Here is a 286,110-nt window from a genome sequence, read left to right on the forward strand (position 1 = left end):
ACCATTGAACAACAGAGTAAGGCGAGAGGTATGGAAATCTCCCAAGATCAACTTTTTGGGAAGGAGATTATACTAAAATATAAAGACAATCCTTATATGATGCAGCTTTGAATTCATCAGACAGAACTGAAGTCATACAGGGACCAAAAGAAACCACTGATTTCTTAAAGATTGACTTCAGTGGTAAATAGAATGATACCAAATTTAGAAGCCAGACAAATAATAATTAAATCTCTAGCTTTTGAAATGTTAATGCACAATGCTTAAAGGTAATTAGGCTATTAAAGACAAGATCAGCACCTTTAGAGTAATGTGGTGTGGGAGGTCCTTTTGTTTATGTGTTGCTTTTATTGGTTAATGAATAAAGGACTGCTTTAGGTCTGCACAGGAAATAGAAGTAGGTGGAGAAAGCTAGGCAGAATGCTGGGAGAAAGGAGGCAGAAGGACAGAGAAGTGATGGAGCTGCCGGAGACTGGCACTGGGAACTTTAGCTGGTAAGCCACAGCCACGTAGAGATACACAGGTTACTAGAAATGGGATAAATTAAGATTTAAGAGTTAGCCAATAAGAAGCTAGATCTAATGGGTCAAGCAGTGATTTAATTAAAACAGTTTCTGTGTGATTACTTCAGACCTAGGCTAGCCAGGCAGCTGGGAACTAACTAGCAGCTCCCTTCCTCCTACAAATTGGTGTTCACATGGCCAACTAAAATCAACTTAAAACTTGAGAGATCTTGAAAAGGAATTTTACAAACACAAAAATACAGAGTTTAACACAGCTTCTTGCTATTTGCTGGTGACATGCTGCAGCTCCTTTAAGAGAGGTTTTCCTGATTCAATGGAAGCAGAAAAGCTGCAGTTTTGAAATGCCAGCTTTCTATGCCATGCTGCCAGCACAGACTCTGGCTCTTTCAGGAGGCCCAGCATTTAAACTGGGTTTGTGAGCAATGTGTTACAGCTTTCTTGGTGGCAACATGGACTGGCTGTGTGCCTGGAAGTGGGGTGGTATGTGGCTCTCAGAGGTGGCAAGAGGCTCCGCCATGCTGAACTGGGCAAGCAAAGCAGAAAGTACCATATTTCCCCTAGCAATGATGCAGCTGAAGTTTTTAAGAAGTGCTTAGCATTTTAAGACGTGCTCCTGAATAGTAAATAATTACAGATAAACAACAGGACAGAATCAGGCATAAAAGACCTCTAAATGGGTCACAGTGTTGGATAAATGTACATAGACTTGGGAGAGAGAAGAAAAAGAGTATAGAGAGTTGGAAAATAAGCAAATCATTTTTTAAAAAGTCTTTAAAGAGACAAAGTACAGACAATCATAGATTAAAAGGAGTAAAAAAAATAAGCCATGTAAAGATAGACTATACACAGAGAGTCTGGATTATGCATATTATTGTGTTTTCTTTGAGTATTTTGACTGTGAAGGAGCTAAATAAGAGAGACATTTCATTATGTGTGCTGCTAAGCTAAACCAGCATGTATATTATAAAGGTATCTTGACTTCAGAATTTGGGTCTAAGGATATGCTGTTTTGGAAAAGAGGTTCTTCTTTTGTTATCACTGAGGATGGGAACCTGTGGATTCATTCCAGGCTAGTATGGTTTGATAGACACAACCCCCTGAGAGGTTGCCGTGAACACCCCCCAAAATTAATTTGTCCAATAAACAGCAGGTAGAAGTTTGGACAAAACTATGCCCATATTCCCAAATATTGTTTGTAAATGCTTCTTTACATTTAAAGGGGGGTATGCTATAGAGATTTGCATTGGTATAGATCTTGATTTATTGATACAAATTTAAGGTAAATCTTGTTATATGTATATTCCTGCTCTTGATTAGGGTATTGTGATTGTGTAGTTCATTTAAAAAATGTAATATATAATAAAGAAATATAGGTTAATAGATAATCATTTATAATAGTCAAGTGTGTAGCCATGTTAATTAGATTTTCTAGATGTATAGAATTATATTTCAGTTAGATAGGTATTCTTCAAATCTTTCAGAGACCTTCAGAATATGGCATTTAAAATGCTTAAAAACTTAAGACTTTTCATGACAGTGAGACACATCTGTTCCTGGCAGCACTAAGCTACTTCAAGAGGATGATGTGCATTGAATAGGCCCCTTATGGGGTTGGTTGACCATTTGGCAAGCAATTGCACTTGCCTTGACTGATTGATACACTGGACATGCAGGACCTGCAGAGAAATGACTGCCAAACTTGCCTAAAGGTAAGATGGTCCTTCAGGGTTCCTGCTTCATGGAAAAGTCTGCTGGATACTATGGGCCTGTAGGCTGAAGATGGATGCCCCAATGGTATAAAAGAACTATGATCTAGGACAGTGATCTGTGAGTCTTCCCTTAATAAATAACCCTTTATTATGTGTAATTCTGAAGTAGTGTGGGATTATTTTGTATCTTCTGCCATCACACTCTTGAACCCTAGAACCTGAGATGCTGGTGGGAAGTTGTAGGTAGAATTAAAGTTGCTAAATGGTTGATTTTTAAATAAAAAAGTCAGTGTTAGCTCCCAAATGCTGGGCAAACAACTGAGTGAACTTGGCTGCCAGGTTCTCCTTGCATCTCTTAGCCCCTACCTGTTATGGGGTATGGCTGGCATGTCCCCCATACCCTAAACTTTTCCAGCCCACTGTCTGGGGTGCCCTTTCCCCAGCTGCCCTTCCCTACATAACCCAGCATTTTGGTAACCTGGCCCATTTATCTATCCTCTCCTGACTCTCCCATGTCTTCTGCTGCAAGGCAGTTCTTTGTCGTAATAAGGATCAAAGAATAAGGAAGTACAGTGTCACGTATTCACCAGGCCTCCTTTGGTGCCTGTGCACAGACAGCCCTGTGCTGCATGATCATGGCCAGGGGACCCCACTGCAGACTTCTGACCTCCACGATCACAAGGTGGTAGGTCTGTGGTGTCGAGCCACCAGGTTTGTGAAGATGGAGCAGCAACAGGAAACCATGAGAGTGTGCTTTTGGTTTTCCTGTCTGAGTTCTCAGAGGAGCAAGAAGCAGATCCACTCTAGCTACCTTTAGGAAAATACAGGAATGAACATTCGTAGAACCACCATAACTAGGAGTTTGTAAGGGGTTGAGACGGAGGGTAACTAAAGACTGACGGACAAAGCTGATGACTCATGGAAAGGCAGTCAGACCTCAGAGGGTGAAGGAGGGTCTTGTGGAGAGCTAAGGGAAAACAGACCTCCAACCTCGAGCCTCAAATGTCACAGAAGTGAGGACAAGAAGATTGGGGACATGCACTAGCAACCAGAGAGGCCAACTGAGCTTTCTCTACTCAGTCCATTTCACCTAGTTATGTCTCTTGTCTAACTCCTATAGACCGTAGGTTCCCCTTGCTGGGAGACAGGAGATGGAAGCATTGGTTGGCAGAGAAACAGGATTCCAGTAGGTGACTTGGGACTCCACAACTGGTCTGTCACTAATAAAGTCTAAAAGCAGCCATGAATCCACTGGGGTGGTAGCCCCTATGTGAGTTACTGTCAGTGAGCCCAAACTCCAGGCACAGTGACTTCCAAAACTTGCAACCAGGGCTCAACCAAGTTCAAACCTTGTGTTACCAAGAGGTTATATAGGTCTTGGGCAAGTCAGGTCTCCTCTTGGAGACACTGGTTTCTGCATCTGCATCATGAGGTGGGTGGAATTTCCACTAGGGCCATACCGTCCCAATTTGAGGGTTTCAGTCTAATTCTGCTTTGTTAATTTAAACATTAAAAACAAATGGGCTGATGTGGTGGTGCCGGCCTTTAATTCCAGAGCTCTGGAGACAGAGGCAAGCAAAGCTCTGTGAGTTTGAGGCCAGCCTGGTCTCCATAGTGAGTTTTAGGCCATGTGGATACACAGTGGGACACTACCGTAACCTACTTGGCCAAAATGAAGATATTCTAAAAAGACACTAATCTCATCCCATCAGATTATTGTAACAATGGACTGCAAAAATATGAGAATTTCCCTTGGAATCTCATGCGGGAAGAAGGAAAAGGCCCAAGCCAGTGGGGAAAATCAACTTATGCAAAGATAGAGTGTAATGGTCCATCCTGTCCCTTTAGTCCTCCAAGGCAAGTGGATCTTCCTTCCTCTTCCAGCCTGTGAGCTCCTTCTTTTCCATCTCTCTCCTGAAAAGGTATCTTCTCTTCTTCTCTCCTCTCCCCCTCTCTGTTTCTCTCTCTCTCTGTGCCTCTCTCTCTCTTTCTCTGCCTCTCTCTTTCTCTGCCTCTCCCTCTGCCTCTCTCTCCTCATCCCTCTTCTCTCTCCCTTTCCCCTTTCCCCTCATAACCCACTAAATAAATATTCTACCTCACTCTGCATGACATACCTATCTGTCTCTGTCCCTTACCTGCCACAGCTCCTTGTGGGACCAGCTGACCTGCTGAGGTCTCTGACCTGCTGTGGGTCTCTCACCTGCCTGGGACCCACTGCCCCTGATGGCTCGCTGCCACCTCTCGGGGACCTGAAGTGTTTTATTTTTACCATTACAGAGAGTTCATAGGTTAGTTTCCAATGTGTCTGATTTGCAGGATGAGACTGAAGGATGGGCAAATTGTGGGCAGGGTCACAGGGACTGGTTAGGTGTGCATATCCTTGGCTCTCTAATTTAAATTTTGGTCTCACTTCAGGACTCTGGAAGGACTTGGGCATTTGCTGGTCCCTTTGTCCCTCTTCTCAATGTGGACACATTGAATAAATCTCCATTTGACTCCTTTTGTTTGTTTTATTTTTGGGGGACAGAGTCTCACTATGGAGTCCTAGAACTTGCTTTGTAGACCAGGCTGGACTCGAACTCCCAGAGATCCACCTGCTTCTACCTCCTGAGTGCTGGTATTCAAGATGTGCACCATCATGTCCAGCTAACTTGACTATTTTAACTGGCTCATTGAGGAAGGGTGGCTGAAACTGACTTGAAGCACAGGTTGTGTTCTATAATTATAATAATAATAACAACAACACTTATCTCAAAAACAAACAATTAAAAAAATGTTTTTAAATGGCCAACTTCTCCTTCGGCAGCCCTCATAAAAGATAAAAGAAAAGTATCCAGGAGAACTTGAAGTCCTGTTACTAGTGCATATTTCATTTGGGGGTCCAAATAAGCAGCACTTAGAGAGGAAGGGGCCAGCTCTGCATGCTAGGCCTCCAAGCTTAAACTGCTCTGCCTTCTACACAGGCAGTAAAGGATGTGCTATGCCCCAGGGAGGCAGTGCTCCTATTGTCAGCTGTTTCCATGGTAACATCAGGCCTGGCAGGTAGAAGCAGCTGGTCTTATCTTGGAACTCACAGGAAGCTGGAGGGGAGATGCTTTATCCCTGATGGAGACTTATACGTCAAGCAGCCCTGGTGAACTGGAGCTTGCCTGGCTCAGCCTGACTCTCCTGGCTCCACGGTCACTATTTGTGGCTCTCCTCCGGGAAGTCATTTCCTCTTTCCCAGCTGTAACTGGAAGGGTTCAAGAGAACCATGGAAAAAAGCCCCAGGGTATCACACCACCCTTCAAAGGACAACACGAGTATTCAGTTAATCTTGAGCCATTTCTTCCCAAGAAATAAACAATCTATTTTGATTGCATAACATAAAGAGGCGGTCAGATGGCTGAGACTCCTACGTGAAAATGATGAAGATCAAAACGGAGTGACCCAGGCCTCAGAGGCACATGCCTGTAATTCCAGCCCCTCGGAGGCAGAGACAGGTGGGCCATGGCTCACAATGAACCGAAAAGCAAAACTGTAAGTGGAACAAGAAGGGAAGCCTGGGGGTGCAATTCAGCTTGTAGAGTGGTTGCCTAGCATGCAGGAAGCTGTGTTCCATCCCCCGTACTACCTAAAGCTGAGCATGGAGGCTCAGGCCTGTAATCCCAGTCCTTGCTGGGTGAAGTCAGGAGGATCAGAAACTCCAGGTCATCTGCCACACATAGAGAGTTTGAGGACAACTTTGGCTACATGAGTCAGCACATAAAGGTGCTTGCTATGAAAGTCTGGTGGACCTGAGTTTGATCCCCAGAACCCACAAACAGGCAGAAGGCGGGAGACAGTTTCACAGGTTTGTCCTCTGATCTCACTGTGTGTTCAGTGGCTGTGCAACCATATACAAGACTTTATACATATACATATACATATACAGTACTAATAGTACTGATGAAATAAAAAGAGAAACCGATGACTTTGTTTCTAATTTAAAAACAAACAAACCATTAATACCTTTTTAAGAATCTAAAAAAAAAATCATTTTGGCAACTGCTAGCAAAATTCCTTGTGGCCAAGCTAAAGGTCAGCCTTTGTTTGAGAAAAGACCTTTAACGTCCTAGTATGGTGATGGGCCAGGGCACCAAGGCAGTGGAAGGGGTGTAAAGGGGAACCGAGAGTATTCTTTGCTCAAAGGGGGCATTTCTACTTTGCTCCTTATCAGAGGAGGGAAAATGCAGCCTGATTGAAAGCTTGGGGACGAGGAATCGAGAAAGGGTGATAGAGGCTGCTGAGCGGAAGGTTGGGGATCCCCTCACTGTCGGGGGTGGCTGTGACCACTGCCTGTTGTGCAAGGTCTGAGCTACTCCAGGGAGTTTTCTTCCCAGAGGGAGGACCACACAGCTGCGCAGCTTTGCACAGGGGTGGAATTCCCCAGGGCACAGGATCCCAGAAACCAAACAAGCCTTGGGAACACAGATCATGGATAAACCCTTCAGCTTTCTGGAGACTCAGAGCAAAGCGGGGTTGGGGTGGGGTGGAGGAGGGTGGGGGGTAGGGGGTGAGGATGCTGCTGAGGCTTTTAAGAACTTGGGAGGCCATCTGCCAACCTACTCACACCTGAAAAGGTGGTGGGAGTCCCAGTGTCAGGGTTTGCCAAAGGCTTGACCATCCACAGAGGTTGTTGGAGGGAGACTTTAGCCTGCTTTCAGGATGTACGGATCATGGGGGAGCTGAGATCTTTGTCCCATGAAGGGAAATCCAGCCCTCACCTGGGCATTTCCAGAGTGGAGGAGAGGGACCACCTTCCAGTAGAGGCTTCCCTAGCCCTCCTGAGCCTGAGACCTCATGGTTCCTCTACAACAGTGGTTCTCAACCTTCCTAATGCTGCCATCCACATATATATAAATTTATTTATTTTTCTATTTTTTTGGTTTCTCAAGACAGGGTTTCTCTGTGTAGCTTTGGAGTCTTAACTGGCACTAGCTCTGTAGACCAGGCTGGCCTCAAACTTGCAGAGATCTGCCTGCCTCTGCCCCCCAAATGCAGGGATTAAAGGTATGCTCCACCACTGCCTGGCAATGCTGCCACCCTTTAATACAATTCTTGCTATGGTGACCCCCCAACCATAAAGTTGCTTTTGTTGCTACTTTATAATTGTAATTTTGCTACCGTTATGGATTTCAATGCAAATATCTGTGTGTTCTGATCCTCTGAGGCCACCCCTGCAAAAGAGTCATTTGACCCCAGAGGGGTTGCAGCACATGGAGTGAGAATCACTGCTGTGGAATAAGTCACCAGACTAGCAAACTGCAGGGAACCAAAAATAAACTCACTGCAAGGCTATTGGAGCCTTCTCAACTAAAAATAACCAGAACAGAGCAAAGGGGACCTGGGGGTCAGCCACCCTACTCAGGGACAATACCTCAGAAGATGTGGCAGAGGCTCCGAGGGTCTATGGCAACTCAGTTAGGGGTTGTAGGTGCAGGCTTCGATCTTGAGGAGTCTGACCAGCTCCACTGTCCCAGATAGACGATACCTGTTCTAGAGGAAAAAGTGAGAGACTAAATAAGCCCTTTGCCTCTTCTCAGTGGACAATTCTCTCTCAGTTTCATTCTCCTCATCTGTAAGGGGGTTGGGCAAGTAGCTTTGTCTGGGCTCCATGTGAAGGTCAGGTGTGACCCACAAGGATACCATGGGAGGGGCTCACTACTTAGAAACCCCATTGAGACTCCAGATTGGCATACTGAGGGTCTCAGGGAGGCATTATGCCAGGGTGGAAAGCCTGCTCTCTAGACAGTCCGAGCCCTTGATCAAAGCCCACTACCAGCACCCTCTCCCTGTTGGCTTTCAAAAGAGTTCCAAAATAGCCCAGAATGGAGTATAACAAAGGTTTATTTATCTGGGGATAAACTCACAGAAAGAGTAGTGATCCGCAGTCCTCTGTGTACACTGAAAACTGAAACCAAATCCAGCAGCCAAGAAGCCCGTGCATGCTTTTCATATGCATTCATAGTACATGAGACTATATCCAAAGTGGGCTGGTATCTTAAAAGCTATTGACTGAAGGAATTCCCACAGCACCTCCTCCTTTTGTCTAAAGAAGAGAGTTCTAATCATAATACAAAACTATATATGATAAGAACAAATCTCCAGTATTGTCCAGGGAAAAGCAGAGGCAAAAACATACACAAAAATTAGAATTACAACCAGCATGAACAACATCAAGCAAAAAATATATGTTAAATGTTTCAATAGTTTTTCTATCCTAGGAGTTTATTATATTAAAAACGGCTTGACAAAGTCATGAGAGGAAAGTAACTATGCCTATCTAGTCTTCAACCCCATCGAAGACTTGAGAAGAGAAACAATATTACTTGAATAAACATGAAGTGCAATCAAGCAACTTTCAAATCTGCAAGAAATGACAGAGACAACTGTCTACCTGGGCAATCACCCAAAGTCTTTTTTGCAATGTTGGGGCAACCAACTTTGGCTAAGGCCTAGAGTATCTGTCAGACCATTTTCAGAGGCAGGAAAAATTTAAAAACTGCCTTACCCTGCCTTGGCAAGGGTTGGCAGTCTTTCTGCTTGTATCCTACTTGTCCAGTCTAGACACCATGCATTTTGTCAGTGGTCAAAGCAGGGGCAGTTCTTTGCCCAAAGGTCAGTTTTGTCAAGAAGAAAACAAGCTTCAGTGGAGTGTTTTCGGTGCCCAACATTCTCTCAGGAATAGACCAGTGTTGCCAGGAGCAATTGTGTCTCATGTCAACAGAATCCTAAGTTATTTAAATGCCATATTCTACAGTCCTTTGAAGTGTTTGAAGAAGTTTCAGACTACCTATCTGAAATACATCTCTGTACATCTAGAAAACCTAACTAACATGACTACAATGTTTAATTATTATAGATGACTGTCTATTAGTCTGTATTTCTTAACTATACATTACATTTTTAAATGAGCTGCACAAACACAATATCTTAAACAAGAGCAGAAATACATATACACAGGGTAGTAATTCAACCTTAATTTTCTATCAATAGACCAAAGTCCATGCCAATGTATTCACCTCTATATATCATATCCCCCTTATTTATTTATTTATTTATTTTTAGAAATTCACTATGTCCATTAATCACTTACAACCAACCCTTTTAAAACGAAAACAATGATTAAAATTTAAACAATGTTTAAAATTAAACAATGATTTTGGGAATGTGGGCATCACTTTCTCCAAACTGCTTCCTGCTGTTTGTTAGGCAATGTACTTTTAAGGGTTCACAGAGAACTTTTGGAGTGTCTTATTCCATCAAACCACATTAGTTTGGAAGGAATCCACAGGTTCTCATCTTCTGTGGAAACAAAAGCAGAACCTCTTTTCCAAGGTAACATATTCTTAGACTCAAATTTGAAGTCAAGATATCTTTAAAATATATGTGTTGGTTTAGCTTAGCAATACCCAGAAACAAATGTCTCTCCGTAGTCAAAAGAAAAAAAGAAAGAAAGAAAATACAATAATGTACATAATCCAGACTCTCTGTGTATATTCCATTTTTACGTGGCTTATTTCTCTTTACTCCTTTAATCCATGACTATCTGTACCCTTTTATATTACTTTTACTGTCTCTTTAAAGACTTTATTTTTAAAAACTATTTATTTCTTTTTATAACTGTCTATATTCTTTTTCTTCTCTCTCTGAAGCCTATGTACATTTTTAAAATACACTGTGACTCATTGAGAAGTCTTTTATGTCTGAATCTATTTTATTGTGTATCTGTAATCATTTTCTGACCAGGAATGCCTCTTAGAATGTTAAGCGACATGGCTAGGACTAAGGCTGCTTTGTCTTTGACTCCACCCAGTCCAACATGACGGAAGTATGTTCACCACCAGCTCTGTGAGCCATGATTACCATGCAGCTCCAGGGACACAGTGGGTCTATGTCTCCATTAAGCAACCTGTAGCACTTTGCTCACAAACCCCATTTAAATGCTCCATAACAGGACCTCCCGAAAGAACCAGAGCTGTTCCGTGAAGCCAGCACAAACCGGGAAGCTGGCTTTTAAAGAAGCTGTGCTGCTGCTTATAGCCAGCAAACAGAACTTTTCTGGAAAAAAAAAATGTGGCTATCAAGAAGTTGCACTTGGCTCCCATTTTTGTAGGTCTAGAAGCCTTCTTTTTTTTAAAAGCTTTTTTGGATATTATATGTATTCATGCCCCAGATGGTGGGTACCTGCTTGTTGGCATTCAAAAGAGTTCCAAAATACCCTGGAATGGAGTATAACAAAGGTTTATTTATCTGGAGATAAACTCACAAAAAGCATAGTGATCTGCAGTCCTCTGCATACGCTGAGAACTGGAACAGAATCCAGCAGCCAAGAGGCCCATGTATGCTTTTCGTCTGCATTTATAGTACATGAGACCATACCCAAAGTGGGCTGGTGTCTTAAAGGCTATTGGCTTGAAGCATCTCCCAAGACCCATGTTAATGATTGAAGAGCATCAGGAGTTGTGGTTTGATCTTGTCAATCACCAAGGACATCCACAGACACAGGCCTTATGTTCACCCCAGACTCCAGGTTCAGTGGTTTCCCTTTTTCCCTTGCTTGTTCCTGCCGAATCCCTCATTTGCTCTGAGCATCTCACTCTGGGTCCTCACCCATCCCCTTTTTCAATCACTTAAAAGGGAGGTGTGACCCTCTCATTAGGGCTTCTCCGTGGCACCTGGGATGGAACACAGCCTGCTGGGGACGAGGGATGAAGGTTCCCTTCCTAGCTTTGCTATTTCCTGGCTGAGGACTTGGAACTCTTAATGCCAGTTTTCCCATCTATAAAGCATAGCAAATAATCATCGTGACACCTACTTCATAGATGGCCTTTAAGACTTGTGGAGGGAAAATACATAAAATGCAAAGCTTGGGCCTGGGGAAATAGCTTAGTCAGTCAACATGCTTGACAGACATACATCAGGCTCTGAGTCCAATCCCCAACACCCACATAAAAATCCAGGCATAGTGATGTATATTTATAACCCCAGGTAAGGTAGGGGGATTCCTGAGATTCGCTGGCCAGATAACCAAGACTAACTGTCAAGTTTTAGGTCATAGTGAGAGACCCTGACTCAGAAATCAAGGTGGACAGCTCCTGAAGAATGACACTTAAAACTGGCCTGTGGCCTGCAAATGCATGTGCACACACATGTACCTGAGAGAGTGCACACAGGCATACACAGACACACACACAAACACAGAGGCTTACACACATACACACAAACAGGTACACATGGCTTACACATACACACTCAGGCACACACACACAAGCACACACAGGTGCACACACACAGCACACATATACACACACATACACACATACAGGCACACACATATACACACATAGGCATACACAGGCACACACACATATGTACAGCCATACACACATATGCACCACAGGTGCACACACACACACATATATATATACACATAGGTGCACACACACACACACACACACAGGGACACACACACACACACACACACACACACATTCAAAGGCAAGACTTTTACATGAAGGAGCCCAAAACATCATTGATGGAAATTAAGTAAATCCCTAGACAAATAAAAAGACAACTTGTATTCATGTATTGGAAGATCTGATACCATGAGGATTTCAACCAATTTCAATTATCCTTTGTGTGTGTGTGTGTGTGTGTGTGTGTTTTGAGACAGCATTTTACTGTGAGCTCTGGCTGTCCTGGGACTTTCTCTGTAGATCACACAGGCCTCAAACTTACAGAGATTCACTTGCTTCTGCCTCCCGAGTGTCGCGATTAAATGAGTGTGTCACTATCACCCAGCTAAAAATTATTATTATTATTTTTTAAATGCCTGGGCATGTTTTGCCTACATGTATGTAGGCATGCCTGGTACCCATGGAGGTCAGAAGAGGGTGTTGGGTCCCCTAGAACTGGACTTAACGGAGCTTGTGAGTCACCATGTGAGTGCTGACATTAGGTCTTCTGTAAGAACTCAATGACTCTTAACCACTGAGTCTTCTCTAGACTCAGGATTTTAATGTCATCAATACACCCAAATTGTCAGAGCTTGCCCAGCTGAGGCCTTCTCACGAGGAACTGCATTCTCCCAAACTCTCAACCCCCTCTCCATCCCCAGGTCTTCTGCAGGCTTTTCCAAGGGTCTGTCTTCCTGACCTAGAGGAGGTGTATGTGGATGACGAGCCAACACGGCTTGTACACATGCCTGATGTGCAAAGTGTAAGGGCAGGTGCATGTGTCTACTACATGTACAGATGCATGTGCATGTGTGTCCTTGGCTGTGGGACAATGTGAGGATGGGAACAGACAGGGAACACACAGGGCCCCACCAACCCGTGTTATCATGGTACAGGCAGAACACCCGAGAGTTCAAAGTCTAAATCCAAACCAGATCTTTTAGGCCCCTTTGAAGGTGTATTTGTCAAGGAAGAAGACTGGAGCATATCTATTTCATAGTTTGTGGGTTTGCTGGACCACCTTCAAATATGGAGACACAGAGTGTTGCACTGAGACTGTCCTGGGAAGATTGCTACATTCTCACAGACTTCCTTCTTTCAAGGACACCTCATATATCTGCCTGGCCTACCCAGTTCCCCTCAAACTCAGCCAAGATCCCCAATTTCCCTGGACAGATGTAGGCCATATTGGGTCTTCTTGACACCCATCACCGAGGAGGAACCAAGGGCTCCTTGGAGGCCCTGAACTTTTTCTCCTCATTGACTTAATTAATGCTGAGGATGGAGCTGGATGGATTCACACCCTTAAGGCACCCAGTATAAGTTCTGGGACCAGTGGCGACACACTTTCTGATCTTGCCACCAGAGGGCAGGCACACACAGCATCTGGAGCATGGCCATTCTGAAGAAGAAAGCGAGGCTTGATGGGCACCTCAGTGTCTAGATCAAGATGGGAGGAGGAGAAGGGAAAGGAATAGGAGACCCGGGACAGCCTCTGCACGTCTCATGAGGCCCCAGCTTGAGCCCCAGAGAGCTCATTTTTTCTTCTTGCCCTTCTATTCCTTGTTCCATCTCCCTTCGCTTCCTGCTCTCTCTTAAGAGGATACCTCTTCTCTAAGCCCTAGATTACTCTCTCATCTATAAAATGAAAAGAGTAATGTAACCAACTCAGAGCACATCCCCTGCCCCTTTACCTCGGGGGTGGAGACATTTTATATAAGACAACTCTCTCTAGTTGTCAAAAGGAGCTAGTGGCTATGTCCCAGGCAAAACCAGTCCATCTCTCTCCCCTAGCGTGAGCTGGCTCATCAGGCCTCTGTTTCTGGTGAAAGGTGTCATAAGGTTCTATTCAGTGGTGCCGGGCAGGCTGGCTGAACTTGACAGACCGGAGTGGCAACTGCTTCTCCAGCCTGGGAACTTTAGCAACGTCAGGATGCATTCAGAATCTCAGCAGAGCTGCTCTGTGTCAGAACAGCTAAGCAGGTGCACAGGAAGGATGGACAGAAGGAAGGAAGGGAGGGAAGGAGAAAGGAAGGGAAGGAGGGAGAAAGGGAGGGAGGAAGGGAGGGAGGGAGGGAGGGAGGGAGGGAGGGAGGGAGGGAGGAAGGGGAACATATGAGCTCATGCAACCCTGTAGAACACTTGTAACAAAGGAATTTTTTTAATGCATGGTTCCAGCAGAACCCTAAAACCTTCTTAGGTCCATTGGAACCTGGGTCTATACAGTCAATTGAGGGTTGTCCCTTTCTGAGGCTCCTTGTCTTTTAGAGTCAGCACCAGCAGTGCCGGAGTTTGGTCTAGCTCTCGGAATGAAGGTTAGACTGAGTCTGTCAGACTCTGGGGCTTGACTCATGTTTGCATTTATTCCTTCGTCCCACAGACACTCCCCAGCTGTTTTCCACTAAGGGTCCCAACAACAGAGGGGGTGCCCCAGGAATGTTAGAGCAGGCTGTTCTGAAGAAGTGACTTTGGAACACGAAGCTAGAGTGTGGCTCCCAGAGGAGCTCCAGGTCAGAGAAACCGCTGTCTCCAATCAGAGCCAGAGGACCCAGGAAAAGGCAAAAACACGCTTGCGTACAGCTGAGTCCAGATCTGAACTCCTACACTACTGCAAAGTTTCCAGGGAAAGGGTTTCTGGGAGGGCCCGGAAATGGGGATGTATCATAAGCATGGGTGTTCCCTCCCCAGCTGGCACCGGGTCACACCTGAGGGCCTCGCCCACTGCTGACCTAGATTTCCTTGCCGCTCTGTCAACAGTTCTAGGGTGGAGCAAAGCGTGGCTTCTCGAGGCCCAAACAGAGTCTGTGGCCTGCATCACAGAAACCTGGCCTCCCCCTACTAGGGTGGAGTCAGTGCCACATGTGTCAGGATGGGAGAGAGGCTTCCTGGTGGCTGCTTGGACCCAGTGGTGGCCCTGACCCTCCCAACAAGGCCACGCTCTGGTATTCAGATGGTTGAAGGCAAAGCCACAGTTTGGAGCCTCTCAGCGGGTGGGGGCAGGCATTGCCTGGTACAGGGCATTATTGACGGGGACCACTAAGGACCTAGAACAAAGGTCACTGCTGCTTTAGAACTCTCCTAGTCTGCTACTTGGGGACTTTCAAGTCAGCTCAGCTCAGGGTAACAGCAGGATTCTCTAGATCAGCGGTTCCCCCCTTCCTAACACTGGGACTCATGAATTCAGATCCTCATGTTGTGGTGACCCCCAACATGAGGTATCATTTTCATTGTTACTTCATAATTATAGTTTTGCTACTGCTCATGAATTGTCATGTAAATATTTGATATGCAGGGTATCTGATATGCAACCCACATGAGGGTTGCAACCCCCAGGTGAGAGTCGCTGCTCCAGAAGGCTCCTATCTGCCAGAGTCTGGCTCCCCACTTGGTCCTTGAGTGACCTAACCTCTCCATGTCAATACCATCCCCTCCCCCAGCACCCGCAGTGTTTTGGGGATGGTTGATCTTGTGGTCACATAGCACAGAAAATTCTGAGTCTCTATCTTTGGAGCCAAGAGGACTCATGAAGCTCTGACTGTGCCAAAGAACCTGTGGGCTCACAAGTGGACGGAATCCTGCAGGCCTCAAAGTCTCCATCCAGGGTGGGTGCTCGGCCACTTCCCTGACAGCCTGCTGTGGGTGAGAATGCCGCCCTCCCCTTCTCTCGCTCTCCTCTTTGTAGCCTGCAATAGTTAGGATGCCAGGGTGCATCTGGACTGAGAGCCCTCAGTAGTTCCTGGGTCTAGAGGGCCTATGAAAATGATCCAAATTCGAAAGTAGTAATCCTTCTAGGCTGTTCCCAGATTGTAAACTCACAGTTAAAGATCTTTATAAGGAACACCACGACTTTTGGGTCGTTGTGGTCCCAGCAGTTGGGCAGTGGAGATGGGTGGATAGGAGTTCAAGGCTATGAGTGCAAGGTCATTCTGGATAGGTGAGGCACCTTGTCTTGGAAGGAAGGAAGGGAGAGAGGCGGGGAGGAAGGAAGGAAGGAGAGAGGGAGAGAGAAAGGAAGGAGGAAGGGAGGGAGGAAGGAAGGAGGGAGGGAGAGAGGGAGGAAGAGAAGGAAGGAAAGAAGGAAGAAGGGAAGGAGGGAGAGAAGGAAGGAAGGAAGGAAGAAGGGAGGGAGGGAGGGAGGAAGGGAGGGAGGGAGAAAGGAAGAAAGGAAGGAAGGAAGGAAGGAAGGAAGGGAAGAAGGAAGGAAGGAAGGAGAAAGAAAAGAAAATTCAGGACACTCAGTGATTTCGCCTTTACCTAGGGGACCACAGTTTGAAAACTGAAGAGCTGGAAGCAGGAGGAGGAAATCACTTGTGGTCCTTATCCTGTGCCTGTCCACCCTCGCCCCCCCCCCACCTGCAGTTTGAATGCCCATCTTCTGTGAACCTTGCTTCCCAATCTGAGGCTCCTTGAAGGTCTGAGTCTTTGGAGATGGCTCAGGCCTACAGCCAGTCAGAACCAGAATTCGGGCCCGGCTTGTGTCTGAACTCAGAGGAGGTGAGTGGCAGTGTGTAGCGCGGGCAACTAGTGGTTCCCAAATATGCATTGCTTTCCCGCTAAGGACAGGACAGGGGTCTCGGTCATAGAGAATGCTGGCTTCATTGGGAGCCCCAGCCCAAGCTTGCAGGTAGAAGAGGGTCCCACTGTTTCCAGAAAGATACCAGACAGCTGGGTCCTCTTGCTCTGTCCTGGTAGGCAGTCCTAAACCTTGCGTATTTTCCTGGCACACCTGAAATCCTATCTGGCTCCCTCTGAAGCCAGGGAGGGGAGTGGCCTTAGTCCCCCCTCCCGTGAGGGTGGGGCGGAGCCAGTAGAGTGGAGACTCTATAAGAGCTGGGGGCCACATTCTGGAGGCCAAGCCCAGACTTCTCTCTGTGCTCTGCCAGGATGGACATCTGGACCAGAAGAGACGGAGAGCACACCTGTTCCAGACGCTCCAGATAAAGGGTGGGCTGGCCCACGCCCAGGACTTGACTGGAGGCATCAGGGACACCTGGGCCTCTTGGCTCTCTGCCAGGCCTTCCATACCTGTGCACCTTGCTGTTCACAGCTGTGGAAGGTTTCCATGAGTCAGGCCAGGAAACCACGACTGAGTACCGTGACAGGAGTGACCGTCCCTTGAGAGACAGAGCTGGGCACACTTTTCTTTGGCCTCTACTGTCCCTTTCCAGCCGCTCCCCACAGGTAGAACTGGAGTTATTGATTCCATATCGGACAGACTTTTGGGACCCTGGCTACAGGTTCTCCTATTCCTCCCACTACCCTCTGCTACCCTCACCTAGGCAAAAGGACAGGCTCCTGGCTCGACCATGCCAGATCACTGCTCCCTCGGGGATCTGAACAATGAGAAGAGGTACCAAGATACTGGCCTGCATGGCACCCCAGTCTTCCAAAGAAGTGAAGAGTCAGTTGTGTTGGCACTGAGTCAAAGGCCGTATCTCTCCTAAGCTTCTAGACTCTTCTTGCTGACCACGAACAAGCCTGCTCCTTCCCTCCTCTTACCTCTGTCGGTAGCGTGTGAGCTGTGTGCCTACTTTAATCTGTTTTGTGTACCTTTCCTGTTTATATAATGAAACCGCAGCCCTCAGGTTAACAATATCAGGAGGTGAAGCTTCAAGAAGTCGTGTTGTATGCATGGTTCCCCTAGGATGGGGACTCGTGGCCCTGGAAAGTTGTCTGAGCTGAGTGTGGTAGTCGAGACCCCTAATCCCAGTACTCATGAGGCAGAGGCAGGATGATCACCAGAGATTTTAGGCCAGACTGGTTTACATAGCGAATTCCTGGCCAGTCAGATTCACAAAGGAAGACTGTCTCAAAAACACCGAAAAGACCATTCTATGAGCCTGCAGCAGGAAGGCACCATCTCTGACCCCTTGATTCTGGATTGCTCAGTCTCTGGAACCATGAGGTAAACCGTGAGGAGCGACTTCACTGTTTGTGACCATCTGCCCGGTGTGTGGAGACTCTTTAAAGCAGTACCTGGAATGTGACCTCCCGTGGGAATGAACTCTGCAGGAAAGGAGCTCAGAGCAGAGTGAGCTTCACTTCCGATCAATATAACTGGCTTTTCCTTACAAATGGAAATTGTGGACAGGGTATCGATCTACTCAGGGCAATCCATGCAAGATGAGGACCCTGCCTACAAGACAAGGAGGAAGTTGTGCCTGGTCCCTTCTTCACAGCCCTCAGAGGAGCCACAAGACAGCAGATTCTGGACACTTCTAAACTCAGCAGCTTAAAATTCCAGATGAGAGAGACTGGAGAATTCCCAAGACCACAACACAGAAACCCAGCCTGAGTCCCCGCCTGCCATCTTTAGGGTCCAACAGTGGTGTCACCTGTTGCCCACATTGCCACCTGCCAAGCCACCTCGAAAGCTACAGGCTTGCCAACTCCACTATCACTCAAGATAATTTGTTAAGATCCCTTCGCCTAGCCCAGGCCGTGGTGGCACATGCCTTTAATCTCAGCACTAGGGAGGCAGAGGCAGGTAAATCTCTGTGAGTTTGAGACCAGCCTAGTCTATGGAGCTAGTTCCAGGACAGCTAGGGCTATAACACAGCAGAAACCCTATCTAGGTAAACAAAAACAAGCAAGCAAGCAAACAAACAAACAAAATCACCCCACCTACATCTCTTTTCCCTGAGAATTCTCAGCCAGTCTCAACAGCTTTCAACAGAAGTCCTGATTCAGAAGAGAAAAGTGCCTCATAGGAGTGGGAAAAGGAGGACCTGGAGACTAAGAGGCTGAGCCAGTGACACTGAAGGACAGTTGGTTGTCAAGGCAACACACTGGAGATGACTAGCAACCAGACAGTCTGATACCTTAGATACCAGAGTGGTTCAATTCTAATACACAGATTCCATATTACACACAGGCGACTGCTTCTTAGGAAAGGAAAACATAGCAGCCCTGCTGATGCTAAATGTGGGCCCATGTGATAGTCATTTCTTGCTAGGAACCCATATGTTGACATTTTGTATCACTCGAGTTAGCGGGAGTCCTCCTTAGACCAGTGGCTCCACATTGTCAAGTTAACAAATCAACTTCCCAGACTGCAAGACTAATACACAAAGCTTAGGACAGGATTCAATGTGATGGGCGCTATGCCAACCTGTCCATTCCTGGCTGGACAGCATCCTTCCCTGGCCTGCCCTGTTGGCCATTAGTCGAAAGATCTTTCTGCCGAAGGAAGCCTTAAGAATGGGTTGTTGTCTAGCACACTTGGCAGCAATTGTCTTAGGGCGTCTATTGCTGCTATGAAACACAATGACCAAAGCGACTTGGGGAGGAAAGGGCCTATTTGGCTCACACTTCCACATCACTATTCATCATCCTAGGAAGTCAGGACAGGAACTCAAAGAGGGCAGGAACCTGGAGGCACGAACTGATGCAGAGGCCATGGAGGGGTGCTGCTTACTGGCTTGCCCGCCATGGCTTGCTCAGCCTGCCTTTCCTATAGAACCCAGGCCCACCAGTCCAGGGATGGCACCACCCACAATGTGCTTGTTGGGAAAGACTGAAGACCTAAGCTCAGATCCCTGGAACCCACATATATAGGAGTGCAAGCATCTGCAGTCCCTGATTTTCCCTACAAGGAGATGGGAGGCAGAAGACTCTCTGAGAGCTCAAGGATCAGGTAACCTGGCATCCACATGGTGAAGAGACCCTGTCCCAAACAAGGAAAACTGTCCTCTGACATCCACATGTGCATGCTTGCACCCAACCCTCATGAACAAGCATTGATGTACACACACACACCACAGACATATACCTAAGTCATATATACTGCTGCCCCAGGGATTAAGTTTTTGACACACAGTTTTGGGAGACACATTCCAGCTATTCTGTGACTGAAATGCAGGTGTGGCCTGGGGGTGTGATGAAGAGCTGGAACCTTGGGGAGATGGTTAGGAGTCAGGGATGTAGCTCAGTTGGTAGAATACTTGTCTCGCATGCACAAAACTACAGGTTTAATTCCCAGCATTGCACTGACATCAAACCTGGCATCCGGCATGGTGGCACATATCTGAAATGCCAGAACTTAGAAGATAAAGGCAGGAGGATCGGGAGTTCAAGATCATCCTCAGCTACATGGTGCATTTGGGGTTAGCCTGGGCTTCACAAAACCCTACCTCGAACAGACAAACAAACAAAAAGAAGTAGTCAGGGCTGTGTTAGTTGCTTCTCCAGTTGCCGTGATAATAAAACACTCTGACGAAAGCAACCGGAGGGAGAAAAGGTGGATTTCAGCTCACGGCTCAAGGTTACCACCCCTTGTGGTGGGGAAGTCACAGCATGGGGAGCAGGGGCAGCTGATCACATTGCAGCTGTAGCCGGGAAGCAGAGAGCAATGAAGACCTGTGCTCAGCTCGCTTCTCCTTTTCCTAAAGGCCAGGATCCCAGCTTAGGGAATGGTGCCACCCACAGTGGCACCATCTCAAGTGACCAAATTAAAAACAAAGTCCTCCATAGCCGTGTCCAGATTCTGGTCTGCAAGGGGATGGTAGATCACACCAAGTCAGCAGGTGAAATTAGCCATCGCCTAGGTCAAGAAGGTTTCCCTTTGTAAGTGGGCTTCTGCCCATGCTGGAGGTGCCCTGCAGTGTTCCACCAGCTTGTCCTTCCTCTCCCCGCTCAGTGAGAACACAGTTCTCGTCTCTGGCATATGTAGATGTCATCATCACACAACTTAACCTGCTGGTGCTTTGATTTTGTACCAGTCTTCAGAAACATGAGAAATATATTTTCCATGAATCGCTGCCACCAAGAAGACCAGGACTGGCCATGGTATTGCCCTTGAGTTTTGTGAAAAGGTAAAGCCTTGTCTAAGAGTGGCTTCTCACCTCTCTGCTACAGAGGACACCTGGAACTGTAAACAAAGGCATTGTCCTCCAAAAGTCTCCCCTGGTGAGACAGCACCCCGGTCTCCAGACCTCCCAAGAGGAGAATCTGCCATTTTACAGGTACACTTACCATGAAGTGGCATCCAAAGGGATACCCTAGGCAGGCCTGGCCTCTTCTCGTCCCATGGTGTGAACTTGGACACAGCCCTATCCTTCCTGCTCCTGGGCCTTACATCAGCTCCCTCTAGACTTCAGTACCAATGACATCTGAATGAGATGCCCTCACGGTAGGTCCGGGGCTAACAGCAGCCACTCAAAGCTTAGTTCATTCTCTGCCTTCATCATAGAAGGTTCTCAACTTCTCCAACGCTGCGACCCTTTATTGCAGCTCCTCATGCTGTGGTGACCCCAACCATAAAGTTATTTTCGTTGCTTCATCGTAACTGTAATTTGTCTGCCTTTATGAATCCTAATGCAAATATCTGTGCTTTCTGATGATCTTTGGCAACCCCTGTGAAAAGGTGTTGAGAGCCGCTGTCATAGGGGGGTCCTGCTTCCGCTGCCTCTGGCTATCTTGATGCCATCTGTCCTGCCTTGATGCTGTCTGTCCTGCCATGAACACCAGGGTCCTTTGTCATTCTTCTCTGACCCCCGTCATCAGCTCCTCAGTTGTTGGACCATCACTGTCTACCACCCCTTCCAATGACGTCATGGCCCTGTAGCCCAACATCCTCCTGCCTCCAAGTTCTCACTTTGAAAGCTAACCCTGACAGGTCACCTAACCCTTGTCAACACTTCAGATCGTGTAGCTATGCCGTTTCAGCTCACCCACTTCTTGGGCCAAACTAGCAGTCTCCTGGGACCCCTGTCCCTCTATCTCTTCTCTATAAGTCCCATCTGCCTGCGTCACCATGTGGCACACTGTCCACATGTGGAGATCTGTCTTGGTCAGGGCCGAAGGAGCCCAAATCGTCCCTCTTTGGCAGGGTGTTATCCAGCAAGTTTTTTAAACTTCTCTGGGAAGTAAGTGATTCCTGCCTTGTGGTTCCTGTCACAAGAATGAGCAATCCTGTGGTGGTGGTGGTGGTATGGGGCCCAGCCAAAGAGGCATTCAAGGACAGTGGCTGCCCTGGGACCACTGAGGTCCGGGTGCTGGGAGTGGGAGTCTAGTGGGGGAGCGAGTGATGAGATGGGACTGGAGTCACTCACATAGCACCTGCTTGGCACCCAAAGGCCATCCCACCCCCTACCAAGTCTTGTGATACAGACAGAGACGAGCCACTATGATGCCTGGGGTGGTCCATTAGATTGGTGAATTGCCATGTGCTGCTGAAGCTCCCTGGGCATCTGACTCCGGAAATGGGGTTTCTCCATCCCCATTTTAAATCCAAACATGTGTGTGATCAAGTATCCTCCAAGTAAAACCCTCCACAGAAGGTCCAAGATTAGACAGCCCCCTGGCTCTGAAGAGCATCAGGCATGAGAATAGCTGGAAAGTGAGCCATTCCCAGCAGAGGGCCCAGCCTAATGGGGCTAATGCCACCCCTGGGCAGGTGGTGCTCTGTTGTAGAAGAAAACAGGTTGAGCAAGTCACTGAAATCAAGTCGTCGGCCTTCTTCCGTGGTCTCCACTCCACTTACTACCCTGACTTCCTATCACGCTGGGCTGTAAACTGCAGGATGACATCCTCCCTTTCCTCCCCAGGATGGTTTTGGTACCGTGTTTGTTACAGTAACAGAAAGGAACTAGAACATTGGTACTTGAGACTGAAGTCCAGCCATCTGAACCATAAGAACAAGGATCTTTGGTATACTTGGGCAGTGTTTCTGAATGACCGGAGTCAGCTTGGGGCTACCTCAGGACATGCACAGAACACATAACAGGCATTCTGGCTCCTGGCAGGCTGAGGAGGCAGGTGACCAGGGTGGCTGCTGGGAGACTCATGGAGCTCTGTGCCAGGACACAGGGCTAATGGGCCTGTGTTATCATGCCCACTCACGCCTGTATTGCCCGTGTATGCACACACACATGCGTGGCCACACAGAACCACCTCTTGATTTGCAGTTTAAGGCTGTGGTCACTCACTCTTGTGTGTGCAAGCTTCCAAGAGGCAAAGGTGTGCCCTTCCTGGTGAGTCCTCTGGTTACAGGGTTTGCTTCTGGATGGGTGGATGGATGTGGACAGATCGATACAATGGGCCGCCTCCATGTTTATTTAACTATGGTCTTTTAGAGATGTGCAAAGTTCTGATTGTGAGCCACGCTCCACTTAAGAAAAAATGATCTTTCAAATAAAACATTCAGAACAGCCAGACAGTGGTGGCCCATGCCTTTAATCCCAGCACTCAGGAGACAGAAGCAGGCAGATCTCTGTGAGGCCAGCCCGGTCTACAGAGCAAGTTCCAGGGCAGCTAGGGCTGTTACAGAGAAACCCTGACTCAAAACACACACATATACCCCCCCCCAAAAAAAAACCCACGCAGAACTAGTTATATGTCTCCCACAGGCATTTGTGTCACCATTAAATCACATACACATTGGTGTTCCTGTGTAGCTCTGTCACCAGGGACATATGTGGCTGTTGCAGTTCTTGTGAGCACACACTGCAGTACCAATTGACTAGCAATGCAGGTCTCAGCGATGTCCCCATCCTTGAGTCACAGTGGTGCTTGGCGGCCTTTCCCTACTCTCACAGGAAGCTGGAGGTCCCATCCCTTTGAGTGTTCGGGTATGACACATTCAAGTGTGCTCTGGCCTGGCTTTCTCTTTTATCTACATAAAAAGTCTTAGTGTTTTACCTCGTGGATTTGGCTAGATTGTGACCAGCCAGCTACACAGTTCTGCTGTTCTTGACCTCCCACCCCATGCTGAGGTTATAGACGACGATGGCACCTGTCGTCCCCCCCTACCCCGTGGGAACTTGAGATCCAAACTCACATATTCATGCTGGCATGGTAGGCACTTTACCAATGATCTCCTTAGGCCCAAGGGTCTTCTTTACTGGAAAATTCTAGCAGTAATCCCAGTCCACTGGCCCACTCAGATCAAAGCTCTTTTCCAGTTGGTTCTCAGCAACCCAGTGGCAGACATGGTGGGTCAGGTGTGTTTTCTGTGTCTTTACTGACAAATAGAATACCTCTGTTCCCAAACTGCTCACTTAACACTTAGATTCTCCTGAGAGAAAACAGGGAGGCCTCCCAACACCCTCCTCTGCTCACTGCTTCTTAGAATGCCGCCAGAGACCTGATGTACCTTACGCTGGGCCAACAGCTTCCGGGGCAGGATTTCACCCACCTACCCAGACCCTAACCCACTGACTGAGGTCTAAGGACTTCTGCTGGTGGAAGAATATGGCACCTCCACAGCCTCTCCAGGTAGGGGATCCCCAGCAAGGGTGGGGTGGGGTAAGCCAGGAGAGACAATTGGAACAATAGGCTCTTTCTATCTCATCCTTAGCAAGCCAACTTGAGAGCGACATTGATCTGTACAATGAGGGGAGAGTCTTCCACTAGGTGGCGCCATCACCCCTTACTTAGGGCTGAACAGGAAGACTGGGGCAGGGAGGGGGCAGGGGGATCAGTTTTAACAAAGGGACCTCCAGGCCTTTTAGGAAGATGGGTGCTCACTGAGCAATGACCAGAAAAGACCCTCCAAGTGGAGGGAGCCTTATGTTTGACAGACGTAGTACCTCACCTCTCTGATTTTGATCTTGAAAGTTCCTAGTGTTAACACACTGCTTGGTGACTGGGCTCTGTGCTCAAGGGGTGTGGTAGCTTGGATCTGTCATCCCAGCACTTGGAATTCCAAGACAGGAGGATGGCTAAGAGTTTGAGCCAGTCATGGATACACAGTGAGTTCCAGGCCATCGGGTCCAGTGAGGAGTCTTGTCCACTCCCTTCCTCCTGTTCATCATTTTGTCCGTCCCCGTGCTAAAGTTGCTAGGAAGAGCCACACGGTCTGTAGCGATGCTGGAGAGATGGGCCCTGATGGAGGGAGGCGAGGGATTTATGACTCTCTCTGTGTCATGGATGCCCTAGGGCTAGCCCCACTGGAAGAGAGATGGAAACAGGAAAGAGGAATCAGAGAGGCCAGCAAAGCAAGTGTCACATCCTCCAGACGGGAGTGTGTGTTCTGGCCTGAGTCGGGATGAGGAAGTGGGGTGAGAGGGACAGCTCCCAGACACCAGGCCTATCACCCATTCCCTGAAGGGGGCTAGCCTGTGACCTTCTGTTGGGGTCTGTGCTTTCTGGCCCACTTCCTTCCTCAAAGGCCAGCCTTCCCCCACTGACGTCCGTACTCTCCCTAGGTCTTTGGCTCTATCTTCTTATCAAAGTCCAACCTTCCTAGGCGCCATTTTGTTGTTGCTGTTACTTCTATAAGTTTTCATTTTTTTCATACATTTTAATGTTGGTACTACGTTCTTACATGAAAATCTGCATAGTTTACATCAAGTTTTATAGTTATTCTTTTTCATATATCTTCAGTAGTTGGGAACTGAACTTTCTGACCTACACCTTCAGATTCATTAACACGTGGTATTTCCAAGAGGGCTGCCAGCATACCAGCTCTGCCTCTTTAGAAAGGCTGAGTTTCATCTGAGCATTTATTGTGGGTTTTATTCACAATGTAGTTTTCACAGTTGTCTTTTACTTTTGTTGTTTTGTTTGTTTTTTGAAACAAAGTCTCTCTGTGTAGCCTTGGCTGTCCTGGAACTCTCTGTATACACCAGGCTGACCTTGAACTCACAGAGATTCACCTTCCTCTGTTTCCTGAGTTCTGGGATTAAAGGCGTGTGCCACCACTGCCCGGTCTGTAATTTTTTTCTTATAGCCATTTGCCTCTTCTTAGACACAGGTGGGATGAAGTTGAAGAAATCAAGGATGGCTTTTAGTAGTGTCTTTCACTGTGTGCTATTCTGGCTGGCTGTGCCAGGACTTTGGGAAGCAAGGGGGCCCCTTTTGAGACGCCAAGCAAGGATGGAGAGAGCCGTCTTTGCAACCACATTGGTTTTAAAACCCACATTCTAACCTTCTAAAGTTCTGAGACAAAGCTAGAGAGGTTTACAAGGCCTCTGTGCTAGTGAGTTAGAAACCAGCCTGGCCATAGGAGGCGTTCAGCATCTTTGTTCAAAGCAGTGGCTGATGGTGATGATGGCGGTGATGGTGATGATGATGATGATGGTGGTGATGATGGTGATGGTGATGATGATGATGATGGCAGTGATGGTGATGATGATGATGGCGGTGATGGTGATGATGATGATGGCAGTGATGGTGATGATGGCAGTGATGGTGATGATGATGATGGCGGTGATGATGGCGGTGATGGTGCTGTTGATGGTGATGATGGCAGTGATGATGGTGGTGATGATGGCGGTGATGGTGATGATGATGATGGTGGTGATGATGATGATGGTGATGGCGGTGATGGTGATGATGATGATGATGATGGCGGTGATGATGGCGGTGATGGTGATGATGATGATGGCGGTGATGGTGATGATGATGATGGTGGTGATGATGATGATGGTGATGGCGGTGATGGTGATGATGATGATGATGATGGCGGTGATGATGGCGGTGATGATGATGATGATGGTGGTGGTGATGATGGTGGTGATGATGATGATGGTGATGGTGATGATGGTGGTGATGATGGCGGTGATGATGAGTATTAAGCAAACCCAACTGCAAAGGGCCCAATAATACCTGAAAACGGCAGCTATTCAAGGCAAGCAAGCCCCAGTGCACCTTACCCAAGTTGTCCACCAAACCAGAGGTATTCTTTGCACTGGGGGAGAGTCACACAGCAAAATCCACTCCTGACTTTTCCTTCCCATGAAGCCTTCCCATTGCCAGGCTGGGCTGTCGGGGATATCGCATACAAAGAGGAGTTCATCTTTTTTAGGAAGGCAGTTGGGCATATGAACTAAGCCAGGTGATGTCAGAATAGGAACTTCAGCTTGTCAGCGGTAGTCAATCTGGTTAGATTCCAGACTGTCTTCATTATAACAGGGACAAGCAGGAAATTTTGCTTTGATCTCATGATGCTATATACATCTGTATTCTAGACAGTGGTCCCCTTTGGCCATCTACTTCATGAGGGCAACAGGAAGGGACAGGGCAAGCTTGGGGACTGGGGTGCTCTGACATCAAAACGGACAGCTCTCTCTAATGCCCACAGACGGAAATCTCAATGGTGCAGAGATCAGGATGAAAGCCCTCCGTCCCCTCCGTGGGAACTGAGTGCCAACAGGAATCCAAAGAAAGCAGCAGTGACAGCCGCACTGTATCCATGTGACAGGACTCTTTAATGTACTCTCTTTTACCTTGTGAGACAAACCACTTTTGCTCATTCTCACTGATGAAAAACAACACCAGGAAGAGACCCAGAAGTTTAACCACAACACAATGTTCTAGAAGGATTACCATCTATGCCCAGTCCCCCAGGCCCACACTCTCTCCATGCTAGACCTATCTATAAGTCTAGGTGTGTAAGTCTCACCCAGGTCCTGTCTCCCTGGCTTCTCATTTCCTTTTCTCCTCTCATACAGTTCTGATTATTTATTACATTCCTCTCAAAGCCCCCCCCCCCCGAAACCCTTTGTAATCTTCTGGATGGATTTTCTTTCTTTCTATTTGTTCATTTTGATTTTGTCAGCCGAACTGGTCTTCAGCTCACCATCCTCCTGCTTCAGCTTCCCAAGTGTCAGGGCGGCAGGTTTGTGTCACCACACCCATTCTGGCCAGACTTTGAAAGACAAATATTAAGGTTTGGCGGTGTCTGCTAAGCAGAGAGTAGGCTTACGGACTGACTCAGCGATTCCACGGTTGGGTTTAAACCCAGCTGCCAAGAGATGAGAGGACAATGCCCAGAGAAGCCGCGGCTCCCCCACATATCCATCAACAGGACAACAGATAAACACTCATCCAGAATGGCATGCCCCTTGACAATGGAAGCAAACAAGCTACCAATGCGCCCAGTAACACGACTTCCACAAGCATAAAAGTGAGTCACAGAGGCCAAGCATGAACTATGCATACGTGATCATATTTACAAAAGATTCATAACCAAGTAAACTGAATCTCTAAGTGACAGAGGTAAGGGTTCTGTGTGGTGATGTTTGTTGGTGCTGCACTGAATGAAGCTGGCGGCCCAAACAAATTATCACCGCAGTTCTGGCTCACCTTTGGAGAGGATAAGCCCAAGGAGGTCCTGGCGGGGCAGGGGACAGGGGTTGGGAAGGGGTGAGACTTTCATAATAGCTTCTTCCTTAACACAAATAGCTGTTTGCATGAATACGTCCACTTTGAAAAAACTTAACAAGTTGTAAACTTATAATCTATGGGAGATTTTGTGTATGTTTCACAGACTTTGATTTTTAATGAAAATTGAAATAAAGACATTTGTTTTAAGGAATAAAAATAAAGGGGTTGGGGGGGCGTAGCAGAATTGATAGTGTATACCTAGCGTGCTGGTGAGTTTTTGTGGTCAACTTGACACAAACCTAAAGTCACCTGGGAGGAAGGAGCCCTTGAGCAATCGCTGAGATCAAACGCAACCTTGTGGCCATATCTGGGAGATACTGTCTTGATTGATGGGTTGACTTGGGAGAGCACAGCCCGCTGTGGGCAGCGCTTCCCCAACAGGTTGTGCCTGGGCTGCCTGGGAAAGCTAGCTGAGCGTGCCTCAGTGAAGGAGACAGTGTGCAGCGCTACTCCATGGCTAGGCTTCCATCCCTGCCTGAGTCCCCGTCCTGACTTCCCTCAACGAAGCATTGTGACCTGGAACTGTAAGCCAAAGAAATCCTTTCCTCCCTAAGTTATCACAGGGAAACACACTAGAATGTGTAACATGAAGGGAGCCCTGGGTTTTTGGTGTGGGAGAATTGTCTGTATTCTGTCAATCATGTTTTAAATAAAACGCTGATTGGCCAGGCAGGAGGTGTAGGCATATAGGTGAGAAAACCAGACAGGGCGTGGAAATGATGCAAGGAGAGCAGGAGAATTCTGGGGAGGAGGAGTTGATTCCTCCCACTCCTGCCCAGACCACCGAAGCAGCAGGATGTAAGCTGCCCCACTGAAAAAGGTACGGTGCCACATGGCTAAAATAGATCAGAATACTGGGTTAATCAAGATGTGAGAGTTAGCCAATAAGAAGCCTGACCTAATGGGCCAATCAGCATTATAACTTATAGAGATCTGTGTGGTTGATTTTCTCTGGGGCTTGCCGGCTGTGGGGTACCAGGTGGGGACAGAAAACACAAACAAGCAGGAACCCCTCATGTTACAGGTTTTGATTCTCAGCCCTGTGTAAAGCTGGGGACCAAACATGGTGGGCCATGACTGTCAATCCAGCCTGCCAGAAGTCTAAGGTTGTTCGTGGCTGCATAGCAAGTTCCAGGCTAGTCTGGGACACAGGAGACCTTGTCTGAGGAAGGAAAAGCAAAAGCAAAAGCAGCCAACCAAACAACAACAACAACGAAAAACCCCAAAGTTACTAGCAAGCATATTCTACACAGTCTCCCTCTAGCCTACCCTAGCGCAGGCGATGAGGATGCCCACTGAGGATTGTGGAGCCAGAGAATGGAAGGGACCTGGGTCCCCATCACTGGGTGCAGGAAACTGCCCTCTCTCATACAGTAACACCGACTTTGGGGGAGACCCAAGCAAGTTCACAAGGTTACAGAGAGGGACTCAGAAACACGTGCTCTGTTTCTGCACGTTACCAGCAATAGAAATCCTGAGTAAGACAGCCCTCAACCTCTCCTGTCACAGCACCAACCCCAGTGAGCTTCCTTCAAGACCTCTGATACCTGGGTCTCCTGTACTTGGAGACAAGGCAGAGGGCGTGGCTACAACATTAACCCCAGCTCATGAAGATCCAGCTGCTGTCCACTTGAAAGGCCAGAGTGGCCATGGAGAATCTCCTGAATATCTCTCGCCTCAGCCCTGTTTACTGGCTTTGCTTTGTTAAGGGAGGGTTTTGCTTTGTAGCCCAGGCTAGCCTTAAATTCATATTGTGTTGCTTTGTTTTCTGAGAGCTGGGATGACAGGAACGCACCACCACACCTAGCAGTTCTGTTTACTCTTAAGCTGGATTGACATCAAAAGTCTGAGGGGTTTGGCTCAGCAGTTGAGAGCATTTATTGGTCTGTCAGAGGACCATCAATTGGATGGCGGTGCTGATGTCAGAAAGTTCACAAACACCTCTAACTCCAGCTCCACGGGCACCACTACACATGCGTACGTGTGCGTGTGTGCGCACACACACACACGGAGACACACAAACACAAATACACATAAATTAAATTTATCTTTTAGAAAAAACTCTGAGAGCTTTTGGACACAGTCTGGTCCAGTATACCTACACCGTGGATGGAGAAACTGAGCCCCAAAGTGATGGAAGAACTGACCCAGGACCACACAGCCCAATGGTGGCAACCGTTTACTCTCAGCATCTATGAGATCAATCTACTTAAAATCCACATACATGCAATCACGTAGCCCTGGGCTCCCAAGCCTGGCTTATTTACGAACTTAAAGAATCTCCAATGCCAGTCATGCTGGATTCCATTATGTATATAGCTGGATACTGTTCCATTGTGTATACTGGTTGCTTTTTCCTTGTCCACTCATCAGTGGACAGACTTGTTAGACTGTAGCCGCACTTTAGCCATTGTAAATAGTATTGTAATGACCAGATGCCCTCAAACACAATGGAATCATTTCCTTTGGAAATATGCCCAGGGGTGGGGTTGTAGACATATAAGAGTTCTATTTTCAGTTCTCTGAGAATTGGCCAATGGTATCTTGGTTTGTGTTCCAGATTCAGTTTAAGAGTACATTTGTGAGGGGGTGGTGATGGCACTTGCCTTTAATTCCAGGACTTGGGAGGCAGAATCAGGCGGATCTCTGTGAGTTTGAGGCCAGCCTGGTCTACAAAGCAAGTTCCAGGTCAGGCTCCAAAACTACACAGAGAAACCCTGTCTTGAAAAAATAAAAGTACATTTTTGGGATTATGTATCTTAAACCCAAAGGCCCCTAACCTCGGGGCCTTAAAGAGCTTATAACCCTATTAATAATAGTATGTGTGTATTAATACTAGATGTGCCACAGTCACAAAGAGCTTCCCCTCTGCTGTCTTGCTCAGTCCTGTTGAAAACCTATAGTGCCAACAGTGTAACTCCTGTCTTACAGGTGGAGAACTTGAGCTTGGATGGACAGAATGGGTATCTCTGCTGGGATACACCTCAGAGGACTTGTCCCTCAGAGCCTCCTAGACATATGTAGTATCTTCATTGCTTCTGGAAGAATCTCTTCTAGGGACAGGGGCTGGGCCTCACAGGGAGTATCCACGGGTTTTTGTATACAACCATGTTCTGCAAACTTTAGGGGATCTATGGGGATAGGCATTCAGCTCCCTGAACTATCCCAGCTGACCTGCCCCACACTGGGTAAGCTCTGGAGTTAAGGGTCCCGAGTACATGCCCTAGGCCTCCTGGGTCTTCAGGGTCCTCTCTGAGAAAGAAGAATCATAACTAGGTATCTATGTATCTTGGAATCTGCTTAGTTAGTGAAGGCCGGGGCTAGAAGATTCACTCATCCATTCTGTTCTGGGCCTCATGTCGTTTCCAGGGATAGGGACCCCGCCTGAGCCATCTTCAGTGTGTCTGTCTGGTCTATAACTTTCAGTCTTTCATGAGGCTGAAGGGCACCTCCAGGCTGGACCCATGCCCAGTGGTTATCACCTCTAAGCAACTTCAAGTCCTGGGAACAGCAAAAGAACATCTGTGAGATTTCAAGGCTCACTGAAGCACAGGCCATTGTTTAGTCCCTGATCTATAGATGACATTTCGGCATGTACACACGTGTGCATAGACTGATGTGTGCACATGCGTGAGCACACACACACACACACAACCACATCCACGCACACACTTGCACTGTCTATAGAATGACTATAGAGTATAAATATTTTTATTTTATTGGTTATGTATTATATGCATATTTCAGAAAGTATGCCATGGTGTGTGGGTCAGAGGACAGTTTCGTGGTGCCCATTATTGTGGGTCTGGGAATCAAACTCAATGCTCAGACTTACATGGCCAGACAGCGAGTGCATTTTACCTACAAAACCATCTTGCTAGTCCCCAGACTTTTTTTTCAATGTGTGTGTATGAAAGAGGGAGATGGGGTGGGGAGGGTGGTCTTTGTTTCCTGGGGAGACAAGAACAAATGTCCATTTACTCAAGGATAATGCACCAATGATGGACCAAAGGAATGATTACACCCAAGTCTCTAGGTGAGTTTACTGGGGTTTCTGGCAGGACTGTGGGTGAGGGACTTATTCCTTCAGGAGCAAAGGGCAAGCATGACTCAATGACACGGCATCGCCAAAAAGGCCCATTCTAGGTTGAGTGATAGCTCAGAAAAGCTACGTTCCCCAGCTCCATACAAGTTGAGGCGTCTCCTCTTCCCAGCAGTCGTTACTGATTACATAGCATGGGGAGGGGCTTCGTGAACCTTGAGCCTCCCGAGACTTGTGTGTTTTATTTCCTGAGCCTCAATGGAATGTTTTAATATAGAGGAAATAGCAATGCAGTCTCACTATGTAGCCCAGGCTAGCCTTGGATTAGCGCTCCTCTGGCTTCAGCCTCCTAAGTGCTGACACGTGGCTCTCGGTGGGTCTTAAATGAGTAACTAGGGCTAGAGAGATGGCTCAGCAGATAAGAATGCCTAATGTTCTTGCAGAGGACCTGGGTTCAGTTCCTGGCACTCACAACTGCCTGTAACACCAATTCCAGGGGTCTGGGTGCCCTCTTCTGACCTCTGAAGGCTCCTCCACTCGCATATAAACCCATACAAGTGCACACACATGCACATAAAAATAATAAACAAACAAACAAACAAACATTAGGTCTTTAAATCAGCCACCATGGTATAGGCAGTGTGGGGTCAGCTGGAACCCTCTAAACAGCACTTGGCTGTTCAAAAGCAAACATACCTTAGATATTCATTCTTCAGTCTTGTGAGGATTGGAAGGGCCAACAAGGAAAGCCAGGACCAACCTGGTTTTCACTCCAGACTAAATTCTTTGCACCATGACATGCAACCCACAGATATAATGGAACAGATATGACACACAGGCCGGAAAACAACAAAATCAGAACAAAAACATGATTTAAAAATGGAAGTATTTGGAAGAGACATAGGTTTTTGAAATGGCATGGTAGTTTTCCTTTTTTTTTTAACCATATTAACATGTCATGACAGATGATTTGGAAAGTATAATAAATTAGGGGTGGGGGAACAAGCATAGGGCCAGCAGAATGGTTTAGCAAGTAAAACCCTTGCTGCCAAGCCTGCTGACCTGAGTTCAAATCCTGGGACCTGCGGAGTGGAAGAAAAGGACCGACTCCCACAAGCTGTCCACTGACTTCCACATTTGTGTGTGCACGTGTACACAAGTACACTAAAAAAGAAGAAAACCATGTAACAACAGATAAGCATCCCTCCCTTCTGGCCCCAGGTAGCTGTGGGTGCTGCTTCTGTAATGTATTAATAACCTTCCATCCATGGGTTCCTCTATGGTTTTTTTTTTCTTCCTTTGCTGATCCAACACAATCTCCCTATAATTAAAATATGGGATTTTGCCTTAACTTACATATCATGGATTTTCGAGTCATTGAATTCCATCAGGAAGGGATGATGGAGGGTTAGAGAATTTTGGACCAGTGGTTCATGGAAGGGCGAAGACAAGGGGACATGGGGTGGAGTGAATCATTCTTTAAGGTTCGAACTGGTGCCCCTGTTGTGACCTGGGAGTTAAGGATGAATCAGAAGGACCAGTTCCATCACATGGGGAAGAGCCTGCAGGAGCATGCTGGAGAGCTCCTCTCACTCTCTTCTCATTAGAGAGCGTGTCATGTTGTGTGTATTTACAAGGGATACACATAACAAACATTTGGAAATAATCCATAATCCAAATGGCCACAGATCATTTCTGTTAATATTCTGGCACTGATGTAACTTCTCTATTTTTTTTTCTGTACATGTGTTTCTTTCCCCTTTCCCCCATCAACATAAAAACAAGCGTTATTTTCTAATTCCGTTGACAGTTTCATTAGTCATTAAAATAATTTTGCAATGATAGTTTCTAGTTTTTCAAAGCCATCATTATTTTATTCCGAGTGTGTATGTGTGCACAGAATGTGTGTGTTCATGTCTGTGCATGTGTAACCACTCACACGCTCTGGCTCTTATGTGGAAATCAGAGGACAGCTTCCAGGAGTCAGACTTTTTCTCCAGTTTCTGGGAATTAAAGTCAGGCCAGCAGGCTTGCAGTCAGCACCTTTACCTCCCGAGCTGTTGCACTGGCCCGGAGAACAGTTTTACAACATTTTCTTCACTGAGGCTGTTTTTTTGGTTGTTTGGTTGGTTTTGTTTTTAATCCTACCAGGAACTGTAACATTTGAAAGAGATAAAAATGGAGCCAGTGTGTTCAGGGCAGGGGTGGAGCTCTGACACCTGCCTGGGCCTGTCTGGTGACCTGACCCCGTTCTAAAACCCACGGTTGCACAATGGCACTCTCCAGGCTGTGCTGTGAGACCGTGGCACCCTTCTCTTAACAGCCTGTCAGTCCCTTCCAACCTTCCCCGCTGTAAATGGATACTCATATTCTCTGACCACATCCCATAATTATTTCCCAATGAAGGTTTTGAACCTGGGCTGTGACATAATCAGAGCTATGAGTGTGAACACCAAATGCAGTCGACTGGCTCTTCCTTGACTGAGATTCGGCTAACCACAGCTCTCAATTAACCAATTTTGTTTTGCTCAACTTTGCAAGCACAAAGGGAACTGGCTGTATGTCACTCTTAGCTGACTCTCTGTCTCAGTTTCTTCTCACACAGAGAATTAGGAAACAGATTAATTCAACAAAAAATGTCAATTACCTGCATTCTCAAAATTATAAGTCATTACTGAGAAAAAATAGAGATGAATAGAAACGGTGAAATCTACTATACTCGTGAATTTAAAGCCTTTGTGGTTGTTTAAGCATCAACTCTCCTCCCCACGTTCATCTACTGATCCAACACAACGACATTCAAGATCTTCGTAGGGCTGTGTGAAAATATTTTAGTAACAAAAAAAATAGTAAAAGATAATATTTATTTTTTCAAGACCTAGTATGAAGTTCACCGTGAATGAGGTAGTTTGGTATCCAGGCAAAGGATGGTGTAAAGGTCCCTGGAACGAAGCAGGAAAGCCAAAAATAGACTCACAGCTTCACGGTCAATTGATTTTCAGCAACGTGCCAACACAGGGAATTGTGGGAAAAGATAAGTCTTGCTCAAAGGGCCGGAGAGGTTACTTGGCTGTTGAACGAGAACGAGTCTTAACTCTTCTTATCTCACAACTATATTTGAAAATTAACTAGAAGCAGATCATAGATCTAGAGGTAAAGCTGTGTGTGTGGTATGTACATATGTGTACATTTGTGAGGAGGCCAGAGCTCAAGTCAGGCACCCTTCTCTATCGTGTGTGTGTGGCATATGTAAGTGAGTGAGCGTGTCTGCCTGTGTACGTGCAGAGGGAGACACTGGCTCTTTTTCTGTATTGGTCTGTCTCACTGCCTAGAACAGTCCAGGCCTCGCACTGAATGTACTCACTTTTTCGTCTGTGTTGGCTGGCTTTCCAGCCCCAAGGTCCCCTTCTCTCCTCGTCGACACTAATTCTGGGGTTACAAGTACAAGCAGCACATGGGCTTCACATTTAATAATAGGGGCATAGCTGTGACTTTTACTAGTGCATTCGTGATTTTTCTCATTCTGGTGACTAAGTACCTGACGAGAAAGAATGGCTCATCTTGGTGAAGGGTTTAAGAAGAAATACAATCTCTCCTGGTAGAAAAGGAATGGTGGCTGGTCTCACTGCTACCACAGGCAGGAGCGACAGAGGAAGTGGGGCTAGGCAGTTAAACCTTAAGGCCCGCCCAGCAAAGCCCCACCCCTAAAATTCCAGTATTTTCCCCAACAGCATCGCCTACTGGGGACCAAGTGTTCAAACATGTGAACCTATGGGGCACATCTCACGCACAGACCTTCATAGTCTTTATGGGTTTCGCTGCTTTGTTGGATGCAGGGCCTGTGTGTGATGTGAGGCAAGGTTTTGTTGTTGTTTTGTTTTGTTTTTTGCTTTGAGATGGAGTCTCACTCTGTTGTCCGGGTTGACTGGCTGTCCTAGCCTCTCTAAGTTGTAATCAACCCGACCGTCTCAACCTCCTGAGTAGCTGGGCTTACACAGGCCTGGCAGCCTGGTTATGTATTTCTTCTATTCTTTTGTTATTTTGAGATGATTTTTTTGAGACTTGGAAAAGAACTGGGAATATCTTTTTCGCATCGCCTTGAACTTCGAGTCTCCTAGATAGTGGTCAAAACTTCCTGGCGCACATTTGTTGCCTACCAGCTAGCCTACATAGCTTACTGACCTCCTTTTTGGGTCCCTTCTGCTTGTCTCCAGAATCAGTACCACGGGCGGGGCTGCCTTTGTACTCAGAAGGGCTCCTCACTTAGTTCTGTCCCCAGTGCTGCCGACTTGAAACGCCTACACATTCGTTGAACAAGATGCCCTGAATTATTATGCTGTGTAAAGCCTCCAACTCAGATATTCTGTCCTGAACACAGGATGGCTGGAAGCCAGAGTTCTCTCTCCAGAACCTCGACGCCTGTGGCCAGAGTCACGGTGTCTGATGAGTCTTCTTCCTAGAAGAGAAGCAGGAGAAAGAGCAGGTTTGCCCTGAGACTATAAATGTGCAAACCAGCCCAGGACAGGTTCCGCAATTTGCCTGAGATCTTATCACTCAAGAGTTTGGGGAAACTCCAGGGTACCTCACACAAGTCTTAGAAGGTTACTTTGTTTCTGTTGAGTTGGAAGTGTGCCTTCAAAACCTGTTGGTGTCCTTAGACAAAGCAGTTCTGGATCCAGCAGACATGGTTCATTTTGTCACTCATTCACTAACGAGTCCCTTGGAGGCAGCTACTCCCTCAGCTGGAAGGCTGGGGAAGAACCAGCTTCTAGCCTGCTACGTGACCTGATTGACCTCCCGAGCCTCAGTTTCCCCTCCTGTGATGAGACAACAATTTTAATCTAGCTTAGTTAGGAAATGACTTGAGTGAGGGATCTGATGTTTGATATACAAAGTAAATACCCAGCAAATACTCCATCTTTTCTCCAAGACTATGAAAATCACAGAGGGGTCCCACTAACTGAGCAGACGGGGCCACGAGAGCAGGCCTTGGAATAGTTGGAGGACCCATTCAGGGAACGATACTCTGTGGTGGGAATTTTGAGGGTAGCTGGGAAGGAGGCTCCCTAAGTGAAGTATCAAGGCCAGTATTTGCTCTCTGGGATAGCTGTGTGCTCTGTGATTAGCATTTGATAAGTTCCCATGAAAGCTTTGGAGATAATAATATGTCTACCCCTCCTTACCTCCGGTGATCACAAAATGTATTTCTGCCAGCAGCGAAATGGAGAGGCTTTTTCAAGGAGCCAGGACTCACTCCTTATCCTGAAAACTGTAGGGCGGTTATGAAAATTGAGCCCACAGAGGGAGTGGCATGGGAGGCTGTCCTTAGAAATGCATCCCCATCCCTGTAAGTTGCTCTGTGGCACCAATGAGGATTCTTCTGTAAGCTAATGATAGCTAATGATGTTTGTATCCTGTCGTTCCGTGACATTTTGACAAAGGTCTGCTGCATCCACTATCTCAACTGTATCTCACCACCTCATGAGGTGGTGGTAAAGTTACCATTCCCTTAAATCAGAGGGGAAGTGAGGCTCAGTGATGGGACTTGAGAAGATTGTCTCAGTCATAAACTAATGGGCCTGTTGGGGCTGGAATTCCTGAGTACACAACTTTGGCACCTCTGTACTCAGAAGAGCCTCAGCAACTGTTCAGGAAAGTTATCCAGAGCTGGAAGCCCTCAGACGTTGGCAGCCTCCAGGGCAAAGAGGAGGCAGTGAGTGACACTGACTAACTCAGCCATCTCGGTAGGCCAGGGCCCCAGCCTGCTGTGCAGTGGTAACAGTCACTGAATTCCAATGATCTAGTCACTAAGATAATACAGCCCCTCAGGGTGGTCTCATCAGGGGTCAGATCTATCCCTCTCACCCACCAGACGTGCCTGTCATCTCCTTCCTCTACTTCATGACTGACATTTCAGCTACCCTTGTGCACGAAACATTGCATTAAGTATTGAGTATTGTCCATGTTTCTTGACCCCTTCCTCCACGCTCCTTCTGCTACCACTGCACAGTTCTTGGCTTCTTTCTCTTCAGGGACTTATGCTTACTCAGAAACTCTTTTGCTCCTCCTCCACCTCCAAACCTCTTTACATAAACTTCCTTTTTTTTTTTTTTTTTTTGCCAGACACGGTTTCTCTTTGTAGCCTTGGCTGACCTGGGGAACTCACTTTGTAGATTATGCTGGCCTTGAACTCAGAACTCTGTCTCTGCCTGCTAAGTGGAGGAATTAAAGATGCACACCACTACACCCAACTGTCTCTAGTCAAAATTTTAGCCCTCTCCTTGCCTAAAACTCTTTCAAACATTGTGCCGAGTTTGCTCAAACTCCTGCAATTGATGAGTCTGTGGGCCACAATCCTGGATCTCCGCCTCCACCATCTGCATGGGACTGTCCTATTCTACCTGACTGTTGAGAATATAGTATCCTATAGCCCAGCCCCGGGATTTTTCCTCTCATTTGCCATCCACTCTCTTTCCTTCGATGTTCTCATTCCCCACCCCCTCCCCCATATAAGTACTCCTCCTAGACAGTGGTGATTCTAAAATCCACACAGGGCCCAGGACATCTCTCTGGTCCAGATTCCCATTCCTAAAGTAGTCACATTCAATGTAACTCATATCTTTATTTTCATCCCTGACTCTGCCGACAGCCATCCCAGTGATGGATTCCACCTTTAACCCTGTGTCTCAGCATCCAGGGTGTGTGTGTGTGTGTGTGTGTGTGTGTGTGTGTATGTCTGTCTGTCTGTCTGTTGCAACTGTCTATACCCCTGGCTTCAAGGGATCCAAAACCCTTAACTAGCAATAAATCTAAACGTGTGTGAAGTTTATCTTGCAGAAAAGTATTATTACACCTGCCTGAGTATTCCAGCCAATCCCAAGTGTCTAGGGGGAGCTTGGAAGGGTGTCCCCATTGAGGAACATGGGCTTTCCTAGTTTCTCTCTGTCTGTAGGGAGAGATCTGCCAACTGCACATACAGGTGCAGGGTCAGAGAGCACTTGGGTAGCTATGACCAGTTTCACGACACCCGCTGACCCACCATGAGCTCTTCCTTCCTTTCTTTCATGCTGAGACTCATGCTACTGGCCAAGCACTGAGAACTTTATCAGACAATGCAGGCTGTCTGTAAATTCTGGCTAAGTCTTAGGCCTGAAGGCCAAGAAAACCTAGCCCTCTGATCCCACAAGGCTGCCTCTCACCCACTAACCTCAGGCCACAATGAATGACCTCTTTAGTTTCTCAAACAGTCTGCTTGGGTTTTGCCTCAAGGCCTTTTTAATCTCCCTAAAGCCTATTTATTTCTCTTTCTCTCATCTCTCCCTCTTCTACCCCCCTCTCTTTATTTCCTCCTTATTCTTCATCATGTCATTTAAACATTTTTTTTTTTTAGTGTTTAATTGGTGTTTTACTACGAGCCCAGGCTGATCTCATTTGCTATGTAGCTCTGGCTGGTCTCAAACCTGCAATCTTTCTACTTTAGTTTCCCGAGTGATAGGTTGTATGCATGTACCACTCTACTTGGTTCCCCCTTATTCTTTGTGTGTATATTTATGTGGGAGGTACATACACGTATGTGCATTCATGTGTATATGTGTGTGGGGGGGTTATGTTGAGTGTTTTTCTTTCTTTCTCTCCACCTTATTTTTGCAAGACAGGGCCTCTCACTGAACCCGCAGCTCCCTGTTCAGGCTAGATTGCCTGGTTCCCCTCATCTCTGTATCCACAGTGCTGGGTGATGTCATGTGTACTGCCATGCCTGGCTTTTATGCAGGTGCTCTGGATCCAAACTCTTCATGTTTCCACAGTGACACTGTACCCACCAAGCCGTCTCCCCAGCCCTTCCAACTTATTCTTTCACGGTTCTCATGCCATTTCCATCTCTGCCCAACTCTTCCATGTTTGGAACTGTCTTACTGACAGTTGTATGAAACTCTCCTCACGCTCTCCCGTTCACTCTGAGTGCACCCTGCTGCATTGCCACATTTGTATTCATTGACGTTATATTTCCTATTCGGCTGTTTTCTACCACCCCACCCCCATCATGATAAACACGGCTAAGACAATGACAAGTGCTGCTGGGAAGCCTAGAGCATATGGATGAGAAGCCCAAAGAAGCAACTTCTTGGATCAGATCAGCTAGGCCTTTGAAAGTTTGCTATACAAATGGATGAAAACAGAAACGTTCTTAGTCTTTACTCATGGTCAAAGATTCCGTTTCATTAACGAAAGGCATAGAGCTTCCGGCTGTGAGTATCTCATGAGACTCTACACCAAGGAGCATATATTCCAGAGAGTAAATCCTTCCTTTGGGGCGGAAGCTCAGCAGGCAGCGTTTCCTGCTGCCAAGCCTGATAACCTGAGTTTGGTCTTAGGATCCAGAACCGACTCCTGCCAACTTGTGCTGTGACCTCCACATGCTATGGCCGGCGCCCCCAGCCCCTGATAATTTTTTTTTTTAATGTAATGAAAAATTTACAAACAACATTTTGGGGTATAATGATATTTGTGTAATCACTGAAGGAGTGACTGATTTAATTCTTGAAAAATTCACACCTGGCCTCCCTCATCAGCCAGCAGGAGTTGCAGGCAGAGCGGCACACCCTACTGCAGTCAGCATTTTTTTTTTTTGGTAGAAAGTCCTAGAAGATACTTTTGAAACACTGGTTGTACCCCTTTAGGACAAAGGGTATACTGAGGAAAGTGAGGAGCAGAAGCCAGGGAGTGCTTACCGCTGCCAATGGTTTGCAAGACTTCAGATGCCATTCTCTCTTTTCTCATACATTTTATAGCTCTGCGCTCTCTCTCTCTTTTTTTTTTTTTTACAATGGTTTTCTCTGGTTTTGTAGAGTTTATTTTTCTTCTTAAAAAAAAAACCAACCTGTTTGTGTTTGTATGTGGGTATTTGCCTGCGGGTGAAGGTGCCCATGGAGGTCAGGAAAAGGCAACAGATGCCCATGAGACTGGAGTTTCAGACCACTGTGGGCTGGGAACCAGACTGGTGTCCTCCGCAAGAGCAGTGTGTGCCATCTCCACCACTGAGCCATCTCTCTAGTCCCCTGCAGATTTCTACAGTTGCTTATTTATTTATTTATTTTTGGGTTTTGAGACAGGGTTTCTCTGTAGCTTTGGAGCCTGTCCTGGAACTAGCTCTTGTAGACCAGGCTGGCCTCAAACTCACAGAGATCCGACTGCCTCTGCCTCCCAGATGCTGGAATCAAAGGCATGCGCCACCGCCACCCAACTACATATTTATTTTTTATTGGCTCATTTTGTGTGTGTGTATGTGCTTATATGTATATATAAGTGTCATGGTACATATGTGTCAGTCAGAAGACAATTTGTGGTTTTTTCCTTCCACTATATGTGCTGTGGGATAATGCTCTTGTACCCTGTAAAGATCTGTCACTTTAATTGTTATAATAAAACGCTGATTGGTCAGTAGCCAGGCAGGAAGAGTAGGCGGAGTGACCAAACTAGGAGAATTCTGGGAAAAGGAAAGACTCAGTCTGCAGATGTCAGCCAGCCGCCAAGGAAACAAGACATATAAAAAGGAGGTAGGGGTCCTGGGAAGACCAGCTAGTCCTGTTGCACTGCTGAGGAGCTCTTCCCAGAGAGGTGAGTGGGTGCTCGCCTGGGAAACCTGCTTGTCCGGGAAGAGAGCACAGCCCCTCCCCCCTCAGCTTCTGCGGCAGGGTCTTCGGTGTTCCACAGGACCCCTCCCTCCCCCCACTGCTGCGGGCCCTTTGTCTCCCGGGTCCTGGGAAGACCAGCTAGCCCTGTTGCACTGCTGAGGAGCTCTTCCCAGAGAGTGCTGAGGAGCTCTATCCAGAGAATGCTGAGAAGTCCTACCCAGAGAGTGTTGAGGAGTTCTATCCAGAAAGTGCTGAGGAGTTTCATCCAGAGTGGAGGAGATGGGCAGGCGCCAATGCAAGAATTCCTCCAACAACCTGAAAGGCAACATGACATCTCCAGAATTCAGGGAGCTCGAAACTAGAAGAATTGAACACCCTACTCCAGAAGAAATAGAAGAAATCAACTCTAAGCGGATCTTTATGAAAATAATAGAGGAACGTAAACAGGAGGTGAAAATCTGCCGTAAAGAAATGGAAGATAAGTATAACAAAAAGATTGAGGAAATGAGTAAAGACATGGAAGAGAAATATACCAAAAAGTTTGAAGAAATGAGTAAATCCGTAAATGAAATTCTGGGAAACCAAGAAAAAACAATCAAACAGGTAATAGAAACAGTTCAAGATTTGAAAACTGAAATGGAGTCAACGAAGAAATCACAAACCAAGGGCCGGCTGGCTATGGAAAATCTAGGTAAACGAACAGAGACTTCAGAAACAAGCTTAACCAATAGAATACAAGAGATAGAAGAAAGAATCTCAGACTCTGAGGACACCATAGAGAAATTAAACACTCTGACCAAAGAAAACAGCAAATCCAACAAATTCTCATCACAAAACATTCAGGAACTGTGGGACACAATAAAAAAACCAAATCTAAGAATAATAGGAGTAGAAGAAGGAGAAGAATTGCATTTCAAAGGTCCAGAAAATATACTCAACAAAATTATAGAAGAAAACTTTCCCATCCTAAAGAACGATATTCCTATGAAGGTTCAAGAAGCATACAGAACACCGAATAGACTGGATCAGAAAAAAACATCCCCTCGCCATATAATAATCAAAACACAAAGCATTCAGACTAAAGAAAGGATATTGAGAGCTGCAAAGGAAAAAGGTCAAGTAACTTATAAAGGTAAACCTATCAGACTTACACCAGATTTCTCTATGGAAACCATGAAAGCCAGAAGGTCCTGGATAGAGGTACTGCAGAAACTAAGAGACCATGAATGCAAGCCCAGACTACTTTACCCAGCCAAGCTATTGTTCACTATCAACGGAGAAAACAAAATATTACAGGATAAAAACAAATTTAAACAATACGTAGCTACTAATCCAGCCTTACAGAGAATATTAGAAGGAAAATCACAACCCAAGGAATCCAATATTCCCAACACTGCCTACATTAACTCAGACATCTAGCGACCCTTCACAAGCACAACTCAAAGAAGGAAAACACATACACTCTACTACCCAAAAAAATGACCAGAGTCATCAATCACTGGTCATTAATATCACTTAATATCAATGGACTAAACTCACCTATAAAGAGGCACAGACTTAGAGATCGGATACGAAAACAGGATCCAACATTCTGCTGTTTACAAGAAACACACCTCAACCACAAAGACAGACACCTACTCAGAGTAAAGGGTTGGGAAAAGGTTTTCCAAACAAATGGACCTAAGAAACAAGCGGGTGTGGCCATTCTAATATCTAACAAAATCGACTTCAAACTAAAATCAATCAGAAGAGATGGAGATGGACATTTCATACTCATAACAGGAACAATTCATCAGGAATAAGTCTCAATCTTGAATATCTATGCCCCTAATATAAAGGCACCCACATATGTAAAAGAAATTCTTCTAGAACTCAAGGCAGTCATCAAACCACACACACTAATAGTAGGAGACTTCAACACTCCTCTCTCACCAATGGACAGGTCAATCAGACAGAAACCTAACAGAGAAATAAGAGATTTAGTGGAGGTACTGAATCAAATGGACTTAACAGACATCTATAGAACACTCCACCCAAATAGGAAAGAATATACCTTCTTCTCTGCAGCTCATGGAACCTTCTCGAAAATTGACCACATACTTGGTAACAAAGCAAACTTCCACAGATACAAAAAAATATTAGTAACTACCTGTGTCTTGTCAGATCACCATGGATTAAAATTAGAATTCAACAACAATGGTACCCCCAGGAAACCAACAAACTCATGGAAGTTGAACAGTCAACTACTAAATCACCCCTGGGTCAAGGAAGAAATAAAGAAAGAAATTAAACTCTTCCTTGAATTTAATGAAAACAAAGACACAACGTATTCAAACCTATGGGACACTATGAAAGCAGTGCTAAGAGGAAAGTTCATAGCACTAAGTGCCCAATTAAAGAAAACGGAGAAAGCACACATTGGAGACTTAACAGCACACTTGAGAGCTCTAGAAAAAAAAGAAGCTGATTTACCCAGGAGGAGTAGAAGACTGGAAATAATCAAACTGAGGGCTGAAATCAACAAAATAGAAACACAGAAAACAATCCAAAGAATCAATGAAGCAAAAAGCTGGTTCTTGGAGAAAATCAACAAGATTGACAAACCCCTATCCAAACTAATCAAACGGCAGAGAGAGAACTTGCAAATTAATAGGATCAGAAACGAAAAGGGGGACATAACCACAGACACAGAGGAAATTCAGAGAATCATTAGATCTTACTACGAAAGTTTATATGCCACAAAGTTGGAAAATGTAAAAGAAATGGACATTTTTTAGATAAGTACCATATACCAAAGTTGAACCTAGACCAGGTGAACAATCTAAATAGACCGGTTAGTCATGAAGAATTAGAAGCTGTTATCAAAAATCTCCCTACCAAAAATAGCCCAGGACCAGATGGTTTCAATGCAGAATTCTACCAGAACTTCCAGGAAGAGCTAATACCTATACTCCTTAATGTATTCCACAATATAGAAACAGAAGAGTCACTGCCAAACTCCTTTTATGAAGCTACAGTCACCCTAATACCAAAACCACACAAAGACACAACCAAGAAAGAGAATTACAGGCCAATCTCACTCATGAACATCAATGCGAAAATTCTCAATAAAATACTGGCAAACCGAATCCAAGAACACATTAGAAAAATTATCCATTATGATCAAGTAGGCTTCATCCCAGAGATGTAGGGATGGTTCAACATACGCAAATCTATCAATGTAATCCATCATATAAATAAACTGAAAGAAAAAAACCATATGATCATTTCATTGGATGCTGAAAAAGCATTTGACAAAATTCAACACCCATTTATGATAAAGGTGTTGGAGAGACTGGGGATACAAGGATCATACCTAAATATAATAAAAGCAATATACAGCAAGTCGACAGCTAACATCAAATTGAATGGAGAGAAACTCAAAGCCTTTCCACTAAAATCAGGAACACGACAAGGCTGTCCACTCTCTCTATACCTCTTCAATATAGTGCTTGAAGTTCTAGCAATAGCAATAAGACAACATAAGGAGATCAAGGGGATTCAAATTGGAAAGGATGAAGTTAAACTTTCGTTATTTGCTGATGATATGATAGTGTACATAAGAGACCCCAAAAACTCTACCAAAGAACTCCTACAGCTGATAAACACCTTTAGTAACGTGGCAGGATACAAGATCAACTCCAAAAAATCAGTGGCCCTCCTATACACAAAGGATAAAGAAGCAGAGAGGGAAATCAGAGAAACATCACCTTTCACGATAGCCACAAATAGCATAAAATATCTTGGGGTTACTCTAACCAAGGAAGTGAAAGACCTATTTGACAAGAACTTTAAGCCTTTGAAAAGAGAAATTGAGGAGGACACCAGAAAATGGAAAGACCTCCCCTGCTCTTGGATTGGGAGAATCAACATAGTAAAAATGGCAATTCTACCAAAATTAATCTATAGATTCAATGCAATCCCCATCAAAATCCCATCAAACTTCTTCACAGACCTTGAGAGAACAATAATCAAGTTTATATGGCAAAACAAAAAACCCAGGATAGCCAAAACAATCTTATACAATAAAGGAACTTCTGGAGGCATTACTATCCCTGACTTCAAACTCTATTACAGAGCTACAGTATTGAAAACAACTTGGTATTGGCATAAGAACAGAGAAGTCGACCTATGGAATCGAATAGAAGACCCGGATACTAACCCTCAAACCTATGAACACCTAATTTTCGACAAGGGAGCTAAAGGTATACAATGGAAGAAGGAAAGCGTCTTTAACAAATGGTGCTGGCATAACTGGATGTCAACCTGTAGAAGAATGAAAATAGATCCATATCTATCACCATGCACAAAACTCAAGTCCAAATGGATTAAAGACATCAACATCAATCTGTCCACTTTGAACCTGATAGAAGAGAAAGTGGGAAGTAGTCTACAAGATATGGGCACAGGAGGCCACTTCCTAAGTAGGACCCCAGTAGCACAGACAATAAGAGAAACAATGAATAAATGGGACCTGCTGAAACTGAGAAGCTTCTGTAAAGCAAAGGACACTGTCAGTAAGACAAAAAGGCTGCCTTCTGACTGGGAGAAGATCTTCACAAACCCCTCATCAGACAAAGGTCTGATCTCCAGAATATACAAAGAACTCAAGAAACTAGACACTAAAACTCTAATTAACCCAATTAAAAAATGGGGTACTGATCTGAACAGAGAATTCACAACAGATGAACTTCGAATGGCCAGAAGATACTTAAGGTCATGCTCAACCTCCTTAGCGATCAGGGAAATGCAAATCAAAACAACTTTGAGATACCATCTTACACCTGTCAGAATAGCTAAAGTCAAAAACACCAATGATAGCCTATGCTGGAGAGGATGTGGAATGAGGGGAACACTCATTCATTGTTGGTGGGAATGCAAACTTGTGCAGCCTCTGTGGAAATCAGTGTGGCGGTTTCTCAGGAAACTGGGAGTCAACCTCCCTCAGGACCCAGCAATTCCACTCTTGGGAATATACCCAAGAGATGCCCTATCATACTACAAAAGTATTTGTTCAACTATGTTCATAGCTGCACTATTTGTAATAGCCAGAACCTGGAAACAACCTAGGTGCCCCTCAATAGAAGAATGGTTAAAGAAGGTGTGGAACATATATACATTAGAGTTTTACTCAGCGGTAAAGAACAATGACATCTTGAATTTTGCATGCAAATGGATGGAAATAGAAAACACTTTACTGAGTGAGGTAACCCAGACCCAAAAAGAGGAATATGGTATGTACTCACTCATAAGTGGATTCTAGCCATAGTTAAAGGTTTTTGGGTCTATAATTTATGATCCTAGAGAAGCTAGATAAGAAGGTGAACCTGAAGAAAATTTATATAGTTATCCTCCTGGATAATAGAACTAGGCAAGATTGCCAAGCAAAGTCGGGTGCATGGGGGGTTGGGGGTGGAAGTAAGGGAAGATGGTTAGGGAGAGGGGAGAGGGTGAGAATTGGGGATGGCTTGGGGGAATGGGAGGGGGAGGGAGGAAGGATGGTTATGGGAGCAGGGAAGTTTATATCGCAACTAAGAGAGCCATTCTAGGGTTTGCAAGAGACTTGATTCTTGAGGGGTTCCCAGTAAAAATTAAATAAAAATAAATAAATAAATAAATAAATAAATAAAAAGAAAAAAAAGAAAAAGAAAACGCTTTACTGAGTCAGGTAAGCCAGACCCAAAAAGAGGAATAAGATATGTATTCACTCATAAGTGGATTCTAGCCATAATTAAAGGTCTTTGAGCCTATTATTCGTGATCCTAGAGAAGCTAAATAAGAAGGTGAACCTGAAGAAAATTCAGGTAGTTTTCCTCCTGGAGATTGGAAATAGACAAGAGTTCCAGGTAACCAAGGGTGCATGGGGGGTTGGGAGGGTAGTTGGAAGGGGAGGAGGTTAGAGAGAAGGGAGCAGGGGAGGAATGGGAAATGCTCGGGGGACTGGGAGGTGGGGAGGGAGGAAGGATAGATATGGGTTCAGGGAAGAATATATCTCAACTATGGAAGTCAGTTTAAGGTTTACTAGACACTTGACTGTAAATGGGATCCCAGGTCCAAGGAGAGATCCCCAGATTGTTCTCTGGACAGAGGAGAGGGTGCCTGAACTGGCCTTGGCCCATAACCATACTGATGAATATTTTGCTTATCACCATATATCCTTCATCTGGCAATAGATGGAGATAGAGACGGGGACCCACGTTGGAACACTGGACTTAACTCCCTAGGTCCAACCGAGAAGCAGAAGGAAGAAGAACGTGAGCAGGGAGGGCAAGATCAGAGGGAACCTTCATCCGGCGATGGATGGCGATGCAGATGGAGACCCACATTGGAGCACCGGACTGAGCCCCCCAAGGTCCAAAGGAGGAGCAGAAGGAGGAAGAACATGAAAAAGGAAATCAGAACCGCAAGGGGAGCGATCACCCTCTGATACAAGGCGACTGATCTAATGAGAGTTCACCAAGGCCAGTTGACTGGGACTGAAGGAGAACTTGATCCAACTAGATTCTCTGAAGGAGGCTGGATTCTCTGAATGTGGCTGGCCCGAAGTCTTTCTAAAAAGCCATTGACAATGACTCTGGGACTTGTTTCCTCTGCATATTCTGGATTTTTGGGGATCCAGTCTGATTGGATACTCACCTTCCTGGTCCTGGAGGGAGCGGGGAGGAACTTGATCTACCCACAGGGCAGGAAACCCTGACTGGTCTTAGGGATGGAGAGGGAAGAGGAGAGGGAGTGGGGGGAGTGGGAGGGTGTTGGGAGGAAGGGTGAAAATGGAAACTTTTATATTTTAATAAACTTAAAAATAAAAGGAGGTAGTGCCACGGCCATGTGACAATACACAGACTAATAGAAATAGGTTAATTTAAGATGCAAGAGCTAGCTATAAATAAGTGTGAGCCATCGGTCAAACAGTGTTGCAATTAATATAGTTTCTGTGTGATTATTCAGGTCTGGGTGTCTGGGAAATGTAAGTGCAGTCTCCATGAACAAAATGGGTCCTAGGGATTAAGTTCAGGTCATCAGATTTAGCAGTAGGTACCTTTACCAGCGGAACCAGCCTTGCTTTCACCAAGTGATGGCTCTTGAATCCTCTCACAACTCCGCCTGCTACCTACTCTCAGCTGACAATTTGCTTTCTGTTTGACCATAAGGAATCAGAGCTGACCTTGGAGTTCTCAGTCCACCAAGAAACCCTTACCTTGCTGGCCCTGTTCTCTCTTGCCAGCTTATTGAAAATGTCTGGAAACCATGTCCCCTTCTGTCTTTTGGTCATCATTGTCTTCTGCTAAGCAAGTCAGGAAAAGAACAAAAGGGGCTGGAGAGATGGATCGATGGTTAAGGGTACACACTGCTCTTCCAGAAGATCCAAGTTCAGTTCCCAGAATTCATCTCAGGGGGTTCACAACCAGCCATTAACTCCAGCTTCCAGGGATTTAACACCCTCTTCTGGCATCTGATGGCATTACATTACTTTACATACCACTGCCCTCTCCCATACCACACATGTGCACATTATTAAAAAGAAAAGAACAAATATACTATTGTTAGTCTTTCTTTATTGTATATTACACATGACTGACAGCATCTGTTTCTATTTTCAATAAAATCCACGAAAGGGGGTCTACACAGGGCAGTGGTGGCACACTCCTTTAATCCCAGCACTTGGGAGGCAGAGGCAGGTGGATTTCAGTGAGTTCAAGGCCAGCCTGGTCTACAAAGCAAGTTCCAGTACAGCCAGGACTGTTATATAGAGAAAGCCTGTCTTGAAAAACCAAAACCAAAGCCCAAACCAAAACAAGCAAACAAGCAAAAACCAAGAGGGGTCTACATACTTCCCTCTTTCATTCATTTTTTTTAAAAAACACATTCTTACAGACTTTCATTCTTAACACTCTACTGAAGTTGATTTCATTACTCGGGTTTTTGTGGAGGAACAGAACTGATAGAATACATATCTACATACATACATACATATACAAATATATACATATATTCACATATGCATGAGTATATGATAGGGGATGTATTAAATCAGCTTATAGGCATGTCCAATTCATGGTCTGTGGTCAGAGGTGTATGAATGCAGCCCAACATCAAATTGTAAGTTTATTTGAAACATTGAGGACTTGTGTGTGTGTGTGTGTGTGTGTGTGTGTGTGTGTGTCTGTGTGTGATTCAACAGTTCATAAAGTTCTATATATTTATCACTAGGCAAGCCAACTTGCTCCTACAGTTTACCATGCTCATGTCTCCATGTACAGATGGACACTCTCACAGCCATCTGGTCGGATGGATAATCGTGATTCTGCATAAACAGTTGTGTCACTGTACACACCAGGTTTACACACCAGGTGTGGCTCTACTCCAGGGTCTTGCCTTGGAGTTGGCCCTGTTTTGCTACTAGTTTTCATTCCAACCCATTTGAGGGAATGGGACCATGTCTTGTTTTTGTAATTTGGCCAGAAATGCTTTGACTGTGAAAGTCTTGTGAAAATATATGTTGAGAAAGTTCATTGAGAGTTCAGTTCACAATGGTGGAGAAAAGAGGGAGCTCTCTCTCTCTCTCTCTCTCTCTCTCTCTCTCTCTCTCTCTCTCACTCAATTGTTTCGTTCTTGAGTGTGAACTCTGTAGATGACAATGTCAAGCTACAATGTTAAAAGGTTGGACACCCTTGTTTATTGGAAGTTGGGCAATCAAATAATGACCATCTGCATACTGGGGAGCCAGATAACCTGGTGGCTTCTGTATCTAAGAAGCTGGAATCCTCAAAATAAGGGGCTCTAAGATGAAGCCCCAGTTTAAGGTTAAAAGCCTGGAGGCACCCAGGAGGGTTGCTGGTGGGAATCATGTTGAAAGGTTGAAGCAACTGTGGTCTAATGTCTGCTGATAATGAGAGCAGCAAGATAAACTTGGGAGAGGAGGCATTGCATTTTCATGATCTGGAGGCTACTTTGGGTCCCTCCAGGTCTCTAGTTTATTAAGATGGAGGTTCTTTACTTACTCCATTGCTTTGGCACATGCCAATAATCTCTGAAAACACTCATGCAGACAAATGCACACACGTTTTACTGATCTCCTAACCATTTCTAACCCACTCAAGCTGACAATCGAGATTAGCTGTCACACTGCTTTCCTCTCTAGTGACTCTAATCTAGATCCATCATTCATCCGGCACATGGGAAGGCGAGCCTATCTTTCCCTCCCTGCAGGTCTCAGGTACAGATATCAACGGAAGATTCTCCCACAGGGAATGTTAAATAGCCCCACCTTGTGCTAATATTTTGTAAGTCAGCCATTGGAAATGATACATAAGCAATTTCCTGAATCTATAGTTTACCATTACATGGAAGACACTTTGCTATCTTATTCAAATGCATATACTTTAGAAATAATGTTTGAAGAAGTAAAGAAAAATTTGTCTTGTTGGGGATTACAAATTGCTCCTGAAAAAATACAAAGAAGAGATTTTACTAATTATTTAGCTTATAAAATAGGTTTACAAAAAAGTTAGTTTTAAAAAGGTACAAATTAGGAGATATTGATTGCAGATTCTTAATGATTTCTAAAGATTGCTAGGAGACATTTCCTAGCTAAGGGAATAAAACCTGATGAACTGATTAATTTACATAAAACCTTAGATGATGACAAAGACTTAAATAGTCTCCAAGGAAATATCAGCTGAAGCTGAGAGAGAATTGACTTTGATTGAAGAGAAATTACAGAAGACCATGTGGATCATGTGGATCTGAATCTTAACTGCATTCTGGTCATCTTATCTTCCAAATATTCCCCTACAGGAATTTTAATGCAGAGTATAGATATTGTCTTAGAATGGATCTTTTTACCATGTAAACCTAGCAAAAAATTAAAAACTTAAGTGGAAAAGGTCTCTGAGTTGATTATAAAAGGAAAATTGAGACTTCATCAATTATCAGGAATTGACCCAGCAGAAATTATAGTACCTTTTAATGATGATGAAATTAACAAATTATGGGATGAAATTAACAAATTATGGGAAGAAATTTTTGGGGAGAGATTAACAACTATCCTAAAAGGAAGAGAATTCAAATTATAAAGAGAGCTAATTGAATCCTTCCTCACATTGTATGGGACACACTAATAACTGGAGCCCCGATGTTCTATACTGATGCAACTAATTAGGAAAGGCAGGTTACAAATCATAATTTTTAAAAAAGATTTATTTTATATATATATATATATATATATATATATATATATATATATATATATATATATATATAATGTTCTGCCTGCATATGTCCCTGCAGGCCAGAAGTTGGCACCAGATCTTAATAGAGATGGTTGTAAGCCACCATGTGGTTGCTGGAAATTGAACTCAGGACTCTGATAGAACAATCAGTGCTCTTAATTGCTGAGCCATCTCTTCAGCCCCACAAATCAGAAAATTTAAGGTGGAACAAAGCCCTTATGATTCTGTCCAAAAGACAGAATTATATGCTATTCTCATAGTACTAAAAGATTTTAAAGAATCTCTCTACATAGTTACTGATTCACAATATACAGAAAGAGTTGTTTTGAATATTGAAATCACTGAATTTATATCAGATAATACAGAATTGACTTTATTACTTATTCAGGTATAAGATAAAATCAGGAATAGGCATCATTCCATATACATAACACACATCCAATCCCATATGGATCTGCCAGGTCCTCTAGCACAAGGTAATGCAGAAATCAATCAATTGTTGATTGAAATGTTATGAAGGCCTCAGAATGTTATAGAAAATATCATGTCAATAGCAAAGGTTTAAAAAAGGAATCTTTATACAACCAAACACCACTATCTGCAGGAAACAACCAAAAGCGTACTTGAGGGAATGGAATCTGGCAGAGGGATGTGTAGAATTTAGAAAACTAAAATATGTACACCACACCATTGATACCTGTTCAGATTTTCAATGGGCAACTGCTTTGAGTTTGGAAAAGGCTGATTCAGTAATCACACATTTTCTAGAAGTTATGGTCACCATGTATATACCTGCACAAATAAAGACAACAATGTTCCAGCATATCTCTCTAAGAAAATTAAACAATTTTTTGCTTATTATGATATAAAGTATATTACAGGTGTACCACACACTCCTACAGGACAAGCAGTTATATAAAGATCAAATCAAACTCTAAATGATATATTTGATAAACAGAAAGGGATTAAAAAATACCTCCAGAAATAGATTGCATAATGCCTTATTAACTTTGAATTTTCTAAGTGGTAATGAAAAGTGAGAACAGCTGTGGGGAGACAGTGGATAGTAGAAAAAACAGAATTAAATAAGCCGATACACTTTAAAGATGTACTGACCTCAGAATGGAAATCAGGACATGTATTTCCTTGGGGAAGGAGTTTTACTTTTGTTTCTACAGGAGAAGAAAAGCTATGGATACCATTGAAATTGACAAAGATTGGATTTGAACAAGAGACTCCTCTTAATTGGAAGAGATGATAGTTCATCAAACATCATGGCCTTTTAATTTGAACTAACCTATAAAACTAACAAATGCTTTTCATTTGATCAGTGATAACTTGCCAAAAGAGAAACTCCCCCAAATTAGGGCTGGGAAAGGGTTTAATTTCTGTCTTTTCAGGAAAATAAAGATATCCAGCTAAGAAATCTGGACAAATGAGATATCTGAAGAAAAAGAACAAATCATCTAGAAAAAAAATCTCAACAAAAGGAGTAAATTGGCCTATTATTATATCACATTTCCAACAGGGTGAAATTTCATAAATCTTACCAAACTTTTTTTCTGCTATTCTCTACAGACATAACATGCAAATGTTCTTTTTGTAGTCCCAGTTCTATTAAAAATTAAATCTGACTTTAGAGTTGGAGTGCAACTCTGTCCTCTAAACCCAAGCAAGATTATTAAAGTGAAAGAGCCACCTAATATGGGACAGAAGAAAAACAAAGATTTAAGGACTATTTTATTGCTACTAATCTCATAATCCTTTTGTTTTATATTGACCCTTTGACAGCTTTTCTTAAGGTATAATGATGGAGGAGGATCATCTGTCTATGTGTTACTTTCATTGGTTAATAAAGAAACTGCCTTAGCCCTTTGATAGGATAGAAAATTAGGTAGGCGGGGTAAACAGAACAGAATGCTGGGAGGAAGAAGGCAATGAATCAGTCGCCATGACTCTCCTCTCCGAGACAGACACAGGTTAGGATCTTTCCCAGTAAGTCATCACCTTGTGGTGCTACACAGATTACTAAATATGGGTTAAAGCAAGATGTGAGAATTAGCCAATAAGAGGCTGAAACGAATGGGCCAGACAGTGTTTAAATGAATGCAGTTTTTGTGTAATTATTTTGGGTAAAGCTAACCGGGTGGGAGGCAGGAAGTGGCCCACCATTCCTTCTACAGTATAAGATATATATATATAAATAAAACTTTTTGTCGTGATATAAATGGTCATATAGAGTATTAACTAATTCTAGAAAAAGGTTTCATCTACCTTCCTATACATGATTTCAGATTTGAGTCTCTATCAGTTTTCTGCAGCATACCTAACAGTGACCTTTGAAGTCTCCGTAAGGAGGATGGGGCCCTATAACAATGAATCCTTCAGGACTATGATAACACTACTAAGCTGAAAAGTACCACCTAAGGATTGGTTTTGGACTACAAACTGCTCAGAATAATTTTGAGGTGACAAGCTCAGATGATCCAGCCTAACAGACTACTCTAGCCAGGACTTGAGACAAGCCCTGCATTTTCCCATTATGCATAGACTGAACAAAACAAAAAAAAAGATACAGCTGCCTCTCCCAGGACTTGACAATTAACTCAAATTTTCTTTTCAGGATCCTGTAAAGATACCATCGTCTCTGGTCAGCAGGAAGTAAATTTAAGAATACAACACCCACATTCCCAAGAGGTGGGGTGGGTGGTTTTTGTTCGTTCAGTGAATTATGGATGTCTGTCATTGTTTAGGGGGTTGGCTACAAGTTGTTATTGGTAATGGTCAGGAAAAAAATCTAAACAAAGGAAATTAGATTCTTTTCTTGTTTTGAAAAGAAAAAATGGGGATATAAATACGATAAGATAAAGGAGTAGATTATTGAATCCACTCTTAAAAGAAAAAAAGGGAGGACATAGATATGATAATATAAAAAGTTAGATTATTGAGTCTGCTTTTAAAAAACAACTACTAGTTTTAAATTGACTTTTGTATATTGTATATAAATTTGTATATTGAGATTGCTTTTTTTTTTTTTTTTGGTTTTTCGAGACAGGGTTTCTCTGTAGCTTGGAGCCCGTCCTGGAGCTAGCTCTTGTAGACCAGGCTGACCTCGAACTCACAGAGATCTGCCTGCCTCTGCCTCCCGAGTGCTGGAATTAAAGATATGTGCCACCACCGCTTGGCGAGATTGCTTTTGTTAGAACATACTGTATATACATTTCTACTCTTGTTCAAGGTATTGTACCTATATAAATCATTTAATAATGTAATGTAAATTTTTAGTCCTTGAAAATTATTATTACCAATTGTTTCAGATAGCAAGGGAATGCAGGTTAGTAGTTAATCACTTAGTATTATCAAACCGTAGTCACATTAGGTACATTTTTAAGGTTAAATAGAGATATATTTTAGGTAGATAGGTCATCTTCAAACACTTCAGAGATCTACAAATATGGCATTTAAGATGTCTTAATAACCTAGGTTCTTCTTTTTTATGACAACGAGATATGAGTTGAATGGCTCTCTGTGAGTTCAAGGCCACCCTGGGCTACACAAAATCAATGCAGAAATGAATCCAGGTGGTGGTGACTCACACCTTTAATCCCAGTCCTAGGGAGTCATACACTTTTAATCCTAGCACTAGAGGGAATATAAAATGGCAGGAGAGAGAGGCTTAGTCTGTTTAATCTGCAGCTGCCCAGCCTTGGTAGAGGTAAGGCTTCTCTAGTGGCTTGTCTGCTTTGCTTTTCAGGTTGAACCCCAATTTCTGTCTCTAGGTTTTTATTATTCATGCATTATAGTCTGGTGCAGGTGAAGGGTCCTCTTTGACACTGCTGGCTTCCAGGGTGCCTTGTACTCTTGGTTTTCCTCTGTGTCAATGACTTTCATTCTCAGGGTCCTTTACTGGCCTCAGTCCTTGAACCTTTTACTCTCTGGACACTCCCTCCCTAGTGATCTTACCCTGGTCAGCCCCACGTTCCGTCCCAGTCGTGCCCTTTCCCCTGAATATCCAACTCATCTATTCAGTGTGGTCCTCAGGGCCCCACCTGGACATGGGACAAGACACACTAAGACATATACCAAAACAAAATATTGTCTTCTCCTCCACTGTATCATGTGCTTAGGTGGAAGATAGATTTATTTATTTATTTGCCTCAGTAAAGGCTATCTTTCCCCAGCAGCTCAGGACAGGTCCTGACATTTACAGTCCATCTTAACCCTTCTCTCACCCAATCCACCAGGTTTGCCTTTTGCCTATATATCTAGAGACTGACCGCCTTTTCCACTACCACTGCTATTTCTCATCAGCATTTCATTTGTTTTGTTTTGTTTGTGATGTAGGCAGGGTTTCATTACGTAGCCCAGGTGACTCTAACTTAGGGGCCTCCTGCTCAGCCTCCAGAGGAGCTGGGATTACTACACTCCACTGCTTTGTCTTCGCCTGTTTCTAACTGGATTCTGCCTTATTGACTTCTGTGGCATCTTGGTTAACACAAGTCCACTGATGACTAGAGTCATGGACACTTTGTCTTTTCTTTGTCTTGCTGTTGTCTCAATTATTTATTTATTTCCAGTCTTGAAGCTTGAGCCCATGGTCTTCTACGGGACAAACATACACCAGCCACTGAGCAACATTCCAGCCCTAAACCATTTTCTGATATAGCTAGTCTGGCTGTCCTGGAATTCACTCTGTAGATCTGGCTGGCCTTGGACTCGGAGATTTGCCTGCCTCTGCCTCCGAGTGCTTGGATTAAAGGCGTGTGCTTCACGCCAACACCCAGCTTCTCCTTGTTTATTTTTTAATTACGTGTTTTCTAAAAAAAAAAAATCTTTCTTTGAAAAATTCAAATATAACCAGAAAGCGGTGGTGCACGCCTTTAATTCCAGCAATTGGGAAGCAGAGATCAGTGGGAACCTTATCACCTAAAATCCATCTCAGCACTCATCTCTACCCACCCAGGATAAGGTCTTTAGCATTTATAATAAATATAGTCAGGCAGTGGAGGTGTACACCTTTAATCCCAGCATTTGGGAGGTTGAGTCAGATGAATTTCTGCCCAGTTCCAGGATACCCTGGTCTGCAAAGTGAGTTTCAGGACACCCTGGGCTATACAGAGAAACCCTGTCTTGAAAAAGCAAGCAAACAAAAACAATGAAATAATAATAATACTTTTAAAAGCCCAAATATAGTCTTGACGAAAGTGGAGTGTTACTTTGTTTACAGGTAAATCCCCAGAACTTAAAGCAATTTTGATTTAAGGATTGAAGCAAGGAATTCGAGTGTTCAACGAAGGAACGCACGAAATTTATCGAGACTTTATTATGTGAGATCTAACTATATTCACAGGTAAATATACAATTTTTACACAGGAGAAAGTGAAGGCACAAGAAAAAAAAAATCATGATCTGCCACCTAGGTTGCAAGGTGGTGTAAAGCACCTGACAAACACGCACAAGGGTTTGGTTCTTAAGACCTGGGGAAAAAAAATCCAAATAGAAACCCAGCTCTAACAATGTGTTCTCTACCTCAAACATTAGGAGAGCATGTTGTAAAAAACGAGAAGCCGGGAGGTGGTGGTGTATGCCTTTAATCCCAGCACTCGACAGCCAGAAGGAAGAGGATTTCTGTGATTTCAAGGCCAGTCTGGTCTACAGAGTGCGTTCCCAGACAGCTAGGGCTACACAGAGAAACCCTGTCTCGACACATACTCCACCAAAAATAAATAAGACACCTTCTCGTAGATCTGAGCCAAGTCTCTGGAGTCTGGTCCCATTCCTGCATTGCGGGCTTGCAGCTCAAGACCCAGGCTTTGGGAGCACGAAGAGCGGCACCAAAGACTAGCGGAACGCAAATGCGGGGGCTGTGTTTCCAGCCGGAGCACTCTCTCGCCTCTCCCGGAAGCGGCTCCCGCTGTCTTAGGTAACGGTGGCGGCGAGCAGCGATGGATCTGGAGCAAGCGGTAAGGACCTAGAGGACTGCATGGAGGTCTGACTTGGCGCTTCCCTAACTAAAAGAGCCGAGGGAGCCAAGCGGAGGAGGAGCAGCGTGGGGAGGAGGCGTCGGCTGGGGGCGGTGACCCGCATAGGGGGCGGGGCGAGGGGGCGGTGGCCACGCGGCCCGGAACCAGGCAACCTTCCCACAGGGGGAGGATGGGATGTGGGTGAGGGTGGGTGGAGTGTTTGTGCACGTGGGGTGTGGGTCGGGAGGAGGATGAAGCTGTGGGGTTGTGGGATGGCCACCTCCATGGCTCATGCACTCTGGAGAGGACTATCCAGCAAAGCTCCCATTGATGCTGGGGTGGGGTGAGGAAGGGCAGGACCTGAACTTGGGATATCTCCAAGAAACCCTTATCAGTCTGTCTTAGGTAGGGTTTCTTTTGCAGCAATAAAACACCATGACTAAAAAAGCAAGTTGGGGAAGAAAGGGTTTATTTGGCTTACACCGCACATCATCTAAGGAAGTCAGGACAGGAACTGGAGTCTGAAGCTGATGCAGAGGCCTTAGAGGAGTGCTGCTTGCTGGCTTGCTCCTCATGGCTTGCTCAGGCTGCTTTCTTATAGAACCTAGGACCAGCTGCCCAGGGCTGACACCACTCACCGTGATCTGGGCCCTCCCCCATCAAACACTAATTAAGAAACCCAATCTTATGGAGGCATTTTCTTTATTGGGCTTCCTCCTAAAATGACTTTAGGTTGTGACAAGTTGACACAAACCTATCCAGCACATGTACCTATCTATACCTCATCGTAAAAGTAATCAAGATGTTGAACTTCAAATGCACCTTTACATGATATGCGTATTCAGTAACTACCCATAAGTCAAACACCAAAGGTTTAGGATCCAAGTCTCTCTCTCTCTCTCTCTCTCTCTCTCTCTCTCTCTGTGTGTGTGTGTGTGTGTGTGTGTGCAGAATAATGATAGAGTGTCTCATAAAAGACTCTCAGTAAAATACCAATAAATGTTGTATGACGGATGGTTAAAGTTTAGAGAATAAGTTGATAAAACTGAAATTACAATCCACCATGACCTATCCATATAGACCACGGGTGAATCTTGTGCTCCTTTTCCTTAATGTAGACCTGTAGCACCCGGTTACACGTCTCGTTCACATACAGTTGATACCCTTGCTGCCTAAATACACCAGAACCTGAAACAGGTTCTAAATACACCAGAACCTGAAACCTGCTTCTTGGTACATTTTCAGTGCTACCAAGGAAATGCCAACAGGGTTTCTACTCTTTGCATTTTTATTTTGCCTCCATACGCTGGGTCATCTTTTTCTCTCTCACCGTTTCCAAGGAACTTTACTTGTTTCTTTGTTTATTTCTAGTTTAGTCTTGTCTACCTTTTCTTCTTGGTTTCCAATCTGCATATTTTAGTAGCTTTGTGGAATAGTTACTGTGTTTCATACTACTAAAGAGACTGAATTTCTTATTTATAGATAGTCCAGGTCTGATGTATTTTTAACTTTCTGTGATTTTTTTTTTTAATTTGGGGGATGAAATCATCAGGAATCCTAGTGGTAGAACTTAGAACCATGAGGTTCAAGATGCATGTACCGGCCTGACAGTCCCAAGTTTTCTCTTTTCTACAGAAATCGTTCACAGAGCGCTGTTCACAGTGTGATGCTGTCTCCTGGGGCCTTACCGATGAAGGCAAATACTATTGTACTTCCTGCCACAATGTCACAGACGTAAGTAACACACAACTCGTCAATATGCTTATGCTTTTAAAATAGCAGTTTCAGTCTGGTGCGTGGCCTGCTTCCTAAAAGTGGATCTGTTTTCATTACTCATTCAATGGCCAAATTCCAAGAATAGAAACAGTCTTCAAGAGTACAGTCTTGGATTAAGAACCTTGCAAATTAGATGGGAGATGAAATTTTAAAATCATATTGAGCCCCTGGGCAGTGGTGGTACACGCCTTTAATCCTGCACTTGGCTGAGGCAGGTGATTCTTTGAATTTGAGGCCAACCCGGTCTACAGAGTGAGTTCCAGGACAGCCAGGACTACACAGAGAAGCCCTGTCTCAAAAAATTATATGTGTTTAGCTATATTTATAAGTGAATATTTCATATAGACTGTACGTGTATGGATATATCAAGCATTACACTTGAGAGAAGTTTTTAGTTTTTAATGTGTTGCACTAGTGTAGAGATTTGGATGTGAGGTGATGGGGGGCTTATCTTTATAGTTCCTTTACAGAGTACCAAGTACTTTCTCATATTTTGTGTAGTCCCTACCTCACAACAACCTGTGACATACAGTGTTATGCCTAGACAGCAAGTAAAGCTCATCAGTAGAATTTGTGGTTTTGTTGTTGTTTTAAGACACAGTCTTACTCTGTAGACCAGGCTGGGCTCCAACTCAGAGACCCGAAAGAGCTGGGACTGAAGGCCTTTGCCCCCACACCTGGCATGGGTTGAGCTAGTTCGCTAATGTCTCAGGAGTGCAGAGACTTGAGGTGGGAATTGAACCTAAGTCTTCTAACCCTCGGGTTCATTTCACTCCATCACCCCTGCTTCCTAACTAGAGAGTGTCAGTCTGCACTGTTAACCTTGGTAAATGAGGCCATCTTCACACTGAAGTTCTGGGTCTTATTTTGGCAAGCATACTCTTCTAATTCAGCCATGGTAATCACAGCATGGACAGCCTGCTGCTGGACCAGCTAAACACACCAGGACTGTTCTCCATAGGACAGTGTTTGCTGGAAGTGCAGAGCCAGGAAGGAATAGGTGCTGCCTTCACTGCTTGATCAGAAAGGCTAGTTGGGGCTAAAGAGAGACTGTGCCCCAACATTGAGTGTGGTGGGGGCCTGACTTGCCTTCCTACGTCAGTGTTACAACTAAAAATCTGGACATAAGATGTGAAACAAACAAAACCCATAAGAAGCATAGATAATTTAGCTGGCAACTCAGTTGTGCAAGTGCTTTTCTCTTATAAAAAGGTATGTCTATGTATGTGAGTGCAGGTGCCTGTGGTGTCCAGAAGAGGGAGCTGGTGAGCAGCCTGACATAGGTGTGGAAACCCAAGGGTCCTTTGCAGGACCTGCACATGACTTAGCCCTAGACCATCTCTAGCCCCCACATAGGTGTGTTTCCTTGAGGTGACTTCTTCAGTCTACAGCTCAGATGCTTGTTTGCATCCCTGTTAGTCAGGAAGGGTATTAATAAAGATAGACACTCAGCCGAGAAAGAACACTGGGGAATGACTGAGCTCTAATCTCCTTGATGATGGTGATGGTCTCATGAAGACATGTCTCATCAAGATGCGTATATACTCGTGTACATAGATATATCAGATTGGACACTTGAAACCTGTGCGATTTGTCTCTGCTTTGATGCTCATTGAGGCGCCAGTGGTTTAATCACTCTTAATTTCATACTGGTGTCCAGATGTAAATACAGTGAAGGAGCGAACTGTCCTTCACGATGGAGGAGTTGCCATTTGCAGGTGGAGTCGGGGCCTATTTTATATGAACTGAGCAGCTGTTGCTAATGACTTCTTTTATTTCTGTCTTAGATGCTTCTTGGTTTTGTCTACTACCATCATTTTTAGTTTGAAAGAATATAATATTACTACCTAGTTTCATATTTAAGACTCTCAACCCAGCCAGGCGGTGGTGGTACACACCTTTGATCCCAGCATCTGGGAGGCAGAGGCAGGCGGATCTCTGTGAGTTCGAGGCCAGCCTGGTCTACAAGAACTAGTTCCAGGACAGGCTCCAAAGCCACAGAGAAACCCTGTCTTGAAAAAAAAAAAAAACCAAAAACATAAAACAAACAAACAAAAAGACTTTCAACCTAATGGAGTAATGTACAATTCTTGAAGGTGGGTGATATTTCTTTTTCCTACTGTGTAGGAGGATGACCTAATGCCTTTTGTATGCTAGGCATGTGTCACACTAGTTATATCCCTGGTCTCTATATGTTTTTGTAAAAGGCTCTGAACCTCAGATCTTCCCTTCACACAATAGGCAAACCTCTGTGTGTACAACTTCCATTGTTATTTTGGCTTTACACTAATCCAGTCATATTCAGCTTGTAGAATAGTATACAGCTGGTGCGTCCTAGGGTTGTGTGGTGTGGAGGTGTTGAAATTCAGTGGGTGAAGAAGTGGCCAATGAGTCAGTGTGCTGTAACAAGTGGAAGCTTCTTGCCCTTCCCTCAGTTTGTTGTGCCTGATTCTTCAAGCTCTTGGCACGGAGAACAATTTCAGCAAAGCCTTCTGGTTAGAAAGCGTTTTCCCTAGTGTATTTTAGTCAGGACAGAGAATGTAAGGTCCTTATCTGGCCAATATTGACACCATATATTTTTTGCAAGTTCTTAAGTATTTAATAAAAGTATGGGCTCAAATTATGTGAGTTTAATAGATTTTATAAGAACAATGCGTGCTCATAGTAGGAAATGGAAAACTATGCAAATGAAAGCAAAAATCATTAATAGTCTCAGTATTTAGTCAGCAGCTTCCAGTCAGTCTTTTGTTTGCTTGCATATGGAAAGGAAAAAGGAGACTTGTGAGTACCACCAAGTCCTTTGTCTTGATGGTTTTTACTGTGATATCCTAAATATTGCAGATTTGTATTAGGTATGTAAATAATCCACAGTCTAACCATTCAGTCAGCTGATCATAGCTTCATGGGGTTGTTCAGCCTTCCCTGCTTTGTATTTCTTGTTTTTGTCCTAATTAGCTCAAGAGTAAAGCCCCTCCCACCACTTTGAATTACCTGTCTTTTCTCAGTAACTGCTTTAGTGGGTTTTGTGTGTGTGTGTTGTGTGTGTGTGTGTGTGTGTGTGATGTCTTACCTTCTCACTTTAGCCAACTTAGTATATCATATTGTTTAAAAATTAGAGAGACTACAGTCCAGAAATTCTAATGTTAGAAGCGTGTCTCTTATAATGTTTGTTTGAGACAGGGTCTCATGTAGCCCAGGCTGGCTTTTGAGTGTTGAACCTAGGGTTAGGGCATGTTAGGCAAGCATTTTACCAACTGGGTTACATCTCAGCCGTGCCTTTTATTATTATTTTATTGTTTTTATTGAGCTATACATTTTTCTCCACTCCTCTCCCTCCCTCCATTCATCCCTTCTACTCTCTCCCATGACCCCCACACTCCCAATTTACTCAAAGGATATCTTGTCTTTTTCTCTTTCCGCTGTAGATCCATGTATGTCTCTCTTAGGGTCTTCTTTGTTGTCTAGGTTTTCTGGGATTGTGAATTACAGGCTGATTTTCTTTGCTTTATGTCTAAAAGCCACTTATGAGTGGCTATATATTATATTTGGCTTTCTGGGCTAGGGTTACCTCACTCAGCTTTTTTTTCTAAATCCATCCATTTGCCTGCAAATTTCAAGATTTTATTTTTTTAGCGCTGCATAATACTCCATTATGTAAATGTACCACATTTTCTTTATCCATTCTTCAGTTGAGGGATATTTCGGTTGTTTCCAGTTTCTGGCTATTATGAATAATGCTATTATGAACATGGTTGAGCACATGTCCTTGTGGTATGATTGTCTTTTGGATATATACCCAAAAGTGATATTGCTTTTATTCTTATTGAGATTCATTCTGCTGGTGTGGTATAGGCTGAGAGTCCAGTACTTGGGGCAAGGCAACCACAAATTTGAGGCTTTTCCAGGCTATCTGGAAGCATACCCCCATCTCAGCAACCCCCAAAAGATAAGCTTCATCCTCAATCTTTAAATTTATAAAAATACAGTAATGCCATTTATTATTTAAAAATTTTGACTTTTCTTTAGAAGTAAGACTCTGTTTTGTTTTTGGTTGTAAGAAGATCAATCTGAGATAATCGCCATTGATAACAGTCGTCATTGATTAGTTTGTTATGAGTGTTACTAATCATTACCATTCTAAAATTTTATTTTATCGAAAATAAAAAGTAGTGCTTTTATTTTTTTATTTTATTTTTTTCAGACAGGCTCTTACTTTGTAACCTTGTCTGGCCTGGAATTCACTATATAGACCAGGCTGGCCCTGCTTTTCGAGAAGGAGGTGTCTTTCTGTGTGTTGGTGGGCACCAACAGTCTCAATGAGTTAGTAATTGCCTGGTTGTTTGTTTCTTGTTGTTGTTTGCTTTGTGGGAGGGTCTGTGTAACACAGACTGGCCTTAAACTCCTGATCTTCTTGCCTTCACCTCCTAAATCCAGGATTATGGGTGCATGCCACTTTCCTTAACCATAAATTGTTCTAATGTTAAATGTATTTTTCATGAATAAAATAATTGAGTATATTTTATTCTTGGTCTGTTTTGAAAAGCTAATATATTCTTTTTGTGTGGTTCCCCTTATTTTTAAAAAATTAAATTAAATTTACTTTTTAATACTTTTTTTGTTTTGTTTTGTTTTCTAGACAGGATCTCTCTGTGTAACCCTGGCTGTCCTGGAACTCACTCTGTAGACCAGGCTAGCCTCAAACTCACAGAGATCCGTCTGCCTCTGCCTCCCAAATGCTTAAAGGTGTACACCACCATGCCCAGCTTTTAAAATTCATATTTAATTAAAATATAATTACATCATTTAAAGTAAAAGTGTATTCGTTTGGTTGCTGTGTGCTGGCTCTTTTAGAAACCGAAACATTTTACGTGAAAAAGCAGCATAAAGATTAACCAGCATAGTATGGCTTCACTGTCATCCACCAACTCTCTGTCTGTTTCCAGACACTTCCCAGGGCATGCTGGAAATCTACTTCAGGGGCCTAGAGCTCTCTTTTCTTCACTGTCTGTTTTTTCCTGCAGCGGTCTGAAGAAGTTGTGAGCACTGCAGTTATTCCCAACACCAAGATCAACTCCATCAACAGGGGGCTGAGGAAGAGAAGCAGGCACGGTGAGCACCCGCACTACCAGGCTCCCATTTTCCTTCACGTTCTGAGGACACAAAATAGATTTTTTTTTTTTTGAGACAGGGTTTCTCTGTATAACAATCTTAGCTGTCCTGGAACTAGCTCTTTTAGACGAGACTGGCCTCGAACTCACAGAGATCCACCTGCTTCTGCCTTCCAAGTGCTGGGATTAAATGCATGCACCACCACCACATGGCTTACAAAATGAAATTTGAAATAAACTCTATTTTAAGCAGAAAATCCAAACTCGAGTTGAAGTTATGGCGTGGTAAATTCGAAGCAAGTGTGTTGAGGCACATGTTGTCGGTAAGCCACTCTGGGTGGGCAGCGGGCGTGCAGGGAGTGGTACCCACGCTGGCTGTCCTCCTGTGCTGGTGGACATCCTGTCTGTGCTGTCACCAGGATGTCACTTTCAGAAATGACACAGCTATGGCTTGTCAGATTAGGCAAGTTAAACATTATAGCCAACTTTCAAAACACCATTTCTCACATTGAATTTTGAATATGTCTTTTTAAAATAGGGAAGATTACTTTTCCCTAAAATGGCTATAGTGTAGGTGCGGATCCAGTGAGCCCTAACCATGGGCCATCATGAAGAAGGGTTGGAAACATTTGGCTGGTGGTTTGTGTTTTTGTGACTAACTAGAACCAGATAGATTCTTAAGTCAGAAACCACCAACCTAATGATGACAGTAAACAGTTCTACAAAAGGTAGCTATGAAGGCAGATATACACATATTTTTGTCTATGCATATATATAAACATTCATATAGACATACATGACATATTTATATTGACATTCTTAGATGAGTAACAGAATGCTGAAATATTAGCACATTTTAAAAACGACTTAAAGATTATTTATTTTAGTATTATATGTATGTAGGTGTTTGTCTGAACGTATATGATATGGGATTCTCCTCTGTATGCTGTGAATACCTTTGGTTAATAAAGAAACTAGCTTGGCCTGGTAGGGTAGAGTAGAGCTAAGGGTGGTGGGGAGAGAGGGGGGACTAAACAAAATGCTAGGAGAAAGAAGGCGGAGTCAGGAGAAGCCATGTAGCCCTGCTGGAGACAGACACCAGAACTTTACCTGCTAAGCCACAGCCTTGTGGCAATACACAGATTAATGGAGATGGGTTAATTTAAGATATGAGTTAGCCAGAAATATGTTTAAGCAATTGGCCAAACAGTATTATAAATAATATGGTTTTTGCATTATTATTTTGGGACTGAGCAGCTGGGAACAAACAAGCGGCCTTCTACAACACATATGTCTATGTACCATGTCTGTGTGTGTGCGGCCAGTGTCTGTGTTAGACCCTCTGTGACTGGAGTTACAGATCATTGTGACCCACTCTTTAGGTTCTGGGAACCAAGCCCAGGTCCTCTTTGAGAGCAGTGAATGTTCTTCTTCACTGAACCGTTCATCTCTCCAGCCCAGTAGGCTAAAACCTGATTGATTTTTATTCGGTTTTATCAGAGTAAAACTTGATTAATTGTTACTCATATATGTAAGTAGTTAAAATGTGTAGTTTGTGCTTAAATTGTCTACAGAACCTTGGATGCTCAGTTAGACATGTCTCATAGTCAAGGCAGTAGTCACTGGCACTCACCTGTGAAAGGAGAGTAGCGCCCCATTGTTAGTTACAGCAGGCGCTTGTGGGTGGTGTAAAACATCAGGTCTGTGTTTATACGGCTGTGTGGGAGCCCTGCGCATACAGACAGCTCGAAGGGTTAAAACCCTCTTAACCTCTGGGTCATCAGAAACCACTGGCTTTTGGTTATCCATGAGACTCTTTCCCAGAAGGATTGGATGGTCAGTGAGGACAAGGACACCCTGCATTAATTTGGCGAGTGAAAGGAGTTCAAATCTTCGCCGTGTGTAGAGAAGTTACGTGGGAGTCAGGCAGACCTCAGAAGCCGTGTGAGAAGTCTGGATGGCATGCTTGTGAACACATTTCTGTATTTGTCCAGCAGCAGCAGATGAAGCACAAGGGTCTTAACTACTGTGACATTCTTTCAGCAGGTCATTACTGTAGTTAACATGGAATTCTGACTGCTCTGGCAGATTTTTTTTAATGCCTTCTTAGGTTGTTGTGAGGCTCACATGAATAGTTCATTTAAAATACTTAGAAGCTGGGAACATGGTCCCATCAGTGACCTACCTGACATACAAAAGGACTGGAGGGCAGATTCCCGAAACTTATATAAGCTGTAATCACAGCATGTGTCTGTAACCCCAGTATTGAGAGGAATAAGGCAGGTAGATCCTTGAAGCTTACTGGCCAGCCATCCTAGCCAAATTGGTGAGTTCCAGATTCACTAAGAGACCTCATGTTAAAAAGAAAAAAAAATAGAGGTGGAAGGACTGGAAAGATGATTCAGTGGTTAAGAGCACTTGCTTTGTTGGGACCTTCATTCAATTCTCAGCACTCAGTTGGTGGCTTGCAACTGTCTGTAAATGAGCCCCAGGGGATCTTGGGCAGCATGCATATGCACATGGTACATATACATATATACAAGCAAACATCCATACATATGAAGCAAAATAATAGTAATTTTTCAAAGATGCATCATGTTCAAGGAAGACCCTGCCACTGATCATAGACTTACACATACCCGCACATAGCCACATACAGCTCACCTACATGTGTACATATACCAACAATTGCAAACACTGCACACAAAACCACACACACACATTTTAAAAGGGAAAAATTAAAATGCTTAGGACACATCTGGTACCTAGGTGTTGCAAGGAGAGTAGGTCCTTTGTTCCCACTGCCGGGCTAGCTTACACCCGAAATAATCACACAGAAACTGTATTAATTAAAACACTACTTGGCCATTAACTCTAGCCTCCTATTGGCTAACTCTCACATCTTGATTTAACCCATATCTATTAATCTGTGTTCACCAAGAGGTCGTGGCTTACCAGGAAAGATTTAGCATGTCTGACCTGGCGTCTCCATGGCGGCTATCTGACTCTGCTTTCTTCTTCCCAGAATTCAGTTTTGTCTTCTCCGCCAACCTAAGTTCTGCCCTATCAGGTCAAGCAGTTTCTTTATTAACCAGTGGAAGCAACACAAATACAGAAGGACCTCCTATACCACCTAGGAACCAGTGTGTACTAGACTTCTTATTTTTCAGTTTCTCTATAACCTAGAACCATTTTCACAAAAGCAGAATGCCACTTGAAGTTTATTTTCTTTAAATGTGCCTATTGCCCATTCTGCACATCAGTTCTTGGTTCTTGTCACTTACATTTGTTGACCAAAATATGTGTTGAAATGGAGCAGAAAACTGGTAGAAATGGCCAAGTATTCCAACATAGCAATATTTTGAGCATTGTAAAACACACATTTGAAAACTTAAATTTCACTGGGTGTGGTGGCAAAGCCTTTAATCCTAGCACTCAGGAGGCAGAGGTAGGCAGAGCTCTGTGAGTTCCATACCAGCCTGCATATTGAGTTGCAGGATAGCCAGGGCTACATAGTAAGACCCTGTTCAAAAACAAAACAACTAAAAACAAAAACAAACAGAAACCTCAAACAAACATAAGTTTCACCTGTTTATTTTTTAAATATGCCAACTAGTAAGTTTTTTGCCTTTATGATAGATAATTGAAAACAATTTAGTATGTTAACAGGATGCTTAGTTTTGTTAAATATAAATATATACAAATATATCAAGAATGCATCAGATTGGAAAAAAATATAGGTAGAACCTGTTCACAGCTGGATATGGTAGTGGATGTCTGTGCTCCCGGCACTTAGGAGGAGGAGACACAGGTGGGGAGACTGGTACAAGTTTGAGACCTGCCTGGTCTGCATACATGGCAAGTTCTGGGCTGGACAGAGTCACATAGTGAGACCTAATTTAAAACAAAACAAACGTTAAAACAAACAAATAAAAACGGACTGGAGAGATGGCTCAGAAGTTGGAAGCCCTGGCTGCTTTTCCAGAGGACCTGTGTTTCATTCCCAGCACCCACCCACATGAAAGCTCACAACCACTCCAGTTCCAGGGGTCTGACACCCTCACAGGCACACATGCAGGCATGCATAGATAGATAGATAGATAGATAGATAGATAGATAGATAGATAGATAGATAGATAGATCATTTAGAAAAAGACAAAGTACACACACCACACGTAGACACATACACACACACACAAAGAAAGAAAGAAAAGACTATTTGATGAGACACAGAAATAGTCTTTTGGCATATGTAAGCAGAAATTGCATTATGTAGAGGAGCTATAGTAAGTTAGGAATGTATGTATCTAAAGCTTTTTATCTGTTCTTCAGAGAAAGGCTGGGATTGGTATGTGTGTGAAGGTTTTCAGTGCATACTTTACCACCAGGCGGAGGCCCTGAAGACCCTCGGAGTAAGCCCAGAGCTAAAGGTAAGTCATGTGTGTCTAGATGTTGGCTCCTTGTTGTTTGAAGTGTGAGGTTTGAGTAGACCTTGGAAGGAATCCACAGGAAGAGCCAGGCTCTGGCCCTGACTAGAAGTGTAGTTCTGGATAAATTGTTTCCTTTCTGTGATCCAGATTGTATAAAAGAATAGACTCTGTGGTAATGTTAATGTCTACCCCTTTCCCTAACTCCAGGATTAGAAGTATCTCTTGAGGACTATATTTAGTCTCCAGCACTGAGAAACAAAGTGAGACCTTTATTGATTCAGTGTCCCCAGGTCCCTGATAAGGGAAAGCAGGTGTGAAGGCATTTGATTGGAGGTGACCCGCATAGTAGGACAGTGAGCGTGTTTGGTAGAGATGTGACTGTATTTGCCATCATGATGACTCACCCCTTGCTTCCCTTCCACCTTAGGACAAAGTTTTACATAATTTTTGGAAGCGTTATCTTCAGAAGAGCAAGCAGGCCTATTGTAAAAACCCGGTTCGTACAAGCAGAAAGAAAGCCAAGGTGAGCCATGGAGCAAAATCCACCTGTGCTCCACACAGAGGTGCTGTGTGTGACTTCTTGAGTCTGACTGTGGTGCATGTGTATGGGTTTTCAGGGAAGAGGCTTCTGGTGCAGTCTGGAATGAATTGTGGCTGTTTCTTAAACCAGTTGGAACATTCAGGCATTTAAAGTTCATCTTCCTTTTTAAAGTTTTTGTTGGGTTTTTTTGTTTGTTTGTTTTTGCTTTTGTTTTGTTTTTTTTGAGTCAGGATCTTACTCCATAATCCAGGGTTGCCTTGTACTCCTGGTAATCCACCTGCCTCAGCTTTTCAAGTGCTAGGATTACAGCCACAGCACCCAGCTCACTCAGAGAACTTTCCGGAATGTTTTACTTGTTTTGCACTGTTGTGGTCAAACTCACAAGCTAGTAAATCACCAAGCCTCTGAGCTCCGCCCCCAGACTAGAAGAATGGAGGCTCTTGAGAGACTCCTGTACTGTGACTATTCAGTATGTGGGGTTTGCTTGTCTTGTTTTTTGTTGTTATTAGAATTTTTTGCGTATGTTGTTCCTATTATTAATATCAGTAGTAGTATTACTGTTTTTTGAGATGGGGCCTTATTATTTATCCCTGACTGACATTAAACTCACAGAGATCCACTGCCTCTGTCTCCCAAGTGCTATGATTAAAGGCATGTGCCATTACCTGGCTTTTTTTGTTTTATTTTGAAATAGGGTCTTATGTATCCCAGGCCAGGTTTGTTATGTAGTCAAGGATGGCCTTGACTTGCCTCCACCTAATGCTAAAGTAATGCTAAATGCTAAAATGCTAAAGTAACAAACATTAAGTTATGGTGCCCTGTTTATGTGTAGAGGACCAAGCCAAGGGCTTTGTGCATGCCAGACAAGCAGTTCACCACATCCCTAAACCCTGCTCCGTTCACTTGACATTCCTGCTTACTTTATCCAGCTCCCTTCTTGTCTGCCTCAGAAGCTTTGAAGTGAAGTCAGGCCACCTATTAGAGCACCTATTAGAGCTGCTCTGTCTGTGAGCAGTTCGTTCTGATGTTCTTTAGAAGTGTGCTACAGTACCTTTTCCTTGGACTCAAGAACAGTTACGCTGCAAAGGCAAGTGTCCCAATCACAGACTTGTCCCATGAGTGGTTGTTACCCTCCAGGGCTAAGATGAGATTCTAAGCCATGTGACTCAGGTGTGATAGGAACTTGGGAGCTTGGCCCAGCATTTCCTTGTTTGGTCAGGTCCTCATAGGTCTGTATGCAAAGGTCAGTGATCCAGGACTGAGAGTCCTGGTCAAGATGAAAGGAATAGGCTACAGAGGTGAGCAAGGCAGTGCTCCTGAGCTGCACATGCATCCTCCGTGGCTAGGGTAGACCTGGGACTGAGGTTAGTCAAACCATGTGGACAGAACTTAGGGAAATGACCTAAGGAATGACCCTCTTATATAAGAGATGATAAGCTTCAAGCAACTCCTGAAAGGTAGTTTGAATTAACTGGAAAAAAGAAACATTTTATGATCATAAAGTTATGGGATGCTAATCCGTCTGGTTATATGAGTCGCATGCTTGTTCAGAAAAGCAAAAGATGCTATATGGTTTTATGGTGACTCTTTGAAAGGAAAAAAGAAAAATAGTAAAGCAGTAAGGACATAATGTTCAAATCCCACACCTGGTGTTTTGTTTGTGGTTGTCTTTGTATACTGTGATGTTGCCTAGTAGATAGAAAATAGGAATGAGCGTCTAGGGTTCTCTATGACACTCTAATCTCTTTAGGTTAACTGAAAACTAAGAGACAAAAGTTTTGTTGATGTGAGTAAACACCTAGGCAAACAGTATCACACTAAACCCTGGTGAAGAAATAAGAAGTGAAATTGGAAGCTCATGGGTAAATATTATTTCTGTTTCACGAGTACAGCAATACTCCTTTTGAAAAGAAGAGAGAATTATATTTTAAAATAGAAACAGGCATGGGGTATAGCTCACAGTCAGAGCTTGCCTTGCAATTCAAATCCATGGGTTCCATCCTCAGAAATACAGGCTTCTCAATAAGTCTGCAGACGTGATCCTAGAGCTCTGGATGCAGCTGTTCCAAGAATTAGAGAGGCCTGCATCAGAATCCTGTCCTACAACTTTTAAGCTGTGGATAAATGGGAAACTTCCAGGACAAGCAAACAAATGTTTATAATGGAGCAGCAGGAAGGGTGTTACATAACCCAGAATGGCCAGGGGGACTTACCAGTGAGATGAGGGGGCTCTGGGAACTGGGATTAACATGAGGTGTAGAGGGGAAGAAATGCTGAATTCCAGGCCTCATTGGGACCAACAAGCCAAGCCTACATTTAGTAAGTGCCATCAGGCTGGGGCCTGGCAGTACACAGGAGACCCAAGCCTGCATTTGGTGTGTGGTGTCAGGCTGGGGCCCAGCCGTGTACAGGAGATCCAAGCCTGCACTTGGTGTGTGGTGTCAGGCTGGGGCTTGCTTGTGCACAGGAGATGATGAATAGGACACTAGATGAGCTTTGGAGATAGAGCCAGGAGGATTTCCTGATGAAGTAGAGGTGGGATATGGGAGGCAGGCATCCAGGATGACTACAAGGTTCTCAGCCTAAGCAGCTAGAAGGAAGGAGTCACCTTAAACTGAAAGAGCAGGTGGGGCTGGGAGATCAGGAGCTGGGTCTGGGACATGTTAAGTTGAAGCAGCTGTTAGACATCCACGAGGAAATGTCACATATGTAGTGAGACAGATGAGTCTGCAGTTTAAAAGATAGGAATTTCAAACTGTCACTGTGCATTACGGTCATCACATTTGAAATGTTCTTTATAAACATGCCCTTCCCTGCTGTAGAGGCAAAGTCCCAGGCAGTCCCTACAGGCCTCAGACTCAGTATGTAGCTGAGGATGACCTTGAACTTCTCATCTTCCTGTCTCCCTCTTTTATGCTGAGATCATAGCATCCATTACCATAGTTTGTGCAGTGCTGGGGATTGAATCCAGGGCTTCATGCATAGTAGGCAAGCATTCTGCCTCTGAACTATAGCCTCTAATCAAGTCTTAGTTATGGCATCTATTGCTGTGATAGAACATCACCATTGTTATCAGCCAGCCCTTGCTGTCAAGGACGCCCTTGACTTGCTTCCTCCTCCCAAGTGCTAGATTGACAGACATAAGCTACAGTGCCCAGTTTATGTGCAGAGGACAAGCCAAGGGCTTTGTGCAAGCCAGGCAAGCAGTCTATCAACTGAGCTTCATCTGTAAGCCCTGCATCTGCCATTCCTTTCTCTTGACAAGAGAGGTGCTCCTGGAAGCACCCACTTGGTGTGTGTGTGTGTGTGTGTGTGTGTGTGTGTGTGTGTGTGTGTGCCAGCAGACTGTTTCCCCACTTGCCCTTGTTTGCATCCCCTCTACCAGGAGCCTTGCCGGGAACTGTCCGGGAACTGTTCCCCAGGAAGGCCTATCACAGAAGCTAACCTTTACACTCCATCAGTCGTTTCTGTCTGTTATTTTATGGACAGGTATTAGAAGACAATCAGCAGAGTTCAGATTGGGCCAGTGAACTTGAGCTGCTAAGTGACACCTCCTATCCCCTTGAAAGTGGAGCAGAGTTCCAGTCTGAGCCCCAGACTCCAAAGCCTTTCCCTGTCACCAAAGCATCACCAAAGTCAGGTAAAGGAGAACCAGTCTGTCTAGAACCTTTTAGAGAGTCACTTATTTATTACCTGTGTGTATGTGCAGGAGTGTCCTTGTGTGACAGTCTGAGGACAGCTCATGGGAGGTGGTTCTTGGTTCTCTTCTTCCATAGTGTGGGTCCTAGATCTCTAACTCTGCTTATCGATCTAACACTGATTGCTGGCCTGATGTTTTGAATGTTAACGCCAGCATTGCATTTGAAGACTAACATAGTCCTGCCAGGTGTGGTGGTGTGTGTCTATAATCCCAGCACTTGGGAGGTAGAGGCATGAGAATCAGGAGTTTAAGTTCAGCATTCCTTGAGACCCGCCTGGACTGAGACACTGTCTCAAAAACAAACCAATGAACAAGCACATTGATGACTTAATCCTATGTCCTGGTGTTCAGGATGTGTAAGGAGGGAACTTGACCTAGGAAGAATGACTTGCTGAGTCATGTGACCAAGAAGAACAAACTGAATGAAATCTTAGTGCTATTTTTAAAAAGGTATTTTGGGGACTGGAGAAATGACTCAGTGGTTAAGAACCCTGCTGCTCTTCCAGAAGATCCAGGTTCAATTCCCAGCACCCATGTGATCTCACATCCCTCTGTAATTCGAGTTCTAGGGGATCTGATCTGATGTCTTCTGGCCTCTGCAGGCACCAGGCACACTGGTGGTGCACACACACGTTCAGACATACTTGCACAGAAATAAAGAAGAAAATCTTTAAAAAAAAATATTTCTAGAGCTTTCTTTTAGGTTTTACACTAATTATGAATACCATTCAATATAAAACTATAAAATGCAGATTACAAAGAAGATAAAGCAGAACCATGCTTGTTTTCTTCTCTTAGCTTATACCAGCCACCACCAAGCCCTTCTGATTCTGCCTTCAAAGTCTGCCTTGAACCGAACCCCTTTTCACCATCTGTAGTGCAAGTACTTTGCTCCTGGCCAACCCTTGTTCTGACTGTCCTGTTCCCATCCTAACCCTCCTGTAATTTCATCCCTCTGCTGTGGGTGGTCTAGTATTAAGCACAGGAGGGAGGCCATGTTGCTCTCACATTAAAACTCCCTAAACTTCTCTCCTTACCTAGAGTGAAATCCAAAGTATAGATCCTGAACTCTGAAGTGTGGTTTCCACGCTCTGCATTATAAGCTGCCATTTTCCCTCATTTGTAAGCCCCTCCCACGCACGCGCGCACCTTTTCACTGCTGTTGGCATGTTGGGATTTCACCTCAAAGTAGAATTCATCATCTTTCTGCTCTGATACCACCTTCTTAGAGGGGGCTTTTTGATCAACCACTCAAAAGAACCATCTTGCCCCTTCTCCCCTTGGATGTCCTTGGATGCTCCTGCACTGCCATTTTTCTGAGTAGCACTTTTCTCTGTCCATTGTAATTTTTGTTCATTGCTCTTAGGAGAGAGTAAATCACAGGAGAGGTGAGACCTTGTTCACTGTCATTTCCCCAGCCCTCGGGTAGTGGCCCAGAATGAGATCCATCCCTGTCTGTAGAGTAGACAGTGTCCGCTAGAGGGTACCTGGAAGGTGGGTGAGGTGGGAGAAAGTGCTGCCTCCTCCTCGGGTTCTGGGAGAGGGCTCCCTGAGAGGTCTTCAAGCAAAGGACTTTCACTTTTCTTTGTAATTGTTTATCCTTTTATTTTAAAAATAGTTTGTTTTGGCTGTCTACAAATTTGTGTCTCTTTTTTAGGCTCTCAGTCCACCCCACTTCCACAGATAACCTAGTTACCTTTAGCCTGATTCCCTTCTAAAGCTTTCCTTGGCCTTCACTGCTAGATTGTTTATGCAAAGTGAATCAGTTATAATCTATTTTGAATGCCCCTTGATTTGTTATTCATTTTTTAAAATCTACTTTGTTTCTAAAGAAGCCACAGATGTCTGTTCTGGGTCTGTTGATGGAGTGGAGTACTCAGAGTGGAAGGAGAAGGGTGTCCTGAAGATGACTGTACCCAGGACCCTGGCTCTCTGCTCTCTGTCCTTGCTCTGGCAGAGAGAAACCATTACTCTCTCCGACCTTCTGAGGTGAGTGGATCTTCCTTCCTGATTGTTTTTCCATGATCATATGTGTGAACTTAGGAATAGCCTTTGGATATTCTCAGTTTTACAAGAAAGCCTATAGTGAGGAAAGGCATGGAAAGCCTGGGTAGTACATGGGTTACTTTTCTCCTCGTGACTAAGAACCGATAAAACAACTAACTTAGAAGAGGAAAGATTTGTGCTGGCTTATGGTGTAAGGGGATGCAGGCCGCCATGTTGGGGATGAGTGGCTTACATCAGATCATTGAGTAGAGGAAGGGATGTCGCTGTCCTTACTCCATTTGGACCAGGACCCCAGCCCATGGGGGTACCAACTGCATTCCCAGTGGGTTCTCCCATAGTTAAGCCTCTCCGGGACTATTTCCTCAGACACGCATGAGGTAAATGTGTCTCCTGGGGGAGTCCAAATCCAGTCAGACTGACAGTGACGATTAATCATTGCGTGGAACTTGGGTTCAAATTCCTGAAGTTAATCGTCTTTAAGTCTAATAATTTGAGTTTTTAATGATATGGTGGGAATTGTAGTGTTCCCCTCACATGAGATATTAGAAAGTTAATTATCTAATGTGAATAAAATACTTTGAAGAGAAAAATGACATTAATATTCCTGTGCAGACTTAAATATTTTTCTAGGAAAAGATGAACAGGGGATCTTTTACTAACAAAATGATTATTAGTATTTATATAAAACTATGTCTTGTGGTTGTAAAAACTAAAATATAGACAGCCTGTTTATTAGGAAAAGTTGATTTCAGAACTATAGAAAGACCTTGTTATGCAGTAGTAGACATTTACATATTTGAAGTAGTCTAGACAGTTTTAGACAGAAAGATTGACCAAAGGAAGTGCATGCTTGAGCTAAAGCCAACTCCCCTATACTAATGAACTGAGTGTAGAAGAATCAGTCACTTACCAGGCAGACCAAAATCATTAATGTGTTCATTTCTCCCTTGCTTTATATGTGTTCTGAATAATAACATTGAGTTGAATCAGTGTGTGGAATGCTTACAAGGGCACAAGTTTGAAGCCAGACTCTGACTCTGCCAGTTTGTTGTCACATGACATCACACTGAGCAAGTCAGGAAATGTCTGTTTCTGCTTCCTTAGGTAAATGAGTCTGTAATAAAATGCACCTTAGGGCTCCAGCTGCTCAGCCCTTGGCCCCACATCACAGTTAGAGCATCTGATCTGAAGCGTCGCTGGAGCTCTGGCTAGCCGTGCTCGTTCAGTGCTCCTCATCACCGTCATTATTGGTGCTTGGCCCTTTTATTAGATAGCATGCTTCTAGTAAATGGCAGTGGTGCCTTTGATTTTGGACATTAACCAAGTAGCAAAGCTTTTCTGGGTGTGAGCAGCTGCGTATAGACCACTTGTGATTCTCTGTGAATCAATTGAGGATTGCCTTGCTTTGTGCCCTCACTAGATGACATCATCTTCTCCCAAGACTCTAATTATTGTCTATATGCTGAAGACTCCCAACTCTGTCATCAGCCCAGACTTGTCTAGTGAAGGCCAGACCCGTCTGTTCATCTATAGAGCTGCCGCTGGACATGACTACTTGATGTCTTTATGGTTGAATCTGTATGACTAGGAAGTGCCTCAGCATCTGTCTCCTTGACCCTGCTCTTGTCCAGTGCTCTTAACACATGCTGTGGACCCTGGTGTTCTGTCAGGAAACCTAGGGCTGTTCCTGGACTCTCTCCTCACTCTACACACATGTCAGTCATTCTGTTCTGCCACTTCTACTTCCAAAACCCCTGTAACCCACCTTCCCTCCATGCCTCACCTCACCTCACCTGGGTGCTGGCTGATTTCCCAGCTGAGCTCTCTGCAGTCTTGTGATTCCTGTCTATCTGCTGATAACCAGGGGGTCTTTCAGAAAGATTCCTAATCACGAGAACCGAATGGTATCTTCAGAGCTGGGGTCAAGGGACCAGCTGTCCCAGGGCAATCTGTATGTGGGCAGCAGAACTCTCCCAGAAACTTAGCAGATGAAAAGAAAATATCTGTCTGCAGTTCATAGGGAAACACTCTGTGCCTGGAATAGACAGTCCCAGTCCCGAGTTCCTCCCAAGCTCACCATCCTTCACTCTGACTCTCCTTCCCCCCAGAGGGGAATTCTAAAATGCCTTCAAGGAGATTGAATCTAGTTAGCCGGAGGGCTGTCACTGTGCTCTTTGTGGTGTACAAGTTGGAGACTTAGTTGCTTGGGGCAGCAGGAGAAGGGGCTGTCACCATTGTTCCTTGTGCTCTGCATTTCTCCCAGAAAGAGCTCTAAGACAGATCCTCAACTTGTCACTTCTTGATGTGCCACTCCAGCATTAACTGGGGTCTGCAGCAGAACTCCAGGTTAGGGCCTGTTTATCTCTGTTGAGTTGCCTCCAGGAGATTCTTCAGGATGTTCAGCCTGAGAGCTATTGCTGAGCTTTGAAAGCTAAGAACATTGGTTTGTAGGGAGATGTCGTTCACTTGACTAGAATGCGTATATGTCTTTCCTCTTTCTTTCTCTCTTTTGTTCTTCCATTCTTTCTCTTTTCTTTTCTTGAGACAGGGTTGCTCACTGTGTAGCCCTGACTGGCCCCTAACTCAGAGATCCACCTACCTCTGCCTCCAATGCTGGGATTAAAGGTGTGTGCCACCATGCCCTGCCCTACAAATCTTACCAGTGATTGTAAGCTGTTATTGCCTATTTATCTTCAGAGCAGCTTCCATAGGCCTCAGGGTTAGTTCCTATTCCTTCACATTAGCCATAAAGGACCCTCCTGCTAGCAGTAATGATAGAAAGTAACAACAGCCAACATTTACAGTACAAATACTTGTTGAGTATCTGCTGTATTCACAGAGTGGCCTAGGGTTTAGACCCTTGAGGTCCATACAGCTGGGATAAGTGTGTCAAGTCCCCCTCTTGTGAAATTGAAGATGAGAGGGGGAAACAGATGGATGTAAATAAAGGGGAAAATGATCAGTCAGACAGGTGCAGAGCACAGGCTGAACTCAGACACTGTAAGGGTATGACTGGATGGCTGCTTTAGATTGGTAGAGAGGGATTTGAGCTGCACTTTGAACGAAAGAGCAGCCAACCCATGAAGATCCCAGTATTCCAGGTAGCGAGGGCCACCCTTGTTAGCGCCAAGCTCTGAGCAGGAGTGGACTCTGTCTGATCAAGAAGATGAGGAGTGGGCCTGGAGGAAGAGAGCTGATTGAAGGGCGGAGAACTGAGGGGAGCAGAACAGAGGTATGTCTTTTAAGCCATGCTAGGGTGCAATTTTTCCCCCTTGAAAAACATTCTTTGTCACTTTCATAGTTTATATAATAACTTTTAGTTGTTGTTACCTCCAGCTCTCCTCTCATCACCCTTAATTTAAAAATTTTGAAACATAATTTACGTATAAAATTCTCAACCATTTAAAAAATATGCCATTCCTAAGACCTGGAGAGGTGACTTGGTGATTAAATCACTTCCTGCTCTCTCAGAGAGCCTGAGTTCAGTTCCCAGCATTCCTATGGCTCTGCCGTTTTGTCTATAAAGTCCAGTTCCAGGGAATCCAGTGCCCTCTTCTGGTCTCCATGACACCAGGCACACATGTGTTACATACACAGATGTGCAGGAAAGCACTCATGTATAGAATAATAAATAAATCTCTAAAAAGATATACAATTTATACCAGGCCTGGTGGTCCAAGCCTTTAATCCTCTGACTCAGCAGACAGAGGCAGACAGAAGTGTGATGTGTGTTCCAGGTGTGCCAGGGCTACTTAGTGTGACTATCTCACATTACAAAACAAAACAAACGGTAAAATGCAATTTAGTGGTTTTCTGTATATCCAGAAATACACAGCCATCACTTTGATACATTTTCAGGACATATTTTATCACCACAGAAATAGCCCTGCACCCATTAAGACTTTGGTTTTAAGTGCTATAATGAGTAGTGGGAAGATTGCAGCCGGAGAGGCCATCAGAGCTGTGTTCATAAAGGGTCACTTGGGCACTATGTGGAAATGGTATCTTGTGCAGGGAGGCAAGTGGAAGTGCTGGCCTGGATAAAGCTGGTGGATAGGGAAATGGAAAGGATTGATGGGACGGACTGTTACACAGTGCACACAGCTCCAATAATGCCCTGCAACCAGCGGCAGCTTGTTAAAGCCCAGTGTGTCTCAAATCAAAGCTTCTGAAAGCCACAGTAAAATTATGGGCAGAGAGCGTTTCTAGGAGCTGCTGAAGCAGTGACGCCCTGCTGGGTGGGAGAGGGTGCAGGACACTTTCATTTGGTGCCAGTTCCTTTGTCAACAAATTCCTGGATTGATCCAGATAGCGGATACAGTAGTAGCCAGCTGTTAGTCCCCCCTCCCCCGCTAAGGATCCAGTAGCTAGTTGTTAATCCCTGCTAAGGATCTAGATAACCAGCTGTTACTACCCACTAAGGACCCAGTAGCCAGCTTTTCATCCCTGCTAAGGATCCAGATAGCCAGCTGTTCATCCCCGCTAAGGATCCAGATAGCCAGCTGTTCATCCCTGCTAAGGATCCAGAGAGCCAGCCATTCATTCCCGCTAAGGGAAATAGTGTGTTTAAATTTTGACCAAGCTGCTATCCATTTGAGGAAAAAATTTTTTCTAAAAGAAACTTCAAATTCTAAAGTACGACTTTGAGAAGATTGTAGGCAGTGAGTCATTGTTAAAACCCCACGCACCCCAATGCGTACTCTGGGGACATCTCTGCTTCCCCACTCTCGTTTCTCTCTCCTGCCTCTCCTGCTGCACAGACACACCTCTCTAGCACACTGTGGTCACGTGTCTGCTGCCCGTCTGCTGCATTGGAAGAGTGGGTGGTCTCTCCATCTCCTGTTACTCCCTCACTTCCAGCACTGGGCACACTGATAGCACATGTTCTCACCTTTATTGTACATATATTTACATATTTTATGTATATATCATACTACAGTTATATATTGTGTATATATCAAAGACTAAATAAATGATGTGTATGTTAGCATTTGGAAGTCTAGGTGTTTTTTCAAGGGATAGGTATGTTTTATATCATGTATATAATAATATTAAGCCAATAATATTAAGTCTTCTATGCACAGATACTTTATATAAACTAAAATAACTAATGAAAACCCAGCTGGGAGAGGTTTTTGTCCTTTCATACCTTAAATGTTTAATTCTTAAGTTTCAGTACTAAAAGTAATCACATTTTAATTTTGAAATTAAGTTTAGGTCAACACTTTCTTTTTCTAGGAAGTTGGCGACAATGGAGGCCAAGGCAGTGCATTCTGGGTGCTTATTCCCAACTGGGTCTGATTTCCTTTGATACTTTGTTTAGGAATTTGCACACCAGACCTCTATCCTGCGCGCTCTCTCTCTCTCTCTCTCTCTCTCTCTCTCTCTCTCTCTCTCTCTCTCTCGCTTTCTCGCTCTCACTCTCTATTTTGTTTCTTGCACATTGTAGGTTTGTTGACTGACTGCTCGCATTTCCTCTTCTCACTAGAACACAAGCTCAGCAGGAACAGAAGTTTGTCCTGTTTGGGTCTCTGCTGTTTCCCCACCAGTGCTAGTGCTATGTTGTACCCACAACTTTGACTTGATGAGTGGAATGTCAATAAGTGTTTTGGTCCATTTTTAAATGTCTGGGGTTTAAATGCTTGGCCTCCTGCTGTATACAAGGCATTGGGACAGAAACCTTAATAGTTTTCCATCAGATAGTGCGCTCTTGGCTAGGTCCTAAGGACAGAAGGGAGGACAAGGAAAAGGGGACCAAGGAAGATCTTCCTGAAGAAGGGGTTCACTGTGACGGAGCTAGTCCAGTGATGGCAGCAGATGTGGAAGGAGTGGTCTGGGAGCCTGGTGGTGAGTGGGCAAGTACACACTTCTCAAACATTTACCGTATTAGTTAGAGTTAGACACTCTGCAGACCATCAGCTGACTGCTCTCCTACAGGGGTCCTCTTTTAAAATATGTAGGAGATAGAATCTGCTGCACAAACTACCCAAGGGAGGTTTTCAGAAAGTTTACCCAGAGCCAGTGTGCAGCTCTCATCGAGACTCCTTTCTGTAAAGCACAGGTTTGTTGAAGAGGACCGCATTCCATACAGAAATGCCTTTCAGCTTTTCCCAGAAGAGATGAAAGTCTATGGTCGCGATAAAGGCATCTTTGCTATCGAGGTAAGTTGTTTCTTTGTATAGTTGTTTCTACGGTCTCTGGTACAATATTTGATTCTGTGGTTTTCTAACATGTCCAAAATCTAGCTTCAGTAGATTTTCATGAAGAGTAGATGTACTCTTTCTTAAAATGTGTTCATGTGACTGCTCTGAAGAAGATATGGGTCTGTCTGTCACTGCTCACACACAGCATGGCTGCATAGGAGGAAGAAAGTCGCTGCTTGTGCCAGGCGGTGCTGGTCAAGTCTTCTCCTTATGTTAGTTTATCTGCTGGCCTTGAATTCACCATCTCTCAGCCTCGGCCTGCTGAGATAAATAACAGGCATGCACCACAGACCTGGCCTCCTTTGTCTCTTTCTAGACTGACTGCATTGGACATGTTTCTGTCCTTCAACTGTGCGTCTCTATTACTATTAGGGTACTCAAAGGGTACATCCCCATTCTTCTTCATTAGATGTTTATGAGTGTGCTGAGTATTAATATGAAATGCTTTCTTCCATTTTCCACAGAAGGAATTACTGTGCTAGGCTTTTGTGGCCCCTGTGGCCATGGCACTGTTTGCAGCGTACCTTTTCCACAGCCTTATATAACAGGCAGATCTTGAGGCCTGGGTCTAGGCTGCATCTCCCATGTTAGATGTCTTCTGTGCCATGACGGTTTGTCAGTCTTTGGTGAAAACGACAGCTAGACAAGTCACAGGTCTTAAGCACTGGACAATAGTGTCCCAAACCCCCAAGAACTTGGGTCTTGAGAAATTGACCAAGTGAACAGTACACTGAGAGGTACTTATTTATTATAAGAAACAAAAGTGAAATAACAGCCACAGAAACTTTCCAGAACTTCCGATAAAAACAGTGACTCTGAAGCATTTTTTACCTGAGGTTGCTCCTACCTGTCACCCACTTAGTCCCAGCTGTGGGATGGTGCTGCCAGGGTGTGACTGTTACTATTAGCTTCACTGTTGGAGAGAAGCAGAGGCCAGGTGAAATAGAAAGTTCCACAGGGAATGTCCAGAGAAAGGCCACACCTTGCTCGTCTGAGACTGACTGCTGATGGACAAAGCAGAAGAGCCTTAGTTATTATGGGTACAGCGCAGACTCCGAGCAGATGTCTCTCCTGATGTCACCACAGGTGGAGAGATTGCAGTCAGAAGTTGATGTCTTATACCAAAGTTGAGATACAGAGTCACATGTATCTGCCTTTCTGTCTGTCTGTCTGTCTGTCTATTATCCATCTATCATCTATTCATCCATCTATTTTTGTTAGTTTCTTTATTATTGTTCAATCTTTCAAAAGTAGGTAGTGTCCCTTTCTTCAGAAATAGAATTTGAGGGGCTGGAGAGATAGCTCAGTGGTTAAGAACACTGGCTGTTCTTCCAAGGGCCCAGGTTCAATTCCCAGCACCCACATGGCAGCTCATAAATGTCTGTTACTTCAGTCCCAGGGGATCTGATGCCCTCACACAATGCACGTAAAGTAAAGTTAAATAGCGTGACTGTCCCGGTAGTGATTGCATTTGTTAGTTATACAGTGCAGCCGTGGACGGTCTCGTCCATCAGAACAGTTGGTTCCTGCTGACAGAGTCGGCAGAATTAGCAGATTTTCTGTGCGATGGCGCCATACATAAATATTTTTTAAAACTTTTTAGGGATTTTCAAGACAGGGTTTCTCTGTGTTATAGTCCTGGCTGTCCTGGAACTTGATTTATAGACTAGGCTGATTTTGAGCTCACAGAGATCTGCCTGTGCCTCCCAAGTGCCAGGATTAAAGGTATACACAACAATAAATAAATAAGTAAATAATAAAGTTAAGTTTTTAAAAATTTTAAAAAAGAAAAGAAATAGAATTTGAGGCATGTGAAATAAAAAAGATTAGTGTAGCATGAATTCTAATTGATCTTAGTAATAAAGACCCAAAGTCAGATATTAAGGGGTGAAAGCTGAAAGATCAGAGAAGCAGAACAGCCGGCCACTAGTTCTTACCTCTGCAAAATCCTCAGAACCAAGATCCTTGTCTCTACAAATGCTCAGACTGAATGCCTTGAGCTCCTGATTTATATTCTTCTCTCCCAGCCAGCCATATCCCTTTCTGTCTCCACCTCCCTAGTGCTGGGATTAAGGGTGCGTGACTCCCTAGTGCTGGGATTAAGGGTGTGTGACTCCCAAGTGCTGGGATTAAAAAGGTGTGAGCCGCCACCTCCTGGCTCTGTTTTTCTTTGAAACTGGGTCAGTTTAGTGTAGCCCAGGGTGGCCTTGAGCTCACAAAGATTCACCTGCCTCTGCCTCCTGAGTGCTGGGATTAAAGGTGTGCGCCACCAGTCTCTGGACTCTTTGGCTAAGTAGTAACTAGCTCTGCACTCTAATTTTCAGGCAAGTTTTATTTGTTAGATCATAAACAAAATATCACCACAGATTAGAACCAAATAATCTAAAACTTTTTTTCTCCTTGGCTGGTTAGTTCTCTTAGAAAATATTTTACCTTTTTTTTTTCTGTCACAAGTAAGTAGGTTACCTAAATAATTCATAATTTGATTGTGCATGATGGGGAACACCTTTTCATCATGTTTATTATCAAAAGATTAGTGAGGGAGAAAGTCAGTATGATGCAGATTGTGCAAGTGGTCTCACTTTTGAGAAATGCATTTCTGTTTGAGGGCACTGTAGTATAAAAGTCGTCAGCATTGATATCATACAGACAGAATTTGGAAAAAGTTCCAGTATTCACCTTGTCTCTGAAATTAATTAGAGGAACTGATTGCAGTCCAGTGCCAAATCAGTGTCTAACAGGACCATAGTATGCACACAGGTGTAACAGGACTATAGTGTGCCCATAGGTGTAACAGGACCATAGTGTGCCCATAGGTGTAACAGGACCATAGTGTGCCCATAGGTGTAACAGCACCATAGTGTGCCCATAGGTGTAATAGGATCATAGTGTGTCCATAGGTATAACAGGATCATAGTGTACCCGTAGGTGTAACAGGACCATAGTGTAGGCATAGGTGTAACAGGACCATAGTGTGCCCATAGGTATAACAGGACCATAGTGTACCCATAGGTCTAACAGGACCATAGTGTAGGCATAGGTGTAACAGGACCATAGTGTATGCTTAGGTGTAACAGGACCATAGTGTAGGCATAGGTGTAACAGGACCATAGTGTGCCCATAGGTGTAACAGGACCATAGTGTTCCCATAGGTGTAACAGGGCCATAGTGTGCACATAGATGTAATAGAATCATAGTGTGTCCATAGGTCTAACAGAACCATAGTGTATGCATAGGTGTAAGAGGATTATAAAGGAAAAACCCTCTTATTCGGGGTTTTAGTTATCTGTGGTCAGCCACAGTACAAAAATGTTACATGAAAATTTTATGAATTAACTGAAGAAGTTTTGACTAATGTGATGGAACATCCTGTGTTTGAGTTTTGAGTGGTGCGATGTCTTTCCTCTGTACTGCTGCCGAGATGTCAATCATCCTTTTGTGCAGCCTATCAGCGCCTGGCTTGTGACCTCCCCACTCGTCACTTTGCAGCCATTTGGTTATCAGACTGACTTTTCCAGGATCAGTACCAGTCACAGCACTTAGATTCTGTAAACACTGACGTGCTTAATATTGATGTAAAATACAGGAGCGGTGATGTCAGCAGTTCAGGTGTGCCCAGGAGCACAGTGTTACCTTTACAAGGAAAGGTCAAAATCAGGATGGTGTTCTGAGAGTGCAACCCCATTACATCACTAAAGTTGATTTATTATTTTAATCAGGCATGGGGGTGTGGAGTATGTGCATGTGTATACTGGTGTCTGAGGAGCCCAGATACTTAGGATCCCCCTGGTGCTGCAATTACAGGTGAATATGAACTATCTACATGGGTGCTGGGAACCCAACTCAGGTCCCCGAAATAACCGCATGTGCTCTTAACTACTGTGCCATCGTCAGCCCCTGCTACTTACTACTGTATGTTTCTGTTTGTTCTGCTATATTATTAGTTGCTAATGTCTTACTTGCTAACTTTTTAATTAAACCATATCACAGGTATATGTATGTATGTATAGGGAAGGAGGTGTTACATATAGGACTGGGTACTACCTAGGAGGTTTCAGTCATCCCTTAAGGATTTTGGAATATATGCCAGGGATTGTTGTATTTTACAATGAAAAAAGATAAAGTCATTGATGAAGGTCATCTCAGGTGCTTTGAAAATGATCATTTGGAGAGCAAAGAGCATATCATGGATATTAAGAGCATTCCCTGGCAAACCAATAGAGCTTGTGTAGTTTATAAAGTGGTTCTCGGTTACTTCTTTAATGTGTGTGTCCATGCATGTGTGTGAGTGTGCGGATGAGTGCCTGCACGTGTGCACATGTGTGTGGATATCTGGCTGCTGTCTTCTCCTAACAAGGAGAAGTCAGAAGCCGTGGGGAGGACGTCATGTTGTGTTGGATAATTTCTTTGCTAGAAAAATTATTCCAGAAAAGAAAGTCAGTGTTGGTAAGTGAAATTACAACTTAAAAATTGTTCAAAATAAAGCCAGATGGTGATTTACACCTTTAATCCCAGCACTCAGGAGGCAAAGGCAGAGGCAGACGGATCTCTGAGTTCGAAGCCAGCCTGGTCTACAAAGCAAATTCCAGGACAGCCAGGGCTACACAGAAAAACTGTCTCAAAAAAACAAAAACCAAACCAAACCAAAAACAATTGTTTAAAATAAGATAAACTTATTAATATATCCCCTTAGCCAAATCCTCTTTACTATTTACCAATAAGGTTTTTGGCCTTCATTTTAAAGAAATTAATTATTTTAAATTGCACATATATGTCTGTATGTGCACAGGAGTGCAAGCTGGCCTCCGTTTTTTAAGTAGATTCACTTTGAGTGGCTTTTACTAATACGAGCTAACTTTGGATAGCAATAACAGTAAGATGAAAATACACTGAAGCTGTAAAAGTCACTCTTGAGCTAGTGAGATTACATAGTGGGTTGAGAAGCCTTTTTCCAAACCTGACAACCTGGGTTCAACCCCAAACCCACATGATACAAAGAGATAAACAATTTCCCCAGGTTGTCCTCTGACCTACACACTAAATAAATAAATTAAAAAACTTTTAATCATACTTATGAATTAGAATGTTATATTCAAATAAAAATCCTTTAACGGCTTATTTCCATTTTTACAATTGTAGCCACTTTTTTTTTAAAGATTTAATTTTTTTGTCAAGGTTGTTGAAGACACCTTATCTGTGAAGAATTGAGCTTGCTACATTTTTGTGAGGTACTAATTTGGAAGCATTGGACCAGATGAAAGTGTACGACTAGAAAGACAACTGAATTAAGCAGGCCACATCATGTGACTGACGTCTTAGGTTATTAAATACTGACTGTCTGCATCTTGAGTTGGGAGTCGGCCATGGTGAGATTTGTCTACACATATACATCCCTCAGGTCCAGCGTTTGATCTTGAAGTTCTAACTAAAGCTGTAAAGAACAGTCCCTAGAACCTTGGCCAGCAGGAAGCATGTTCAGAGGGGCCGATCTGAGGGCTGCCGTCTTTAGTTGCGGCCTTCCATTATGCCTGAAAGAAAGAGTGTGTTCCACATGTATGTGCGCCTGTGATGGTGAGCCCAGGAAAGATTGAGTGTGTTCCACATATATGTGCGCCTGTGATGGTGAGCCCAGGAAAGACTGAGTGTGTGTTACATGTGTGTGCACCTGTGATGGTGAGCCAGGAAAGACTGTGTGTGTGCCACATATATGTGCGCCTGTGATGGTGAGCCCAGGAAAGACTGAGTGTGTTCCAAATGCCTGTGCACTTGTGATGGTGAGCCCAGGAAAGACTGAATGTGTTCCACATGCATGTGTGCCTGTGATGGTGAACCAGAAAAGACTGAGTATGTGCTACATGTGTGTGCGCCTGTGATGGTGAACCCAGGAAAGACTGTGTGTGTGCCACATGCGTGTGCGCTTGTGATGGAAGCAGAGTGTGGCTGCAACTCCTACTTGGCCTGGAGAAAACAAGAGGGAATAATAGTGGAATCCTTGTAATGGGGGAGGGGGAACAGTGTCAGAACAAGAGGCAGACATAGGGCACCAAGGTAAAGGGAGCCTCAGCCTGCTTGCTGAAGCTAACAGGTGGCCTGAGGCAGAGATGGCACTTAGGAACAAAGGGCTGAGATAGAGGACAGGCTGGTGGTTCCTGGTTCAAATGGGAGCTGTTCCGTTTCTGGCCCGAGGCCAGGCCTGCTACCTAGAGCAACCCCTGAAGTGGTCTTCTTCCTGATAAGGTGAACTAGTGTTTCCTGGCTTGGACAGGGATGAAGTCATTAGTGAGAAGGACAGAGGACACCTGTTTTCCAGCAAGCACTCTAGGCCTCAGCCAACTTGTCGGAATGTGGTAGAATAGCCAAACCTGAATGACAGCAGGGAGGAAACACCGTCCTTGGAGAATAAAACCCAATTTCTTAGTCTTGGAATTGGCCTGAACTCAGAGTTGACATTTTATCTTTATGTATGTGTGTATCGTGTGTGGCATATTCACAAATGTATACAAATGTCTGTGTCTGAGTATGTGATGTGTGTACATGGGTGTAGGTGCCTACACCCATGTCCACTTATGCAGAGGCCAGAAGAGGCTATCAAGTGTCTTCCACTATTGCTGTTTACCTAATTACATTGAGACAGGGTCTCTCACTGAATCTGAAGCTTGCTGCTTTGGCTGGGCCAGCTGGTCAGCCAGCTTCTGGGAGTCACTTGTCCCCACCCACCAATGCTGGGGACATTATAGCACATGCAGCTATGCCTGGATCTCACCTGGGTGCTGGGGAGTTAAACTCAGACCCTTGTGCCTGTACAACACACACTCCTTTCCCCTGAGTCATCTCCCCAGCTCTGGTTTCTATGGCTTCAATAACATCCCACATACACTGAGCAAAGCCTGGGCTTTCTAGGTTTCCTTTCAGAGTAGTAGGAAGGTAGCTGAAGTCATCACACAATAGGAGGCTTGCTTTAAAAAGAAAATTGATTTGAAGCCACACATGGTGGTTTACACCTTTAACCCCATCATTCTCAGTGCAGAGCCAGGTGAATAGCTTTGAGTTCAAGGCCAGCCTGGTCTACAGAGTGAGTCCCAGGACAGCCAGAAATACACAGAGAAACCCTGTCTTGAAAACCCAAAATGGCATTAATAATAACAATAATTGATTTGCAATCTTTAACTTTAGGCTTAATGACTGAAAAATTGTTTATGGCAGCCATCTGAGCCTGGTTGAAACATCCTGCTAAGAAGGCCGGAGCTCTGCCCTCTTGTTCTAGCACATGTCTCTATGTCCTGGAGGACCAGTGACTGGCTTATCACCTTTATAGTCGTTCTCTGATTAGCCTTGGCTTATAAAATCGCTCCCTTCTTCAGCCCTGGCTTGTTTGCTTTCCCGACTCTCCCTTCCCACCGTTCCTTCCATGGCCAGTGTGTCCTGCAGCGCACCTCCTTCCTGTTAAGGTTACGTGATTCCCCACAGCCGCTGCTCATCAAATACTCTCCTGTGTCTGCTCTGCTGTGCCTGAAAGTATTCTGTCAGTTCCCCAACCAAATCTCAGCCATGACAGACACCAGCATCTTTTCCCTGGGCGAATGGGAAACTGCAGCTGGAGGGGAACTGGGTGATCGATCACACAGGCCTACTTTACATGTTTCAAAAGTGGAAACTGACCTAAAAGTCCTTCAGCCGGCGAGGATTGTCTGTGAAGGGCAAGTGTGTGACAGACGTCCACACAGCAGCTTCATTCAGGCCCGGAGAAGGGAGCTCCCTCACTGATGGGGGAAGGGAATGATAAAGCTCTGGTGGGGGTGGCATTAGTTTTTAGCATAGGTTTCTGTTAGCCTCTGACTGTGCCCATCCCTATGGGTTCTCACAGCAGGGACTAGATGTCTATGCACATCTGGCTTCTTTAGTACTTTCATCTTGGTTACAGAGGGCACTGCATCTTCAGCTGGGTTTATGTGTTTGAGATTAGTGTCAAAATAGTTCTTTTCTTTTTAATTAGGAAATGTTTTACTGTTTCTGCATGTGGTGTGTAGAGTGTGTGTGTGTAGGCCAGAAGTCTACCTCTCCGTTTTTTTGTTGTTGTTTTTGTTTTGTTTTGTTTGAGAGCCCCCCCCCCCGGACCTAGGACTCCCTGTTTTAGTTAGGCTGGCTGGCCAGCAAGTCCAGGGTCCTGCCTGTTTCCTGGTACCCCCCTTCCTGGGAGTGGGTCTGGGATTAGAGATGCACACACCTGGCATTTATATGGGTGCTGGGGATCTGAGCTCAGGTCCCCATGCGTCACTGGAAGCTCTGTACCCACTGAGCCACTCTCCCAGCCCTAGTGTCTCAGTTAGGGTCTTTGTCACTGTGATAAAATGCCATGACCAAAAATAACTTGGGGACGAAAGGATTTTTTATTTCAGCTTGTGGTTTCACAGCATAGCCCATCAGGGAGAAAAGTCAGGGCAGGAACCAGGATGGTGCAGAGGCCATGGAGGAATGCAGCTTATTGGTTTGTTCCTTGTGGCTTGCTCAGTTAAGATAATTCCCCACTTATTTGCCTACAAGATAATCTTATGGAGGAAGAGAATCCCTCTTCCTATGGGCTGGAGAGATGGTTCGGTTTAAAAGCACTAGCTGCTTTTCCAGAGGGCTTCGATTCCCAGCACCCACATAACAACTGAAAACTGTAACTCCAGTTCCGGGGAATCTGACTCCCTCACACAGACATACATACATGCAGGCAAAACACCAGTGCACATTACAGAAAAGAATCCCTTGTTCCAGATATGTTTAGATTTGTATCAAGTTTTAAAAAAAAAAACCAACCAATGCACCTAGTTTACTTCCTCTGCCCTCTCTACATAATTAATTTTTAGTTATTCATTTCTTTCAGAAACACATACAATAACTTCTTAGGACGTTTGTGTACATGCATGTCATTGTGTTCTCACATTTGCTGATCCTATCACCCTCTCATTGTCTCTCCTCCTCCTCAAGTGGTACCCTTTCTGCTTTCGCGTGTGCGTGTGTGTGTGTGTGTGTGTGTGTGTGTGTGTGTGTGCGCTTAAATCTGTTTACTGCATATGATAAAAAGTGTGATGCTTGTCTTCTGAGTCTGGCTTATTTTGCTTAATTTGATTATCTCTGTCATTTCTCCAAGTGACATAATTTCTTTCTTCTCTATAGCTGAATCTAACCCCATTATATACATTTGCCACCTTATCTTTATCCATTGATGCATGGATAAGCATCTAGTTTTGTTCTATAGCTTGGCTATAAACATGAATAAAACATGAATACACTAGTGTCTCTAGAGCACTGATGTAGGTCCCTGCAGGTGTACCAAAGAGTGTTGCCGAGGAAAGCAAAGGAAGAGCCCCGGCTGTGTACCAGGAAGCAGGGACATCAATTCAAAAAGAGACTAAGTCTGGCAGGGTCCCAGGATGGGGACTGTTAGAGGCTGGGCCTCCAGGACCCCAGGGCTGGGCTCTTGGACACTTGGTTTTCTCGTCCTCTCTATGTGTTTGTATGCATTGTGACTGGGTACTTCAAGCTAGTGGCAATGGTGGGTAGAACAGGAGGGAAGGACAGGCGGGGTCGCAAGTGGAAGAGTGTGGTCAGTCTTTACATACCCATGAGCTTACACATGTTGTTGCTTCTTGTTTCTCTTCCTCTCGTCCTCTAGGCTCCCTTCCTCCCCACCACAGTATGCTGGGTTATATGGTAGTTTCTTAAGTGTTTTGTTTATGTTTTTTAGGAATCTCCATATTACCTTCTATGATGGCTACACTAATTTACTAAATTCCCGCCAAAAGTGTAAAAGGATCCCCACCTGCCCTATCTCTTTGCCACATTTTGTTGGTTTTGTTGTGCCTGTGTGTGTTCTTGATAATAGCCATTTTGATTAGAATAAAATAGACTCAGTATTTTTATTTGTGTATTTCTTTGATGTTTTGAGAGACATCTTCACTAGATGTCAAATTCAGGCTACTTTCAGTATTAAATAAAAATGCCATTTCATTGATTTCAGGTCTGTTTGATCTTAATCCACATAATTAATTGTACCTATTTATGAGGCATGATCTCTTACTTCAGTACAGGTGTGCAGTGTGCAGTGATCAGATGAGAAAATTGGCATGTCTGTCTTTGTGTGGGAAACATAGAAATTCTCTCTACTAGCTCTTTGTAGATGTCATCCTGCCATGCCCTAGACACTCAGAAGCCACTGACCTCTTGAACTGCCACAAAGGAGATCACGCTATAGCATCATTGTCCTGAGCCCGATCCCTTCTCTGTGCCCTCTAGGCTAGTCCAGGTTGCTGCATTAAAGCATTTCATCTTTATGGCAGAACCCATCCTGTTTTGCGTGTAGATCATGTTTTCTTACCAGTTTGTCAATAGATGCCTCAGTAGGCTCCATGCCTGGGCTACTGTGAGTTGTGCTGCAGTGATTGCGCGCAGCTCTAGCGCTGATTCCCCATCTGTGGACACACCCTACAGTGTGACCAGGACTCCCCTCCTGTGGACACACCCTACAGTGTGACCAGGACTCCCCTCCTGTGGATGCACCCTACAGTGTGACCAGGACTCCCCTCCTGTGGGTGTACCCTACAGTGTGACCAGGACTCCCCTCCTGTGGATGCACCCTACAGTGTGACCAGGACTCCCCTCCTGTGGGTGTACCCTACAGTGTGACCAGGACTCCCCTCCTGTGGACACACCCTACAGTGTGACCAGGACTCCCCTCCTGTGGGTGTACCCTACAGTGTGACCAGGACTCCCCTCCTGTGGGTGTACCCTACAGTGTGACCAGGACTCCCCTCCTGTGGGTGTACCCTACAGTGTGACCAGGACTCCCCTCCTGTGGGTGTACCCTACAGTGTGACCAGGACTCCCCTCCTGTGGGTACACCCTACAGTGTGACCAGGACTCCCCTCCTGTGGGTGTACCCTACAGTGTGACCAGGACTCCCCTCCTGTGGGTGTACCCTACAGTGTGACCAGGACTCCCCTCCTGTGGGTGCACCCTACAGTGTGACCAGGACTCCCCTCCTGTGGGTGCACCCTACAGTGTGACCAGGACTCCCCTCCTGTGGGTGTACCCTACAGTGTGACCAGGACTCCCCTCCTGTGGGTGCACCCTACAGTGTGACCAGGACTCCCCTCCTGTGGGTGCACCCTACAGTGTGACCAGGACTCCCCTCCTGTGGGTGCACCCTACAGTGTGACCAGGACTCCCCTCCTGTGGGTGCACCCTACAGTGTGACCAGGACTCCCCTCCTGTGGGTGCCCCGTACAGCATGACTAGGACTCCCCTCCTGTGGGTGCACCCTACAGCATGACTTGCACTTGCATGCTCAGCTTTTAGGTTGACATTTGGTATTTTCTTTTGTTGAGTTTGTTTTCCAGACAGTGCTTTCATGGTAGCAAAGACTGACAGCCTCAAATTTACAATCCCCTGCCTCAGCGAATACAGGCATTTCCTACTGCATTCACTTCTAGTTTTAATTTCTCTGATGACTTCTAGTTTACAGCGCCACAACATCAAAGATGAGTTCATAGCAACAGTTGGGTTTTTTTGCCCATTTTTTCCCCCTTTGGGGTGCGGTCTTTAAGATTTTTTTCTCCTTATTGTGCCATTTTATAAAAGAGAAAGGAAAAGGTTTTCATCTTTAATAGGAGTTGTTCTGAGTAAGGTAAGATGTTTTCTGTTGGTCTTTCTGACAGCTGGGGTGGTGAATATTTTTTCATGCATGTACACGTTTTGATTCATGTGTTACCCATTAGTACATCTTTTGAAATATTTGTTCAAATCTGTTGTCCATTTAAAAATTGGTTTAAGCTAAAATATTCTGCTATTTCCTTCTTTATGTAGTTAAGTGTTTATCTCTTGTCAGATAATAGTTCTTAAGGATTTTCTTCCATTTTGTGGGTTGTTTCTTAATTCTGTGTGCAGTCTGATGTAATTCCATTTATCTGTTTCTGCTCTAGTTGCCTATGCCTATGATGTCATATCCAAAAAAAAATCTTTGTTTCAATTGATGCACTGGAGCACTTCCTCATAGTTTTAGGTCATATCTTTAAGCCTTTGATCCACTTTGAGGTTTTTGTTTTTTTTATGTTTTTTTGTTTTTTTTGGTTGTTGCGTTTGGTGAAAAATGGAAGTCTGGTTATGTTTCTGTTTTTCTTTTTGCATGGGGTCTCCAGTTTTCCAGGTGCCATTTATTAGCGACTGTACTATCCCCACCATATGCTTCTGGTGTTTCCATCAGAACCAGCGGACTGTCACTCATGGGTTATTTCTGGGGTCTCTGTTAGTTGCACTGGCCTTTGTGTGTGTGTTTCTGCTATTGCTGTGGTTACTCTGGATTCGTAGCACATTTGGAAGTCAGGTGTGCTTCCATAGGTCCCGCCAGCCTTGTTCTTGTTACTAGTGTTGCTTCGTTCTGGAGTCTATGTGGTTTCACAGGAGGCTTGTTCTTTCTATTGATGTGAAGACTATCATTGGTGTTTGATCTAGATTGCATGGAATGTGTGGTGGGCCATGTTGGGTCACTTTGGATTGTATGGACATTAAATGATTTCTTTCAATCCACAAATATGGAGTGTGTGTGTGTGTTCCCTCCCCCCACACACGAGTTTTTAGTGTCTTTTTCAGTCTCTTTCATCAGTGTTTAGAAGTTTTCATTATGGAGTTCTCCATCTCTTGGTTAAATCTTCCTGGGCATCTGCATCATAGCTCTCTCTACTCAGGCCACTTTTTGGACTTCTTAATACTTCTTGGAGCATAGAAATGCTACTGGCTCTGGGATGTTGACCTTTCGTCCTGCAGATTTATTGAATTCATTGTCAGATCTAATTTTTGGTTGGGTGTTTAGGGTTTTCTATATTTCATGTACAAACAAGGATAGTTTGTTTTTTTTTCCCTTCATTCTGTTGGTGCATCTTGTTACATGTACTGATGTGTGTGTGCTGAGCTGTCAACATCTCCAGGATAAATCACATGTGATTGTGCTGTATGACCAGTGTGCTCTTAGATTCAGTGTGCTAGTGTTTTGTTGGGAATTTTGCATCTATGCTCATGAGTGACATTGATCTATAATTTTCATTTTATTCCTCTGGACTTGTCTGGTTTTGTGTCAGATAATGCTGTACTCATAGAATTTTACCCCTTTCAATTTTTTGGAATAGTTTGAGTAAAATTAAACTTAGTTCTTTAAAAGTCTGGTAAAATTCAGCCGTGAAAATTTCCAGTCCAGGACTTGTCCTTCTTAGAAGAATTTTCTTACCAATTCAGTTTTGATGTTCCCTTGCCTTAGGTTGTCTGTGGCCTAAGCTACAGTCTTGGGAGGTCATTCCTTCTAGTTCTTCTTATCTGTTGACAAGTACTTCTTCACAAGAGTCCCCAGTGCAATGGTTCTCAACCTGTGGGTTGTGACCCCTTTGGGGGTCAAATGACCCTTACACAGGAGTTGCCTAAGACCATCGGAAAACGCAGATATTTACACTACAATTTATAACAGTAGCAAAATTACAGATATGAAGTAGCAACAAAAATAATTTTGTGGTTGGGGAGTCACAATATGAGGAAGCTTATTAAAGGGCCGTAGCCTTGGGGAGGCTGAGTTTCTTGTGGCTGTTCATGAGAGTCTAACGATGCTTGTGTTTCTTTACTGTCAGTCGTGATGTCTTTTCTTGTGTCCTGTTTTGTTTGAGGCTTCCCTCTTTTTATTTCTTAGTCTAACTAAATGTCTGTTGAAAAGACTTTAAAAATCTCTCTTTTAAAAAGATCACCCCCTGCCCTATTTGGGTATGTGGATGGTGTTAGGAACAATGGTATTTGCCTGTAACCCCAGAATTTGGGAGGCTGAGGCAGGAAGATTCAGAGTCTAAGGTCACCAGCCCAGACTCAGTCTCAGAACCAGAGCAAATCAATAATATTCCCTTTTTGTTTCACTGGTTTCCTTTTCCCCTCCTGGTGCTGAAAATCCAACACAAAGCTTCCTTTGAGTTCTGGGGCTTCCCAGTGATTAGTGTTGCAGTGTTCACTGGCATCGCGTGTTTGCTTTCCCCCACAGGTCTGCCCTGCGCTGAAGGCTTGGCAGGACCCTCGTGCAGATGTCTGCTTGGGTTGTTGATTTGGCTTTGCTGTTTAGGCTGCAATTTTATTTTGATAGTGCTAGGGTTAAACCTTAAACCTCACGCCTGCCAGACAAATGCCTTACCCCAAGCTTCTGGTGTTCTGTTGTTGTCTTCAGCAGATTCATCACACTGTATCCTAGGCAGGCCTTGAACTCAGAGCATTCCTCCTGCCTTATCTTCTCTAGTGCGAGCAGCAACATTAGTGCCCGGTTCCTTGTATAGATCCCCTGAGCTTCCTTCCCATGCAGCTTTACCCTGGGATCTGTGTGGGAACTGCAGCTATTTAACCTCTGGAAATTTGTTCCTGACTCCCTGCTCCACCAGACCATAGCACTGTCCCACTTCAGTTCCTTACAGTGTGGTTGACAACTGCTCGGGCTGTAAGCAGGTTCCTTGGATTCTTTGTTCAGGGTTCTAGCTCAGTGTGGTCTGTTGTCCCATCCCTGAAAACTCCTTTGCATGTTCTTTTCACTTCTCTGTTGTTTATGGTGAAAGGTCATTTCCAGAGTAATTAATCTGGAAATGTAATTAGTAATTAGTCTGTCTCTGGGCAGACATAGGAGTGTTCCAGTATTGGGCTTTACATGCACAGAATGGAGTTCAGATGCCGAGCATTTCTTCCCTGGACACCTACAGGCATCTCAGTGCGTGTTCAGTCTTAGGTTTTAGAACCCCAATTGTCATCTCTGTCATCTTTTCATAATCAAGACACTGCCCCTACAGAAGTTTAGCTGAGCAGTAGAGCACTTACCTAGAACACATTTCCTGTGGGTGGGGTGTGGCTTTGGAGGCCATGGTCTTGGTTATGTAGAATGCTTGTTTTACAATCTCTTCTGTCAACTATGTTTTCTTTCTTAGTATTTTTAGTTGATCCATTTATGAAGTCTATATTGCTGCCTTACGATTGGTACTCCAGATGGAATAATCCACTGTGACTGACACACCCATCGCTTTATTGTACCCTTCTGCTTTGTGTCCAGGGCCCTGTGTATGTCAGGCAAGCACTCTGCCACTGAGCTACGTCCTCGGCCTTTAAAGTTTTCACTTTGGTGCAAAGTCTTGCTCAGTTGCCCAGGTTGGACTTGAATTTGTGACCCTCCTGGTTCAGCTCCCCATGAGATCACAGGCGTGTGCCACCACATGGTTTATCTACATCATTCCTACAATGAGACCTTTGAAATTTGCTTTCAGTTATTTTAAAACACTCACGACATTATTGTTGACTGCAATTACTTGCTGTGTAATAAATCGCCAAATTTATTTCTTCTGTCCACCTGAAACTTTATACCCTGTGACCAACAGCTGCCATGTCCCTCCATCGCCCAGTGCCTGGCTTCTGGTGACCGTCATACTACTCCCAACTTTTGTGAGTTCAGCTTCTTAAAAATCCCACACGCAAGTGATATATTTGCTTTTCTGTGCCAGGTAGCTCTGGGCTCGTCCACATCATCACAGATAGTGGAGTTTTCTTCTCTCTTAGAGCTGAGTAGTGTCTGTTTGATAGTCTGCCATTGTGGGGAAGTCAGTGACAGGTGCTTGAAGCAACTCTTCATGTTCCATCTGCAATCGGGAGGGGAGGGAAGTAAACACATGCATGCTACTTGCTTGTACTCAACTGGATTTCTTGGCTTTTACACAGTTCAGGACTCTGTCTAGGGAATGATGCTGCCCACTGTGAACTGAGTCCTCCCACATCAACTCAATTAGGACGGTCTCTCATAGACACCCCCACAGGCCAAGCCAATGCAAATAACCCCTCATTAAGACTTTTTCCGGGGGCTGGAGAGATGGTTCAGTGGTTAAGAGCATTGACAGCTCTTCCAGAGGATTCGGGTTCAATTCCCAGCACCCACATGGCAGCTCACAACTGTCTGAAGATCCTGTTTCAGGGGATCTGACACCACCTTCACACCAATGCACATTTAAAAAAAAAAAAAAGAGTCTCATGCTCCATGGACTGAAAAAGACTTTCCAGATTCTGGTTTGTATAAGGTTGGCAGTTAAAACTGGCCATACCACTTTACTTCTTTTCAATTTGACAAGCTGGACATCACTTTTAAACTATGACCTTGTTCCCAAAGTCTCTCTTTTTAATATAATGTAAAATGCAGTTTTGAAAGTTCAAAGTCTCTTAACTTTGGGCCCTGCAAGATTAAAAATAATTTATATACTTGAAATAAATAATGACACAGGATAGTATTCTTATCAAAAGGGAAGAATCAGGGCATCACAGGGAATAAGCAGTTCAAAACAAAATCAAGTCCAGCAGATATGACCTATAGCTCAGAGTCTTGCACCTGGGGCTTGTCTTCTGGCTTCAAAGGGCCTCGGTAGCCCAATTCTTCTAGTTCTGCCACCTGCAACACACGCAGCTTCTTTTTAGACTTTGGCCAGCTGCATGCCACACTACAGCTGTCCTTAGTGGCCATTCCATGGTTCTCCATCACCAATATCCTGAGGTCTTTGTTGTGAGACACCTGAGGCTTCACTTCACTATTGGCTTCTCAGGACCTCTTTGCAAGGACTCTGATTCTGTGACAAAGTGCCAGCCTCAGCTGCTCTCCACGAGCACCTCAATCTTGCATCTTTCGTACTGTACAAGCCAGTACCATCTAGACAACACTGAGACTGGCAAGCTCTGCTGGTAGCTGGAGTTACAAGTAGGCCCTGCTGGACCACAACTATATCGGCGGCTTGTGTGTGCTCCCCTGAGAAAACATCCCCTCCCCCCAAGAAAGCACAAGAGGTTTCGCTTCAGTGATGCTCTTCCATCACTGCTGGCAGTCTCCAGCCCCGGCCTGAGCAGCACACACAGATTCTTAGCCAGAATGTCACAGGGAAGCCTCGTCTGGTTGGCTTTCTTCCTCCTAACCCCCTGAGCCAGGCCTCAGCTGTCTGCATTCTTTTCAAGAGCCTCATGTTTTTAAAGTGTGTGTGTGTGTGCATGTATGTGCACACACGCATGGATGTTCTTGTGTGCATGCATATCCACTTGTGTGCAAGCACCTACAGAAGAGGACATCAGATCTCCTAGAGCTGTGATAGTTGTGAGCTGCCTGGCATGGGTGCTGTGATCCAAACTGGAATCCGTAGAGCGTACCTTGTCCCCCACCTCTCTCCCCATGCTTGTCTTTTACGCTCCCACTGTAAAGCCCAGTATGCTTTGCTCAGAGCACTCAACAGTTTCTTCCACAAAATAATGGAAAAGCATGAAAGCCACATGATCAGGTCTACCCCAGCAGTGACCGTGTTTCCTCAGTTCTCGCCCTGTTCCGGGTTCATCTGTTGCTGTTGTAAATAGCCTCACAACAAGCAGTTTAGGGAGGAACAGATTTATATTTGCTTTCAATTCCAGGGTACAGTCCATCAGTGTGAGGAAGTAAAGATCACAAGAGCATCAGGTCACATCCATAGTCAAGAGTGGAGGACATGAGTGTGTGTGCTGCCCCTTCGCCCGCCTGTGCTCTGCTCCTTTCTCACTCACACACACTTCAGGACAGGTCCATGCTGTCCATTCACCAGTGGTGGGCACTTACTGCCTCCGTATGTTGGCTCTCGCCAGCAGTGCTGCAGTGAACATGGGCGTGCAGACCTCAGTTCCATGGGCTGTGTGTCTGCATGGGATTGCTCCATTTTCAGTGCTTCCATCCTGTTTATCACAATGTTTATATTAATCCGTATTCCCGCCAGCAGTAGGTAAGAGTTCTTTCTTCTCTACATCCTTACCAGTCATCTTTTATTCCTCAGAAGAAATCCTGAATGGAGTGTTATGAAAACTAGAGAGATTTCTTACAAATCTTTCAATAGAAAATCTAAATATAATAAAGATAAAAAATTATTGGTAACAGCCATTGAATTGAATTATATATTAGAGAACTTTTTACCCCTTTTCTTTCTATTTTAAAAAAAAATAAGTGTATGGGTGTTTTGCCTGCGTGTATGTCTGTGCACAACGTACATGCTATGCCCTTGGAGGCCAGAAAAGGGCATTAGATCTCCTGGAACTGAAGTTACCGGTGATTATGAGCTACATTGTGGGTGCTGAGATTTGTCAGAACAGCCAGTGCTCTTGACTGCAGAGCCATCTCCAGCCCCAGCCTTTTCCTGTAATACATTTTCATGACATTTATGGGAGGGCACTCCACCCTGCTGCAGGTGCTGAGTCAGAGGACAGATCGCAGGAGGTGGCTGTCTCCTGCCCTGCTGGTCCAGGGATCATGCTGAGCTTATTCGGTGGTTCCAGCCCCGTTACCTCTGAAGCTCTCGCTGGCCCTCGTGGAGAGCTTTGGGAAATCAGCCTTCTTTTAGGGATGGCCTTAGATGTATAGGAAAGCCGCAGTGCTAAATGCAGTCCACAGAACATCCATATTCTGACCTTGACTCAAATTCAGCTGTTACTAACATTTTAATCTCTTTAGAATACAGTCTCTCCCTGCCTACCTGTGTAGCTACATAAGTCTACTTCTGAGTCACTGAGACAGTTACAGCCATGGCTGCTTGCCTCTAGGTATTTCAGCATGCATTTCACAAGACTGAGAATATCCTTTTACATGCTGCAATTTACTTACCAATTTTTATTCTCTTTAGAGCTGTGTAGTAGATTTGCCATCATCTAAGTAGCTCTCTGTTGATACAAACTTTGTGTTTGGGGAGAAAAGGCTAAAGAAGGCAGCCAGCTAATAAAAAACAAAAACTAGACTAAAAGGCATCTAAATGTCTACAGTATGAAAGTTGATAAGACATGTTAAGCTTGTCTTGACTGCATTAAACAAATATGGAAATAGATGGACTGCAGCTATGAGAAACAGGAGTGGATCTAAGAAACATGCTGAGCTTAGAAAGCAAGATTCAAGTGAGTCTATATAAAGGGATCTCATTTTTTAGTATGAGATTTAAGTTCACAATACCAGGAGACTGCCTTCAGTGGATAGAGGGCTGGCTGGGGAAGGCGCATACTGGGGATCATCTGTAGAGATAATGGCCTAGTTCTTGAGCAGGTAGTAGGCTCACAGGTGTTCACTTTCCTGTCTTACTTCAAAGGTACAAATGTGTGACTTGTGTTCTTGTGTGTTTCTCAATAGTTTAGAGGTAGTTAGAGGGCGCTGTCTAAGTGGGGTTCCTGAGAGGGGCCTCAGGCAGCTTATGATTCAGGGGTATTTCTATGTCTTACATCTCCACTGTGAAGCATAAATTCTTTATGACTTAGGACCATATTTGCTGGTTCAGTCCACAAGAACTGTATGTAGAAGGGCTTAGTCTGTGTGGTTGAGCAAACAATAAGAGATCAGTATGAAACAAAATACATTTAAACACTTTGCTTTCGGGAGAGTTCAAATTGATTTGCTGAAGTTTTTATTTTTCCACCCAAACCCAAAATTTCTAGACTGCTTCTGACATAATTTTGTGTAATACATCAGAAGTTCATTAAAGAGTAATATTTAGGGGGCTGGCGAGATGGCTCAGTGGTTAAAAGCATTGCCTGCTCTTCCAAAGGTCCTGAGTTCAATTCCCAGCAACCACATTGTGGCTCACAACCATCTGTAATGAGGTCTGGTGCCCTCTTCTGGCCAGCAGGAATACATACAGACAGAATGTTGTATACATAATAATAAAATAAATAAATATAAAAAAAGAGTAATATTTAGTTTTTGGGGGGTTTTTTTGTTTTGTTTTGTTTTTTTTTAATGGACTGGAGAAATGGCTCAGTGGTCAAAAACACTGGCTGCTCTTCAAGAGGACCTGGGTTCAATTCCCAGCACCCACATGGCAACTCACAACTCACTCCAGTTCCAGGGGCTCCAACACAGTCACACAGACAAACATGCAGGCAGAACACCAGAGCACATGAAATAAAAATAAACAAGGATTCTATTAGGTTTGTGTAGTAAATTCCTGAGGTGTATCACTTCTGTTTATAAGCTAGGGCATTGAACAGTAAGAATCACGGGCGTGTCAGTGTCAGCTGTGAGAGAAATCACTTTGTTAGCTGTGTTCCTCGCCAGACCTCATCAGTCCTCGACAGTCCTTCCTCAAGCCATCAGTGCTCAGAAAGGGTGTCTCTGAGGGGACATTTATATTGCTTTTAGGAGAGCCATACTTCACTGCCAAGTGAAACTGGTGATTTCATGTGGATTATCTGTGATTTAGTTTGATCCTGTGCTACTACACCCAGTACCCAGTGTGCTCAGCCCACGTTCTCCTCCCTGCACTACCCAGGAAGAGAGTAGGAACTCACTTTGCTCTTGATATTGACAAGTGTAAATCTGCTTAAAAAAAAAAATAGCCACTCAACTCTTCCAGCATCGGTTCCAAGTGGGGATTATCTGCACCACTGGACACGAGTCCTTAATCTCCTTTAGTAAGAGGCTGTGACACTGGAGCACAACAGTCAGCACAACCCAGAAGTTTGTTCCCAGCTCTGATCCTGGGGCCAGAACAAGTTCCTATCTCCATAGGTGGCAAGTCCTCCCTGGTTGTCAGTTCTTAATTTCATATTTGTTCGCAGGGCTTAGATTTGCCTGTGCAAATGTTTGTGAGAAAGTCACCCCCAGGGACCAAGGCTATACTCCATTCACGCACTGCGTTCAGCACACAACACAATGAGCATAAGAAGTACCCTTTGTTACTACACAGTAAACGTGTAACCATTAAGATAATTCTAGCAGTCTGAAATAGCCTGGCAAGCTCTTTTATGAATCATAATATATGTGGAATTCATTTTATCCTTTCTATATAAAGAATACATGCTACGGTATTTGTGTGTGTGTGTGTGATAATTTTATTCCTTGTCAGTTCTCGTGGGACGAAAGTCTTGTGATAAATTTGGATGCACAGGTGCATCTCGTGCTAGCTAGCTAGCTCCTTTCTAGCTGGATTTCAGCTCCACAGCAGCCGGGGCAGGGTGCGGCCGGAGGAGGAAGTCGGCTCTGATGGGGTATTGTAATGTGCTTTATCACAGGAGCCCTGTTGTGTAACAGAAACTCCAGCTTGTCCTCGCCTGTCCTAAGGCATTGCTTCATGAAGGGAAATCAACTCACCGGAATATTTGTGAAATTCAATTAAAATGCTTTCCCAAGCACTCTGTTTTTAAATGCATGCTGGAACAATTTATTATAGCCTTGTGGTCTTTTACAAAACATACTAATTGGGTGATTCCCTCAGCTGTAATTAAATGGATCTGTGCTACTCTAGAAGCCTTGTGTCACATCTGTATCAGATGAAGTGGTGGCCTGCACCAGCCCCTGGTGTTTTCAAGAGCTGCTGTGAACCAGGTTTGTCCAGCAGACAGGCGGCTCTCCTTCACTGTGGGCTTTGCCGCTGTTCACAGAAGTGCGTTCACTCCACTACAGGGTGTTGAAACTTTTCAATGGAAATGGCTTTCACTAACAAAGGAGCATTTTCTTCCCCCTCCCATGTCTTCACTTTCCCCACTAAGTCCTGGCCTCCTCCAGAAGTGACAAAGGTGTGATTGTGCTCAGAGATGGTCACAGAGATAATGGCACCTGCGTTTGTGTCCGCTCCTGGGGACTGCTTTTCTTATGGGTTTGGCTCTATTTTTGTTATTTCAGGAGGTTTAGCCTGCCTTAAGAATTCCAAGAACAACCACCCCACCGACAAAGGCTTTAAACCCCTTTCTGGCTCTCCCAACAGAAGCTGTGTCTGTCCATTAGCTGTTCTTCTAGTTCTTGGGGGGCTCTCAGCCCGGGAACAGTCAGTAGGAATGCAGTGGGACTCCAAGAGTGGCAGGTGGGTTGTTTCTTATGGGCAGGCCTGGAGCGGTTCAGCATCAGACTCCGGGCAGTCTGCAGAGCCGACAGTACGCACATTAAGCTTTGTTTCTTCCCGCCATCCCCTTTTCTAAGTTGTGACTTCCAGCACAACTCAGTGGGCAGCATTTGTGCCATGTTGTTTCCTTAATTAACTTGAAGATAGCATGTCTGCATCCTTTCTGATTCACTTTTCAACCAAGGTTCTGGATGGACAGTGGCGCTGCTTCTGAAGCAGCATTTGCTTCTAGCAGACGTCATTTGAGTCTTCTGATAGAGTTAAGCTGAACACCTTGTCTTCTTCAGGGAAAACCCTGTCCACACAACAGTTAAGTCAACAGTGAAGCAAAAACGTTGGCTCTAGCCACACTGGTCTCCATTAGATACAGTTTATCTGCTGATGACCAACAGACAGGAAGGCAGCATCTATCTTTGGGGCCATGATTCTTTTATACGTTTATAAATAGGTACTAGGTGGTGCACATATCCAACCGCTGTCCTTGGCCGTTTTTCTAACTCTTCCTCTCGAGAGTTAGCCACTTCCCATCACGTCACTGTACTTGGTTAGCCGAGCTGAAGAAGAGTCCTTCTGCAGTCCATACGCCGTGTTCTGAGAACTGACAGCAGCATTCTCGCCTCCCTTCAGACAAGCAGAGAGAAAAGATGTAATGCAGGCTCAGTCAAAACTACTGAGTGGCACCCTGCCATGATGATTCATTTTGCCTTGGAGCAATCTTACACCCTTTGTGAAACTAGGTCCCTTTTGGTTGAAGGAAGAAAAAGACTCTTCCAGAGCTGTCAATCACTGCCTAAGCAGCACCAAATGGAGGACTTAGTGAATCAGGTTAGCACACCCCATCTTCAGACCTTCACCCTCTCACTCAGTAAGTCACATGTGCCCTTGAGTGTGCTTGTGCAATCTCTGTCAGAATAACAATCTGACAGCGTGAAATCCACCTAAGGGAAATGAAGCCAAGTGTGGTGGCAACAGGTGTGTCCAGCTCGCTCGGTCCCACTGCTCTCTCTGGGGTCACTACTGCTAGACAGCACAGCAGCCAGCTGAGGGCTTCCAGCTGAGGGCTTTTGTTCCTGGCCTCCCATATCTTAAACATCGCTGAAATGCGCGAGTGTGTGTGTGTGCGCGTCTCAAAGAAAAACCAACTGAGGATTTCTGCCACTGCAGAAGAAAATAAGGATGGAAGCCGCTGTGTTTGTGCACTTGTACTAATGTACACACTGACATATTGTGTATTTGTGCCTTAGTTCCCACACACACTGGCATATCGTGCGCCCTGGAGAGCCATGGAGTCTTCACCGATCTATTTGAACACCTCCAACTTTAGTAAACATCAGACAATGGCACTCCTGGTACCCCAGCACTCAGAAGGATGAGACAGGAGGATTGTGAGACAGCGAAAAGCTTAAGCTATTTATTTAATGAGAGACACTGTCTCAAAAAAAAAAAATTAACCAGGCAAGGTGGTACACACCTTTAATCCCAGTACTTGGGAGGTAGGGACAGGCAGATATCTCTGAGTTCCAGGCCAGCCTGGTATAGAGAGCTAGTTCCAGTACAGCCAGGGATATACAGAGAAACTCTGTCTTGAAAAACAAAACAAAAAATTAAATATAATAAATTCTGAAGTGGTGGTTTAGCCGTATCGTCTTAGACTGACTCAGGAGATCTGGTTATGCGATCTGAGACGACGCCACGGTAATAAGCATCTTGTGGTGGTTCTGGAGACGCTGCTCTGCAGCGCATGGAAGCCTTATCTCTTGCCTCTGTCCTTCCTTTGTAGTCCACTCTGTGCCACAGGAGGTTGAGGTAGGAGTTGAACTAATTAGCTGGTAATCCAGGGGTCAGTGGGAAGCAAGATGCTACTGCACCTTTCTAAACAAGCCGAGCTCTGAACAGGATCCCCAGACTGCTGCTTTGGGGTCCCCTAAGCCCCTGTATTTGCACACTGTGGACTCCGCTTACCTTCTGAGAACATGCTACACCTCCCTGCAGCATGTGTGGGACCCTTCCCTTGGGGTGTTCTGCAGTCTCACCTGGACGTTTAAGGTAATTACATGCTGCCTATCTGAGCCTTAGGATCTTGTGGATATCAGAGACCGACTGCCCTCTCTGGACTAGGGGCAATAGGACAAAGGCAAAAGCATTCCTTTTCTAAAACCAGACTGAGGAGCAGTATGGGCCTTCAAATAGCCCTGGCTTAATTGTACTGTCAGTGGGGCTGTGGGGTGCGTCCATGGTCAGGCCAAACCTTGTCTCATTGACAGCCTCCCCTGGGACAGGAGTGGGGTTCAGTGGTGACATAATTATTCTTTTACCTCATTTGCGGCACTGAAGGAAAAGCCCTTCATCCTGCTCTGGGCTCACTGAATAGTAATCAGATGCACTGGGCAGAGGCCTCCTCATTCCTTATGCCCAGGTCTTCTGGGAAGAAGGACTCTGTCTCCGTGTTACGTAGCTAGTGGTCAGTTTTTACTCTACCAAAGCGTGCCTCCCCTGCTGACATCAGATCAGGTAACTGTTGAGAAGTACAGAGTTTATAAATGTTGATTTTTTTTTTAAAAAAGTGTCATTAGAATTCTAACCTGGGAACCACCCCTGTACACCACCCCATTGTGTATACCACCATCCCTGCGCACACCACCCCTGTACACCACCCTATTGTGTGTACCACCATCCCTGCGCACACCACCCCTGTGCACACCACTCATGGCTTTGTTGTTGTCATCAGTGCAGTGTTCTGAATTTCTGAAATTTCTGATCACAGTTAGCGATGAAACTTAAATGTTGCTGACATAATACGGTTGTAACATCGATGCATAGTCCTGGTGGAAGACCGCCTTAAACAAATGGAGTGTTACTGCATGCCCTTTAGTTATCCTTAAACATTCTGGTTCACTCATAAATTTAGAAATTGGCTCTGTTTAAAAATAAATTCTCCCAAGACTGGTAGTTCACATGTGTAATCCTAAAACTTGGGAGGTAGAAGCTGGGGGCTCACAAGTTTGAAGCCAGCCTGGGCTACCTAGTGAATTTTAGACCAGCTTGGGTTGCAAAGCAAAACTACAAGCCAAGGAAAATACTTCCATAGGAAAATCTAGAAGTGGAAGCTAAAATGCCAGCTTGAGATTAGAAAAGCGTAGAATCTTCATGAAGTGTAAGTGAATAGATTTAAGTTGTGAGTAGTTGTTTTCTCCTCTGTTCGTATTTGAAAAGATGGCGGCCAGCTCATGACCAGCTGTTTAGATTGATGGATCAGCTCTTTGTGTGGCCGTTCTGAAAACATACTTAGTGTACTAGCCTACCAAATTGCTGCTCATTAGCGACCTGTTTGTCAGGGTTTGTCATCTACTAAATCACTTTTTTTGGGTGAGGTGATTATTTTTCTAAGGGGCCGTGTAGTGTTTTGCTTGAAGGTAAAAAGTACTTACTTATGTCTCCTCCTTACCTTATTTAAGAGGATTAGGGACTGTCATAAATCCTGTCAGCAATGCTAAAATTGTCTGGCTTCAAAGATACTCCAGACTCTCTGCAGAGAAACAGAGTTCTAAATGATTTTTTAAGGAAACAGACACTTCCCTAAGACTGATGCAAGTTTATGTTTTTTTCTCTTTTAAATTGGCAACTTAGAATACAGTTAATAATATTTTAACATATAAGTTGAATTACCTGTTTCAACATTAAGATTTTAAAAGAACACATTGCCACTTTGAACTGATAGCAGTTCGCTCTGTATTCCCCAGCTGTAGATGAATCTGTGTTGATAACACAGCATGGACTAGGAGGCTTTTTGCTCCAGGTAAAATTCATAAACCTAGATAATGAAATCACGTTAAAATAAGCACAATGCAGAGATAGCTGTAATGACACCCGAAGGTAAAATGAGCACAGGTATGAAGTCTAGAAGTCAGCACAGAGCTGCTTCCTGTAGACCTAGTCCTGACCCTTACAAAATATCACCCCTGTCCCTTCCATCTGTGGAAGAGCTGAATTTAACAACATGAGATTTTATCAAGAAATTATGATTCCTTCAGTTGGCTCCCAAACCCGTTTACACATTTAGTAGGCGGGAAAGACGCAACTCAGTGGCAGGACTCCGTTTTCCTGAGCTCAAAGTGGGGAGAGATTGGTCCTGTTACTAAGGGAGAAGTTTTACTAGTAAGCCCGCCAAAAGTAGAATCTCTGGGGCTAAATGGGCTCAGTGGGAGGACATGCGCCTCCACCCGCTCCCAAGAAGAGAGGAAGCAGTGGAGTGCCTGCTTGGGGAAGTGCTGGGTTGGAGTCCCGCATCTTCCCACAGAATTTTGTGGGTTTCCTGAGTCTGGGTCTTCAGACTGTTTCCCCACGAAGCTGCTGTGCAGAGCCGTTTACTTAGCTGGTACTGCCTGCCTCCTCCCCTTTTCATTTTTACTGAGGTAAACTGTTATCTGGAAAACGCACATGTCATAACCGTGTGCGGCACAGTGGGTTTGCAGTCATGTCTGAGCAGTCACGCCTTCAGCCTCCAGCATCTCCCCCAGCCCACCATGGAATCACAGCTGTTCTGACATAATTGTGCACAAGACTCAGCCCCAGACTGCTGAGCCCTGTCGTTCTTAAGAACCGCGTCCTTCTCTTACGCCTGGCGTCCTTCTTTGAACTTTATGGTTTGAAACTTCACGTTGCATGTAGCGCATACATTTTATTGCTGATTCATGTTGCACTGTGAGATGCCAGGATCTACTCATCTGTCCCATCCCAGCAGACATTCATGTTTTTTCCTGCTCCAGCTTCTGTAAACAGTGTGGTTATACAGTATCTCGTATGTGTGTGTGTATCTCAACAGGCTTGCAACATTTCTGTCAAGAACAGCTTTAGCAAGGTCTCTCCCCCCCGCCCCCGCCCATAACAAAAACCTCAGGTTTCCTGAAATCCCGTGAGATGCTGGTTTATATCAGTAGGCATGTTCATAAGCTTCATGTGGACAAATGAGATGCAAAAAAAAAAAAACCAAGGCAGAATATGTTCTCTAGAAAACTCCAGACTTTTCTAAAATTTCAAAGAAGATTTCCATGCCTTTATGTATGGGGCTATAGTATGAAGTTGAGCTGCAGAGTTTTAACTTGTAGACTTTGAGCTGGCATTATCGCCCTCACGGGAGCGTGGCTATCAGGTCACGGTAGGCTGCTCCTGTGTGTGAGCTGAGGGTGACTGGAGAAGCACAGGAGAGGATAGGAGGGGGTGCTGGAGCAGTGACGACAGCTGTGACCTGAGTGGACTGCCGAGTAGAACTGTGTGAGACTAAAATTGCCAAAATTATGAGTATTTACCTTTCACATTTTCCTCCATATTCTAAGTTTTATTTAGTGACTACCTAGTACTTTTGTGTGTGACTGGGTCTCACTGTGTTGCTGTTACTGACCTGAACCTCACTTACTGTGTAGACAGAGCTGGCCTTGAACTCAGACATTTGCTTCCACCTTCTTTCCAGGTGCTGAGGTGAAAGGTGTGCACTGCCACGCCCAACCTAATAAGTACACAATTCTCTTACTACATTTGTTTATCTGCTTACGTTGTTGGGGGAGGTACAAGTGCCCAGTACACATGCTATGTGGTATATACGAACCTCAGAGGGCAACTTGTCAAAGCCAGTTCTCTCCCTCCACCATGTGGGTCCCAGGGTTGAACTCAGTTCATCAAGCTTGGTAGCAAGCACTTGTACCTAGTGAGTCATGGTATGACCCACACACCACTTTAAAAAAAATTGTTTGTTTGTTTGCGTGTGTGCGTATGCACATGCGCATGCAGGTACCCATGGAGGCCAGGAAAGGGTGCTGGCTCTCCTGGAGCTGGACTTAAGTGACTGAGTTGAGTCACTTGCTGCACGTGCTGGGAGCTGGTCTTTGGTCCTCTGCAAGAGCTCTTAACTGCTGAGCTCCCTTCCTCATATATTAATCTTAAGTCAGAAATACTTTTAAAATGATTTTAAGAAAATTTTTTTGTTTGTTTGTTTTGTTGAGACAGGGTTTTCCTGTATAGCTCTGGCTTTCCTGGAACTCACTGTATAGACCATACTGGCCTGGAACCCAGAGATTCGCCTGCCCCTGCCTCCCAAATTCTGGGATTAAAGCCATGTGTCACCACTGCCCAAAGAAAATATTTTAAAAATAATTTTTGTTGTAAGAATTACTGTCTTGATTATGTCTTTTTAAATTTCAGTCTTGGCCTGACTATGAAGACATCTATAAAAACATGATTGAAGTCGCCATATTTTTAGATTTACCTCGTTTTCCAGACATAACTGAAGACTGCTACCTTCATCCCAATGTCTTGTGCATGAAATACTTACTGGAGCTCAATCTCCCTGGTGAGCTGCCGTGTGCAGGGGAGGAGGAGAGGCGGTAGCTACGTCATCTTTTAAGCAGAACAGACGGGTCTTTCTTTCAGCTGCAGACTACTCAAGCTACCTGAGGAGTCCCTAGTAACAGGAACTTAATTCAGATGCTTTCTTAAAATAATTCAGACCATACAACGTGGTTAAAGGGACACTACTGAGAAACAGAGGTCTAGTTCTGTGTGACTTATGCTTGGAAGAACTCATGTGGTTTTTGTGGTCTGTCTTAAGTGCAGACAGAGCAGCGAGTGTCTCAGTGTGGGCCATTGATGGCCTGTGTGGAAAAACTACACTCTTTACCTGAGAGCATTAGTGCTGCATCACGAATCTAACTTAGACCAAAAGTACCAGCCAAATGTGATGTCAGCCCTTGAGAGGCGAGAAAGAGCTCAAGGCTGAACTGAGCTAGCCGGGGAACCTTCTTGAACAGCTGCCACAGTTCTGGAGGCTAACCCACATAGTGCTGGAAGCGTGCAAACGTTCACACGTGTGGAAAACCAGGGCAGCGAGGACTGTGCTGAGAGTCAGAGCCTCTCATGCAGAACACACGTGCCAGGCAACCCTGATGCCTCCTGAGAAACAGGCAGCCCTGGATGTCACACCAGACTAGAAACACGGAGTGCTACTGATAGGGAAGGGCCTAGGGCTTCAGGTTCTAAGTCTCCCGTGATTCGGCCTTTGTGCTGTAGATATAGCCTGTGCTGAATGCTTAGTTTCTTTGGAAAAACAGAGAATCTAGCTGAGAACATGTTGAGTCTCCAGGGCTCCCATGGCACCCAGCAGCCGGTGCTTCCTGGAGGTCCATCCCACACACCGGTAAGTGTGCCTTGCTGTAGAGACACGGGTGAGGGACAGGTATGGAACAGCACAAAGCTGATGTGTGGCTGTCTGCATGAGACCCAAATGTGTCCCACACATAAATGTTTCAGGAAGTCAGGCAGGACTGCCAAGATCCACCCAGTACCATTTCTACACTGGCCTCATCTTCTAGTATTATTTATCAAACATTGCTCTCCAAATTCCTACATGGCATCACGTTTTAAATAAAAGGTTTCTGGGTAAGGTGTTGCAAGCCTGTAATCCCAGCCTCCACTCCAGAGGCTAAGGCATTAATCGTGAGTTCGGGGCCAACATGAATTTTACGGCAAGAACCTGCCTTATGAACAAAGCAGATAGTAAAGATGCTTTGTGGATGTGCATATTACTGTGGCCTAGTGAACCAAGTGATTTAATCTGTGTTTAACTGTTTACTTTTCAACAGACGAAATGCACAGTTTGACCTGCCAAGTGGTAAAGATGACTGGAATCGGAGAAGTGGACTTCCTGACATTTGATCCTATTGCTAAAAAGAAAAGGACAGTTAAATACGATGTACAGGCTGTGGCTGTCATTGTGGTGGTGTTAAAACTACTCTTTTTGCTGGATGACAAATTAGAATGGTAAGTTGATGGCAGATGGCTTTTTATCACACTGACTCCTTTTTAAAAAAAAAAAAATAACAATGCCAGGTGGTGATGACATGTGCATCTAATCCCAGTACTTGGGAGGCAGAGGCAGATCTCTGTGAGTTCAAGGCTAGCCTGGTCTACAGAGCTAGTGCCAGGCCAGACTCCAAAGCTACAGAGAAACCCTGTCTCAGGGAAGAAGAAAAAAAAATGGGAAGAAATGTAGCATAGCTTTTGCTAGTTACTCGGATTTGTGGGAACCTGTGTTTTCCAGCAGGCTATGATATCTGGTACACTGTAGACACAGGGGTTTCTAGCAAGGACCTCAGCTACCTGATTATGCCTGCTTCTGAGTTGGCAGCATCTCTCGTCAGCCCTCGAATTTCTGGATTTTAAAGCATTATACAATGTAAAAAATAATTGGCACCCTATCAGGCTCCTTTCGGCTCCTGGTACCACGTCTCTCAGAGATTCTTTTCGATTCTTAACAGTGCTTTACAATGTTACTCTCTTAAAAGTCACAAGGGATGAAGATCTTCAGGGTCTTCTTCCAGGATAGTGACTGCTCTCGAGCTTTTCTGCTTTCCCTTGTCAAACCTGGGGTGGTGGAGCACACCTTTAATCCCAGCACTTGGAGAGACGGGGGCAGGCAGATCTCTGTGAGTTCAAGGCCAACCTAGTCTACAAAGAAAGTTCTAGCCCAGATGGAGCTACCCACTGAGACCCTGTCTCAGAAAACTAAAATCAAATAAAAAATTTGTGTCTAGACACATGCCATCTAAAGAAGTTATCTTGTGGTTGTATCCTCCAGGTCTTACTCTGGGCTTGCTGAAACATATAATGAAGAACACAAAGAAGGTACATGGATTTTGCATCAGTCAAATTCAAAAGGGGTTATAAATGATGGATTAAAAGGTAGTCAGTGTGGAGGAGAATGATGGACAGTCACATACATGTGTGTTCGGATGTGTGCCATCTCTTCCATCTGTAGGTCTGACTGTTGGATCTGTGGCTACCAAGAGACTCGGGTGGTTTCTCTTGTGTTCTAGACTCAGCTGTTGTTAATTCTTGCTTGCTGCTCGCTAGCCAGACCAGACCATGAACTTCTGCAGTAGTGTGGTGTCTGGGGCTGCCTGAGCTGGTCCCTCTACATGAAGTGCTCTTCAGGCTTCTCCCGTGAACAGCATTAATAGCAATTTCCTACCCGCTCCCCACACCCACTCACTTCACACCAGTCCCCCTTTCCCAGAGCCAGAACTGATCACACCTGCCGCCACTGCTGCTGTCCAGACTTCCACTGGGTATTTATGGAATATAGCTAACTGTGTGTGGAATAATAGCTAATGGCCTAAGTCTGTCTGTCCCTCTGTCCCTGTTAGACTGCCGGTGTTTGTAAACTCTTGGACAACTGTGTGGCATGCAGTTTGTAGCTGATAAGTAGACAGATAGTTACTACGCCTGGAACACATGACTTCTGCATAGTTTGGCCAGCTCACCTACACTGAACTATACACTTAGCCTCTCTTTGCTTTTTCATTTTAAGATGAGGTCTCACTAAATTGCCCATGTTGGTTTGTGTCACTTTGTACTTGAATTATGACCCTTCTGCTTCAGCCTCCCAAGTAGCTGGGTTATAATCCAGTGCCCACAGGTTCCCATTTGCTTTTTGAAAAGTTTATTGTGTAGACACAATCTGTGCAGTTTTATGTCTACACAAATTCTTAAATTCAGGTACGGTTCATGTTTGTAGAAAGATTTTTGCTCATCAGTTTTAGGAGCTTGGGTTTAATATTCTCAGTTCATGTGTTTTCCATAACATGTGAAGTGAAACACTCCTTCCTGTCCAGTGCTTACAGTAACATGTACATAGGATTGAACTAGGCGTCTTCCGATGCTCCTTCAGTGCTAGAGGCGGTGGTTGGTTATGGAGACATGGCTAAGAGATGTTGTGTAGTAGGAGTCCGCCCAGACTCCTGAAATAACCACACAGAAACTGTATTAATTAAATCACTGCTTGGCCTATTAGCTCTAACTTCTTATTGACTAGCTTTTATATCCTAATTTAACCCATTTCCATTATTTTATATTTTACCATGAGGCTCATGGCCTACCAGCAAGGTTTCAATATGTCAGTCTCTAGTGGCAGCTCCTTGACTTCTCCCTGACTCTGCCTCTCTTCTCCCAGCATTCAGTTTAGCTTTCCCCACCTATCTCTACTCTACCCTATCACAGGCCTAAGACAGTTTCTTTATTAACCAATGGTATTCACAGCATACAGAGGGGAATCCCATATCAATGTTATTCTTGTAGACTTCATAGTATGTCTCCCATCAACAGCACAGGTTTGTGGTCCATGCTCTACACTGCCCTAGGTACTGTCACGCCATCCCCTTCACCCCTTGAGGAGATTGGGGGTCAAGAACTTGAGTTGACTTAACTCTTAGTTTTCTTCTGCCCTTCCAGTTCTTTGGGTGGTTTCCTCTCTCTGGCTGTATCGCCTTCAAGGCTGTAATGTTTGTTGATATTGGCCAGATGAAAAGATTTGTAATTAGACATGAAAGAGGCCATTCTTACTGGAGGATAATGGAGAGCTATCCTGTGTATACTCGCTGTGTCCAAGTCTGTTGTCTCTGTGCCTGTGTCTCAAACACTCCAGTAGCCCGCTTCCTTCCTCATGGTCGGACTCTCTGAATTAGGAGTGGAAGAATAGAAACAGGTCCTGAGGGAATGCCAGTCTGGATGATCCACCATAGCACCAGAGCGTCTTTCCCAATCATGTGCTTCTCAACACAGTTCTGCCAGGGACTGGGATGCACATGCTGAGTGTGGGAACTGGGGAAAAGGTCTGGTTGTGTAGCTGCCTTCCCCAGGAGGCAGCAGAAACCCTTTAAAGCCTAGGAGAAATGTGTAAAAGAACATTTCAGGACAGTCTTGTGGGGCCACAGTGTAGGTCACAACTTACAGGAGAGAGTGGCAGGTAGCATGAACGCTGGTGTGGAGACAGTGGCTCTGCTCATCCTCTCCAAGAGCTGTCATGTAAATGTTCTATTTAGGAATAAATTCAGATGTGATAATGTGTTGTTTTAATGGATGAGTTCTACTGCTAAGCATGGATTTCATTTCTCTCAGATAAACCGCAGTTTGATTTCAGAAAATGGTACCAAGTTATGAAGAAAACCTTTGATGAGAAAAGACGACAGTGGGAAGAAGCAAGGGCCAAGTAGGTCCCCCTCCTCTGCTCCCTACCCTGTGTCCCCTCCTCTGCTCCCTGCCCCATGTCCCCTCCTCTGCTCTCTGCCCCGTGTCCCCTCTGCTCACCTGCCCCGTGTCCCCTCCTCTGTTCCCTGCCCCGTGTCCCCCTCCTCTGCTCCCTGCCCCATGTCCCCTCCTCTGCTCTCTGCCCCGTGTCCCCTCTGCTCACCTGCCCCGTGTCCCCTCCTCTGTTCCCTGCCCCGTGTCCCCTCCTCTGCTCCCTGCCCCGTGTCCCCTCCTCTGTCCACCTGCCTCGTGTCCCCTCCTCTTTTCACCTGCCCCGTGTCCCCTCCTCTGTTCCCTGCCCCGTGTCCCCCTCCTCTGCTCCCTGCCCCGTGTCCCCTCTGCTCACCTGCCCCGTGTCCCCCTCCTCTGCTCCCTGCCCCATGTCCCCTCCTCTGCTCCCTGCCCCATGTCCCCTCCTCTGCTCTCTGCCCCGTGTCCCCTCTGCTCACCTGCCCCGTGTCCCCTCCTCTGTTCCCTGCCCCGTGTCCCCCTCCTCTGCTCCCTGCCCCGTGTCCCCTCCTCTGCTCTCTGCCCCGTGTCCCCTCCTCTGCTCTCTGCCCCGTGTCCCCTCTGCTCACCTGCCCCGTGTCCCCTCCTCTGTTCCCTGCCCCGTGTCCCCCTCCTCTGCTCCCTGCCCCGTGTCCCCTCCTCTGCTCTCTGCCCCATGTCCCCTCTGCTCACCTGCCCCGTGTCCCCTCCTCTGCTCCCTGCCCCGTGTCCCCTCCTCTGCTCACCTGCCTCATGTCCCCTCCTCTGTCCACCTGCCCTGTGTCCCCTCCTCTGCTCACCTGCCCTGTGTCCCCTGTTTTGCACTTTTCAATGTGTGCCTTGGTAGCATATAACCTTTCTCCAGAAATGTTGGTTCTGTATATTCTAGTTGATTTTTTTTCTTTAAGGAAGGCAGAAAATATAAATTTATGTGAAAATGGGTTGTCATAATAATACCAAGAGGCAGGTGTTCAGCATGCCCAGGGACTCTGTGGTGGCAGTGACTGACATCAGTTGATGGAGGCTGCCACTGCCTCTGTGTATTAGCACACTATCATATACTGTGTAGAGGATGGCTTTGATATGGGACCCTCTAGACAGCCTATACCTCGGGGCCTAGTGTCTCCCTGGAAAATGGATTGTATAAATAGACTTGCTGTAAAATCCTCCCCCAATGTAGCTAAATGCTAGTACTTTGAGACATACAGCTGATTCTAACACTGAAGTATGAATTTTATTGTTTTATTTATTTGTTTTTTTATTACTTGGGATGGACCCAGGCCTCCCTGTTGCTCTAGACGTTATCTTTTGGACTGTCAGATGGTCATTAGCACATTTCTGAAGTTAACCATGGTACTTTGCATGAGATTATGAAAAATGCTGGTAAAAACAATAGTTTAAAACCAGCTTCATAGGCTGCTTCGATAGCTGCCAGCTTAGCACAGGGTTGAGAAGAACCTGGATGGAAGTTCCAAAGCACATGTAGAACTCATTGCTGGGCTGGGGGAGATCGCACAGCCAGCAAGCATCAGAGCATGAGCTCAATCCCCAGCACCCATGTAAAAGCTAGATGTGAGTACAAACCTGGAATCCCAGCACTGGGGAGACAAGAGACAGAAGGATCCCTAGGGCTTGTGGGCTGTCCAGTCTAGCCCAATACAAGCTCCAGGTCCCCATGAGAGACACTACCTCAAAAAACAAGGTGAAGTGGGTCCTGAGGTTGACCTCTGGCCTACACACGTGCACACACATGCACACAAAGGAAGAATAGAAGGAGGAAAGATGGGAAAGAAAAGGCTTGCTGATCTCTTGGGTTAGGTAAAATTTCTTAGATATAACATGAAAACCATGATCCATAAAAAAGAAATTGGTGGGCTGGAGAGATGGCTCAATGGTTAAGAGCGTTTAGTGCTTTTCCAAAGGAGTTGTGTTCGATTTCCAACACCCACACGGCAGCTCACAACTGTCTCTGACTCCAAGACCTGACACCCTCACACAGACATACTTGACAGGGAAAATACCAATGCAAATGAAATAAAAGTAAATAGTTTCTTTAAAATAATAGAAAAAAGAGAAACTGATAAATTGGACTGCAGAGGGGAAATTTCTCCAAAGTGCTTAAGAGAAAACAGCTGAAAACCGGGCATGGTGGCGCACACCGTTAGTCTCAGCACTCGAGAGGCAGAGACAGGAGGATTTCTGAGTTCAAGACCAGCCTGGTCTACAAAGTGAGTTCTGGGATAGTCACGGCTACATAGTGAGAACCTGTCTTTAAAAAAAAAAAAAAACAAAAAAAAGTGAAAGAGAAAAAAGAGTAGTTGAAGATCACATATATGAAAGATTTTTATTTGTAAAATATAAAGAATTCATAAAATAGGAAAACAACTCAATTTTTCAAATGAAAAAACTGAAGATGTACAGGATAAAGAAGAAAAGATGTCTACTGTAATTAGAAGGGGTCCACTTTCAATACAATTGCGCATACTAAGTATTGGAGTCTAAAATGGTACAGCTACTTTGAAGAGTTCAAGTAAAATGAAAATTTATGTTCCCACAGAAGTTCATATAGAAATGTTTTTGTGACTTTTGCTGGTGATGAGAGAGAGTAGCTGGCTTGTCCACACCATACAGCCACACAGCCCACTTAGCATACAAACCAAAGCCTCCCATCTAGCCAGCAGTGAGTCCTGAGTCTTATGTGGAAAACAGAGGTCCAGAAGGTTGCATACCATACACGTCTGTTTATATCACATTCTGAAAATGGCCAAGCTTACAGGATAAAGACCGTGGCTACCTAGATCAAGGGTGTGGGAAGGACAACTACAAAGGGACCTGGCTTTTGGAGTGCTGGGGCTGTCTGCTTTAGTCACCGTGCTGATTACACAGCTAGTGGGAATGCTAATTGGAAGTGCCCTGAAAGGGGTTTCATTATATGTAAATTACACCTTGATCCTTCTTCCCAAACAGTCAAACAAACCATGTCAAGATAAGGAAGCATGTAGACAGGGTCTAGCTAGAAACCCAAGGCCTTTGTGGTGTGTCTGTTTGGGAACCTCTGTGTCCTGGGAGAAGCAGGCAAAGGGGGCAGATATCTGGAGAAGACTCCATTTCAGAAGAGTGTCCAAACAGCTGGAACTTTGTCATCTTCAGTCACTGTCCCATCTTTTGGGCATCTGGCCTTGGGTGGTAGTAATGCCTCCTTGATTATGGTGGTGGCCACTTGTCTAGGCCTTCATTACCAGTGCACAAGAACTACTGTCTAGACCCAGCTCCTAAGGAAAGCGTAAGAGTGGGTGTTCCTAAGGCCATGACTATACAGGGCACTTGTTACACTTATCACTTAGGAAAATAAATGATAATTGTAAAAAGATGTCTTAGAAAATCACAGACTCACCGTAGAACCAATGACATCTCACTGATATTTTGTTGTTTTTTGCTTTTTTTTTTTTTTTTTTTTGTCCAAGACAGGATTTCTCTGTGTAGCCTTGACTGCTCTTGAACTGACTCTGTAGACCAGGTTGACCTCAAACTCGAAGATCCACCTGCCTCTGCCTCCTGGGTGCTGGGGTTAAAGATGTGCACCACCACACCTAACTAATTTGAATTTTTTAATATTTGAGAAAAATCTCAGTTCCTAAATTTGGTAAAGTGATATTTGTCACTTAGCCCTAACATTACTAAAAAAGTCCACATGTATTTTCTTAACTAACCCTTAAAAATGAGGAGAGTATCAATTTTTAAGTTTTATAGGTAAATGGAGATATTTGTGTTTTTGACTTCCGGCTCCTTAGTGTCTTTTCTAGAAGGTTCTACTTATTTCATGAATACCTCTGAGCCAGGCAACCAGGCACTCTGCCAAGCACTAGATATACCACATCTAATGCCTACATAGGGCTTATACAGTATAATGTGGTGGTTGTTTCTCTTGTTATTAAGACAGAATCTCATGTAACCCTGATTGTCCTCAAATTCATCATATAGTCCATGCTGGCTTTGAACTCCTGATTTTTCTACCTCTTGGATATTGAGATACTGGGCTGTACCACCATTCCTGGCATCACGTAACAAGACATGTTATCTCTTTTATTGTTGTTGTTTTTGAAACAGAGTCTCACCATGTTGTCCTGGCTGCATTCTGAGCACTGGGATTAAAGGTGTTCTCAACCACCACTCCAGACCTCACAAATATGGCACAAATTACTCCCATAACAGTCCTGAAAGAGTAGGAAACAGGGCACAGAAGCTAAATGTGGTTGTTGGTTCATTTATTCATTTACTCCATTATAATAAACAAATATTTAATTTGAATGCCTACTGTGTGCCAGCCCATCCATTTCTTTGTTTCGGTTTTTCTAGGCAGGGTTTCTCTGTAGCTATGGACCCTGTCCTGGAACTTGCTCTGTAGATCAGGCTGGCCTCGAATTCACAGAGATCTGCCTGTTACTGTCTCCTGGGTGTTGGGATTAAAGGTATGTGCCACTGCTGCCCAGGGACTTCGTGGTCACTCGGGCTGCTAGACACTGGCGGAAGCAGATCGGACCCTCTGGCTCAGTGTCCTTTTCTGCTGCCATGGTGTTTTTTTTTAGAGGCCTGAATCAAGATTAATCTTTTTATTGTGATTTCTAAAAGTCTCCTCCTTTAGGAAGCACAGGAATGATGGACGTGAGCTTAGAAATACGTCGTCATCTTGTCCCACACCAGCAACCTCTCCTGGGCCTCTGCCTGGACCAGAGATGGTTATGTCACCATTCATTTCTGGTCACCAGTCACCTGCGGGAATGCCAGATAGCACTTAGCCTTTGCCCTGGGGTGGAGGTCGGGGACCTTGTGGACCAGCTCAGGCCAGCACCCCTCTGCAATGAACACACCTGTTTGCCCTTCCCCTACAAGGAGGTTGCCTTGGCAGGTGAGGGGATGGTCTTAGGTCTGTCATGCTAGAATCTGGGCCGTTCTTTCTTCTCACCAGGAAGAGGGTGTGTGCCAGAGAGACTGGCAAGCACTGTCTATTTTGTATGAGGTTCCAAATCAGATTTCTAAGGACAGCACTCAGAGATGAGCATTTGGGGCAAAGGCAGGGGAAGCAGCAATGAGAGTAAACAGCACGGTCGTGTGTGGTGACGGAAACAGTCTCTACTGCATGCTGTGTAGTGGCACCTAAAGGGTCCCTGACTCCTGCAGGAATGGAAGCCCTGGGAGAATGTAGACAGTGCCCGGAGCCACTAGGCTTCAGGTCCTGCCTCCGTCTCTGAACTGTGTGGACATTCGACCCTCATTCTGCTTTACTTCTTTCCAACCTTGTGTAGATATTATTGGAAAACCAAAAGACCAATCTACCGTTCGCACATCGACAAGTCAGTCGCGTATAAGAGAAGAGGTGAGTCTGCTGGTTCCTGTTGGGTACCAGGTAGCAGTACAGTTGGTAGTATCAGCCGTCTGCACATGGAAAGCCAATGCATGAACACATTTCCCACTCGATGGGGATGTGCTCGTGTCTATCTCCTGCCAAAGGAGAAACCACATAGACATCCACATCCAGGAATTTGCCTGCCTCTTCACAGCAGAGCGATTGTCTGTCTCTGTGACTGCGAGAGCTCTGTTGGGAAACTGGCCCTGAGATTGTCTGGTGCTCTTCTTCAATCATTGTTAACTTCCTCAGGCCCCTCATGCAGCTCCAGCCTCACCTAAGGCCACCCTCATGTTACTGCGGTTGTGAAACCAGCTGGGTGCGAGTGTGCACTCAGGAGGGAGGTGACGCCAGAGTTGGAGGCCAGATTGCCCCCCCCCCACGGCCAGAGGCTAAGAAGCCAACACTAGTCCATTCTTACAAATTCCTGGCTTGCTTGTGAACTGACCTTTGCCTCTGCCTTCCACCTGCAGAAATGGTGAAGAATCTTCAGAAGCAATTTAGTGCCCTGGTTGGCTCAACACCTGCGGTAGAAAAGAAGGCCCCTTCAAGCTTTCAGTTCAGCTGGACTGAAGGAGACAGCGGTAGCCCTTGTTTCCATGGACATAGCCTCCGGGGACTCCTTATAACGAAAGGCCAGTCCTTGATAACCAAGAACTCACTGTATTGGCTCAGTACCCAGAAATTCTGTAAAAGGTACGCATGTTTTCAAAACTCCACAAGCATGAGGCATGATGAGACCTCCTGCTCTGCCTGAGGTGTGTTCCTTTCTTTTCTTCTATGAAGTTATAATATAATCACACCATTACCTACCTCCCTTTCTTCCTTCTAGACTTTTCCAAAACCCCTCCTTGCTATCTTTCAGATGCACTGTCTTGCCCCTTTTTTCACTGTTATATACATACATACATACATATATATATATATATATATATATGTGTGTGTGTGTGTGTGTGTGTATGTATGTATTCTTAACTATGTAAGTACACCCTGCTCAGTATTTATAGTGTTATGTGTATGTATGTTTGCTATTGGATAACCCAGTGGTGCGTTCTTCTCTAGGGAAGACTGTTTTCCCTGCTCTCGGCACGTCTTATGCCTGTAGTTCTCTGTGTAGTGTAGAGGCCTCGTGGGCTCCTCCCCTCCCATCCATTTTGGCATGTCTGTTGTCCTGTTCAGCTCGAGTTTAGGCAGTTGTAAGACTTCATGTGTGTAGCTTCCGACATTAGGAGGCACAGTCTCATAGCGAACTCCTGGTCCTCTGCCTCCTACAGTCTCTGCCCCTCCTCTGCTGAGTGCCCTGAGCCTGAGGTGCAGGAGTACTGTGTAAATGTGTCTAGGACTGGGTTGCACACCTCTGCATTTTGTTTGGCTGTGTTTTCTGAACTGGCCCCATCTCTTGCACAGAGAAGTTTCCTCGATGAGGATGAGGACTGCACTTACCTATGGATGGAAGGACGGACATGGAGTGTAGTTAGGGTAGTGAGGTGGGGGTCGTAGGTTCTTCCTTAATTAAAAACCAAGTGAATGAACGAACAGACAGCAAAATCCTGGGAACTTAGGGCCACACACACATGGATCACACCGCTCAGAATGATGGCCCAGGGATGGGTGTGTACCTGTCTTTAAACATGACTGCGGGTTAAATCAAACATTTCAGAAATCAAGACTGGTACAGCGAACCCCTCCTGTCTCCAGCTTAGCAACCATAGACACTGTGAAGAATTTTCTCTTCATATAATTAAGGACCTCAACAAATTTCCCAAGTTTCCTTTGAAGTCATAATACTGTTTTAACCATATATACTGACAAAGGGACTTTGGGGTGTCAGTGGATGGATGCCAGAGTTTCTGAATTATTATTTTAAGATAATTTACCTCTTTTTCCTTCCCATTCTAGCTACTGTAAACATGTGACAACCTATGAAGAATCAAATTTTTCTCTGAGTTACCAGTTTATACTAAATATCTTCTCATTCTTACTAAGAATAAAGACTTCTGTTCTCCATGAAGAAGTGAGCCTAATTGAAAAGAAACTTTTTGAAAAAAAATACAATGAATCAAAAAAGAGGTCAAGACCTAAGAAAGTAAGAAGACACTGAGAACCAGAGAAGGGCGTGCTCTAAAGGATAACATCGGATCTTAGGGAATTGTGGGAAACACATTATTCTATATATATACATATTGATATGTATCTTTATATGCATTGTAAAATAGGTGAACTTTGAATTATTTTCATGAATGCTTTTTTCAGAAAAGTAAAAATTATGTAAATGACACCTGGAAACCTATATTCACTGGATTTTAAAACTCAACTTTCTTTTTCCAAGATGGGAACTATCCATTTAGTTCAGACCAAGAACTCAGTGTGCAGCCCAGGCTAGCCTGGAACTCACTATTGTAGCCCAGGCTGACCTCAATGCATCTCCATCTTGAATCAGGGATTGCAAGCATGCACCAGCGTGACTGGCTTTGAATTTGCTTCTTAGATTAGATTACTCTTCACTTTTTATAAAGCTGATCCCGGGCGGGTCAAAGATCTAAACAGTGTAAGTATTCACTTACACATGTGTAAGGATGCTGAGGACACAGGATGGTTGACGCTGGGTCTGGGGAAGACCTGAGCTTATCTCAAACTGGAAGCCACAAGAGAAGATGAGCGGCATCACCATGATAAATGGCAAACTGGGGCAGCGTGTCTGAGCACACGGTGCTTGCAGAGCAACAGGGGAAAAATGGGGAAATTCAAAGGCCAAGCTGACAAGACACGATACTCGAGCTCACTCACAGCGAAGAAATACGAATGAGCCGCTGTAGCCATAGTCGTTTGGCGGGTGGTGTAAAGATGTGTGCCATGGCGAGGCTATGGAAAGTTGGGCCTTCCTGTTCAGTTACTTTCTCATCAACAGCTGCCATGTTCTGGTCACGATCCAGGCGCCAGGCGTACAGCACTGAATACGTGGCCTGCTTAAGGGTCATATGATTGAGTGGAGCTGATAGTGGTCTGTCTTAAGGGGGGAGTGAAACCAACCAGGAACAAATGAGGTGACTGGCAAGGGAGAGGAAGGGGTAGTCTACAAAGCACTATTGAGAGGGACCATCTAGAGAGGTGACATTAGAATGGACACCAACTTGCACAAAACGCAGCAGAGGGAACCAGCTTGTCACCTCAGGGAAGATCACTCATCACAGAGGGACTAAGCACAAAGGCTGACAGATTCAAGAACAGCCCACTGCTGGGAATGTCAGGGTGCAAGAGAAGGGCCGAAGAGGATGGCATATATCATTCAAGGCCATGAGAAGAATTTTTATCCCAAGTTTGTCATGGGAAGCTCTGAGAAAAATATAAGCAAAAGCCTAAGGAAAATCTCTTTATGTTTGCTGGTTTCAGGTTTTGTTTTGGAAATCAGTAGTGAATCCTGTCGTTTTAAAACAAATTTGGCATCTCTGAGATGATCTGATGGTCTCATTTGGTCAGCTCATGTAGTCGTTTACACTAACTGAATTTTAAATGTTGAATCAACCCCACTCCCTTCACCTTGACTCACCATCTGTTTTATATATTAAGTTTGGTTTCTGGGAAACATGGTTTTAGAGTTGTTAGAGACAACATTTTGATAGCCTTGACTCAGTCCTCTGTCAGTCTTCTGAACCAGCTGGGGTTAGAGGCACAGCTGATAGGCTAAAATGTCATTGATAAGTCTCTTCTCAGTTCATGAGGGACATCCTGGAGTTTTCTTTTGTATGGTCTTGGACTTGAGATCTTACCATGTTTTTCATCGCTTGTTAGCAATGGGTTCTGCTTCCATCGCTGGGACTGTGGCGGTCCTTAGCTCTGAACTAATCAGTAAGAAGGTAGATCCAAGATGGCCACATGGCACATGCAGGGGAAGCCCTGACCTGCCTCACCTGGCAGTCAGGTGCACTGACTCTTAGGCACAGGGACCCACGGTCCAGAGCAGCACATGGCAGTCTCAGAAATAGAAATGTTTTCAAAGCTGATGCAGCCTACGATGCAACAAAAAGCCCCGACTCTCCTGCATTTTAATTTTACCAGTGAATTTTGACCCCGTTACCATTTTTTAGTACACAACCACGACCATGTGCACTGGTCCAGCTTGGACACTTCCTCTGCAGAATGCCGACACACTGCTGTCTGTTCTTAGTAACCCCCCCCCCACACACACACACTAAAATATGTGTGTTCTTTGGTAGTTTGAGACTTGACAGGAGTGCCCCCCGTGCAGCTCTGGTTCCCATACACAGGAGCAGTGGGCATCACTGTGGGGCTGCAGTGTTGGTTTCAAGTGGGTGAAGTGCTTCATCCCCTAGAAGTGTGGTTTTAGGGGGCATGCAGCAAGTTTGCCTGCCATTGACCCTCAGAAGAGGAACCACTCAAATCTAGAATGGAGGGGGGAGCCCAGGACCTGGCCCTGACACCTGGCAGCCAGCATGGTGAGTTCACCTGTACAATACCTCTAATTCTTATCCCCACACCTCAGCCCCATTCATGGCACACCTGTGACTCGGTGTACACACAGAAAAATACTGGGAAGGGACACCACACCCCATCTTCCAGAAGACTGCTGTACAAGTTACCTGAGGTACTTGAATGCTACAGACAATGAAGAGTGGAGATTTGTACCTTGTGCGGAGCTGGTGAAGTTTCGTTGTTTCTAACTTAAAATGCCTCTGAGTTCTTGAGAGCTGAGTAAATTCACACGGTTTAGTCTCTCATAAAATACACTCAAGGAGCTCTTGTGTGTGTCCAGTTGTTTGCCGCCTTGTAGTGCGCCAGGTTGACCTGCTAACACACATGGCCAAGAGAACTCAGTAAATGAAGAGCCCTGTGTTTTGGCTCACTTGACCTTTTGCTCTTCTGGGGCAATTAATTTCCTTTTGGAACAACCAGTGTACCTTGCAAATCTTTGCAGGGAACTGGGGCTTGTGACTGTTCCCCAAGACCTTTTAAAGCCAGACTGCCACTTGTATATAATTGCCTTTGTCACCACTGCTGTTCACAGTAGGTGCATTAAGTGGTCCATTTTTACCTAAAGCGGAAAGGATCGGGCTGGGGGTGTGGCTTTGTGGTGGAAGCGCCTACTGCACTAGCATGAGGACCTGAGTTCGGATCCCCGGCATCCAGATAGAAAATCCTAGCTCGACAGCACTCAGCTGTAACTGTGGTGCTAGATCGGAACCTAGACAGGTGGGTCCTCGGGGCTCACTGGCTGGCCTGTCTAAATATAACAAAGGGAAGGAGGGAGGGAGGCCTTAGGAAGAAAACTAACCCCAAGGCTAAATCAGTGAGAGGATGGAAGATGTTCTTAGTTTTCTCTTAGAAATTCCCACCAGAAGGAAAATCTTTCTGGAACCCTGCCTGTTGAACTGCTCTGTCCTCTCCCTCCATGCTCACCACAGCCAACTCCTCTAAAGCTGGTTCAGTTTTCCTTTTGTGACTTCAGTTTTAACTGTCCCTATGTCTAGCTGACATGCTTTGCACAGTGCAGCCCTGCGTCATTAGAGGGCACAGATAAGGAGCATCCCAGAGTCACCCTGCAGGAGGACAGTGTGAACAGGATGCCCACAGCCCGCACATGTCCCTTAGGAGGAGCTGCCACTGGGCACCTTCTCCCTGGTGCTTCATCCTGTGCCTTCTTCCCTGGCTTTGCTCCCTGGCCCTTCCTTGGCACCTGAATACTCCTGTCTTTCCATTACTCAGCACCTCCAGTATGTCCTACTTGGCACATTTAACATAGTGCCTGGGTCCTCTTGTCCAGGATCATTTCTTATGGCTCCTTAGAGAACCCTGTTGTTGGTAGATGCTCCAGCTATGTAATGACTAAGAGGGGACATCGCTAACTGCTCCTCACTCCATCAGTTTAATACAGTGCCCTTCTGAGTATTGCTTCTGAATTACTCTGCGTTCTTAGAGAGGGGATCTGGGCATTACTTTCATGGTTGTCAAATAGCTGTCTCCTGCCTAGTGTTCCAAAGCCCTGCTCCTGAGAGCTGCTCAGCCTCTTACTTACCATGACATGGCTCCCCATTATTGTATGATCAGCCTCTTACCTACCATGACATGGTTCCCCATTACTTTATGCTCAGCCTCTTAATTACCATGATGTGGCACCCCACTATTTTATGAGTGCGAATGTTGAGACACCGAGTTCATCGATTGTTCAGGGTCAAACAGAGCTGGAGATCTGACCCCAGGCATCCTGGCTCCAGAGTCTGGGGGCTGCATCCACTCATACAGCTAACTTTCTCAGCTGGGGGTGGTGTGGATGAAAACATTGCCCTCAGTCTAAAGAAATCCTCAGAGCTGCCCCCTCTCACCCCAAAACTCATCTCCCTCAGAAATGTCCCCTGCCTCCCACTCACACCAGCGACAAATCTCTAGCCCTCCCTGCCCTCAGCACTAGTCTCCATCCAGCCCTGACACAGCCCCACAGTGTCACTGCCCAGCTCAGATACACGCTCCCCTCTCTTCCAGGGGGATTGCAAAACCTCCCTTCTCTCCAGGCATTTATCATTCCTCAGCCAGTAATTTTCCAAAAATAGATTTACTAGCACTCTGGGGCTCCAAATCCTCTGATGGCTCCTTGCTGTCTAGAGGCCCAGTGGCTTGTCACTGGTCCATGCCTCCTGGACTCCTTCATATCTCCTGCCTTGCACGCTCCCTCGGCTCAGACAAGCCATGACATCTCGTTCCTCCAGGCTCTTGCCAGGGCTGGTGTTGCTGTCAGGGATGTCCTCTCTCTTCTCAGAGCTTTTCCTCCCTGAGAACCCTACTTAGATGTCATCTCCAGCCAGCCTCTGCCAGCTCAGCTCCCCAAGGAGAGTTCCTTGTGCCCAGTGCACACACCATGGTCCGCGAATGAATGCCATTTGTGCAGTTATGGTTCCCTAGACAGAGCAACTGGAGAGTGGGGGTGGGGTTGGCTGTGCACACATGGTTCAGTGCCACAAGCCAGGTAGGTCAGCTCAGCATGTCCTCATCAAGAACTAGAATTCCTAAGAGTGTAGACGGCATTCAAAGACGGGCACCTAGGACATACCACACAACTAAGTACAAATGGATGCACTGTGGTTCGCTGTTCACCATGCATCACCCCAAACTGCAGGGTCGCAGTCTCCCATCTCTACTGGTGATTCAGGTCAGGATCTCCCATGTCCTAGGCAGAGCTGTAGCACTGAGATGCAGCTCTAGCTCTTTTTCTTCCTGTCTCAAAAAGAGTTTCCTACCTTGCCCAAGCTGGCCTTGAACTCCAGGTCAGCCTTGAACCCAAGCCTCTGAGTAGCTGGGGGTCACAGTGCTGGCCATCCTGTCTGCATTTTCTTGCGCTGTCTGTCAGTTTGCTCAGCTTACCACACACCCACTCACTTGACTGGGGATGCTACAAAGTGGCAGAGATGATGTGTAAGACCCTGGGTTCCATATTCAGAAACAGGCATGCATACACACTCTCTCACTGGTTTGGACACACACACACACACACACACACACACACACACACACACACACATTCACTGGCCCTCTGTTGTTTTCATGCTGCAGAGAAGCCTCCCTCCGTTGGCTAACCCCACCATAGCTCAGAGCAGGGTAAAGATGAAGTTATATGCTGCCTGGAGGAACTCTTAAGATTGAGTTAAAGAAGGGATTGGGGAGATGCTCTTCCAGAGGACCTGGTTCAATTCCTAGCACCCATGTGGCAGCTACTATATGTAACTCCAGTTCTAGGGGATCCACCACCCTCCTCTAGCCTCTGTTGGCACCAAGCACACTAGCAGCGCAAGACATATATGCAAAACTTCAGTATACATAAAATGATAAAGTAATTTAGAATGTTTTTAAATCTAGGATTGAAGGGTAAGTTGAGTGTTGCTGAGCGAGCTCCCTGATCAGCACTACAAACGCTCACACTTTGTGCCCCAGAGAGCTGTCATGAAATTCCCGACTGCTCCTGCTTTTCCTTGCTGATGCTTATTGCAAAATGCCCTCGATTACCTCTTTCTCCAGCCTGTAGTTCTTTATTCCAATTAGTACTGCAGAAGTTACTCAACATCCCAGACATTGGACTTGGTGGTTTTGTGGTTGAGAAAGGACATAAAAATTGAGAGCAAAACTATGTGATTTTTTTTTTCAAGCAAAGGAAGTTGTCAGCGCAGGGAAATCATGTAAGATCCGGATCAGTGAACCATGAACTCTGAGCAAGTGATTCGACCCTTGCTTGTTCTCCAGCTACAAAGCAAGGTTGTCTCCCCCTTCACTACGATGTATTTGATGCTCCCACAATTTTAAATAAATGCCTATTTTGTATCAAAGAGATCTGACCACTAGGACCACTACTTCCAGGAGTAAATGGTGGCTGTGTGAGCCAAAAAGCAAGGTTTAGCTTCTCAGACCCCAGCTGGGTGTATTCTTCAAGTGGCAGCAAATCTGACAGCTACGCCTATGCCCTGTTAGTCACAGGTGAGAGGGCTCTCTGGAGGTTAAGGTCTGCGCTCCTAAGCCTAGGGCTTTCTGGTAGCTATGTCGCAACTGCTGAGCCCTTGCTGGAACGATCAATTGACAGTGAAGCCACGGGAAAAGAATGCGCGGTATCCTGGTTCTCCCAGTTGCCAGCAAGCCAGTTACGCCCTATCCCACTGAGCCTCTGCTGCCTCCATTCACAAACAGGCGCACAGCTGACTTCTTGGTGACTGGAATCTGGATCAAGTCCCAGGTACCTGACAAAACTCACCTGGCGTTTAGTAGACCTGGCGGTTGGCAGACAGGATGGGGGAAGGGGACCGGCCTTCTGCAAGCGTGTTCATGGCAGCTGTCACATTTGAAAGTGGAGCCGAAGGATGATGAAAACGGATGCGATCCTGAGAGTCGGTGGAGCTCGAGATTTGAGACTCTGCTCAGGCAACCGCCAAACACCATCTCCAAAGCCAGATACTGTCACTAGAAAGTGCCAGCCACAGCTCTGCCATGGTCAATGTGTCCAGACTGCTCTACAATGGGGCCATGGGTTAATCTTGGAGTCTCAGGCAGAAACATCAAAACCTGTTAGAAAGTATGGGATTCAAGACGTGCACATCACACTCTTACTGGCTTTGAGACCTGGAACTCATTCTCTCTCCACAGCAGCTTCTCCATCTAAGAGAGATGACCTCAGACTACCTCAAAGAGCTGTAAGGATCAGAGGCTGTGGGGTGTGCCTGATCATGCTGTACACTTGATACTCCCCAAGGAAGACCAATGTCATTCCCATCCTGAATAGCAGTGACCACTGATGCTAATATGCTTGACATTTGTGGGGGTTTTCCTTTTTAAATAAGAGTTAAAGTTTTTATCCTCTAAACAGCTTATGCAAGGATACGGGAAACGTGAGGAGGTTGTAAGTTTAACATTCGTTAAGCTCCTGTTACATGCCGGGAACTGTATGGGGCATCATGCTTTTCTTTTCTTTTGAGTGGGTCTTACTGTGCAGTCAACTAGTGCTGACTTCTTAAGCCTCCTGCCTCAGCCTTTGGAAGTGATGGGATTACAGCTGTGTCCCACTATTCCCAATTTGTGACATTTTTCTTTAAAAAATAGCAAAAGGCTTTACTAATAAGAGTGATAATAATCTGATTGCCCACGGTGGACTCAGAGGTGCTTCCGACATCTCAGGGCTGGAGGCAGTGGGGACAGTCAGCCTTCCTTCCTCCCACACCCTGTTCTCCACAGTGGAAAGTCTTTCATCTCAGGCTGGCAAAGGGTGGGGCGGTTGGAGGTCTGGCGCAGAGACTCTGCCATTATCATTGAGCCACTCGAGATGTCCTTTCCATTAGCAGCCTGTCATCAGGACTCGATCACAGAAGGAAGGCGGCGAGGGCACAATGGCCGCTGTGAGGCAATGGGTGGCGTGCCTCGGGACGAAGAGTAGGTTCCTGCACTTAGAATATGTTTGTTGTTGGGATGGGCATGTTCTACCACTGAGCGACACTCTTCTAGCCTCAAGATCTTCAGAGAATAAAGAAGACATCTTTAAATGTCCATAAGCCGGGAAATGTGGGATTTTTTTTTCCCAGAAGGTTTCTTTGTGTAGTTTTTGTTTGTTTGTTTGTTTGTGTGTGGTTGGATATATATTTAGTGGGTTATAGAGGGGGGAGGGGAGAAGAGCAGAGAGAAAGGCAGAGAGAGAGAGAGAGAAAAAAAAACAGGAGAGGGGAAGGGGAGAAGTGGGAAGAGACAAAAGTAGCCTCTTGGACAGGAAGACAGAAAAAACTCTCTAGGTAGTTTTGGAGCCTATATTGGAACTAGCTTTTGTAGGCCAGTCTGGCCTCCAACTCACAGAGATCCACCTGCCTTCTGGGTGCCGCGATTAAGTTGTGCGCCACCACCTCCCGGCTCATTTTGTGTGTGTTGGGGGGGGGCGGTGTTTAGGTTTAGTTGTATCTTTAATTTTTAAAGCTAGCACACACTGTAATGGGTTTCATTATGATATTTTTATGCATATGTGTCATTTGACCTTACTTCAATTCCTGCTCCTCCTCTACTGCCCCCTCTCGCTAGCTCACATCATTCCCCCAGTCTCCCCTCTGCTTTCATGTCATGCACTCTTTCACACACCCGTGGGAAATTCTGGAAATACACCATTCCGGTTAACGCCACAACACTCACTACTGCTTTCCAAACGGAAATGCAGGACTATTAGGGACGTAGTTACCCGGGTAAAAGTGTGATGGTGACCTAGAACTTGAATCCTGATCTCGAGCAGTCACGTGGGACGGACACTAATGAGAAGGCAGAGCAGCCTGAGAGGTGCAGTCTAAGAAGGGACAGTGATCAGAGCCCCTCGGAGCAATTCTAGTGGCACGGCAAGTTAATTTAAACCCAGCCAGGGAAAAGGGCTCAAATTCAGCACGTGTGAACCACAGTACCAGACACTGTAACGAGGGTAGAGAGGTAGAACATGTTGGAAGCTTTAACTGGGGTGTCAATTAGGAAACTTGTTGGGGGCTAGGTTGGGAAGGAACTGCAATGTCTAGGGTAATTTTGATCACAGAAACTGTTCATAGAGCCCTGGGACATAAGAGCAGGATGCCCAACACACACACACACTTATGGCATGTTTGTTTTACTACAGCCCAAAGAGAAGTTAACTATGTTGAGAACACCTCACTTGGCAGCAGGAGCAACCTTGACGCACTGTCTCCAGAGTCCATGGCTATCACGGGATCTGCACTGGGAGGGAGATGCAATGGGTCCCCTAATCTGATACCCATCTCTTAGGATACAACCTTCTTTTTAAAACAGTGCCATCGACTGGGCATGGTGTGGCACTTCCGTAACCCTCGTTCTTGGGAGCCTATGACAGGAGAATCATGAGTTTGAGGTTAGCACGAGGTAGGTAGTGAGACTGTCTGAAAAACAACAAGCACATCCCTCCAAATTAAAGCGACAGTAACAAAGAAACAAAATAAGACTGCAGCAGGGTGACTGCCTCTACCTCCTGACTGCTGGGACTACAGCTGTGCACCATCACACCTAAGACCATATATGTTTATCACTACATCTATATGATCTAATCCCAGTGGGATTAGACACTGCTCTGTTTCTGACTTTATGACTTAACATGTCTTCACTGTTTTCTGTTTGTCTGGCACCCACCATGTGTTAGACAGTGGATCCAATGAACCAACACACCTCAGTGTCCTCTCTATCGAGAGCCTATCTGTCAGTCCCACAGGTAGGCCAGAAGAGACCAGAATGTGAGGCCTTGGGTGCCTACGGAGAACTGTGCCATTTAATAACCATCCCCAGGACATTTCCGTGTACATGCCAGTGCTGGGGGCCATGGCGACAGAACAATGCCCTCTCTGGAAAAGCTCGCATAACAATCTTGCACACAGAAAATGGAGCATGGGAAATGTTGGAAGTCTGCTGGAGGCACTGTGGGTTGCATAGGATGGCTGACTCACTGGGCCAAGGCTCAGGAAGTCTGGGTAGGGGAAGGGAAGTACTCCTGAGTCTGTGAGAGAAGTGGGTGGAGTCTGCTAACTTCTAGGGTAGCAGTAGACTTGGGAAGGGTGGGCTTTATTGGGAGTGACATAACCTTTATGAAGGGACACTCTCTCTCTCTCTCTCTCTCTCTCTCTCTCTCTCTCGCTCTCTCGTGTGTGTGTGTGTGATTCTCTTAACTATAGAACTATCGTGTAAAGAAAGAACAGGCAGTAGGGCCCCAGTGTTGTACCAGGGCTGGGCACAGAGACTGGAAACAGTTATGGTTACCGACTGGAGCGCTAGCGCCTTGGAGAAGCAAGACGGCAGGGTGGAGAAGAGAGGGGTGGTTAATACAGGACAAAGGTACAGGTGGCCTATGTGCTCAGTCCTTAGCAAGAACACGCCTTACTTCTTGGTCTTCTTGACCCAGCGTCTTTCACTGGTCCCCACACTCAGCCTGTGTCTGCCCTGTCTCCTCTACTGGCTTTTTTCTCTCCAAGCCTTCGACACCAGAGGCTCTGAGACCCAGGGTCTATTGCATCCCATTTCCTCCTCCCTGCCTTCGAGGGTCAGTGTTTCAAGGCTTTGAATTCCACCCTCAGGATGACCATGCCCAGAGGTCAAATTTTGGTCCAGAGTTTCCTCCCGGACTCCAGTCTAGTCTATCTATGTGACGCATCTACTCATGAAAACTGGACTTTAAACCAACAGATCCCAAACAGGACCCTTGCCCACCCCTAAATTTATGTGTTTGCTGCCCCTCCACCGCCTCAGGGGACAACAGTCATTCATCTCAGGAGACAAAGTTGCTCAGCTGCAAAACTTCTGGTCACTCTTAACTCTTCCTCCTTTTTTTGTGCGGGGTGGTGGTCAGTTTTACTTTGGAACTGGCCTGAAGCTGGAAAGCTTCCTGCCTCAGCTTTCTGAGGCCTGGGATTGCAGACACACCATGAAACTCTTTAACCTGCTCTTCGGTTCTCAGGAAATCCTGTCAGTTCTGCTAACACAACTGCGCCTAGAATTCATACACTTCTTACGGCCTCATCACTCCAGGCCATGCTCCTGGCTACTGTTTATATTTTCCTAGTAGTTTTGAAATTGTCTCCTACTGGTTCCCCACCATTCAATGGCCAGATTATTTTAAAACACGAATGAAGTCTGTCTATGCCATACCCCAAGCCCTCAGCAAAGTTTCCTCATTTAAGACCTTACAGAAGCCTGCGGAACTCTACAGTTGCTGTCTGTGCCCAGTTACTCTGGTCTCGGCTCTCCCAGCCCTTCAGTGGACACGCTGCCCCATCCATGGCTGTGCCTCCATCCATACGGAGTACCTTGGATGCCCACACCTCACTACTGTCATCTTTAAGCCCCATCCACCTTACTTCTCCCCACCTGCCTGCAGAGCATGCCACCTCTCGGTACACCAAAGGAATCACCGTGACTCCCAAACTAGGATGCTCTAGGAAGCAGGGGAAATTGTGAGCTCTGTCTCTGCCCCATCCTCCGTGTCTGGACTGTAGTAGGCCTCAGGCTGAGGCTAAGGAAGCAAACCCGTAGGGGAGAAAAAGTTGTTCCATCAGGGAAAAGAGAGTATAGGAGGAAGAGGGTGGAAACTAACCAGAAGCTGGCCAGAGAGAGCACACAGGCAGCTAGGAGGTGAGGATGCTGAAGCCCAAATGGAGGTCTGAGCGGATAAAGAGGCAAGTAGAGATGGGGGGCTCTGGAGCTTGGGAAGAAGGCTTATTGTAGCCCCATGCCCCTGACACGAGATAGGCGCCCAATAAATAGGGACCGCTGGCTGGGGGAAGATGGGCTATTAAGGGGCCGTGCAGATTTACGGCTCACTAAGAAATGGACCAGCAGGAAAACTCCAAACCTGCACAGCAGCAAAGACAGAACGGAACCTTTCCAAGATATTTCCCAGGGAAAGGTCATGGGGCCGGGGAAGTGACCGCGAGCGAGAGCTGGAAGGTGAGACGCGCCCACGCGAGTGCGCGCCGAAGCCTCGCGGCGCCGGCGCCACTACTGCCCGGCGCCACCGGGGCCAGCGGCGCGCAAGCTCTCCAGCGCCGCCGCGCACCGCGTGGCCCCCGCCCTCCCGCCCGGTCCTCAGACTCCGCCCCACTCGCCATCCCACCAATCACATGGAGATCTCCGCCCCCCCAGTTGCCTAAGCCCCTCCCCGAACCGGCGCGCCGCCAGCCAATGGGAGGCCGAGCCTAGCGCACAGTGCGCGCAGCCCGCGCCGAGCCGGCTCAGAGCGAGAAAAGCGAACCCAACCCGTCGGGGCCGCCGCTCCGGACCCACCGCCTGCCGCCGCGCGCCGCCCGCCGCCGCCTCCTCCTCCCCCCGGATCGGGTGTACTGTCCCAACCCGAAAGTCCAGTTCTGCGGCCCGGCTGCGGCGAGCGAGCGCGATGACACAGGAGTACGACAAGTGAGTGAGGCGCGGGCTCGAGTCCGGCCAGGGCCCGGGGGCCACCGCACCTGCCGCCGCCACGGCGCGGGCTCCGGGAACCTCGAGGCGGGGCGGGGCGAGCGGGGGGACACCCGGCCCTCGGTCCCGCCGTCCGAGGGCTCCCGGACCCCGCGCCCATGACTCGGTGGGGACGGGTGGACCCCGGGCAGCCTGCTGTCACCTGCCGAGCTGCGGGAGCAAGAGATCTAGGGGAAGGTTGAAGTGTCCGCTGCCCGCGCGTTCTCTTCGCTGCGGCTGCTGTGTGAGAAAACGGCTGTGGGTGTTCTCGGGCCCTTGCATCACCGATGGTAATTACAGAAGACTATTTCTGCTGTTCGGGAGTATCCAGAGGAAGAAACTAGAGACTTCTTTCGAATCGGGATTGCCTTTCGGTGTTTGGGGTTTAAGAAACGAGCGAGAACAGTGGTGGTGTAAAATGTGATCGGACGTTGGCAGGACTAAGGGCGCACGAATAGTGCTCGATTTTACTTGCGACTTTTCTATAAAGATGTCCTGAGAGACAGAGCCTGTCTATTTCAGCTCAGTAAATCTAGAGCAGAGAATTGGCTTCGGAGTTGCTTGATAAAGGTGTATTTTTCTCGTCCCTGTTTTCTGAAGGAAGTTAGCTCTGTGTGCAGTCAGCTACAGATTAATCTTGTCTTGTAAAAATGCAGTTCAGTTAGTGCTCGGCTCTCTTGAAGATCTGAGTCTTATTTGAAAACACCCATGAACCTTCAGGGCTGAAGAAGTGGGCTGCAATTGTTCTGTTTATTTCTCTACTTTCTGAGGAGGCAAAAGTCCCAGCGCTAACCTCTTGGCCTTAGGCATACTTTGGAAATATAAAATGCCTTCAGGGTGATTGCAGACATAAAGCCTCTTGGAAAATATTTATTTTTTGATGCTTGTATCAATGTAGGATGGGAGAAGATGGAAAGCTTGAAAAACTAGCATTACAACTGTTGAGCGAGCCAACTGCTGTCAGAATCTTCTGGAAGTAGCTATTAGGCTATTAATAATAGCTCAGCCATACACCAGAGAATCTCAGCAGGGTTCCGTACCACCACTGGACTCAGGACCCAAAGGCTTGGAGAATACCATGTTGTGTGTTTATCTTTCTTTGGTCAGAACTTGATTTATGGAGATATGTCTTCTTTTTTTTAAATTTCAATTTTTAATAAGCCTGCCTCAGATGTACGCCCTTAGAATTGCCTTCATGGTACAAGTTAAAGGACATGGGCTCCGAATCAGCTCTGTCTGCTGAGGGCAGACGAAGTTTTCCCTCCCCTTTTCAAAGATGTTCTCCTTTTCCTCCTTTCTTCCATTCTTTCCTCTTTCTTTCTTCCTTTACTTTTTTCTTTCTTTTTTTTTCCTGTCATTTTTTTGTTCTTCCTAAATCTATATCTGTTTTTGAAGGATTTGGGTGACTGCCAAGCCCTAACCTTTGCTGGTTACTTGAAAAGATAATCAGACTTTCTACACTCACTTTTAGAAAAGATAGGGTCACCTCTAGGCCATTTCCATATTTCACTTGTGTGTTGCAATGAGAACCGAGCCTCGAATTCTGCTTGTCAGGACAGCCGTCATTCAGGGACGTTCCAGACACCTCCATTCTTTCCCCTTCACACACACACAAAGGGCTGCTTCGCCTCGCTAAAGTCAATGCTCCACTTTTCCCTCTCTGTTGACTTACTAAATAGTACCAGCTGAGCGAGCAGTTGTTGAGACTGTTGACATTTCCAGTTTTTGGAATCGGTAATGTTTGCTTGAATCATTTAAATTAAATCTCCTATAAAGCGTCGCTAAAGCCACCATTGATTTTCCGGAATTTTCCCACAAACTGCACTGTTAACATGACATAGTCCTTGCCTGATGTGAAAAACTAGTAAAGATTTTATTTATTGTGGGGCGGGGGAGCACTAGGGATTAATCCCAGGAAGCCCTGGACTCTGGGGAGAGAGATCACATGTTCAACCCCTGGGCTGTGCCGTCAAATCCTAAAGCCTAGAAAAGATTTTCTTTTCCACACTTTATATATGTTATTGTATAGGTTTGTGTTTGTGCTACACACACACACACACACACACACACACGCACACACACACACACACACAAGTCAGAGGACAGGTTTTGGCAAGTTCCCTCTCTTCTTCAACCATGTGGGTCTTGGAGATGTAACTTGTGTCCCTTCACCAGCCAAACCATGTCATCAGCTAAGGAAGATTAATTGATTAATTTGTTTGGTGTGCATGTGTGTGTGTATATATGTGTGTGCGCACATGCGCACACGTGTGTGTGTCTGCATGTGTGTGTATGTTTGAAAATCAGAGAACAACTTGCAGGAATCTGTTCTCTCTTTCCACTCTGTAGGTCCCAGGGATAGAACTTGAAGCCTTCAGACTTATGAGCGCGTGCCTCTACTGCCCACGCCATCTTACCGGGGCCCATGTAAAGATTTTTAAATCAGATTTGTTTATTCTTTTTTTTTTTTTAAGAAGGCTGATTTTCATTTGATGGCTTCATTTATTGGAGGTTGTATTTATCTCCAAGATAAGCAGTTCACTCCCATGCCAGAAAATTATGCTTCTTTATTGATTTATAGTCCCCTTTGGCTACATTCCAGGCTCCTTCTTCTAGTAACAGTAGAGTCTTCTAACTTTCTCTTCTACCCTGAAGGATTAAGTGAAATGTTCCTTTTGCTTTCGGTCCCTTCTTCCTGACCTGTTTCTCGGAAGGAGCTGTTTTAAGTCATAGCATTGGCGGGGGAAGGGGGAAGTCACGTGTGGCAGCATGAGGAGCCCTGTGTGGGCTTGGGAAGAGGACGCTAGCCTGAGTGTGTTTGAAATGCATCCACACCTTTCCATGCCTTGCTGGGTCCCTGTGTGCCCTGCTGTAGGACATGTGCACAGCCGTGTCTTCTTGCGGGTATTTGTGGGTTTTGGCAAATCACTTTCTCACAGGGTCTCTGGCGGTGGTCCTTGGGTGTGCCCTGCCTTCTGAACGTGTCTTCATTTGACTTATTGGAGTCATTGATGTAGCTCACAGTCCATGAGACAATTTAAAGCATGCCTTTAAAGGAAGCATTTTGTAAATCAAAATTTGTAAAACTTAATTTTCTGAATATTTTTATTTATTTCAAAAATACCTTTAAGAGGAGTGTGGACACCATTTCATTTATTTATTGAGTTTTCTTCAGGCAGGTCTTCAAATGGTGTGGGTATTTAATTCATTATAACGCAGGAGGTGGAACCCAGTGCCTTGCCCATGCTAGGCAGTTGTCGTGCCACCGAGCTGCCCCCACCTGTAATCACCTCCTGGCACGGGGCTGCGTTCCTATTTTAGAACTGTCAAAGAACTGTTTGTTCAGTTTTGGTTTTTGTTGGTTTTATTTTTTTTTAACGACTTGTAAATTGTCTTGCTGTGGGAAGTGTGGATTTAACTTTGAGTTTCTTCCTCTGAAGCAAAAGGCCAGTGCTGGTCCTTCAGAACGAGGCCCTTTATCCGCAGCGGCGCTCGTATACCAGCGAGGATGAGGCCTGGAAGTCTTTCCTGGAAAACCCTCTCACTGCGGCCACCAAGGCCATGATGAGCATCAACGGGGATGAAGACAGCGCAGCCGCGCTGGGCCTGCTCTATGACTACTACAAGGTGGGTCACCGGCTCTGGACAGCCGAGCGGGCATGGCGCTCCCAGACGCACCTGATTCAGCAGCCTGTAAAACAGTCCTTTGCCGAATGTCGGGCTGATTGCTTCTGTAGTGGCTTATAAATAGTTTAATGAGCACTCGGGCTTTCTGTGGTTCAAAGCCGAGCATCTGCGATCATAGAATCAAAGGGTGGTTCTAATATGGCTGCTCTGGCCCTAGCTGAAGGAGACGCTGCTGTAAACGAGGTAGTAGCCACGTCCCCCGCAAACTTGCTTCCTGGTACTGTGAAAAGGGGCTGCCGGCTGATGCAGCTCTCCCCTGCCGGGTTGTCAGGGCAATTGCCATTTCTGTAACTGCTACCACAAAGCCTTAGGATTGGTTGGAGAAAATACACACATTTTCATTTCTGGGGCCTCATTCTAAAATGAGAACACGTTTATCTTGTCTATCTCCAGACAGTTGAGTTAGCCTTAACTGTCATGTATACTGTGTATGAGTTTCTACCTCACAGAGTCCTAGTAATTCAGCTGCCACTCACTGACGACCTGTGTCACACTGGACAGCCTGTGTGTCACTTTGACCCTCAGGCCCAGCAACTGGGATGTATTCATTTAGGGTTCCAGCCCAGTTCCTGCCACAGACTGTCCTCTCTGGTGCTAGATTGTGACCTGTGTCTGCTGTCTCCCTGGCTTGACCCATGGCAGTTGCTCAGGGATGGCCCTTTGAGTGTCTTGGATGGGAGCATCCTCTGTTGTATCACTTAATAACTAGCAATGCTTTCGGCATGGATTGCTAATAAATCCAACAAAACTTAGTTTCGTGTTACGTGTATATGTACGGGGATGTATGGGAGAGTGTCTGCAAATGAATGCAGGTGCCCAGAGAGGCCAGAAGAGGGAGAGGGATCCGCTGAAGCTGAAGTTAAGGGGTGGCTGTGAACTGTCTGATGTGAGTGCTGGAATCCAGACTCCTGTGCTAGGGCAGTGTGCACTCTTAACCCCAGCCATCTCCCAAGTCCCTGTATCTTGTTGTTAGTGGTGAGATATGGAAGAGTTCTTGCACTGCAGATATCTCGCCCCCGTACGTATCTCAGCAACATTTGTGTGCCCGTTTGAACCACGTCTCCGGTGGGGCAGTGTCACAGTGTGCCCAGTGTTGTTTGTCTGCCTTTTGATTTTGGAGCAAAGAAACGGAGAGTTATAAAAGGAGTAGAATGGGCCGAAGAGAAAGCTCAGTGTTAAAATAGCACTGACTGCTCTTCCAGAGGACCTGGGTTCAGTTCCCAGCACCCACACGGTGTCTCACAGCTGTCCGTAACTCCAGTTCCAAGGAATCCGGTGTCCTCTTCTGACCATGGGCACCATTCACTCATTTGGTACACTCATTTGGAGTACTCATTTGGTACTCAGTGTAGGTACAGGCAAAACATTCATACACGTAAAATAAAGCACATATTTAAAATTTCTTAAGTAAAGGAGAAAGAAATCATTACTCCATGACAAACTGAGTCTGTGATGCCCCCGTCTGTTCGCAGTAGCTCCACCTCTGCAGTGGTGACCAGGCTCTTAGCGGAGCAGATTGGTGCTCAGCAGATGAGATAATCAGAAGATGAGATAAAGGCTGCTCCTTCAGGTGAAGGCTTCTCCCCTGGATAAGGACTGAATCCCTTTCCTTGGTGTTAATGCTTTAGGTTCCCAGAGAGCGCAGGTCATCCACAGCAAAGCCAGAGGGGGAGCACCCGGAACCAGAGCACAGCAAAAGGTGAGTGCGGCAGCCGGGAGAGACGTGGAGAGTAACTGCTGTCTCAGAGTTAGAGCCTGTTGCTCTGAGAAGTGACTGTTGTGCAGGCAGCATTCCCTTTCCGAGAAAACCAGCATCAAGCTCTTCTCCTCCAGAGGGATGGTTTTAGTAAAGCCTGACGTGTTTGTTCATCTAGGTTGAGACCCTCTAAAGGGGATGGCACGGGGATCAGAGTCTAAAAACCACCTGGGTGTGGTGGCACATACCTGTAACCCAGGACCTGGGAGGCAGAAGCAGGAGGCTTGGGAGTCCCAGCTAGCCTGGGCTCTTGTGCAAGCCCATGTCAAACAAAGCCACCCTTGGGATGCAGCTTAGTGATGGAACACTTGCCTAGCATGGACAAGGTCCTGGGTTCAATCCCCACATCTGCATAAATTAACAAAACAAAGCAAAAAAAAAAAAAAGAAAAGGTATATACCAATGACTCTGGAATAGTTGCCCTAGTAAGACTTAATGAATTAATGTCCAAACTCCTCTTGAAGGCATTTTAGGTTAAAACTTTGGTAAATTAATTACAACTCAATCTTATGGCCACGAAACATTTTAAAAGACATATTTTACATTTATTTATCTTATTTGTGTGCATGCACATGTTGATGCATGCCACGGTGCATGCCTGGCAGAGGCTAGCTTAAGAAAGGTCCCCTCTTGCTACTCTGTGGCTTCCAGGTATCGCACTCAAGTCGTCAGACTTGGTGGCAAGCACTTTTACCCACTGAGCCATCTTGTTGGTCTAAAAATAGCTTTTAGATTGACCCTTCTTTTATTAGTAATAAAAAATAAAACAGCCGGGCATGGTAGCATATGCCTGTAATCCTCGGGAGCTTGAAGCAGGAGTTCAAGGCCAGCCTAGGCTGTGGTAGCCAGGTTCCCTCCTCAGGGGAAGGGAACAGAACCTGATTTAAGGACTGAGAAACAGTTCATATTTCACACGCGTGGTAATTATTTCTTTACCGTGACTGTGGTTCCGCTTGCAGATGATTTTGGATGTGCGCATTTATGACACGTGATTTGTTTCATAAATGTTTTCCATATTTTGATCTAAAACTTCATAATTTTTTGGAACGCAGCTTATTTATAGATTCATTTTACTATTTATTATAAAATGGTAGAAGCTGGCATGTAGTGTTCATCCTTGGAACCAGGTGAAAAAGGTGAAGGGAGAGAACGCTCCATAGAGTTGACTTCTGACCTCAGCAGGCTGCCATATATGTCTCTCTCTCTCTCTCTCTCTCTCTCTCTCTCTCACACACACACACACACACACACACACACACACATGTATACACATACTCAAAAATTATTTTTTAAAAACTATTTATATTACCTATATATTAAACCACAGTTAATTTTATATAAAATATCTATTGTTAGTATGATGATGAGTTTTCCTTGGGGAAGCCAGATAGCATCAGTATTAGAAAGTGAAGCTTGCAGCACTTACTTGTGAGTGTCTGTGTGTCCCCTGAACTCCACCCCCTGAACTCCACCCCCAGCACCAATGTGAGAGGACGGATGCCCACTGTTGTATCAGTTTGTTTGTCCAGACAAACCTACCGGGGCACAGGAAATCTCAGTTGAGGAATTGCTTCCAGCAGATTGGCTCATGGGCACATCTAAGGGGCATTTTCTCGGTTGCTGATTGATGTCGGAGGGCCCAGCCCACTGTGAGCGGGGCTGTCCCTAGGCAGGTAGCTGAACAAGAGGGACAAGCCAGTAAGCAGTGTTCTTCCATAGTCCCCTTGGGCTTCTGCCATGGTGTCCCCTGATGATGAGCTGTGATCTGCAAGTCCTTCCTCCCCAAGTTGCTTTTGGTCATAGTGTTCTATCACAGCTACAGAGACACAAGGCTAGGACAAATTGTTTTTTCTTTTCACAGATAAGAATGGAGCCCGAGAGACAAAATAGCTTGCTCAAGTGAGTCTATGGACTCACAGTGTCAGGTTTTATAATAAAATATGAGGATTCACATTAGAATTACCGGGAGGAGCACTCTGAGTGTGCTTTTGCATTGTTTTTTTTTTAAATTTATTTTATGTGCGTTAGTGTTAAGGTGTCAGATCCCTCAGAACTGGAGTTACAGACTGTTGTGAGCTGCACCGTGGGTTCTGGGAACTGAACCCAGGTTCTCTGGAAGGACATCCAGATCTCTTACCCACTGAGCATCTATCCAGGATAGCCCCTGTGTGTAGCCTAGGCTGGCCTCGAACTTGTAATCCTCCTGCCTCCACCTCCTTCAGCAAATCCTACCGGCGCGTGCTACCACAACCAGCTGCTTTGGATTTTGCTTGAAGCTGTGAGGTCTTCACCAGGAAGGGGTCCTTTCTCCTTTTCCTGCTGAGCTGGCTTCTGCCAAGGGTATTGCTGCTGTGAGGAGCCCAGACCATCAGAGCGATGAGTCATCTATATGGAGCATGTGCTCCGCGTGCATGAGTCCCTGGTTGGAGCCCTATAACCTGCTCCTCCCAAATCCTCAAAGCCCCGCATCAGCACCAAGGTTGAACATACAATGTCCTTTCTCCTTTCTTGAAGAAACAACATACCAAATGTGACGGAGCAGCCCCTCATTTCTGCTGGAGAAAACAGGGTGCAAGTGCTGAAGAACGTGCCCTTCAACATTGTCCTCCCCCACGGCAACCAGCTGGGCACTGATAAGAGAGGCCACCTGACAGCTCCCGATACTACAGTCACTGTCTCCATAGCAACCATGCCTACCCACTCCATCAAGACAGAAATCCAGCCTCACGGCTTTACTGTGGGAATCCCCCCGACGGTGTATCATCCTGAGCCCACCGAGCGTGTAGTGGTTTTCGACCGGAGCCTCAACACTGACCAGTTCAGCTCTGGCGCTCAACCACCCAATGCTCAGCGGAGGACTCCAGACTCCACCTTCTCGGAGACCTTCAAGGAGGGCGTTCAGGAGGTACAAAAGACAAAAACATCTTCCTAAGACAGCAGAGTGTTTGTCTAAGTATTGGGTTCCACCTTTTCCTGGTTATGTAAGCTTGAAACTTAGCCCAGAGTGAGTGGATCAGGAATAAAAAGATTTTTTTTTTTAAGAGAAAGGCCTGTGGGTATAATTTGTAAGCTAAACCTACAAATCCAAAAATTATCATCAAGGGCACATGGGTAATCTTACCAACAGCTGAGTTAACAATTATGGTTTCTGCTAAGAGATTTGCTGGAGAGAGAGAGAGGAAGCCTGTGTGTAATCTCCCCCAGACCACAACTGCATTCACATAGCTTTCTTCAGCTCGCATCCTAGACCCAGGCGAGCTCCTGAAGCTCGCCTGGCGTGGCAGCCCTGGAGTGTCTCCACTGGGCGCTGCTTATTTCGCCGCCCAATCCAGAGCTGGAGGTGGTCATCGGGACGCTCTATGAGTTCCAGGGAGCTGGAAGGCGTGCTGACATCACTTGGGGGGGGTTGAAAGCGGGTCTTACTGCCCCGGAGAGTCTTCTAGGAGTAGAAACGGACACTTTCCAGGAAAGGGTAGTAGGCTTGCACAGCCCCGGTGCAAACTTGACTCTTGGCCCTTGTGTTTTGGCTGAAGATTCTAGACTCTGAACATGTATTGTGTGGGAGAGATAAGGAAAGGGACAGTGTGTGTGTGTGTGTGTGTGTGTGTGTGTGTGTGTGTCTGCCTGTGATCATTCCCATGAATGGTATATACAATTAGATAGTTACTTTTTATTATTTATTTATTGGTTTTTCAAAACAGGGTTCCTCTGTGTAGCCCTGGCTGCCCTGGAACTCACTCTGTAGACCAGGCTGGCCTCGAACTCAGAGATCCACCTGCCTCTGCCTCCCCAGTGCTGGGATTCAAGGTGTAAGCCACCACCACCACCAGACTCATATTTTTATAGCTTTTTTATTAGTGTATTTTTATACTTTTTATAACTTTCATTAATTTAAATTTTTCTATAGATTCAAACTCTTATTTTGAAACGCACCTCAAAAGAGTTGTGGGTGACCTTACACACACACCTCATCCATACCAGACCTTGGTCGTTAGTAACCATGATAACAGTTAAATGGTCGTGCCTCACTGCGTTGATATTTCAGGTTTTCTTCCCTTCGGACCTCAGTCTCCGGATGCCGGGCATGAACTCGGAGGACTATGTGTTTGACAATGTTTCTGGGTAATAGTTGCCTTCTTACCTGACCTTAGATTCTCAGTCTCTGTGATCACTTCTCTTTTTGGTGCGTTGGTCCTGACAAATCTGAGGTGGCTCTGGCGTGCTTTTGCCTTCCTCTGACTCCGCCAACTGTGGCCTTACCTTGGTAGGCAGCTTTTCCTGTAATGATGCCCTGCGGGACTCTGGTTTTCGACTTTCTCGGTTCCTGGTGTTGGTGCTTTCCCTTCCCTGACTCCCTTCCGTGGTGACGTGGGCTGGACTCTGAAGGAGATAGGGATGAAGGTAAATCACTGGCTGGCTGTTCCCTAAAGTATGCAGAGAGATGACAGTTCAGGAGTGAATAAGTCGACAAAGGACTTCATTATCCTTGTTAATGATAAAATAAACAAGTGTAACTTTCCCAACCTGGCAGCTTGTTTTTAGCTTAGCAAAATTACACCCTACTCTGGAAACTGGAGCATTTTCTAGGTTCATGAGATGTATACAAACACCTCAAGATTGTTTCAAAGTTTAGAATTTCATTTTTTATTTTGTGTCTAACTGCATCTTATTTTGCAGTTAAAAAAAAAAAAAAAGAAAGAAAGAAAAATACCAAGGCCAGTGAGGTGGCTCAGTGGGTAAAGGTGCTTGCCACCAAGCCTGATGGTCCTATCATATGGGTTCAATCCCAGGAGACCACAAGATGGAAGTAGGGAACCTCCACATACATACTAAATAGGTACATAAATGAATGTAAGGGCTTTGGTTTTCTGGATCTACGGGATTTACACTTCCTTTATAAGTATATCCCAGGGTGCAAGGATCACAAACTCACAGACATTACAGTTTGGGATAGGATTTCCAAGTGTTCCCTGCAATATGTTAGGTAGGAAATGTTTTAGGCTCTGTGAACTAGACAGCCTTACTAGTTTTGTGACTAGCCAGCTTAGCTGTTGGAATGGAAAGGGGGTCTGCAGATAAGGCATAAGTTGGTGGCGCGGCTACGTTCTAATAAAACTTTATTTAAAAGCATAGGTGTAATTGACTGACTGACCTCCAGCCTAGGAAGGTTCTGAGTGGTTGTGTAAAGTAATAGGAGACCAGGCAATCATGGAGTACCTGTCTGGGTGCAGGTGGAAGCTACAGAGAGTGTTGGCAGACACGTGACCCAGTGCTGTGCTCCCAGCCCGTTTGCAACCTCTGCTCCATAAAGACCAGTTTGGCAGCAAGCCCCAGGAGGTTCCTGCCTCCACCTGTCCAGTTCCTGATGTCATTTGTAGCACAAGCATCCAAATGTCTAGTTGTTGACATTACATCATAGAACATCTAATTGGTGTTTCGTAGCCTACTGTGTGAGGGTTTCTGGTCACTGAACGCTTGTGTTTAGGATTCTATTTACCAATAAAAGGGGACAAGTGCTGCTTTTAACATGGCGTAGTCAGCTGGATGTTTGCTGGTGCTCTTCCATCTCAGTAATCCCCTACACACACACACACACACACTTCAGGACTAAGGTTTACCAGAAGCTTCCAAGAGACTGGCCCAGAAACCTGTTGCTTCTTTGTCCTGTAGGAACAACTTTGAGTATACCCTAGAAGCCTCCAAGTCACTGCGGCAGAAGCAAGGGGACAGCACCATGACATACCTGAACAAAGGCCAGTTCTACCCTGTCACCTTGAAGGAAGTGAGCAGCAATGAAGGGATCCACCACCCGATCAGCAAAGTTCGAGTAAGTTCTGTGCCTGACTGGGTTCTCCCTAGATCCTCATACTTCAGGCCCTTGAAACTGAATACAGGCCTGAAGGGGCCAGAGCTTGTGGGGTGGTTTTTTTTTTTTTAAGGATTATTTTTACTTTAATTCCTGTGTCTCTGTGAGTGTTTGTGTCTGTTAGAGATGCCCTTGGAGGCCTCAGCTCCCTTGGAACTGGAGTTACAGGGCTGTTGTAAGAGGCCTGATGTGGGTGCTGGGGACAGAACTCAGGTCCTGTGGGAGAGCAAGTACTCTTAACCACTGGGCCATCTCTCTAGCCCTCCACAGTGTTTCTTTCAGCCTTAACTCTCAACTCTAATAACTGACTTTCCCTGAAAGTCCCCTTGGTGACCTTACGCTGTGCCACATTCTCATTGCCAGAGCGTGATCATGGTGGTTTTTGCTGAAGACAAAAGCAGGGAAGACCAGTTAAGACACTGGAAGTATTGGCACTCCCGGCAGCACACGGCCAAGCAGAGGTGCATTGACATCGGTGAGTGACCAGAAACCCACCTTCGCTCTCGGAGGCTCGAGTACCCAATCTGTCAAGTCCAATTATTTTTGGCAGTGATGAACTTCCTGCCGAAAGCTTTTGAATTTTTGATGCCAGCCACAAATGTGTTCCAGGCAGTGTCCTGTGCCTCCTGGAATTAGGACTCCGTCCTCACTTCCTGCACGGGGCCTGTGCCCAGGCAATAGCCATTCCAGCCATGTGACTGGACCCAGGCACTTTAGTCAGCTAACACAGAGTGTCCACTTTCAGCCTCTATTTCTTTATGTGCCCTTCTCTGCTGTGCTGGGAGTGGAACCTGGGACTGTACACATGCTAGACAAGCGTCCAGCCACCGAGCAATATCCCCCCACTCAGTCTGCACATTTGGGGAGCAGTAATACCTTCTTTAGGAGTTGCTTGAGTTTATATAGAGATAATGATAAGAATTCCAAATTTCCATAAGGAAATCACTTCTCCAGCTATGCCCTGAACTAGGTTGCTGATCTCGCTGGTCTGTGATAACCCAGTGGTAGATACCCAGGGTATGGCCCTACAAAGTGTCCCCTTCCAGTTTCCAGTCTCACACAATGCCACCATCCACCCCCAGGTGGCCATCCATCTGCGGCTCCTGTTTCCTTATCTTCTGAAGTTCTTGAGCTCTCTTTTCTGTAAGGATCAGAAGAACTGGGGCTGGGGACATGGCTCAGTGGTTAAAAGCACTTGCTGCTCTTCCAGAGGACCTGGGTTCAATTCCCAGCACCCACATGACAGCTCACAACTGCCTGTAATTCCAGTTCCAGGGTATCTAACAACCTCATGCAAATATACATGCTGACAAAAAAAAATGAATGACATGAAATAAAAATAAATAATTAAAAAATAATCAGAAGAACTGAGTTCTCTCTTTGTTGGGACAAGATCTTTCAGTCTAGTTCATGCTGGTCTCAAACTCATTGCATATCCCAAACTGCCCTTGAATTCACGCCAAAATCTTCCTGTTTCACCTCCCAATTTCTAGGATGATAGGCATGTCCCTCCACACCCAGCTTAGAAGAACTGAGTTCTAACCTTGGTTCCACAGATCAATTTTGGGGCCTTAAGACCATTGCTTAAGCTTTTTAGACTTATACTCCTAATTTTGACCCAATGATATGGAAATAACTATATCTAAGCTTATCTCTTAAAAAAAAAAAAGTGTCCTGGGATTATTTTTTCTCCTGTATTTTGAAATTTCTTTCAACCCAACAAAATGCTTATTTAAATCGTCCAGAGGATAATGCCAGAAATTGATCATTCTTGGCATGCTCTGATCTCATGTTGACACTAACAGCATGGCTTTCTTTTTCCTCATCCACTGCTCCATGTAGCCGACTATAAGGAAAGCTTCAACACCATCAGCAACATCGAAGAGATTGCTTACAACGCCATCTCCTTCACCTGGGACCTCAGTGATGAAGCGAAGGTATTTCATAATGTCCAGGGCGCGTCCCCTCCGGCTGTGTGAAAAGGGGGTGGAGCATCAGGATTTCACAGCTGCTCTGCTCTGTGTTGTAGCTGTCATGAAACTGCCCTTCCAGTCCCCACCCTCCTCCAAAGCCGTTTCTCTCGTCCCTCAGCGCGGGCTCTGGTGTGTGGAGCTGTCATCCGCAGGTGCCTCTTGTCTGGCCCTCACTCACTTGACCCACTTCCTCATTTGCAGAGTGGCACACACCCTGCCCTCCCTCTGTCCACAGTGACGTAGGGATCAGTGCAACAGCATCCTGTCAGCCAGGTGGGGTTCCCGCAGAAAGTAAATCCGAGTTACCAGCGGTGTCCTCTTCCCATTGTACCAAACACAGCCGTGGACGGTTCTTCTGCCTCATGCTTTTACAGTGCACAGTCGCCTCTGATTCAGAAGGTCCCTTGGGCAATTTTCTGGGGTTTTTCAGGGGATTCTTCGGGACAAGGAAGCATATTCTTAGGCTATGTCTCCCTTCCCATGGCATTCTCTCCATTTGCTTCATTAAATTATTAGAGTTTTGCCGGGTGGTGGTGGTGCACAACTTTAATCTCATCACGTGGGAGGCAGAGGCAGTCTGATCTCTGAATTCGAGGTCAACTTGGTCTACAGAGTGAGTTCCAGGAGAGCCAGGGCTACACAGGGAAACCCTGTCTTAGAAAAACAAAAGCAAAAAAATATAGAGTTCTGGTGTCTTGTTACTTTAAAAATCATACTGAACCCCAGAAACTCTTGGACAGGTGTTGGGGCAAGATCCATCACATGCTTTTGTTGCAAGATTAGTAATGCTTTTCTTCAAGGGTTCCCATGCACAGTCTGATCACCTTTCTGCCATTTTTCACCCTCTCCTTTTTATTCTTCTATTTATTCGGCAAGAATTTTAGTCCTTATTGAGAGTGTAGCCCTTATAAAGCATGCCTGAGACTCTGGTTTGATCCCCAGCATCTCGTGCCTGCTCCCCCTCAAAACAAGAATTTTTTAAATTCATGCGACAAGATATGACATTAGAAGCTTAGAGTGAGTCACCAGGGCTTCAGCTTCTGTTGTTTAAAGTTGCTTTTAAAAATCAAATCATGTGGCTGGGTGTAGTGGCTCACGCCTTTACTTCTAGCACGTAGGAGCCAAAGGCAAGTGGATCTCTGTGAGTTCCAAAAGACAGCCTGGTCTACATAGTGAGTTCCAGACCAGAACCAGAACTACATAATGAGACCTTATTGCGAGACAAAGATAAAAAAGAAGGAAGAAAGAAAAAAGGAATCAAATAATGAGGTTCTTGGGAGTCATGTGAAGTTAATTAATTCTACTGTTCCCCTGTGCCATGGTGGTTGCATCTAAGGCAAAGGACATCCTTTCACTGTATGAGACAGTCAGCAAGGAACTCTGGGGGTGCTGGGTGGTGGTGGCGCACGCCTTTAATCCCAGCACTCGGGAGGCAGAGGCAGGCAGTTCTCTGAGTTCGAGGTCAGCCTGATCTACAAGAGCTAGTTCCAGGACAGGCTCCAAAGCTACACAGAGAAACCCTGTCCCGAAAAAAACAAAACGAAAAACAAAACAAAAAAACAAAAAACAAAAAAACAAAAAACAAAGAAAGAAACTCTGGGGGCTGTGACTGCTCTCCGGCCAGCCCCCACCGCTATATCCAAATGTCATCCAGAGCTTGGTACTGGATTCAGTTTTAGAGGGGCTGCTGGGGGAAGCAAGCCCACCACTTCCTGTATGTTTGAATCAGTTATTTTGAAATTCAAAACTGCAATAGGACTTAGTGTGTGGTTTCTAAGAAGCCCGGTAAGAGGAGCTGGCCGTGCCCTCTGGGTGCTTCTGGTCTCAGGCTCCTGAGAAGTTCTTCCTGCTTCACACTGGGAACCTGTGGAGCAGCAGCAAAGAATACTGTACTGAGTTCTCTTCTGACTACATGTGACCTGTCGGTCCCTAACTCAAGGGAGTTTGCTTTTGTTTTTTTGTTTGTTTGTTTGTTTGTTTTTTGCACCTTTGCTACCTTTGAAAAAGCAAAAGGCTGCTGAGGCCAGTTCTGCCGCCTGTTGGGTGTGGCTGGCATTAATAAGCACTTGTCAGGGCCTTGGAGATCTGAGCTAGAAGGACTTGCGTGTGGGCAGGGAGCTCTGGTTTTCTTTTTTGATGTGTCACTCAAGGAAGACTGAGAAAACAGGGCCAGCAGGCCTTGTGCTGCAGGCTGACAGGGGCCTGCACCTGAGGGAAGTGCTCCTGGAGAGTCTTAGCCCCGCTAACTAGCAAGCAAGTGGAGGCAGAGCTGGCTTCCTCCTCTTACCCACTCAGAGTCTGCACACAGCCCTCTCCTACTCCCGGGACATGGTGGTGTGCCATTTCTTAATGAGGCTGCTCCCTTTTGAAGCTGATACCAAACATCAGTTTCAAGCGTATACTGGAATCCAGCAAGTCGATTCTTTGCTCTCCCCAGCCAAGTCTATGCTTCTGTTTTCATACTTAAAGTAATTAATGCCTTGAGGTAGCTAGAGTGAGTAGGTGTGCGTGCAGAATCCTGTAGAGCTGGGATGCTCTGTTTACTTACTTATTTTATGGAAGTATATACCTTCTTAAATGGCTCCCTTTCTTGTTCTCACTGAGCTGTTTCTTTTTTAATGAATTCATTGTTTTCTTAGTAGTACTGAGGAATAAACCCAGGGCTTCATGCTTGCTAGGCAAGCGCTCTTCCAGCGAGCTATGCTTCAGCCCAGTATATGTTAATTCCCGATTCTCCCACGCAAACATCCAGGCTGGTGGGAGATGTATGGCATTGCTTTACTCTGACTTCTAATGGTAATATACATTCTTCGGCATGCCAGCGGGAGTAAATCCAGAATTCTGACCCAGTAGCTTTCTTTGAGTCCTGCCTGTTCGTAGGCTTCTGCCTCTTCATTTGATGTCACTGTTTTGAGAACAAACAGGTAAATCCTGAGTGTCTCGACTCAGGTGCTGCTGGAGAAGACACAGCTTCAGTCTGGCTGAGCTCCACTCAGTGCCTGTGCGCACGCAGATCATGGATGTAAGCAGGAACTAGCTGGTGCCAGAGAAGCCTTAAAAACCATTTGTTTTTAAAGCAGACTTAGAATGTGAAGTTTGGAAACTAGGAGTGTCTGGGTGTGGTGGCACACGCCTTTTATAGCAGCACTCGGGAGGCTGAGACAGGCAAGTCCAAGGCCAGCCAGTGCCGCTTGGTGAAAGACTTCTTTGGCAGCCAGACATCTTTGCCTTTTTAAAGACTTAGAAGTGTATGGACAGGTGACAGTTCAGCCCTTGACCTTTCTCTAGGCAGCAGTTCTGATTTCTTCCATAACTCCGTGTAGCCAGGCTGCGCTACTGAACATAGTTCAGCAGGAAGTGGCATCTGCATTTGGACCTTCAAAGACTGGCGAGGTGCTGAAGTGTAGGATTTGTGGGAAAGACAGGAGGGCTCTCACCCAGAGAAGAGGAGATGAGGAGCAGGCATACAACAGAGCGGGCGCACTCAGCTGCTTGAACATTCCCCCTGTGCCAGCAAGCTCCTTCTGCCCTACAGGAGCCAGACTTTATCCAGCTAGTGCCTGGCACTACTAGCAAGACTTGCCTCAAACTCCTAACTCCAGGTCCGGGGTCCCAGACTGTACCTCTAAGATCGCAGCTTACCCAGGTCAAGGACTTTAGGGAAGTAGCTTACGGCCTTAAGTATAACATCACCATGTCGAGGGAAAATGGTGTGTGTTTACTTTACACGCGAAGTTTGGAGACAGAAGTTTCAGTCGGGGTCTCTATTCTGCAATAGTTAGAGCAAGAGGGAAGGACTGTGGATCTGCTGAGCTGCTGGAGTCCGCTTTTATCTGGGTTGGGTCATAAACCTGAGTGTTTACTGCAGCTCTGAGATTTGGCTAGTGATAGGGATGGAGAAACCAAGAATAAGAAATAAATAGTGAGAAGTGAGAGGAAGAACTAAGTCCTGTATGCAACTGTCACTCGAGGGCTGTGCCGTCACTCGGGCTGTGCCGTCACTCGGGCTGTGCCGTCACTCGAGGGCTGTGCCGTCACTCGGGCTGTGCCGTCACTCGTGGGCTGTGCTGTGCTGGGGTGCCTTGCCATGCTCACACTCTATCCAGTGCCATGCAGCAGAGCTTAGCCCTCTCAGGACCTGCTGAAACCGGGCACCTAAGGAGCAATACTAGCCCCCGAAGTGGATAGCAAGTCCTCCGGGCTGGGTATTATTGTCTGAAGCTCTTGTCACTGGTAGGACAAGCATTGCAGACTCACTAATAGAAATTACTCTAGAGAACACTTTCACTGCTGAGAAATAAGTTTACTTTGGTTGCTAGTCAGCTGCAGAGGAATGGAAATTATAAACCGAAAAGCATCTGGCCCTGGACAGCGGCACCAAGGAAGGTCATCTAGCGGCAGCCTGGGAGTGGCTCTGGTCACAACCAACCAGACAGAATGGCAAAGAGGAAGATGGCAGCGGTTCAGAGCACGGCTCCAGATCTCTTTGTTGTTTGCTGGAGACGCGATCTTTGTGAATGTTAAACAAACTGTTTAAGGATGTGACAGACTCTGGGGACACAAAATCTCTAGCCAGTACGTTTCTCTAGTGCTAATCTAAATGGTCAGCCTACGTGGTAGAGTGTGTCGTGGTTGCATTCACGTGTCCCGCTCAGAAACTACCCATACCAAAGAGCTGGTTCCCTGTCAGTCATGGGCCAGAGCCCTGTGTGTGTGTGTGTGTGTGTGTGTGTGCGTGCGTGCGTGCGTGCGTGCGTGCGTGTGTGTGTGAGAGTGTGTGAGAGAGAGACAGAGACAGAGAGACAGACACAGAGAGACAGAGACAGAGACAGAGAGGCGATATCAGGGAATGCTTACACAAAGCCTGGTATGCTCTGGGTCTTCCTACACCGCTCGCCTGCAAGGCCCCTGATACTCTCTGACATGCCATCAGACCTCCAGAAGGGGCTGCCTAGTCTCAGTGTGTCACCCATGAGACTGCAGCTTTCCATGCTGTGACCCAACTGTAGGTGTGGTCCCTCAGTTGACACACAGTTCAACTCTTTCCAGTTAGCTTCCTCTCATGCAGGGCCTAGGCTGAGGGAGAGGGCAGGGGCACGAGCTGCCTAAGGTTTCCAGCGGCACAGCGGCCTGTCCCTAGGAAAGCTGTGGGGTCCGACTCTAGGCCTCACTGCTTGCTCTAATCGGCTACTCTGAGAAGGGGCTGCCGGGACTCTGGACGGTCGTTCTGGAGCGCAGGTGTTTGTCATGGAAAGGCCGTGTTACAGAAGAGAGAGGATTAAAATGACTTGACGCCTACCTTGAGCTTTACCGTGAGGGTTCTTGTGTGGGGTGGAGTGACATCTTTCCTTTCGTCTCCTGGTCTCTGAAGCAGTGGAGTTCCAGGGGCAGGACCATTCCGGCCAGAGGTTGTAAAAGGGGTGTGGCCACTCGGTAACTTGAACTTGGGATGTTTTGTGTGTGCTTGTGGAGTGCACGGCTTCTGAGATCGTTGTTTTGTCTAAGCATAATGTTTGGAATTCATTGTGAGAGTGGTTTTTTTTAATGTGCTTGGACTAAACACATTGCTTGCATTTAAAGGGATTCCATTCTAGTGAAGCATCCATCGGGTGATATTAAAATAAGGCGGTGCCATGTTTGGTTGCATTAAGCTGGGACAGGTTTGGTTTGTTTCACAACTTTAAATCTCCAGTGTGAATGGGAGGGCAGGAGGGGAGAAAGAAATGAGTCACACATTATCTTTGTAACTGCAGGGAAATGATGGGCCGGGGACTCACAACTTAAGAGTCCACTCGCTGGGCTACCTAAGTGGAGCCCCATCAGGAAGCACTATTACTCTTAACGGGAAGGACATGGGCCATCAAGGTGGCTTCGTGGGCAGATGGCTTGCTACAGAGCCTAGCCATCTGAGCTCAACCACCTGGATTTACATTGCGGAAGGAGATGACACACCCCCATATTTCTCCTTTGACACCCTGTCTCCCACATACCCATAGTAAATAATAAATTCTTAAAATTTCAGCAAAGAAGTGACTTTGAGAGCCTGGACAGACCATGCATGGGTTGTCTCTCCACAGACACCTAGCCTCCCACCTTCAGGAGCACTCAGGGTAGCAGCTACCTGCGTGGCATTTATTTGATGACGAAGATTTTCTCTTATGTAGTTGAAAACACGTATTTAGGGTTGAGGGCGTGGCTCTAGGACCTGAATTCAAGCACCATGGCAAAAGCCTTGTGTGGCTGTGCACATCTTAACTCTGCCATGGACGGCAGAGACAGGAGGGTTGTTGTAGGGTGTGGCTGCGCACACCTGTAACACCGTTGTGGACGGCAGAGACAGGAGGATTGCTAGGGTTTGGGTTCTGAGAAAGACCCTGTCTCCAGGGAATAAGAGAGAGTGTTGACAGAACAGAACAGAACACACACTAAGTAAATAAGTAAAACTAAAACACTTATTAAAGTAAAAATTTAAAAAATATTCACCAAAGAGAGAGCCGCATGCCTGTAGAGAGAGTGAGGCGTCTAAGAGCTAATCCGTATTTAAAATGCCAAGATGGTTTATTTCCTTGAACCCCTGCCCTGGAAGCCATCGCAGGGACGATTTACCTTTGAGAGGTCTTTCTTTAAAAGCTGGGGCTTTGGGGCTTTGCGGCCACGGTATTTCAGAGTGTGTGTACTCTGCAGTGTCTAAGCGAGAGGTTCCGTCTAGCTGTAAACTGAAACACTCCGAGTCATGGCAGGGCTTTAGAACCCACAAATAACAATATGAGCATTTATTCAGCATGTGCCTAAGGGTGAGGGCCGGCCGAAGGTGTCTCTGACTGCCGCGGAGACACTTGGCAGCTGAAGAAAGCCTCCGTTTGGTAGTGAAACCTTTATCCTGTGGAACGAGTTTCAGGCACCCCTGTCTATTTAGACACCGTTTGTGTTGTTGCTTGAGTTACGTGTTTTCTTTTTCTCGGGGGAGGTGGAGCAAAGTTTTACCCTTCCTCCACTCTGCCACTCTCGGGAAACAATGAGCTTCTTCTGTAGAGACTTCTCATTTGACAACTTGTCAACCTAACCTGCCTTCTCGTGTTTCTTCCTGGAAATCCCATCTGTGGCTTTCTCTGTCTTTTCAGTCAGGTCTGCCACTCCTGTGTTTTGTCTTGGTTTTAATTTTTTTTTTTTTGTAGGTTTGCTACTTTTAACCCAAAGCGAACAGCTGGGGCTCTGTCCTGACTGAACCTTGGAATCAGGGGTCTTATGAGTAGCTGCCTTCCCGCAGGCCCCCTGGCTCTCCGCCTTAATCCACAGACTCTCCACCCTTAGCCCGTTTACTTTAGTGCGAACTCTTTTGGTCGGCAGTCAGCTTGCCTGCCGAGTCCCCTTTGTGACCCATGGGCTCGCTCACCTGTCCTGTTCTGTGCTGCGGGATGGAATGTGGCCTTGTTTGCCTTGAGTCACGCCCCCATACGGTTCTGCAGATCTCAGAGCACACACTCTGCTTATTTGGGACAACAAGTGCCAAATCACTGCCCTGCCAAGTGTCCTTAGGTTCAGCGGGTCTTGCCCATGGAACATAACAGAAAAGGGAAGCAGGCAGGTCCCTCTAAATGTTTTCTCCTCCGTGCCTCTCTTTTATCTCAGTGACTTTTCCCCTGGCTCTCTGCATGGCACAGAAACCGAGACACTGTGTGGGCGGTGTGGGAAGCGGGCTGTGGCAACAGCCTTGCTGACTCGGAGCTTGTTTCCCCTTCAGGGAACGCCCCTCCTGGCCGTGGGAAGACTGCGAGTCAGTACTTTTTCCCCTCCCACGTCCCTGCCCGCCCCACCCCTTCCTGCCCATTTGTCTCTTTTCTTTTGATGGTCATTTGATAGTCTGAGAAGCAACCCAAGTGTTCAGCTGCCCTTGAAGCCCTCTGAGCTGGGCAGCAGTTGGTGGTGACAGTGTCCTTGTCGTTGTAGTGGTTAGGACAGTGCAGTCACCTCCCGTCAGAGCAGGGAGCAGGTGTGACGCACCCGGGTTATCTGGCCCATCAGTAGTGGAACTGGATGCTGCTCCGTAGGTGACTCAGTCTCGATACTGTCTCAGCTCCACACACTCATTAACTGCACGTGGACAGCACAGCCAGGGGGTGGAGGCGGCCCGGAACTGAGAGGGAGGAGGGTTTGTTTGTTTGTTCTGCTCAGGGTCGGGGGAGGAGGGCTGTGTAAAGCCCAATAAATGTTCCCTTTTAATTATATCTCAGTCAAGAACTGGGTCGCGATATATAGTTTAAAATCTTGCCTACCCTGTCAGCTTCGATCCAAGTCTTTAGCCTCATTGAAATGTACTAGAGAAAGAGTGATTTTACTGTCTAGTGCTATTGGAAGCGAGGCAGGAATGTGACCAATATTTTCATTTCGACTGTTTCTCCCCAGGAGGAGCTGCTCGCATCTTCACACTGATTTGGATTATTAAGTCTGAATTTACCCTGCAGTTTCCACTTTCTTTTAGAAGATAGATTACAATCTAGAAAGGACCTTATAGATATTTTATGTATTTGACTAAGTTGTGTTTCGATATTGAAAAAAAAAATTGAGTTGGATTCCCAGAGGCCACTGGGACTGTATCCAAGATGGCTGTCTCTGTGTCTCCTGGAGCCATGTGGCCATCGGCTAAGTCCTGTGACTTATCTGAAACAAGTAGGAAGTTTGGCAGTGAGGAGCTGTTTGATTTGAAACACAGACACCTTTAACTTCATGCCTCATGATCAAGGTGACCTTCCACTCCATTTTCTGTCTGGGTGTTCATGTTCCCCCGCTTTGCCGCTTCTCCAGTTTTCCATTGGTGTCTCTCCATGAGTGGCCAGGGAAGGCATTGCTCTGCGGTCCTGAGAGCTGGGTCCTCCTAGAGCTGATGTCTCTATCCTTCTCCATCAGTGTCCTCTAACCCTGAACCGCACAGCTTGGCCCTGTCTGTCTCTAGTGAAGAGATTCTGAGAGCCAGAGACCATGGGAAGTGTGGCGTGAGAGAGAAGAGCGGACAGCGAGGATCAGTGCATATGGAGAATGTCAGATTGACCTCAGTTACTGTGGTAACCTGACCAAAGCATCTGCCCCAGTTGAGCCCACCTACTTTTTCCTTTCGCCTCCGTCGGAGCTTTTCTTGTGATGTGTACTGGGCAGTTAAAACTTTTTAACTGTGTCTTAATGCACAAGTAAGCGCGGAGCTCTCAGCTCTAAATCCAGGCCTTCCCCGGAAGTCAGTCTGCAGTATAGGAGCACAATGTCACTGGTTCACCCTTGAACTTCTCTGGATAAGTGTGACTCATTTCTAACATCCTTCCAGGGAGTTCTACACACAGAAATCAGTGCTTTGCTACTAGAGCAGAAAAACTGGCTTGTTAGAGGACACATTGCAAAAAGCTGGCGTCCCTGCCTGATCAGCCAGCCAGCCAATCCCCTGTGCAGCTCTGGGAGGGGCCAAGCATGATTGGAGCAGGCAGCCTGACCTGAGGATCCTCCTAACTATGATGCTCATCATTGGTAAAGCCAGGGCTGCTCTCCCGGCTGTCATCAGTGAGACAAGCTCCATGTTCTCGGGAGTTCTAGGGAAGGCGCGTTTTCAGCCAAGGAGTCATCGGCTGCTGAATATTTTGGGCAAGCCTGTTTGAGATGGATTGTTCTCTTTGCCTTTCTGGGCCGCTGCTGTGAATGTAGGTGGGAAAGAAGCACCTGAGGCAGCCTGATCTGAAGAGGAGCTGACGTGTGAGGACTTAGCATGGCCCAGGACGGGAGAAGCAGTGGTGGACTTGGGCTCCGCAGCTCCAGGGTCACACTGGAGACTAAGAGAGCCGTAGTCCTCCCCTGTCTAACTGCTGTAAAGCGGTAGACGTAATTCCCTTCTTAGGGTTTCTGCGCTGTGATGAAACACCATGGTCAGAAGCAATGTGGGGAGGAGAGGGTTTATTAGTCTTATATTTCAACATCACAGTCCATCACTGAAGGAAGTCAGGACAGGAACTCAAGCAAGGCAGGAACCTGGAGGCAGGAGCTGATGCAGAGGCCATAGAAAGTGCTGCTTACTGGTTTGCTCCCCATGGCTTACTCAGTTTGCTTTCTTACAGCACCCAGGACCAGCAGCCCAGGGATGGCTTCACCCACCATGGGCTGGGCCCTTTCCCAATCACTAATTAAGAAAACGCCTATAGCCAGATGGTGTAGAGGCATTTTCTCAGTTGAGGTTCCCTCCTTTTGGATGACTCTCGCGCTTGTCAGGTTGACATGAAACCAGCCAGCACCAGTACCAAGTGAAAGCTTGGGCTGAAAAGAAGATACACTGGGTGACCTAGTCCAAGTTGTATTGCTCTCAAGAAACACCATGACCAAGTGCAGTGTGGGAAGGAAAGGGTTTATTTCACCTGTAGGTTACATTCTGTCATGGAGAGAAATAAGGGCAGGAACCTAGGGGTGGGAACTAACACAGAGACTGCAGAGGAGCAGTGGCCCCTGGCTTTTCCCCTAGCTTGCTCACTTGCCTCGGGGTGGCACCACCTATGGTGGGCTAGGGCTCCTGGTGGTTTGAAAGGAAATGACCCCCAAAGGGAGTGGCACTGTTGGGAGGTGTGGCCTTGTTGGAGGAAGTGTGTCTCTGTGGGGACAGGCTCTTCTGTGGGGGCAGGCTCTGAGTTCTCTTTCCTCAGGCTTCACTCTGTGTGAGTCAGTCGACTTCCTGTTCCCTGCAAGATGTAGCGCTCTCCGCTCCAGCACCACCTCTGCCGGCACGCTGCCATGCTCCCCACAATGATGATAATGGACTCAAGTTCTGAAACTGTAAGAGAGCTACTCCAAAGAAATGTTTTCTTTATAGGAGTTGCCGTGGTCATGGTGTCTCTCCACAGCAATAGAAACCCTGAGACAACCCTCCTACAGTGATTAGTACTTAAGAAAATGGCCTCCCAGGCATGCTCACGGGCCTCTCTGGTGGAGGCAACTCCTTATTGAGGTTTATTATTCCCAGGCATGTCTAAGTTGGTCTCACCAGCACAGTGGGTAGCGCGTTTGCTATGCAGGTGTGAAAGCCTGTGTTCCGTCCCCAGAGCCCATGTAAAAGGTGTGTGCCCTCAGATCCGGCAAGAGACAGCTCTCTATAGGGCAGAGAACAATGTTCCTGCCTCTGGCCCACATCCCCACCTGCCACAGAGAACGCTTGGTGTCTGCAGGCACACCCCAGATCTGGGCCCTGGGCTAGCACTCACGGTCCCTTCTGTCCCCGTCAGGCCTCACCAAGAACCAGTTCTGGCAGTGTGTTCTACTATTTCTCTATTTGTGAATTGGGCCCCTGGAACAAAATCTTCATCCCTTAAGAAAGCTAGTCTGGCCAGGTGGTGGTGGTGCACGCTTTTAATCCCCGCACTTGGGAGGCAGAGACAGGTGGATCTCTCTGTGAGTTTGAGGCCAGCCTGGTCTACAAGAGCTAGTTCCAGGACAGCTAGGACTGTTACACAGGGAGACCCTGTCTCAAAAAACCAAAAAAAGAAAGAAAGAAGGAAAGAAAGAAAGAAAGAAAGAAAGAAAGAAAGAAAGAAAGAAAGAAAGGAAGAAAGGAAGAAAGAAAGAGGAAAAAGAAAATCAGTTCAGATTGTCAAGGCGTGATTCCTACTGTTGACTGGGTCACCCACTCTGTGACTTCCTTACTATATTATACTGTTAGAGCACACTGGCTCATGAAAGCCGGAAGAGAGTGTTTTCACCCCCACAGCAGGAACGTACAGCAGCATGCAACCTTCTACCTGAATTTCTCAGTGGGAAAAAAGTCAAAGTGGTGCCAGTCAGTGGTCATACTCCTTGTACTTGTACAGACACATGGAGTGGCCGTCACCACCCGTCACCATCACCGTGCTGCTGTAAGGCCAGCCTTTTTGTTATTCATGAGAAACACCAAGGGGTAGTGAATACCACATTAATCAATCCTGCCATTCAGGATCTGGCTCAACTCCATGCAAGTTTCATAACGTTTGGCTGATGGAGTCCAAGTGTTTTGGTTTTCGAAGGCTAGGGGCCCAGGTGCTGGGCAAACGCTACACCTCTGAGCCACGGCCAACCTTGAATTCCAGGTGTTTTGTGGATGTGCCCTTTTCCGTGGATTTGATATCTGATTCAGAGTTCCCAGATTTCTCCGTACAGATTAAATGCACTTGTTAACTTACATGTCGGGCTAGTCTCTTCACAGTCCGTGGGTTTTGCCAGGATTGCACTCGGCTCGCAGTTAGGAAGAAAAGCCCCTAGAGGACTGGATGAACCAGAGGCTTAGAAACTGTACTTTTAGTCTCCTCTGCTTTGCCCGCTGGGAGGTGGCTCCTGCACAGTCATTACTGAGTGCATGTCCTGCCTCCTGTGTCTCTTCTTCCCTCTTCCTCCTTGGAGGGTGGGCATGGGAGGGGCTGTGGACAGTATCAAGGGGCTGCCATGATGCTTCTGGGAGAATCCTCGCACAGCAGTTTGAGGTGTGGGAAACTATATGGACAAAACCCCCTGATAGGTCAGTCCTCAGCTAACTTGCATCCCTCATTTCAAGCTTCATTTTGCAAAACCAATGGAAATCTTTTTAAATATTCTGAGTGTATGAATTCTCAACCAGGAATGAGGAACTGTCCTAGAAAAATGGGCTGGACGTTTAAAAAGAATCTTGCAGAACATCTTTGGTCTGTTCAGTAGTTGGATTTTGTGATTAGGGGTTTGTTTTTGTTGGTTTGTTTGTTTTTTAGGTTTTATTTCCCTTGTAATGATTTTGGGTGGGAGCTTTAGTTGTGTGATCTTTTGAGATTACTGTTTTGATTGGTTGAATAACATCACATTTTCCTCAAAATAAGCAACAAGGAAGTGTAAAAACAAAAGCCAGCCTTGGAGGCTCCTTCCACAGTAGAGACCTTTCCGGCTCTCTGAAGAAGGGAACGTGTGCGTCAGGCAGCCTTTTTGCAGATGTTAGCTATAGAATTGGAAGTGGTGCATGTGTGTGTGTGTGTGTGTGTGTGTGCTTGTGTCTGTATACTCATTCATTCACGTGTGTTTCATGGAGGGGAAATTGGGGATTTACCCATCTGTCTCAGCTCTCTGACTCCTATGACTTCTCTGAGAGACTGGAGTTTGCCCTGTGATGCTATCAAGGCGATGACCTGCCGGGAAGAATGGAGCAGTGTTTATCTTATACAGACTTGATTGCCTCGTTCCACTTTTATTCGTTCAAGAAGTGGAATCAATCAATCAATCAGTCGCTCTTTAAATTACTTTATGTGTTTGGGTGTCTCGCTACTTCCCTAAGTGCAGAGGAACCTGGAGGTTGACCTTCAGCTCCCCTCAGCCCTGAGTGTAGCTAGCCAGTGTGGCTCTGGGACTCAGTGAAACGTCATCAAGCCTCGGTTGGACAGCTGTGTAGACAAAGAAAATGTTGAACTATGGAAACGCTCCTCTGCTTTGTCTTTATGAAAAACATGGGAGCCGGGCGATAGTAGCACACGCCTTTAATCCCAGGACTCGGAGACAGAGGTAGGTGAATCTCTGAGGTTGAGACTAGCCTGGTCTACAAAATAAGTTCCAGGACAGCCAGAGCTATGCAGAGAAACCCTGTCTTAAAATAACCAAGAAAATGATAATAATAATAATAAAGACATTATTACATACATTAAGTATATGCATGTCTCTGGTGTCAGGAGCAGAGGCATCTATGGTGTGATCCCAGGGGTCGCACATGGCATGCAGCTCAGAGTCACTGCTGGAATCTCAGCCTGGGCACACTGGTTCATACAGAGGTGTTCGTTCTGAGAAAATCTCTTCCCAACTTCGGGTAGCTGAGGATTGGCGTATGACCGTAGAGAATAGCAGGCTCTATGGATAGCGAATGTACCTGATAGGTGTGTACCTCTGTAAAACACGCTTTCAGATACATCATGTCTGAGGCAGGCTTCATAGTCTCAGAGTTGGGGAGCCGAAGGAGACCTTTGGTGCTTTGAAGTATGCCAGTGTGGAGGAGACCATCCCCTTTACAGGGTGGTGTGCTCCTGGTGGATCATGTGACTACCCGGTAGCACCAGAGGGCGGGTTCTGGTGTCAGACCCACCCAAGCAGAGGTGTTTCAAATACTCAGCCACGTGACCTGCCGTAATGGGCTTTGGGACGTGAAGGATTCCAGCATGGCTATGGTGTGAAGCAGTGTTTGAGAGATGGACTCCCTGGGGTTTTGGGTGCAGTGGCTCCCCTAGAGTGCTTGTCGGGAGGAGGGAGGAGACAAGAGACTTATGTGTCTACCAAGTTCCCAGGCCAAACGGAATGATGTTACACGGCACCTTTAAAGTAACAATGCTTATAGAAAGTAGATATTGGTAAATGTACTTTCATTTATTTGTGTGTGTGTGTGTACGCATGTGCACATGTATGTGGAAACCAGAGGTTGGTAGTGGGGTATCTCCGTCAGTCACCTTATATTTTGAGACAGTCTCTCACTGAGTTCAGAGCTCACCAGCTCTCTAGACTGGCTAAAAGCAGACAGACCCCAGTGATCCTCTCTGTCTGCGCAGCGCTGGGATTATAGCTGCCATGTTCAGGTTTTAGGTGGGTGCTGAACCAAACACAGGTCTTCATGAGTGTGTGGCCCCAGACTCCTCTCGTTTGACTCAGTCATTTTATCGGCAGTAATGACAGTGAGATCTGGGGCTCATCTTTCTCATCCACCATAGACGGAACATCACAAGGGTCTGGAGTTGAAAGTGACCCAGAGATTCTGTGCCTTGGCTGGTCATGTGACAGCAGGGTCCAGCGCTGGTTAAGGACAGAGTGGGGCCAAATTTAATTGCTTTGATTTTTCAGATCAAATCTACCTCTGTTGAGTACTTTACCCCTCCCCCAGCGAAAACATGGGGGGCGGAGGTGTTGCTTTTTTTCTAACCTTTGGTGAATGCCTAAACCAGCATGAGTATCACTTGGTTTGACCCAGGATGTCCATGATGGCCTGGCATAGTCTTCTATGATGCTACTACGTGAAACGTAGTAAGCTCTGGGGTCTTCCAGGTCGCTGTCCTTCAGAGAGCATGTGTCTGTTTCCTGCCTCGTTCTACCTACAGGTATGGCTGTTTTATCTGAGGAAGGAGGCGTTAGGATGCGTCAGCCCTTTGTGATAACTTTTGAAGTCTAAGTTGAAAAGAATGTTCATGAATAGGAAGCAGATGCGTCTGAGAAAGAGCATGGAAGCAAGACTGGGAGCTGCTTCCCAGAGGCTCTGCCTTCAGCCTGATCCTGGGATCTGGCTACTTTGAATAGAGGCTTGAAGCTGGGAAGCAAGGGAGGCCAGGTTTGGGTTGGATTACTGTGAAATCCTCTTGTCATGGGAATGACCCTTTGAGTCAGAGGCTTCCTGGAATTAGAGAGCTAGAGTGTAACTTTCCCAGGCAGCCATTTCTGAGTTAGGAATTGTGCCACATGGCCCAAGGTGACAGAAGTTTAGATTTTTCCATTTGGCTGGGAGCTGAAATGTACAGTGGTTTAGTAGCTTTTGTTTGCAAAGACTGCCTTCTTTTTTCACCCTTTTTTCTTATTAATTTTATTTTTCCTTCCAAATTTCTTTTTTTCCTCACATTTATTTGTGTGTGTGCGTGCACACATGTAGGTGCATGTATCACAGCATGCATGTAGAGGTCAGAGGTCAGGGAGCCAGTTCGTTCCCTTCACCATGTGGATTCTGTATGCTAACCCCAGGTCCAAAGGCCTGGAGGCAGGTGCCTTTCTTTACCTGCTGAATCATCTCACCAACCCCTGTTCTATATATGCCTCCTATATCCCATTTGCATATAAATGTTTTAAATATGTAGGAGAAGGCATCAAGTCAAAGCATGGATTTTTTGATAAGCAGTTCATAAATCCCACAAGCCACTTCCTGCTTGCGCATCTAGACTTTAAACAAAAAGAAAGCAGGGCTGGGAAAGTGACTCAGTCAGTAAAGTGCTTGTCTTGCAAGTGCGAGGGCCTGAGTCTGGTCTCCTGCACCCACAGGCAAAGCTGGGTGTGGTAGCGTGCTGCTCCGCCTTTGTCACCCCAGTGCTGGGGAGGCAGAGAAAAGAGGATGATGGCTGGGATCCCCTGACCATCCAGTCTAGCCTCATTGCTGAGCTTCAGCCAGTGAGAGGCCTGTCTCAGAGGTGGTAGATGGAGTTTTAAAGGATGAAACCCAGGGCTGTCCTCTGCCGTGTGCGTGTGTGTGTGTGTGTGCACGCGCGCACACACACACACACACACAAGTTGTTTTTGCTTTTTTAAAATTGAGTAATTTTCTTTGTTTAATGGAAATCATTAGAAAACTTTTAGAAGCAAGATACCATATTGCAAGAGTGTGAACAGTCTGGAAAGAGGGAGACGTCTGAGCACCCTCCATTGAGATAATGTCTGTGGGATTAGATCGTGTGGAAAGGAGATCGCTTCACCATGGTAGAAAAGCTCTTCACTTTCCACCTAACAGCCTTACCAGCTCCCGGACCTTCAAAGGTGGGAGGACAGCGCCCTCTTCTGGGCACAGGGACAGCTCTGTAGGGTGTCTAAAGAGCCCAGCATGATCCCAAGCACCCTGAGCCTGTATGGAGAGACAAGTTTTATGTGGAGGGCGGGATCTGACTGGACAGGCAGAGGAGGGCCGTGGGTGGACCTGACCAGATCAGTAAGGAGGCTGCCAGGGCCAGCATGAGGTGGGACTGTCAGTGCCCAGGAAACGCTGGTGAAGGAACAGGTAAGGGGTTATCTTCAGATCTTGTAATTGGATACGTCCCCAGTCTTTTTAGGGTGTTCCATCTTTTCCCACATAGGCAGAGTAGAATAACCTTCTAGCCCACTTTGCACCCTGCCTGGAACTGGCTCTTTGTTACTGTGGCTCTAACTCTCTTTCTCTCCAGCTTCTCTTTCTGTCCTCTTCTCTTCCATCTAATGCCCGAGTATCACACAGTCCCCGTCACACACCCATTTACAACCCAAGACCACCCCCTCCTGTGTCTTAGCTGAGCTGGACAGCTGTTCTTGACTTTTGGGGCCTAGGCACTGGAAGAAATCCTGGTTGTGTGGCATAAGGGTCTTTTGTATCTCTGAAATTGCCCATTTAAAAACAAAATAATAACAAAAATCACTCCTATGATTCTAGGGAAATGAAAAGCATTCGACCTCAGACAGATTCAAACCCAGATCCATGAAAGGGGGAACAGAGCATGCTCACTAACTATGTAGACCCATGAAAGGGGGAATGGAGCATGCTCACTAGCTATGTAGACCCATGAAAGAAGGAATGGAGCATGCTCACTAGCTATGTAGAACCATAGAAGGGGAACGGAGCATGCTCACTAGCTATGTAGAACCATGAAAGGGGGAACAGAGCATGCTCACTAGCTATGTAGAACCATAGAAGGGGAACGGAGCATGCTTACTAGCTATGTAGAACCATAGACAGGGAACAGAGCATGCTCACTAGCTATGCAGAGCCACGAAAGGGGGAACGGAGCATGCTCACTAGCTATGTAGAGCCATGGGGAACAGAACATGCTCACTAGCTATGTAGAGCCATGAAAGGGGGAACGGAGCATGCTCAGTAGCTATATAGAACCATGAAAGGCAGAACGGAGCATGCTCACTATTAGAACCATAGAAGGGAAACGGAGAATGCTCACTAACTGTGTAGAACCATAGAAGAGGAACCGGAGCATGCTCACTGTTAGAACCATAGAAGGGGAACGGAGCATGCTCACTAGCTATGTAGAACCATGAAAGGTGGAACAGAGCATGCTCACTAACTATGTAGAACCATGAAAGGTGGAACGGAGCATGCTCACTAACTGTGCAGAGCTCCACCAGCTTTTCCAAGTAAGTTTCCTGTACTGCACTGAGTGTCTCCATTTGCTTTAACTTTGAGAAAATGAACATAGAGTGATGGAGAGGGAGGTGAGCCTAGGTGTGCCACTCTCTGACTTCCTCCTTGAAAGAGGGTGTCTGGACTGGGAAGCTTCTCTACCAATTGATGCATGACTCAAGGACATGCCAGCTGTTCCGTGGAGCTGACCCTATTGGGCTTAGTGACACAGCCTGTAAAAACTGTCCATGTGGGGCAGTGGCACTTCAGAAGCTAGTGAAAGGTAAGGAAGGGGCAGGTGTGACCTCGGTGCCCGGCTGCCCCTCTCTGTCCCCCAGCAGCCAAGAGACACACTACAGTGTCCCTAGCAGATGACCTTAGCCGTAAGGGCTACACTGTCTGCTTGTCCTAGAGCCTTCCTGGGAATAAACAGCTTCCATGACCCCCTCTTCCTCTCACATCTGTGTTCAGACTGCTCTCAAGATGCGTCCTCCGCCACCTTTAAGGATCCTGAGAGCGCCATCCCACTGGCAAGCAGTGCCACCCCTAGATAGGTGATCCTGGGTAGTCAGAGAGCGCAGTTTGAGCAAGCCATGGAAAGCAAGGTAGTAAGCATTGTTCTTCCTTGTCTCTGCCTCAGTTCCTGCCGGGAGTTCCTGCGCTGACTTCCATTCATGATGATAAACTGTAATGCGGGGAAGGAAAAAAAAAGAATCTCAAGTGTCTTGAGTGTCCATCATTTGTAAAGGCCGGGCTGGACTGGCTGCCGGAGCTGCCACTCACGGAGGCTTGTCTTCCTTCACAGGTGTTCATCTCCGTGAACTGCTTAAGCACCGATTTCTCTTCTCAGAAGGGCGTGAAGGGCTTGCCCCTCAACATCCAGATTGACACCTACAGCTATAACAACCGCAGCAACAAGCCAGTACACCGGGCCTACTGCCAGATAAAGGTCTTCTGTGACAAGGTGAGCGAGCGGCGGGCTCAGGAAAGAGCAGCGGATGGACCCATCCTTTCTGGGCTTCCACGCAGAGCCGCTAACCTTAAACGGACACTTACTATTTTGCTTTTGAGTAAAAAGAAGCTAGATTGTAGAAGGAAAGGGATGATACAATGTGAAGTTTTGTCCTTGTGTCCCCGGTCCTGGGCCCAGATCAGTAGCTCCTTTACTGACTCGCTTCCCTGGAGGCCATTAGACAGGCCATGCCCAAGATTTCTGCATCCGCTTCGTGCAGCTGCTTCTCCAGGGAAACACACAACCGCTTTTGCCAGGTGCAGAGCTAGGGCTCTGTGTCAAGTCAGACTCTGGCAGGCCTGTTGCATCTGACCACTCGAGGGCGCCTGGGACCTTCGCCTTCAGAGAGCTGTCTCCAACAGCCTGCCAGATTGGGCACCTCAGGGTCTTCACCTGTAACAAATGATGACAAATTCAGCAGCAAGCAACATCGATATTATCTGTTGGTAGCTCCCTCTTACTGAGTTGACGCCAAGGTGTGAGCAGGTCTGCATTCCTTTCTAGATGAGCTCCAGTCTGTCTCCACGCCTTTTCCACCTGCCGGATGCAGCTTGCGACCACATCTGTCTCAAGCCTGCAGTGGCTCACACGGGATCGCTCAGACCCCCTCTGCATCTTCATTATGCCTTTCTCTGATTGTTCTGCTCTCTGATCCCTCGTGATCACCTCGGACTTCCACAGCTGACCTAGGATCATTTTCCCATCTTCCAGCCTCCCCTCCCCTTTGCCGTGTAATCTCCTCCTGCCCAGCCCCGGGATCAGGTGTGGAGATAATGGACACAGGTGCTTCCGTGGGATGCACTGGAAGCAGTGAGTCACAGCTGTGGGCACGAGGACCTGTGGCCTAGGTCAGGCTCTTCCCACCTGCCCACATTCCTCCGTGGCCCGGAGAAAACAGCATGATCCAGATGTGTGGCACCAGCGCCTGAGAGGCCAAGAGAACTGGGAGACAGAGGCCCAGCCTGGGGTACATGGGGCATGTGCATGCACACACATACACACACACACACAGTCTCAAACAAAGACAAAGCAAAAACCCTTAGGAGGGGCTATCAGGGTATTTGTGCTATTTTTATAAAACTAGAGAAATTGCAGTTTTATCCACACCTTTTTCTTTTCACATCTGATTTTTTTAAATATTTATTTATTATGTATACAATATTCTGTCTGTGTGTATGTCTGCAGGCCAGAAGAGGGCACCAGACCTTATTACAGATGGTTGTGAGCCACCATGTGGTTGCCAGGAATTGAACTCAGGACCTTTGGAAGAGCAGGCAATGCTCTTAACCACTGAGCCATCTCTCCAGCCCCCATCACATCTGATGTTTATTATTAGCCTTTCCTGACTAATAATTTCCCTAGGCATTCTTGGGAATTCATGGGTTCGTTTTTGAGTGCCATGAAGGTACTTGTTTTCTTCATAAGGTCTCTGCTTAGCAGAGCTGCCTCACTCTCCACTGCCCGCCTGAGGCCCTTACCCCGTCCGCTGTAACCTGCCCCACTTGTTATTTGCTGTCTTGTGATCGCCTCCTGCTGGCTGTCAGAGCTCTCACTTTGAGTCTCGTCTCTACGTCTAGCAAAAAAGTAGAACTAAGGCACTTTGGGTGTCCTTCGGTGTATCGACAGTGTATTTCCTTCCTGAGGAAGTTGTGCCATCTCTTGTTAGAGTTGCTTAGCTGGTTTGATAAGTGAGTTTCTCATCTTTCAGGAGTAACAGACATTCAGCACATTTTCAGAGGAAATGTGGGCAAAGTTTGGTATTCTAACCAATAGAACTTGGGTTGCTGCTTTTTCTCTTGTATCACTGGCCTGTCCTTTTGGTTTTTGACACGCTGTCTTATGTAGCCTGTAACCAATACAGAAGCAAGAATGACCTTGACCTCCTGAACCTTCTGCCCGGTTCCCTGAGTGCTGGGCTGAGTGCCACCATCTCCCTGACACTCCCACAGAAGTCAGTCTCCTCTGCAGCCGTAGTCATCTCCGCTCTAACAGGTAGCAGGTTCTTGAGGCTAACGTTTTGGGACAAGCCCTGCTGTGCCCGAGCACATTCCTGGCGGGTTAGGAGAGTCCTAAGAGCTTGCGGTCAGGTGGTCCCCATACCGTTCCAGGACTTCCTTTGACATCTTTCCGCATCTGAACTGGAATGAGCCCTTCAACACTTCTGCATGAGAAGTGCTTATTTCATGTTCAGCTCTTGTGCTGAGTCTCTGATCCATCTGTCTGTAAGGTCCGTCTGTCAGTTCACAGGTGCTGTACAGACTTGCAGCCAGCACTGCTGATATAGCTGCAGCCATCCCATTACACATTGCATTTTGTGTGTAAGATCTTCCTGTCTGTAACCTTAGGGAGATTCTTCTCTTCCACTGCTGGTGAGCACCTGAGTCTGATGTGGCTCGTATCCTTGAGTTTGCTAAGCATCTGTGTGTTTACGGCTTTCGTTGGGTTTGGAACATGTCAGGCATTGTGTCTTCAGACATGCCTGCTCCTTCCACTCAAGTTCTCCAGTTACATCCATGAAGCACTTTGAGCTTCACTACTGGCCTGTCGTTGTCATTTGGCTTTTCTTACTTCTTTCCAGAGAGTTCCTATCATTGTGTGCTAGGCTCACTGGTCCTTTGCCAGGGCTGGACCGATGAACTGAACTCCATCGCTGATATTTTCATCTCAGAAAGTTTAAACTGGACCCATTTTAGATCATGGCTCCGCTTAGCAAGCAGTGGGTTTGGTTTTGTTGTCGGTAGTAATGTTGTTGTTGCTGCTGTTGTTGGTTCTTTTGGCCAGTTTCTATTGTGGTCCTGGGCAGCAAACGTGGGGTCTTGTGGACACTAGGCGGTCGCTGTCCCACTGAGCTACCCCTCAGCACAGGCTTAGTTTTCTGATAGCTTTTGAACATAGAATAAAATGACATTAGCAACTTAATGTCTGTGCCTGGTACCCATGTCTGGGTCCACTTCCATAATTTGATTTCCTTTCTGTTTGGGTGGAAACCTGGCTGTCTTGCTGGGTATCTGGCCTTGTGCATTTTGTCTTGCTGGGGCTGGGTAGTTTTATTCCTAGAACTCTTCTTCAAGATTGCCTGAGACCTCATTAAGTCTCTTGGAAACAGATTTGTTCAGATGTCATCTTGTGATCCGATAGGTGACTCTTGGGCCACACTGTGTCAGGCTCATTATTCTGCTCTGCTGAGCAGGGTTTTCCTGGGTATTACTCAGAGCCCTGTGAGAGGGACGTTTTTTTCCAGTCCACTTGGTGGGAACAGACAGTAGTTTACCCTGTGTGCATGTCGGGGATGTTTCTCTGTCTGGGCTGTGTTTGGAGTAACCCCTTTGAACCCGTGTACCTGGAAGCTGGTGAGTTCTGTCATTTCAGAATAGAGTGTGAGTCTTTCTCTTGGCAGCAGCCTGAGTTCCTTATTATTCTTTCTGGATATGGCTGTGAGACCACCTTTGGGGTGGAGGTGTAGCTTCTCGTCTGACGAAGTTACTATAGGGCTCTTAGGAGGCACTGGGAGACATGCAGCTCTATCCAGGATTGGCTAGGGCCTGCTTCTCTGTATCAGAGAGTCTGTGTCTGAGGAGGCCAGAACTTGATGTATTGTGTCCCCCTTGATCACTTTCCATGGTTTGTATTGAGGCAGGATCTCTCATTTGAACCCAAATCACCAGTTTGGCAGCTCCTGCTAGTCAGCATACTCCAGGGTTGTACAATCTCTGTCTTTTGCTCTCTGGGATAGTAGGCAGGGCTGCGGTGCCCACCCCCACTCTGCATGGGTGTTGGGGATTGAACTCTAGTCCTTACCCTTGCACTGCAAGCATTTTACCTGCCGAAACATCTCCCTGGCCCCATATATAGCCGTTCTTACACGCACACTATACATCTACCATGTACACCGTCCGTGTACAAGGTGTTGGCACCTTTCAGAGCAGGCAGAAGGTTTTGTGCTCTGCTTTCAAACCTGATCCTTATCGTGTAATGATGCCAAAGATCAGCAAGAGGTCCTTCACTTCCTACTTCCCGTCAGGAGGATATTTAACAGAAGCATAAGCCAACAGTTCCTACCTCACTGGGCAACTGCACAGCCATCCATCTGCACAGTCCAGAGACATTACCACTAGACAAAGGAGAACGAGTCAGTGTGTCATTGTAATGTGTCGAATGGTACCCAATTTCAGGTCATGCTTTTTACTAGTAAAGTTCTTGTGAATATTGTGTGGGTTCAGTTGCATGCTGCCACAGTGGATATGCATGGCACAAATACAGCACACAGCACAAAGACCACTAGTGACGGCTTTGTTCCTTGTGATTGATACCTGATTGTGTCTGTTGTTCATGGGTGCCATGTCTTTGGTCAGAGCCACTGCTCGCTGTGATGACATTAGCCACACTGGGAATATTAACAGGGCCAAATTTTATTGTTTTTTCTTTCATGGTCCTTCCCTATGAGATGGGGGAAAGGTACCCATAACCTCAGCAGGCAGTGGGGTGTGCTAGCAGGTTCTCTCAGTTTCACTTTTAGCTCATTGCATGCTATCAAGAGGAATTCTGCTTTATTTGTGTCTCAAATGTTCCCCATGGGTGATTTCATGTAGCTAGAAACTATCTGAAGAAGCTGTAAAAGTGTCACTAGAGATGTTAATTGTGGAAAGGGGTTTCTATATGACATTTGCATACATGTCTGTGATGTACATCAGTGAGAGGAGTGGGCTTGTAAGAGGAAGCAGGTGCGGCAAACCTTATGCTGGCACTTCTAGAGATCCTAGTAGTTCTCAGAGGCCCTGATCCTCATTCTTGTCTCCTTTGCCTGCAGGGAGCTGAACGGAAAATCAGGGACGAAGAACGAAAGCAAAGCAAGAGAAAAGGTAAGTGCTTTGGCCCTGTTCCCAGAGAATGCCTGGCTGCGGCTGTGTCCTGCAGCCCCAGCCTGGACCCTGCAGAGTGCGGGCTGGATTGGGGAGAGACTGACATGGCCAGCGCCAGCACCAAGGCCTTCCCCAGCAGCTGTGGAGGAGGGCAGGCGCTTACTCACAGAACTGCAGGCCATGTCTTGGGTGGGCTCAGGCTTTTTTGGATGCTGGGTCTTGCTCACTGTGTAGATCAGGCTGGCCTCTAAGTCATAGAGATGGAGCAGCCTCTGCATCCCGAGTGCTGGGATTAAAGATGTACGCCAGCACAGAGGCAGCCATAACTATCATCTCTTGGTGACTTGTGGTTTTACTCCCCAGTTTCTGACGTTAAAGTACAGCTGCTTCCCTCACACAAACGGACGGACATCACGGTGTTCAAGCCCTTCCTGGATCTGGATACCCAGCCTGTCCTCTTCATCCCGGACGTGCACTTTACTAACCTGCAGCGGGGCAGCCATGTAGGTACCAGTCTGCCGGGAGAGGCTGAGCGACCTGACAAAAAGACTCCCTGGTGATTTTCAGTCAGATCACAATGGCCCCTTGACCGTTAGTGAGCTCTCTGGAACTTTCAGTCAGGTGACGTGATACCGATTACAATCGAATGGTGAATGATGCTGACCCAGAGATGCAGTGCTAGGCCTTTCCCCCAGGTCCATACCCATTCTTTCCTGCTGTAGCTCATTTAAAGGTGTCGAGTAGCCTCACATTTGGGGTTTGAGTCTGTGGCCTTGTAAGTTCAGCTTGGATGACACCTGTGTCCAGAGGCCCCCTTCTTGTAGTTCCCGTTACTGGATGTCATTGACATGTGCCGTGTGCTCTACAGCCATGTCTTAGCAACCCATGCTAAATTTAAAATCCAGCTGCACCCTGCCTCAAGGGACAGGCATTTCAGGAGAGTGTAGCTTTCCTATACTGAGGTCGGGTAAATTCACAAAGGAGACCCTGCCATACACTTAGTAGACAGATTTCTAAGGGACTAATGAGTTGTCAGAGGTATTGGCCAATCCTCCAGTTCTAGTGAGACTCCTCAGAGCAAACTGGAGGCTGCCAGGCTTTTCTGTGAAGGGGCCGGTACCAGTGAATATTTCCGACTTTTTCGGTCTGTGTCGTCCCCCATGGCCTGTCCCCACTCTGCCATTCTGTTGCAGAAGGAGCCACACACAGTGAGTGACTGGCTGAGTCGGGGCATCTAAATGTTCACATCAGCCAGCCTCCATCAGGTTTGGTCCACAGGTCACAAAGACCAGCCCCTGGGTCAGCAAAGTCAGAGAGAGCTCTAAAAAATCTGGGTGTTGAAAAATATGGCTACAGGATTGTGTCTTTTAGAAGTGTTTGGTGTTGGGCTGGTCGCATTCAGGATTTACGTATGGTCTGAAGCATCTGCACAAGTTTGGAAAGCGATCTGAGTCTGTGTCTTTGGCCTTAGGTTCTCTCCATGCCCTCGGAAGAGCTGGAAGGTGAAGGGTAAGGTTTACATTTTGTTTTACTCTAATACACTCAAACTCACCAAAAATGTAGAGATACAATTCAAAGAACTTGCTTTTCCTCTGAGCTACTTAAGCATAGTTTCTCGGCCAGGCGTGGTGACACCCACCTGCCATCCTAGCACTGCCAAGACCGAGGCACGAAGGTGACTTGCGGCCATCCTGGGCTACACAGTAAGTCCCTAGCCAGGGCATCATAGCAAGACTTTCTTCTAATAAAAGAACAGAGAGCTGACCCAGAGCCCCACTGTTCCTGAATATCAGGTCTGTTTCCTGTTAACAAGGACCTCACTTGTACCCATGGTGTGGAAGGGAACACTGCTCGCTCTGTCGCAGGCCCATTTAGGTCACACTGATTGTGCAGTTGCAATGATTGTGCAGTAAGATGGTCGTGCAAGGCTAGATCCAGTTCAGAGCCTCCATGTGATGTGTCTTTAACTTGGGAGACATCTGCAGTGAGGCCTTTCCGTGCACCCCAGATGTGTCCTCCTCCCCTGGGTGTCCCTCAGTTTATTTTATCCCTGTGCCCACAGTGCCCGTATGACTAAGCCTCTGCTTAGATATCTTCCCTTTTCTCGTGTGCTACGGAGACAGTACGCTATACCCCGTAAATCCTCGTTCACCTCCAAACTTCAACCTGCTCACTGATCTCTGTCAGTCCAAGGCTCCGTTTCTCACTTTAAGCTGTAGACCATCCCGTCCACTCACAGGAATTCACCGACTGCCGCTGTTGACATGGGGCTCCTATCCCTTGGTGCAGCCCCTGGTCCTTTTGACTTGTATTCAGTGCTGATGTCTTCCTTGTCTAACCACAGAACCAATCTCTTGTCCAAGAAATGCTGATTTCCCGTAGAGGAGGCAGTGTGTAGAATCCAGGACTGGGGCCCCAGATGTCCCTCTGAAGTCTTGATGCTCCTCTCTGTAGGTAGCCTGCTCATCCCTGTGGGCTCCGTGCCCAGCAGTCCCCTGCTATTAGAATATCCACAGCCTACACAGACCCTAGCCTGGCTCATCCTTATTATGGCTTTGGGACTGAACGTTGAAGACATAATGGAGTCTGCTTTGGGCATTCCTTTTCCTACTCACACAGGAGTACATAGAAATGAACACCCAGTTCTTGGTGGCTTCCATAGCCCTGTCTCCCTGCATCTTGGTTTTGGGTTTGTTTTTTGAGACGGAGCTGTACCCTGGCCCAGGCTGGCCTAGGACTCACTGTGTGGCCCAGCCTGGCATCTGGCTCAGGAGCAGTTCCCACCTCGGGTTTCTGAGTGTTGTGATCTCACGTCAAAGCCCCTGTACCTGATTTTCTGGGTTCTGTTTTTGCTTTCCCTTCACTCCGACCCTCTCCCAGCCTATATTTGTTGTCACTAAGCCTGTGCCAGTGGTTCCATTTATGGTGTCTCAGACATGGCCTCCTGTGGGCACCTTCACCAAGTACATGTTGCAACCAAGGAGCTGAGATGGACTGATCCTTTCAGGCCTGTGCTGCCCTTATTTCTGGTTATCTGTCTCCTCATTCACCCCACAGACACAGACACAGACCCCAGAACACATGCCTTTGCCAGCTGTGGCTCAGACCCTGCACTTTTCTCTCGGGCTCCTTGTCCACTCTCCCGTGCTATTTCCATGGAATCCTTTAGAAGCTACACTGTGGTTGTCACCCAAGCCTTCTGATAGACTGTCCTACCTGTGGCCTGGAATTTCCTGCAGCATAGATCACACCTTTTGGCCACAACTGTCCACCTGACCCGAGACATAAAACCCACGATTCCTTAAAGCTGAACGAAGGCAGCAGCGGCCTGTCTAGTATGTATTGTGTCGCAGTGAGCGCGGCTCTGCTTTCCTGGGCTCAGTGCTGAGTTAGTGGAAGGGATGTCCCCGCCCAGCATGTCACTTGGGTGGCCTAGGCCTAGTGAGCCCTGCCCAGGTTGTCGTCTGACTTGGACCACATAAAGAATGAAAAGAGTTTGAGTCTGAAGTACAGCAGCTCTGCAGAACCTCCCTCCTGCTCACGCAGTCCAGTGGAGTTGAAGCGGGTGACCTAACAGTGCTTTGGCTCACCCGCAGGTCTGTCTTGAAAAGGGGGCCGTTCGGAACCGAAGATGACTTTCTAGTTCCTCCACCAGCTAAGCTGACCCGGACAGAAGAACCGAAGAGAGGTGTGTTGGGTCCCAGTGGTGATGAGGATTCTTAGCTGGCAGTGAGCTCATGGTCTCACCCCCTGCGTGTCTGCCCTTCAGACCGCCACCTCCCTGAGTGTGGGGACAGGCAGAGTTCAGGGGAAACTGCAGTCGGGTCCTGGGGCTCACACTGAGGTGGCGTGTGTTGCTCTCCCTCCTGGGACTGTGTCTGGCCATCTTAGCTAGCACCTGTGATCCATCATCGTGAGTTTCGCTAGTGTGAATTACCTGCTTTTCTTCCCTGCCCCGCCCAGTGCTGCTCTATGTCCGAAAGGAGTCCGAAGAAGTCTTCGATGCCCTGATGCTCAAGACCCCGTCTCTGAAGGGCTTGATGGAGGCGGTAAGTAGGGCGCACAGCTCAGTCCCTCTGTAGAAATGGAGCGAGCCTCACAGTCCCAATCAAACATTTTGTTAGACAGCCTGATTCCTCTGTCGCGCTGGAGCCTTGACCTCTTTTCCCAGCCTTCCTTTGTGTATAGCACTGCATGCCTCTGACCCGCCTTAGGCATCCTTGCTTGACTGCAGTTCTGTCTGTCCCTTGTGACCAGCCTGGAGTTGGTAGGTGTACTGAATTCCATTTGTGATGGCCCAGGGGACAGTTTAACTTTTATACTCTTGATTAAAGAGAAAATTTACATAGCAAATCACCTAGAAGTTGACAATAGTAAAGTTTTAAAACCGTCATCCATAAACTAGTGGTTCAGTCAGACTTGGTAGCAGCATCTGTAATTTTCAAAACTCCAGAAGCTAGGGCAGAAACATTGAGAATTTGAGACAAACTTTTCCCCAAACAAAAACTCCAGCTCCCGGTCTATTTCTGTTACTCACTGGGACCCCAGTCTTTCTCTGCTCCTCATTGGGGCCCCAGTCTTTCTCTGCTCCTCATTGGGGGACCTAGTCTGCCTCTGTTCCTCCCTGGGACTCTCGCCTGCCTCTGTGCCTTCCTTGTCTTTGCTAACCATGGTAAACCTTATCCAGAGTACATCTGGGAGGATGTAGAGGTGTGACCTATGATGACCACCAACCCCCGGAGAAGAGCTCATGTCCCCATGGGGTGTCAGGAGAAGCATGGGAGGAGGGCTGCATGCTGACTCCCCTTTCTGGTTTGTCTTGGCCAATATCCTAGCACCAGTGATGGCTCCTGACACTTTCCACCCGTAAGCCCATGCATATCACAGAAATTTTGATCTCAAAGTGATGCATAATTGAAATGCCCCTTAGCTCCCTTAACAGCTGCAGTGTGCTGAACCCACTTGAAAAGTCTTTTAAAAACAAACACAAAACCTAGGTCCTGCTGTGTAGTCCAGGCTGGTCTGGAACTCACTTATATAGCCCAGTCTGGCCTCCCCATTGCTGGGATTTCAGGCATGGGCTACCACTCACAGCTTTATCCAGGTGCCACTGTAGACACTGGAGCCACCAGACTAAATGACATAAGCCCAAATGGAGTGGTCTGCCCAGACAGGAAGACAGAGGACAGTGAGATAAGCCAGAGATCCACAGGGAAATGCTCAGATACAGAAAGTGTAATGAAGGTGCATAAATCAAATGAGGTGACGTTAGTCTCCGCATCCCTCAGTGCGACCCTTCCTGCATTAGCCTGCTGAGTGCTGGGATCACAGGCATAACCACCATGTTGGCTTGTGATTATACCTGTGTGACTTGTCCGTAACTCTCAAAGATGAATATGTGCCGTTTGTCAGACCAGCAGCATGAACTGCACAGGGCAGGCCTGGCAGGCACCAGGGCTTCAGTGGGTAAAGCCGATTGGCTCCTAGATGGAGCAGAGGTGGCAGAACAAGTCAAGGAGCTGTCACAGGGAGCTAGAGCCACTCTGACACAGGCCTCTAGATCACAAAGCCAACCCTGGTCACATGGTCCTAGCTGTGGATGGTTCTTTCAGTCAGTTGACTTGTTGACATCTGAATTAATTAGGGGAATCACCAGCTCCCCCTCCCCAGGACATAGTCCCTTTGTTTAAGCATCTTTTAAAAACAGAAGGCTGACAGCCAGGTTGTGGTGGCCCACACCTTTAATCGCAGCAATTAGGAGGCAGAGGCAGGCGGATCTCTGAGTTCGAGGCCAGCCTAGTTTACAGCGGAGTTCCGGGGAAGCCAGGGCTACACAGAGAAACCCAATACTGGGGGAGGGAAGGTAGAGCAGGACAGGAGGAATTACAAATTTGAGGACAGCTTTGGCTATAGTAAGACCTTGTCTCAAAACACACACACACACACACACACACACACACACACACACACGGATGAAAAGGTGGGTCAGTGGTTAAGAGCACTGGCTACTCTTCCAAAGGACGTGGGTTCAGTTCCCAGCACCCATATGATGGCACACAGCTGTCTGTAATCCTAGAGGATCCAGAGGTACAAGGCATTGTGTGGTACAACAGATACCCATGCAGACAAAACACTCATACACAAAAATTCAAAATTGGTAAATGTGTACACACATAAGTAAAATCTTAAAAAAAAAAGGATAAAACGGAAAGCTGAGTATATTTGTGTGTTTTTTTTTTCTTATTCTCTGTTCTTTTAGATCTCAGACAAGTATGATGTCCCCCATGACAAGATTGGGAAAATATTTAAGAAGTGCAAGAAAGGGTGAGTAATGGCCGCGTTCTGTGTACCCCTGAAGACAGCTGTCCTCAGCACTGATATAACACACTGTCAGCAGCACACAGCCCAGAAGCAGCCAGAAAATGCACGTGTTAAATCTGGGCTTTCTGCTCTTATTTGTTTGTAGGGGAGAAAGTGGAAGAGTGAGTCAGGGTCACGCTCTGTAGCCCAGGCTAGCCCTGAACTCATGACAGTCCTCCTTTCCCAGGCTCCCCAGTGCAGGGAGTGTGAACAACCATGCCTCACTTTCTCTTCCTTCTTAAATTTGAAGATCAGTCTTTTCAAGGGATAAAGAAATCTGTGTTTGCACTTCCGGTGCCTGGCAGCCGTGAAGCGGCTCCACACTCAGGGTGTATGCTGAAGCTGACATGGGTGTCTGGACCCTCTGTTTCCCACCACCAGCCAGGTGTGAGGCTGAACACACCTCACACTACTCTCCTGTGTGGTTTGGCGATGTGGAGCTGTGACTCAAACCAGTTTTGACTGACCCCAAAGCCTTTTCCCTTCCTTCTTGAACACCTTGCCCTTGGTTGTATTTTCCAGCTATAGAAAATTGCTTCTTGTCCCGAAATTAATTTTTAGTAGTGTGTGTGTGTGTGTGTGTCTGTGTGTGTGTGTGTGTGTGTGTTCATGGAGTCAGTCCTCTCCTTCTACCCCTGGATACTGAGGATGGAACACAGGTCATCAGGCTTGGCCGCCAACGTTGTCACCTGCTGAGCCATCTTGCTGAGCCCCAGAAGCTGTGATTTTTAGTTCTCTTTAGCATGAATAAGCAGAGTACATAGCATAAGACCTTTTTGTCTTATTTCTAAACCAAATGCTAAGGAATTTTCTTGATGACTCTAACAGGAAGGGTTGAGCTTAAATACTTTGTTTAAACTTTGGGGGTGGCTTGCCAGGAAGGGTAATCCATCAGGGCTGTGACTCAGTGGAGACAAGCTGTACTGATTCTAACGTAGAGCCACCCACATCGGGTACCATTTAGGGCGTGGATACTCCAGGTCAGATGTGGGCAAGTGGGCAGCGTTTCCTGTGCGTCACACCACCTGTTTTTCTCCCACTGGGAGCCTTAACTCGGTTCCCTCCTTAACTCGGTATGATCCTCACTGGTCCTCACCATAGGCACTATGGGGCACTCTGTCTTCTGAAAGAGGCAGCCACCAGCATGGGAGGGTACGACAGTGTCCCCACAAGTCACAGTCGATGCCCAACTAACAAGAAAATCCAGGCCTCGCACCAGAGCCAAGTAGGACGTGGGAACTGACGCCCTGTCTTTGTCCAGGATCCTGGTGAACATGGATGACAACATCGTGAAACACTATTCCAATGAAGACACCTTCCAGCTGCAGATTGAAGAAGCTGGTGGGTCGTACAAGCTCACCCTAACAGAGATTTAAGGTGTGGGGCACTCAGCCCCCACGTGTGGGAGTTCAGTGAGAGTGTTCCAGAACTTACAGTCCGGCCAGCTGAGGAGCCCGGGCACCCACCAACATCTTGACTATCAGGGAAGGAACTTCTCACGTAGGAGATGACGCTGTGTATATTGTGCTGTGTTGGTGTTTCCCATGTGATGGAAATCCATGCGTTGTTGTGTTTGAATTTCTTATATGCTTAGAAAGCAAAACATGAGAACTTTGTACTGGATCTAACAGACCTTGGGAACCTTTGGGGTCTGCTACATTACTTACCAAATCTCGGGAGATCTGCCTATGTCCGTGATAGCAGTGGGCTACTGGCTGCCGAGGGTCAGGAAGGCAATAGCTTGTCTTTGAGGATTTTGTGTTCTTGCCTGACCTCAGTCTAATTCCAGCTGCCTTGGGGAATGGGCCCAGCCCTGAGCAATAAAGGATTGAGCCCTCTCCCTCCACTTCTCCCCTTCTGATGTTTACTAATTAGGGTGCCTTCCTGGAACCTTCCTTGCGACTTCCTTGGACATACCAACTACCTTTCTTATGAAGAACTTAAGTGGGTGGCAGCGTGAAGTTTAGTTCAGCTAAAGCTGCGTTGTATATAAGTGCAATATCTTTTTGAAGGTCTGCCTGTAAATGTGTACATACATGTCTGATATAAATATATAATATATAAATACAGTGTCTGTGTACAGATAGTGGAGGCGAGCGGGAAGATCTACTTTGCAAACCCTCCCCAGAGAAGAGGGTAAGCTATTTTTGATAACGTGGACCAAGCAGGTGGAACCAAGCAAGTGTTCCCTAGCATAGCAAAAAGCCATCTCAAGTAGCGGAGCCACCTGCTCTTGAGACTGCTGTCACCATGTGGGTTTCTACGCCCTGAGTGGAGCTAATGGAAGACTCAGCTGCAACTACTGTACGGGGTGCGTATGCAGTGTCAGCAAAGCTGTGCCCATGCGGATCACAGCTGTCAACGTGAGCCAGCGATGCACCCCAAAACGGGCCTACTTCTGCGAGCACTGTGTTTCAGAACTTCCAAACCGAGGCTACCGTGCGCTAACTAGAAAGCTCTCATGGATTTACATTACTGTGGCAGGGGAATGTTTTGTACACACTTAAATATTTAAGAAAAAACTTTGCAATGTAATTTTATAACAAATCCTGTAACAGAAATACAATTGCGGGTCTCTTTAGGTTCAGGGAACTAGAATAGGTCATTTGTATGAGTAGAAATGTTAGCTGTATACCTAGGTAAAAATATTCTAATGAAGTATGTGAACAAAATAGCTGGTTTTCTAAGCTACGGGATACGGGTCATATAACACTATTTTATATTTTTGTTTTATGAAATCAATTTTACTTGTTTTAATTGTATCATTGAATGCGTTTTAAACTAAAGGGATTGAATTTTATATGTCTGATTCACAAGATGTCAGCTCCTGTTACTCCATGCGACTCCTTCACTCCATCCTTTTCCATTGCCTGACTAACCCGGAACTTGCTGTGTATCCCATTGTTCAGACCCAGAGTGCTGCTTCCCAGGTGCAGGGATTAAAAGCCTGCACCACCATAGCCTCCCAGCCCCGGGATCACATGCCTGCATCACCATAGCCTCCCAGCCCCAGGAAAGCATGCATGCACCACCATAGCCTCCCAGCCCTGGGAACGCATGCATGCACCACCATAGCCTCCCAGCCCCGGGATCGCATGCATGCACCACCATAGCCTCCCAGTCCCAGGATCACATGCCTGCACCACCATGTGTAAAATACAGCTTTAATGAACACGATGCAATCAGTGATGACGCCAACTCCCCTGGAAGATTTCCCATGACTTGTGCGCATTTTCCCACCTTCGTCCTTAGGCCCGAGTCCAGCCTGTGCCCACAGCAGGGTTTACTGATGACTCAATGGCTCAGGGCCAGCGTGGGGAGCCAGAGTTGATGGCAGTTGCCCTGTGGGAGCCCTTCCTCCCAGCCCCTAGGGCTGCCGTTGGCTCCCTCCTCACTCACTCAGCTCTTACTAGTCTAGTGAACAGGGCTTGCTCAGAGGCACCTGAGAGAAGAGCTCGGGGAAGGGTGGTTCCACGGGGTCAATTAGAAGGGCATCATAGAGGAAGGCTGAGCGGGTCCCCATGTGTGGAGTGTTGAGAGGGATGCGCCTTGTTCATTTCTGTGACTCTGTGTGCTCCAGGAAAGGAATGTGTGATTGTCATCCTGTTGGTGACATTTGCATCCCACCTGAGGTCACCAGCAGTGCAGCTAGGTTTTGACCCCTGACCTCTCCTGGGGTCAAACCTGGTGCTTAGAGGGGATCCCAGTTTGTGCTCAGGTCTCCTCTGTCTTAAGCACGTGACTCCTGATCCGAACTCTAAGCACATGACCCCCGGTCCTGAACTCCTATAGCTACTACCCCCTTCAAATTTCTGAACCAAATACAAATGTAACATAAAAAGGGGGGGGGGAGGTAGAAAGAACGAAAAGAAAGAAAAAGAAAAGAAAAAAAGACAATCCCATCAGCTACCAGAATGAACATCACAGCTCTATGAGAAGGTGACTGGAGGTTTAATGCCTCTCCCCCACCACCCCGCCCCCAGTCCTCCTCCAGGGTCCTAAGGCAGAAAATTTTCTAGAGTGGGTTGTCTAATGGAGTCAAGACACTACTGACTCCACCATCCGTGTGGTATTGAACATGGGTGGAGGCATGGACTGTCAATAGAAATGTGTGAAGTCTCACCTCTGGGCCCTCCTAGGTAAGTGCTGCTAACCAAAGAGCTGCAGCTCTGACTGCGGAACTTCTAGACAATCTGCAAAGCCAAAAAAATAGGATGGCGTTTGTTTGGTCTTAAGGGACAAAACGATGGAAGGAAAAGATGTGTTCTGGGATTCAGAGACCTAGTTGAGGTGCCATGTAGACCCAGAGCTCCTAGGTCTGGGCTGGAAGGAGCCATGCCTCCTCCAGCAGCAGAGCCACTGGACATCAGATGGGGAGCCTCTTCCTGTGATTTAGTTACAGCCATGCATGGTGTCTATATTAATGTAAGGAGATTGCCTTGCAGACACGGGACTCTGGACTTTGGAATGAGGACATGTGTGAAGATTGACTAAGCTAGAGAAATGTGACTCTCCATCTCTAATGGTCATGGCCTCCCCAACCCCCAGTGGCCATGACCTCCTCACCCACAGTGGCCATGGCTTCTCCATCCCCAGTGGCCTATGGCTTCCCCATCCCCAGTGGCCATGGCCTTCCCACCCACAGTGGCCATGGTTTCTCCATCCCCAGTGGCCGTGGCCTTCCCACCCACAATGGTATCTACCCACCTTAAAGAAAGTATTCCGTGGCGGGAATGGAGGTTATTCGTTGGCTCAGCAGCAGCCTTCCCCACTCCAAGGCTGATGTGGTTGTGGCTACTGTTGAGTGCCCAGCCAACTATGAGCAGAGACCAGCACTAAACCATGCTATGACACATCTTCAATCATAGAAGGGACAGTGCTTGACTCTTACTGGAATAAATATCAAGTTTGCTTTGCCTTCCTTGCTTGATTAATGATCCTGCTAAAACTCCCACCTGCACACTTGCACAGTACCCTATCCATGACTGTGATGTTCCACACAGTGTGGCCTCCAATCAACACACTTCACGGCCAAGGAAGTCTTCTGGTGAGCGCATGCTCACAGACGTCTCAGGTCTTGCCATGTTCCTCCCTGTTCCAAGGGCTATCTTAATAGAACCATGTATGGGCTGTCCCTTTGGCGACTCGGTTACAAGGCGACCTGGTCCTTATGGGGCTAAGGCAAGAGTCCCCAGAAAGCTGCACTTGAAGGTCATCAGCTTGGAACAGGTGCTGAGGTTTCAGCTACAGCCCAACCCCTCTCATCCAGGAGCCAAAAGGTGAAGTGGCAATGGCACCACTGTGACACCCCACTGTAACATGAGGGGCCGGCTTGTTGGGGTTTCTATCCCTTCCAGTACCCTACAGCCGGCAAGTCCCAGAGAAAATCAATCACACAGAGATCTCTGTAAGATTATAAACTGATTGGCCCATTAGGTTGGGCTACTTATTAGCTCTTATAACTTATGTTACCCCATTATCCTTATCTACATTAGCCACATGGCTCAGTACCCTTCTCAGCTGGTCAAGTTACATGCTGCCTCTTCGGTGGTCCGCGCAGGAGTGCAGAGGGAGCTTCCTGCTTTCCAGAATACACTCAGTCTCTTTGGTCCACCTCTACTTCCAGTCTGGCTTTCCCGTCTATACTGCCTGCCTGGCCAATCAGCGTTTTATTAAAATATGATTGACAGAATAGATAATTCTCTCACACACCCCCACCACCACTGCCAGAAAACCTTCCTTCTGTCCTGTGGTGGCACATGCTGTAATCACAACACTTGGGAGGTGAAAGGGTCAGGAGTCAGTCAGTCTCAGCTACATAGATAGTCAAGACCCTGTCTCAAAAAAGAGAACACGGAGCTGGGCGGTGGTAGCGTTTATTCCAGCACTCAGAGGCAGAGGTAGAGGGATCTCTGTGAGTTCAAGGCCAGCTTGGTCAACAAGAGCTAGTTCCAGGACAGGTTCCACAGCTACAGAGAAACCCGGCCTCAAAAAACAGAGAGAGAAAGAGAGAAAGAGAGAGAGAGAGAGAGAGAGAGAGAGAGAGAGAACAAGGAATTGGAGAGGTGCTCAGCCATTCGAATGTGTACTGCTCTTCCTGAGGACACAAATTCGGTTCCCAACACCCACACTAGCATCTTACAACCACTTGTAATTTGAGCTCCAAGGAATTCCATGTCCTCATCTGGCTTCTGCAGGTACTTACACTCATAGAACTCAGAACCACCAGTCCAGGGATGGCACCTCCCACAGTGGACCTGGCCCTCCCCATCAATCACCAATCACTAATTAAGAAGATACCCTACAGCTGGATCTTTTTTTTTCTTGTTCAAGGCCAGCCTGGACTACGTGAGACCTTCATTGAACTACAACAGGAAATACTCTTACCTGTAGCGTTTAAACGGGTGGGCCAATGAGGACGATACCACTCACTAGCCTGGGTTTGCGTCATTCAGCCCTTTGGGATCCTAATTAGAACGAGGTAAAGGAAGGGGTGAACCATTCTCTCTTCTTAGGCTTTTTTCCTGCCCTCAGACACACCTGCTCCACTGCTCGGCCTTTTCCTCCTCCTCACCCCATCAACCTCCCCACCCAGTCCCCATTCACAGTCTCAGGTCTCCAGACTGAAACTGAATTAGCTCCCCTGGGTCTCCAGTAAGCAAATGAGTATTGGTGGAACTTCTCTGCCTGGATAATCCTGTGGTCCCAGCGTTATTTCCTTTGTGTGTGTGTGTGTGTGTGTGCGCGCGCCTCAGCCTCCTGAGTTCAGCTGTGCCCCCTCTCAAACCATCCCCCAGGTGAGATAATTGTCTGTTTATTTCCCCTCACAGAGAGGTGGAGAGGTTACAGAACCTCACCCGAGTGCCCAGCTGCTTCTTATCACGTGGTCTTAGGGCACAGCTAGAGGATAGAGTGGGAGGGGGCTCCACCTCTCTATTGGGTGGAAACTTTCTGGTGTGGCATCCTGTCGGAGAGGCACCCTCACTGCTATGCGTAGCCCCTCCCCAAATGCCCTGTGAGGAAGCCCAATAAACTCACAGAGTGAACTTCAGCAGACGCACGCCTTGCTTTATGATTGGGACCTTAAAAGAAAGGATAGACATTGTTTCTATCCCCCACCCCCCCGTAGAGGGACTTTTTAGCGACAAAAGATTGTCTATACATGTGTACAGATAAATAGTTAGTCTGCCTATCAGATCTATCATCTAACTCGTACTCATTCTGTTTCTCTGGGGCGCTGGAAGTCACCAAGATCTCATTTCCAGACGACACGCCCACCTTCCTTCTTCCTAGCCTAGACAGTGCCTATAGGTGGTGCTATGCCCAAGTTAAATGCTGTGTGTGCTCATTCTACCAGGGGCTTGACTCAGCAGTCCAGGGAGGTAGCCCAGGTGGAAGTCCCGATTGCCACAGCCCTCCTCCTGCCTCCTGGAGCTTCAGATCCCCTCGTGGCTGTAGTTTACTCCTGCTCACAACAGGCTGGGCTCTTCCCTGGCCTGACCCACCATGTCAGTGTCATACCGGGCATCGCGAGAGAGCAGACTGTTCACTCTGCTGGTGCAGATGAGCACATGGTGTGCCCAGCAGCCTCCTCTGGCGCTGTTACCAGGGGCCTGCGTGGAGCACTTCATTCTGTTTGCACGGCTGCCGATGATAAGGCTAAGCAAACATCCTGCAGGCTGGATCCTGACTCCGGAGGATGGCAGTGCTCCAGGGGCCAGCAGCTCTATCCAGGAAGTCCCCAGGGGAGGGAGAGAAGCCTGTGCCCATTATTAACTCTGCCTTGGAGTCTAAAAACCGAGCGTGGTTGGACAAGGTCATCTCCATTTCACAGAGAGGCAATCTGTTGTCCCCAGGGCTCGTACTTGTCACACAGCCACAGACGTAACTGTCATCTCTTTAACATCCCCAAGGATGTGAAGACACAGTGCCCTTCTCAATGTCTAGCCTCTCCCAGTAAATGGCTCCTTACCCATTTTTATTCAGTGGGAGCCCACCCTGCAAGCAGCAGATGCCCAGCCTGAAAAATACTCCCCAGCATTCCTCTGGGTCCCAGAGCTGCTCCATTGCTGCTGCCATAGCTCCCTCGAGCCTGGGCTAGTTGTTAAGGAGTCTGATAGAGCCTCCCCAGCCTGCCTCTCAACCTGGCAGCCATGTTCAAGCAGCTCTCAAAGGGTGAACAGTTAGGAGAAAAGTGCTGAGGAGCTCGGGCATCTGGACAGGCTGCTAGGGAGGCCAGGGAGGCGGCTAAGTTGGTAAAGTACGTGTTTACCTTGTAAACATGAGGGCCCGAGTTTAGATGCTCAGGAGTTCTGCCACCTGTGCCTCTTATCCTAGCACTAGGAAGGCAGAGAGACTCAGGGACCCTGGGGCTTGCTGGCCAGCCAGTCTAGCTGTACGGGCGATCTCCTGATTCAGCGAAACCCTGTCTCCAAAAGGAAGGTGGGGAGCAATGGAGAAAGATACCTGATGTCTGGTGCTGGCCTCTGTGCTCGTACATATACATGCACACCCTGCATACCACAGGAACACACACACACACTGCTGCTGATGTATTTCTTTGGACCTGGACATTTTAAGTCTTAAAGAACTTTGTTGTGTCTTTATGTATGTACATATGTGAATGTGGGTGTCCGTGTGCCACAGTGCATGCATGGAGGTCAGAGGACAACTTGTAGGAGTCGATCCTCTCCTACTGTGGGATCTGGAATCAAACTCAGGTTGTCAAGTTTGTGTAGTGAGCACTTTTAGCTCACTGTGCCTCCTCACCAGCCCTCTCTGGATTCATTTAGTTACTTAAAGCATTATCTAATTAGCTCTGTTTGGGATAGCCCCCATCAGTCCCTGTTTTCAGCCTGTGTATGGGCCATGCTTTCTCATGTCTTTCCATATTTTGTCTTTTTTTTTTTAATGCCGAGCCTTTAGATAGTAACATGGTGTGATGCCTCTGAAATGAGACCCCTGCCTGTCTGTTCTATCCTGGCCACCTCTCTTCCCCAAGTGGCTTCTCAACCCGCCTCTGTGCAGCCCACATTCCGTGTACCAGACCCGGCTTCCTCTCTCGGTGGTGAACTTCAGCTAGACACCAAAGTCCCCGGGTCTTTACTGCGGGGCTCTGTGGGGAGCAGAGCTCCCTGTCACACAGGCAAGCCATGGCCAACTCTGCTTAGCCTTCACTTTCTCCGTGCTCGGGGCCTGAAGGTCAGCTAGAGGTGGGATTCCAGGGCCTCTCAGGGTCCTTTCCTGAGCTTGTGCCTTTGTGACCATGTGTGACTACTTTCCAGGTTCCCAGACGGTGGTTGAGCTTTGCAAAGCACCTATGCCCTATTCATTGTCCACTTTTCCCTTTGCAGCTTCTGTTTTTTACATGTGAATATGGTGTGTGTGTGGGGGGGTGTTTACATGTGTGGGAGCACACATGTGAGGGTGGTACATGTGCACCTGTGTCTTGTCTATGTAGCGGCCACAAGTTGATATCATGTCTGTATCAATTGCTCTCTACCTTGTACACTGAAGCAAAGTCTCCCACTTGAGTCTAGAGTGTGCTGTTTGGGTGTAGTATTAGCTAGCCGACATGTTCCAGGGATCCCTATGTCTTCCCCCTGAGCCCCGGGGTTACAGTGGGTCCCTACACCCGCTCAGCGTTTCCATGGATGCAGGGTGTCTGGACGCTGGTCCTCAGATTGCACGCGTGTTTTCACTCACCAAAACACCTCCCCAGCCTTCCCTGTTAAGCTTCTTGGTTAGCCTAGCATCTGCTCCGTCGGCTATGAAATCAGGCCACTTCAAAATACTTTTTAACAAAGGTCCCTTGGGGAATCCTGGGTGACCTTCAAGTTGAGTCAAGTAAGAGGAGCCTTGCAAATAGGATTTCCAGAGAACACCAGCAGTTGGATGATAACCGTTCTCCCAAACTGAAGCTGTCTTGGAGTTCCAACCCATCCTTCCCCCTCTGGAATCTAGCTGAGCCCTGGAAGGAGACAATGGACTCCTACATAGCCCCCGAGGGAAGGAACCATGACCAGACACCACAAAGACTCAGAGGGGCCTCAAGTGTGAGGAGTGAAGTCAGACCACAAAGGGAACTCACTGAATGTTCCCATTCACATAAAGTTCTAGGAAACGCAAAGCAACCTACTGTTACAGAAAGATCTGTAGCTGCCGGGACAGTGCTTCCCGAATGGAAGCGTCGTTTCCGGGAAAGACAAAACTCATTATAACTGGCCAAATTGCATACCTTAATAAGAGCAGGTTTGGTACATTATTATGTAACTTCAGTTAAACTACTTTTTGTTAATTTTTTTTTAATATTGTTTGAGACAAGGTCTCATCTATATAGCCCTGGTTGCCCTAGAAATCACTGTAGACCAGGCTGGCCACAGAGGTCCAACTGCCTCTGCACCCTGTGACGGGTTTAAAGGTGTGTGCCACCATGCCCAGCAGGTTAAACTGTTTGAAAAGCTGGATCTACTGCCTACTAACAGCTGACTCCCTCACCCTACCCCACCACAGCTCCAGCCTCCTCACCTAGAGCCCATGAGATCCTGAATTTCACTCAGACTAGGTCCCCTTCCAGGTCCTTATCTGCCTTTGGGCCTTTTCCATGGAAAACTTGGCTTGGTCAGTGTCTGCCATCAAACCGGCCTTTTCCTTCTCCCTGGTTAACATTACCTATTCACTTCTCAGAACTCTGGGGCTCAGGCCCGACCTGAGCTCTCCCAAGACCCCATTCAACCTCCCTGTTGTACCAGAATCTTCTATGTCATGGCAAGGAAAGAGGACTGGGCTTTTAGACTCCAAAAAGTACTTCAGGAGAGCATGGCTTAAGTATCTGCCAACCTCAGAAAACTCAACAGATGTGGGGACAATCAGCTAGTGGGGGCCTGGAGTCCACTGGTGTACAGATGGGCCTACTGGTCTCGAGGCTTGAGGGCACCTTGGCTTTGGAGTAGGGAGGTGAAGGCAGGAGGCCTTGTGTTCTGTGATCTGTTGCTGTGATATAAAAACACTCTGACCAAGAGCTAGTTGGAGGTAGGAAGGTTTTATTTCATCCTCCATGTCACCACCCATCCCTGAGAGAAGTCACGTGGGAACTCAGGCAGGAGTTTGTCAGAAACTGGATTCCCACTGCTTGCTGACTTGCCCATAGACTCGGGCTTAGCCAGCTTTTCTTATATAGCCCAGGGTCCCTTTGCATAGAGATGATACCACCCATAGTGGGCCGGCTGTTCTTCCAGAGGACCAGGATTCAATTCCCAGTGCCCACATGGCAGCCTACAGCTGCCTGTAACTCCACCTCCAGGGGACCCAACACCTTCACACAGACATGCACACAAAACACCAATGCACATCAAATAAAAATAAATAAATTATTTTTAAAAATAGCTAGGTTGTAAGCTGATCACTCAGTGACCTGTTTCCTAGTTAGCACGTGCCCTCTGTACATACTACTACAGGCCCCTGACCACAGCCTGCCTGGACAGGCCAGCTGGGCCTCAGGGAGGAGGGACCATCTGGATGGTCCATCTGCATCTCCTCTCAGAGTCTCTGTCCCCAGGTGAGGAGGACTAGAGTTTAGCCGAAGTTCTGGGAGGTACCACTTGTATCAGAACCCTGTCCAGCCAGATCCTCTGTGGTGCCTCTCAGAACACAACAGAAACCTCAGAACCATTAACGCAGCCAGGCCTGCAGCCTGGAGGAACCCCATGCAGGCAGGAGGAAGGAGGGGCCCTCCACACACCCACACATGGACCAGGCCGCCTGTCGGTCCAGAGACTAACTGGCCTGCCTGGGCTGGCTACAGCTTTCCCAGTGGCTGACAGCCAGGCCAGGAGCTAACCTGTGAGTGTCTGGCCCAACTGGCCAGTGGCTGCCTTATTCATACTGGCCCTGCTGTACAGCTGGAAGGCATGTGACCTCTCTCCTACTTCCAGCTCTGGCCTCCAGATGATTCCAGGCCTCTGAAGTCTGCAGACATTTCATGTTCCTGGCACAGAGGCCTCCCACCCATTCCTGCTCCTGGCTCTGGGCTGGCAGGCTGCACTAGAGAGCAGGGCACAGCAAGCAGCGCCCACCTGCAGGACAAGAGTGGCCCGTAGTGCCAGAGCCAGGCGCAAGTCCTGTCTGCAAGGGAGCGCAGAAGCCCTCTGCCCCAAGCTCTTCCCTAAGGCTGCTGCTTCCCACCCCTAGGCACCAGTGAGGGGAGGGAGGGGAGGGGAGGGAGGGGAGGGGAGGGAGGGGAGGGGAGGGAGGGGAAGAGCTCTGTCCAGGTGTTATTAGTCGGGCTCTCGGGCTGCTGGTGCTGTGTCCCTGACTCTAGTTTCTGCACACGCACCACACTTGGTGGTGGAGCCTCCGGTGGGGACAAGAATGTGCCATTTCTCTCTCTCTCTCTCTCTCTCTCTCTCTCTCTCTCACTCTCTTGCTCGCTCTCTCTTTTTTCTTTTTTGATGCCTGGTGTCTTTGGAGGCCAGAAGAGGGCATGGGATCATCTGAAATTAGAGTTACAGATGATTTGAGCTACCATGTGGGTGTTGGGCATTGAACCCGGGTTCTCTAGAAGAGCAGTCGGTGTTCTTAACCACTGAGCCTTCTCTCCAGCCCGCAGCCAGTGTTCTTAACCACTGAGCCTTCTTTCCAGCCCTGTTATTTCTTTCCTTAAGAGAAAGAAGATCTTGGGTAGAAACCAGTCCACACATGGCTGGGGATGGCTCTGTTCATCAAGTATTTGCTTCATGAGTACAAGGGCATTGGTTTGAATTCCCAGCACCCATAAAAAAAAAAAAAAGATGGGTGCAGCTGTGTGTCCCTGTAATCCCAGTACAAGGAGGATAGAGATGGGAGGGCTTGTGGACCAGACAGTCAAGTCGGTGAGCTCTAGGTTCAGTGAGAGACGCTGTCTCAAAACAAATAAGCAACAAGAAAACTGGAGAGATGGCTTCGGGATAAAAGCCCTTGCTGTGCAAGCCTGGATGCCTGAGTTCAACCAGAGAGAGAGAGAGAGAGAGAGAGAGAGAGAGAGAGAGAGAGAGGAGAGGAGGGGGGACTAGCACTCTGCCCAAATGGAATCTGCAGAACTATTTTGGGATGTGCTGGTACCATGGAGATAGCATGACAGGACAATGACACGGAGGCAGCACAGTGGTGGGATGAGGACATGCAGGTGACTGGTGTAGGAGGGTCTTCTATCTCTCTGTTGCTTTCATTGGTTAATTAATAAAGAAAATTGCTTGGCCTGATAGGTCAGAACATAGGTAGGCAGGGAAGACAGAACAGAATTGTGGGAGAAAGAAAGCAGAGGCAGGCAGATGCCATGGAGCCAGCCGCCAGGTCAGACATGCTGAATCTTTCCCAGTAAGCCACCACCTCATGGTGCTACACAGATTATTAGAAATGGGTTAATCAAGATGTGAGAATTAGCCAATAAGAGGCTAGAGCTAATGGGCCAGGCAGTGTTTAAAAGAATACAATTTCCGTGTAATTATTTCGGGTGTAAAGCTAGCCATGCGGGATGAAAAGCAGGCCTTCTTGCTAATCACTACAGGTGACAGGGTAGAAGAGCCCGGGGGTCACCACCACCCATTGCCCAGAGGCAGTTCTGCTTCAGCTGAGGCAGAGCTCAGCAAACAACAGGAAGTGCTGTCCCAGGGACTCCCCTCAGGCCTTCCTTACCTTCAGCTCCTGGGGCCTGGGCCTTCCCAGGCAAAGGTTCCTGGGCTCCCAGCAGGGCTGGTCCACCTGCATCTGTCCCTCCTGAGAGGCACCCCCACCTGTTTCCAGCTGACCAGAAGGCTCCAGCACAGACTTGAGAGGTTCGCTTGAACCTCGAAAACTTCTGATCTAAAACCTTGCAAGAGCCTCCCACAGAGGAGGCTTCAGAGCTCAGGTCACAACAAAGCAGAGGGGATTCTAATTGCATTGCTAAAGGTTCTCCATACCGCCAAAGACACAGGCAGGCAAGCTGCCTGGAATCTGCACTTTCCTGGGAGGTGGACACAGGAAGAGTAATAGTCGAGGTTGGCTTCACTAGGTGGTGAGGTCAAGGCCAACTTAGGCTATTTGTAGCTCAGTTGGTAGAGCGATGGTCTAGCATGCATGAGGCCCTGAGTCTGGTCCCCGGAACTGACAAACAGGGCATGGTAGCACACACAGAAATATCAGTACTTGGGATGAATCAGATGTTCAAAGTCAATTTTAGCTATATAACTAGTAGTTTGAAGTCAACCTGGGATGAGAGCCTGTCTCAAAATTAAAAAGACCAAAATGTTAAATAAATCAAATTTTCAGTAGATATATGATTGTAACATATAAATCAGATAAATAGAATATCACACCTTCATACTGAGATTAACACACAAGTTAAATTTGTAATGAGTAATTTATGTCATTTCAAAGTACCCTCCCCTATTAAATACAGTTTCATTCACAAGAAAGAGCACTTTGTAGTAGGGACACCTGACAGAAATGTCTGATGCCAGGGACCAAAATGCACATTGAGTCAAAGGGAAACCAACCCGAGACCCAGCAATGTCTGTGATCCGTAGGATCTGTCTCACAGGACGCCAGTTACCAAAACAACAAACGTCATTAAAAGCAATTTGGTAATCAGGCCACCCCAACCGCTGACCTCGGATGATCCTGCCTTCTCTCTCCTTCCCCGACTCTGTCTTAGGATACTGTCTTCACTCCACTGAAGCCTTTTGCAGAGACTCAGGGCCAAGGGGGCCCCCCCAGGCAGGAGCCTCTGTTTCCTCAAAGGACCCAAGAGCAAACATTTAGACTCCCTTAGTTTGCCTAACTGTACCAAGGCCTTTGAGATAAAGCTATGCACACAGCAGTCACACGAGGCTGTCCTGTCACCCGTGGGGTTAATGGGGGCTGAAAGAGGACCTCTAGGGGTCTGGAGTCCCCCACAGGGTGGCATCTTGAAGGCCCTAGCTTGCAGAGACCAGGAGGGTCTGTGAAACACCGGGAGAGTGTGTGAACACGCAGCCTGGTCTGCAGACTGTGTGCATGTGTGTGTGTTGAGGGGGCCTCTTGTCTGTTTGGCACATGTTCATGGAAGTGTTCCAGGGCAAAGGAGTAGCATGGGACAGGAGGTGGGGCTTTACCCTCACAGATTCCTCAACCATGGAGGAGTCACATAAACAAGTTGGTTGTCACAAAGGTTCCCGAGGAGTGGAAGGAACACAGACTGGATCTAGGCCTAGCCAGAGTGCCAGAGACTTCCAGGGTATGAAAAAGTGTATACAAGTGTGTGTTGTAGGTGTCAGTATTCCAGAAATCAGAGTGAGTGTGCACAAAGTCCAGAAGATAGAATTTCTAGGTATGGTCATTGTGAGGTGACTCTAGCCTGGTCAGGGGCCTATGTAATACTTCAGTTAGGAAGCAGCATATAAGCCAAGCTGAAGAATTATAGGGGAACCCCTGGCTTTAGCCTTAAGAGGACTACAGGCTATGTCATACAACAAGGAAGTTGGGCAGGTTATATGACACTGTAGACATCACAGTTGTCACCCTTGAGAAGAAAGGTCCGTTGCATGTCAGCCTTCTGCCTAGAAGCAGCCTGCACAGACTCTCTCTCTCTCTCTCTCTCTCTCTCTCTCTCTCTCTCTCTCTCTACACACACACGCACACACACACACACAGAGGGAGAGAGAGAGAGAGAGAGAGTGGGAGAGAGATAACACAGGATAAGGTCCATGACCACAAAAAGAGCTAGCATACATATGGTTCTTGAGAAAATTGAACAGATAAGGCTCCCCAGAAAGTTCACAGTGTTTCTGAGTTTCCAATCAATACTAGTCTGCACCTGTGAAGTGGGCAGTTTCACAACGTTTGGCAGTAAGCTGCAGAAGCTGAGAGCAGAGGGAAGGTCCAGGGAGGCCCAGGTTTGGAGATATCAGTTATTTTTCTCAGAGCCATGACAAAATCCTTGACAAAGACAACTTAAGTAAGAAGGATTTATCTGGCTCACAGTTTGGGGGATGCACAGTTGTGCTGTCTGGTTTTATGTCAACTTGACACAAGCTTGGGGAAATAAACTCATTTGAGAAAATGCCTCCCTAAAATCCAGCTGTAGGGCATTTTCTTAATTAATGATTGATGGGGAGGACCCAGCCCGTGGTGGGTGGTGTCATCCCTGGGCTGGCGATGCTGGGTTCTATAAGAAAGCAGACTGAGCAAGTCAGGAGCAGCAGGGCCAGTAAGCAGCTCCTGCTCCATGGCCTCTGCATTAGCTCCTGCCTCCAGGTTCCTGCTCTGCTTGAGTTCCTGTCCTGACTTCAGTGATGGGCTGTGATGGGGAGGTGTGAGCCAAATCAACCCTTTTCTCCACAAGTTGCTTTTGTTTATGATGTTTCATCATTGCAACAGTGACCGTAACTAAGACAACAGTCCAATATGGCTGGTGTAGGAGGGCCTTCTTTCTATGTGTTGCTTTCATTGGTTAAATAAAGAGACTGCCTTGGCCTTTTGATAGGACAGAAGCTTAGATAGGCAGAGTAGACAGAACAGAATGCTGGGAGAAAGAAGGCAGAGGCGGAGAGCCACCATGGAGTCAGCCATGCTAATCTTTCCTGGTACGCACGATCCCGTGGTGATACACAGATTACTAAATATGGGTTAAACTAATATGTGAGAGTTAGCCAATAAGAGGCTAGAACCAATGGGCCAGGCAGCAATTTAATTAATTAATACAGCAATTTAATTTAATTTCCATGTGGTTATTTTGGGGGTTAAGCTAGCTGGGCCAGGAACGTAACCCACTCCTCATTACAACATATGGCAGTGGCAGGAGCAGGAGGAGGCTGGTCACATTGCCTCCACAGTCAGGAAAGAGGGAGAGCCAAATGCTGGTGTGCAGTTTGCTTTCTCTTTATTCAGTCTGGACTCCAGCCCATGGGATGAGGAATCCACATTTAGGTAGCATTTTCTTAGCTCAATGTACTGACTGAGCACAGGGTAAGCTCTCTGGGGTCATGTCCCCTGCGGTATGGATGGCTAATCCAGTCTTAGGTTCCTGTGCACTGGCAGGGACCTCCATCCTAGGTTGACATCTGGCTTAGTTAAGGTTCCCTAGATGTAACCTCATAGACATGCCTACAGATGTGTTTCCATGGTGATTCTAAACCTGGTGGGATTGGCAATGATTAGTGACCATCACAAAGATGGGAGTTCCAACCAGCTGGGGTGAAGGGCAAACACCAAACATGACAGCCTTTCCATGGAGACCTCAGGAAAGTCACCTCTTCTAAAAGTTTGGTTTGATGAGGCATCATTTGCATGCAATAAGAATCACCACCCTTTACACACAAGTCTATGAGCTCTGACAGTTACATACAGTCATGTGATCACTGCCACAGTCAGATACATTTCCACCACCTAAAGCAGTCCCCGCGCCCTTGGTTATCATGGCTTCCCTGCCCTAGAGCCTCATAACTGCTGCTTTGATTTCAGCTCTCGCAAGGACACACTTTGGGAACTGGGGGCACAATGAAGTGGGTAGGTCGTGAGTTAATCCCTAAGACCTAGGTGGAAAAGCTGGGTGTTGGGCACCACCTCTACTGCTCTTACATATCTGGTGGCTCACAACCATCTACAACTCCAGCTCCAGAGGTATTGTCTTAGTTAGGGTTTCTGTTGCTGTCAAGAGACACCATGACCATGCTAACCTTATAACCTTAAAACATTTAATTGGGGCTGCTTACAGTTCAGAGGTTTAGTCCATTATAATCACATGGGGAAACATGGAGGCATGCAGAAAGGGCTGGAGAAGGAGCTGAGAGTTCTACATCTGGATCTGCAGGCCCCCGGAAGAAAGAGTGATACTGGGCCTGGCTTGAGCATTTAAGACCTCAAAACCCACCTCCAGTAACACACTTCCTCCAATAAGGCCACATCTACTCCAACAAGAACGTACCTCCTAATAGTGACAGTCCCCATGGGGAGGGGCATTTCCATTCAAACCACCATTGGCTCTGGCCTCCATAGGCACCTACACTCATCTGCACACATTAAAACTCAATCTTTTCTTACAGTCTTGGTGAAATGATTATAATCCCAGTGCTAAGCAGGCAGATTCAGGTATGTTTGTTGGGTGTGCAGACTGGTCAGCCCAGCTCACTGAGTTCTAGGCCCATGAGTTACTCTGTCCCAAAAGGAAGAAAGAAAGGAAGGAAGAAAGAAAGAAAGAAAGAAAGAAAGAAAGAAAGAACAAACGAGAGAAAGAAAGAAAGAAAGGAAGAAAGAAAGAAAGAAAGAAAGAAAGAAAGAAAGAAAGAAAGAAAGAAGGAAAGAAAGAAAGAAAAGATGGTGCCTGAGGAACAACACCCAAGGTTGTACTCTGGCTTCTATACACACCCACCCTTGAGTGTGCACTCCCCTCCCACACAAACATGCACACTCGTGCTGGACTTTAGACTACAAAAGAATACTTCTCCTCAGGGAACTGTGTATGCCTCACAAGGCAGATTCAGCTGCACTGGGCCTTCCAAGACAGGTGGGATCAACAAGTAAAGTAATTTTCTAGGATAGGTATGGAAGTGTACACATGCCTGTCATCTCAACAAAGCTGGGCCATGAGGATCATGAGTTCAAGGCTCTCCTACACTATTCAGCGGGCTGGTTTGAACAAGAAAAATCTGTAAAAGGAATGGTGGGCTGCATTCCCATCGCCCAGCTCATGGCTAGCTTTACCCAAAATAATTACATGGAAACTGTATTCTTTTAAACATTGTCTGGCTCATTAGTTATAACCTCTTGTTGGCTAGTTTTTACATATTAAAAATCTAGCTGATGCATGGCAGCGGTGGTGCAGGCAGATCTCTGTGAGTTTGAGGTCCACCTGGCTTACAGAGTGAGTTCTAGGAAAGCCATGACTACACAAAAAAACCTTGTCTCGGAAACACAAAACAAAACAAAACAAAAATCCAACTGACCTGTAAAATCACTTGCTACTTAAATGTGAGATTTTAATAAATTTCTGTTTGACTTCAGTTGGAGGGAAGGGGCCACTTATCCCTGAAATAATCACACAGAAACTATATTATTTAAAACACTAGAGTCCATTAGTTCTAGTTTTTTATTGGCTAACATTTATATCTTAATTTAACCCATTTATAGTAATCTGTGTATTGTCATGTGGCTGTGGCTTACCGGACAAAGTTTTAGCATGTCTGTCTCTGGCAGGGCTCCATGGCTTCTCTCTGACTCTACCTCCTTTCTCCCAGCATTCAGTTTAGTTTTCCCTGCCTAGCTCTGTTCCCCTCTAGCTCTGCTATAGGCCCGAAGCAGTTCCTTTATTAACCAATGTATTCACAGCATACAGAGATAAATCCCACATCATCTCCCCTTTTCTGTTTAAATAAAAAGGAAGGTTTTTAACTTTAACATAGTATAATTACATATACAAAATGGGTATCAAGCAAGAGCTATAGTTACAATATTTATATCTATTTTATTTTTTATCATAGCTAAGGAAAACTATAATAATAACTATCAATTCTTTACTCCATCAAAGACTCCAGAAGGATACACTATTACCCAAGTACACAGGAAGTGCATTGTAAGCAACTTCCAAAACTCTAGAATTGACAGAGACATCTTGCTGCCTGGAAAGTCACCTAAAGTTTTTCTATACTGTTGGAGCATCCATCTTCAGCCTGCAGGCCCATGATATCCAGCAGACTTTTCCACAAAGCAGGATATTTCAAAGACAGTACCACCTATATTGGCAATTTATCAGTCACTTTTTTGTGTGCCCTACAGAATGTCTCTTTCATGAAGCAGGAACCCCAAAGGACTATCTTACCTATAAGCAAGTTCATTAGTCATTTCTCTGTGGGTCCTGCATGTCCCGTTTATCAAGCAGTCCAGGCAAGAGCAGGTTTTTGCCCAAATGGCTAACCAACTCCATGAGGAGTCTCTTCAATGCCCATCATTCTCTTGAAATAGATTGGTGCTGCCAGGAGCATATGTGTTTCACTGTCATGAAAAGTCCTAAGTTCTTAAACATTTTAAATGTTTTAATGTGTAGTCTTCAAAAGGTTTGAAGAATGCCTCACCATCTGAAATACATATCTGTACATCTAGAAAATCTAACTAACATGACTACAAACTTGACTATTATAGATGATTATCTATTAACCTAAATTTCTTAATTATACATTACATTTTTAAATGAGCTACACAAACACAAAGCCTTAATTAAGAGCAGAAATATACATTTAACAAAATTGACCTTAAATTTGTATCAATAAACCAAGATTCATACCAATGCAAATCTTTATAGCATATTTCCCTTTAAATGTAAACAAACATTTATAGACAAACTTCTTCCTGCTGTTTATTGGGTGAAGTAATTTTCTGAGGGGTGTTCAAGGTGACCTTTCAGGGGGTCTTGATCCAAAATAATCACACAGAAACTGTATTATTTAAAATACCACTTGGCCCATTAGCTCTGACTTCTTATTGGCTACTCTTACATCTTAGTTTAACCCAGTTTTTGTAATCTGTATATTGCCATGAGGCTGTAGCTTACCAGGTAAAGTTCTAGGTGTTTGTGTCCAGCAGGGCTGCATGGCTTCTCTCTGACCCTACCTTCTCCCTCTTTTCTTGGTGGGGCTCAAACCCTCTCTGCAGCCTTGGTTTTGCACTTCTCAGCCCATGTCATTTCAAAAAGCATTTTCTGAAGTTCTTGGTAATGTCAGTTTTTGAAGGATTTTATTAAGTACTCCAGGTGGTTGGAGGCATCAGATTTCCCCAGTGCTAGAGTTACAGGTGATTGTGAGCTGCCCAGTGTGGGCATTGGGAATTGAACTCAGGTCCTCTGCCAAGAGCAGTACATGCTCTTAAGCACTGAGTTATCTCTCCAGGTCCTGGAAAAAATATCAGTTTTTAACACAGAAAAATATTTTCCAGTGTCCATGATGTGGCTGGTCAGCCAGTCCCGTGTGTCAGGGCATTAGGCTGTGTGATCCTGCAGTAAGCACTTTGTCCCTCTCCTGGTTCTAATGAGTGTCTAAAGATGTCCAGGAATGGAATGAACTGATCAAAGGTAAAAACATTGGGACACTCTCGATGCAAATTGCCCAAGTGATTTTTTACAGAAAGTCTTACAGGTTTAAACTCCGCCCACATGGTTCATATGTTGTGGCACGGGTTCACTTGCCTCCTCCCTTCCTCTCTGCTCCCAGGACCAAGCCCAGTGTCATCATTCCAGTCACACTTTTGCAAAAGAAGGGGAGGACCCAGGGTCTTCTGTAAATATATTGGTCCATTTCCTGCACTGCTTAGGGAGAAGACCGTTCATCCTGACAGACACTCCCAGAATCAAGTTTTAGCTGAGGAAGGAGGTACAAAGCACAGGGAACCTCTTGGCTCTAGAGCTCCTGTCATGGAGGTATGGTGGTCCTTATAGGCCTCGAATCTTGGATTCCTTCTTGAGAGGAGGGAAACTGAGGGCTACGTGGGGCAGGTGACATTCTCCCAGTTCAGCGTACTGACTCAACATAGGGTCCGTTTTCTGAGATCACGTCCTCTGTGGTATGAATGGCTAAGCAAGAATATGAGTCTCAACCTCCCAGGACACCACTAGGTGACCGACCTGGTGTCACTGGCGTTTTAGCGAGTCTCCCCAAGGGGCAGGAACAAGGCCTCATCTCTAGCCTGGATCAGCAGTTTCCTTGCAAGGCTACCGTGAGCCCCCAGTCAGAAAACGTGAGGGAGTTCAAGGGAGGCCTTTATCTGGGGACACAAGGAGAGACAGGGTCCCACAGTTCTGCAGGCTAACCCCAGGCACCTCCTCCTACAAACCCTCATGCCTCAGAAAACTGAGATTTGCTCTCTCCCACAATAAGCTGCTCTACCACCCCTACATTCACGATCGTCTGCACGCCCCCCCCCCGCCCCCGCCCCTGCCCCCCCCCCCCCCCCCCCCGCCACGCTAAATTTGAATGTGAGTCCTTGTGTGTTTACCATTTATTTGAGTTCTGGGAATTGAGCTCAGGGCTGGTGTATGATGGACAGGCTCTCTACCCCCTGAGCTGCACCCCTAGCTCCCTTTTTTTTTCAGTTTGACACAGAACCTCACCACGTTGCCCAGACTGGCCCCAGACTTGGAATCTTCTTTCTTCTGCCTCCCTCAACCGGGGATTTTCGGGAGTGGGGGCACAGAGATGCCATCTCCCTCAGCAGTCTGAAGAATTCCCTTGGACTTTCAGGGACCGTGACACTGGTGTATTTGAGTAGCTGGGTTTTTTTTTTTTTAATCTTTTAATTTTTTTTTATTTTATTGTACATGTATGGGTGTTTTGCCAGCATGTATGTCTATGTACTATGTGTGTACTTGGTGCCTGAAGAGGTCAGAAAAGAACATCAGAGTCCTTGGAACTAGAGTTAGGGACGGTTGTGAGCCACCATGTGTGTGCTGGAAATAAAACCTGGGTCCCATATAAGAGCAGCCGGTGCTCTTAAGCACTAAGCCATCTCTCCAACCCTGGGTTTGTGGCTTTGATGCTGAAAGGAGTTTCAGGACCAGCTAGTTTATGATAGAGCTGACTTAGCGATTTTGTTGAAGATTATTTCAAGGGTTAAGAGAAAGAGAGGCACTCAGAAGGAAAGGCATACCTAAGTGAGGTTCTGTGCTTCCTGGAGGAGAGAAGGGGAAAGTAAGGCACAGGAATAGAATCCTTCAAGACAGCACTGGAGAAACCAAAACACACCTGAGTGTGGATGCCAGTTCCGGGGTGGAGAGCCAGCTAACTGTCTCAGTATTTGCCTCCTATACACCTTTCCAGTGGCTCTCAAGTTAACATCTCAAAGGTTGCTGAAACACCCACCCCCCTTCTCTTCTGATCAGAGAGAGTTGGGAGGTGGCTTGGGTGGAATTATAATCTGATAAAGGAAGGCCAGGAGCCAGTAGGGTTGCACAAGCCTGCAGGTCCTTTCCCTGAAAAACGGTGCTTTCTAGTGAGATTCCTAAAAAATTACAGGTTTGTGGCTGAGAAGGGAGAAGGCCCAGAGGAGCTGTGAATTGTGCTGGTGCTGGTTTCCAGAGTAAGAGCTGCTTTCTCCTTCTGAACATCCCCTGCCTTAGGATTACAGGTACCAGTCCCTCTGCCTGGCTCTTTACTCCGGGCAGTTTTGTCATCATTGTTTTGTTTCCCTTCGTGGTGGCTCTGATCTGAGTCTGGTGGTAAGCCATGTAGGTAAAGGATTGGATGCAGCACAGGATAAACCTGGGCTTGGTGCCCTTCACAAGCCGCTTGTTTCCTTGGTGACATCCTCACAGGTTGTTAGGACAGTGCAGCGACGGGCACTGGAAATGACACACAGAAGCTCTTGTGAGCAGCTGCGTGGGACTGAGATGAATGTTGTGTCCCAGTTTTCCTTGTAGACCTCATATTTTGGAAAGGTGTGTGTGTGTGTGTGTGTGTGTGCATGTGTGCGTGTATGTGTGTACATAAACATAACATGTGTCAGGCTTCTTAGCATAAGTACCTCACTTATGCTAAGACTTAGTACTTATGCTAAGCCTTCCAGGAGAGTCAAAAGAAAACCACTGACAATCACACTTGGTAAGAGGCAGAGCCACTGAGAGTCCACTGTTGCTACTTAGAAGCAAAATAATGAAACCATTGAAAAACCAGTTTGCCGAATAAAAACCAAAACTACACAGAAAAACATGGAGATCACATGACTGTGCTCCTGTGAACTTCTGTGGTGGCAGAAGGCAGATTAGTGGGTGCCGAAGCCCAGAACTGGAAAAGCCTGAGATTGACTGGAAAATGACCCGGGCCACATGACAGATGGGCCTTTACCCCAGTCCAGACTTGAGATCCTTGCCCTGACTTTCTCTCTGTTTAAGATGGAGTTTCCCATAGCCTGGGCTAGCCTCAGACTCACTGTGTGTCTGAGTGAAGATGTCCCCAAGCTCCTGATCGACTAGCCACCTCCTCCCACACACCGGGGTTACAGGTGTGGGTGACCCAGGTTGCTCCAGGCCCTCTGTCTGCTCTTCACTCTTGCAAAGTCTCTTCTCCCTACACACGCAAGCATACCCCTCTGCCTTCCTTTACCCCGTGATGCTCAGCTCAGACGTGGCCAGAAAATGGAGTTCTGACCCTAGGGGTTGGTAGTGGAGGACACATGTCCTGTCTGCCTCAGATTCTGCTGTCCACCCACTGCCGGGTCACTGTGGACTCTGTCTCTACCTTGACAGTTGCGCTCTGGGAAGATAGCCAAAGCTGGCTGTCCGGGGGACCCTAGGCCCAGCGCAGGCCTTCGGGAGGGTTACTGAGATGATGCTGAGGTCCCTGACCAATTCCTGCAGTCTGGGTCATTTAGCTCTCCCATGCTCTCTAATTGGGGATAGGAACAACAGAAATGGCGACATCTTGGGGATAAATGCTCCCCAAGGTTGGACCCAGTCTGGACCACTAGGCCATCTGGAGTCCCCCTGTAACTTTTCAGGAAGGGGGGGGAGGGGCTACTTGAAGTCACATGAGCTGTTCTAGCCTCATTTCTGCCACCTCAGAAAAAGAGCCTGAGGTAGATCAGAAAGGAGATGCCTGCCTCTGTAGGCCACCTCCTCCCAACACACTGGTTGCTGAGGCAGAAGGGGAAGTGATGGCCAGGCCCCGCCCAGTATGTCAGGAGGGGATTTCCTAGGTAGAAGGAAGGCTCTCAGAGAGGGGTCCTATCTGTCTCCACCCAGGGTAAAGCACCAGCCGAGACACCCTGGCCCCACCCTTCCTTCCCAAGACAGTTCTTTGTAAACCAGAGCCAGGAAGTCAAGCAGCTGGGAACTTGAATGGTCTCCAAACCCTGCTCTGAAATAGCTGAGCGGGAAAGTGTGGTAGAGCCCAAACAGGGCTCGAGGGCCTCACTGGAGGACAGACGCTCTGGAAGGTATCCTGAGACCACCCTAGCTGAGCGTGAACCAAGTGGTGTTGTTTCACATAGCAGGGTTCCCATCCCTGCCAAGGTCTCCACAGATCCCATGTGCCCAAATGATTGACAGCCTCTCACACATGTGAGACACCCCGCCGACTCCTCCTCATCCAGGCCTCAAACACTAAGCCTCTTCCTCTGGCTCCTCCACAAACTGGTTTCAGCGCAAGGACAAGAATGGGTACAGGTAAGCAAAAAATTAAAATAATAAAATAGTCCATGGGCACTTCAGCAAATTGTAGGTGCAATGTTGATTGAGTGTGCCATCTTGATTCTGAAAATAATTCCGCTAGGGGGCGCTCCTGGGCAGGCAGGGTTCACAGTGTCTATAAAGAATGAGGGGGTCTATAAAGAGAGGGGGCAGTGAGTTTGGGCCTGGACAAGAGCCCTGGGACACAGAGAGTGGCCTACAGCTGAATTCGTACACCTTTGAGTACATGTATGATTAAGAACATCTAAACCAAATCACATAAAATGTGTTTGTATGTGTATGTGTGTGTATTTGTTTGTGTATGTGTGTGCATGTATATATGTATGGATGCATGTGTATATGTGTTGAGTGTGTGTGTATGTGTGTACATGTATATGTATGTGAATGTGTATATATGTGTTGGGTGTGTGTATGTTTGTGTGTATGCGTGTATATGTGTGCATGTATATGTGTGTGAATGTGTGTGGATGTTTTGAATGTGTGTATGTATGTGTGTATGAATGTGTGTGTATGTGTTGAGTGTGTATGTATATGTTTGTGTATATGCATATATGTGTGTGCATGTATATGTGTGTGAATCTATGTGTATATGTTTTGAGTGTGTGTGCATGTATGTGTTGTGAGCGTGTGTATGTGAAGAGTGTGTGTATGCTTGTGTGTGTATGTTTGTGTATGTGTTGAGTGTGTGTATGCTTGTGTGTGTGTGTGTGTGTGTGTGAGAGAGAGAGAGAGAGAGAGAGAGAGAGAGAGAGAGAGAGAGTTCACAGGTGGAAAACATTTGGCACTTCTGGTCTGCCTTATGTCATGTCAGTCTTGAGGTGATGTCAGGATCCCAGTGCTGTGATTTCAAGAAACCAAGACTATGGGAGTGAGGGGCTATGAGGGTGGGGTCCTGAGGATTGGGAGGACTCATGTTCCTCCTTGGAGCAGCCAGTCAGTTGCTGGAGTTCTTTTTGCCATGTAAGAAGGCTCTGCCTGCCATACGGTCAGGGCTCCCGAAAGCCGCACCTTCTGTTGCCCTCCCCCATCTCACACTCATTTGTGGGGCTTTGGCAGCACTTTCGGAACAGTTGGGACAGAAAAGGGAGGCCCAGCTCAGGAAGAGAGGGAGGGACGGCAGTTGGGGGAGAGAGCAGGGAGGAGAGAAAGCTTTACTTTAAAGTAGTTATCTTTATTTCTATTTTCTATTAAGCGGACAAACTGTTTTTATCATCATTTAAATTATTTTATACAGTGACTAAGATACTGTATTTTTAATTGTTCAACTGTAAAAATACTTTGAGTGGGTGGGGAAGGAGGGGTTTGTGTGGGTGTGGTGTAGGTGTAGGTCGGGTGAAGGTGTTGAAACAGAGTCCACCCTGTAGCCTTGCTAGTCTGAAGCCCTCTATGTAGGCCAGGCTAGCCCTGAGCAGGCAGTGATCCTCCTGCCTCTGCCTCTTGAGTGTTGATATTAAAGAAATATGCCACCGTGACCTGACTTATTTAATTACTCAGGCTATTCTGGGATTCCTGAGAATCTTCCTGCATCAGCTTCCTAAGTGTTGGAATTGCAGGCACTAAAGGGTTTCCATGGAGACTCAACTCCCACCCTCAAGCCCATTGACAGACAATGCGCGATGGTGCAGCCCACACCCTACTTGGTAGATGAGGCAGGGCAGGAGGAGAGGCCAGGGCTTTCACACTCTTTGCACACGCAGCAGCACAACTCAGGTGAGTGCCTTACCTCTCCTACCCTCCTCTCCAGCAGATGATTCCGTTCTGAAGGTCAACTGGCCAGAGACCTCACTGGCCACACGATTCTCCCATCTACCCCACTCTGGGATACACAGGGCATTGCCAAAAGTAGACCTGAAAGATCCACAGTTAAGTATGTTTCTCACTGGGCAATGGTAGTGCACGCCTCTCATCCCAGCACTTGGAAGGGAGAGGCAGGCAGATCTCTGTGAGTTCGAGGCCAGCCTGGTCTACAGAGTGAGTTCTGGGACAGCCAGGGCTACACAGAGAAACAAACAAACAAAAGGAATAAAAAGAAAAAGAAAGAAAGAAAGAAAGAGAGAGAGAGAGAGAAAGAAAGAAGAAAAGAAAGGAAGGAAGGAAGGAAGGCAGGCAGAAAGAAAGAAAGAAAGAAAGAAAGAAAGAAAGAAAGAAAGAAAGAAAGAAAGAAAGAAAAAAAGAAAGAAAGAAAGATGTTCTTACCTGGCAGCTACAGCCGTGCAGGAACAGCTGCTTACACCGTGCCTGGAGCCACCACGCCTCCATCTCTGCCTGTCCACTTCATGTTCTTCTAGGACTCATGCCCTTTTAGGTGCATTGGAGCATTAGGTGCATACCTTCCTAGTCTGCTACTCCCACATGCTGACACCATAGTCCCGGGGTGCTGGCATTGGAGATGCTGGTGGTCCGCAGCTCCTCCCACAACTCCCATTCATGGAGGATGCCTCCAAACTCAACATTTGGTAACAAGTACTCAGCTCAGTGCTCGGAGGCTATCCAAGAAGACCTGAGTCCCAGGCACGCCCCAAGATCCCAGTTCCCATGGGGTTAGTGGGACCACTCTTCCCTTGCCTTCTTCCTGCCCTCCTTTGGAGATAATGATCTCTGCAGAGGTTCCACTGGGCTCAGTAGCCCAGCCCTGCAGCGCCTTGGTCTGGGGGTGGGCTCAGAGCAGACATCTGGGGTCAGAGGCTCTCCCTGGGAGCACAGATAGCCTGATGGCAGAGCTCCACAGTCAGGACTCCCTTCTGGCCCAGGCAGTATTTCCTTCTGAGGACCCTGTCTCCTCAAGGTTAACCTCTGAGTGGGCTGCCATGCTGCCTCCCAATGCCAGAACACACCAGGGGCCTTTGGTGCTGCAGAGGGAGAAGGAGGAGACAGAGATGGAGACAGAGGAGGAGGAGGACAAAGAAGAAGAAAGAAGAAGAAATGATGATGATGATGATGATAATGATAATGATAATGATAATAATAAAAAACTCAAGCTAAGTCATTGTATGTCCTGAAGGAGAGGAATGTGGAGGAGACTCCCTCTCCTGGGCCCTTGGCCAGCCCTTGGGTTGCCTATGCTCCCTTATTTGCTGAGCTGGCCTAAGTACTAGGCTGGAGACCACGCTGGCTGAGCCCTAGCCTGAGGACTTCTGTGTTGGATCTGAGGCCAGCTTTGCAGGCAGAGAGAGGGACTTCCCAGGTCTGCTGAACTGGGCCACATCAGCTCCAGGACCCTCGGTAGACCCGAGTCTAGGATGTATAAGTCTCTCACGTTGGAATGGTATCATTATAACCATACACACCCTCCATGTGCTTCAGACTGCCTCTAAAGGGTTTCTGTTCCTAACGGGTTATGAATCCTGGGCTGCCCCGTTTTGTGTCAACACAAGCTAGAGTCATCTGAAAGGCAGGAATTTCAGTTGAGGAAAAAAACCTCCCTAAGATCCAGCTGTAGGACGTTTATTTTAATTAGTGATTGATGCGGGAGTGCACAAACCATTGTGGGTGGTGCCACCCCTGAGCTGGTGGTCCTGGGTTCTGTAAGAAAGCAGAGTGAGCAAGCCATGGGGAGCAAGCCAGTTAGCAGCACCCCTCCACGGCCTCTGCATCAGCTCCTGCCTCTGGGTTCCTGCCCTGTTTGAGTTCCTGTCCTGACTTGCTCCAGAGATGAACCGCAATGTGGAAGTGTAAGCCAAACAGACTCATTCACCCCCGAGTTGCTTGTGGCTCTGGGGTTTCATCACAGCAATAGTACACCTAACTAGGACAAATTCAGTGTGAATAATTGCTAAACCATATTGCTTGCGGAATAAATGGCAAGAGGAAAAAAATCTCTGTGTACGTTCAGTGTAGACACACTTTTGTAATGATATTTCATTTGTATTTTGATAAATAAAGCTTGCCTGGTGATCAGAGAGTAAAACAGCCCCACTGGTCGGCCTTACAGACCAGGCAGTGGTGACACACACCTTTAATCCCAGTAGCCACGCTAGTTTGTCATAGAAACCAGGCGTAGTGGTGTATGCCTTTAATCCCAGCCCTAGAGAGGAATATAAAACAGGAGGAGACAGCTCTCAGTCAGTCTCATTCTGAGATTCCAGGAGGCAGGATCGCCATTCCAGACTGAGGTAGAAACAGCTGGCTGTTTTGATCTCCTGACCTTCAGGTTGAATCACAATAGCTGCTTCTGGGTTTTTATTAATTGTGCAACACACTTTCTTTTCTTCCTTTTTTACTAAATGTTTTTATCTGTGGTTGGTTGACTTTACCATCTAGCACCCACAGATGTGAAGCCTGTAGCAGGCCTTGTGCCTCTGAAAGGAAAGCAGGCAGGCCGTTTCCCTAACAGCCAGGTGTTATCTGCTTTGGCCAGGGTATCCTTTCCTATTCTGGGAGAACACAGTCTTCCAGAGGTCTTTTTAATTTTTTTGTTTGTGTTGTTTGTTTTGTGTTTGAGACTGGGTTTCTCTGTACAGTACTGCCCTGGAATTCACTTACTCACTTTGTAGACCAGGCTGGCCTCAAACTCACAGAGATCCACCTGCCTCTGCCTCCCAAGGGCTGGGATTAAAGATGTGCACCACTATGCTGGTCTTGCACCCAGTCTACCAGGCAAGGCTCTGCCTTGCTGTGCAACCTACAGCACCTGTTTACCAGAATGCAGTCGTACCCATGAGTCCTTCAGCTCCCCATGCCTACTCTCTGGGACCAACTTGTCATGGGGATCTGTTCTTACACTTTCACATAGTCATTCAAACACGCACATACTACACACACACAGACCAACCTGAAGAACTTGTTCTGATTCATCCCTTAGAAGGCACTGTGTGGTTAATATCATTTGCTGAAGTGCTGGGGGTGGAACCCGGGGCCTCTCCCACTAGACCACATTCCCCGACCACTGGGCATTATTTTGAGAACAGTCACAGAAGCCACAGCAGAGCCTTTTAACCTAGCAGCGGTCGTAGATTTGTTGCAAAGCTGCGAGGACCAGGCAGAGTCCCTCACGTCCTTCGCAGAGCCTTGCCCAACGCTGATGTCTTCTGACACCACGCACACACGTCACAGCAGAGCCAAGCCACGGCCGTTCACAGGTTTCACTGCTGTCACCAGTTCTGCACGTCTGCTCTTTGCATCTTCAGCGCCCATGCGGGACCCCAGTGTGTCTCTTATCAGGGCCAGCTCCCATCTGTGAGGCTTCCGTGGTCTTTTCGGGGTTCCACAACCAAAGCCCTGTGGGGGAGCCCTTGTGAGGCCCTGTGTAGCGTTCCCTCCTCTCAGGTTTGTGTGAGAGTTCTTACAGAACGCGGTTCTGCGCTTCAGTCGGCCATGTTGACACAGCTTGCCACTGGTGAGAAAAATGGCGTATGCAAGGTTTCTGCTTCTCCTTCCTGTACACTGTGGGTCTGAAATATTCTCCCAAAAAAGAGGACGGAAGGTCCTCCCCCGGCAAGGTCATCACTAAATGTCAGGTAGTGGCCTTCTCTCCCTTATTTATGTACACCTTCCTAATCGCCCCTTCACAACCCTCACTGACCCGCCTCCCTCCAAAATTAACTCATCAGGCCGGGCAGGGGTGCACACGCCTTTAATCCCAGCAGAGGCAGGTGGACCTCTGTGAGTTCAAGACCAACCTGGTCTGCAAGAGCTAGTTCCAGGACAGGCTCCAAAGCTACAGAGAAACCCTGTCTCAAAAAAACAAACAAACAAACAAACAAAAAAGATTAACTCATCAGAGGGGACTGGTTCTGATACCAGGAGGTCATGTCCCTGATGTAACAGGACATATTTGCTCCCCAGCTCCAAGTGCTGGGGATAAAATCTAGGATCTTGTGTAATCTTGTGTATGTAATAGCAAACTTTCAACCACTGAGCTAACATCCCCAGCCCTTAAAATGCCATAGTATTTGCACATCAGCTGTGCAACCCCTGCCAGTCTGAAATCACCGTCAGATGAATTACTTACTGTCTCTAATGCAATGTAAGGGCTGTGTCAGTAATTATATACTATACTGCTTAGTGAATAATGATTTAAAAAAAAGACCTGTACATGCACTTTATCAAAACCCCCCCCACTTTTTTTTTAGATTTATTTATTATGTATACAATTTTCTTCCTGCATGTACACCTCCATGCCAGAAGAGGGCACCAGATCTCATTACGAATGGTTATGCACAATCATGTGGTTGCTGGAAATTGAACTCAGGACTTCTGGAAGAGCAGTCAGTGTGCTTAACTTTTGAGCCATCTCTCTAACCCTCAACCTCATTTTTAAAACTTAAAAAAAAATTCTCTATGTGTATGAGTGTTTTGACCACAAGTGTGTCTGTGCACCTCATGCATGCAGTACCCAAGGAGGCCAGAAGATGGTGTCAGATCTCCTGGGACTGGAGTTACAGCTATGAGCTACCTACCCTGTCAGGGCTGGGAATCGAACGTGGGTCCCCGAGGAGAGCAGCCAGAGCTCTTAACAGCTGAGCCATCTTTCCAGCCCCAACCTCGTTCATTGTGTGTGTTTTCCATCTGAGGTTGGTCGAGTCCACAACACAGAACCCAAGGACAGAGTGGGCTGATGACTCTCCGTGCCATTTCAACACACATGTCAAATAAAGTTCCAACAGTCTCTCTTCCTTGTCACGAGGGTGCTTCTTTCCAGCTACCTATCTGCCAGTCGTTACATGGCGGGCACCTTCTCCAAACCTTTATATAAGCTTGATTTCATTTAATTCCATCACATCCCAACAAGTAGCTTTGGTTAGCATCTCCATTTAGTAGGTGAGGAAACAGTCATAGAGAGGTAAGGTAACAAGGTCACGGGGAACAGAACCCCTGCTATCATGCTCCTGCTTCCCGCCCAGCAGCTGGCTGAACATCTGGGCTTCCATGGGAATTAGTCAGATGAAGAGTGGATGTGTGTAGCAGACAGCAACCGATACATGGCTGCTGCCCACAGCACCAGAGAGAGAAGCATGTACTGAGTAGTCCTGTCTCCCACCTTCCTGTCTGGCATCCCCACGTGCTGCCCACTGGGAAGGAGGGTCATTCTTGCAGTGAAGTCAGGGCTCCTACCTCCGAGTTCCTGCAGGGCCAAAGCCAAATAGGAGGAGGGTAGTGGAGACTGCTTCCAAAACATGAGTGCTAAGCCATCCAAGACAGGGAAACTCAGTCTCTTAGCTCTCCATGCCACCTGGACACAGAGTGTCCCAGGATTACCCAAGAGGGCCCAGAGCAGATCTGTGAGGGACGTGAAAGGTACTCTAGCCAGACTGTCCCAGATGAGGAGCGATCCCAGTCCATAGCAGGCCCTCCTGAGGTTGAATCTCTTCGTAAATTTGGAGGTAGCAATCCTAGTGTAAGGTGGAGAAAGACAAGTAAGGCGTGGTCATCAGAATAAATTAACTCCCCCAGAGGGGATAAGGGCAGTATGGACTTCAGCCTATACATGGGGAAGAAGGAGGGACTTCCAGCCAGGGGGTGCTGTTGCCACTGTGGGTGTCAATGGGTCTCCCAGTTCCACAGAAGCCCCTGGCAGCAGAGACTGCCTATCTGCAGTGAGCTCTGAATTGGGGAATACTCTGCCTTGGGCTGAAGATTGCTTGTAAGTGATTAAACGCATCTTCTGCTGAGCCAGGAGGATGGCCAGCTCGTGGCCATCAGGCTGTGTGGTCCACGGGGACAGTTGTGCTTGAGCAGAGACCGAGCACTCTCCAGGAAGTGGGACCAGAGGCGGGAATCCTAAGACATTTCCACTCAGGTCCCTAGGGACACACACAAAGCCAGCCTGTGTGATGCTTCTCCGCTGCCAATGCCTGGAGCTCCCTTCCCAGCCCGCCCTGCTGCTCGGGCTGGGCTGGTGCCAGCTCTGCACTGGGTCACTGGGGAAGCCTGCTTGGCAGCACAACTAATTGTAGGCTGGGCAGACAGGCCAGGAAGCCACGAGACACTTGGGTGGTGGCCCTTCCAAGACTTACGTGACTTATGCAGCTGCCCAAGGCCACACAGCTTTTCAAGTCTTTTATCTGAGGCTGTTTCAGGGACAGCAGCCTTGGTAAATTATGTCCAAGAGGTAGCAGGGTGGCAGAGGTGGCGAGGTTCTAGCTGTTGGGCCTGCACTCAGCAGGCAACACGAACGAGCTGCTTCCGACTGCTAGGCTACTGTCTGTTTTTCTCTGTGAACCAGTAGTCCTCATGATGACCTTGACCCAGAGCTTCAACAGCTCTGGAAATGGTGAGACATGCAGGGTCTCAGATTCTATTCCAGTTTCAGGACAGAACCACAGCCTGGGTCCTACCATGCCTTCTCTGTACTGGGTCATGGGTCTCTCCCTAGGCTTATGCTGATGACTAAGCTCCCACTGCATAAGCAAGTCTCTTGTTAAGAGGTGGAGAATACCATAGACAAGGAGGCATGCCAATGGTAGCACAGACTGACCTCTAGTCCCTGGATGGCTCTACCTGTCCCTTGACCCCCAGCCCAAATGAGCACTATTGACGAATCTCTAAGCAGTTTCTCTGGGAACTGATCAGATCCTCCCTGTTACCCACGAGCCTTGGGGGATGGTGTATACTGTTTGTGGGTTTAATTCTCATTGTCCCCGGATGTCTCTCCTCCCCTGCCAGATGTGCAGTACCTCCCAGAAGTCTCCAGGAGACTATGATACTCCGGCTCTAGTGTTTTTGTTGACAAGTTGAGAGCATATGACTCTCTGTCCCCAGTACCTGACACACGGGCACATCTGCTTCTCTCTCTCTGAAGGACAGAAGACGAGTCTCACAGAAGAGAAGACAGAGGTTGGTTGCCAGGATACAACCACCTACAGACTGAGTGCAGACCAAGTGCAGGTCCGTGGGAGTGGGTCTTGCCTGGCAGGAGCTACCCACTGTGCTGAGCCTGGCCTCCATGCAGGTCAGGGCTTAGCAGCCTGAGGCTGGGAAAGCAAGCTCTGACTTGGGTGAGGAGGTGGTTCCGGGAGCCATCACTCACCAGCCTGGGATAATGGTGGTGCTGCTTTAGTCCTCTGCACCTCAGTTTCCCCATGTGTAACACAGGGCTGAAATGGAGAACAGCACACCATAATTAGCCCAACACTGGCCTCCTCCTGCTATCTGATGCAGGGCTGTGGCCTGACCTTCCTTTGCACTGAATACATCAGACGAGCCGTCATTGGAATTTCTCTCTGGAGTCCACTAGACTTCGATTTGCCCTTTAGCAAACAAGTGGGCTGACCTGGATGGTAAATTTCTTAACCACCCCATGAACACCTCTGTCTTCCATCCCCAGGGCTCCCAGGGGAGGAGCCAGAAGCCTGGGAGCTGTAAGCAGGAAACACACACCCACCCTCAAACAATCTCTAACTGGTGAAAGTGAACCACTTGACAAGGTGTTCAGCCAACCAGAAAGCCAGCCATGCAATCAGTTCCCTCTGTGTTCTGGTCTTTTTACTGCTTCTGACCTGGTGAGCTGGACACAAAGAGAAAGAGAATGGCAGGAAGACTAGGTGGGCCCAAGTGTGTAGCCTCTCCTCTCTCCAGTTCTCAGCTTCTCTCACCTAAACTGGGGAGCGAGTCTGTACGGGGAGGACGATGGATAATAAGTGCTTTGGTTTTTACAACAAAATCACAAACACTATTTGGCTATAGTTAAAGACTAATTAGAAACCCAAGGCTGATACTGGGCATAGTAACACATGTCTTTAATCCCAGGGCTTGGAAGATAGTTGCAGGGGACAGCCGACATTGCTAACATTCCCTGTCCCTCTGAGGTTGGTTTCCAACCTTTCTCTTCTCACCAAGTCTGGACCTCATCAGGACAGCTGTCCCAGCAGGTACTGGACATTGCAGATCATTAGGATGCAGATGCTACCCTCTTCTTACTGCATCCTTCACCCCACAGCATCCATCCCCATGAAGCAGGACCAGCTCCCTGTCCCCTCCTGCCACGACAGGCTGGCCATGTCTCCTGCCACTCCATTTGCTCCCTAGACTTCTTCCCTAGAGCTTATACGCATGCTCACGTTTCTACTCCCTCCAGCAATCACAGAAAATCAAGGTGGCTTTTCAACAACAGGGGGAAAAATTGGAGGGAAAAAACATCAAAGGGGACTGGAGCAATGACTCAGTGGTTAAGAGCACTGGTTGCTCTTCCAGAGGACCCTGGTTCAATTCCCAGCACCCACATGGCAGCTCATAGCAGTCTATAACTCTAAGATCTGACACTCTCACACAGGCATACATGCAGGCAAAACACCAGTGCACATAAAATAAAAATAAATATAAACAATATTTTAAAAAGTATTTTCTGAAAAATCAAAGAAATACTATGGGCTTTCTGGGTTCTATTTTTTCCCTGTTAGTTTAATAAAAGTGTGAGTGGGAGAACTCGGTTAAATAGCTGGGTATGGGTAGCACACAACTGTAACTCCAGCGCTCTGGAGGCAGAGGCAGGAGGATCCACAAGCACGAGGCCAACTTGAGCTGTAAAAGTGGAAAGGGGAAAAAAGAGAGAAGGAAGGCGAGGAGAGGCAAACAGAGGAGAGGAGAAGTTCAGGAAGGCAGAGCATCACTAAAATTACTAAGGAGATGGAAAGCTAGACCCTGGGGTCAGCAAAGTGCCCTCTATGCACATGAGAACCTCAGTCCAGATCCCCAGAAGTCAAGAAAAACAAACAAACAAGCAAATAGCCACAACATCAAAAACTGGGCCTGGCCACGTACTTGTAATCTCAATTCTAGCAAGGCAGACGCAGGAATCCCCACTGTTCACTGGCTAGCCAATCTAATCCACTTGATGAACTTCAAGTTCAGTGAGAGATCCTGTCTCACAAAATAAGGTGGAGAATTAGTGAGAAAGACACAACACCAACTTTTGCTCTCCTCCATACACACATGCACCTGTGCGTGCTTACACACCATGGGGAAGTGGCTTGGGAGGGTACATGATCATAACACCATAACAAAGGGTAACTTGACAATATCTCTCTGAACAAAATGCATGCATAGTCATTTGTAGTGTGCACACCTGTAATCCCAATACAGCTACAGTCTGTCTCAGAAGAGTCAGGAAATCTTGGCTAAGTTTGAGGCTACGGCAGAAGGATTGCCATGAGTTCAAGACCAGCTTGGATTATATACCAAGACCCTGTCTCCAAAATAAAAGAAAAAATGCATACACATGTATCAGGATTTTAATAGCAGTTTTATTAATGATAGCACCAGACTAGAAACAATCCTAATGTCTACTCTACAGCAATGATCTTTAGGAAAAAACAAACATGGGGGCTGGGAAGATAGTTCAATCAGAAATATTTTGCGGCACAATCCTCAGAACCCGTGTAAAAAGCTGGCACACGTTTGTAGTCTTAGCACTAAGGAAAAGACAGTTCCCGGGGCTTGCTGGCTGGCCAAACTAGTCTAATTGTCCAGCCCCAGGTCCCAGTGAGAGAACTTGTCTCAAAAGGCAAAGCAGACAGCCCCTGAAGATCAACACTCAAGGCTGATGTGGGGCTTCCGATGTGTGCACACCGTTGCATGCACACCGATGCGTGCACACCCACATGCATCTATAAACACTGCACACACGTGCACACCTACTTGCATGAAACAGCATATTGACTGAAGAAAACCAGACCCCAAAGTTCACACACTGTAAATTCTATTTGTAAAGGTTTCAAACACACACAGAGAAAGTTATCAATGCTATTAGAGGTCATAATAAGGATTGTGCTGCTCAAGGGGCCAGGGAGGAGGAAAGAATGACTTGAGGAAGCTCAGGGGGCTTCCAGGTTCTAGAAACAGTGTTTCCTGCTCTGGGTGTTGGTGCACCATAAGTTCATCCTGTAAAAACTCACTCATTTGTGCATATAACGTGTGCTTTCCTGCTCCTATGCTATGCTTCAGTAAAATCTACAGACAGAGGCAGAGGAGAGGGGAGGGGAAGGAAGAGGGGAGTCAGAGACCCCAAAGCAGCTAACCCAGCAATTCCTGTAGCTCTCCATGCATGTGGGCAAACAGTGGACCTGCAGGATATACTGGGAAGTGGCAAGCAATCTAGATGTCCTGGTTATTCAACCGGAAGTGTTAAACAATTCATACCACATCCATAATGGAGTGTTATTTAACCATTAACAAGAACAGTTGATTTTTATGGGCTGACGTGCAATAACCTCCAAGACATAACGTGAAGTCAATAAGGCAGGCTCAGAAGGTTCACAGCATGCAATCATCCTTTCTATAGGACTACATGTACACATGGGTAGACTGTAAGCAGACTCAGGAGTCGGGCACTATGGCCTGAGGGATGATGTTCTCCCTAGAGCTGTTATCTAGAGCTATGTTCAGTCCTCCTTACTGGACCACGCTGTCTCTGAGTGTTGGGTGACAAGGGTCCTTCATCTTACAAACATATCAATATCCCCTTGAATACGAGTTGGCAGCAACGGAAGCCTGCTTCGTTATCTGGAAGTTATGCCCAAAGAGCCATGATCCCAGGATACCCCTGCCGTCCAGGGAACGCAGTCTGGAGTGAGACAAGCTCCAGGTACCAGGAGAGCCATTGCCCTCTATCCTGTAAGAATGAAGCAGGCAGACAGCAGAATTTGGGCAAGGTCACACTGCCAGGGGAGTGATTTAGATCCAGAGGCCAAGCACATGGCTTTGTGCTGAGCAGTTCCCAGGGAGCCAGCCAAACTGCAGACTCTGTCAAAGCAGACTGGAACTGCATCCCTCCAGGCAGGAGTAGCATCTTTGGGTAAGCAAGGACAGGGACCTAACACCAGAGCCTAGGGCTCTGTATGGAAACACGGGGAGGAAAGGCAAACGGTTGGGAGCAATGTGAGAAGCAGAGAGGAGATATGGGAGGGTCATGCGGGCTGGCATTGGGTCCAGAAGAGTCAGGGATTCCTGGGTAAATCTGAGTGTCTGGATTCCAGCTGGGGCTTTGAGTGTGGGTCTGATACACTGTCCACTTTTGGAAAATCCTTCCAGTGGTGAGAGGCAGATGTCAGTGTCAGCTTTCCTAGGGAGACTCGCTGGGAAGTGGTGACAGTCATTCAGGTGTGTCTGTGTAGTAGCCCAGATCAGGGGAGGGGTGAGTGACAAGAGCTGATACCATATTTTAGAAGAAACAATGATGTCATTGGTGAGAGCAGAAAGGAACTGAAGGTGAGTCACATTGCAAGAGTCAAGGGGCAGGGTATCCAGGGGTACCCTGCTTGAGTGAGGACGTCAAAGTTGAGTGAACAGAAGTTCACTCCCAAGGATGTTTGATGAGAGCACCTGTGGGGTGCTCCAGAACAGAAACCGGCAGGGTTGACAAGGTTGGTTTAATGTTGATTCATTAAATCAACAGTTACCATGTGCCAACATGGATAAATCAGCCAAGCTCCCTGTCCCAGGAGAGACAGACAGTACACAGAGAAACAGAAAGGCTATAGACCATGCAGAGCCCTATGGGAGTTAAGGTGGAGACAGCATGAGGGCAGGAGGTCAGCTTGAGTTCACAGGTTTGCTGGAAAAGGCTTCCTGGGGAGATGTGCCAGTAAAGTCACAGGATACAGCAAGTAAATGCCACATGCCAAGCCGGAGACAGCAGTTGATGTGACAGGTGACCCAGAGGAGGCCTTGACCCATGTCTTAGTTTATTTTTCTGTGAAAACAAACCACCTGAGACCAGGAAGCTTATATAGTGTGTTGTGCTGTGTGTGTGTGTGTGTGTGTGTCTCCAAAAAGAGACCAGAGGTCAGCCTCAAGTGTCATTCCTTAGGAGCCACCCACCTGATTTTAAGACAGAGTATCTCATTGGGATGTGGGGCTCACTGACTGGGCTAGAATGATTGGCCAGTGAAGCCCAGCGTTCCACCCCCTGTCCCTCCCCAGGACTGGGATTAAAAGTGTGCACCAGCACACCGAGCTTCTCATGTGGGTTCTGGGGACCAACCTCAGGTCTTCAGGCCTGCACTGCAAGCTCTTTACCAACTGACCCACCTCCCCACCTCCTATAACCTCCTATATGAAAGTGCGTTTGGCTCCCAGTTCTGAGCCCAAGAGCCCTAGTTCTGCGCAACACCTGACGGGGAGGGGGGGGGTCTTCCTGCTGTATCAAGATGCCATGGAGTGTCACATGGTCAGATAGAGTGAGCAAGCCAGCTAGTCTCTGTATAAAACCTCACGACCTTCCTTAATCCCAATCATCTTCCAAAGGCCCCATCTCCAAACACAATTAACATTTGATTCTGGAGATTATTTCCCAAAACAAGAAACATAGCCAACCATGAGTGGGAGCCGACAGTGAGAGCTGAGGGCAGGTCACTGTGGCTGGGGGGAGGGGGGACGTCATTATCGCAAGCACTGTGGGAGCCACTGCAAAATTTAAAGATGCCTGGGGCATGGGGGCGGGAGCGGAGGGGGGGGGTGTGACAAGACGGTGGGGAGGCGAAGTAGGCAGGGGTGGACACGGGGGAGTCAGAAAGCCAATGGGGGCAGCAGGCAAAACAATTCAACAAGTCTTAGTGGAAGACTAACTCCATGTATGTCCAACTTCCAGGCAGTTAAACAAGGTGAATTCCTCTTTAAAGGCTTTTACTGTTAACTGTCAACACATTCCTTCTCTTTGGCCTGCTTAATCCCACTGTCAAGCCAGTGTGAAACTGCCAGGAATCAGGGCGGGGGTGAACCTTGGGCATTACCAGTTTAAGTACAGGGCTCTGCCTGCCCACCTGTGTGAGGACAGGCGGCATAGTGCCCGGTTCCAGTCCACTGATAGCAGCTATGACTTTTCCATACCTGCCACCGAGATCCAGGCTCTGCAGTGAGGCCTCTGACGACTACTGGAGGGGTGTCCTATTGCTACATTGTAGGTTGGGACACACACACACACACACACACACACTCTGCATGTACGACCCCTGCTCTCCAAGATTGTGAGTCGTGTAAATGGATAACCTCACCTAGAGACCCACGGAGGAAAAAGGGTGCCCCGGCTTTAGGCCTTTGTATGGACACTGAGAAGGACGCCTACGTCTCATTAGGCATATGCCAGGTGGCTGACTACACGGTTGGTGTTTCCTTTGCAACCAACTGCAGATCAGAGCAGTGGAAGGCCAGACCCAGAAGCTTCAGATCTGGCGCCCTGCAGGAAGGAGCGGAGGCAGGAACCTCCCTAAACCCAGGCAGCTTTCAAACCTCTTCCTGGGTAAAGGTGCGGTCCAGGGAGCCAGGGACGGCTTAAAAGAAATTAGAGAGAGCGTCCCCATGAGTCCCGCCTACCAGACCCGTCCACTGTGTGGGGTCAGCGCTCGATCTCGGCGAGCAGCCCCTCCGCTTGGAAAGGACACGGCTACAGCCGACTGCCGCCGCACCGCCGCCGGGACCTTTCCCCTACTTTCCAGGCCTCACGCCCCGCCTCTAGCCCAGACCAAAACACGTGCCGCCTCCCGCCCCTCGGGATCACGCCGCAGCCAGGCTCCGATCACGCGGCCCCCCGCGGGCCCCATTGGCCCGCGCCTTGCCGGCCCGGTGCCGATTGGCTGGCAGAGAAGAACACGCCCCCTACGGGGAGCGGTGTATTTTGGTTTGCCCGCGCGCCCCGCCCCGGGCCGCTCCCTCCGCGGCGCCCCGCCCCTCCCGCGCCTCGCGGGCCGCGCGGAGGCAGAGCCGCGCGCGGCAAGGAGGGCGGAGGTCCGCGCCGGCTGCAGGCGCTCGGGACGCCGCCACCCGCCCGCCGCGCACGTGCAACCTCCGCCACGCGCGGAGCTCCCGATCCGCAGCTTTGTGTTGCCTGCGGGCCGACGGGCACCATGCACTCGCCGGGCTCCACCGGCCCGGGCGACGCGCGCGCGGTGAGTGACTGGGCTGAGCGCGGGGCTAGACGGGGGACGCGGGAGGGATGGCGACTCCTCGCCGCGCTAGCGGCTGGGGCAGTGCTCCGGTCGTGGTCGGGGCCCCGGCGCGGCTCGGCAGGGTCAGGGAGGGGAGGGGGCGTGTTAGCGCGGCAGCCAGCCTTCAGCTTTGTCTCTTGTCCGCTGCGGCCCCGCCCGGCGCGGCTATTTCCAGCCATGACGTCACCCGAATCCAGAGGAGGACCGCTGTCGGGTGTGGGTGCGGCTGGCGGGAACGTGTGGGGCGGGGCAAGGGCGGAGCCAAAGCAGGGGCGCGGCGCGAGGGGCGTGGTGAAAGCGGTAGGTGGGCGTGTCGAGATTGCTGGGACGGGGATGCGGGGAGCTAGGTGGGACCAAGGCTAAGGGCGTGGTGAAAGCACCTGGTGGTTGTATGGGAGGGCGAGCCAAAGTTAGGGGGCTTGGTGAGAGCAGCTGGTGGAAGTGTGGGGTGGGGCAAGGGGCATGCCAACATCAGGAGGTGTGGCGAGAGCACCTGGTAGGGGTGTGCATGGGGCGGGGCAAAGGCTGAGCCAAAGGGAGGGAATGGTGAGAGCGTATGGTAGGAGTGTCGGGGTGGGGACGTGGGTTGAGCCAAACCAAAGTTGTCTGAGGAGGGTTTGCTGGACTGAGCCGGACCGAGGCAACCGTGTGTCTGGAGAGGTTCTGGAGAGCTGTGGCCGCTACCGCTAAGCTTGGTGACCTTGTAGTGGTAGGGCTGGTCAAGGGGCAGGGCCAAAGTAAGAAGGGGCGTGGTAATGGGACCTGGCAGGAGTGTAGGGCTTGGGCCTAGCCACAGTGTGAAGTCAAGGTAGGGAACTCCTGTCAGACAGAAATGTCGAGGACCCGGGGAGTGGTCTGTTTCTGTCGAGAACACAGCAAGCAGTACATGAACTCTAGGGTCTGTATTCATCTTTTCCTAGTCTGTGGGCTGGACATTCCACTTGATGGCTCAGAGACAAATTATCATGGTGGGAGGTGAAGTCCGCGTCCCCCATGGCCCTGGATCAGCCCTTTTGCAAAGGTAGCCTCTTCATCTGCTCACTGAAGGGGACTCTGGACGGATAGGAAGTTGGAGGCTCAGAAAATATGTGTGGAAACATATGGATCAAGGGTTTAGGGTTCTCTTTTGGAAGGGATGGGTTCCAGTTTCGTCCTCCCGCTCCTGGTCGTCCAGGCGGTCCAGCTTTCACACTCTGTTCTGCTCACCCCACCTCCTCCTAGCTTTCGAGAGTGACAAGTGACTTAACGTTTCTGAATCTACTGAGAAAACAGGCAGTTGCCATGGCCTCTACTTACATAGAACCCAGGTTCAGCCACTGGGAAATTAAGCTTGGGGTGATGCTTCCTTAGAGACACTACCCTGGTGACTTTTGATATAGAAGATCTCATTCACCAACTGGCTCCTTACCCGCTTTAGCTGTTTAGCTGTTTGTCTGTCTGTCTTTCCTGTGACACCTTTCTAGAGGTGGCATGTACCTCTCGAGTCAGTCTTAATCATCCACCCGAGAAGAGCTTGAGGTTAGTAACATGTTTTGTTCATTTTTAGTTTATATTGGTGGGTGTTGAACTCAGGGTCACACATGCTAATCAAGCATCCCACTACTGATCAATAGCCCAGTCTAGAAAACTTTTTGAGAATCAGGGTTTTGGTTATTTTGTTTTGTCTTGAGGAAACTGCTTCTTAACCGAACCCAACCTTCAGAACTTGAAGGCAAAGTTGCCGTGAGAGCTCCATTCGGGTCTTTTTATTCCCACACAGCCTCTTGGCTTTGTTAGAGTGTTGCACACTCCATCTGGGGTAGATCCACGTGCCCGGCAGGGTTACCGCTCTCGTTCTCCTGAACTAAGACGCCACTGTGTTGTGCCGCCTTTAGGTTGACATCCTGGATATCTGCGAGTCGATCCTTGAGAGGAAACGGCATGACAGCGAAAGGTCCACATGCAGCATCCTGGAGCAGACAGACATCGAGGCTGTGGAAGCTCTCGTGTGCATGAGCTCCTGGGGTCAGAGATCCCAGATGAGACCCCTCACACCTGTCTCTGATTCTGGTGACGTCACCACCGCTGTGCTGATGGACACAGCGGCACCTGATCTACCAAAGGACTTCCATTCTTTTTCAACTCTGGTAAGAGGAGGTCGGGGAGCGAGGCATTTTCGCGAACCGCCCAGAACGGCTCAGATAAAATCACGTTGAAGATCTTGCAGGGAGATTAACTATGATATAGCCAGGAAGTCCCCATCACATGGATACCAAAGTGTGAAAATTCATCTCTTAAAAATGTTTTCTCTTCCTTGGTGAGTCAGAACTTGCTGGCCGGCAGCGAGTGTCCATTGGACAAAGCGTGAAGATAGTTACAGAAAGGTGTGGTGTACCAGATGTCTAGGGAGTCTTACAGTAGGGTCGTGAGTTATCCCCATCTAGGATGAGGATGTGGAGAGCAGCTAAAGAAAGCATGTGCTCTGACACCAGACTGCTTAGCTGAGTGGAAACATGTCACTCTGCCTTCCTGCGGGGACCACCTGCTGGGATTTGGAGTTGATAAGTCAGTATCTTATTTTTAGGTTTTAACTTGCCACACCTGTGGAATTGCTTCTTGGGTTGGAGAAATCAGGCTATAGATTGCTTATGGTAATAAAAGTGAGAAGTGATTGACCTGGGCTAGGAACTTGCACTGAAGGCCGTGAAGGGTGGAACTGGAAAGGAATGAGTGGCAGCGAGAACTGGAGGAAAGATGGGCTGGCTCGTAGTAGCCCCTCAGGTCTTCAGACTTGGGCGTTTCCAAGGCCACTGATGACTGGCTGGGGTACATAGAGGCTTGGCTCAGTAGAGCCACCATTTCTTTTCTTGTTTTAAGAGCCTGAAGTGTCATGAAAAGCTTTCATTTTGATTTTTTTTTTTGAGACAGGGTTTCTCTGTATAGCCCTGGCTGTCCTGGAACTTGCTTTGTAGACCAGGCTGGCCTCGAACTCATAGAGATATGGCTGCGTCTGCTGCCTCAGTGCTGGGATGAAAGGCGTGCGCCACTGCCACCCAATGAAAAGCTTTCATTTTAAAATATGAAATTTTCACAGTCCTTTTAGTTCAATTGCTCTTCTCAGTAGCTGCACATGACCTAGGGTAGACACCGCCATCCCTTCCAAAGAGGCACGTGCATGGCTGGGAAAGGGCAGTCCACATAGGAAGAAGTGGGAATAGCAGAGTCCCCAAAGACTCCTTGGGCTGTCCAGCTCAGCCTAGTGCTCTCCAAATGCATCTTTTCCAAGGCAGTGGGAGCAGTGCAGTCAGACAATTTCCTTGAAGCTCCTTTGACCAACGTGACCTTTGACTTGATGCTTTCTTTCTCTGTTTCTCTTCAAGTGTATAACTCCACCTCAGAGCCCAGAACTCATGGAGCCATCCACAGGGACCCCAGTTACTTCCCAAGTCACTAATTCCAAAGGATGCATGGTCACCGTCCTCCCCCCATCCCCAACCGAGGCCAGCAGAGCCCTTAGCAGAAGAGAGCCGCCAGAGCCCGCTTCTGGGTCCTCCTGCAGGGCCGTGATGACCAGTGTGATCCGTCACACTGGAGAGAGTCCTGTGTTTCCGACCGCCCTGACTCCAGAGCAACAACTGTCCGGCAGCAGAGAAAGACAAGCAGGGCTGCCGGGCCATCATGAAGCTTTGCAGGATATGCGCTCGGCAGACGGTTTACTTGTTACTAACTCGGTTTCCTGCCAGCCTTGCTTGCACAAGTCTGGTGTCCCGTTCCCCACCTACCAAGGCCAGCAGACAGGATGGCCGGCTGCTGTTCAGACCTGCTTACCAAAGAATTCTGAAAGTGACTTGTCAAGGAAAACCACCCCTCTGATTTCTGTCCCTGTCTCCAGTCCCCCTTTCCTTTGCCAAATGATCCCCGTGGCTGCACAAAATGGCATGTTCTCAGCTTTTTTGAAGCCTCCTCCCCAGTTGTCTGCAGGGATTGTCAAGCCCATCCTACCCCAAGCTGCTTCGGTGCCCCAGCCAGTGTTCATGGGCCCATCTATGCCTCAGGGAACTGTGATGTTGGTCTTGCCTCAGAGCACCTTCCCCCAGCCTGCTACCTGCCCTTCTGGTGTCATGGCCATCGGAAATACCAAGCTGTTGCCCCTTGCCCCTGCGCCAATGTTCATTGCCTCCAGCCAGAACTGTACCCCTCAGGTAGACTTTTCCCGAAGGAGGAACTACGTTTGTAACTTCCCAGGTTGCCGGAAGACCTACTTCAAAAGTTCCCACCTCAAGGCTCATCTTCGTACCCACACGGGTAAGTGGTAGGGTGCCTGGTGTGATGGAAGCCCCAGACCTTCGGGAGAGGAAAGCGCCCTGCACCTCTGGAGAGAGGCAGGAGGAACGGAGGGGCTTGCAGCAGTCAGGGTCATGAGCAGGTGGTCATGAGAGGTGCTGGGGGAGAGAATGGGGGCTTGTGATGGTTTTAGGGTACTCTTTACCTTACTGCAATAAGCATTATGTTCATACTCAGTATAAGCATCACTGTGACTTGGAAGTCTGTCCACGCCATCAAAAGTTCTCACTGTATAATATTTTAAGAGTATAGGGGGTTTTTGTTGTTGTTTGCTTTTGTTTTGTTTGGGTTTGTTTTTTTTTTCTGCTTTTGAGAATATATAGTTTTTAGTTGAAGAATTCACACAAGGGGCTGGAGAGATGACTCAGTGGTTAAGAGCGCTGACTGCTCTTCCAGAGGACCTGGGTTCAATTCCCAGCACCCACATGACAGCTCACAACTGTCTGTATCTCCAGTTCCAGGGGTCCTGACACCCATGGCAAAATACCAATAGACATAAATAAATGAAACCCCTACAATTTAAAAAAAGTCACGTAAGAAGCTATAATAGCCTGCTGGGTTTCTTTAATTTTTAAATTCTGTCTTCAGTCATGGAAACATCCTCTAGCCGCTAGAGTAGCCGCTCGCCACATGTACTTGAAACAGACTGGTTTGACTGAGGAACTCAATCGCACATTCTCATCAGCTGAAGTTTTACACTTAAGTAGCTTCAGGAGCTGGTGGCTGCTGCGCTGTCCAGCAGGGGCCGAGTGCCACTGGGCAGAGCCACTTTGGTAGAGTAGAGCAGCATTTCTCAGGTCCTCTGCAAATTGATGTGTTGTTTGTCATTTTCAATGGCCCCATGGTTACGTGGTCTGCTTGTTACACTTGACTTTAGAGAACCATGTATTTACATGTAAACACATGTAGAGATGTGAGGATCTACGGTAAAGCGTGCATCTCTCTCTAAACTCATGACCCTGGAGCATCTTCCCTCAGTCCCCGTGAGAATGTCTGAGTTGCAGACTCTTCTACAGGAAGGCCTGGGGCTGGAGGAGTTACTGCTCTGTTTTATTTTAAAATAGTGTTGCCATAGCTGGCTTCTAATTAGCACAGTACGCGCTGGCCATGGCGACTCCGCTTGCTGAGCAAGCAGTGTGCACCCTGGTGTTCAGACAGTCAAGAAAGAGTCATTCCTTCGTACTCTGGAGCCGTGGGTGGCTCTAGGACGTGGGCCCTACACCTGTCCCGTGAGGTACTTGTCTCTTTGTCAGAGCAAACACAACCTCTTGTTCTCATCTTCCCACGTGTTTCCACGCATCCACCTTAGCCCGCCCCCAACCCCTGCCTATTGAGACCCTTTCAGGGCCTGCCCCAAATCAGCTGGTGAGTGTTTGTTCGTGTCCTTCCTCTTTGATTCCATGGGTATTGTGTGTCTCACCACCTTTTCTCTTGTAGCCCTGGCCATCCTGGAACTTGCTCTGTAGTCCAGGCTAGCTCGGAATTCAGAAAGCCACCTGCCTCTGCCTCATGAATACTTGGATTACAGGTGTGTGCCACCACACCCAACTTTTGCTGTTTCTAAAATGGTGTTTCTGTATGTGTCTGAGTGCAGTGGCCGGCAGGTTTGGCTCCGCAGGAGCTGGAGTTATGGGTGGTTGTAAGTTGCTGCTCTGAGTGCTGGGTTCTACTGGGTGCTGGGTGTGCTGCAAGAGCTGCGTGCTCTCTAACCTGTGAGCTTGTCTCCTTGTCTCTGTACCATTAGATGACTGTCCCAGTGCGTATAAATTCCCGGTGCCACTCTAGTAAACAAACTTTGGTTGGCACTTCAGCAAGGTCATTCTGGTGGCTATGTCAGATGAAGGGGTGACCTGTTTGGTGGGCTCTTTGACATTGTGAACCTCCTTTTCTGTTCAGTAGGCTCTTGGGCGTGGTGAGCCCCCCTTTTTTTTACTTTGTCTATCTAGATGAACTTTGCATCAGTTTTCCCAGATAAAAATACTAACAGAGCTGTAAAACTTGAGAGAAAGCCAGTTTTTCTATGCTCTTCAGAGAAGTAAGAGCAGTTTGAATGAGCTGAGGGCTCTGAGTCCCACTGTTCTGCCATTGGAGTTCTCATGGAGTTGCCAGTGGAGTTCCTCCATTGGCGTTCTCCTAAGATCTGGAACTTCGGGTGGGTTTATTTCAGATAAAGACTGTGTTTCAAGTTCGTCCACCAACCTGAACAATATTTCACAGTGAAGGAGGTGAGGTGAACGGGTACTCCATTTTGACTGAAAACACGGAATTTTCTAAATCGTGTACTCAGGGGCTGGCAGTCTCTGAGCAGCTCCTGGGCACTGGGTATGCTGCTGACCTTAGGGAAGCAGGAGTGGGAAGTGCCGCTGTCTGTGTCTGCTGATGGATGTTTTGAAAGAATCTAAGAAAGAAGTCTACCAAGTTCAGGGCTCTGGAATTGCCAGTCTAAAAGCATGTGTTCTTGTCATCTCTGAGGGCCAGCCTGCAACATTCCCAGTGTACAAGAGGGCATCATCGGGTACAACGGGGTTCGTATGCCAGAGAGCTTGCTTTTATAACAGCTGCTCCCGTGACTCTGTTAATCTATAACTCCAGGGCTCAGGACCCCATCAGCGACCAAAGAGCCTACCTGTTAAGTATCAGTAGTGTATGACCTTGGGATTATATTTCCAAGGTGTAGAGTTTGGGGTCATAGTGAAACCATGTTAGCCACTCCGGGCTTACCATGAAGATTCTGAAAGCGTGGAACAGGAAGGCTCACTGCTGGATTTTCTGTAACTCTGAGGACTGTTGGAGTTAGTGTCCCTTCAGAACTGATTTATCTGCTACCTGCTGTAGGAAATCCGCAGAGAGACAGATCGCATAGCAGCTCATAGCTCTCTAGCAAATCAACCCCCGTGCATGTATGTAGTCTGTGATTGCCACAGCCAGGTAGGGAGGTGTCAGGATACAAAGAAGGGCCTGGCCCTGTGCTGGCTGGAACAGGAGTTCATTGGAAAAAAAAGAAGGTGGGGGGCTCCAGTATCTACCTGCCTGAAGGCCCCCTTATCTCTCCAACTCCAGGAAGATAATAAGACACCACCCGGGCAACTTCTCAGAAGCATTGATAACCATTTAAAACATCTAACCAGAAAGTGTCTGTTAGAACACAAACCTTTATGTGTGTGTGTGTATGTGTGTGTGTGTGTGTGTGTGTGTGTAACTCTGCCTCCTGTGTGGTTAATATTGGTAACTTGACAGGATCTAGTGTCACCTGGTAGACAAGGACCCACGTTACCTGGGGCTCTGGACTGGATAGCTGAGCACGGGCATTCATCTCTCTGCTTCTGGACTGTGAACCCATTATTACCAGCCGCCGCAAGCTCCTCCCACTGTGATGGACCTGTACCCTCCAGTGGGGCCAGAATAAACTCCCTTAATTTACTTTTGTCGGCAATATGGAAAGTAATTAAATACTTCTAACAACATAGAAAATAACTAATATAACCTGGTTGTCCGTGTGATAAGAAATACGGACTTGAAATAATGATTCTAAGAAGCCTTAAAGCCTCTTGGAAGGACTTTCTGGGAGGTGTGCAGTTTATCCCAAGAGAGAAAGGATTCTTTTTTTGAAGAATTTTCCTCCCACATCTGTGGATGGGAGTCAGTTGGGAGGGTACTTGCCTGGCATGCATGCAGCTCCAGGTTTGGTCCCAGCACGTAAGAGGTGGAGTTAGGAGACTCAGAAGTTCAGTGCCTTCCTTTGCTATACAGGGTGTTGGAGGCTGTCCTGGCTTTCATGAGACCCTGTCTCTGCCTACCCGCGCCCCCCCACCACCACAAAAAAAGCAGTATTGTCTGGAGATAGGACGATCTCTTAAGTTCCCTGCCTGCCTGGGCTACTTAGCACAACTCTGTCAAAGAAAAAAAACTAGGGATGATGGCACACGCCTTTAATCCCGGCACTCAGGCAGGAGGATCTCTGAGTTGTACCGAGTTTCAGGCCAGCCAGGGCTACATAGTGAGACCCTGTCTCATAAAAGTCTTCCCCGAGTATAAGAGATTTTTTTTTTTTCTCTTCTTAAAATGCATCTTTAAAACCAGGGTGGTGGCACATGCCTCTAACTCCAGTACTGAAGTAGATTCCAAGTTCCAGACCTGCCCGGGCTACATAATGAGTCTTCATCAGAAAAGCAAAACACGAAGCTACACAAATGTGCATGGGTAAAATGTTTGAACAATTAGCCTAGTGTGATGCCTGTGGGCTTTGGCATGCACACCGCGGGGTCGGAAGAAGTGTTTGGTGGAGGATTTGCTGACTCCTGAGCCACCCAGGCAGGTGTCCCTCTTCTGAGGTGTGGTGAAGAGACCTGTGAGCAGCCCTCGGGAAGGTGCTGAGTGCGCACTCTTACTTTAGTTTGTTTTCCGCCAGGGGAGAAGCCCTTTACCTGCAGCTGGGACGGCTGTGACAAGAAGTTTGCAAGGTCAGATGAACTGTCTCGCCACCGCAGAACCCACACAGGGGAGAAGAAGTTTGTGTGCCCTGTGTGTGAGCGGCGTTTCATGCGGAGCGACCACCTGACAAAGCACGCCCGGCGCCACATGACGACCAAGAAGATCCCAGGTTGGCAGGCAGAGGTGGGCAAGCTGAACAGAATTGCCTTGTCAGAGAGCCCAGGGAGCATCCTCGAGCCCTTGCCGGCCTCGGGCTGAGAGGGTCCATGCTGCCCATCACCTGTGGGCTTCTTCAGACGCCTCTTCAGGAATGAGGAATGGGACCTGTGTGTTCCTCCCAAAAAAACAAAAACAAAACAAACAAACAAAAATACGGTCTCTGGGCTGTTGAAGGGGAGCTGGTTCTGATGGAAGTACATTAACTCTTCTGGCTGGGCCCTGTTCAGTCTGTAGTGTCTGCGCTGACTCCCCGTCTTGCTCTGTCTCTGTCGCTCTGTCTGTCTCTCCGTCTCTCTTTCTTTGTGAGGAAATGGAAGAAAATTTGATCTAAATCACCAGCATTCAAGCAACTATTTCGGCAATAAAGTTTACAGAGTCTGGGTTTTTTTTTTTTAAACAACCTTTCTATTCTATGTTTTGTAGAAATGAGACAGGGTACTAATTTTTATACTTTTTTATAAAAATATTTATACTGTGCTCGAATCACCAATTTCTGGGTAGACAGTTTTACCGCCTTCTTTTTCCATGTTTTATAACAAAGTTTTGTAATGACCCTGCTTAAGTACTCTTGGTAGTTAGTCAGAAAAAAAAAAAATCAAAATCCACAACTTTGTTACCAGCCTTTTTATAGCAAATGTTTTAGATCAGAACTGGTTTAATAAAGAGCTCTTGTATACATAATAAATAAATAAATACATAAATACATAACTAGCGAGCTCTTAAAGGGGAAAAATAAGCTTTGTAGTCAGCTTCTTTGTATCAGTAAATTCTAGCAGTTGGTCCTATAGCCCACAGAACCGCAGTGCTAGTTGGGTGAACTAGCCACGTGTGTCCAACGTCCCTGTGGAGGGTGTGCCAAGTTGGCCACCTAAGGTGAGACGAATGCACAGTGTTGACTTTTAGACCATTTGTCTGCCAAGAGCAAATGATCCCATGGCCTGTCTGTACTTAAGCACCAAAAACCAGGAATGCGGCCACCGAAGCTCTGTAGATTGTCTGTTGGCTTCTGGTGTGGTTTTGTACCGCGTGATTGGTTCAGTGACCACGCAGATAAAAGCAAGTTGGATAAACCTTCCACCTAAGTGCAGCTTACGCACAGCAAGCATGCGTGCCCAGTAAGCTCTGGGGTTCAGATGCCTTCTAACAATGGACAGAACGCCAAGAAGTGCTTGCTTTGCTAAGTGGCAGGGGCAGCCACTCAGTTGCCCTTCCACTCACTGTGTGGGACGGAAATGGTTTTGCTCAACTGAGAAGACATGGAATGGGGATTTTGTAGCTAGCCTGAAAGCAGATCGCAGGTGCTGCTCTATACCTTGTGAGCATGTATCCTGCACAGAGTGGCCTCCGTGTGTCCAAATGGCCACAAAAACTGGCTTTAGTTAGAGCTAGGGAAGTTCAGGCAGTACAGTAAGTGAGAACAAGATACTGCACTGTTTGGGCAGCCTGAGGATATTTTTGTGTGGTATTGTATTAGATTTTGTATTTGCCCTTTAATATTGGCATTGAACTTTATTTAAATGATGGCAAGGTTGAAATATTAAATAGATAAAATGAGGTTTTACGTTCAGGTCTTTTGAGCCTTATAGAACCGTCTCGTGGTCATGCATTGTATGTTGTTACTTGATCCCTGTTAGGCTGCCTTTGGTAGTCTCTGAGTTTTGTAGGTGTGTGTGTTTAGGCAGTGTCTGGACAGTTCTCCAGATCGCTGTTGTCTTTCCACATGATGGAACCGCGGGAGAACTGACTGTACATAGCTCCCAAGTGTCCCAGTACCCCAGTCCTGTCCTCCACGCTGGCGATTGTGCAAACGGTAAATGGCGTCCAGTGCGATCGTCTTCACCATGACACGCAGAGTGGTGTGTCCTGTCCCCGTGTTTCCGTGAGTCACACAGAACTTCAGTTCCCCGACCAGTGTTGTCTCTGAAATAACCGATGTGTTGAAACACCATAGGGTTCCATTTCCTGATTAGATTTAGAAATCCCTTCTGCAGAAGAACCCCCACTGTCTGTCTACTGAAAGACTGAGTTGGAAAACATTTCCTATCTGAAAAGGACTCCTGAGCCGCAGAGCCCTAGGAGGGCCCTGCTCCCTTGAGCGCCCTCGCTGACCCCCTCATGCTGAGGCACCCCCTCATGCTGAGGTCCCCCCTCATGTTGAGGCACCCCCTCATGCTGAGGTCCCCCCAGTGCACTTTATTGCTTGAGCAGTTCTGCTTGATTTGATTTTTTTTTTACCTTGTTGAGCCTTTTGGTAGTTTTAGTAATAAAATTTAAATGTTTCAAATGCTTATGTTTTATGTAATAGACTTATTTAAATGGGTATGTGTGATGTAACCTTTTGCTTTGAATCATATAAAACTTTCTTGGTTTGCAGACTTGGCTTGTGTGCTGTGTTGTGCAATTGTGTACAGTGACTTAATGCACACAGTCTTCATATGAATCTAGGAGATTCATCATGTATTGACCTAACTTGAACTCTTATTTGGGGGACTCTAATCTATTTCGGAGGAAGCAATACAGTGGCAAAGAAGTCAACTCATAAGAATTCTTGCAGGCAAGCTGTGACAGTTTGAGCATAATAACAACAGCAGTAGGACTTCCACTTTTACCTAATGCAGCGTAATAGAGACAGGGCTTCCATCTCCACAGTTACCAACCAGCGCCCATCCACAGCAGGGCCCAGGATGGAGATTCCGTGTGTCCTCCCTCCCTGCCTCTTGGTATCTGGCTGGACTTTGCAATGTAGAGCATTCGCCATTCAGGCCTCAGAGGCGGGAGAGATGGGTACCAGTGCCCCTGAGACATAGCAAGAGCCGAGTCCCAGAGACCATGCGCAGGGTTTAGTCTCCCCTATTGCTCCTGGGCGCTTGCAGACAGATTGATCCGAAAGCCACCCTTCCTAGCGAGCAGCTCAGTGACTTACCCCTCCTGTGCCTCCCAGACACATGGTCGACCTCACCACTGTTTTATTTGTCCAGGGCCTGGCAGCACAAAGCCTGGCATGGACTGTGCCTTCTGCCTGCTGTAGAAGTCCCACACAACAATTACTCTTGCTAACTTAAAGAATCAACAGAGGCTTTCCCGGCAGATGGAGGAGAGGCAAATACCTTCCCTCCTTCCTCCGTTGGCCGTCTCCCTTCCCAAGAGGTAGCCTGACTCCTGGGGGGCTTTGTTCCTTAGCCCCCAACTGGACCTCCAACTTCTCCCAGGGGCGGAGCCCTGGTCCAGGTTGCTACTGCTTCTCATGACCACAGGATGTCACTGTTGAGAGTTGGAACTGGCCTTGGGCAGTCAGATCTGGCTTCCCCTAATTAATGCCACAGGCAACCACACGCTCTGCTTCCGTTTCTGCATGTGCAACTGTGGGGTCCCATCCTGAGGCCACCAACAACTTTGGGATACAGACCTCGGGCCAAGTACCTCTGGGAGCTCAAGGGCTTCTCTGTCCTTCCCAAGGCTCCATGCCCAAGAGAGGGCAATGCTTCCTTGCCAACACTAGAAAGAATTTCTCTATGTAACCCTAGGCTGTCCTACTTGATCTGTAGACTAGGCTGGCTTCGAATTCAAAAATCTGCCTGCCTCTGCCTCTTGAGTGCTGGTATTAAAGGTGTGTGCCACTACCACCCACAAAAGAAGGATTTCTTCACACTAGGAAACAGTTCTTTCCTGCCTCTCAAGGCCAAGTTTTCCCCAAGATTCAGGCCAGCACCCCCAAAAAAGGTCTAGTTATGGAACCTTCTTCCTAGAGGAAGCAACTAACCTTCAGAGTCTAATAGGTGGTTTGTGGGTTTGCAGGAGGGCTCAATGGCTAAGGCACCTGTCACCGAGCAAGGGCACCTGTTTGCTCACTGGAATTCACATGGTGAAAAGAGAGAAGCACCTCCTGCAAATTGTCCTCTGACTTCCACACCTGCACCATGGCATACACACCCATGTACTACAGACACACGTGCATGTGTGCACACAAAATGTAATAACAATACTTTAAAACGTTATTTCTGCTCTTCAATGCTCAGAATCACCCAGCGATACTTTCCCCCTGTGTGCAGATAGATAGATAGATAGATAGATAGATAGATAGATAGATAGATAGATAGATAGATATAGATGTACGTACACATCTAGGGGGAAGTGTATTGCTGTGAGTGCATTATGCCATGCCATCATGCATGTGGGCATCAGGACAGTCTGCAGCAGTTGGCTCTTTCCTTCCACCAGGCCCTCTGGGGCTGGAGCTCATGTCATCAGGCTTGACATCAAAAGCTTTTACCTGCCAAGCCATCACCTTGGCCCTTTAAAAAATAATCACTGCATTTTATTTCTGTCCAATTCTTGACAAGAAAAATACCCCCATAGACCTGACACTCAACCGCTGGTCTCGCACGCTACTGCTGATAGACACCTGGTCTCCAGAGTGCTTTCTCAGGGGGGCGGTGACATCATTCATGAATCCCAGAATCCCCAGGAGTGGGTGGGACTCCTGGACATCATTTCAGGAAATGTGCTTCTGGAAATTGGGAACATCAAAAAAGAGGGTGCTAAAAGCTTGTCCCAGGGGCTGGAGAGATGGCTCAGTAGTTAAGAGCACTGGCTGCTCTTCCAGAGGTCCTGAGTTCAGATCCCAGCAACCACATGGTGGCTCACAGCCATTTGTAATGAGATCTGGTTCCCTCTTCTGGCCTGCAGGTGTACATGCAGACAGAACACTGTATACATAATATAAAATAAATCTTAAATAAATAAATAAATAAATAAATAAATAAATAAAGGCTTGTCCCAGGCAGTTTTGGCCAATCTGCTGGTGTGGGAGGCTCCTTCTGAGCTGAGCTGAGAACCCATGAACACAGGAGCCGAGGCCTAGGGGCTTCTCAAGGTTCTGCCCATATGTACAGAAAAATCTACCCAGATTTCCGAAGGGGTCCGGTTTTCGCAAGCACATCTTGGGGGAGAGCTCCTGCAGAGCTGGTGACCATCTGTGGTCACTTAGACTTTCTGTGATGAGAACCAGGGTCAGCTCATGCTGTGCGTAGGCAGATCCCACACTCTGCTTAGAGCTGGGCGCGTGGCTGGGGAAACAACATGGGTAGCTAACCGTGAAGCAGCAATGCAATATGGGATATCAGTGGGTACTGGGCAGTGCAGGAAGTACTCCTGTGGGCTCCAGTGATACCCAAGCCCACCTCTGGCAGGACCAGCCTCTCCAGAGCCTGAGTCTCCCAGGACCACAGCTCACCAGTTGGCACACACTTTGCTCTGGGTAGCCACTGTTCAGGACATCCTTGGAGCTGAGGGAGGTTTGTTTGTTCATTTATTTGTTTTCTGAGACAGGGTTTTTCTGTGCAGTCCTGGCTGCCCTGGAACTCCCTCTGTAGACCAGGCTGGCCTCGAACTCACTGAGATCTGCCTGCCTCTACCTTCTGAGTGCTAGGATTAAAGGCGTGAACCACCACCGCCCGGCCCCCATTTTTTTCTTAGTCAGATGAACATGCCCACTCAAATATGACACATAAAGCTGTAAATACTCACATCAACTTCAAAGTCTGATTCATTCTTTGGTAAAAATGTAATATTTTAACCTCTTTTAAAATAAGCATTTGTAATATTTAGGGTAAATATCAAAATAGAAACAAATTCCATCTTCGTATCAAAAGCAGTGCTTTGAGCTTCGGTGAGAAGCAGCTTCCAGCTCTGGGAGGTTTTGACCTAATGCTCAGCCAACTGGTAGGCACCCGGTGGCTCTGGGCTCCAACCGTAGCACAGGTCTCCCAGCTGCAAACTCAGAGGCACTCTTGTCAAGTCCTAGGAGTTCACGGAATCATTTTCAGGTGACAGCAAAGGACTGTGGATGTGGGGACGGCCCTAGGGACCATTCTTTCTTGGTTCCTGAGATGCTCCATGTTGAGCTCTGAGGATTCGCGGGCCAGCAGCAGCTCTCAGCAGAGGAAGGATACTGGGGGAGAGCACTGTCTTGGTAGGGGATGCAACAGAAGCTGAGACCTGTCCTGGCTTCGGCCGGAGCTACTACTATTCCCACATCCTCTACTCTGTTTTCGGAGACAGAATCTCACTACATAGTCCAGGCCGGTCTTGAATTCACTATGTAGCCTTCCATTCTCAGGAGTCCTCTAGCATTGGCCTGGTGGCTGTGACTGTCAGCATGTGCCGCCACTCACAGATCTCTGAAGCCTTTCTGCCAGCACCCTCGCCAGCTGTGCCAGTGCTTCCACAGACACCTGAGCAAGCGCCAGGCCCTACAGGGCCCACACAAGCCCTACCTCCTTCCCATAGGCTCTCTGCATTTCCCCATCTGTCCACTGGGGATGTTTGAAAGCTCTTCTGGCATCATTATCCTGACTGCCTCCCACCCAAGCTGGGAGAGGGAGAAGAGGTTCACAGCCCTCAGGCAGACTGCCAGCCAAAAGGAATCCTGGAGAGCAGTTGCCATGAAGCCCTATCCGGGTGTGTGTTCCCTCTCTCGGCTCCTATATGGTTCTGCACTCAGCAGGATAGCCAAAGCACACTGGCAGCTGGGAGATGACGGGTTGGACGATGGAGCTGCCAGATTGACGGCTTGAAAGGTCTTGAAAGGTCTCAAAGAACATCCAAGATCACCACCCCCCTCCCCCAGAGAGAAATAGAGGCCCAGAGAGGGCATCGATGAGCTCTGCTTCCCACCACAAGCTCATGTCATACAGGGATGCCAGCACCGACCCTTCCTCACTTGGAAAGTGAGTAAGCAGAAAGATTTCAGGGGAACCACACAGCCAGGCTCCCCCTGTGTGAGAGGAGGCGCCAGCGCCCCCACAGCTGTGGCCCAGGGCCTGCTTGCCCTTAGTTTTGGTCTGCTAGGCCAGCAGCAGGACTCTGATCGCAAATTGTTGGAGACCAGCGTGGAAAGAGAGCTGTATTCTAGAAGTGGTTTCTCTCCGGCTGGGCCACGGGTGGAGCCCAGCTCACAGGCCTGCAAAGCCTGGCCCGTGGTGACCAAGACTGGTCAGCCAGCTCAGCGGCAGTACTCCCGCTCGATGCTCGCCATCAGCTCCTCCTCCGAGTAATCGTAGGAGATGGCCGACTGCCCCTCAGGTCTCTTGTGGCTGCTGCTTGGGGCTCTGTGGGTGAGAAACACAGACAAGGGTGGGTATCACCTTCAAACTCGCGTTTCCTCTGGCAGCCACAGTGGTCTTTAAGTGGTTCATCCTAACATCCAAACCAAAAACCTTTGATCTGGAGACACCCGAACCTCTTCCAACCTAACACATAGACACGGTCATCGTCGCTCATATCTGCCTTCGTCCTCCCATTTTATCCACCAAGACCTGCAATGAGGACAGGGCAGGCCAAGGTAGACGCCAAGCTCCATCCAATGCTCCTGGCTGACCTTCCGAGAATGGAGTCCAGGGCTCTGTATACGTCTCCCAAAACATGGATGAGAGGCCTGAGTACCACAGCTTAATAGTCTGAGATCAGCCTGCTGCCAAAGCACTCTTCCCTGCTGTGTCTGTGGAGCAAAGGGGAATATCCAAGGGCTTCGGGGGAGGACAGATCTCAACAGGCTTTGATGCTCAGTAACTGTATGGCCCTGGACCATTTGTCCCTTGCTCCAGTCTCTGGCAGTAAGAGGAAGGACTGCCACCTCCAGACTGAGGTTGGCTGAAGTGCCGCTTGTGTCTAAACAGAGATGAGCGCTTAGGAGGGACTGAACAGTAGTAGTAAGTGTGTATGAGAATTGCAGCCTTGCAAGCCTGCGACAGTGTGCGTGAGAGCTGTTTGCAGCCTTGCAAGCTTAGAACAATGGTAGCGACTGCCCTTTCAGCCTGGTCCTGGGGAGTCTCTATTGACTGCTGGTAGGGGGAAGGAATGCAAATCACAGGTTCAGCACACCCTTAGAACAAGCCAGAGAGCTGTGCAGGAAGCTGGCTGCCCTGCCAGAATGCCAGAGCATTCTGGAATCCCCTGACAGGAACAAGCCCCTCTAGGGTTACCCCTGTCAGTCGCTGGCATGTATAGATGTGAAAGCTGAAACCTTTCAGGGCAGATGGTACCCAAGGTCACTGGAGACTGGCCGTAGCCTCCCCCACACTCTGTCTGCTCCCACCAGGCATGCTGATATATGGGACCCCAGAGAGGAAGAGGGAGGAGGGACATGGCCCAGCAGAGGAGGCTGTCAACAGCTCCATGGTCCCTGTGCTCTAGAGGACTAGAAGCACGGACATTCTTTGGTGTGTTTGTTCACGTGTACTTACTTGTGTGAGTGTGTACATATATGTATAGGCATTGTGCTATGGTGCACAATAGAGTTTGAAGAACACTTACGGGTGTTGGGTTCTCTCCTTCTATAATGCGGTTTTGTGAGATTTAACTCAGGTAGTCAAGCGCCTTTACCTGCTGAGTCATCTGCCGCCTTGCCCACTTTCTCTCTGTACTGGGCAGTCGTTCTGTGGCATTGCCCATGCCAGGCAAACGCTCTCTCCCTGGCCTGTATTCCCAGCCCTCTGAGGAGGATGAAAGGCTCTGGGCCACCACTTGCAGGCTTTGGGGTGGGTTGGTTGTTTGTTTGGGATACGGACTCACTATGTAGCCCTGGCTAGCCTGGAACTCCTCCCTCTGCCTCCCCAATACTGCGGTTAGAAGCTGAGCCACCAAGCCGGGGCGGTGGTGGCACACGCTTTTAATCCCAGCACTCAGGAGGCAGAGGCAAGTGGATCTCTGTGAGTTCGAGGCCAGCCTGGTCTACAAGAGCTAGTTCCAGGACAGGCTTCAAAGGTACAGAGAAACCCTGTCTCGAGCTACCAGCCTGGCAGCACCAAGCATGAAATTTACAGGAATTTAACGTGCATTTTCCTGCTGATGACTTTTTCTGGAGCTGCTGGAGGTTACTGTCACTGTCTAGGCTCTGAAGTCCTTACAGCAAAGGACACTCTTTACAGATAAAACCACTAGGTAGAGCAAGTGGGACACGTGAGTACATCTGAATGAACCTGAAGGGTCCAGAATGGCCACAGGGAAGCCAGGTCATGACCGCATCCAGGAGGAAACTCAGTGCTGCTGTGAGTGACTGGGCTGTGACCTCCCTAGGCTCCCCTTGACAGCCCAGCTCTGCCTGAGCCTCACTGACCTGCAGGATGGTGGGGACGCTGGGGATGGTAGGGACGGGAGAGCTTTGAGGCGACGGGAATGGGAGCACTGTGGGCTTGTGGAGGACACATAGCCCCTCTCCATACTTACTCAGGGGTACAGCTCTCTTCAGGGTCATCCTTAGTCTTCTTTTCTGGGGACACCTTGAGCAGAAGGAGAGGAAGCAGTATGAAAATGCGCCCACAGTATAGTTGATTAACGCGCTAGCTTTGTGGGAGAGACAGCAACTGCCAGGCTTAACTCAGGGTCTGTAAATATCAGAACGGAGAAGGTTCCCTTTGACTCTGAGCCCCAGTTACCCATTTTATAGTCAAGGAAACTGAGGCTGTGGGAGGGACTTATAAATGAGTAAGTAGAGGAACCAGCAGGGCTGAGGTCAGATCTCTTGTCCCCAACTACTTGCTCTTATGAGGTCATTCTTTCCCTCACCTCCAGACACCAGTGTCCAAAGCTATGTAGCATGAGACTATCTTCTTCTCCCTCTAGAGATCATGTTGTCCAGTCTCAAGAGCCTTGGCCCTCCCGCCTTCAAGTATGCATTAAGTATTCATGTTTAACCTGGACACACACTTACAATTCCAGCATTTGGGAAGCTGAGGCAGGAGGATTGCTGTAAGTTTAAAGCCACTAGGCTTAAGAGTGAGAACTTGTCTCAGAATATACATGTGTATGTTTATTTAAACAATGGAAACAATTGCCATTTTTAAAAAGAACTGTGAACAATAGTTATGTTGCATATAAGTGGCCTAGCCTAAAGCATTTTGTTATAGCAGTTTGAAGGGATAATTTTACACAGATTGGGGGGGGGGGACTGTAAAAGCTTCTAGGATAAAAGCTCAGGTGAAGACGGGTCACCTAGAGTCAAGGATGGACGGATAAGATAGATGGCGGTAGGCTGCTCAGTGGCCACTTGCAGACCACAGTCAGATGCTCCAAAGATCTGCAAGAGCCATTTTAAATTTGTAATCCTGATTCTAGAATCCATCAGAATAAAATAATTTTTTGTTAAGATATATTTATTTATTCCATATACAGTGTTCTGCTTGCATGTATACTTGCAGACCAGAAGAGGGCATCAGATCTCATTACAGATGGTTGTGAACCATCATGTGGTTGCTGGGAATTGAACTCAGGACCTCTGGAAGAGCAGCCAGTGCTCTTAACCTCTGAGCCATCTCTCCAACCCTAAAATAATTTTTTTTCAGACATTCAATTTATCAGCTGTTGCCTGTCCTGGGGAAAAGTGTGTGTGTGCGCATGTGTGCTTGTGTGTGTATGTGCATGTATGTACATGTGTGCATGTGTGTGTGTGCAGGTAGAGGTGTGTGTGCTTGAGTGTGTGCATATGTGCTTGTGTGTGTGCATGTGTGTTTGTGTGTGCATTGTGTTTGTGTGTGTGAGTGCGCAGGTAGAGGTGTGTGTGTGTGTGTGTAAATGTGATATGTGTGCACATCCATGTACAAGGCAGGCTGAAGTCAAGTGTATTCCTCTATAACACTACTTTTCTGTTTTGTTTTTGTTTTTAGCCCAGAGCTCAAAGACTGGCTAAACTGGCTGGCCGGTGACCTCCAGGGACCCCTTTCTCAATCCCCAGAGCACTGTGGTTATAGGTGCACACTGCCATACCTGGTTTATATGGGTGTTGGTATCTGAATCGTGTCCACATGTTTGCACAGCAGACACTTAACCCACTGACCCATCTTCCCAGCCCCCACGGAAAGATATTTGAAGGGTTTGTTTTGTTTTGTTTTTGTTTTAAGCTAGGTAGGAGTTGGTAAAGAGATTGCTTATTAGTTGTGATGGCTACTCTTGGTTGTCAACCCAACTGCATCTGGAATGAACTACAATCCAGAAATGAAGGGCACACCTGTGAGAGATTTTTTTAAAATATTTATTTATTTATTTATTATGTATACAATATTCTGTCTGTGTGTATGACTGTAGGCCAGAAGAGGGTACCAGACCCATTACAGATGGTTGTGAGCCACCATGTGGTTGCTGGGAATTGAACTCAGGACCTTTGGAAGAGCAGGCAATGCTCTTAACCTCTGAGCCATCTCTCCAGCCCCGAGAGATTTTTTTTTTTGCTTGGTTCAAAATGAGTAAATCTGATGTGGGATGCCCTTCTGTATGCTGTGAATATGTTTTATTAACATTGGTTACCATGCTGAGTGGTGGTGGTGCATGCCTTTAATCCCTGCACTTGGGAGACAGAGGCAGGCAGATCTCTGTGAGTTCAAGGGCAGGTTGGTCTACAAGAGCTAGTTCCAGGACAGGCTCCAAAACTACAGAGAAACCCTGTCTCAAAAAAACAAATAAATAAATAAATAAATAAAATTTTAAAAATTGGATACCATAAAGAAACTTATTTGGCCAGTAGCCAGGCAGAATAAAGCCAAATAGGAAATCCAAGCAAAGAGACAGGGAAAAAGAAGGTGGAATTTGGGAGATGCCAGCAGCTGCCAGAGAAGCGAGATGTGAGGGTAAGCCATGAGCCTCATGGTAAAATATAGAATAATAGAAATGGGTTATTTTAAGTTGTAAGAGCTAATTAATAATAAGCCTGAGCTTATTATTAGCCTAAATAGTTTGTAATTAATATTAAGCCTCAGAGTGGTTGTTCAGGAACTGGCGGGCAGGAGAGAAACCTCCAGTTACATTAATCTACTTCTAGTCTGGACCTTTGAGGTGAGAAGACATACTGCCTTTGATCCAAACCAAGGCAGAAAGACACACCTTTAATCTGGGCCACACCTTCTGCTGGAAGCCTATATAAGGGCATGGAAGAAAAAGGAAGCTTTTGCTCTTAGCTTGTTTGCTCTAGCCTAGCTAGCAAGTTCACTCCTTCAATGGCATTGCCACCTACTTCTTCGGGATGCCAGTCATCTGAAGACCAGCTGAGCAACTTCTAGATTCTTGGACTTTCTGTTCACAGTCTGCCATTGTTGGGTTAGTTGGACCATAGCCTGTGAGTGGCCCTGATAAATCCCTTTTCTTTATATAGAGAAAAGGAGATCCATTCTATAAGTCTGCTACTCTAGACAGCCTTAATACAGTAGTTAAGACTAAGAGCGCGTGCCCCTCCTGTGGAGTGTCTGGGTCTGATTACCGCATCTCCAGGTTGGCTCAGAACGGTCTGTAACTCCAGCCTCAGAGTGTCCAGTACTGCCTTCTGGCTTCCACAGGCACCTGCATGCATGTGGCGTGTAGAAACACACCCAGACACATATACTGTTTCTAAAGTCCAGCTGGGATGAGTGTCGCACACTGGTAATCCCAGCCCTCAGGAAGCTACGGCAGGGGGATCAGGAGTTCAAAGCCATTTTCAACTACAAAGAGAATTTAGGGCCAGCCTGAGCTACATAAGACCCTGTCTCAAATACAAAAGAAAGCAAAACACCCAGAAAATAAACTACTTGTGGCAAAATACACTTTACTAGCCTGGTGGTGATTGTTTGTTTGATTTGGAGGGGGTTGTTTGTCTGCTTTACCTGGAACACATACACATGACAGACAGAAAAGCAGTAAGGACCTCCAGTACCTAATCCACAGGCAGGTTTCAAGGTTTTGCCAGACAGGATCCTCTCTTCACCACCAGAGGGCACTGGTCTTCCAGCACAGTGGTTAGTGGCCTCTGTGGCTTCCCTGAAAGCCCCAGGCCTCCATGACTACCGCCAGATCCCAATAGCAAGCGAGGCCCATGAGAACCCATTCCTGACCCTAACAGAGCTGGGACCACTATGGAGGGATCAAGGCCATCTGTGCCTCCCCACTCCCTAGGAACGGCACTTCTGAATTTTAAAAGATCTTACTCTTGGGATCTTACTGCTATGATATCCCAGGACCCTGCCCCTAAGATCTGAACGAAGGATTTGCCTATTTCTTTCCATTTTAAAATTCTTTCTATTCAGAATCTACTCTTTTGAGACAGAGTCTATCACTATGTCGCCCTGGCTGGCCTGGAACTCTCGAGGTAGACCAGGCTGGCCTCCAACTCATGGAAATCTGTCTGCCTCTGCCTCCCAAGTGCTGTGCTTACAGGGCAGCATCATCACAGCCTGGCTATGAAAGAAAATGGAAGTGGTTTCCACTTCTGGGGTTTCCTGGTGGAATGCCCCATTCTGTTATCCAGGGCTGGGCTCCTAGGGTGCTCCCCTGGTCATCTGATGTCTGTGAAGACTTCTTCTGGCTAAGATTTCTCCATTCCTTGATGGCATTCTGCTCCTTGGTGCTGTCTTTCCCATGGGGCATTCCTTCCTCAGCCTCCTTGTTGCAGCTTGCACTCCCTCCTTGTTACAACGTGGACTCCTCCTTGTTGCAGCGTGGACTCCCTCCTTGTTACAATGTGGACTCCCACCTTGTTGCAGCATGGACTCCCACCTTGTTGCAGCGTGGACTCCCTCCTTGTTGCAGCGTGGACTCCTCGTTGCAGTGTGGACTCCTCCTTGTTGCAGCGTGGACTCCTCCTTGCTGCAGCGTGGACTCCCTCCTTGTTGCTGCATGGACTTCTTCCATGGCCTTCCCAGCATTGTGTTAGTCAACGCTATGCTTCACTCTTCATGCTATTTACAGGCGTGATCTTTGCTCTAGCCTTGACTGCAGACACACTGGTACTGTCTTGGAGTTGTTTTGCTTTGGCTGTGAGTCCAGCATCTCTGTGTCCTTCTGGAGAGTCCACTCTGCGGCTGTGAGTTCCTTTCTATTGCTTGTTCACTTCACATTCCACAGCAGTGCAAGTTGTGATCACCCTAAAGGCTTGGCTGATGGCAACAGACAAGATTCCCCCAGTCCTCCTAGGCTACAGTAAATCAGAAACTGCAAAAGCAGGGAGCAAGGTGTCATTCAGCTCCAAAAGAAAATATCACTGTTCTACACAGACTTATGAAAAATGATACTATCTATCTCTCAGTGACAGCAATGCTCTTTATGACTTCCTAGACCCCCTGACTGGGGGCAGGGCAGCAGGAAGTGGGGGGGAGCATTGAGTTACTAACCTAGTACTGAAAGCACTGAACAGATGGTTTCGGTACTGAACCAAATTCTTCTCTGTAAGTACCTTCAGATGTGGCCAGCATAACATAATCTGGGGCTGAGGCGGGACAGTAACTCAGTGACCTAACAGAGCCCTATCTATGACCCTCCCCCATGGTGCAAACATTTGAAAAGGTGGGAGAACACTGCTGTTCCCTGCCCCTTCTCTCTGTGGATAAATTGATATCAAATGGCTCATTTTACCCAGGAAGAGACCACTGACTGACAGGTGATGCTGTGTTCTCCCAAATTACTAAACGACTTTTAAAAACTACCAATTCAAATTTCACAGATTTACTCAGCCTTCCCATTCTGCAGAGTTTGAAGTTTCAGATCCCCAACTAACACGATATTTGAGAGCTACTGACTCTGGGAAAGAATTTCTGCCTTGGGCACTTCATGTGGCCATGAGATTAAAAATTAATTCAAAACGGTAACAGGAGAGGGGGTTGGGTCCATGACTTACAGGACAGGAATTTGGTAGGCTATCTCATGTCCCTTTAAATATGTAAGGATACAAGCAGGGGGAAAAAATCTGTTTATGAGATGGTTTAAGTGGGACAATTCAAAACAGACATAAATGCACATAAATAAAATAACATAGTAAGATTATCCTAACTTTTAATGTTTTTCTTAAACCCTCAATTTGACAAAACTAAAACAAATAAATCCAGCCTCAAAAAATTGCCTAAACGGATAAGCACGGTGGCACACGCCTGTAATCCCAGCACTTTTTTGATCTCGTACTCCATAAATAAGTACAATTATTGTGTCATTAAAAAATAAAAATATTAAAAATGTGGGTGAGCATGGAGAGAATTAGTGCAAGACTGAGACTTGAGTACTCATTAAAATATTAGCTAAAACTCTATCGTTTGTTTTAATTTTTATTTTTTAATTATTTGTCTGTGTGAATTTGAACAGGAGTACAGAACCCTCAGAGACCAAAAGGGGGCACCAGAGGCCCTGGAGGAAGCCTGACGTGGGTGGTGGTACTCAGGTCCTCTGCAATAGTAAGAAAAACTCAGAACGACCAAGTCATCTCTCCAGCCCTCTAGAACTATTTTTTAAAATAAAGTCCAGTTTTACGGGATATTCCAGATAATTCGGGGATAATGCATAATCAGTCTTGCACCCCAGTCAACAGTGGTTGCAATTTTTCTGTTTTCATTGCTTTCTGGTGGAGTGAAGGATCAGACTGAAGGGCTTATGCATGCTAGGCCAGCTCTTCACTGCTCAGCTCCAACCTCAGCTCACTGGCTGCAGTGTTTAAATGAAGGCCCTTACAAGGACTGTCATTTAATTTTGATAGTCTCTTAATAGCAAAACAAAAACAAACACCAAAAAAAAAATGAAAAAAATTCCTAAGTGTTAGAAGATGATGAATGTCAGGAAAAGTGTTCTTCTTTCCTAATAAAAGGATAGTGAGAGTGTATTCATGTCCTGACAAAGGGTCCTTTTTGCTTGGGGGGACATTGTCTCAAATGTTATGAAGGACTGTTCTTTTCTGTCTCTGTGGGGAGTCACCAATCCAGAGTCCTGTAAGGTGCACACTCCTGAGGGCATCAGTTACAGATGTGAGCAGATGTGAGCAAGCCGCACAGCACAGGCGCCTGGGTTCCACACTCTGGCATGTGCAGCATTTTTTAGAAGCAGGGACCTCACTTCCTGATTTTGTCTCTCCTGGAGCTCTGGGATTCAGTCATTAGTTTGAGAAGCATTCATGGTCCAGGGAACACAGCTGAGGCCTGCCCCCTACCCTCCCAAAGGGTAGCCACTGCTCTGATATCACACATTCTTCTCTTCTCGAGACAGGTTTTTCTGTGTAGCCCTAGCTGTCTTAGAACTTGCTCTGTAGACCAAGCCGGCCTCAAGCTCACAGAGATCCACCTGCCTCTGCTTCCCAAGTACTGGGCTGGGATTAAAGGTGCGGCTGCCAGCACCCGCACACACTTTATTTCTTGAACCTACCTCCTTATACCTCTTTCTTGACTACTGCTTGGGTCCAGGACCTGGTCAGTTGGACAGCCAGAGTCACCCTGGTGGATCGTGGTGCCCCAGGCGTTCTTCTGTCTGATTCACCCCTTTCCTGCTGTTGAGTCACAAAAACTGTACTCCCTTCAGACTTCAAATGCTTCTCAGTAGAGTCTACACCCCCCTGATGTAGCAAGACACAGATGCTAAAGACCTCCGTAGCTACACCTATGCTAAGCATGCCTCCGCCACAGTTACACCAGCACTAACATGCCACTACCATCAGTGTACCCAGTGTCCCTCCCCCACCTTGTGCTCTGCTCTTGTCCTTTGACCACCTCAGACTCAAGCCTTTCCACCCTTAGAGCATGCCTGTCCCTCCTTCCTGTGGACTCCTCAGACTGACTTCTCTCCACTGCATCGTAATTGATCTTTGGATCGTTTGTCCCCCTGGTTCCCAGGCCAGCGCTCTGGGCACCTGCCTTTGCCCCTGATACCTAGAGCAAGCCCGCTTACTGTAACAGAGTCCCGGAGATCCTGTCTCTAGGATGCTCTTCCAGCGGATACTCAGCAAGAAAAGAGGGAAAGTTCATTCATTTCCACACCTTTGAAGTTCCCTAAGCACTTGAAAATGACATTGAAAATTTGTTTCCTTGCTCTGACAAAATCTCCCCGACTGTTTGCTCTTTGTTGGTCTTACATAACTGCAGGCTGATGTAGTCTTAGAGGAATTCCGTTATATAATTCAGTTCTCACTACGGCTGACTTGTCCTGTCGTAAACAGGGCAGGGGGGAGAAGGGATGTGGGACAGAGCCCTGTTCAGGGTGCAGGGGTTGAGCTGTCTTCCCACCATTCCAGTGGCCTTTCCCTGATGCTTGCCTGGTAGCCGGGTCCAAGAAGACATTCCCTCTGCCTCGGCGGCCCGGCCCGCAGCGAAGCCTCGGAGTACTACTGCCTCTAGCCTCCTCTTCCAGTCAGGAGCCGCTAAGACGGTTCTGAATTTTAGCTCTGCAGCACCAAAGGCGTGCCAAACCAGAGCGCTGGTTTGCCATTGTTTTTCTAGAACAGCGGGGGTGTTATTACAAGTGTTCAGCAGGAGAAGATGAGGAAGCCGCATCTTAAAAATAGCTTGCAATGCGGGAATTGCAAGTCAAAGATCCGGACGCGACCGACGCGGCAGGACGTTTTCGAACCACTGTTTGGCAGGTGATTTACCCACTTAATGCCTCCTCACTGTGTCCCCTGATGGCCAAGGCGGAGGCCCTTGCTAGTCAGTTCCCACCTGAGCTGCAATGATGCTGCAGACTGCATGCAGCCCCGCTGGGAAAGGAAGGCAAGCCCTGGACCAAGAAAGTTCTAGGTGTTTCTGCCAACTGTTGTTTGTACTTGGTCCTTTAAGGTTGCCTTTGAGAGTCACCCCGAAATAGAGACAGTGGCGGGCACCCACCAAGGAGGCAGAGTGAGAATATGCAGGGATGGGAGTGAGGAAGGGTCACAGCGCCCTAGGACAAACGGGGGTGGGGGGGAGACATTGGGTTGGTTAGCGGGAGACAGGGGCGCCGAGTAGGGAGAGGCCTGGGTGGGAGGACACTGGGGCTACAGAAAGGATGCGTCTGGAGAGACAGGCGCCCACACTCACCGCGGGTGGAAGCCGGGCGGGGCCGCGAGGGGTCGGCTCCTGGGTCCCCCAGGTCTCGGACTCCGCCAGCAACTGGTCCAACAGGCGCAGGGTCTCCTCCCGACCGCCTGGGGGTGTCGCGGGGCGGGGATCGGGGTCGGTCTCCTCCTGCGTCGCGGCCGTCGGGGCCTGGTCAGCTGTGCCGCCCTCCGAGGTTGCCTCTCCCGGGTCCGCCTGGCGCCTGTCAGGGCTGCGCCGCCGCCTCGGGATCCGGCCGCTCCGGCTGCTGCCGCTGCCCATGGCTCTCACCCAGCCTGGAGCGCGCAGCCGGAGAGCCGGGCCGGACTGGGGCGGGAGTGAGGCGGGACGGGGCGGGAGAGCAGGGAGGGGGATTCCTGGAGGACTAGGGAGGGGTGTGCAATGGAGGGATAGGCGGGGGGGAGAGCCACGGAGTAAGGGGGGCCCTGAGGGATGGATGAGCGGGAGGAGTCGAGGGGGTCTCGGGGATGGGAGCGATGGAGAGGCAAGGGTGATCTGGGAGGCTGGAGGAGGTAGAGGCTGATGGTGGGGGGGGGTGCTCAGGAGGAGATTGGGGGGATGGGGAAAGACCGGGTAGCTTTGGGGATAAGGGGCGCGAGAGATGAAGGGCGGGGGTGGGGCGTGGGGAGTGACCGGGACAGGGAGAAAACGAGGAAGGCAATCCAGGGGAGGGGTGGTAAGAGGAATGAGGAGCGGGTAGGGGTGACAGGCCGGGAGACCTCCAGGAGATGGGAGGACCAGGATAGGGTAGAACTGGAAGGAGGTGGAACAGGGTGAGGGTGGTATGCGAGCCTTAAAGGGCGCGGGGTGGGTAGACTAGTGGGAGAGAAAGCTGGGTGTGGGGATCATCTTGGAGAAGTTTGGGTAGGTCTCATGGGGGCGTGGGTGGGAGTAATTCTGGGGGCAAGGGGAGCAAGAGACTGGCTGAAAGGAGCTGGGCGGCAGAGCCAAATGCCAGGGGAAGGTACACTATTGGAGAGTAGTGTTAGGGGAGAGAGGGGCTCTGGGGACTCAAGGTAGAGGACTGAGTGAGCGGAGGCAAAGTGAGCGGGGGGGGGGGGGGGGGGGGGGTTGGAGGACAGAGACGGAAAGGAGAAGCAGGGACGTGAGTGAGAGAGAATGTCCAGGGGAGGGGAGAGCTTGTGCGAGTTGAGAGGCTCGTACCAGGGCTTTGGGCGGGGCACACTAGAGGGGCGTGTCCCTGGAACAAGATTCACTGGACGGGGAATTAAGACTCTGGGGTGGGCGTGTGAACCTGGGAGGAAAGGCTGCACAAAAACCTGGGACGGTTGAGTTGTGGAAGGCTAGACTCCTGGGCGGAATAGGGTGAACTTCGTGGTCCAAAGGCTATCTGGCTTCGGATTGGAGGGCCCTTCTAGCCGGCTCACTGCAGTCTCTCTGGTTTCCTTAGTTTCCTGGTGGCAGTAAGTCTGGCTTAAACTGTTACCCCTCAAAGTTCCTACAGGCCTGGAGCGTCCCTGGCTCCACTAGATTTGTGCTTTTGTTTTCTGTTATTAGAGACAAGGTTTCTGGTCATTACGGAACTCACTCTGTAGACCAGGCTGGCCCTGAACTCGGAGAGTCTCCTGCTTCGGCCTCCGGAGGTTTGTGCTTTTATGGGATACTGACCCCCAGGCCATTGGAGGTGGTGGAGGAGGCATATTGGTGCCTTAGCCTGGCTTCTAGAAAGCTCAGAGGAGCAGTCAGGGTATTTGACCTCTTGGAGCCTAGAGTGGAATCAGGGTGGTAGAAATATTTCAGTGGATCCAGTAAACAGCCTGTCATTCAGTGGCCTCCTCACATTGAGACTGCCCCAGCTCAGGCAAACAGACCTCAGACAGGACAGGATGGAACGGGACCCTACCTGCTAAAACTGAGGTACACACCCACCAGCTGACTCCCCCCCTTCTTTTTACACCCCACCCTCACCCCTCCCCACCCGGTCAGAGACTCAGAGTGTTCAAGCAGAGCTCTGGAAAAAACCCAGATAGTTATCACCTTAGGAAAATATTTAAATATTTAAATGAAGAATAAAAAGAAATCAGTGCCCCACACACACACAAAGTGGGAGACAGGAGTTGATCATGATTCTAGTCTTTTCTCACTGGCTGTTTTAAATAAACAAAGATTTTTGTTTTGTTTTTTGCTTTTTTGCTTTTTCAAGACAGGCTTTCTCTATAACTGTGGAGACTGCCCTGGAACTCACTCTTTAGACCAGGCTGGCCTCGAACTCACAGAGATCCACCTGCCTCTGCCTCTTGAGTGCTGGGATTAAAGGCGTGTGCCACCACTGCCTGGCCAAAGCTTTTTTATTTTTTATTTTTTAGTAAACTGCTGTCGTGTAGCTGTAGGAAAGGCTCCGACCTGAGAGTGCAGACCCCACCCTAGGCTGATGTTTTGCTTGCTTCCTTTCCAGCACTTTCCAAGGCAGGGTGATTTAAATATCCTGAGTTTAGCTTTCTTTGGTTTTGGCTTGCCAATAACCCTGATCCATACTGGAAGGCAGACGCATTGTGAAAGTGGAATTTTGGTTAAACTCTCCCAACTGTGGGATGAAAGACGGAAGTGGGATAAACACTAGACCAGACCTGTGTCGTCGGTGTTGGTTCATATTACCAAGAGAACCAGAGAGGAGCCAGTGTTTATACCTCCTCCTCTTCCTTTCCCCTTTTGAATGGGATTTCTTGATCATCCAGATGTAGGGGATGCGGCCAAGTGCATGACTCGATGGTGTTCCGAGTGCACAGGTGTGTCTAGGTTGGAAATGACTGATAAGTTTCCTCTTTATGAAAGCAAATTCTCATCTTGAAACTCTTAAAGCTTGAAGAAAAAAAATTCAGAGGGAAAGAAACTTTCCTTGAACGAAGTTCAACTCAGTTTAATCATTTAAAAGAAAACATGCTTTACTCCAGCCCAAGTAGAGTCTAGTCATGTGACTCAGAGTTTAAATATAGCCAGAGCTCCTGTGTTCTCCAAAGCAGCCAAAATTTTCTGGCCACTCTTGACTTCCCCTGTTTCCCCCAGACTTGTCTCCTTAGCTATGCTTGCAGAGGAGTCTTGCCAAAGCCTGTGTTCTTTCTGAGATCATGTATAATGTCAGCCCCATTTGGAATCCTGGCTTCTGGGATAGAGGCCTGAAGACCCAGACTGAGTGGGGCATCATGCTACACGCCTGTTTTCCAGCACTCAAGAAGCAGAGGCAGAAGGATCGGGAGGTCTGGGTCATCTCAGGTTATCCACGATGTTTGAGAGGCTCGTCTGGACTACGTGAGACTGCTTCAAAGCAAAACAAAACAAAACCGAACCCAGATTTATCCTGAACCAGCAGGCAACCGCCAAGATCATTTCTAGGGGTACAGAATGGTCTCTGCCCCCAGAGAGTTGGGAAATTCCTAGGAATCTCAAACAATAAAAGATGGGAGGTAACCTTCCAGGCAGGAATCTCACATCCACGTGTAGACTTTTCTTTTGTTTGAGAGAGGGTCTCACTTTGTAGCTCTGGCTGGCCTGGAACTCATTAGGTAGACATAGGCTGACTTTAAACTCACAAAAATCTACTTCTACCTCTTGAGTTGCTGGGATTAAGGGCTAGGGCCACACCATGCCTGACCCGGTACCCAGACATCTTTATATAGAGATGATGGGGTAGTTGAAGGTGAATGAAGTGTGAGGTCCAGCTTGAGTGCTTCCTGACCAAGTCTCAGAACATAACCTTGGCTGGCTTAGTTTTTTGTCAACTTGACACAAGCTGGAGTTATCTGGAAAGAAGAACCCTCAATTATAAAAATGCCTCCATCAGATTGGCCCAAAGGCAAGTCTGCAGGGGCATGTAATTAATTAATGATTGATGTAGGACTGGGAGGTCTAAGAAAAATCACCTGAGCAGGCCCTGAGGAGCACATCAGTAAGCAGCATTCCTCCATGCCTCTGCTTTAGCTCCCGCCTCCCGGTTCTGGCCCTGATTTTTTCTGTGATGGAGTGTGACCTGGGATGTGTGACTGAAATAAATCCTTCTATCCCTGAGTTGCTTTAGGTCACGGGTTTAATCACAGCCACAGAGAAACCTAAGCAGTACAGAATCTAATCTCCATCTCAGAACATCCTTTCGATAAACTGAGGCATTGGGTGTGGTGATATGTCTGCTGTCCTGGCACTCAGGAGGCTGAGGCAGGAGAACCACCCTGTTGGAAACCAAACTGGGTTATAGTCAACTGTCTCAAAAAGACAGAAATTTTTAAAAATGGTTTGGGGGAAAGCTGGAGTGATGGCTCCGTGGTTAAGAGCATTGCCTGCTCTTCCAAAGGTCCTGAGTTCAATTCCCAGCAACCACACGGTGGCTCACAACCATCTGTAATGAGGTCTGGTGCCCTCTTCTGGCCTACAGACATACACACAGACAGAATATTATATTCATAATAAATTAAAAAAAGAAAAGAAAAAAACCTGTCTCAAAAACAAAAACAAAACAAAACAAAAAAAGGCTATAAAAATGGTTTGGGGTACAGTTCACCTACAGTTGTCGGTGCTTGCTTAGCATACACAAGGCTTGCATTTGGTTCCTAGCGGCCCCCCTCCCCTTACACAGTAAAACAAACCCAATAGCAGCTGAGAACCTGTCATTGATGACACCTTCTGGATGGACCAGTGAATGAAAAGTCTGCCATGGAAGATGAAGCCAGACCCTTCCCTGTCACAGCCTGTGGAGCAGTCCGTCGCAATGGACGGACAAACCTACCCACCTTTCAAAGTCCTGCTCAACTTCCCTTTCTTCAGGGACCTCAGATAGACTCTGCCTGCCCAGAACTTGCCCTGATGACTCACCGCAAGCATCCATGTTGGGAATGATGAGTACAGTGGACACACAGAAAAATAGTACCTGTAGGTCAGAACACACGTGAGTCCCTGGTTCAGTCCCAGAGTCGTAAGTGGATGGTATTTGTGTTCAGCTAGTAGTGAGATCGTGTGTGTGTGTGTGTGTGTGTGTGTGTGTGTGTGTGTATTAATAGAGGGTCAGGCTGGTCTTGAACTCGAGGTGTATCCTAAGACAACCTTGAACTTCTGCTCCTCCTGCTTCTGCCTCCCAGCTACGAGGACTACAAGCAGGCACCACCACGCTGCATTCACATGGTGTTGGGGACCAAACCCAGGGCTTCAAGCATAGGCAAGCACTTTACCAAACTGAGCAATGTCCCTGGAGTGTTTCTACTTTAACTGAACTACTTGAGAGGCCACCAGTGTTATTCATTCATGTTGATCCCTTTGAACAGCCGTATCCTTTTGGACTATCTAAGCTTTCCCGTTTGTTTTCCTGGTCTCATTGCTGAGAAGGGGAGGAGAAATGGAAGAGAAAGTCAACACTGTTCATTAAGGACAACCAACATGCACAGGGCTCCTTTGCAATACTTAGAAATAAGATAGCCTGGGTCCTCAGCATTGGCAGGTCTAGATCATGGTTAGTTGAGTCCATTCTATAACACTGTAAAAACAAAACAAAACAAAACAAAAACAGGAGCTGGAGAGATGGCTCAGTGGTTAAGAGCATTGCCTACTCTTCCAAAGGTCCTGAGTTCAATTCCCAGCAACCACCCGGTGGCTCACAACCATCTGTAATGAGGTTTGGTGCCCTCTTCTGGCATGCAGGAATACATGCAGACAGACTATTGGATACATAATAAACAAACAAATAAATATTTAAAAAACAACTGACAATATGCAGTCCCACAGGAACGCTGTGTACCCCATTAGACAATGACTGCTTCCCATGACTCAGCCAGTTCTCCTTGCCTCGACCCCTCAGGGCTTCTGGTTCAAACCACAGTGTATGGCAGGGGTGTCAGTGAAGGATATGCTTATCTTGTTACTTGAGACCACGCTGAAATGAAGACAAAGGAGTTGTGAGAGACAGGGACAATCTCAAATGACCCTTCTCCCCGCGTTCTTGAAGGTGGAAAACTGATATCTGAGAGCAGCCAGACAACAGGAACAGGGGACTTGAAGCCTGGGTATATGTAGGAGCTAGAGAAGTGAGGCCAGAAGACCAGCAAATGGTCTTTATAGAGGACATGGCTGTCACCGTCCACCCCTCCTGGTCATTCTTATGTGCTTCCATTATGCTGGTATAGACAGGAGACTCTCTGGAATTCTCCCAGGAGTATAGTGTCCCTTGGGAGCTCAGAGAGGCATGCTACAGGTAAGGTAGGATGGGATGGGATAGACAGAAATTGCTAGTGGGCAAGATTTGACTGGTGAAGCAGGCAAGAAGCTGGGCTACTAGGCTCAGGAATCCAGGCCTGACCATGAGCGAGGATATATGCCCCCATGTGGGAGGGCTATCCTTTCTACTGGACTCAGAAATTGAAAAGGCTCTCTGAACCAGGCAGTAGTGGCACACACCTTTAATCCCAGCACTTGGCAGGCGGATCACTGTGAATTTGAGGCCAGCCTTGTCTACAGTGCAAGTTCCAAGATAGCTAGGGCTGTTACACAGAGAAACCCTGTCTCAGGGAAAAAGAAAGAAAGAAAGAAAGAAAGAAAGAAAGAAAGAAAGGAAGGAAGGAAGGAAGGAAGGAAGGAAGGAAGGAAGGAAGGAAGAGGGAGGGAGGGAGGGAGAGATGAAGGGAGGGAGAGAGAGGGGGGAGAGAGAGAGAGAGAGAGAGGAAAAGGCTTTCTGAATAGGACAAAGGTTAGGTGCATGTGGAAGTCTCCACAGTTGTCACCTCCCAGTGGATCCCCTTCTTGCAGGCCTGTCACTCACCTTCCCATCACCCATCATGCAGTGGGAGACTTGGAGGGTGCCCAGATTCTAGGCGCTGTCTGAGCGATCACCAGAAGAAACTGTCTAGGGCCAGCAAGAGGGGAGTGAGGGAAAGGGACGGGCCTAGGTCTACTTGGCCATTAGGAATGTGTAATGTCCATCCTGGAAGTGAGTCGTGACGATGCCCCTGCCTACAGCCTTGGGACAAAAATGAGAGTGTCCCATGTTAAAGCTCAAACACCCCACCCTGGAGAGCGTCAGTGTGGGAACGGCCCTGTTGGAAGGCTTCCCTTCTGCACACAGCTGGTCACGTAGCCCCAGAAAGCCGCAGAGATGTAGGGCTCCTGCTTCTTCTTAGAGATCGGAGAATTAACTATTCTGTTACCCGGCCCAGAGGAAAAGAGGTCTCCGGCTAAAGCTCGGGTTAAAGATTAGCAGAGTCTCTTGGTGGTTTGGCGTGTAACTCATTAACTATTAGGTCAAGTTGAAGTCCCACACTCCTCTGAGGTTACTCATTAAATGCCTATGAACTCTGTACCAGTACCTGGCTGGCAGGACCACCTGGTGCTGGAAACGCCCCTTTTCTCCCCCAGTATGACGATCAGTCCGTGTTGTTGTCCCTGGAAGATGGGTGTCCCTGGGCCTTACTTTAATGAATGCACTAACAGGCATCTTCACCGTGGGCAGGACAGTTCCCACGGTAGGGGAAATCAATGGGGAAACTCAGCTGAACACTGGTGTAGCACACATCACCTCTGCTCATCAACGGTAGATGCAATGTGACCAGCTCCGGCTGCTGTGACTCCCCGCTAGGATGGGCTGCCACCTTGAGATGTGAGCGGAAAATAAAACCCTGCTCCTTTAAGTTGTCTTGGTCAGACTACTTTATCCCAGCAGCCAAAGTAACCAAGACCACCCAGCAAGGATTCTCGTCTTGCTGACACTTCCCGAGAGGCGTCTGTTCTGCCCTCCCTTGACAGATGTTGGCGTATGAAAGCTACTTTGTCTCCATCTAGTTTATGGAGGCTTAGAAGAACGGAGGCCTTGCTGTCCCAAGCCCACCCGCCTCCATCTCCCTGGGCACTTAAAAGTTTCGGAAACAGGCTTTGTCTAAAACAATCTTAGAAAGAAAAATTTGAGATACTGTCATAATATTTCAGTGAAAGTTAACCATAGTGGCAGTAACAAAATTTCTCTGAGTAATAAGAAAAGCAAATGTCTCTTCCTACATCTCCTTGGATGTGATCATTTCTTGCTGATCATCTTGGACGTTCTCTTACACGCTGCCTGATGTACTCTCCTGTCCTTTCCAGCTATGGGGTAAATCAAAATATCACCCCCTCTCCACTCAGGGCCCAACACAGTTGAAGAAGAGGGAATGGCAGGGGCAGAGGGCATCGGAAGGACAGCTATGGGGTCTGAGGTAATAGAGAAGTGAGCCTGCGCCAAACAGGCCCAGGCTTTCCTTCTGGTTAGAGCTTCCCTCTGGATCCATAACTTTGTCCACTCCTCAGGCCAGAAAGGCTAGTTTGGATTTCTTGGATGCATCGAGTAAGACAAGAATTTGCCACATAACCTATGTTGGCCTTGAACTTCAAATCTGCTTGCCTTAGCCTCCTAGTGCTAGGATTACAGGCCTGCACCCTCATGCCCAGACCAAAGGTTTCTTTTTTTAACTTACAATTTGATATGTACATTAATGTTACAAATACAGTGTCTAAATTATTACAAATATAGAAGTTAATTTTTTTGTAATATTTTTATCAATTATTTGGGAATTTCACATCATGAACCCCAGCACACACTCTCTCTTCCCAGTCCTCCCAGGTCTGCTCCTCCCACCCTTGTGACCTGCCCCCTAAAGAAAAAGAAGAAGAAAGAGAAAAAAAATCAACTTTATTATTAATGTGTGTGAATGCAGGCAGCACATGCCACTACATACATGTGGGAGGCAGAGGACAACTTCATGAAATAAGTTTTTTGTTTGTTTGTTTTGGTTTTTGAGACAGGGTTTCTTTGTAGCTTTGGAGCCTGTCCTGGTACTAGTTCTTGTGGACCAGGTTCATCTTGAACTCACAGAGATCCACCTGCCTCTACCTCCTGAGTGCTGGGATTAAAGGCTTGCACCACCACCACCAGGCATGAAGTGAACTCTTTCCTCTTTCCTTTATGCGGATTCCAGGGATTGAAGGCAAGACCTCAGGCAAACATTTCTGCCTGCTGTGCCACCTGGCTGACTCTCCTATGACCTTTTGGAGGGCAGCTCTTCCTTGAAAATACTCATGGTTTTGTTGTTGTTGCTGTTTGTTTTTGTTTTTGAGACAAGGTTTCTCTGTGTAGCCCTTGCTGCCCTGGACTCACTTTGTAGACCAGGCTGGCCTCGAACTCACAGAGATCCGTCTGCCTCTGCCTCCCAAGTGCTGGGATTAAAGGTGTGCGCCACCACTGCTCATGAGTATTTTATTGGCTGAATGTTTGTGTTTGCCTAAATTCAAAGTAAGACCTGCCTTCAGTGCATGGTATGGAGAGAAGGGGGACTGAGGGTGTTATTAGATATGACGGGGGTGGGGGAGGAACCAGAGGGCATAAGGGAGGATACCCAAGGGCTTGCTTTCTCCTGCTGCTCTGTGTGCCCTGTGAGGAAGCAGCAGGAGATCTCTGTTGCTGATCAGGTCTCACATTTCAGATCTGCAGGCAGCTCAGTCTTCAGAACTGTCACCCATCAGGATAATTATTGGTTAAGCCGCCCAATCTAACTTGCTGACGCTAAGTGTGTTTCAGAGGACAGGAACGTTTAAACCTGTACATAGACTGTGGTTCAAGGATTAGTGGTTAAAGCCAGCATGCCAAAACTGGGGCCTTCTGTTTTGTAAAGAAAGTTTTATTGGAACACAGCCATGTGTCTTTTGTTTTCATGTTGCTGGTACCTACCTTAGTGGACAGTCCAGTGGGCTCAGGTTTTTTCTTGTTTGCTTGTTTGTTTGGTTGATTGATTGATCGATTGATTTTGTGGGTGTATTTTGTTTGCTTGTTTTAATCCAAGCTGGCCTTAAACTCACTATGATCCTCCTGCCTCTACCTTCCAAGTGATGAGATTACAGGTGTCTGTGCTAGGATTTCGGGTGTTCACCATGCTCAGATTTTGCTCCAGTGCTAGAGATCCAAAGTCAGGTTCTCATGCTTCTTCTGTGGGTAGCGCTTGACCTGCTGAGCCATCCCCGCTTCCTGCCCCGCCTCAACCCCTACTCGGATCCTTTGCTGTTTATACTCCACAGGCACAGAGGAATGGGGAAAGGCCAGACATCCACCCAAAGTTATTCTTTAATCCACTTAAGAATACTTATGTAAATACATTTTGATTACTTAAACTGAAGATAAACTTATACCAGAATGAAACCAGTAGGCAAGAAACACAAGTGGTTTGAACAAACACAGCCTCCCCCGTATCTGCGGTTTCACCCAACTCAACAAACATTTGTAAAGCACATGGGATAAACCAAGGGAATGCAGACACGGATGACGTATCATGCTTACCCCGCAGGACGTGCAGGGGCTGGCTGGTGAGATAGCTCAGCAGCCTGATGACCTGAGTTGGGTCACGGGATCCACATGGTTGACTGAGTCCCGAAGGTACAGTGTGCGCTTATCAAGCCTTGGGACAGTTCACTGTTCAGCTGGCTAATCTTGGAGCCCTGGGTCACGTGTGCCCAGGGAGGGGTCCTGAGAGAGGTGACTTGCTTAGAGCCACGAGCTACAAGTTTTAGAGCCATCCTTTATTGAGGACTGTGGTGCTCTGACCCAGGAATGTTCTGGAGGTTCGTCCCTTGGTGGCATCATGGGGTAGGTTCTGTGGTCCCTGTGCAATAGACAAGAATGCCGAGGCTCACAGAGCCCAAGAACTTGTCGGTCCAGAGCTTGTGTAGGGATCTTAGGTGGTTTTCCTAGACGGCTATGCTTTCTTGATGCCTTTCTCCGCCTGAGATAGGATCCTGGCTTCTGGCTGCCACCCTCCATCCCTGCCGAGCCACCACCATGGACGGACCAGCACACTGCTGCACAGAGAGCATCTATGGACCGGCAAGGTTGCACCTGTGTTCCTTGGAGCAGCAGCCGCGTGGATAGTTTAACCTGCTATCCACGTGGCCACTTCTCAGGGACAACTACAAGCATGGTTCGTTTGAACTTGGGTAGCATCAGAGCCACCATCCAGCAGGCTCGCGACCGAACTGGAGCCCCAATGGAAATCTGAATAGTAGCCGCCCTTGATAGCAAGCTCTGGTTGTCATGGTAACTTCTCCCAGACCCTGGAGTCAAGGGCAGCACTGCTGAGCTTGAGCTACAACATGGGACTGTAGCAGTTTTCGTTTTTGTGGGGGGGGGGGTGGTCTCACTCCTGTCTCTGGCTGTGTGCTTCAGAATGCTCGCCGAGGCAAAGGAGAGTCGGGAGCGAGTGCTTCCATTTGATTTGCCTGCCTGGTCTCTGGTTCACACGTGGAGACTGAGCACCCATGGCGTGTGTGGTCCGGTGATGGCTCGGGAAGGGGCATCGTTAAATGCATGGAGATGCCGTCTACATCTCAGGGACTTGAAGTCTGTAGTTCTGTGGGCACCCATTGCTCTCCTGTAATGAGAGAGACATTATGCTTAGCAGAGACATTATGCTAAGCCCTAGGGTCAGAGGTGAATTTGACAGAGATCGTGCCCTCCCACCAACAGGTGTGCCATGGTTGAGGAGACGAGTGGGCGAGCAACTTGGTGAAGCTAATGGCAGGGAGGGGGTGCAAAAGTGGCACAGCAGCCGGGCAGTGGTGGCGCACGCCTTTAATCCCATCACTCGGGAGGCAGAGGCAGGCGGATCTCTGTGAGTTCGAGGCCAGCCTGGTCTACAAGAGCTAGCTCCAGGACAGCCTCCAAAGCTACAGAGAAACCCTGTCTCGAAAAACAAGCAAACCAAAAACAAACAAAAGCGGCACAGCGTTCTCCACTTCTCTGGGAGTTAATTCCACATCCTAAAAGGGCTCAAGATAGCCAATCCTCCCCCTGCTCTGGACCCTGCAGCCTCACGGGGGAGTGCCATTCTCCGGCCTCCTAGATTCTCTGTTTCATTTTATGTGCATGAATGCTTTGCCTGAATATATGTCTGTTCACCACACGCAAGCCTGGTGTCCATAGGAGCCCAAAGAAGGCATTGGATCCCCTGGAACCGGAGTTATAGACAGTTGTAATCTGTCAAGTGGGTGCTGGGAACCGAACCTGAATTTTCTGGAAGAACAGCCAATAGTCTTAACCGTGAAGTCATTTCCCGGTCCTACTTGCTAACTCTGGACACATCGATAGGACTTGGTTGCAGTGCAGTATGCAGGCTATCTATTTATCCTGGGAGGGGAGTTAGCAGAGACGCTGGCTAAAGGCGTAGGGCTGGTGTGGGCAGTGAAAGAAGCGGGTGGAGACAGGATGGGTTGATGGCAGGTGCAGCTTCTCACAGTCTGGTGGCTTTTGGATAGGCGCTGTCTATCCCGGGGCCCAGGCAGCTGCTCGGCAGGAAGTGTCACCATAGTCTGTCCAGACAGAGCTTTTGGGTTTTGCTACTGTGATGCAGAATGGAAGGGTCTCCTTTGCAGCCTAGGAATGGGGCTCAGTACTTGCCTAGTGTGCTCCAAGCCCTGCGTTCAGCGGCCAGCCCTGCATAAACGAGGTGCGGCAGTGTGCACCTGTGATCCTGGTACTCGGTTCTCAAGAGGAGGGGATTGTTTTTCTCTTATTCCCTCGTTCGTCCGATCTCACCTCACACCCCACATCCATGAGCCAATCCCAACAAAGCTACCTTTGAAGCTGACTATGGGCTGGCTGTGGTGGTGCACTCTGAGGCAGAGGCAGGACCTATCTCTGAGTTTGAGGCCAGCCTGGTGTACATAGTGAGACTATCTCAAAACAAAGTCTCCTTAACAATAAAATGTGCAAGTGCGTTCTGGTGTCTTCTATATAATGGATGCCATAGCACTACCCTGGACTCCACGCCAAAGCTGCAATTGCCTCCCCCAATTCTTTTTCAGATCCCGTTTCTCTCTCTCTCTGGTTCTATCCTTTAGACTGCAGTGAGGGAGGGAACCTTTCATCTGCCTCTCACAGGCAGTGTGTCCCTTGTCAAATGTCATGCAGGCCAACGGCTCCCCCTGGTGGTCTCTAGTGGAACAGTCTTGGCTGACTGGCACTTCTGACACCTGTGATGGATGAGGCGAGATCTGCTGTGGTTCTGGTGGAACCTCGTACAGAGTGCTGTTCCGGTCCCACGTTTGCACGAGTAGAGGGGAGGGAGCTCAGAAGGACATCAGTTAGAGGGACGTGGTGGCGCACGCCTTTAATCCCAGCGCTCGGGAGATAGGGCAGGCGGATCTCTGGGAGTTCAAGGTCAGCCTGTCTACAAAGCGAGTTCCAGGACAGCCAGGACTGTTTCACAGAAAACCCTGTTTTGAAAAGCAAACAAAGCAATAAGCAACAACAAAAAGAGAGCCTCAGTGAGTTTTTGTGGCAGTGATGAAATAGCTAACAAGAAAGAGAGAAGCTAGCATGTCCCGACTCCAGGTTTCGGGGGTTTTCAGCCTGTGGTGGACCATCTCCATCGCTTCTGGACCTTTCTGGAGTGGGTGTGGTAGAGGGGACAGTGGGGGACAGAGATACTCACCTCATGGATGCAGGAAGCAGAGTGAGAGACTAAAGGTCCCGGGGACAAGATGTACCTACCCTTCAAAGGCATGCCCCAGTGACCTACTTCCTTCTCGTTAGGCCCCACCTCCTAATTGCCCATTCAACATCAGTGGGTTGGTCAATCCATTGGTGAGGTTAGCGCCCCCTCGTGAACCCGAGACCTCTCACTAGCACCCCCACCTGGAGCCAAGCCTTCACTACACGAACCTTTTAGGGTAACACTGCGTATGTAATCTGGAGCAGAGAGTGCGACCCCCTACTGTCCCACCCTATCCGTCACTGGCTTATTCCTTTACAGCCACCTCCTTGTTTATTGTCTAGGTTTATTAGGTTCTACCTAGGTCAAGGCGCCGTTCCAAAGGCTGTAACGTAGTCTACTTACTAAAATGCACCTGTTCTTCCCTGAGGTGCTCCCGTCACCTGGTGGTAACGGTGCAGTTGCTTCAAGATGACGACCAAGAAGAAACACATCGCCACAGAGGCTGCGCAGAGATCAGCTTAACTACTGACTGTGGAGAGAGGACCCACTGAGGCCCCAGGGCAGGAGATGGGCTTTGGTGGAGACAGTAATACATGACCTGCTTTATTCCGTCTTGGTGCACCGTGGTGCTGGGAAAGAGGAGGTTGAAAGCTGGGTGGTGGATCATTTGGCAGAGTGTTTGCCTAGCATGCACCAAGTCCGGCCTTCATCTCCAATGTGGTATCAAACCAGATGTTTGCGGGGTGCATTCCCGCAATCCCAGCACTTGGGAGGCAGATAGGAGCATCAGAAGTTCAAGGTCATCCCTGTCTATATAGTGAATTTCGTTGCCAGTCTGGGATTCACGAGATCCTGTCTCAAACGAGGATGGGGACAAAATTCTCCAGAATTGATAAAGATCTATTGGGGGGAGGGAGGGTCAGGGAGAGAGGGTGAGCCTACGTGGGGAAGAGCATGGTGGGGAGAGAAACGGCTTTATTTGCTTTTCCTTTCTACAGCTGGAATGCAGGATCCAGAGGATGGTAGCCAGGCATTGGACCTGGGAGCCTTAGGGAGGGGCAAGGGACGGGTCACCTATTCCAGCCTGCATCCAGACCAGTGAAGTGAAGCAGGTTCCCTTCCTACAGGGCTTCTCCGGACCTTCTCTGCTGCTGAGAGATCCGGGAGGAGCCGGGTGGGGAAGTTTCCAGATCCTCAGTCTGGGAGCCCCTAGGGGTGAATGTACAGAGGGGAGACAGGTCCTCTGCCCTGCATTCCAGAAGGCTACTTACTGCCCTTGGTGCTTCTGAAAAGTGGCTTAGCCAGGAGGAAGCCACCCCAAAGGAAGATCTTTCAGAGGTGCAGAGGTTAATGCCTTAGACATGACCTACTAGTGAGTTTTGAACTGGTCCCCTGACATGTGGCATACTGCAGGTGCTGTTCTCCTTTTCCTCTGTTGCCCAGCTCAGATGGACAGCCAGAATGTCAGGATGAAATGACCTGGAACAGCCAGATCATTGGCGGGAGATGTATCCATTTGTTTTTTTCCCTTTGACCAAAAGCTCAAAACAAACGCCTTGAGGTGGGTGGAGATGATGTGCTACACAGGGACCTGAGGGATGAGGACATGCATCTGATCCTAAGTGGTCCTGCTTCCTCAGAACCGAGTGTAGCCCAAGGCCGGGAACCCAGACCACGCTTCTGCTCTTTGCAGGGAGGCTGACAATTTAATAAGAGACACCTTCAAAATGGCATTCTGTTTTTGTCCTTTGAACAGAGCCTCCAGGGGACCAGACAGTGACGCTGGTGACTGGGATCAGCAAGGCCTACTGAGTGCCCAGTAGTGGCCATGGGGGGGAGGTGCAGCATACCTGCTCAGATGACATAATTAACTATTTCAGTCATCAGTGCTGAGCATCCAAATCGGGCCCTGAAGATGCAGAGACTGGTAGGACCCAGAGACCTCCTGGTGCAGAGAGAACAGCAGGCCCATAGCTCGGGGTTCGATGCCGTCAGATGGGTGTTTGGGGGGAATATTCTAGAGGGCAAAGGGCGCCTGTGCCAGTGGCTATCAGAGCCCTCGATGAGCAGAAGCTGCACTGAGGTAGACAAACACTGCCTGTCCTAGTCAGGGTTACTAATGCTGTGATGAACACCATTACCAAAGGCAAGCAGGGGAGGAAAGGGTTTCTTTGGCTTGTTCTTCCACACCACAGACCATCACTGAAGGAAGTCAGGACAGGAGCTCAAACAGGGCAGGAACCTGGAGGCAGGAGTTAATGCAGAGTCCATGGAGGGGTGCTGCTTACTGGCTTGCTCCCCGTGGCTTGCTCAGCCTGCTTTCTTACAGCACCCAGGACCACCAGCCCAGGGATGGCTCCACCCACAATGGGCTGGGCCCTCCCACATCAATCACTAACTCAGAAATGCTCTACAAATTTGCCTGCAGCCCAGTCTTATGGAAGCATTTTCTTAACTGGGGCTCCCTCCTCCCAGATGACTCTAGCTTGCGTCAAGCTGACATAAAATTAGCCAACACACTGCATGAAGGGATTCCTGCATTGATGAGGAAACGGAAGGAGCTGGCTCAGAAATCAAGCTAACCTGAACAGTACAGAATTCAAAAGGCATCAGAGTCATGCCTTGGGGGACTCCGCAGTTAGGAGCACATGCTGGGTGCAGAGGACCTGAGTTCCCTTCCCGGCAACCGCACTGGGTGTCTGTAGCTCCAGGTCCAGGCCAGAGCCTCTGCAGCACCGGCAGCCATGTGCACACACGGTTACACGTAATTAAAACCAATAAAAAGAATAAAAAGAATCTTTTAAACTAATCATGCCTCAGAAACATCTGTCCAAGACCCGTGCACTTTGGTTTTCTGGGCAACTTGACACAAGTCAGGGTCATCTAGGAAGAGGGACTCTCAATTGAGAAAATGCCTCCATCAGACGGGTCTGTAAGAAAGTCTTTAGGGAATTTTATTAATTGATTGATGATGTAGGAGGGCTCAACCCACTATGGGCAGTCCACACCTGCATATGAAAACAGGCTGAGCAAGCCATTGGAGAGTAAGGCAGCAAGCAGCCCCTCCATGGCATCTGCTTCAGTTCCTGGCTTGACTTCCCTTGATGGTGAGGGTTAGGGTTAGGGACCTGGGCCACAAAAGCCAAATAAACTCTTTCCTTTCCAAGTTGTTTGGTCATGACATTCTATCACAGCAATAGGAACCCTGACTAAAACAACCCACCGCTGCTGTCGCTGCTCCTGGATGTCTGTCACATTGCTAGGAGGATTCCCTGTGCCACGCCCCCGGTAGGTGGTGCTCTCCCGGCAGAGGCCCTGTCCAGGCCAAGTCGTCCACCTGGCTGGCCTAGGGTCACAGGCCAATTGCTGGACAGAAAGAGCCCTCTAGCTTCCACAGTGGGATCTGGGGCTTGCGTGTGGACGCCGGTAGACAGAGAACATGCTGATGTACATGCACACAGCACATACAAATGCAAACACACACACAGTTCTGGTTAATTCAAATAGCAGTGGTTCAGTTGTTTCTTTTCTTTTTCCTTACTTTGTACCCCAAGCATGGGTTGGTACAATCTTTGCAGGGAGCGCAAAACAAAAAATGTGACGTGTACAAACTCTGACCTTCTCTGAGCCTCCAAAGCCCGTATGCAGCGTTTTTTGTTTTGTTTTGTTTTTTTTTTCAGTCAGCGGCTGCAAACTCCTGGAGCAAGAACTACATTTCCTGTCTTTACTTTATTTTCCTTTTTTGAGGGGTGGGTGGGTAGGATGGGTCCTCCCTGTGTAGCTTCAACTGGCCTGGAACTCACTGTGTAGACCAAGCTGACCCCAAACTCACAGAGATCTGCCTGCCTCGACCTCCCGAGTGGAATGTTGGGATTAAAGCAACCTACGGCTGTGTCTCCACTGATAGGGTTCAGTTAACAAGTGGCTACAATATTATGGACCGCCCTCACTCAGGGATGTACAAGGACACTCAGCAGCATTGACGAAGATATTCCCCAGTTCTCCTCACTCTGAAGGGGCTGAGATGATGTGTGTGTGTGTGTGTGTGTGTGTGTGTGTGTGTGTGTGTGAACAGTGCCAGTGTTACAGGACATTGGAAGGGATTGGCGTGATGGATGGGGATAAAACACCAGGCATGTGGTCAAGGATCTGCTTTTGTTTGTTTATTATTTTTCTGTGTGGCCAGTTTATATAAGCCGGAAGCCTCACTGAGAGGTGACATTTGAGTGGAGGCCTGGAGGAGGTAGGGAATAAGGTTTGCCAGAGTCCCTCGGGGAACCCTGCCTGGGGCCCAGTGAAGATCTAGAGAAGATGAAAGTCTGTGCCTGCTGTGGGTGTGGAACCTGCGCTCTGGGCTCTGGATCTGTGCTTTCCCCATACTGCTCTTTGTCTGTCGGCTCCTGGGGATACTGCCCTACCGCCTGGACGAATGTCGCCCCATCCCAAGGGCAACACCCCTGAGTCACCTCCTATCTCTCCAGCCCTGCTGTGCTCAGCTGCTGGCCCAGCCCCGATAAACTTCCGTCAGCAGTAACCCTTCCAGGAGCCTGTCAGGCCTGTGGGGAGTGTGAAAGACGGGTGAGGGCGACCTGGAAGAAGGTTCAGAGCCATCATGACAGCTTCCACCAGCTGGGGCTCACAACTTGCTAGGTACCACAAGGGCTGCCTCACCTCGGATGCCTCACTGTGAGCACTAATAACACATCTGGGGAAAAAAAACAAAACAAATTATTTATTATTACTGTGTGCTAAGCATCCAGCTTGAGGATCCAACTCAGGTGGTGGGCTTGTGAGGTAAGTTCCCTGGCTGCTGGGCCATCTTGCTGGTCCCAGTGGACTGTCTCCCATGAGGGTGATGAACTCATGTCAGAGTCCACACCAGGAGAGCAGGAAATCTGCAGAGACGCTGTCCCTGTCCTCTGGCGACTCTCAGTGTTTCTCATCAGAGGCCTTACGTGACACACAGCAGACAGGAGTGTCAGTTTTGTCCCAGATCCAAAACTGTCAGTCATTAAAAGGCCTCTCTAAAGTTCCTACTCATGGTGGCTCACAACCACCCATTACTCCAGTTCCAGGGGCTCTGACGCCCTCTTCTCACCACCCGGGCACCAGGCACACATGTGATGCAATAGACACATGCAAGTACAACACTTAATACACACACACACACACACACACACACACACACACACACACAGAGATAAAAACATTTAAAAGTTCATGCTTAGCTGAGGGATGGAGGATGATGGGGGATGAATACCTTTAATTCCAGCAGGTGGATCTCTGAGTTCCAGGCCAGCCTAATCTACAGAGTGAGTTTCTCCAGGGACTGACTGAGTCAAGGGCATCCAGTGAGTTAACTGCCCTCCTCTCCCATTAGGTCCTTTCATTCTGTCAGGCTGACCACTCTTGCAGCGACACTTCTGGGAAGTTCATCATTGCAAGGCTGGTTTTCCTAGCTTTTGTCTCCCTCTCACCATTCAGCTAGAAGTGGGTAGTTAGAGCGGCCATAAGAGGCTTGGCCTTGGCCCTCCCTGCCTCCTTTCTTGCCGTGAGATTTCTGTCCTACTTGTGAGTCTTGTACAGACTGCTCCTGGTCTTTTAATTCAGAATAACTTTGAAGTTTGCTTCCTTCTTCCCCAACGAGGTGAGCACACACATTGTATTAGAAAGAAGTTACCGGTGGAGGGAGACTCAGTGGAGTGCTAGCCCTGGGTTCAGTCCCCAGCGCTGTAGAAACCGGGTAGGATATAATCCAGGCACAGTGGCACCTACCTGTGATTTGGGCACCTCGATGGCAAAGACAGGAGGAAGAGCAGAAGTTCGAGGTCATCCTCAGCTACGTGCTGAGCTGCAGGCACGTCTGAGACACATAAGCTCCTGACTTAAATAAATAAATAAGGATTTTTTAAAAAATGGAGAGTTGGCTCAGTGGTTAAGAGCACTGGCTGCTCTTCCAGAGGATGAAGGTTCAATTCCCAGCATCCACATGACAGCTCACAACTGTCTGTAACGACAGTCCCAGAGGATCTGACACCTTCACATCAGTGCACATATAATAAAGTTAAAGAAGTCATTTTTTAAAAAAATTGAAGCGTTGGGGCTGGAGAGGTGGCTCAGTGGTTGAGAGCACTCGATGCTCTTGCAGAGGACCTGGGTTCAGTTCCCAACACCAGCATGGTGGGTCATGGTAGCTATTAACTCCAGTTCCAGGGGATTCAGTACCTTCTTCTGGCCTCTTCAGGTGTGCATACATGTAGGCAAAACACTCATACACATAAAAGAAAATAAAAAGAAAATAAACAAAAAGAAAGTAATAAAATAAAAAGAAAGTAAGTTATTTGGAAGCTGGGTACAGTGATGCACACCTTTGCTCCCAAAAGGTAGAGGTAGTCAGATCTCTGTGAGTTCAAGGCCAGCCTGATTTACAGAGTGAGTTCCAGGACTGCCAGGGCTACATGGAAAAACCCTGTCTTGAAAAACCAAACCAATCAACCAACCAACCAACCAACCAACAACAACAAAACAAACAAACAAAAACAAAAAATGAATTGTAGATTTTACCCTCTTAACTAATTAGCATTTCAACAGGCTGATATTAAAGCTATTGTCTTTATATCACAATGTTATATTTATACCCACGAAAATAACAATTTGCAGTATGATCTAGTATTCAGTTGTGAAAGAAATGTAAGGCGCCCGGATCAAACTGGAGTTGCCCGTGTGAGCCCTAACTGGTACATAAAGGCAGGAGGCTGTAGAGGAGGGGCTCGCACTGTTGTGGTGTGTGCTGCCGGAACCACAGTTGTGCAGAGGACACCTCAGCCTTGCACAAGAAGTACTCCTGCCAGCACATCTGAGTGCTCAGCCTTGGACCGAAGTCACTCTGTTAGTCCCTTTGGCAGATTATCTTACCAATGTATGATGGTGCCCTAGGAGGTTAGAAAAGGATGTTGGGTCCCCTGGAGCTAGAGTTTCAGTTGGTTGTGAGCCACCACGTGGGTGACAGGAACCAAACCCATGTCCTCTGAGAGAACCTCTGAGAGCCGTTAAGTGCTTTTAACCACTGAGCCAACTCTCTGACTCCCTAAATTCTTTCTTATTTATTGATTTATTTAGAGATCGGGTCTCACTATGTAGCCTAAGCTGGCTTGAAGCTCACTCTGTAGACCAGGCTGGCCTCTAAATGACCTCCAAGGGCTGGGATTAAATGAGTTCACTTTTTCTGTACGTTGGGAACATTCCTAATAAAAAAGTGTGTATGTGTGTCTGGCAAGATGGCTCAGCGGCCAAGACCACCTTCATAAGATCCATCCCTGTGACCCGGCAGAACAGAAAAACTCCAACTTCCACAGGTTGACCTCTGACCTTCACCACTAGCGGGTTCCACCATCTCACCCAAAATACATTTCCAAACAAGAACAAAGGGAGTCAGAGAGGGTCTAGTGGTGTGACTCAAGGTGACATGGGACGCTTCCAGGTCTGTCTGGCCTTTATTTCCTTACCTATAAAACAGACCTGAAATTACTTATTTTCCTCTTTCATCTGGACTGAAAATACTCACGACCTGACCCGGCTGTACAGGGGCAGTGGGTGCTGGGCCTATGTTTATGTCACTCTGATGCAGACTGCTGAGTGGATTTGCGGGAAGTACTCGATCTCCCCTGGGACTCAGTTTCCCCACCTCTGGTCGCCTGAACGCTGACGTGCCCCAGCTCCTGGGAGTGACAGCCGAGCGCGGGCTGAAGGGTGGGCGGGGCTTGAGACCGATTGAAGAGAAGTCGACCAATCACGAAGCAGAGGTCAAAACTGGCGCCAAATGCAAAAGCGCGCCATTCCTGACAGGTCGGGGCGCCGGGGGCGGAGGCGGCGCTGCCCACTTAGCTCTGCCCGCTTGGCGGGAGGAAGAGGCGCTTTGAGGTGGCGGGAGGAGAGAATGGTGCCGACCTTCCCCCTCCCTCTTCCCTCCATCTTATTAGTCAGGACCTCATTTGTATTGAGAACACCAGGAGTTAGAGCAACCAAAGGCGGCCCTCGGATACTGATTACTGAAAAGTAAAAGGTGAATTAGGCAATATCTATATTCTAATAATTTTCCTAGAGGTGATAATGGCACCAAATCATTAACAAAAAATCTTTATCGATATGGCCCAGTTGGCTTAGCAGGGAAGGAGGCCTGGGTTTTGTCCCCAGCGCCATGGAAACTGCACGGCGGTGGATACCTGCCCGTAAACCTCACACGCGGGAGCTGGCTGGAGTCAGGTAGATCGCGTCAAGGTCATCCTCAACTACGCCTTCGGAGTTTGAGGCCAGTTTAGGATCCTAAGATGGCTTTATTTAAAGGGGAGAGCAGTTGTTTTGGGGATGGATACTGGCGTGTGTATGAGTGAAGCCGACAATTCAATGTATTTATGTCTACACAGAGCCGCTGGGTGAGGCAGTAACAGGGCCGCCTGCCTGAAGTTCGAGCTGCCACTTCGCGTTCAGTGATTTTTTTCTTCTCCTCTACACTGAGAGAACTCGGGGCACTCTACTGACGCAAGCAGAGGGGACCATTCCCCGGTTCCACGTTTCTCCCCGGGATCTCAGCGTTCCTTTCGGGCACTTATCTCTGGCGTCTCGGTGCCCCTCCCCAGGGCGAAGCAGAAAGCCATCTACAAGACCAGACGAAAGCGGGAGTTCCTGTCTCCACCCTCACCGCAGGAATTTTCAAATTTGTCTCCGACAACTGGACGGCCAGTGAGTCGTAAAACCAATGTGTGGCGCGTAATCATCCTCTGAACTTCCTGTAAAAAAGTTCAGCTTGCGACTTTTAAAACAAGCGGGAAATGGGGGACAAAGGGCTGACAGTGTATCTAAGGCCGTCTCCGTAGCCCTTTAGTGAGTCTGAAGGCTTACAACGGATCGCCGCCTTTACGCGAACCCTCGTTTTGAGGACCTCCCCTCTGTTAACCCCGCGGGGTGGGTGCGGTTACCAGCTTCATGACTGGGGACCCCGAAAGTTGTGGGGCTCGGCAGTCCCCCCTCCCCCAGGCTACTCGGTCCTAGCTGGATTCCCCGCACCCCCATAGCAGGGACGCAAAGACAGTGCAGGCGATGCGGCCGGAGGCCGGCAGCGTCTCGCCAAGCCGTGGCACCCACCTCGGCGACAACGCCCCGCGCCCCCTAACCCGGGTGCTCGCCCAGAGCTGAGCCTCCCTCCACCCCAAACGGTTCCGGGCCCCCGAGCGCCCGCGCGCCCCCGGGGTCGGCGCAGACTCCGTGGAGGTCTTTGTGCGGAAGAGAGGATGGCGCAACTCCCGCGCCCGGTGCATGCTCCAGCCAATGGGAAGCGCGGGCCCGCCCCCTCCGCGGGCCTTTTAAAAGGTGCAGAGTCTGGCGCTCGCCCGTGCTCCGGGTTCTAGCCGCTCCGCCACTGTCTCCGTCGCCTCGGCCACTGCCCTCACTCGCCATGCTCTCCGCCCGCGTCCCGCTCGCCACCATCACCGACCAGCAGCAGCTGAGAGTGTCGCCGCTGAAGCGACTCAACCTGTCCGAGAAGGAGAACACGGTGAGCGCGGCGGACTTGAGGAGGGGGACGCAGCTGGCAGGGAGGGTGTGGGTTTCCGGACCCGGGAGGGTGGAGGGCTCCCACCGTCGCTCACGCACGCGTGTGTCCCTGCAGCCCCCGAGTCTCAGCGGGACCCGCATCCTGGCGAGCAAGGCTGCGAGGAGAATCTTCCTGGACCCGGCCGAAGCGGTGAGTGACCCGTGGGAGGCTCAGGTGGGTGGTCCATGGAGCTGCCCGCAGGGGGCGTCCGCCGCCGTTGGCGCCAAAGTTGCATTGTCCCAGCTGTCTGCCTCAGCCTCTCCACGTTCCCGCCAAAATGTCTCCTTAGGATGTCCTACTTGGGTCGGCCTTCCTATCAGGGTCTCCTCGTTAGGAGGGTCATAATAACACGCAATGTGACAGCTAGCCACACGGAACTGCCAGCCAGTGAAAGTACCTGATCTGATGTGAGACCCTAGAAAGTTCGTCTGGTTCGATTAACATTTTTGGGGTGGTTGTTTCTCTCACCCAACAGGAAAGTAAAGAATCTACTAAGCCCAGCGTTGAGGATGAGCCCTTGCTGAGAGAAAATCCCCGCCGCTTCGTTATCTTTCCCATCGAATACCATGATATCTGGCAGATGTACAAGAAAGCCGAGGCCTCCTTCTGGACGGCTGAGGAGGTGGACCTTTCCAAGGACATTCAACACTGGGAAGCGCTGAAACCCGACGAGAGACATTTTATATCTCACGTCCTGGCTTTCTTTGCGGCGAGTGATGGCATAGTTAATGAAAACCTGGTGAGTTTGCATGACAGAGCTGTAATTCGCTTAGAGATAGAGGACTGGTGTGTCACTTTATCTTCTGTGAATGGGGCTGGAGAGATGGCTCCACTCGGTGGTTAACACACTTCCTGCCTGTGCAGAAGACCCAGGTTCTGTTCTGAGCACCCAGACTGGGTGGCTTCACATCTGCTAGTGATTCCAGCTCCAGGGGAGCTGACAGCTCACACCGGCGCCCCTGGGACATGCCTGTACGTGTACACTTCCATTCAAAGGCATACACAAGTAAAATCTTTAAGAACTGGATATATGTTTGCATTCATCTTAGTTTTTCCTCTGCCAAGTTGCAGCGGTAAGGTTTCTCTTTGTAGCTACCACACTTATCTTTTTGTGGCTTTGTATAATTTGGTTGCCTATTTCTTTTCATTGTAAATGGATTAATTGAAAGAGAATGAATAAGCTGTTAAGCCCTGCAGGGCCTGGAGAGTGGCTCAGAGGTTATGAGCACTTGCTGTAACTCAATTAACATTGGATCTGACTCCCTTTTCTGGTGCACAGACATACATGCAGGCAAAAACACCTATGCACATTAAGAAACAGTTTTAGCTGGGCAGTGCTGGCTCAGGCCCAGAAACGGGCAGATTTCTGTGAGTTCAAGGCCACACAAGTCAACAAAGTGTGTTCCAGGACAGCCAGGACTGTTACACAGAGAAACCCTGTCTCAAAACACAAAATTAACAGTTTTGTTAAACCAGCAAAATAAGAGTTCTTTATTTCCTGGTGGTAAGTTGAGCATATGGCAAAATGGTATACTTTATTGCAGCACCGTGAAGATCTGTACTACAATACAGAGGAGCAAACTTGCTTCTAGTTTTTGTTGTACTTATATTTTTGAAACAAATTCTCACTGTATTCCTGGCTGGCCTAGAACTCAGTAAGCAGACCAAGATGGCCTCAAAGATTCCTGCTTGAGGAGGCTGCCTCAGGGCTGGGATTAATCCTAGTGTGCTCAAAGGTGAGCCTGCGATGCAACCAGTAGTTTTTCAGGTTTAACTTTGGTTTATTTCATTACCACTAGGTGGAGCGCTTTAGCCAAGAAGTTCAGGTCACAGAGGCCCGCTGTTTCTATGGCTTCCAAATTGCCATGGAAAACATACATTCTGAAATGTACAGTCTCCTCATTGACACTTACATTAAAGATTCCAAAGAGAGGTGAGTATCCACGTGGTGTGTATGCTAAGATACCCAGGACTCACTAACTTACTGTTTTCTTTCAAGTATTTTTGTTCACAAGGTGAACAGGCAGACTAAGACTATAGATACTTACTTCTAGGGCCCTTAGTCCTGACTGCTTTGAGCGAAGGACCCAAATTCACTTTATTACTCGCTGAATGAGAAGTCAAGTGTGTTGTAGCTCATGCCTAATCCCAGCACCCCAGAGACCAGAAGCAGCATTGTCATTGTTCAAGGTCTGGCCAGATGAGATACTGTCTCTAAAACCAGAGACTCAATGATTAAGCATGCTTGTGACTCTTTCAAAGGATCTAGTTTTGGTTCCTAACCCCTACATAGCAGTTTGGGGCAGCTCATAACTGGTTTAACTCCAGTTAACGGGCATATGATGCCCCCTCCTGGCCTCCACAGGTACTGCACATATGGTGCAAAGACATTTAAGCAAAACACTCATACATTAAAAAAAAATTAAAAATGTGGCTACTGGGCTGGAGAGATGGCTCAGCAGTTAAGAGCACTGGCTACTCTTCCAGAAGACCCGAGTTAAATTCCCAGCAACCAAATGTGGCTCACAGCCGTCTATAGTGGGATCTTAAATGCCCTCTTCGGGTATGCAGGTCTACATGGAGAAAGAGCACTCACATACATTAAGTGAATAAATATAAAAATGTGCCTACAAATGATTATAAAAAATGAAGTGGAAATGAGGGGAATTACATACTTTGACACTACTGGGTTAAAAGATTAACTTTAGACCAGTTTAATAAAATGTTACTCTACATTAAGGGATTATAAAAAAAGGCTTTTTGGAGGTTATGGAGATATAGAGTGGGAAGTCAGCTGTCATCAGGATGGAAAGCTGATGTGGAACAGAACTGATCGGGCCTATCCTACAAGCTGCTGTGCTGCCAGGGGTCTGTGGTGTCGTGGTTCACGGTATGCTTCTGTCTACAGGGAATATCTCTTCAATGCTATTGAGACAATGCCTTGTGTGAAAAAGAAGGCCGACTGGGCCCTGCGCTGGATCGGGGACAAAGAGGCCACCTATGGAGAACGGGTTGTGGCCTTTGCTGCTGTGGAAGGGATCTTCTTCTCTGGCTCTTTTGCATCAATATTCTGGCTCAAGAAACGGGGACTGATGCCTGGCCTTACATTTTCCAACGAGCTTATTAGCAGAGATGAGGTGAGTCTGAAATGCCCGTCTGATCCGCGGCTCTTAGCCGGATGCTCTTGTGTCCTGATAGGGACTTGAGAAATGAGGCATAGCCACTTTCAAAGAAAATGTGAGCATTTTGTCTTACCAGAGGACAAGAGGGAGTGGGATGCCCCCCCCCGCCCTGGAGTTACAGGTGGTTGTGAACCACCCTGTAGGTGCTGGGAACTGAACCAGGTTCCTTGTGACTGAGTCTTGGGGATCCAACTCAGGGTCTTACGCTTGCTAGGCAAGAACTCTGCCACTGAGCCACGTTCCTGGCTCCATATGCACATTAATGGGTGAGTTCAGTGATCCATATACTCAGCAAGGAATAGAATACCTCAAGTGATGTGTTGAAACTACTCGTATTCTTAGTACATACATTCCTATTATCCTGTAGGCTTGAGTGCATAAGTTTAAAGTTCTGAATGGGATTTTTAGGTTGTCATAAGCAATCCTTTGTGTCTTTGTGCTTCCAAATTAATTGGTAATGAGGTAAGAGTTCCCTTGGGCTCCTATAGGTCCTTGGAGTAGACTGAGGAAAGACAGAAGGTGTCTGTACTTAATAGTTCGTCCAATCTGAAATGCAAGGAGCAGGAACCCCACCACTCCCAAAACCCAGTGGGCAGGGCAGGTGATTATCTTCCTGTGTAGGAAGATAAGCCCTGAGACTTACTGGGGTGCCATGTGCTAAGAGTCACTGGTCTACTTCATTTGAAATTGTATCAGTTCCTGATTATCTGAAAGCTCCTCCTCCCTAAGAACTGGAGCGTGAGGCTGTGGAGATACTTGAACAAAGATAAGCCTCTTTGGGTATCAGAAGGGTATACTAGATGGCAGGCACCTTTGAGGGCCTAGAGGTGGGATAACCCATTCCTTGGTATCATAATTGGCAGTTAAACACCTGCTTTCTTTTGGTTTCTGACTTTCAAGACAGGGTTTTTCTGTATTGCAGCCCTGGTTCTCCTAGAACTCAGAGATCTGCCTTCCTCTGCCTCCCCTGAGTGCTGGGATTTAAAGGCGAGCACCACCATGCCTAGGCCACCTGTTTTATTTTCCTTGCTTCTTGTTGTATTGTTTTTTGGCAGTCTGTGGCCTGGCTGGCCTGGAAAAATGTAGGTTAAACTGGTCTCAAACTCAAATACCTTCCTTTGGACAAACCAAGTGCTCTGGCCAGACAAGTTGTATGAGATCACAAAGATATCCAGATAAAGCATTTTTAATCCACACATGTGAGCAGTTAAGAATGTTTGGCCTCATAGCAACCTTGAACTTGCCATTCTAGGGTTTACACTGTGACTTTGCCTGCCTGATGTTCAGGCACCTGGTACACAAGCCATCGGAGCAAAGAGTACAGGAAATCATTATCAACGCAGTGAGGATAGAGCAGGTGGGTGACTGTGTGTGGGTTACTCTTGCACTTGCCGGAAGGGTGGGCGGTCCTTGAACTCCGGGGTGCTCAGAAGCTTTGCTTGGCCTCTAGGAGTTTCTCACGGAGGCCCTGCCTGTGAAGCTCATCGGGATGAACTGCACCCTGATGAAGCAGTACATCGAATTCGTGGCGGACAGGCTTATGCTGGAGCTAGGGTTCAGCAAGGTAAAGTGTTATTTATTCGTGGCCTGCCACCCCCTCACCCTCTTTTTTCTTTTTTTAAGTTTGTTTTTAACACTTATATCTTGCTGTGACTTTTTTAGATTTTCAAAGTAGAAAATCCGTTTGACTTCATGGAAAATATTTCACTAGAAGGGAAGACGAACTTCTTTGAGAAGCGAGTGGGAGAGTATCAGAGGATGGGGGTGATGTCGAATTCAGCAGAGAATTCTTTTACCTTGGATGCTGACTTCTGAGTAAACTGCCTGCTCTTTGCTGATTATTCTCCCCTTGTCATAAAAAATCAGCAGAAGCAATTGACTGGCTACACCATGAATTGTTGAATTTGTTAACCGGTATCTAAAAACTGGGTAGCTACCTCAGTTGATCCCTTTTTGCTAGTTGCATCACTAGAAGAAGGAAGAGTGTTAAAGGTACTAGGATTCTTAGGGGAGATCCTGCCCTTGGCTTCTGGGAGTAGTGTGATAGCCTTTGGCCCCAAGCACCAACAGACCCAGGCTCTATGAGAGGCGACCCTCCAGCAAGCAGGATTCAGCATTTGTTGCCACAAGGCTGTTTAAAAGATGTCAGCCTCATTCACTGCTTCCCACCGACTCTATAGCGTTTACTTAACAAGTTTGTAAATAAAACTAGCACTTTGCACACAAACATAGTACTGTCAAGGGGGAAAGCCTGCTTTATTTGGTTTCTACATCAAGCACTAAGTAGCATTTTGTAAGAATAGCATTGCCAAGCTTAATTCTTCAGTGAATTAATTGAAATGCTTCATCAGCGTTGAAGTCAGTCCTGTGCAATCTAGGCATTAGCCTGCTGGTGCTAATCATGTACAGGGTGTGTGTGAGACCCCATACATCAGAGCGTCTCTGCTTCACAGAACCTCCAATTTTGAGTCACTAGAGACTTCAGCATGATTGGGGACACTTGCTGGCTGGCCCAGGCCCAGTCTTAATTTTTGTGAAAAGCAGTATTTTTTTTTCCAAGTTATTCTTTGCCCCATTTCTAGTTAGTGCAGAGTCTTGAAAGGGCTTCGTAGATAGGATTTCCAGCGGTAGCCCATGCACCAGTCTTGATTTTTGTCAGTGGTAAAGCCAGGGCTGAAGTCAGCTTTCCTAAAAGATGCAGATTTTTGAGTGTGTGAACAGGTACTATTGAAATTTGATCCACTTATTAACCTTGACTAGGCCTAAAACTCGCAGTGTAGACTAGGTCAGCCTCTTAAACTTAACTCTGTCTCCCAAACACTGAGATTAGGGTTTGTGCCACAATGCCCGGCTTTACCTGGTGAATTCCTACTAAACACCTGAAACTGTACTGTATGGGCTGTTAATGTGTGTTCAGTTCAGGTTGCCAGGCTGAAATGTAGACAGTAGATCCTAACAGCTAGTGCGAATTAATCTTTTCTGGGCATTCATCTGTTTTCATGTTTAGGGAACAAAATCCAGAATTCACCTAGTGAGTTTGAGGCTACTTAGGGATACATATGTGAAGCTGTCTTAAAACCCAAAACAATGAAAGCAAGCGTATTGGTTGCCTGGAATAATTCACAATCGTCTCTAACCTCCTTGTTAACCTGATGCTATTGTGTTTCAGCAGTTTGACCCCCGATCCATTTTCTTTATTGTATATTTCCATATTTCTGTAATATGAGACCCTTTGTACCTTTTAAATTATTGTTATCTAAAATTAATAAACTGAAGTCTGAATTGCATGGCACACAAGTGTTAAATGATTGAACTGAAACTGTTCCTGTATTATGTAAACTGTTCTGCCTGCAGGCCGGAAGAGGGCGCCAGATCTCATTCTAAGTGGTTGTAGAGCCAGTATGTGGCTGCTGAGAACTAACTGAACTCAGGACCTGGAAGAGCAGTCGGTGCTCTTAAACCCTGAGCCATCTTTCCAGCCCCCTAACTGAAACTGTTCTTAATATCAGTTCTTTGGGTAAAATTTACATTTCGATTTTAGAAAGTTTCTCATTGAAGCTAAGGGGCTTGTTTGCTTTATTTACTCTTGGAAAGATTTTCCTCTTTTCTTACATAGGACATGTAGGAGGTAGATAGACCCTGGGTCTCGGTGTATGGAGTTTGTGGTACCGTGTCTATAGCCCAGGCTATCTTCAGCATCTTCAATGCTGGGATTATGGGTGTGTGCCACTACACCTGACTTGGGATAGGGGCAGTAAAATGGCAGCAAAAAGTTATTCTGGCAACCTTGGCTAGGCTGCTTTCTCATCTCAAAGCATCCAGCTGCAGGGCTTCCAGGGGGGAGTCTGACTGCTGATCCCCCCACAGCTAGTGTGAAGCCGGGTTCAGGCTAGTCTCTGTCAGAATCTCCTTGTCTCCTCACATCTATGCAGCCTCCGTGAACTGAGACATTCCCGAGAGCCGTGTCGCTGCTGTGTTGTGGGCTCACTGAACAGCTAGCTATCTTGGGCCCCTCTGAGCTGTGGGGCCATGACCCAGAAGTCCTTCCCTGGGGAACTTGCTGACAGTGACTCTGCTGTCTAAGAAAGCCATGTTACAAAATGGTAAAGATGGCCACATCTGTGAAGGTGGTGTGGCTCCTGCCCCTGAGTGCTCTCCTGCCTCTGACCTCAGCACATCTGTACTGTCTGTACCTAGTATGAGACTTTGAAGGATGAGTGGCCGGTGAATGAGAAAAGTGTTAGGTCTGAGGTCTGGCCAAGAGGATGTCAATTGACTGGAAAACCAGGTTGTGGGCAGACCCACGGGGGAAGGACCAGGCTACTGCTCCAAGAGGCTCTGTTGTCACAGCAGCTTTGCAGTGGACAGACCTTGTTTCTCCTACTGTCCCACAGTGCCACTGCCCAATGCTGTCAGTACAGATATGCCACAGGGGAAGGGCCTTAACTGGATTGAGCTTGGCTGGGTATACCTGGAGAGCCCATGACTTTCGTCAGATCACTCTGAGTTCTTAGGCGTTTGGTTCTGGAAGAAATGGACTCCCTGGCATAACGTTCAGAAAAGGAGCTTCCAGTGTGAGCTGTACACTGTTCTCAGATGTGTTTTTGTTTGGTACAAGCTCCAGACAGGCTTATATAAGGCTACATTTTATTGCATGGGAGCAAGCAGAGGCCTCGTCAGCCTGCGGGCCTGCTGAGAGCAGATCTGTGAAACCTTTCTCTTCCCCTCTACCAGGCACCATCATGCCCGACCATGCCCACTAACAGTACTTTTTGTGAAATGGAAACAAGATGATTTGCTAACACCATTCAGCTGAGGGGCTCTCACTATCTCAGTGTTATTGGGGACCAGGGGTCCTACTGATACTAGTATGGAGTTCTTTGTTGTTTGGGTTTTTTTTTTTTTTTTCGAGACAGGGTTTCTCTGTAGCTTTGGAGCCTGTCCTAGAACTAGCTCTTGTAGACCAGGCTGGCCTCGAACTCACAGAGATCTGCCTGCCTCTGCCTCCCGAATGCTGGGATTAAAGGCGTGCGCCACCACCGCCTGGCCAGTATGGAGTTCTTGATAAATGGTTTTGTTTAGTAAGGTGTTCTAGGCCTTGAATATCAGTGGCTGCAGGGGTTGTCTGGCCTCTTTAGACCCCCAGTACAGATAACATCTTGGTGTCTGGGCATCACAGGGTGAGCTGTGTCTCCCTCCATAGTAGGGTGTGGGGGGCAGCCCTAGACTTGCTTTGCACCTCTTAGGTTTAGTCTGGTAGTTTTCAGATGGAAGTGATGGTTGACAAAGGTATTAGATTTTATTTCTACGAGATCATTTAGAATGTGAGAGACAGCCACAGGTGACAGGCTGCCTGGCAGGGAGAAAGTGGATTCTATGCAATGAAGCCATTCTCTGACTATTAGACCATTTCGCATTAAAAAAATTTAAGCTGGCTTGTATGTGGCATAACTTCTAAGGGGATTTTCCCACTGGACCCTAGATTCCAGTTGTCCCTTGGTGGATAGGGAAAGGGACATTAAAGGAACTAGGGGTCCACACCTTTCTGTTTCCCTCGGTTCTGCTGGCCAGAAAAAAAGAGGCACAAAACCTTGTCCAAGAAGTTTCTGGGGTGCTGACCCTTTGGAGCCTCAGGAATTGGTTGTCTTCCATACCCTCCCCTTGTAAGACTTTAGACAATTCTGAAGCCATTTCTGACAATTCCAAACCCTCTCAGCCTCTGTGCCTCAGTGCTTCCCCTCCTCCCCTGGGAACCAAGGACCTAACAGCTACACATGCACGTACTCAGTTCCTGAACAATTACCCACACACGTATGTTTTGACTCAGTCCCCTGGGAAGCGGGGTCAAAATGACCTCTTACCTCATCTGATCTGACAATAGTTTTCCAGTCAATTATTGGTATTAGCCCTTTTCGAATAAGCCAATCATAATGGTCAAGGAACAACCCCTCTTGTTTCTATGGGGCCTTCTCCTTTAAAAGTAGACTGTACCAGCTAGTCGGGGTCTCTCGGCTTCCCGAATGCTGAGGAACCCTGTCATGACAGAATTAATAAAATCCTCATGCTTTTGCATCGGCTGTGGTATATGAGGTGGTCTCTGGGGGTGACTCCTTCTCGGTTAGGACACTAGAGTCCAACACACTCTCATTTTGAGACTTGTGTCTCTCATTGTGTAACCCTGGCTGGCCTGGAACTCAGGTAGACCAGGCTGGCTTCCGATTTTAATCTACCTGCCCCTGCTTCCTGAGTGCTGGAATTAAAGGTGTGTGCCACCACACCTGAATCGTGGATTTCTCTCTTGCCTGCCGTCTGCCCTCAGATCCTCTCTTAGATCTTCATTCTTCCAGCCCGGGTCTTCAAGCAGACCTGAGATTGCTGGGCCAGGTAATATGACTTGGAGCCATGTCCAGTCTGCTGTGGCTGCTTGCAGGTGACCAGTAGGCCATCCCTGGTTCTGGGATGCTTCTGCTACCTGTGGTATCCCAGCTGTCACCTCTTCGCTATCAGTATGTGGTTACAAGGAGTGTCGGGCTTGATGGCCTGCTAGGCCAGAGACTGTGTGGTGGAATCCTGACCACTGGCGAACAGGTTGGCAGTGAAGCCTCCGGGAGCAAAAGTTCAGTGGATGGCTCAGAGGAAAGCGGGCCAGGCCAGAGTCACTGTCTTCAGAATTTGCTAGAATGGTCCCCATTTTTTCCCACACTTTCAGAGTAGATCCAACAAAGGGTGCCCTGTTTGGGTGTGATGACCCAAACTGCACCCTAGTTTTACTTAGCTCTCATACCGTTTCCCAGTTCAAGGAATGGAGCCCCGCCCAGGCTAAGGGGGTAATCCAGGCCTCACGGACAGCTGCAATTTTACCTGTGGCCAGGAGAGGGAGCTCCTGCCTTCCGACGTCCCTCACCAGGCATCAGGCCTCTGTCTACAGGGTACCAGCACCTCTCACCCGACTGTTCACACGTGTTACTAGACCCCGTCCTCCATTGTGCTGAGTCCAGGGGTTTTACCTACCCTAGCTGAAGTTTCCCTGACCAGAGCTGTTTTACTATGCGCCCCCACTCCGTTTTTCATCGTCCCCCTGTTTATCTGGCCCCACGTTACTTGTAAGCTCTCAACTCTTCAGGCCCCGATTTAGGGACCACCGGGAACCTTCCCAGACCTAGGCAGTCCAAGTCAGGACCCCCTTTGTCACCTCTGAGTCTTTGATAGTGTAGACCTGAATTTGTCACCCAAAAGAAGACTCTCTACATGTCTTTTGATTGGTTCAGGGAAGCGATGGCTGGCCCGGGAAGGCTGCTGTGTCCGACTCTACACGAGGATCACCCAAAAGGGACCAACTGAAGTTGGCACCAGAGTGGGTGGTAGGACTCAGCCTTCCCACTTCTTCCCTGCTTCTCTGTCCTCTCCCATCCTGGCTGTCCTTCCAACAGTGGGGGTCACGTTGCCAGCTCTCCGTTCACAGGTCTGCTGTGGCGGTCCTTCACCTTGCAGAGTGGCTGAAAGCTGGAGCTGCAGGTCACGGCCCTGCACACCCTGGCTTTCGCTTAGGCAATGCCCCTACCCCTCCGTTCTGAGCCGGGCCTGTACTGTGTCCTCAGTTGGAGGGATTGTGGTAGTCGGCTTCCTCCTTTCTCACCCTTTCTCACCGTGGGCTCTCCCAAGGGCGGAAGTGAGGCGGATCGGTCTCAGGGCCCTTGCTGGTGCAGCTTTCTCCATTTGCAGTTTTCTTGGGAATCAGGGCCGGTGCAGATGTCCGTATGATGTGGCCGGGGATTGAGCTTTATGGGGCTATTGGCAGAGCATCATTTGGCATCCTTGCCAGATTCCTGGGACCTTGGGCCACAGCTCCAGCTGCGGACAGCTGCCCACTGTCTCCTAACACTTAGCTTCTGGGCCCCAAACACACAAGAAACCTTCCTATTCTGGTCCTTCAGTGATCCCCAACAAACAGTCTGGCATGTAGGTGGGATTGTTATTTTTAGTAGCTGAGCTGTTGAGACATTGAAAAGCCTCTACTTCCTTCGGAACGGAAAACTTCCAAAAGCGTTTATATCTTTGCTTCTGTGGAATTCAGGAGGTCATCTTTACCTAGGGAGAGTCAGCAGGTGGCGGGGGGAGGGGAAGGTTGTCCTGCGGGAGGGACCTCAGTATCAGCCCTCCGTGTGCTCTGGTGGTGGGAGTGGGGTGGGAGTGGGTGGGATTGGGAGGTCTACAGATTCATTGCTCAGACTGAAGTGTGGTGGCAATGGGTGGTGGTAACTTATTGTTGTTTGAGACAGGGTTTCTCTCTGTAGCCCTGACTATCCTGGAACTCACTCTATAGAGCAGGCTGGCCTGGAACTCACAGAGATCCACCTGCCTCTGCCTCCCGTGTAGTGGGATCAAAGGCATGTGCCACCATGCCTGGCTGATGGTGACTTTTGAAAACTAGGTTGAGCGTAGAGTGGAGTCACCAGGGCTGCTGCAGGATTTGGAGGGAGACAGACGGTCTTTCTGTAGGTAAGTAGAAATCCGTTCAAGGGGAAGGCTGGAATACAGGCGACATTTCAGGCACCAGGAGAGCAGGGAGACGTGGCCAGATCTGAAGGATCCACAGTGCTCTCTCAGATCCTGTGGCTGTGATGAAACACTTAGACAAAAAGCAACTTAAGAGAGAAATGGGCTTATTTCATTTTATTACAATCTCAGCTCCCTTTCCACTGTCGTGGGGAAGTCAAGGCAGGACCTTCCAAACAGCTAGCTACTTCACATCCAATCAAGAGCAGAGAGAAGGGAATGCATTTGCTTGTTTGTTTGCACTGGGCTCCAACTCTCCACTTGCAGAAGGAGCAGGACTCCTTGCCTAGGGAATGATGCCTCCCATAGTGGGCTGGCACTCTTCCCTTATCAATTAACATAATTAAGATAGCCCTCCACAGAGGTACCCACAGGTCAACCCAATGTAGACAGTCTGTCACGAGAGTCTCTTCCCAAGATGATTCCATATTATGTCAAATGTGTAGTTAAAACTAACCTTACAAGGACTGTGCAATGTCTTCCAAGCGCCATCGGCCCCAGAGAGGAGCGAGTCCATCAGATTTTCATTTCATGGAAGTCTCTGACTTGTTTTTTATTTTGGTTTGGTTTCTTCCTTCCTTTCTTTCTTTCTTTCTTTCTTTCTTTCTTTTTTTCTTTCTTTCTTTCGTATACAGTGTTCTGTCTGCATGTATGCCTGCACACCAGAAGAGGGCACCAGATCTCATTACAGATGGCTGTGAGCCACCATGTGGTTGCTGGAAATTGAACTCAGGATCTCTAGGAAGAGCAATCAATGCTCTTAGCCTCTGAGCCACCTCTCCAGCCCCTGACTGGTTGGTTTTCCAAGACAGGGTTTCTCTGTGTACCTCTGGCTGTCCTGGAACTTGCTATGAACACCAGGCTAGATTCCAACTCAGAGATCTGCCTGCTTCTGCCCACTGAGTGCCAGGGAAAAGGTGAGCACCAGTACCACCCGGCTTGTTGATTTTGCTTTTGAGACCGTGTCTCAGTTAGTCATGTAGCTCAGGCTGACAGTGAACTTAACTATGTAGTTGACCATGACCTGAACATCTAATTCTCAAGGCTCCCCCTCGGTAGTGCTGAAATTACAAGTGTGTCTCACCATGCCTAATCCACGGGGTGCTGGGGATTTAATCCAAGGCTTCCAACGTGCTAGACAAGCACTCTGCCACCTGAGCTGTGGCCCCGGTTCATGGAGACCAGCTGTGTGTCATGAACAAGTCCTCCCCCCATGTGCGGAAGTCACTTTCCTCTGCTCTTTCCTGCACTTGGTTCTCTTCTGTTCCATTTGTCATATTTTAAACGCTTGCAGCCCTCCACATTGATTTCCTGCCTCCCTCAATAGTCTTACTCTGCAGCATTCGTCTTACTGGATTGCAGAGGGACAAGCCTGGAGCCGAGGCCAGCACTGATGAAATCAGCCAGCACTCTGGCTCCCAGCCCTGGGGGAAGACAGAGGTCTCAGCATGAAGTTCCGTCAAGGTGCTGTTGTCCCCCAGGACGTAGAGGTGTCTCCGGTCTGTGCGCACAGTGTGCTCTTCTCAAGTGACATTGTGCTGCTTCTTCACAAGTGGCCCTGAGTGCCTCTGTGAGGCCTGTGGAGGATCAGGACCGCAGTTTCATAACTCAGAGCACCGTCTGGTGCCTAAGAGCTACTTCATTAAATGTCATGTGGATTCAAAATAGAATCATATCTCCGAGACAAAGCCCATTGAGCCAGGAGCCAACACAGGATTGGAACAGGCAATGTCTCACGGGAACGGGGACCACAAGCCAAGGCAGCTGTCTGGGGACCAGCCCACCTCATCCTCCTCTCTGTTCATATTTATCTGACCTTTCTAGGTTTGGCAGGTGATCTCAGAGCCTGGGGGGTCTGCCATAGATTGGAGGCAGCCATGGAAAAGGAGGACTGGTCCTCTGTCATGCTCTCAGATGAAGCTCTGCAGCGGAGTGCTCCCCACTACAGCCGAGTGCTCCCCTCTCTGTTCCAGCTGGGTGCTCTCCCCCTTCCCTCCTGCACCAGCTGCCTCTAGGGAGACGCGCTCCAGGCCTGGGCCATGGACCTGAGGCCACACAGCTGACGAGAGCCAGAGATGGTTTGCCCCTAAGCTCAAGGCTCCAAGCCCAGCTCTTTCCCCCAGCCCGAGCTGCCCCAACCCTGAGCACTAGAGGATCAAACAACTGGATCAAACTGGAAGGGCATGCGTGGATTTGGTTAGAATGCTTGTGGGAGGGGCTTTGGTATGCCATTGTAAAGGCTTCTTTATAATCTTAATACATGTCTAGAGGTGTGGACGGAAAGAATGGTCTTATGTCCGCCTTCTGTTCTCAACCTGCTGTCTAGCCAGTGAACCCTTGTGGGAGAGGGAGCTTGTTAGCCCAGACTCTGCAGTCTACAGTACTTTCCCACCACAACTGAGTGCTCCCCATCTGTCTCAGCTGAGTCCTCCTCCCTTCCTTACTGCCCAGTGCTCCTCTCTATGCCTCAGATGAGTGCTCTTCCTGCCCCTCTGCCCTAGATGAGTGATCCTCCATCTGCTCTGTCCCGGCTGAGTGCTCCTCTCCCTTCTATCCCAGTTGAGGGCTCCTCACTTACTTCTGTCCAGATGAGTGCTCCTCCCTAGTGCTCCTCCCTTCTTGACTGTCCCAGTTGAGTGCTCTTCCTGTCCCCCTGTCCCTGAATGCTTTTTTTTTCCTTTTTGATCTTTTTCTTCTTTTTTGAGACAAGATTTCTCTAGACAGCCCTGAATAGCCAGAAACTCACTATATAGATCAGCCTGGTCTAGAGCTCATAGAGATCCACCTGGTTTTGCCTCCTGAGTGCTGGGATTAGCGGTGTGTGCTAACAGGCCTAGGGCTCCAGTGTTGCTATTGTGTGTGCATACACGTGCTTGTGTGTGTGTGTCTAGTGTGTGTATGCATGTGTGCACATGTACATGTGCCTATGTCTATGTGTTTGTAATATGTGTGGTGCGCATGTGTGTGTGTGTGTGTGTGTGTGTGTGTGTGTGTGTGTGTGTAGGATAGAAGCCTGAAGTTGACACTGGTTGTGTTCACTGATCTCTTCCCACCTTACATATTGAGGCAGGGTCTATCACCGAGCCTGGAGCTCATAGTTTGGGCTAGTCTGGGGATCCTGTCTCTACCACATGCATCCTGGGTTATGTGGCCCACTGTGCCCACCCGGAGTTTCCATCGGTTCTGGGGATCTGAACTCAGATCCTTGTGCTGGATGGCAAGCGCTTTATCTGCTGAGCCACCTCACTGGCCCCAGTGCTCCTCAGTTGCTCTTCCCCAGAGCTGCCCCCCTCCCAGTCTGTCATCATTTGGTTGATTTCCCCCTTCAGGCCTCAGTTGCATCAGCTTGGGCTTTCTTGTCTCTGCCCACCTGTCCCCCAGCTCCAAGGTCTCCCCTTAATTCTCCAGCTTTCTGGATGACTGCTTTATTTGTTTAGTTTGTTTGTTTAATTGACAGTGAAGGGCTCAGTGATGCTTCCCATCAGTTCTGGTGACATTCTCACTAGTAAGTTGTCACCTGCCACCTGTCTTTCCTGTCCTTTTCTCCTTTGCTGTGGCAGCTTTGTGTGGGTTCCTACTGCTTGCCTTTCCTCTCTCCTGCCATCTTTTGCCTGAGGATGGTGAATTAGAAGAGGCTAGGACCCACCAAGGCCAAGGGCGCTCACTGTGTCAGGGCGCCTCCTCCTCTCCTTCCTCCTCCTGCTCCCCGTGCTCTTCCTGCTCCTCCTGTTCCTCCTGCTCCCCCTCCTCCTTCCCATCTACTCCTGCTCCCTCTCTTCCTGTTCCCCATCTCCTGCTGCTCCCTCCTCCTCCTGCCCCCCCCCCCGGCCTCCCCATGACCTTTGCTTGGGGCAGATATGGTTTGCCTGGGATTCTTCACTCTCTTGACTTTCCGGCTTTATTCGGGCCTCCAATGTTGCTGTTCCACCGCTGATGCTGAAGGGATGCTGGTGAGCAGCTGGTCTCTGCGGTGGCTGCGTCCTCACAGCTCCGCTCCCCGTTTTCTAGCATGGCCGCAGTCTTGGGGCTTATTCTTGAAGTGTCCACCTTTCTGTTGTGTTCCTTGGAGGACTTTGTATCAGAGACAGTTTATATTCTGTTTGGCTTTCTCCCTCTTCCTTTGGGATAGTTTTCTTTTCTCCCTGTCTTATCAAGATATAATCGACACACAACACACAGTTGCCTGTTTACTGCTGTATCAGTTTAATATTGCATCATTTTGTTAGGGCAGTGCAACACCAGAGGCGGGCCAGCTTTACAAAGGTGTTCAGCATGGCCCAGATTTCAACATGGAGAGCCAACAGAAACAAAAGATGGCATTGAACAGGAAGGATGAGAAGCTGGGGTCCCCACATCTCTCTTTCTCTCTTTTTTTTTTTTTTTGTTTTTTTGTTTTTCAAGACAGGGTTTCTCTGTAGCTTTGGAGCCTGTCCTGGAACTAGCTCTTGTAGACCAGGCTGGCCTTGAACTCACAGAGATCTGCCTGCCTCTGCCTCTGAGTGCTGGGATCACAGGTGTGCGCCACCAATGCTCCACTATTTTTAAATCATGTTTATGTATGTGGGTATGTGCCCATGAGTGCAGGTACCTAGGAGTACAGGTGCCCATGGAGGCCAGAAGAAGGTGTTAGATCCCCTCCCTCACCGCCGGAGCTGGAGTTATATAGACAGTTTGTGAACTGCCCCTTATGATGTGGGTGCTGGGAATAAACTTGGGTCCTCTGCGAGAGTAATATGTGCTTTTAAACTGCTGAGCCATCTCCGCAGCCCCAGAAATAGATTCTTATGGTATGTCTTTTATCAGGCCTCCCCAGCTTGGCTGCCAGTGCCGTGAAATCCACCAACTGCTGTGTGCCACAGCTGGATCCTTCCTCTCACCCCGCTGTGGGTTCTTGAGTGACATCATACCAGGGTCTGCTCAGGGTCTTGCCAGCTGCCCCCCCCCCAGCTGTTCTGATAATACACTGTGAGCACCTGTGGACCTCACCGGCACAGACTTTTCTTTCTCCTGGGTGTGTCTGTAGGGGAGCCACAACGAGCTCATGTGGTCAGCATGTGTTTAGTTTTGAAAGAAGTTGTAGAATTGCACCCTTTTACATGCCTAGGGGCACATGACACCGTGTGAGGGTATCTGGTGCCTTCACATCTGTGCCAATGATGGTGTGGCAAGACTTAGATTTGATTTATCCTAGTGGGTGGCTAGCGTGTTCTCTGGTGGTTTTCATTTTAAGATAACTGGCAATCAGCGTCTTTTCCAGGGCTGATTTTTCATAGCTGTGCTGGCTAGATTGACACAAGCTAGGGTCACTGGAGAACGAGGGAGCTTCAATTGAGAAAATGCCTCTGTAAGATCCAGTGAGCAGTCATGTAGGGCAGGATCTTAATTACTGATTGACGGGGGAGGGCCCAGCCCATTGTGGTGGATAGGTGGTCCTGGGTTCTATAGGAGAGTAGGCTGAGCAAGCCATGGGGAGCAAGCCAGGAAGCAGCACCCCTCCATTGCTTCTGCATCAGCTCCTGCCTCCAGGTCCCTGCCCTGCTTGAGTTCCTGTCCTGACCTCCTTCAGTGATGGACAGCAATGTGGAAGTGTAAGCCAAACAAGCCCTCTCCTCCCCGACTTGCTTTTGGTCATGATGTTTCATTACAGAAATAGTGACCTTAACAAAGACAAGAGTCATGCAACTGTGTGCTTTATGACACAGCACTAGTCAGTGAGGGGCTGCACCCACCTCTGACCTGTAACTTTGTGTCACCGAAGTCTTGTTTGTTTTTGAGACGGAGTTGTATAGAGCTCAGGCTGGCTTCAAACTCACTACATCACCAAGGATTGCCTTGAACTTCTGATGGGAGTCCAGGCCTGCACCACCACATCCCATCTGTTCAGTGCGC

The 286,110-nt window shown here is 47.3% G+C and overlaps 5 protein-coding genes, 2 long non-coding RNA genes and 1 other non-coding gene across 10 annotated transcripts; 6 read left to right on the forward strand and 2 right to left on the reverse strand.

The window, feature by feature from the left end:
• The first annotated feature begins 57,450 nt into the window (after positions 1 to 57,450).
• Taf1b (TATA-box binding protein associated factor, RNA polymerase I subunit B) lies at positions 57,451 to 123,312 on the forward strand. Its single transcript, XM_048439773.3, has 15 exons — positions 57,451 to 57,730; positions 59,366 to 59,464; positions 64,528 to 64,615; positions 68,947 to 69,044; positions 69,472 to 69,567; positions 73,075 to 73,225; positions 75,118 to 75,274; positions 81,354 to 81,453; positions 109,593 to 109,740; positions 111,029 to 111,206; positions 112,024 to 112,070; positions 114,342 to 114,432; positions 119,762 to 119,832; positions 120,336 to 120,558; positions 121,762 to 123,312. The coding sequence occupies exons 1-15, from the start codon at positions 57,713 to 57,715 to the stop codon at positions 121,961 to 121,963; spliced, it is 1,767 nt and encodes a 588-aa protein (XP_048295730.2). The 5' UTR covers positions 57,451 to 57,712; the 3' UTR covers positions 121,964 to 123,312.
• On the forward strand, positions 82,942 to 83,076 carry LOC125404188 (small Cajal body-specific RNA 14). Its single transcript, XR_007233202.3, has one exon.
• A 10,790-nt stretch (positions 123,313 to 134,102) lies between the features above and the next one.
• On the forward strand, positions 134,103 to 180,465 carry Grhl1 (grainyhead like transcription factor 1). 2 transcript variants are annotated; one of them, XM_085690839.2, is made up of 16 exons: positions 134,103 to 134,277; positions 137,757 to 137,943; positions 139,632 to 139,702; positions 142,274 to 142,664; positions 143,805 to 143,881; positions 145,430 to 145,586; positions 145,989 to 146,100; positions 147,468 to 147,562; positions 166,240 to 166,398; positions 171,254 to 171,305; positions 171,669 to 171,808; positions 172,777 to 172,814; positions 174,902 to 174,993; positions 175,269 to 175,354; positions 177,565 to 177,629; positions 178,927 to 180,465. In XM_085690839.2, exons 1-16 carry the CDS (start codon positions 134,258 to 134,260, stop codon positions 179,039 to 179,041), a joined length of 1,857 nt encoding a protein of 618 aa, XP_085546965.1. In that variant the 5' UTR covers positions 134,103 to 134,257; the 3' UTR covers positions 179,042 to 180,465. The 2 variants fall into 2 exon arrangements, with proteins under 2 accessions (XP_085546965.1, XP_048295729.1); XM_048439772.3 differs by lacking the exon at positions 134,103 to 134,277 and adding an exon at positions 134,284 to 134,606.
• A 38,000-nt stretch (positions 180,466 to 218,465) lies between these two features.
• Positions 218,466 to 230,032, forward strand: Klf11 (KLF transcription factor 11). Of its 2 annotated transcripts, XR_015738118.1 has the most exons (5): positions 218,466 to 218,645; positions 220,559 to 220,810; positions 222,044 to 222,968; positions 227,416 to 229,798; positions 229,835 to 230,032. XR_015738118.1 is itself a non-coding variant. In XM_087907229.1 (4 exons), the coding sequence occupies exons 1-4, from the start codon at positions 218,604 to 218,606 to the stop codon at positions 227,694 to 227,696; spliced, it is 1,500 nt and encodes a 499-aa protein (XP_087763355.1). In that variant the 5' UTR covers positions 218,466 to 218,603; the 3' UTR covers positions 227,697 to 230,032. The 2 variants fall into 2 exon arrangements, 1 of the variants encoding a protein (XP_087763355.1); XM_087907229.1 differs by having other exon boundaries at positions 227,416 to 230,032.
• A 3,152-nt stretch (positions 230,033 to 233,184) lies between these two features.
• Positions 233,185 to 246,519, reverse strand: Cys1 (cystin 1). Its single transcript, XM_087907230.1, has 3 exons — positions 245,438 to 246,519; positions 236,883 to 236,935; positions 233,185 to 234,766 (listed from the first exon to the last, which is right to left on the reverse strand). The coding sequence occupies exons 1-3, from the start codon at positions 245,714 to 245,716 to the stop codon at positions 234,661 to 234,663; spliced, it is 438 nt and encodes a 145-aa protein (XP_087763356.1). The 5' UTR covers positions 245,717 to 246,519; the 3' UTR covers positions 233,185 to 234,660.
• On the forward strand, positions 244,519 to 262,060 carry LOC146894263 (uncharacterized). Its single transcript, XR_015002324.2, has 2 exons — positions 244,519 to 245,004; positions 259,322 to 262,060. It is a non-coding gene; the product is annotated as an uncharacterized LOC146894263 (long non-coding RNA).
• Positions 255,513 to 258,972, reverse strand: LOC148121834 (uncharacterized). Its single transcript, XR_015738119.1, has 2 exons — positions 258,892 to 258,972; positions 255,513 to 256,830 (listed from the first exon to the last, which is right to left on the reverse strand). It is a non-coding gene; the product is annotated as an uncharacterized LOC148121834 (long non-coding RNA).
• Positions 262,061 to 268,268: 6,208 nt separating the features above from the next.
• Rrm2 (ribonucleotide reductase regulatory subunit M2) lies at positions 268,269 to 274,962 on the forward strand. The gene is made up of 8 exons (XM_048439768.3): positions 268,269 to 268,444; positions 268,559 to 268,633; positions 268,959 to 269,222; positions 270,283 to 270,416; positions 271,392 to 271,620; positions 272,918 to 273,022; positions 273,116 to 273,229; positions 273,328 to 274,962. The coding sequence occupies exons 1-8, from the start codon at positions 268,346 to 268,348 to the stop codon at positions 273,478 to 273,480; spliced, it is 1,173 nt and encodes a 390-aa protein (XP_048295725.3). The 5' UTR covers positions 268,269 to 268,345; the 3' UTR covers positions 273,481 to 274,962.
• The last annotated feature ends 11,148 nt before the right edge of the window (positions 274,963 to 286,110 follow it).

This window comes from Myodes glareolus, chromosome 6 (genome assembly GCF_982192425.1).
Source record: "Myodes glareolus chromosome 6, mMyoGla1.1, whole genome shotgun sequence".
NCBI classification, from domain to species: Eukaryota; Metazoa; Chordata; class Mammalia; order Rodentia; family Cricetidae; genus Myodes; species Myodes glareolus.

Excerpts from the sequence above, each read along its gene's own strand:
- Taf1b (XM_048439773.3), top strand. Across the intron at positions 59,465-64,527 it reads CCTGCCACAATGTCACAGAC|CGGTCTGAAGAAGTTGTGAG; the intron begins GTAAGTAACACA and ends TTTTTCCTGCAG. Across the intron at positions 119,833-120,335 it reads AGTCGCGTATAAGAGAAGAG|AAATGGTGAAGAATCTTCAG; the intron begins GTGAGTCTGCTG and ends TTCCACCTGCAG.
- Grhl1 (XM_085690839.2), top strand. The coding sequence starts at position 134,258 with ATGACACAGGAGTACGACAA. Across the intron at positions 145,587-145,988 it reads ACCCGATCAGCAAAGTTCGA|AGCGTGATCATGGTGGTTTT; the intron begins GTAAGTTCTGTG and ends TCTCATTGCCAG. Across the intron at positions 171,306-171,668 it reads AAAGCAAAGCAAGAGAAAAG|TTTCTGACGTTAAAGTACAG; the intron begins GTAAGTGCTTTG and ends TTTACTCCCCAG.
- Klf11 (XM_087907229.1), top strand. The coding sequence starts at position 218,604 with ATGCACTCGCCGGGCTCCACCGGCCCGGGCGACGCGCGCGCG. Across the intron at positions 218,646-220,558 it reads GCCCGGGCGACGCGCGCGCG|GTTGACATCCTGGATATCTG; the intron begins GTGAGTGACTGG and ends TGCCGCCTTTAG. Across the intron at positions 220,811-222,043 it reads TCCATTCTTTTTCAACTCTG|TGTATAACTCCACCTCAGAG; the intron begins GTAAGAGGAGGT and ends TTTCTCTTCAAG.
- Cys1 (XM_087907230.1), bottom strand. The coding sequence starts at position 245,716 with ATGGGCAGCGGCAGCAGCCGGAGCGGCCGGATCCCGAGGCGGCGGCGC. Across the intron at positions 236,936-245,437 it reads CCGCCCGGCTTCCACCCGCG|GTGTCCCCAGAAAAGAAGAC; the intron begins GTGAGTGTGGGC and ends CTTCTGCTCAAG. Across the intron at positions 234,767-236,882 it reads GAAGAGAGCTGTACCCCTGA|AGCCCCAAGCAGCAGCCACA; the intron begins GTAAGTATGGAG and ends TCTCACCCACAG.
- Rrm2 (XM_048439768.3), top strand. The coding sequence starts at position 268,346 with ATGCTCTCCGCCCGCGTCCCGCTCGCCACCATCACCGACCAGCAGCAG. Across the intron at positions 268,634-268,958 it reads TCCTGGACCCGGCCGAAGCG|GAAAGTAAAGAATCTACTAA; the intron begins GTGAGTGACCCG and ends CTCACCCAACAG. Across the intron at positions 270,417-271,391 it reads ATTAAAGATTCCAAAGAGAG|GGAATATCTCTTCAATGCTA; the intron begins GTGAGTATCCAC and ends TTCTGTCTACAG.